Consider the following 288,358-nt stretch of genomic DNA (forward strand, 5'->3'; position numbering starts at 1 on the left):
CACTGATATTGTCTTTTTATTTCACTGCGACATCCACCACTTTTCCAAGGGCATTAAAACCATCTTGTTAAGCTACTGTGACCTCCACATCTCTTCCACGGGGCATAGATATTGTCTTTTTATTCCAGTGAGACCTCCACCATTCTTCCAAGTGGCATTAAAACGATCTTGTTAAGCTACTGTGACCTCCATGTCTCTTCCACGGGGCATTGATATTGTCAATTTATTCCACTGAAGACCTCCACCACTCTTTCACGAAGCATTGATATTGTCTTTTTTTTCCACTGCGACCTCCATCACTCTACCAAGGGGCATTAAAACTGTCTTTTTAAGCTACTGAGAAATCCACGTCTCTTCCCTGTGGCATTGATGTTGTCATTTTATTCCACTGTAACCTCCACCACTCTTCCAAGGGGCATTGAAACCATCTTTTAAAGCTACAGTGACCTCCACGTCTCTTCCATGAGGCATTGATATTGTCTTTTTATTCCACTGCGACCTCCACGACTCTTCCAATGGGCATTAAAACTGTCTTTTTAAGCTGCTTTGACCTCCTCGTCTATTTCACGGGGCATTAATATTGCCTTTTTATTCCACTGCGACTTCCACCATTCTTCCAAGGGGCATTAAAACCAACTTGTTAAGCTACTCTGACCTCCACTTCACTTCCACGTGGCATTGATATTGTCTTTTTATTCCACTGCAACCTCCACCACTCTTCCAAGGGGCATTGATATTGTCTTTTTATACCACTGCGACCTCCACCACTCTTCCAAGGGGCATTAAAAATGTCTCGTTAAGCTACTGTCACCTCCACGTCTCTTCCCTGTGGCTTTGATGTTGTCTTTTTATTCCACTGTAACCTCCACCACTCTTCCAAGGAGCATTAAAACTGTCTTGTTAAGCTACTGTTACCTCCACATCTCTTCCAAGGGGAATTAAAACCGTCTTGTTAAACCACTTTGAACTCCACAGCTCTTCCAAGGGGCATTAAAACCGTCTTGTTAAGATACTGTGCCCTCCACATATCTTCCACGGGGCATTGTTATTGTCTTTTTATTCCACTGCGACCTCCACCACTCTTCAAAGAGGCATAGATATTGTCTTTTTATGCAACTGCTACCTCCAAAATTCCTCCAAAGGCCGATAAAACCGTCTTGTTAAGCTACTATGACCTCCACGTCTTTTCCATGGGGCAAATATATTGTCCTTTTATTCCGCTGTAACCTCCACCACTTTTCCAAGGTGCATTAAAATGGTCTTCTTAAGCTACTGTGACCTCCACGTCTCTTCCAAAGGGCATTTAAACCATTTTGTTAAGCTACTGTGACCTCCACGTCTCTTCCAGGGGGCATTGATATTTTCTTTTTATTCCACTGCGACCTCCACCACTCTTCTAAAGGGCATTAAATCCATCTTGTTAAGCTACTGTTACCTCCACGTCTCTTCCACGGGGATTTGATATTGTCTTTTTATTCCACTGCTCCCTCCACCACTCTTCCAAGGGGCATTGTTATTGTCTTTTTATTAGACTGCGACATACACAACTCTTCCAAGGGACATTAAAGCCGTCTTATTAAGCTACTGTGACCTCCACATCTCTTCCACGGAGCATTGATATTGTCTTTTTATTTCACTGCGACCTCCACCACTCTTCTAATGTGCATTGATATTGTTTATTTATTCCAATGCGACCTCCACCACTCTTCTAAGGGGCATTAAAACCGTCCTGTTAAGCTACTGTGACCTCCACGTCTCTTCCACGGGACATTGATATTGTCTTTTTATTCCACTGTAAACTCCACATTTCATCCAAGGGGCTTTAAAACTGTCTTTTTAAGCTACTGTGACCTCCACGTCTCTTCCAAGAGGTATTAAAACTGTCTTGGTATACCTCTCTGAACTCCACAGCTCTCCCAAGGGGCATTAGAACCGTCTTGATAAGCTACTGTGATCTCCACGTTTCATTCACGTGGTAAAGATATTGTCTTTTTATTCCACTGCGACACCCACCACTCTACCAAGGGTATTAAAACCGTCTTGTTAAGCTACTGTGACCTCCACATCTCTTCCGTGGGGCATTGATATTGTCTTTTTATTCCACTAAGATATCCATCACTCTACAAAGAGGCATTGATAATGTCTTTTTATTCCACTGTAACCTCCACCACTCTTCCAAGGGGCATTAAATCCATCCTGTTAAGCTACTGTGACCTCCACGTCTCTTCCAAGGGGCATTAAAATCGTCTTGTTAAACCACTCTGAATTACACAGCTCTTCCAAGGGGCTTTAAAACCTTCTTGTTAAGCTACTGTGACCTCCACGTCTCTTCCACGGGGCATTGATATTGTCTTTTTATTCCACTGCGACCTCCACCACTCTTCCAAGGGGCTTTAAATCTGTCTTGTTAAACTATTGTGACTTCCATGTCTCCTCCACGGGACATTGATATTGTCTTTTTTTTCCACTGCGACTTCCAACACTCTACCAAGGGGAATTAAAACCGTCTTGTTAAGCTACTGTGACCTCTACGTCTCTTCCACGGGGGATTGATATTGTCTTTTTATTCCACAGTAAACTACACCTTTCTTCCAAGGGGCATTAAAACCATCTTGTTAACCTACTGTGACCACCACATCTCTTCCTAGATGTACTAAAAACGTCTTGTTAAACCTCTCTGAACTCCACAGCTCTTCCAAGGGGCATTAGAACCGTCTTGTTAAGCTACTGTGACCTCCACATGTCTTACACGGGGCATTAAGATTGTCTTTTTATTCCACTGTGACATCCAACTCTACCAAGGGGCATTGATATTGTCTTTTCATTCCATTGCGACGTCCACCATTCTACCAAGGGGCATTAAAACCGTCTTGTTAAGCTACTGTGACCTCCACGTCTCTTCCACGGTGTATTGATTTTGTCTTTTTATTCCACTGTAACCTCCACCACTCTTCCAAGGGGCATTAAGTTCATCTTGATAAGCTACTGTGACCTCCATGTCTCTTCCAAGGGGCATTAAAATCGTCTTGTTAAACCACTCGGAACACCACAGTTCTTTCAAGGGGCATTAAAATTGTCTTGTTAAGCTACTGTGACCTCCACGACTCATCCAAGGGGCATTTAAACTGTCTTGTAAAACCCCTCTGAACTCCACAGCTCTTCCAAGGGGCATTATATCTGTCTTGCTAAGCAACTGTGACCTCCACGTCTCTTCCACGGGGTATTGATATTGTCTTTTTATTCCACTGAGACCTCCACGTCTCTACAACGGGGCATTGATATTTTCTTTTTATTCCACTGCCACCTCCACCACTCTAACACGGGGCATTGATATTGTCTTTTTATTCCACTACGATGTCCACTACTCTTCCAAGGAGCATTAAAACAGCATTGTTAAGCTACTGTGACCTCCACGTCTCTTCCACGGAGCATTGATATTATCTTTTTAATCCACTGCGACCTCCACCACTTTTCCAAGGGGCATTAAAACCGTCTTGTTAAGATACTGTGACCTCCACTTCTCTTAAAGGGGCATTAAAACCATCTTGTTAAACCTCTCTGAACTCCACAGCTCTTCCAAGGGGCATTAGAACCGTCTTGTTAAGCTACTGTGACCTCCACGTCTCTTTCACATGGCATTGATATTATCTTTTTATTCCAGTGCGACCACCACCACTCTTCCAAGGGGTATTAAAACCATCTTGTTAAGCTACTGTGACTTCCACATATCTCCCACGGGGCATTGATATTGTCTTTTCATTCCATTGCGACATCCACCACTCTACCAAGGGGCATTGATATTGTTTTTTTTATTCCATTGCGACGTCCACCATTCTACCAAGGGGCATTAAAACCGTCTTGTTAAGCTACTGTGATCTCCACGTCTCTTCCAAGGGGCATTAAAATTGTCTAGTTAAACCACTCGAATCTCCACAGCTCTTCCAAGGAGCATTAAAACCGTCTTGTTAGACCACTTTGGACTCCACAGCTCTTCCAGGGGTCATTAAAACCATCTTGTTAAGCTACTGTGACCTTCACGTCTCTTCCACGGGGCATTGATATTGTCTTTTTAGTCCACTGCGACCTCCACCACTCATCTAAGGGGCATTGATATTGACTCTTTATTCCACTGCGACCTCCACCACTTTTCCAAGGGGCATTAAAACCATCTTGTTAAGCTACTGTGACCTCCACGTCTCTTCTATGGGGTATTGATATTGTGTTTTTATTCCACTGCGACCTCCACCACTTTTCCATGGGGCAATAAAACCATCTTGTTAAGCTACTGTGATCTCCACATCTTTTCCAAGGGGTATTGATATTGTCTTTGTATTCCACTGCGACCTCCACTGCTCTTCCAAGGGGCATTAAAACCGTCTTGTAAAGCTACTGTGACCTCCACGTCCCTTCCACGGGGCATTGATATTGTCTTTTTATTCCACTTTAACCTCCACCACTCTACCAAGGGGCATTAAAACCATCTTGTTAAGCTACTGTGACCTCCACTGCTCTTCCAAGGGGCATGAACACAGTCTTGTTAAGCTACTGTGACCTCCACGTCTCTTCTGCGGGGTATTGATATTGTGTTTTTATTCCACTGTAACCTCCACCACTCGTCCAAGGGGCATTAAAACCATCTTGTTAAGCTACTGTGAACTCCACGTCTCTTCCAAGGGGCATTAAAACCGTCTTGTTGAACCACTCTGAACTCCACAGCTCTTCCAAGGGGCATAAAAACCGTCTAGTTAAGCTACTGTGAACTCCACGTCTCTTCCCCAGAGCATTGATATTGTCTTTTTATTCCACTGCGACCTCCACCACTCTTCCAAGGAGAATTAAAACCGTCTTGTTAAGCTACTGTGACCTCCACGTCTCTTCCACGGGCATTGATGTTGTCATTTTATTCCACTGTGACCTCCACCACTCTTCCACGGGGCATTGATATTGACGTTTTATTCCAATGCCACCTCCACCACACTTCCGAGGGGCATGAAAACCGTCTTGTTAAGCTGCTGTGAACTCCACCACTCCTCCACGGGGCATTGATATTGTCGATTTATTCCAATGCGACCTCCACCACACTTCCAAGGGGCAATAAAACCTTCTTTTTAAGCTACTGTGACCTCCACATCTCTTCCACGGGGCATTGATATTGTCATTTTTTTCCACTGCGACCTCCACCACTCTTCCACTGGGCATTGGTTTTGTCGTTTTGTTCCACTGCGACCTCCACCACACTTCCAAGGGGCAATAAAACCGTCTTGTTAAGCTACTGTGACCTCCACATCTCTTCCACGGGGCATTGATATTGTCATTTTATTCCACTGCGACCTCCACCACTCTTCCACGGGGAATTGATTTTGTCGTTTTATTCCACTGCGACCTCCACCACACTTCCAAGGGGCATGAAAACCGTCTTGTAAAGCTACTGTCACCTCCGAGTCTCTTCCAAGGGGCATTAAAACCGTCTTGGAAACCACTCTGAACTCCACAGCTCTTCCAAGGGGCCTTAAAACCGTCTTGTTAAGCTACTGTGACCTCCACGTCTTTCCAAGGCTCATTGATATTGTCTTTTTATTCCACAGTAACCTCCACCACTTTTCCAAGGGGCATCTTTTTAAGTTACTGTGACCTCCACGTCTCTTCTAAAGGGCATTAAAACCATCTTGCTAAAGCACTCTGAACTCCACAGATCTTCCAAGGGGCAATAAAACCGCATTGTTAAGCTACTGTGACCTCCACATCTCTTCCACGGGGCATTGCTATTGTCTTCTTATTCCATAGTGACCTCCACCACTCTTTCAAGGAGCATTAAAACCGTCTTGTTAAGCTAATGTGACCTCCACGTCTCTTCCACAGGGCATTGATTTTGTCTTTTTATTCCACTGCGACCTCCACCACTCTTCCAAGGGGCGTTAAAACCATCTTGTTAAGCTACTATGACCTCCACGCCTCTTTCACGGGGCATTGATATTGTCTTTTTATTCCACTGCGACCTCCACCAATCTTCCAAAGGGCATTGATATTGTCTTTTTATTCCACTGCGACCTCAACCATTCTTCCAAGGGGCATTAAAACCGTCTTGTTAAGCTACTGTGAGCTCCACGTCTCTTCTACGGTGCATTGATATTGTCGTTTTATTCCACTGTAACCTCCACCACTCTTCTAGTGGGCATTAAAACCGTCGTGTTAAGCTACTGTGACCTCCACGTCTCTTTCAACGGGCATTAAAACCGTCTTGTTAAACCACTCTGAACTCCACAGCTTTTCAAATGCGCATTAAAACCGTCTCGTTAAGTTACTGTGACCTCCACATCTCTTCCACGGGGAATTGATATTGTCATTTTATTCCACTGCGACCTCCACCACACTTCCAAGGGGCATTAAAACTGTCTTGTTAAGCTACTGTGACCTCACCGTCTCTTCCATGGGGCCTTGATATTGTCTTTTTATTCCACTGCGATGTCCACCATTCTTCCAAGGGGCATTAAAAGCGTCTTGTTAATCTACTGTGACCTCCACATCTCATCCAAGGGGCATTAAAACCGTCTTGTAAAACACCTCTGAACTCCACATATCTTCCAAGGGGCTTTAAAACCGTCTTGTTAAGCTACTGTCACCTCCACGTCTCTTCCAAGGGGCATTGATATTGTCTTTTTATTCCACTGTGACCTCCACCACTCTTCCAAGGGGCATTAAAACGTTCTTGTTAAGCTACTGTGACCTTCACGTCTTTTAAACGGGGCATTGATAATGTCTTTTTATTCCACTGCGACCTCCACTACTCTTCCAAGGGGCATTAAATCCATCTTCTTAAGCTACTGTGACCTCCACGTCTCTTCCAAAGGGCATTAAAACTGACTTGTTGAACCACTCTGAACTCCATTGCTTTTCCAAGTGGCATTAAAACCGTCTTGTTAAACCAATCTGAACTCCACAGCTCTTCCAAGGGGCATTAAAACCGTCTTGTTAAGCTACTGTGATCTCCATCTCTCTCCCAAGGGGCTTTAAAACCATCTTGTTAAGCTACTGTGACCTCCATGTCTCTTCCACGAGGCATTGATATTGTCTTTTTATTCCACTGCTACCTCCTCCACTCTTCCAAGGGGCATTAAATCCGTCTTTTTAAGGTACTGTGACTTCCACGTCTTCTCCATGGGGCATTGATATTGTCTTTTTATTACACTGCGACCTCCATCTCTCTTTCAAGGGGCATTGATATTGTCGTTTTATTTCACTGCGACTACCACCACTCTTCCAAGGGGCGTTAAAACCATCTTGTTAAGCTTTTGTGACCTCCACGTCTCTTTCACGGGGCATTGATATTTTCTATTTACTCCACTGTAAACTCCACCACTCTTTCAAGGGTAATTAAAACTATCTTGTTAAGTTACTGTGATCTCCACCTCTCTTCCAAGGGGCATTAAAACCGTCTTGTTAAACCATTCTGAACTCCACAGCTCTTCCAAACGTTATTAAAACCATTTCGTAAAGCTACTGTGACCTCCATGTCTTTTCCACGGTGCTTTGACATTGTCTTTTTATACCACTGCTACCTCCTCCACCCTCCCAAGGGGCATTAAAACCGTATTGTTAAGCTACTGTGACCTCCTCGTCTCTTTCATACGGTATTGATATTGTCTTTTTATTCCACTGCGATCTCCACCACACTTCCATGGGGCATTAAAAACGTCTTGTTAAGCTACTGTGACCTACACGTCTCTTCCACGGGGCATTGATATTGTCTTTTTATACAACTATCACCTCCACTACTTTTCCAAGGTGCATTAAAACTGTCTTCATAAGCTACTGTTACCTCCACGTCTCATCCAAGGGGCATTAAAACTATGTTGTAAAACCCCTCTGAACTCCAGAACTCTTCCAAGGGACATTAAAACTGTCTTGTTAAGCTACTGTGACCTCTACTTCTCTTCCACGGGGCATTGACATTGTCTTTTTATTCCACTGCGACCTCCACCACTCTTTCAAGGGGCATGGATATTGTCGTTTTATTCCACTGCGACCTCCACCACTCTTCCAAGGGGCGTTAAAACCATCTTGTTAAGTTTTTGTGACCTCCACGTCTCTCTCATGGGGTATTGACATTTTCTATTTACTCCACTGTAACCTTCACCACTCTTCCAAGGGTCATTAAAACCATCTTGTTAAGTTACTGTGATCTCCACCTCTCTTCCAAGGGGCATTAAAACCATCTTGTTAAACCACTCTGAACTCCACAGCTCTTCCAAACGTTATTAAAACCGTTTCGTAAAGCTACTGTGACCTCCATGTCTCTTCCACGGTGCTTTGATATTGTCTTTTTATTCCACTGCGATCTCCACCACCCCTCCAAGGGGCATTAAAACCGTATTGTTAAGCTACTGTGACCTCCACGTCTCTTTCATGCGGTATTGATATTGTGTTTTTATTCCACTGCGACCTCCACCACTCTTCCAAGGGGCATTGATATTGCCTTTTTATTCCACTGCGATCTCCACCACACTTCCAAGGGGCATTAAAAACGTCTTGTTAAGCTACTGTGACCTACACGTCTCTTCCACGGGGCATTGATATTGTCTTTTTATACAACTATCACCTCCACTACTTTTCCAAGGTGCATTAAAACTGTCTTATTAAGCTACTGTGACCTCCACTTCTCTTCCACGGGGCATTGACATTGTCTTTTTATTCCACTGCGACGTCCACCACTCTTCCAAGGGTCAATAAAAGCGTCTTGTTAAGCTACTGTGACCTCCACGTCTCATCCAAGGGGCATTAAAACCGTTTTGTAAAACCCCTCTGAACTCCACAGCACTTCCAAGGGGCATTAAATGCGTCTTGCTAAGCTACTGTGACCTCCAGGTCTCTTCCACGGGGCATTGATATTTTTTATTTATTCCACTGTAACGTCCACCACTCTTCCAAGGGGCATTAAAACCATCTTGTTAAGTTACTGTGATCTCCACCTCTCTTCCAAGGGGCATTATAACCGTCTTGTTAAACCATTCTGAACTCCACAGCTCTTCCAAACTGCATTAAAACCATTTTGTAAAGCTACTGTGACCTCCATGTCTCTTCCACGGGGCTTTGATGCTGTCTGTTTATACCACTGCTGCCTCCTTCACCCTTCCAAGGGGCATTAAAACCTTCTTGTTAAGCTACTGTGACCTCCACGACTCTTCTGTGCGATATTGATATTGTCTTTTTTTTCCACTGCGACCTCCACCAATCTTCCAAGGGGCATTGATATTGCCTTTTTATTCCACTGCGACCTCCACCACACTTCCAAGGGGAATTAAAAACGTCTTGTTAAGCTACTCTGACCTACACATCTCTCCCGCGGAGCATTGATATTGTCTTTTTATTCCACTGTCACCTCCACTGCTTTTCCAATGGGCATTAAAACCGTCTTGTTAAGCTACTGTTACCTCCACATCTCATCCAAGAGGCATTAAAACTGTCTTGTAAAACCTCTCTGAACTCCACAGCTCTTCCAAGGGGCATTAAAACTGTCTTGTTAAGCTACTGTGACCTCCACGTCTCCTACACGGGGCATTGATATTGTCTTTTTATTCCACTGCGACGTCAACCACTCTTCCAAGGGGCATTAAAAGCGTCTTGTTAAGCTACTTTGACGTCCATGTTTCATCCAAGGGGCATTAAAATCATCTTGTAAAACCCCTCTGAACTCCACAGCTCTTCCAAGAGGCATTAAATCCGTCTTGTTAAGCTACTGTGACCTCCACGTCTCTTCCACGGGGCATTGATATTGTCTTTTTATTCCACTGCGGCCTCCACCACTCTTCCACGGGGCATTGGTATTGTCTTTTTATTCCACTGCGACCTCCAACACTCTTCCAAGGGGAATTGAAACCATCTTGTTAAACCACTCTGAACTCCACAGCTCTTCCGAGGGGCATTAAAATGGCATTGTTAAACTACTGTGACCTCCACGTCTCTTCCACGGAGCATTGATATTGTCTTTTTATTCCATAGCGACCTCCACCACCCTTCCAAGGGGCATTAAAACCGTCTTGTTAAACCACTCTGAACTCCACAGCTCTTCCAAGCGGCATTAAAACCGTCTTGTTAAGCTACTGTGACCTCCACGTCTTTCCACGGGGAATTGATATTGTCTTTTTATTCCACTGCGACCTCCACCACTCTTGAAAGCGGCATTAAAACCGTCTTGTTAAGCTACTGTGACCTCCACGTCTCTTCCGCGGGGCATTGATTTTGTCTTTTTATTCCACTGCGACCTCCATTACTCTTCCAAGGGGCATTGAAACCATCTTATTAAGGTACTGTGACCTCCACGTCTCTTCTACGGGGCATTGATATTGTTGTTTTATTCCACTGTAACCTCCACCACTCTTCTAAGGGGCATTAAAACCGTCGTGTTAAGCTACTGTGACCACCACGTCTCTTTCAACGTGCATTAAAACCGTCTTGTTAAACCACTCTGAACTCCACAGCTTTTCCAAGGGGCATTAAAACCGTCTTGTTAAGATACTGTAATCTCCACGTCTCTTCCACGGAGCTTTGATATTGTCTTTTTTTTCCACTGCAACCTCCACCACTCTTCAAAGGGGCATTAATAACGTCTCGTTAAGCTATTGTGACCTCCACGTCTCTTCCACGGGGCATTGATATTGTCTTTTTATTCCACTGCGACCTCCACCACACTTCCAAGGGGCATTAAAACTGTCTTATTAAGCTACTGTGACCTCACCGTCTCTTCCATGGAGCATTGATATTGTCTTTTTATTCCACTGCGATGTCCACCACTCTTCCAAGGGGCATTAAAAGCGTCTTGTTAATCTACTGTGACCTCCACACCTCTTCCAAGGGGCATTAAAACCGTCTTGTTAAGCTACTGTGACCTCCACGTCTCTTCCAAGGGGCATTGATATTGTCTTTTTATTCCACTGTGACCTCCACCACTCTTCCAAGGGTCATTAAAACCTTCTTGTTAAGCTACTGTGACCTCCACGTCTTTTAAACGGGACATTGATAATGTCTTTTTATTCTACTGTGACCTCCACTACTCTTCCAAGGGGCATTAAATTCATCTTCTTAAGCTACTGTGACCTCCACGTCTCTTCCAAAGGGCATTAAAACTGTCTTGTTGAACCACTCTGAACTCCACAGCTCTTCCAAGGGGCATTAAAACCGTCTTGTTAAGCTACTGTGACCTCCACGTCTCTTCCAAGGGGCATTGATATTGTCTTTTTATTCCACTGTGACCTCCACCACTCTTCCAAGGGTCATTAAAACCTTCTTGTTAAGCTACTGTGACCTCCACGTCTTTTAAACGGGACATTGATAATGTCTTTTTATTCTACTGTGACCTCCACTACTCTTCCAAGGGGCATTAAATTCATCTTCTTAAGCTACTGTGACCTCCACGTCTCTTCCAAAGGGCATTAAAACTGTCTTGTTGAACCACTCTGAACTCCACTGCTTTTCCAAGGGACATTAAAACCGTCTTGTTAAACCAATCTGAACTCCACAGCTCTTCCAAGGGGCATTAAAACCATCTTGTTAAGCTACTGTGATCTCCATCTCTCTCCCAAGGGGCTTTAAAACCATCTTGTTAAGCTATTGTGACCGCCATGTCTCTTCCACGAGGCATTGATATTGTCTCTTTATTCCACTGCTACCTCCTCCACTCTTCCAAGGGGCATTAAATCCGTCTTTTTAAGGTACTGTGACTTCCACGTGTCCTCCATGGGGAATTGATATTGTCTTTTTATTACACTTCGACCTCCACCATTCTTTCAAGGGGCATTGATATTGTCGTTTTATTCCACTGCGACCTCCACCACTCTTCCAAGGGGCATTAAAACCATCTTGTTAATCTTTTGTGACCTCCACGTCTCTTTCACGGGGCATTGACATTTTCTATTTACTCCACTGTAACCTCCACCACTCTTCCAAGGGTCATTAAAAGCGTCTTGTTAAGCTACTGTGACCTCCACGTCTCATCCAAGGGGCATTAAAACCGTCTTGTAAATCCCCTCTGAACTCCACAGCTCTTCCAAGGGGCATTAAATCCATCTTACTAAGCTACTGTGACCTCCACGTCTCTTCCACGGGGCATTGATATTGTCTTTTTTTTCCACTGTCACCTCCACTACTTTTCCAATGGGCATTAAAACCGTCTTGTTAAGCTACTTTGACCTCCACGTCTCATTCAAGGGGCATTAAAACCGACTTGTAAAACCACTCTGAACTCCACAGCTCTTCCAAGGGGCATTAAATCCGTCTTGTTAAGCTACTGTGACCTCCACGTCTCTTGCACTGGGCATTGATATTGTCTTTTTATTGCACTGTGACCTCCACCACTCTTCCACGGGGCATTGGTATTGTCTTTTTATTCCACTGCGACCTCCACCATTCTTCCAAGGGGCATAGAAACCATCTTGTTAAACCACTCTGAACTCCACAGCTCTTCCGAGGGGCATTAAAATGGCATTGTTAAACTACTGTGACCTCCACGTCTCTTCCACGGAGCATTGATATTGTCTTTTTATTCCACAGCGACCTCCACCACCCTTCCAAGGGGCTTTAAAACCGTCTTGTTAGACCACTTTGGACTCCACAGCTCTTCCAGGGAGCATTAAAACCATCTTGTTAATGTACTGTGACCTTCACGTCTCTTCCACGGGGCATTGATATTGTCTTTTTATTCCACTGAGACCATCACCACTCATCCAAGGGGCATTGATATTGTATTTTTATTCCACTGCGACCTCCACCACTCTTCCAAGGGGCATTGAAACCGTCTTGTTAAGCTACTGTGACCTCCACGTCTCATCAACGGGGCATTGATATTGTTTTTTTATTCCACTGTAACCTCCACCACTGGTCCAGGGGGCATTAAAACCGTCCTATTAAGCTACTGTGATCTCCACGTCTCTTCCAAGTGGTCATTGATATTGTATTTTTATTCCACTGCGACCTCCACCACTCTACCAAGGGGCATTAAAACCGTCTTGTTAAGCTACTATGACCTCAAGGTCTCTTCCACGGGCAAAGATATTGTCTTTTTATTCCACTGCGACCTCCACCACTCTTCCAAGGGGCAATAAAACCGTCTTGTTAAGCTACTGTGACCTCAACGTCTCTTCCACGGGGCATTGATATTGTCATTTTATGCCACTGCGACCTCCACCACTCTTCCACGGGGCATTGATATTGTCGATTTATTCCAATGCGAACTCCACCACACTTCCAAGGGGCATTAAAACCGTCTTGTTAAGCTACTGTGACCTCCACGTCTCTTCCACGGGGCATTGATATTGTCATTTTATTCCACTGCGATCTCCACCACTCTTTCACGGGGCAGTGATATTGTTGTTTTATTCCACTGCGACCTCCACCACACTTCCAAGGGGCATGAAAACTGTCTTGTTAAGCTACTGTGACCTCCACCACTCTTCCACTGTGCATTGGTTTTTTCGTTTTATTCCACTGTAACCTCCACCACTTTTCCAAGGGGCATTAAAACCGCATTTTAAGCTACTGTGTTCTCCACATCTCTTCCACGGGACATTAATATTTTCTTTTTATTCCATAGCGACCTCCACCACTCTGCCAAGGGGCATTAAAACCATCTTGTTAAGCTACTGTGACCTCCACAACTCTTCCACGGGGCATTGATATTGTCTTTTTATTTCACTGCGACCTCCACCAATCTTCCAAGGGGCATTGAAACCGTCTTGTTAAGCTACTGTGACCTCCACTTCTCTTCTATGGGGCATTGATATTGTGTTTTTATTCCACTGTAACATCCACCACTTGTCCAAGGGGCATTAAAACCGTCTTGTTAAGCTACTGTGATCTCCACGTCTCTTCCAAGGGGCATTGATATTGTCTTTTTAATCCACTGCGACCTCCACACTCTTCCAAGGGGCATGAAAACCGTCTTATTAAGCTGCTATGACCTCCAAGTCTCTTCCACTGGACATTGATAATGTCTTTTTTTTCCACTGCGACCTCCACCGATCTTCCAAGGGGCAATAAAACAGTCTTGTAAAGCTACTGTGACCTCCACGTCTCTTCCAGGGGGCATTGATATTGTCTTTTTATTCCACTGTAACCTCCACCACTCTTCTCACGGGCATTAAAACCGTCTTGTTAAGCTACTGTGACCTCCACGTCTCTTCCAAGGGGCATTAAAACCGTCTTGTTAAACCACTCTGAAATCCACATCTTTTCCAAGGGGCATTAAAACCGCATTGTTAAGCTACTGTGACCTCCACGTCTCTTCCCCTGGGCATTGATATTGTCTTTTTATTCCACAGCGACCTCCACCACTCTTCCAAGGGGCATTAAAACCGTCTTGTTAAGCTACTGTGACCTCCACGTCTTTTCCACGGGGCATTGATTTTGTCTTTTTATTCCACTGCGACCTCCACCACTCTTCCAAGGGGCATTGACGTTGACGTTTTATTCCACTGCAACCTCCACCACTCTTCCAAGGGGAATTAAAACGGTCTTCTTAAGCTACTGTGATCTCCACGTCTCTTCTACAGGGCATTGATATTGTGTTTTTATTCCACTGTAACCTCAACCACTCATCCAAGGGGTATTAAAACCGTCTTTTTAAGATACTGTAATCTCCACGTCTCTTCCAAGGGGCATTGATATTGTCTTTTTATTACACTGCGACCTCCACCTCTCTTCCAAGGGGCATTAAAACCGTCTTTTAAAGCTACTGTGACCTCCCCGTCTCTTCCAAGGGGCATTAAAACCATTTTACTAAACCACTCTGAACTCCACAGCTCTTCCGAGGGGCATTAAAACCGCATTGTTAAGCTACTGTGACCTCCACGTCTCTTCCCCTGGGCATTGATATTTTCTTTTTATTCCACAGAGACCTCCACCAGTCTTCCTAGGGGTATTAAAACTGTCTTGTTAAGCTACTGTGACCTCCACGTCTCTTCTACGGGGCATTGATATTGTCTTTTTATTCCACTGCGACCTCCACCTCTCTTCCAAGGGGCATGAAAACTGTCTTGTTAAGCTACTGTGACCTCCACCACTCTTCCACTGTGCATTGGTTTTTTCGTTTTATTCCACTGTAACCTCCACCACTTTTCCAAGGGGCATTAAAACCGCATTTTAAGCTACTGTGTTCTCCACATCTCTTCCACGGGGCATTAATATTTTCTTTTTATTCCATAGCGACCTCCACCACTCTGCCAAGGGGCATTAAAACCATCTTGTTAAGCTACTGTGACCTCCACAACTCTTCCACGGGGCATTGATATTGTCTTTTTATTTCACTGCGACCTCCACCAATCTTCCAAGGGGCATTGAAACCGTCTTGTTAAGCTACTGTGACCTCCACTTCTCTTCTATGGGGCATTGATATTGTGTTTTTATTCCACTGTAACATCCACCACTTGTCCAAGGGGCATTAAAACCGTCTTGTTAAGCTACTGTGATCTCCACGTCTCTTCCAAGGGGCATTGATATTGTCTTTTTAATCCACTGCGACCTCCACACTCTTCCAAGGGGCATGAAAACCGTCTTATTAAGCTGCTATGACCTCCAAGTCTCTTCCACTGGACATTGATAATGTCTTTTTTTTCCACTGCGACCTCCACCGATCTTCCAAGGGGCAATAAAACAGTCTTGTAAAGCTACTGTGACCTCCACGTCTCTTCCAGGGGGCATTGATATTGTCTTTTTATTCCACTGTAACCTCCACCACTCTTCTCACGGGCATTAAAACCGTCTTGTTAAGCTACTGTGACCTCCACGTCTCTTCCAAGGGGCATTAAAACCGTCTTGTTAAACCACTCTGAAATCCACATCTTTTCCAAGGGGCATTAAAACCGCATTGTTAAGCTACTGTGACCTCCACGTCTCTTCCCCTGGGCATTGATATTGTCTTTTTATTCCACAGCGACCTCCACCACTCTTCCAAGGGGCATTAAAACCGTCTTGTTAAGCTACTGTGACCTCCACGTCTTTTCCACGGGGCATTGATTTTGTCTTTTTATTCCACTGCGACCTCCACCACTCTTCCAAGGGGCATTGACGTTGACGTTTTATTCCACTGCAACCTCCACCACTCTTCCAAGGGGAATTAAAACGGTCTTCTTAAGCTACTGTGATCTCCACGTCTCTTCTACAGGGCATTGATATTGTGTTTTTATTCCACTGTAACCTCAACCACTCATCCAAGGGGTATTAAAACCGTCTTTTTAAGATACTGTAATCTCCACGTCTCTTCCAAGGGGCATTGATATTGTCTTTTTATTACACTGCGACCTCCACCTCTCTTCCAAGGGGCATTAAAACCGTCTTTTAAAGCTACTGTGACCTCCCCGTCTCTTCCAAGGGGCATTAAAACCATTTTACTAAACCACTCTGAACTCCACAGCTCTTCCGAGGGGCATTAAAACCGCATTGTTAAGCTACTGTGACCTCCACGTCTCTTCCCCTGGGCATTGATATTTTCTTTTTATTCCACAGAGACCTCCACCAGTCTTCCTAGGGGTATTAAAACTGTCTTGTTAAGCTACTGTGACCTCCACGTCTCTTCTACGGGGCATTGATATTGTCTTTTTATTCCACTGCGACCTCCACCTCTCTTCCAAGGGGCATGAAAACTGTCTTGTTAAGCTACTGTGACCTCCACCACTCTTCCACTGTGCATTGGTTTTTTCGTTTTATTCCACTGTAACCTCCACCACTTTTCCAAGGGGCATTAAAACCGCATTTTAAGCTACTGTGTTCTCCACATCTCTTCCACGGGGCATTAATATTTTCTTTTTATTCCATAGCGACCTCCACCACTCTGCCAAGGGGCATTAAAACCATCTTGTTAAGCTACTGTGACCTCCACAACTCTTCCACGGGGCATTGATATTGTCTTTTTATTTCACTGCGACCTCCACCAATCTTCCAAGGGGCATTGAAACCGTCTTGTTAAGCTACTGTGACCTCCACTTCTCTTCTATGGGGCATTGATATTGTGTTTTTATTCCACTGTAACATCCACCACTTGTCCAAGGGGCATTAAAACCGTCTTGTTAAGCTACTGTGATCTCCACGTCTCTTCCAAGGGGCATTGATATTGTCTTTTTAATCCACTGCGACCTCCACACTCTTCCAAGGGGCATGAAAACCGTCTTATTAAGCTGCTATGACCTCCAAGTCTCTTCCACTGGACATTGATAATGTCTTTTTTTTCCACTGCGACCTCCACCGATCTTCCAAGGGGCAATAAAACAGTCTTGTAAAGCTACTGTGACCTCCACGTCTCTTCCAGGGGGCATTGATATTGTCTTTTTATTCCACTGTAACCTCCACCACTCTTCTCACGGGCATTAAAACCGTCTTGTTAAGCTACTGTGACCTCCACGTCTCTTCCAAGGGGCATTAAAACCGTCTTGTTAAACCACTCTGAAATCCACATCTTTTCCAAGGGGCATTAAAACCGCATTGTTAAGCTACTGTGACCTCCACGTCTCTTCCCCTGGGCATTGATATTGTCTTTTTATTCCACAGCGACCTCCACCACTCTTCCAAGGGGCATTAAAACCGTCTTGTTAAGCTACTGTGACCTCCACGTCTTTTCCACGGGGCATTGATTTTGTCTTTTTATTCCACTGCGACCTCCACCACTCTTCCAAGGGGCATTGACGTTGACGTTTTATTCCACTGCAACCTCCACCACTCTTCCAAGGGGAATTAAAACGGTCTTCTTAAGCTACTGTGATCTCCACGTCTCTTCTACAGGGCATTGATATTGTGTTTTTATTCCACTGTAACCTCAACCACTCATCCAAGGGGTATTAAAACCGTCTTTTTAAGATACTGTAATCTCCACGTCTCTTCCAAGGGGCATTGATATTGTCTTTTTATTACACTGCGACCTCCACCTCTCTTCCAAGGGGCATTAAAACCGTCTTTTAAAGCTACTGTGACCTCCCCGTCTCTTCCAAGGGGCATTAAAACCATTTTACTAAACCACTCTGAACTCCACAGCTCTTCCGAGGGGCATTAAAACCGCATTGTTAAGCTACTGTGACCTCCACGTCTCTTCCCCTGGGCATTGATATTTTCTTTTTATTCCACAGAGACCTCCACCAGTCTTCCTAGGGGTATTAAAACTGTCTTGTTAAGCTACTGTGACCTCCACGTCTCTTCTACGGGGCATTGATATTGTCTTTTTATTCCACTGCGACCTCCACCTCTCTTCCAAGGGGCATGAAAACTGTCTTGTTAAGCTACTGTGACCTCCACCACTCTTCCACTGTGCATTGGTTTTTTCGTTTTATTCCACTGTAACCTCCACCACTTTTCCAAGGGGCATTAAAACCGCATTTTAAGCTACTGTGTTCTCCACATCTCTTCCACGGGGCATTAATATTTTCTTTTTATTCCATAGCGACCTCCACCACTCTGCCAAGGGGCATTAAAACCATCTTGTTAAGCTACTGTGACCTCCACAACTCTTCCACGGGGCATTGATATTGTCTTTTTATTTCACTGCGACCTCCACCAATCTTCCAAGGGGCATTGAAACCGTCTTGTTAAGCTACTGTGACCTCCACTTCTCTTCTATGGGGCATTGATATTGTGTTTTTATTCCACTGTAACATCCACCACTTGTCCAAGGGGCATTAAAACCGTCTTGTTAAGCTACTGTGATCTCCACGTCTCTTCCAAGGGGCATTGATATTGTCTTTTTAATCCACTGCGACCTCCACACTCTTCCAAGGGGCATGAAAACCGTCTTATTAAGCTGCTATGACCTCCAAGTCTCTTCCACTGGACATTGATAATGTCTTTTTTTTCCACTGCGACCTCCACCGATCTTCCAAGGGGCAATAAAACAGTCTTGTAAAGCTACTGTGACCTCCACGTCTCTTCCAGGGGGCATTGATATTGTCTTTTTATTCCACTGTAACCTCCACCACTCTTCTCACGGGCATTAAAACCGTCTTGTTAAGCTACTGTGACCTCCACGTCTCTTCCAAGGGGCATTAAAACCGTCTTGTTAAACCACTCTGAAATCCACATCTTTTCCAAGGGGCATTAAAACCGTCTTTTAAAGCTACTGTGACCTCCCCGTCTCTTCCAAGGGGCATTAAAACCATTTTACTAAACCACTCTGAACTCCACAGCTCTTCCGAGGGGCATTAAAACCGCATTGTTAAGCTACTGTGACCTCCACGTCTCTTCCCCTGGGCATTGATATTTTCTTTTTATTCCACAGAGACCTCCACCAGTCTTCCAAGGGGTATTAAAACCGTCTTGTTAAGCTACTGTGACCTCCACGTCTCTTCTACGGGGTATTGATATTGTCTTTTTATTCCACTGCGACCTCCACCTCTCTTCCAAGGGGCATAAAAACAGTCTTGTTAAGCTACTGTGATCTCCACGTCTCTTCCAAGGGGAATTGATATTGTCTTTTTATTCCACTACGAACTCCTCCGATGTGCGAAGGGGCATTAAAACCGTCTTGTAAATCTACTGGGACCTCCACGTCCCTTTCACGGGGCATTGATATTGTCTTTTTATTCCAATGTAACCTCCACCACTCTTCTAAGGGGCATTGAAACCGTCTTGTTAAGCTACTGTGACCTCCACGTCTTTTCCACGTGGCATTGATATTGTCTTTTTATTTCACTGTAACCTCCACCACTCTACCAAGGGGCATTAAAATTGTCTTGTTAAGCTACTGTCTCCTCCACGTCTCTTCCAAGGGGCATTAAAACAGTATTGTTAAACCACTCGGAACTCCACAGCTCTTCCAAGGGGCATTGATATTGTCTTTTTAGTCCAATGTAACCTCCACCACTCTTCTAAGGGGCATTAAAACCATCTTGTTAAGCTACTGTGACCTCCACGTCTTTTCCAAGTGGCTTTGATATTGTCTTTTTATTCCACTGCAACCTCCACCACTCTTTCAATGGGCATTGATATTGTCTTTTTATACCACTGTAACCTCCACCACTTTTCCAAGGGGCATTAAAACCGTCTTTTTAAGCTACTGTGACCTCCACGTCTCTTCCAAGGGGAAATTTATATTGTCTTTTTATTCCACTGCGACCTCCACACTCTTACAAGGGTCGTTAAAACCATATTCTTAAGCTGCTGTAACCTCCAACTCTCTTCCACTGGACATTGATATTGTCTTTTTATTCCACTGCGATCTCGATCGCTCTTCCAAGGGGCATTAAAGCCGTCTTGTAAAGCTACTGTGACCTCCACGTCTCTTCCACGGGGCATTGATATTGTCTTTTTATTCCACTGTAACCTCCCCTACTTTTCCAAGGGACATTAAAACCGTGTTGTTAAGCTACTGTGACCTCCACGTCTCTTCCAAGGAGCATTAAAACCGTGTTGTTGAACCACTCTGAACTCAACAGCTCTTCCAAGGGGCAATAAAACCCTCTTGTTAAGCTACTGTGATCTCCACATCTCTTCCACGGAGCATTGATATTGTCTTTTTTTTACAATGCGACCTCCACCCCTCTACCAAGGGGCATTAAAAGTGTCTTGTTAAGCTACTATGACCTCAACGTCTCTTCCACGGGCATTGATATTGTCTTTTTATTCCACTGCGACCTCCACCACTCTTCCAAGGGACATTAAAATGCCTTGTTAAGCTACTGTGACCTCCACGTCTCTTCCATGGGGCATTTATACTGCAATTTTAATCAACTGCGATCTCCACTACTCTTCCACGGGACATTGATATTGTCTTTTTATTCCACTGCTACCTACACCACTTTTCCCAGGGACATTTAATCTGTCTTGTTAAGCTACTTTGACCTCCACGTCTCTTCCACGTGGCATTGATATTGGCTTTTTATTCCACTGCGACCTCCACCACTCTTTCACGGGGCATTGATATTGTCGTTTTATTCCCTGCGACCTCCACCACTCTTCAAAGGGGCAATAAAACCATCATGTTAAGCTACTGTGACCTCCACGTCTCTTCCAAGGGGCATTGATATTGTCTTTGTTTTCCTCTGTGACCTCCACCACTCTTCCATGTTGCATTAAAACCGTCTTGTAAAGCTACTGTGATCTCCACGTCTCTTCCACAGGGCATTGATATTGTCTTTTTAATCCACTGTAACCTCCACCACTTTTCCAAGGGGCAATAAAACCGTCTTGTTAAGCAACTGTGACCTCCACGTCTCTTTCACGGGGCATTGATATTGTCATTTTATTCCACTGCGACCTCCACCACTCTTTCACGACGCATTGATATTGTCGTTTTATTCCACTGCGACCTCCACCACATTTCAAAGGGGCATTAAAAAAGTCTTGTTAAGCTACTGTGATCTCCACCACTCTTCCACGGGGCATTGATATTGTCTTTTTATTCCACTGCGACCTCCACCACACTTCCAAGGGGCAATAAAACCATCTTGTTAAGCTACTGTCACCTTCACGTCTCTTCCAAGGGGCATTAAAACCGTCTTATTAAACCACTCTGAACTCCACAGCTCTTCCAAGGGGCATTAAAACCGTCTTGTTAAGCTACTGTGACCTCCACGTCTTTTCCACTGGGCATTGATATTGTCTTTTTATTCCACTGCGACCTCAACCACTCTTCCAAGGGGCATTAAAACCGTCTTGTTAAGCTACTGTGACCTCCACGTCTCTTCTACTGGCATTGATATTGTGTTTTTATTCCACTGTAACTTCCACCACTCATCCAAGGAGCATTAAAACCATCTTGTTAAGCTGCTGTGATTTCCACGTCTCTTCCAAGGGGCATTGATATTCTCTTTTTATTCCACTGAGACCTCCACCACTGTTCCAAGGGGCATTAAAACTGTATTGTTAAGCTACTGTGACCTCCACGTCTTTTCCACGGGGTATTGATATTGTCTTTTTATTCCACTGTGACCTCCACCACTCTTCCAAGGGGCATTGATATTGTCTTTGTTTTCCACTGCGACCTCCACCTCTCTTCCAGGGGGCATTAAAACCGTCTTGTAAAGCTACTGTGATCTTCACGTCTCTTCCACGGGGCATTGATATTGTCTTTTTATTCCACTGCGACCTCCACCACACTTCCAAGGGGCAATAAAACCATCTTGTTAAGCTACTGTCACCTTCACGTCTCTTCCAAGGGGCATTAAAACCGTCTTATTAAACCACTCTGAACTCCACAGCTCTTCCAAGGGGCATTAAAACCGTCTTGTTAAGCTACTGTGACCTCCACGTCTTTTCCACTGGGCATTGATATTGTCTTTTTATTCCACTGCGACCTCAACCACTCTTCCAAGGGGCATTAAAACCGTCTTGTTAAGCTACTGTGACCTCCACGTCTCTTCTACTGGCATTGCTATTGTGTTTTTATTCCACTGTAACTTCCACCACTCATCCAAGGAGCATTAAAACCATCTTGTTAAGCTGCTGTGATTTCCACGTCTCTTCCAAGGGGCATTGATATTGTCTTTTTATTCCACTGAGACCTCCACCACTGTTCCACGGGTATTAAAACTGTATTGTTAAGCTACTGTGACCTCCACGTCTTTTCCACGGGGTATTGATATTGTCTTTTTATTCCACTGTGACCTCCACCACTCTTCCAAGGGGCATTGATATTGTCTTTGTTTTCCACTGCGACCTCCAACTCTCTTCCAGGGGACATTAAAACCGTCTTGTAAAGCTACTGTGATCTTCACGTCTCTTCCACGGGGCATTGATATTGTCTTTTTATTCCACTGCGACCTCCACCACTGTTCCAAGGGGCTTTAAAACTGTATTGTTAAGCTACTGTGACCTCCACGTCTTTTCTACGGGGCATTGATATTGTATTTTTATTCCACTGTGACCTCCACCACTCTTCCAAGGGACATTGATATTGTCTTTTTATTAAACTGCGATCTCCACCACTCTTCCAAGGGGCATAAAAAACGTTTTGTTAAGCTACTGTGACCTCCACGTCTCTTCCACTGGGCATTGATATTGTCTTTTTATTCCACTGCGACCTCCACCACTTTACCCAGGGACATTTAATCTGTCTTGTTAAGCTACTGTGACCTCCCCGTCTCTTCCACGGGGCATTGATATTGTTTTTTTATTCGACTGCGACCTCCACCACTCTTCCAAGGGGCATTGATATTATTTTTTATTCCACTGCGTCCTCCACCACTCTTCCAAAGGGCATTAAATCTGTCTTGTTAAACGACTGTGACCTCCACGTCTCTTCCCATGGGCATTGTTATTGTCTTTTTAATAAACTGCGACCTCCACCACTCTTCCAAGGGGCATTGATTTTGTCTTTTAATTCCACTGCGACCTCCACCACTCTTCCAAGGGGTAATAAAACCATCATGTTAAGCTACTGTGACCTCCACGTCTCTTCCAAGGGCCATTGATATTGTCTCTGTATTCTACTGCGACCTCCACCACTCTTCCAAGGGGCATTAAAACAGTCTTGTAAAGCTAATGTGATCTCCACGTCTCTTCCACGGGGCATTGATATTACCTTTTTATTCCACTGTAACCTCCACCACTCTACCAAAGGGTATTAAAACCGTTTTGTTAAGATACTGTGACCTTCATGTCTCTTCCCCGGGGCATTGATATTGTCATTTTATTCCACTGCGACCTCCACCACACTTCCAAGGGGCATTAAAACCGTCATGTTAAGCTACTGTGACCTCCACGTCTCTTCCAGGGGCATTGATATTGTCTTTTCATTCCACTGTAACCTCCACCACTCTACCAAGGGGCATTAAAATCTTCTTGGTAAGCTACTGTCACCTCCACGTCTCTTCCAAGTGGCATTAAAACTGTCTTGTTAAACCACTCTGAACTCCACAGCTCTTCCATTGGGCATTAAAACAGCCTTGTTAAGTTACTGTGACCTCCATGAATCTTCCACGAGCATTGATATATTTTTTTTATTCCACTGCAACCTCCATCACTCTTTCAAGTGGCATTTAAACCGTCTTGTTAAGCTACTGTTACCTACACTTCTCTTCTACGCGGCATTGATATTGTCTTTTTCTTCCACTGCGACCTCCACTACTCTTCCAAGTGTCATTGATATTATCTTTTTATTCCACTGAGACCTCCATCACACTTCCAAGGGGCATTAAAACCGTCTTGTTGAGATAATGTGACCTCCACGTCTCTTCCACGGGAAATTGATATTGTTATTTTATTCTACTGTAACCCCCACCTCCCTGACAAGGGGCATTAAAACAGTCTTGTTAAGCTACTTTGTCCTCCACGTCTCTTCCAAGGGGCATTAAAAAAAGTCTTGCTAAACCACTCTGAACTCCACAGCTGTTCCAAGGGGCATTAAAACCATCTTGTTAAGCTACTGTGACCTCCAAGTCTCTTCCACCGGGCATTGACTTTGTCTTTTTATTCCACTGCGACCTCCACCACTCCTCCAAGGGGCAATGATATTTTCTTTTTATTCCACTGCGACCTCCACCACTCTTCCAAGGGGCATTAAAACCATCTTGTTAAGCTACTGTGACCTCCACATCTCTTCCACGGGGCATTGATATTGTCTCTTTATTCCACTGCTACCTCCACCACTCTTCCATTGGGCATTAAAACCATCTTGTTAAGCTACTGTGACCTCCACGTATATTCCAAGGGGCATTGATATTGGGTTTTTATTCCACTGTAACTTCCACCACTCATCCAAGGGGCATTAAAACCGTCTTGTTAAGCTACTGTGACCTCCACGTCTCTACCACGTGGCATTGATATTGTCTTTTTATTCCACTGCGACCTCCACCAATCTTCCAAGGGATTTTTAATCTGTCTTGTTAAGCTACTGTGACCTCCACGTCTCATCCACGGGGCATTGATATTGTCTTTTTATTCCACTGCGAACTCCACCACTCTTTCAAGGGGCATTGATATTATCTTTTTATTCCACTGCAACCTCCACCACTCTTCCAAGGGGCAATAAAACCATCAAGTTAAGCTACTGTGACCTCCACGTCTCTTCCACGGGGTATTGATATTGTCTTATTATTCCACTGCGACCTCCACCACTCTTCCAAGGGGCATTTAAACCATCTTGTTAAGCTACTGTGACCTCCACGTCTCTTCCACGGGGCATTGGTGTTGTCTTTTTCTTCCACTGCGACCTCCACCACTCTTCCAAGGGGCATTGATATTGTCTTTTTATTCCACTGCATCCTCCACCTCTCTTCCAAGGGGCATTAAAACCATTTTTTAAGCTACTGTGACCTCCACGTCTCTTCCACAGGGCATTCATATTGTCTCTTTATTCTACTGTAACCTCCCCCAGTCTTCCAAGGAACATTGAAACCATCTTGTTAATCTACTGTCATCTCCACGTCTCTTCCAAGGGGCATTAAAACCATCTTGTTAAACGACTTTGGACTCCACAGTTCTTCCAAGGGGCATTAAAATCATCTTGTTAAGCTACTGTGAAATCCTCGTCTCTTCCACAGGAAATTTATATTGTCTTTTTATTCCACTACGACCTCCACCACTCTGCCAATGGGCATTGGTATTGTCTTTTTATTCCACTGCGACCTCCACACTCTTTCAAGGGGCATTAAAACCATCTTGTTACCCTGCTGTAACCTCCAAGTCTCTTCCAGTGGACATTGACATTGTCTTTTTATTCCACTGCAACATCCACCGCTCTTCCAAGGGGCATTAAAACCGTCTTGTAAAGCTACTGTGACCTCCACGTCTCTTCCATGGGGCATAGATATTGTAATTTTATTCCACTGCGACCTCCACTACTCTTCCACGGGGCATTGATATTGTCGTTTTATTCCACTACAACCTCCACCACACTTTCAAGGGGCATTAAAACCGTCTTGTTAAGCTACTTTGACCTCCACGTCACTTTCATGGGGCATTGATATTGTCATTTTATTCCACTGTGACCTCCTTCACTCTTTCACGGGGCATTGATATTGTCGTTTTATTCCACTGCGACCTCCACCACATTTCAAAGTGGCATTAAAGAACTCTTATTATGCTACTGTGACCTCCACCACTCTTCCACGGGGCATTGATATTGTCGTTTTAATCCACTGCAACCTCCACCACACTTCCAAGGAGCATTAAAACCATCTGGTTAAGCTACTGTGACCTCCACGTATATTCCACGGGCATTGATATTGGGTGTTTATTCCACTGTATCCTCCATCACTCCTCCAAGGGGCATTAAAACCATCTTGTTAAGCTACTGTGACCTCCACGTCTCTTCCACGGGGCATTGATATTGTCTTTTTATTCCACTGCGACCTCCACCAGTCTTCCAAGGGACATTTAATCTGTCTTGTTAAGCTACTGTGACCTCCACGTCTCTTCCACGGGGCATTGACATTGTCTTTTTATTCCACTGCGACCTTCACCACTCTTTCAAGGGGCATTGATATTATCTTTTTATTCCACTGCAACCTCCACCACTCTTCCAAGGGACAATAAAACCATCATGTTAAGCTACTGTGACCTCCATGTCTCTTCCACGGGGTATTGATATTGTCTTATTATTCCACTACAACCTCCACCACAGTTTCAAGGGGCATTAAAACTGTCTTGTTAAGCTACTGTGACCTCCACGTCTCTTTCACGGGGCATTGATATTGTCATTTTATTCCACTGTGACCTCCTCCACTCTTTCACGGGGCATTGATATTGTCGTTTTATTCCACTGCGACCTCCACCACATTTCAAAGTGGCATTAAAGAAGTCTTATTATGCTACTGTGACCTCCACCACTCTTCCACGGGGCATTGATATTGTCGTTTTATTCCACTGCAACCTCCACCACACTTCCAAGGAGCATTAAAAAAATCTTGTTAAGCTACTGTGACCTCCACGTCTCTTCCACGGGGCATTGGTGTTGTCTTTTTCCTCCACTGCGACGTCCACCACTCTTCCAAGGGGCATTGATATTGTCTTATTATTCCACTGCGACCTCCACCACTCTTCCAAAGGGCATTTAAACCATCTTGTTAAGCTACTGTGACCTCCACGTCTCTTCCACGGGGCATTGGTGTTGTCTTTTTCCTCCACTGCGACGTCCACCACTCTTCCAAGGGGCATTGATATTGTCTTTTTATTCCACTGCGACCTCCACCTCTCTTCCAAGGGGCATTAAACCATTTTGTTAAGCTACTGTGACCTCCATGTCTCTTCCACGGGGCATTCATATTGTCTTTTTATTCTACTGTAACCTCCTCGACCCTTCCAAGGAACATTAAAACCATCTTGGTAAGATACTGTCACCTCGATTTCTCTTCCAATAGGCATTAAAACCATCTTGTTAAACGACTTTGGACTCCACAGCTCTTCCAAGGGGCATTAAAACCATCTTGTTAAGCTACTGTGACCCCCACGTCTCTTCTACGCGGCATTGATATTGTGTTTTTATTCCACTGTAACCTCCACCACTCGTCCAATTGGCATTAAAACTGTCTTGTTAAGCTACTGTGACCACCACGTCTCTTCCACAGGAAATTTATATTGTCTTTTTATAACACTACGACCTCCACCACTCTTCCAAGGGTCATTGGTATTGTATTTTTATTCCACTGCAACCTCCACACTCTTACAAGGGGCATTAAAACCATCTTGTTAAGCTGCTGTATCCTCCAAGTCTCTTCCACTGGACATTGATATTGTCTTTTTATTCCACTACGACCTCCACCGCTCCTCCAAGGGGCATTAAAACCATCTTGTAAAGCTACTGTGACCTCCACTTTTCTTCCACGGGGCATTGATATTGCCTTTTTATTCCACTGTAACCTCCACCACTTTTCCAAGGGGCATTAAAACCGTCTTGTTAAGCTACTGTGACCTCCACGTCTCTTCCAAGGGGCATTAAAACCGTCTTGTTGAACCACTCTGAACTCCACAGCTATTCCAAGGGGCAATAAAACTGTCTTGTTAATCTACTGTGATCTCCAATTCTCTTCCACGGGCACTGATATTGTCTTTCTATTCCACTGCGACCTCCATCACTCTTCTTAGGGGCATTAAAACCGCATTGTTAAGCTACTGTGACCTCCACGTCTCTTTCATCGCGTATTGATATTGTAATTTTTTTCCTCTGCGACCTCCACTACTCTTCCACGGGGCATTGATATTGTACTACAACCTCCACCACACTTCCAAGGGGCATTAAAACCGTCTTGTTAAGCTACTGTGACCTCCACGTCTCTTTCACTGGGCATTGATATTGTCATTTTATTCCACTGTGACCTCCACCACTCTTCCACGGGGCATTGATATTGTCATTTTATTCCACTGCAACCCCACCACACTTCCAAGGGGCAATAAAACCATCTTGTTAAGCTACTGTCAACTTTACGTCTCTTCCAAGGCACATTAAAACCGTCTTTTTAAACCACTTTGAACTCCACAGCTCTTCCAAGGGGCATTAAAACCGTCTTGTTAAGCTACTGTGAACTCCACATCTTTTCCACGGGGCATTGATATTGTCTTTTTATTCCACTGCGACCTCCACCACTATTCCAAGGGGCATTAAAACCGTCTTGATAAGCTACTGTGACCTCCACGTCTCTTCTACTGGCATTGATATTGTGTTTTTATTCCACTGTAACTTCCACCACTCGTCCAAGGGGCATTAAAACCATCTTGTTAAACTACTGTGATTTTCACGTCTCTTCCAAGGGGCATTGATGTTGTCTTTTTATTTCACTGCGACCTCCACCACTCTTCCATGGGGCATTAAAACTGTATTGTTAAGCTACTGTGACCTCCGCGTCTTTTCCACGGGGCATTGATATTGTCTTTTTATTCCACTGCGACCTCCACCACTCTTCCAAGGGGCATTGATATTATTTTTTATTCCACTGCGACCTCCACCACTTTTTCAAGGGGCATTAAATCTGTCTTGTTAAACGCCTGTGACCTCCACGTCTCTTCCACTGGGCATTGATATTGTCTTTTTAATAAACTGCGACCTCCACCATTCTTCCAAGGGGCAATAAAACCATCATGTTAAGCTACTGTGACCTCCACGTCTCTTCCAAGGGGCATTGATATTGTCTTTGTATTCCACTGCGACCTCCACCGCTCTTCCAAGGGGCATTAAAACCGTCTTGTAAACCTACTGTGATCTCCACGTCTCTTCCAAGGGGCATTAAAACCGTCTTGTTGAACCACTCTGAACTCCACAGCTCTTCCAAGGGGCATTAAAACCGTCTTGTTAAGCTACTGTGATCTCCACGTCTCTTCCACGGGGCATTGATATTGTCTTTTTATTCCACTGTAACCTCTACCAAGGGGCATTAAAACCATCTTTTTAAGCTGTTGTGACCTCCACGTCTCTTCCAAGGGGCATTAAAACCGTTGTGATCTCCACGTCTCTTCCCTGGAGCATTGATATTGTCTTTTTATTCCACTGCGACCTTCACCACTCTTCCAAGGGGCATTACAACCGTCTTATTAAGCTACTATGACCTCAAGTTCTCTTCCACGGGCAATGATATTGTCTTTTTATTCCACTGCGACCTCCACCACACTTCCATGGGGCATTAAAACCGTCTTGTTAAGCTACTGTGACCTCCACGTCTCTTCCACGGGGCATTGATATTGTCATTTTGTTCCACTGCGACCTCCACCACTCTTCCACGGGGCATTGATATTGTCGTTTTATTCCACTGCGACCTCCACCATACTTCCAAGGATCATGAAAACGGTCTTGTTAAGCTACTGTGACCTCCACCACTCTTCCATGGTGCATTGATTTTGTCGTTTTATTCCACTGCGACCTCCACCTCATTTTTAAGGTGCATTAAAACCGTCTTGTTAAGATACTGTGATCTCCACGTGTCTTCCCAGGTGCAATGATATTGTATTTTTATTCCACTGCGACCTCCACCACTCTTCTACGGGGCATTGATATTGTCGTTTTATTCCACTGCGACCTCCACCACACTTCCAAGGGGCATGAAAACTGTCTTGTTAAGTTACTGTAACCTCCACCACTCTTCCACGGTGCATTGATTTTGTCGTTTTATTCCACTGCGACCTCCACCACACTTTTAAGGGGCATTAAAACCGTCTTGCTAAGCTTCTGTCACCTCCACGTCTCCTCCACGGGGCATCGATGTTGTCTTTTTATTCCACTGCGACCTCCACCACCCTTCCAAGGGGCATTGATATTGTCCTTTTATTCCTCTGTAACCTCCACCACTTTTCCAAGGGGCATTAAAACCGTCTTTTTAAGCTACTGTGACCTCCACGTCTCTTCCAAAGGGCATTAAAACCATCTTGTTAAAGCACTCTGAACTCCACAGATCTTCCAAGGGGCATTAAAACCGCATTTTAAGCTACTGTGTCCTCCACATCTCTTCCACGGGGCATTAGTATTGTCTTTTTATTCCACAGCGACTTCCACCACTCTTCCAAGGGGCATTAAAACCATCTTGTTAAGCTCCTGTGACCTCCACGTCTCTTCCACGGGGCATTGATATTGTATTTTTATTCCACAGCGACCTCCACCACTCTTCCAATGGGCATTTAAACCGCATTGTTAAGCTACTGTATCCTCTACGTCTCTTCCACTGGTCATTTATATTTTCTTTTTATTCCACTGGGACCTCCACCACTGTTCCAATGGGCATTAAAACCGTCTTGTTAAGCTACTCTGACCTCCACGTCTCTTCCACGGGGCATTGATATTGTCTTTTTCTTCCACTGCGACTTCCACCACTCTTCCAAGGGGCATTGATATTGTCTTTTTATTCCACTTCGACCTCCATCACACTTCCAATGGGCATTAAAACCGCATTGTTAAGCTACTGTGTCCTCCACGTCTCTTCCATTGGGCATTTATATTTTCTTTTTATTCCACTGCGACCTCCACGACTCTTCCAAGGGGCATTAAAACCATCTTGTTAAGCTACTCTGACCTCCACGTCTCTTCCACGGGGACATTGATATTGTCTTTTTATTCCACTGTAACCTCCATCACTCTTCCAAGGGGCATTAAAACCATCTTGTTAAGTTACTGTGACCTCCACGTCTATTCCAAGGGGCATTAAAACAGTCTTGTTAAGTTACTGTGTCCTCCATGTCTCTTCCACGGGCATTGGTATATTTTTTTTACTCACTGCAACCTCCACCACTCTTTCAATTGGCATTTAAACCATCTTGTTAAGCTACTGTGACCTACACTTCTCTTCTACGCCGCATTGATATTGTCTTTTTCTTCCACTGCGACTAGTGTTGAGCCACCCCCGTAGTGTTCGAGTTCGGTTCGGTTCGTCGAACACCCGTGTGTTCGCCCAACTGTTCGTCGAACTGTTTGTCGAACACCTATGAACACCATTAAAACCAATGGCAGGCAAACAAAAACACATAGAAACACATAGAAAACACCTTCAAAGGTGTCCAAAACCTGACAAACTGCTCAGAAGACACAACTAATACATGGAAAAGTGACAAGTACATATAGTCATGTGAAAAGAAAAGAGGTGGAGGAGTAAAAGGAGGCAGAGACACAGATATAGGCATGCCATGCCCTTCTAAAAGCAAAGAAGTGCGAAGCCGACCCGGCCAGTCCGTTCCTGCCCGTGCCACCTCCGTGTCGCTGGGTTCGTGCCAGAGCCGCGGTGGACCCTGACGGCCAGCCCCCCCCTCTCCCAATACTGGTGCCCGTCCGCTGGTGGGTCGAGCCCCCCCGCAGTGGGGGGGGGGGGGAGTAACATCTGCAGAAGAAAGTCCATCTTCCAGCCAAACTAAGATGTCGACTTTTTTTTGTGGACAATGTGATAAGATCCCTTTCTTACAGCCACGCCAATCGCTACAAATTCCAGATGAGGCACAAAAACAGCAGGTGCTTCAACGGATATCAAGTGCTCCTTCAAGTGGGCTCTCCTCCACCTCAACTTCAACATCACAAATACTCCAGTCCTCAGAGGTGTCACCCCAATCGCACTTGCTTCCTCACAGCTCCCAAGTCTCCAGCTGCCCTTCTGAGTATGGGGTAACACAGATGGTTGAGTCTGCACAGCTGTTTACTCATACTATAGCCTGAGAAACGGAGGTCTACTCCAGAGCTTCTGTTAATCCAGACGAGGAAATGATCTGCACTGATGCCCAGAATCTTTATAAGTCGGATCCAGGACCAGATGAAGAAGGTTCTGAGCATAATGTAGACCCTTGTTCCCAAACTGTAACTCCTGTTGGTGGAGACAATGAGGAAGATGATGATGAGACTCAAATACCTGATTGGAGCGACAACTTGACTTTTCGGTCAGGGCAGGAAGAGGTTGGCTCTGAGGACGATGGGTGTGAGAACACACAGGGTGATGATGACGAGGTTGGAGATCCCACTTACTGTCAACCCACAGTCAGCCAGTCGATGAGGTCAGCAGAGGAGGTGGAGGAGGATGTGACTAGCCCAGGGGATGGGGATGACTCAGTACCCGGGCCTTTGCCTGGCCTTGGGGATGTCGCGGTGGTCGGCTCCCTGGCCCGTACCCTGGGGTCACTCTTTAAAAGGGTGGATAATTGTTAATTTTATAAGAGTTCGTGACGCCACCTGTGGTATCTGGTGAGAAGCACCAGCGCTGCAGCAGTCCACTGAGTCCCGTAATAAGGCAGCTCAATGGTATAGCTCCCCACAGGTGGAGCTAGGTCTCAGGGCAGCGTATGCAGGGGGAATGCAGGACAGGCAAGACCCAGCTGGGTCAGACCAAGAACGGGAACGGACACGGTAGTCACTTCAGTACCTTTTACTGGTGGAAATTCAGGCACATCCCGGAGCACTGTAGGGTGAAGGGTGCATATCAGGATCCTCCCCAATGAGCGGGTGTAGGGCCTCCTGTTTCTTGCCTCTGCGTAGTAAGTTTCTGACCTGCCTGGAGCTAGGCCTAACTTTGTCTCTGTCCTGCACTGGCTGACCTTGTGGTAGGGCCTTCTCTTGGAGTTCACGCTCCCAGTATGCGAGGCCTAAGCGTCTCCTGGCTCTGTTACTTATCAGCACCTTAGCGATCTTGCGACTTGTAGTTCTCCAGGGAGTCCGGTTATGCCTTACTGGGTCATAGAGATCCCGGTAAGCTCGGATCCGGTGTCTGGTAAATGCTTCGGGGTGAGCTGGTTAAGCTCCTCTGCCCCTTATGTACTAACTCGCCACTCGCCTTCGGCCTACTTGGGCCCTCACTAGGCTATACACACTAACGGCAGCTTGCCGCGCTTCACCGATCTCATGGCGCCGGCACACCTTAAGCTCTATCTGGGCTCCCTGAATCTAGCTAGCAGGAGCCTCGTGCTCCACTGCTGAACTATTAACTGAGTTCTCTAGACTAGACTGAGCTCCACTGCAGACTGACCTCTCTTAGGCTTCTCTACTGCAGGAACTCTTCAGAGGAAATGAACTGCCTAGCTCCACCTTCCCTATTTATATCCCTAACGGGCTCCCTCTGTTGATCTGAGGTGGAAGGTGGAGATGTGTGAATGTTTATGGGGGCCTCTTGTGGAGGGTTCCATCAATGCACTCTTCTAGGATCTGTGATACCAAGCGCAGCGGGGCGTCACAGATGCTATTGACGATGAGGTTTGGTTGCGCCTTCCTGGACAGAGACGGGGTACTGGAAGCACGTCAACAACTGCATCCTCAACCACAACTCTGGCTCTGACCACAAGTCGTGGTGGCTCTTCAGGTCGCATGGGCTCTAAGCCTTGTATAGCCTGGGCATTTTTTCAGATCGATAAGGATGACCCAACTCGTGTTATCTGTAATATTTGTCACCAAAAGCTAAGTGGAGGCCAAAAAATCCATAGTTTGAGTACTTTATGCATGTACCGTCACATGGATATGAAGCATAAGTTGCAGTGGGAAGCTCACCGTGCTACAATGCGGCCTAGCGGGCCGGGCCAACCACTGTCTGCCCCATCTTGTGCATCCGCAGCCTCTTCATCCTCTGTGACTGGGGGGACAGCAGTCACACATGTTTTTGGACGCAGACCTGCCACCTCTTTACCCGCAACAGCCAGTGTGATTGGCAGGTCGTCAGTTCATTGAGAAGTGGAAACACCTGCTGGTGTTGAGCGCACTCCGACATCGAGAGCACCACCTTTGGATCAAGGCAACCTAACATGTCCGCCTGCATCTTCCTCAGAGACCGGCAGTTTGCCGGGGACACCCTTCTCAACCCCGTCTAAGCACAAAAGCCAGCCCTCGATCCCTCAGATGTGGACAAGTAAAAGACCATTTCCTCCTAGCCATGAGAAAGCTAAGAGGTTGAATTTTACCATCTGCAAGCTCTTGGCTACAGAAATGCTTCCTTTCCGCCTGGTGGACACAGAGGATTTTCGAGACCTTATGTCCATCGCAGTGCCCCAGTACCAGATGCCTAGTCGGCACTACTTCTCAAAGAAAGGTGTGCCTGCGTTCCACCAGCATGTCGCACACAACATCACCACTTCTTTGAGAAACTCTGTGTGTGACAGGGTGCATTTCACCACAGACACTTGGACGAGTAGGCATGGACAGGGGCGTTACATGTCGCTGACTGGGCACTGGGTAACTATGGTGACAGCAGAACAAGGGGCTGCTGTCCAAGTCTTGCCGTCCCCACGAGTTGTGCGTAAATCCTCTTTATCTCAAAGTTCCTCCACTGCTTCTGCCTCCTCAACCTCCTCTTGGTCCTCCACCTGCACCCAAAGCCTGTCTGGTCATGCCACAAGCTTTCTAACTGCGCAGAAGGGATCCTGCACACCAGGGGCGGACACAGACTGTAGTGGGCCCCTGTGCAAGAAATTTTTGGGGGGCCCCCCCTGCGCTTCATAAGGCAACAAAGTTATGTAAACATAACCCCCCCATGTGCAGCTCACCCCCCCGTGCATCTCCCATCCCCCCCGTGCATCTCTCATCCCCCCCATGTGCATCTCTCACCCCCCCATGTGCATCTCTCACCCCCCCGTGTGCATCTCTCACCCCCCCGTGTGCATCTCTCACCCCCCCCGTGTGCATCTCTCACCCCCCCCGTGTGCATCTCTCACCCCCCCATGTGCATCTCTCACCCCCCCCCCGTGTGCATCTCTCACCCACCCACTCCTAGTTAATTAATTGTATTTAAAACAAATAAAACTTGTTATACTTACCCCCATGCGATCCCTGCAGAATCCTGGCGCTCGTCCACGTCGCTGCCACCACGTTCTCCTGACGTTCGGCCATGTGACGGTGCCACATGCATAGCCATCAGCTTTTGTTTTGGCCAAAAGATTTTTAAAGCCGCCACCACGATAAGGTAGACTCTTCTGGCCGGGCCCTACTCTAACCTATTAAAATTTTCTTAAAATATCCAATACTCTTTTTAGATATATTTTTATTTAGTTTTCTCTAAGGGAATGTGTCATATACATTTTTTTTTTAAAATGACCAATAATACCACATACAGGGAATACCGCCACACCATGACCAGACCACATATTACCACAACATAGTGACTGAATAATACCACACAGAAGGGGGAAAAACTGCCACACCATGACCAGACCACATATTACCACCACATTACTAATATTACCACCACATTACTAATATTACCATAAGTGTCATTATACACGGGAGCTCTATACATGGTATGTATAATGTAAGTGTCCAGGTAATCTAGTGATCACCAGTGACATTATACACAGGAGCCCGGTACATAGTATATAGTGTAAGTGTACATGTAATACAGTGATCACCAGTGACATTATACACAGGAGCTCTGTATATAGTGTCAGTGTACAGGTAATACAGTGATCACCAGTGACATTATACACAGGAGCTCTGTATATAGTGTCAGTGTACAGGTAATACAGTGATCACCAGTGACATTATACACAGGAGCTCTGTATATAGTGTACAGGTAATACAGCGATCACCAGTGACATTATACACAGGAGCTCTGTATATAGTGTATAGTGTACAGGTAATACAGTGATCACCAGTGACATTATACACAGGAGCTCTGTATATAGTGTCAGTGTACAGGTAATACAGTGATCACCAGTGACATTATACACAGGAGCTCTGTATATAGTCTACAGGTAATACAGGGATCACCAGTGACGTTATACACAGGAGCCCGGTACATAGTATATAGTGTAAGTGTACATGTAATACACTGACTCACTGGTGACGTCTCTAGGTGAAGTCCTTCAGCTACGCTTTTCTCCTTCATCCAGCACAGACCGCCATCACGTCTTCCAGCCAGGACTCGTCTCTGCATAAAATAACACAGTTATCTAGAGCACATTCCCCAACTTCTACATTACGCAGCTGAATACAGACGTGCATCCACCATCAATATATGGTTAGTCATTATGCAACCTACCATTCCAAATATAAATTGTAATCCACCACGGTGCCCCCATTAACTTTAAATAGGCACTTAATATATAATTTAATTAGAACCTCTACTCTTTCCGCCAATTTGTTACCAGTTACACTCCTGCATCCGCAACGCCCCCTACTCTATACTTCCTGCTCCCCGCATTCATTATTTACATGCACCCCCTGCCGCAATTCATTATATCATGTCCGTGCTCTCCCCACCCCATCATCATTTATCATTTACTGTCCCCCACCCCACATTCATTATGTGCAGCTCGTTATCCCCCTACTCCCAATTCCCCCATGTACAGCTAATTTTCTCCCAATTCCACCATGTGCAGCTCATTTTCTCCCAATTCCCCCATGTGCAGCTCTCATCCCCCCATGTGCAGCACTCACCCCTTCATGTGCACATCCCTCATCCCCCTCCCCCCCATGTGCCCCTCTCTCATCCCCCCCATGTGCCCCTCTCTCATCCCCCACATGTGCCCCTCTCTCATCCCCCCCATGTGCATCTCTCATCCCCCTCCACCACATGTGCATCTCCCATTCCCCCCACTCCTAGTAAATTGTATTTAAAAAAAAATAAAACTTGCTATACTTACCCCCATGCGATCCCTGCAGAATCCTGGCGCTCGTCCAAATCGCTGACACCAGGTTCTCCTGACTTCCGGTCATGTGACGGTGCCGTCACATGACCGGAAGTCAGGGGAATCATGAAAGCGCTGCCGCAGCAGCGCAGCGCTGAGATGTCCCGGACCCGGCTCTTAGCATGGGGCCGGGGGCCCCATGAGGAGAGAGACGCACAAGAGGGGGGCCCCCAAGGGGGCCCCTACTGGCTGGGCCCCATACTGGAGTCAGGGCAGTCATGCCCTGATGGCGGCCCTGCTGGAGGGGCCCCCTCTCCCTCGGGGCCCCCGTTCAATGAACCGGCTGCACGGGCGGTAGTTCCGCCCCTGCTGCACACCCCTTTACTATGCTGGCAGCAGGGCTCAACGTCATCAGGCGGTTTTTACTTTGAAATGTCTGGGAAATGTGAGTCACACAGCTGAGGAGTTGTGGACAGCTCTGGAGACCCAGTTTCATGAATGGTTGTCTCCACTGGACCTGCAACCAGGGAAGGCTGTGTGCGACAATGCTACAAACCTGGGTGCGGCCCTTCGCCGGGGCAATGTCACACACGTGCCTTGTATGGCTCACGTGTTGAACCTGGTTGTCCATCAATTTTTAGCCCACTATCCCGGACTAGATGGCCTTCTGCAGACAGCACGGTCGCTGTGTGCTCACTTCCGCCATTCGCATCCCGCAGCTCTACGACTTACATCTCTACAAAAGTCGTTGGGCCTGCCAGTTCACCGGCTGAAATGCGATGTGCCGACACGGTGGAATTCAACTCTGCACATGTTGCAGCGACTGTGGCAGCACCGACAAACCCTGGTGCAATACGTACTGACGTATAGCCTGGGCCAATGAGATCCAGAGGTGGGGCAAATCACGCTGCAGGAGTGGTCTCAGATCAGGGACCTATGAAGTTGACGCGCCCACTGGGCCATGGGATACCCGGAGCTGGGCCGGTAGACGCCGGGGGTTGTAGTCACTGTGGCGGTGACCCGGTCCGTGACCCAGGGCGGTCAATCCAAGGGTAATTTGTATATATGGGTTTTATAATGTCCGACTACGCCACCTCTGGAGTGCGGCAAATGGGGCCGCCGCTGCGGAACAGTCCTCTGAAGCTGGTGGTTTTGCAGCAATGGTATTATTACTCCCCACAGGAAGAGTGTAGCTTCAGGGCAGTGTGGGTGGATGATGGTGGTTGTAGTGCAGGGAGTCAGTAATGAACACAGAGTCCATGTGATGCAGTCCCAAGATCTTTACTCACAGTTGTTGCAGTCCAGATTACAGGTACCAGAGCAATCTCCCCCGTCGTGCTGTGCGTACTCAGTGAGGGGCTCAGTCCACCCCCAGATAGCTCTGGAGTACTTAGCAGGAGCCCCTTCTGTGTGTCCTTTCTCTGGCCTTCTCCCTGCACCTCACACCCAGTGACACTTCTATCCGGTATCCTCGGGCCTTGGCGGGCGACGTGTGTTCCGTCCCCTGGGTCCTATGTGGCTACCTTCTTAGTGAGACTGGTGTGGACTTTGGCCTGCAGTACATGAAATGCTGCAGCCTCCGGTTTCTAGTTGAGCCTTGCTGTTTCTCCGCTAGTTGAGGGACCGGTTCCCCTTATCTGGCCTGACCCCTCTACCTCCTGGTAGCAGCGGGAGTACGGGTGGCCTTCTGCACAGCCCATACCCCTAGGGTCCCTTTGGTTCCTGGAGCCTTCTTGCTCCCACTCCTCTCTTCTTTCCTTCAGTCCTGGGCCTCCCAGGCTAGGCCCGCCTCCGGAGCAGAGCTCATGCAGAGCCTCTGCTCCTGTCACTTTTCCTCCTCTGACTGGCTTGCTCTTTCTAAGATGGCTTCCTATTTATACTCTCCCTGTCATGTGCTCCCCTAAGCACCCACTACATAGGACCGTCCCAAAAGCTAGGGACCTGGGACTCTGCTCTCCCTTAGGAGTAATCTCGCCCTACCCCCACTGCGGGTATGTGTTGGATGCAGGTGTTAGGGTCCCGAGCCATACGCTTTCCTTACCTGAGGGTGAGATACCACACCTCTGGGTGAGATGCAGTAACTCTGTGGCGACTGAATCCTCAGGGGCGCCACACACCCTTTTGCACAGTTTTGAAATGGTGACGAAGATGTTTAGTGCTGACGACGATGCCATTATCAGCATGACTATTCCGGTGACTTACATGCTGGAGCACACATTAAACAGAATTCAGAGTCAGGTGGTGGGACAAGAGGAGGTGGAGGAAGTAGAGGAGGAGTCGTATGCGGAAGGGATAACATCTCCAAGGTCCAGACGGTCGGCAGCACTAAGGTGGCAGGCATGGGAGGGTGGGAGAGAGGGATTAACCAGGGCACATGGTAGCAGCCAAACTGTTGAGGAAGGTGCAGGAGCCGAGGAAGAAGTGGAGGACGAACTAGCGATGGGCATGGAAGACTCATCAGATGAGGGAGACCTTGATCACATTTCTGTTGTGCGAGGTTGGGTGGAGAGGGCAGAGGAAGGAAGCATGATTCTTACCTCGCTACCAACACAACAAGGACTTGGTTCTCCTGGATACGCAAGACACATGAGTGCCTTCTTGCTGCACTACCTGCAAAATGACCCTTGGATTGTCAGAATTCGAAGTAATCCTGACTACTGGGTTGCCACACTCTTAGATCCCAAAAGTAAATTTGCCGAAATAATTCCTGCCATAAAAAGGGATTTACGCATGCAGGAGTATCTGCAGACGCTGTTGCAGAATCTTACATGTGCTTTTCCACAAAACACCAGTGGTGCACGTAGTGAATCTCACAGTTCTAACTTGCCAACCGTTGGACTGTCGAGTCTTCATCACTCAAACTGTAACAGTAACACAGTATCTGCTGGTAACAGCAATTTTGTGGAATCGTTTCACCACTTTTTTAGACCATCCTTTGCAAGGACACAGGAGACAAGAAGTCTGACACATAGTCAATGCCTAGAGAGGATGGTACAGGAGTATCTCCAAGTAAACATTGAAGCCATGACTGTGTCACTGGACCCTTGCTCATTTTGGGATTCCAATCTGGAAAAATGGCCAGAGCTCGCCACTCACGCCTTGGAGACCTTGTCATGCCCCATAGCCAGCGTTCTCTCTGAGCGTGTGTTCAGTGCTGCTGGTGGTATGCTGACAGATAAGCGCACGCGGCTCTCCACTGATAATGTAGACAGACTCACGTTCATAAAGATGAACAAATCATGGATTCGCAAGGACTTTTCTACCCCTGTGTCATCCTGGGGAGACTAAAAGCTTGAGGATTTCGTAAAATCACCTCACCAACCGTTTTAAGCAACTGTGGGGCAATTGATGCCACTTAACCCTAGAACGCATGACCATAAAAATCTACACTTTCACGTACCTGGGACCTTTTAGGCCCGTGTGCAAATAACATGGAATAACTCAAAGTCAAATGACAAACAACTATATACATGAAGAATACCTAGAGTTTCAAAATTCTAACTAAAAGAATCTTGCAGAAAATAGAAAACAACTAACAGGGCGGGCCTGCGAGGCCCCAGGTATGCGTTCTAGGGTTAAGTGGTGTCTGTGCCACAATTTTGTGAAAAAATGGAGACTCTTTTTGGAGTCCCCTTGCTGTGTCTTACGTGACGTTGTCATCGTCAATTCCAGGTGAGTTGGGTCGCTCCCCCCCCCCTTTTAACTGTAAGAAACTACATACACTATGGCTTGGGGTAACACAGATGGTTGAGTCTGAAGAGCTGTTTACTCAGAGGTCTGCTCCAAAGCTTCAGTGTCTGCTAGTCAGCGTAGAATTTTTAACTGCATCTAGCCTAGGCAATACTTTGGGCGTAGTAGCCAAGCTGCGAAGCAAGCTGCACCGCCTGTGTATCTAATAAGAATTTTTAAATGCATCTAGCCTAGGCAGACTGTGGGGACCCCCAAACAAACCCAGACGCTCAGGCCCCCTACCACCACCCTTTCCTTGACAATACAATAATGTAATTCTTACAACTGGATGGGTGAGGATCGGTCACAGCTTTATTAACTCTTTATACTCATTCCATTAGAAAGGAATTTTATTTCTAAAATAATTCAGCTTGTTGCAGCATGCCCTGGGTCTCCACTCCAGCAAGTTGGCCAACAAGTGTAACTCTCCAACTTGTCCTTTCTATTTCCAGGCCACGGAGGATCCTGCGTACTCGTATGCAGGACTCTGACCCCCACCTATCACTCCTAACGCTTGTTCCACTCCGTCCTTTAGTCCTGACAGGAATATGTCCAGTCCAATATCCATTAAGTGAACACCATCGGGCCGTATGAGACCTGCTTTATCTACCTCCAGTTGTCGGTGTCGTATCACTACACTGTCTCTGTCTCTTCTAAATTTTGCCATCCGAATATTTATTACCCGCCTTGTCCGTTCGATGGCCGTGATGTCTTGCGCACCTTGCCATACCGCTATCGGCACAATCTCTGACCATACTATAGCTAGTTTTGTGAAAAATTCTCTGAAGCGCTCAGTGTCTACTTTCATTATTGCCATTAGTTATGCGCTCTTGTGATGACCTAGGTTGTTTCCCCGGGCCTGTATAACTAAGATGACCAGACCTCTTGCCTCTCTCCCTACCTTGATTACCTCCATTAGTACCTGTGGCCATAGCAGGCCTCTAATACCTCTCCAGTTGAAATATGTGTTATGAAACTCTAATTTCCTCCCGCCTGGGCGGACTTTCGCCGTTTTTTCTGCCAAATATATATACGAGTGGCCTATCACCCACACTGTTGGCTTAGCGTCACCTGTAAAAGAAACAAACCACGTTAGGATAACAAGTCCGGTCTTATGTATCTCGCCAAACACGTGGATCGCCATATCCCTATCCTCTGAACTTCCGTTTCTGACAGTCCTGCTCTTGCTGCTTCCGTGGCCGCGCCTATGCGGAATGAGTGTGTGCCATAATCTTTGGGGTAGTTCCCTGCCGATGTTATGCATTTATTAAATATAGCTTGAAACTGGTATTTTGATAATGGCGTTCCATCAATGTGTGATAGGAATAAATTACTTTGTGATCTGATGGTTATATATGTTTTTACTATTGTTACCCGACTCAGTGTACCGTTTGTGGGTTGTAGAAGTACCCAAGTACCCCTGCCCGCTGGAACCGTTTTCGATTGGCGTATGCGTAGACGTATTGCATTATTGGCTATGACTACGTCCTGGTGTAATAAGCCTCCACTGGTGGTAATTTTGGATTGAGGGACTAATTCGCTTATGCATAGCGCCCCGAAGAAGGCGATCACAAATGCAGTAGACAGTAGTGTTGCTTCAAATTGTGAGTGTCATGTTAATGGTGTTAGGGATATGATGTGAGAAATCAGTTTTAGTGACACGGGACGGGACGTCTACACTCCTGACTTGGCTGACGCCTTTTCCACCCTTTTATGGATTGTCTGATGATGAATCTTTGTCACATCTCCCCAATTCAGTAGTTGGAAGTGAAATGCTACTCCGGTCAGACACCGCTGCGCTGACGCCCCTGATATGCCCCTCATCATTAGCTGGTGGAGAAACTCTATGGTGACTTGTGATCTGGCTTGTTCACATTGGTCAACCCGTCTGCCTGCTACTAGTCGTGTCCACTCTTCCCATGCCTTACCGTATGCTTGCCACGTCGACGGGGCAACTGACGCTCTGATTAATGGCATCAACTATTAGCCACTAGATCCCATAGGGAGGGTGGGCAACTGCTGCCCAATGGGTGGGCGTTGGGGAAGAGCTCTGTGAAAATCTGCCAATTGAATTGTTATAAAGCATTAGCAGCAGCTTTACACCCCTCAGCATAGTGGCTAGCGTGGACCCATACATTGTATTTTAGGCACAGGAATGCTAGCCAGCGAAGTAGGCCTAGTACTGGGAGAGACGATGAGGCCATCTTATTAATGCAATGCTCTAGGCTGGTGTTTTTTGTTATGAAGCGTATATTTTTGTTAGCCAGGCGCGCCCCATATTTCTATTGCTACCACTATTGGGAAGAAAAATTATTTTCAGGGCTAGATGCAGCTAAAAATTATTATTAATTTCAAAGCTGGTGGAGGTCAGTATAGATGGCCTAATACAATGAGTACCACACACTGCTAGAAGCCAAAATATTTTTTCAGAGCTAGATGCAGAAAAAAATTATTTTTAATTTGCAACCTGGTGGAGGTTAGTATAGATGGACTAATAGACCAAGTCCCACACACTGCTAGAAGCCCAAATATTTTTTCAGAGCTAGATGCAGAAAAAAATTATTTTTAATTTGCAACCTGGTGGAGGTTAGTATAGATGGACTAATAGACCAAGTCCCACACACTGCTAGAAGCCAAAATATTTTTTCAGAGCTAGATGCAGAAAAAAATTATATTGAATTTGCACCCTGATGGAGGTCAGTATAGATGGACTAATTGTTATGATCTGCTACAAGCACTAAGGAAAGACAGGAGATCTGTCCCTACAATGGAACTAAGCTGGATCCCTACGATGTAACGGGGAACCTGATCCTGTGATCAGACCCGCTAAAGTCCTCGGCCAGTCTGAACGAAGATCTATAGATGTGAGGGAAGGGATCCCTACAAGAACTAGAGACTGGGAGAAAGATGGACACCTCCTAGCAGAAATTGTAGCAGAAATAGGACAAACAAACAACATAGAACATAGAGGTCCGAAGACCTAGCAAAACTGACAGAGAAAGGTAACAGAGTACCAAGCTAGCTCAAGAGTAGAAATTACAATGAAGTCCAGCAAGGCCAGGAGGGCGGAGCCGGATTAAATAGGCAAAAATGGTCATGTGACTAGCAAACTAAAAAAAAACTAACAGGAGAGTTCTAACAGTACCCCCTCTTCTAAGAGGATCCCCCGGATCCCCTAGGCCCGGGCTTATCAGGAAACCTCCTATGAAACGCTCTGACAAGTCTGGAAGCAGAAACATCATCCGCCCTCACCCATGAGTTATCCTCGGGTCCGAAACCCTTCCAAGCGACGAGATACTGCAAACTCCCTCTATACCATCTAGAATTTAGGATGCGGGAAATTTCATATTCCCCGTCCTCCACCACCGGAGGAACAGTGGCAGAGGCATCACCATCCGATACATCAGCTCTTTTCAACAGAGAAACATGAAATACCGGATTAATCTTCCAGGAGGTAGGAACCTCCAACCTAACAGCAGATTGGTTAACTATCTGAAGCACCTTAAAGGGCCCTACGAACTTGGGACCCAATTTTTTAGAAGGAATTCTCAATCGCAGATTCTTAGAGGACAACCAAACCATGTCACCAACAGCAAACAAAACCTCTTGCCATTTCCTATCAAAGTACCTCTTAGATTTTTTGTTAGCCTCCTGAAGATTACTATGCACATCCGTCCAAACTCTCTCCAAATCACCAGAAAAACTCTCCTCCTCAGGCACAGCCGATACCAATTTGGAGAATGACCCAAAAGACGGATGTCTCCCAGAACAACAAAAAAAAGGCGAACACCCAGCAGAAGAGGATGTATGGTTGTTAAGAGCAAATTCAGCAAGCGGAAGAAACTCAGACCACCCCTCTTAATTGTCTGCCACAAAACAACGCAAGAACTGCTCAACATCCTGGTTCTTCCTTTCTGTCTGGCCATTGGACTCAGGATGATATCCGGATGAAAACGACAAATGAACTCCCAACCTGTCACAAAAGGCACGCCAAAAACGAGCCACGAACTGAGGTCCCCTATCAGAAACAATGTCAGTAGGAACGCCATGTAGTCTGACAATTTCCTTGACAAAGGCCTTAGCGAGTGTCTTAGCGCAGGGCAGTTTGATGAAGGGAACCAAGTGACACATCTTGCTAAAACGGTCCATGACCACCCAGATGACAGTGAAACCCTCAGAGGGGGGAAGGTCAGTAATAAAGATCATAGCCAGATGTGTCCAAGGTGCACTAGGAACCTCCAGAGGGCAAAGCAGCCCCGCAGCAGGAGCATGCGAAGACTTAGATCTAGCACACACAGAACATTGACGCACCCACTTAATGACTTCCTTCTGCCATCCAGGCCACGAAAAACTGCGACCCACAAGTCTCTTGGTTTCAGAAATTCCTGGATGACCTGCCAACCGAGACTCATGACACTCAACAAACAAATCTCTCCTAAAGGTCTAGGCACAAACAACCTCCCATGGGGAGTGTTAGATGGGGCATTCTCCTGAGCTTTAAGAATCTCATCCTCCAAAACGGAGTCCAAAGCAGCAATCACAACACCTTCTTGTAAAATGCTCTCCTCCTCCTCCTCAGCACCGACCATGGGAGAAAAGCTGCGAGACAAAGCATCAGCTTTAACATTCTTGGTACCCGGGTTGTAAGTAATGGAAAAATTAAACCGCGAGAAAAAAAGTGCCCACCTAGCCTGACGGGCATTCAAGCGCTTGGCAGCATCAAGATAGATCAGATTTTTATGATCAGTGAAAACCTGAATGGGAAATTCAGCACCTTCCAAGAGATGACGCCAGTGTTCAAATGCGAGTTTAATCGCCAGCAATTCCCGATTACCAATATCGTAATTAAGTTCAGTCTCAGAAAATTTTTTTGAAAAAAAGGCACAGGGATGTACTCCATCCTTGTTTTCCTGAGACAACACCGCATCGACCCCCACAGAAGAAGCATCAACCTCAGCCAAAAACGGCTTAGTCAAATCAGGCTGCATAAGGATGGGAGCAGAGGTGAACCTCTCCTTTAGAAACACAAAAGCTTCAATGGCCTCAGAAGTCCACTGAACCGCATTAGCACCTTTCCTGGTGAGATCAGTCAGTGGTTTGACAATAATAGAAATTTTTTTTATGAATTTTCTGTAATAATTGGCGAAACCCAAAAACCTCTGTATCGATTTCAAACCAATAGGCCTAGGCCATTCCTGCACAGCTTGAACTTTAACCGGATTCATCTCAAAACCTTCACTGGAGATAATGTAGCCCAAAAAACTAATTCTCTGTACAGCGAACTCACATTTCTCTAGCTTAGCAAAAAGCGAATTGTCCATTAATAACTGTAAAACCTCACGTACGCTCTGCCAATGAGACTCCAGATCCGGCGAATAAATCAAAATGTCATCCAAATACACAACCACATTTTTGCTGATCAAAGGTCTAAGGATGTCATTAATAAGATTCTGAAAAAATGCTGGAGCATTGGTAAGACCAAAAGGCATAACCAGATTCTCAAAATGACCCACAGGAGTGTTAAAAGCAGTCTTCCAGTCATCACCCTCCTTCATGCGCAACAAATTGTATGCCCCCCGGAGATCAATTTTAGAGAACCACTTGGCCCCCACTAACTGGTTAAACAAATCAGGAATCAATGGCAGTGGGTAGGGATTGCGTACAGTAATTTTATTAATCTCACGAAAGTCCAGACAAGGAAGTAAACCGTCGTCCTTTTTTTTTAACAAAAAAAAATCCAACAGCCACAGGAGACTTGGAAGGCCTAATGTGACCGGTGGCCAAGCTTGTCTGTATGTATTCCTCCAAAGCCTTTCTCTCAGGAATAGTAAGATTAAATAAACGACTTTTAGGAAGAGTTGCTCCAGGGACAAATTCAATGGTACAATCATAGTCTCTATGGGGAGGCAAAATTTGCAATTCCTTCTCAGAAAAAACTTTCCAAAAATCCTGAATAGGTACAGGTAATTCCCCTTTATCCACAGCAGCAATGCGCCCGTTACAACACTTGTCATAACACTTAGGGCTCCAGGACTTAATTTCATTGGTAGACCAATCCAGTACAGGATTGTGCAATTTTAACCAGGGTAACCCCAACACTACTGGAGAAGGCAAATTATTTAATACTACCAAATCCAAATTCTCTTGGTGAATACCATTAATAGTGAGGGGAAATTCACAGACCTTGTGAGTAACACTCTTTAAGGGAGAGCCATCGACAGAAACCACAGCAATAGGGGATGACAAAGGTTTGGGTTTTAATTTAAGTTTTTCCAGGAATCCCCCATCAATCACATTCAGAGTAGAACCACAATCCACAAATACCCGAAATTCAATTAATTCTTCTTGAGCAGTGATAGTAGCAGAAAGAAGTACACCCTTAGTATTTAAACAGGCTATACGAGCGTAACTGACCTTTTTTTTTTTCTTTGTTCATACGAAGCACACAGTTCTTAATGAAATGATCAGATTTTCCGCAATAAAAGCACAAACCTTCAGAAAATCTGCGGTCTTTTTCCTGAGAGCGGGGTGACATCGCCCCAATCTCCATCGGCTCACCAATGTCAGTACAGACCCTCTCAAGACTCGGAGCTGACATGGCAGAGGATTTACTCTTATTAACCCTAGCACGCAGTCTCCTGTCCACCCGTATAGCTAATTGCATTGCCTCCTGCAAGTTTCCAGGTGAAGGATAAGCAATCAGCAGATCCTTAACCCTTTCACCTAGCCCCGCAAGAAATGAGCTTTTCAAAGCTGAATCGTTCCACTCCACCTGAGCAGACCACCGACGGAAGTGAGTACAATAATTTTCCACATTACCTGATCCCTGTCTCAAACGTCTTAATTCAGACTCAGCAGATGAGACACGATCAGGATCATCATACAACAACCCCAAAGCAGAAAAAAAACTATCCACTGATCTAAAGCACGGATCACTAAGTTGGATAGAAAAGGCCCATCCCTGAGGTTCTTTGCGCAAAAGTGACATTATGAACCCTATGCGCTGTGATTCATCACCAGAGGATCTGGGTCTTAAACGAAAATACAATAAACAAGCATTTTTAAAGTAAAAAAATCTTGTTGTTCACCAAAAAATAGATCAGGCAGACGTACCTTTGGCTCTACAAAATGTGCTCCAAGGCAGCTACTCATGTGTTGTTGGAGCTCGGCCACCTCCAGAGAGAGTCCCTGCAGGCGTTGAGCCAAATCCTGAACCGAGACCATGATGGAAACTGGGGGCCTTTCCTTAGAGAAATTTTTTTGGGCTGGACTTACTGTTATGATCTGCTACAAGCACTAAGGAAAGACAGGAGATCTGTCCCTACAATAGAACTAAGCTGGATCCCTACGATGTAACGGGGAACCTGATCCTGCGATCAGACCCGCTAAAGTCCTCGGCTAGTCTGAACCAAGACCTATAGATGTGAGGGAAGGGATCCCTACAAGAACTAGGGACTGGGAGAAAGATGGACACCTCCTAGCAGAAATTGTAGCAGAAATAGGACAAACAAACAACATAGAACATAGAGGTCCGAAGACCTAGCAAAACTGACAGAGAAAGGTAACAGAGTACCAAGCTAGCTCAAGAGTAGAAATTACAATGAAGTCCAGCAAGGCCAGGAGGGTGGAGCCGGATTAAATAGGCAAAAATGGTCATGTCACCAGCAAACTAGAAAAAACCTAACAGGAGAGTTCTAACACTAATAGAACAAGTCCCACACACTGCTAGAATCTGAAATATTTTTTCAGAGCTAGATGCAGAAAAAAATTATATTGAATTTGCACCCTGATGGAGGTCAGTATAGATGGACTAATAGACTAAGTCCCACACACTGCTAGATGCCGAAATATTTTTTCAAAGCTAGATGCAGAAAAAAATTATATTGAATTTGCACCCTGATGGAGGTCAGTATAGATGGACTAATAGACCAAGTCCCACACACTGCTAGAAGCCCAAATATTTTTTCAGAGCTAGATGCAGATAAAAATTATATTTAATTTGCAAGCTGGTGGAGGTCAGTATAGATGGACTAATAGACCAAGTCCCACAAACTGCTAGAAGCCCAAATATTTTTTCAGAGCTAGATGCAGATAAAAATTATATTCAATTTGCAACCTGATGGAGGTCAGTATAGATGGACTAATAGAACAACTCCCACACACTGCTAGAAGCCCAAATATTTTTTCAGAGCTAGATGCAGAAAAAAATTATATTGAATTTGCAACCTGATGGAGGTCAGTATAGATGGACTAATAGACTAAGTCCCACACACTGCTAGAAGCCCAAATATTTTTTCAGAGCTAGATGCAGATAAAAAATATTTTTAATTTGCAACCTGGTGGAGGTTAGTAAAGATGGACTAATAGACCAAGTCCCACACAGTGCTAGAAGCCCAAATATTTTTTCAGAGCTAGATGCAGAAAAAAATTATATTGAATTTGCAACCTGGTGGAGGTTAGTATAGATGGACTAATAGAATGATGCTATGCCCAAAAGGTTTTACTTCACTAGGTGCATTAAAAAAATTGGTATTCTATACACAGGTGGTGTAGCTTGCAACACAGATAGGCTACTCCACTGACTAACACACTCTGCAATAGGCCAGAAAGGATTTGCTTTGCTAGATTTAGCAAAATGCTGTGAAAAAAACTTGCACAGTACTGGCACACACCTGACTGGCAAAAACTGATAGGAACTGATGTAACTTAGTCCTGAAAAGGACTGCAATTACAATTAGTCTTTACTCCCAACCTATCTATTTAAGAGCACAGACCTGCCTGATAAAAGTCGTAGGAAATGCTGTAACCTAGTCCTTAAAAGGACTGCAATCAAAACTATTCCCTACTCCCAAGCTATCTGTAGATTTGTGCGAAAATTGGCTTGAAATTAACAAGGTTTAGCGCACACAGCAACAGCTGTGCCGTCTAACACGCAGCTGCAGCAGTGAGAAAATGGTGGCGACGGGGAAAATGGCTGGGTCTTATAGGGCAAGGACATGTGACATACACTGCCAATGACACATGCCCTTGCTTGTGTGAAAAAAAGCAGTTCGATCAATGTGTGCTCTGCTGATAGGCTGACAGATTGCACCTCCCTACTGTAAATGCGGGAAAGAGAAAAAAAAATGGAGATCTTCATTATTCCTGCAGAGATCCATCCCCTGCCCCTCCCCCCGCCCCGCTGTACACTCAAACTGCGTATTAACATTAATTTTCAGCATTACTGAGAAAATATTCAATTGCAAAAAGAACTTCGGCACTCCATACATGAATATATAAGATATATTGTATCTAGACTAATGTCACTTTGAAAAATGAAGGTTTTTTGCGCATAATTTGGCCAATTTATGTGTGCCCATCAACCACGACAAGGTCACCTTCGTATGATGGGAAACTACGCTACGCTACCACTGGATATGCCACTCTTGGGCTGTAAGCCTGTATGGACAATATGTCTCTGCTTGGGCTTTTAACCTACAATGTATGGGCTGGTAGAGCTAGTTAAAACCACCTGTGACTGAATGGGAGGGACACATGGTCAGAAAAAAGGCTGTCAAACTTCTAATAGTGTGAACACGTACCTGCTGCAATGCTCCAGGAGCGGGATCCCAAAAATGATTAATAGAAAAAAGAGAGGGGTCGCTCACTGGTCTATTCGGGTGCTCTGAAGAAAAGAGTAATCTCAATTGCAAAAAGAACTTCGGCACTCCATACATGAATATATAAGAAATATTGTATCTAGACTAATGTCACTTTGAAAAATGAAGGTTTTTTGCGCATAATTTGGCCAATTTATGTGTGCCCATCAACCACGACAAGGTCAACTTCGTATGATGGGAAACTACGCTACGCTACCACTGGATATGCCACTCTTGGGCTGTAAGCCTGTATGGACAATATGTCTCTGCTTGGGCTTTTAATCTACAATGTATGGGCTGGTAGAGCTAGTTAAAACCACCTGTGACTGAATGGGAGGGACACATGGTCAGAAAAAAGGCTGTCAAACTTCTAATAGTGTGAACACGTACCTGCTGCAATGCTCCAGGAGCGGGATCCCAAGAATGATTAATAGAAAAAAGAGAGGGGTCGCTCACTGGTCTATTCGGGTGCTCTGAAGAAAAGAGTAATCTCAATTGCAAAAAGAACTTCGGCACTCCATACATGAATATATAAGAAATATTGTATCTAGACTAATGTCACTTTGAAAAATGAAGGTTTTTTGCGCATAATTTGGCCAATTTATGTGTGCCCATCAACCACGACAAGGTCACCTTCGTATGATGGGAAACTACGCTACGCTACCACTGGATATGCCACTCTTGGGCTGTAAGCCTGTATGGACAATATGTCTCTGCTTGGGCTTTTAACCTACAATGTATGGGCTGGTAGAGCTAGTTAAAACCACCTGTGACTGAATGGGAGGGACACATGGTCAGAAAAAAGGCTGTCAAACTTCTAATAGTGTGAACACGTACCTGCTGCAATGCTCCAGGAGCGGGATCCCAAAAATGATTAATAGAAAAAAGAGAGGGGTCGCTCACTGGTCTATTCGGGTGCTCCGAAGAAAAGAGTAATCTCAATTGCAAAAAGAACTTCGGCACTCCATACATGAATATATAAGAAATATTGTATCTAGACTAATGTCACTTTGAAAAATGAAGGTTTTTTGCGCATAATTTGGCCAATTTATGTGTGTCCATCAACCACGACAAGGTCACCTTCGTATGATGGGAAACTACGCTACGCTACCACTGGATATGCCACTCTTGGGCTGTAAGCCTGTATGGACAATATGTCTCTGCTTGGGCTTTTAACCTACAATGTATGGGCTGGTAGAGCTAGTTAAAACCACCTGTGACTGAATGGGAGGGACACATGGTCAGAAAAAAGGCTGTCAAACTTCTAATAGTGTGAACACGTACCTGCTGCAATGCTCCAGGAGCGGGATCCCAAAAATGATTAATAGAAAAAAGAGAGGGATCGCTCACTGGTCTATTCGGGTGCTCTGAAGAAAAGAGTAATCTCAATTGCAAACTGCGCCCTCCACCACTCTTCCAAGGGGCATTAAAACCATCTTGTTAAGCTTCAGTGACCTCCACGTTTCTTCCACGGGGCATTTATTTTGTCTTTTTATTCCACTGCGACCTCCACCACTCTTCCAAGAGGCATTAAAACCATCTTCTTAAGCTACTGTGACATCCACGTCTCTTCCACAGGGCATTGATATTGTCTCTTTATTCCACTGCGACCTCCACCACTCTTCCAAGGGGCATTGATATTATTTTTTATTCCACTGCGACCACCACCACTCTTCCACAGGGCATTAAATCTGTTTGTTAAACGACTGTGACCTCCACGTCTCTTCCACTGGGCATTGATATTGTCTTTTTAATAAACTGCGACCTCCACCACTCTTCCAAGGGGCATTGATTTTGTCTTTTAATTCCACTGCGACCTCCACCACTCTTCCAAGGGGAATTTATATTGTCTTTGTATTCCACTGCGACCTCCACCGCTCTTCCAAGGGGCATTAAAACCGTCTTGTAAAGCTACTGTGATCTCCAAGTCTCTTCCATGGGGCATTGATATTGTCTTTTTATTCCACTGTAACCTCCAGCACTCTACCAAGGCGCATTAAAACCGTCTTTTTAAGCTACTGTGACCTCCACGTCTCTTTCAAGGGGAATTAAAACCGTCTTGTTGAACCACTCTGAACTCCACAGCTCTTCCAAGGGGCATTAAAACCGTCTTGTTAAGCTACTGTGATCTCCATGTCTCTTCCCCGGAGCATTGATATTGTCTTTTTATTCCACTGCGACCTCCACCACTCTTGCAAGGGGCATTAAAACCGTCTTGTTAAGCTACTATGACCTCAAGGTCTCTTCCACGGGCAATGATATTGTCTTTTTATTCCACTGCGACAGCCACCACTCTTCCAAGGGGCAATAAAACCGTCTTGTTAAGCTGCTGTGACCTCCACGTCTCTTCCACGGTGCATTGATATTGTCATTTTATTCCACTGCGACCTCCACCACTCTTCCAAGGGGCATTGATATTGTCTTTTTATTCCACTGTAACCTCCACCACTTTTCCAAGGGGCATTAAAACCGTCTTTTTAAGCTACTCTGATCTCCACGTCTCTTCCAAAGGGCATTAAAACCAACTTGTTAAAGCACTCTGAACTCCACAGATCTTCCACGGGGCATTAGAACCGCATTTTAAGCTACTGTGTCCTCCACATCTCTTCCACGGGGCATTAATATTGTCTTTTTATTCCACAGCGACCTCCACCACTCTTCCAAGGGGCATTAAATCCATCTTGTTAAGCTACTGTGACCTCCACATCTCTTCCACAGGGCACTGATATTGTCTTTTTATTCCACAGCAACCTCCACCACTCTTCCAATGGGCATTAAAACCGCATTGTTAAGCTACTGTGTCCTCCACGTCTCTTCCACTGGGCATTTATGTTTTCTTTTTATTCCACTGCGACCTCCACCACTGTTCCAAGAGGCATTAAAACCGTCTTGTTAAGCTACTCTGACCTCCAGGTCTCTTCCATGGGGACATTGATATTGTCTTTTTATTCCACTACGACCTCCACCACTCTTCCAAGGGGCATTGATATTGTCTTTTTATTCCACTGCAATCTCCACCACTCTTCCAAGGGGCATTAAAACCATCTTGTTAAGCTGCTCTGACCTCCATGTCTCTTCCACGGAGACATTGATATTGTCTTTTTATTCCACTGTAACCTCCACCACTCTTCCAAGGGACATTAAAACTGAATTGTTAAACCACTCTGAACTCCACAGCTCTTCCAATGGGCATTAAAATAGTCTTGTTAAGTTACTGTGACATCCATGTCTCTTCCACGGGCATTCATATATTTTTTTTATTCCACTGCAACCTCCACTACTCTTTCAAGGGGCATTTAAACCGTCTTGTTAAGCTACTGTGACCTACACTTCTCTTCTACGCGGCATTGATATTGTCTTTTTATTCCACTGCGACCTCCATCACACTTCCAATGGGCATTAAAACCACATTGTTAAGCTACTGTGTCCTCCACGTCTCTTCCACTGGGCATTGATAATGTCTTTTTATTCCACTGCGACCTCCACCACTGTTCCAAGGGGCATTAAAACCGTCTTGTTAAGCTACTCTGACCGCCACGTCTCTTCCACGGGGACATTCATATTGTCTTTTTATTCCACTGTAACCTCCACCACTCTTCCAAGGGGCATTAAAACCATCTTGTTAAGTTACTGTGACCTCCACGTCTATTCCAAGGGGCATTAAAAAAGAACTGTTAAACCACTCTGAACTCCACAGCTCTTCCAATGGGCATTAAAACATTATTGCTAAGTTACTGTGACCTCCATGTCTCTTCCACGGGCATTGATATATATTTTTTTTTATTCCACTGCAACCTCCACCACTCTTTCAAGGGGCATTTAAACAGTCTTGTTAAGCTACTGTGACCTCCACGTTTCTTCCACGGGGCATTTATTTTGTCTTTTTATTCCACTGTGACCTCCACCACTCTTCCAAGGGGCATTAAAACCATCTTGTTAAGCTACTGTGACTTCCACGTCTCTTCCACGGGGCATTGATATTGTCTCTTTATTCCACTGCGACCTCCACCACTCTTCCTAGGGGCATTAAAACCGTCTTGTTAAGTTACTATGACCTCAAGGTCTCTTCCACGGGCAATGATAATGTCTTTTTATTCCACTGCAACCTCCACCACTCTTCTAAGGGGCAATAAAACTGTCTTGTTAAGCTACTGTGACCTCCACGTCTCTTCCACGGGGCATTGATATTGTCATTTTATGCCACTACGACCTCCACCGCTCTTCCACGGGGCATTGATATTGTCGATTTATTCCACTGCGACCTCCACCACACTTCCAAGGGGCATTAAAACCATCTTGCTAAGCTACTTTGACCTCCACGTCTCTTCCACGGGGCAATGATATTGTCATTTTATTCCACTGTGACCTCCACCACTCTTCCACGGGGCATTGATATTGTCGTTTTATTCCACAGCGACCTCCACCACACTTCCAAGGGGCATTAAAACCGTCTTTTTAAGCTACTGTGACCTCCATGTCTCTCCCAAAGGGCTTTAAAACCATCTTGTTAAAGCACTCTGAACTCCACAGATCTTTCAAGGGGCATTAAAAACGCATTTTAAGCTACTGTGTCCTCCACATCTCTTCCACGGGGCATTAATATTGTCTTTTTATTCCACAGTGACCTCCACCACTCTTCCAAGGGGCATTAAAACCATCTTGTTAAGCTACTGTGACCTCCACGTCTCTTGCACCGGGCATTGATATTGTCTTTTTATTCCACAGCGACCTCCACCACTCTTCCAATGGGCATTAAAACCGCATTGTTAAGCTACTGTGTCCTCCACGTCTCTTCCACTGGGCATTTATATTTTCTTTTTATTCCACTGCGACCTCCACCACTGTTCCAAGGGGCATTAAAACCATCTTGTTAAGCTACTCTGACCTCCACGTCTCTTCCACGGGCATTGATATTTTCTTTTTATTCCACTGCAACCTCCACCACTCTTCCAAGGGGCATTAAAACTGTATTGTTAAGCTCCTGTGACCTCCACGTCTCTTCCACTGTGCATTGATATTTTCTTTTTATTCCACTATATCCTCCACCACTCTTCCAATGGACATTAAAACCGTCTTGTAAAGATACTGTGACCTCAACGTCTCTTCCACGGGGCAATGAAATTGTCTTTTTATTCCACTGCGACCTCCATCTCTCTTCAAAGGGGCATTAAAACTGTATTGTTAAGCTCCTTTGACCTCCACGTCTCTTCCACGGGGGCATTGATATTGTCATTTTATTCCATTGCGACCTCCACCATTCTTCCAAGTGGCTTTGATATTGTCTTTTTATTTCAATGCGACCTCCATGACTCTTCCAAGGGGCATTGAAACCGTCTTGTTAATCTACTGTGATCTCCAAGTCCCTTCCACGGGGCATTGATATTGTCTTTTTATTCCACTACGACCTCCACCACTCTTCCAGTGGGCATTAAAACCGTCTTGTTAAGCTTCTCTGACCTCCATGTCTCTTCCACGGGGCATTGATATTGTCTTTTTATTCCACTGTGAACTCCACCACATTTCCAAGGGGCATTGATATTGTTTTTTTATTCCACTGCGACCTCCACCACTATTCCAAGGGGCATTTAAATTGTCTTGTTTAGCTAATGTTATCTCCAAGTCTCTTCCACGGGGCATTGATATTGTCTTTTTATTCCACTGTGACCTCCACCACTATTCCAAGGGGCATTAAAACCATCTTGTTAAGCTACTGTGACCTCTACGTCTTTTCCACGGGGCATTGATATTGTCTTTTATTGCACTGCCACCTTCACCACTCTTCCAAGAGGCATTAAAACAGTCTTATTAAGCTACTGTGACCTCCACGTCTCTCCACGGGGCACTGATAATGTCTTTTCCTTCCAATGTAACCTCCACCACTTTTCCAAGGGGCACAAAAACCGTCTTGTTAAGCTACTGTGACCTCCACATCTCTTCCAAGGGACATTAAAACCATCTTTTTAGACCTCTCTGAACTTCACAGCTCTTCCAAGGGGCATTAAAGTCATCTTGTTAAGCTACTGTGACCTCCACGTCTCTTTCACAGGGCATTGATATTGTCTTTTTATTCCACTGCGACCTCCACCACTCCTCCAAGGGGCATTGATATTTTCTTTTTTTTCCACTTCAACCTCCACCACTCTAACAAGGGGCAATAAAACCGTCTTGTTAAGCTACTGTGACCTCCACGTCTCTTCCACAAGGCATTGATATTGTCTTTATATTCCACTGTAACCTCCACCACTTTTCCAAGGGGCATTAAAACCGTCTTGTTAAGCTACAATGACCTTCACGTCTCTTCCAAGGGGCATTAAATCTGTCTTGTTAAACCACTCTGAACTCCACAGCTCTGCCAAGGGGCATAAAAACCATCTGGTTAACCTAATGTGACCTCCACGTCTATTCCACGGGGCATTGATATTGTCTTTTTATTCCACTGCGTACCTCCACCTCTTTTCCAAGGGGCATTAAAACCGTCTTGTCACGCTAATGTGACCTCCACGTCTCTTACACTGGGCATTGATATTGTCTTTATATTCCACTGTAACCTCCACCACTCTTCCAAGGGGCATTAAAACCATCTTGTTAAGCTACTGTGACCTCCACGTCTCTTCCACTGGGCATTGATATTGTCTTTTTATTCCACAGCGACCTCCACCACTCTTCCAATGGGCATTAAAACCGCATTGTTAAGCTACTGTGTCCTCCACGTCTCTTCCATTGGGCATTTATATTTTCTTTTTATTCCACTGCGACCTCCACCACTGTTCCAAGGGGCATTAAAACCGTCTTGTTAAGCTACTCTGACCTCCACGTCTCTTCCACGGGCATTGATATTTTCTTTTTATTCCACTGCAACCTCCACCACTCTTCCAAGGGGCATTAAAACTGTATTGTTAAGCTCCTGTGACCTCCACGTCTCTTCCACTGGGCATTGATATTTTCTTTTTATTCCACTATATCCTCCATCACTCTTCCAATGGACATTAAAACCGTCTTGTAAAGGTACTGTGACCTCAACATCTCTTCCACCGGGCAATGAAATTGTCTTTTTATTCCACTGCGACCTCCATCGCTCTTCAAAGGGACATTAAAACTGTATTGTTAAGCTCCTGTGACCTCCACGTCTCTTCCACGGGGCATTGATATTTTCTTTTTATTCCACTATATCCTCCACCACTCTTCCAATGGACATTAAAGCCTTCTTGTAAAGGCACTGTGACCTCAACATCTCTTCCACGGGGCAATGAAATTGTCTTTTTATTCCACTGCGACCTCCATCCCTCTTCAAAGGGGCATTAAAACCGTATTGTTAAGCTGCTGTGACCACCACATCTCTTCCACGGGGCATTGATATTGTTTTTTTTCCACTGTGATCTCCACCATTCTTCCACAGGGCATTGATATTGTCTTTTTATTTCACTGCGAACTCCACCACATTTCCAAGGGGCATTGATATTGTTTTTTTATTCCACTGCGACCTCCACCACTATTCCAAGGGGCATTAAAACCATCTTGTTAAGCTACTGTGATCTCCAAGTCTCTTCCACGGGGCATTGATATTGTCTTTTTATTCCACTGCGACCTCCACCACTATTCCAAGGGGCATTAAAACCATCTTGTTAAGCTACTGTGACCTCTACGTTTTTTCCACGGGGCATTGATATTGTCTTTTATTGCACTGCGACCTTCACCACTCTTCCAAAAGGCATTAAAACAGTCTTGTTAAGCTACTGTGACCTCCACGTCTCTCCCACGGGGCACTGATAATGTCTTTGTATTCCAATGTAACCTCCACCTCTTTTCCAAGGGACACAAAAACCGTCTTTTTAAGCTACTGTGACCTCCACATCTCTTCCAAGGGACATTAAAACCATCTTTTTAGACCTCTCTGAACTCCACAGCTCTTCCAAGGGGCATTAAAACCATCTTGTTAAGCTACTGTGACCTCCACGTCTCTTTTACGGGCCATTGATATTGTCTTTTTATTACACTGCGACCTCCACCACTCTTCCAAGGGTCATTAACACCATCTTGTTAAGCTTCTCTGACCTCCACGTCTCTTCCACGGGGCATTGATATTGTCTTTTTATTCCACTGCGAACTCCACCACATTTCCAAGGGGCATTGATATTGTTTTTCTATTCCACTGCGACCTCCACCACTCTTCCAAGTGGCATTAAAATTGTCTTGTTAAGCTACTGTGACCTCTACGTCTCTTCCTCGGGGCATTTATATTGTCTTTTATTGCACTGCGACCTTCACCACTCTTCCAAGAGACATTAAAACTGTCTTGTTAAGCTACTGTGACCTCCACGTCTCTCCCACGGGGCACTGATAATGTCTTTTTACTCCAATGTAACCTCCACCACTTTTCCAAGGGGCACAAAAACCGTCTTGTTAAGCTTCTGTGACCTCCACATCTCTTCTAAGGGACATTAAAACCATCTTTTTAGACCTCTCTGAACTCCACAGCTCTTGCAAGGGGCATTAAAACCATCTTGTTAAGCTACTGTGACCTCCACGTCTCTTTTCCGGGCCACTGATATTGTCTTTTTATTCCACTGCGACCACCACCACTCTTCCAAAGGGCATTAAAACTGTTTGGTTAAGCTACTGTGACCTCCACGTCTCTTCCACGGGGCATTGATATTGTCTTTTTATTCCACTGCGACTTCCACCACTCTTCCAAGGGGCATTAAAACTGTCTTGTTAATCTACTGTGATCTCCACATCTCTTCCACGGGATATTGATATTGTCTTTTTATTCCACTGCAACCTCCACCAGTCTTCCAAGGGACATTGATATTGTCTTTTTATTCCACTACGACCTTCACCACTCTTCCAACGGGCATTAAAACCATCTTGTTAAACCACTCTGTACTCCACAGCTCTTCCAAGGGGCATTAAAACCATCTTGTTAAGATACTGTGCCCTCCACGTCTCTTCCACGGGGCATTTAAACCGTCTTGTTAAACCACTCTGAACTCCACAGCTCTTACAAGGGGCATTAATATCATCTTTTTAAGCTACTGTGATCTCCACGTCTCTTCCACGGGGCATTGATATTGTCTTTTTATTCCACTGTAACCTCCACCACTCTTCCAAGGGGCATTAAAACCATCTTGTTAAGCTACTGTGACTTTCACATTTCTTCCAAGGGGCATTAAAACCGTCTTGTTAAACCACTCCGAACTCCACAGTTCTGCCAAGGGGCATTAAAACCGTCTTGATAATCTACTGTGACCTCCACCTCTCTTCCACGCGGCAATGATATTGTCTTTTTATTTAACTGTGACTTCCACCACTCTTACAAGTGGGCAATAAAACCGTCTTGTTAAGCTACTGTGACCTCCACGTCTCTTCCACGGGGCATTGATATTGTCTTCTTATTCCACTGTAAACTCCACGACTCTTCCAAAGGGCTTTAAAACCGTCTTGTTACGCTACCATGACCTTCACGTCTCTTTCACGGGGCATTGATACTGTGTTTTTATTCCACTGCGACCTCCACTACTCCTCCAAGGGTGATTGCTAGTTTCTTTTTTTTCCATTGCGACCTCCACTACTCTTCCAAGGGGCAAAAAAAACATCTTGCTAAGCTACTGTGACCTCCACGTCTATTCCACAGGGCATTGATATTGTCTTTTTATTCCATTGTATCCTCCACCACTCTTCCAAGGGGCATTAAAACCGTCTTGTTAAGCTACAGTTACCTTCACATCTCTTCCAAGGGGCATTAAAACCGTCTTGTTAAGCCACTCTGAACACCACAGCTCTGCCCTCTGCCAAGGGGCATTAAAATTATCTGGTTAACCTAATGTGACCACCACGCCTCTTCCACTGGGCATTGATATAGTGTTTTTATTCCACTGTAACCTCCACCACTCTTCCAAGGGGCATTAAAATCGTCTTGTAAAGCTAATATGACCTTCACATCTCTTCCAAGGGACATTAAAATCGTCTTGTTAAACCACTCTGAACTCCACAGCTCTGCCAAGGTGCATTAAAACCGTCTTGATAATCTACTGTGACCTGAATGTCTCTTCCACACGGCAATGATATTGTCTTTTTATTCCACTGCGATCACAACCACTCTTCCAAGGTGCAATAAAACTGTCTTGTTAAGCCACTGTGACCTCCACGTCTCTTCCACGGGGCATTGATATTGTCTTTTTATTCCGCTGTAACCTCCACCACTCTTCCAAGGGGAATTAAAACCGTCTTGTTAAGCTACGGTGACCTTCACGTCTCATCCACTGGGCATTGATATTGTCTTTTTATTCCACTGCGACCTCCATCACTCTTCCAAGGGGCATTGATATTGTCATTTTATTATACTGCGAACCACCATCACTCTTCCAAGAGGCATTAAAATCGTCTTGTTACGCTACTGTGACCTCCTCTTCTCTTCCACTGGGCATTAATATTGTCTTTATATTCCACTGTAACCTCCACCACTCTTCCAAGGGGCATTAAACCTTCTTGTTAAGCTACTGTGACCTCCACGTCTCTTCCAAGGGGAATTAAAACCGTCTTGTTAAACCACTCTGAACTCCACAGCTCTTCCAAGGGGCATTAAAACCTTCTTATTAAGCTACTTTGACCTCCACGTCTCTTTTACGGGGAATTGATATTGTCTTTATATTCCACTGTAACCTCCACCACTCTTCCAAGGGGCATTAAACCTTCTTGTTAAGCTACTGTGATCTCCACGTCTCTTCCACGGGGTATTGATATTGTCTTTTTATTTCACTGTGACCTCCACCAATCTTCCAAGGGGCATTGATAATGTCTTTTTATTCCACTAAGACCTCCACCACTCTTCCAAGGGGCATTAAAACCATCTTGTTAAGCTACTGTGACCTTCACCTCTTTTCCAAGGGGCATTAAAACCGTCTTGTTAAACCACTCTGAACTCCACAGTTCTGCCAAGGGGCATTAAATCCGTCTTGATAATCTACTGTGACCTCCACGTCTCTTCCACGCGGCAATGATATTGTATTTTTATTCCACTGCTACGTCCACCACTCTTACAAGGTGGAAATAAATCCGTCTTTTTAAGCTCCTGTGACCTCCATGTCTCTTCCATGGGGCACTGATAATGTCTTTTTATTCCAATGTAACCTCCACCACTTTTCCAAGGGGCAGAAAAACCGTCTTGTTAAGCTACTGTGACCTCCATGTCTCTTCCAAGGGACATTAAAACCATCTTTTTAAACCTCTCTGAACACAACAGCTCTTCCAAGGGGCATTAAAACCGTCTTATTATGCTACTGTTACCTTCATGTCTCTTCCACGGGAAATTGATATTGTCTTTTCATTCCACTGCGTCCTCCACCACTCTTCCAAGCGGCATTAAATTTGTCTTGTTAAGTTACTGTGACCTCCACGTCTCTTCCACGGGGCATGGATATTGTCTTTTTATTCCACTGTGACCTCCACAACTCTTCCAAGGGGCATTAAAACCATCATGTTAAGCTACTGTGACCTCCACTTCTCTGCGAAGGGGCATTAAAACTTTCTTGTTAAACCACTCTGTACTCCACCACATTTCCAAGGGGCATTACAACCGTCTTGTTAAGCTACTGTGACCTCCACGTCTTTTCCACGGGGCATTAATATTGTCTTTTTATTCCACTGCAACCTCCACCACTCTCCCAAGGGGCATTAAAACCGTCTTGTTAAGCTATTGTGACCTCCAAGTCTTTTCCACGGGGCATTGATATTGTCTTTTTATTCCACTGCGACCTCCACCACTCTTTCAAAGGGCATTAAAACTGTTTTGTTAAGCTACTGTGACCTCCACGTCTCTTCAACTGAGCATTGATATTGTCTTTTTTTTCCACTGCGACCTCCACCACTCTTCCAAGGGGCATTAAAACCGTCTTGTTAACCTACTGTGACATCCATGTCTCCTCCAAGGGGCATTAACACCGTCTTGTTAAACCACTCTGAATTCCACAGCTCTTCCAACGGGCTGTAAAACCATGTTATTAAGCTACTTTGACCTCGATGTCTCTTCCACGGGGCAATGATAATGTCTTTTTATTCCTCTTCGACCTCCATCACTCTTCAAAGGGGCATTAAAACCGTATTGTTAAGGTGCTGTGACCACCACGTCTCTTCCACGGGGCATTGATATTGTCTTTTTTCCACTGTGATCTCCACCACTCTTCCAAGGGGCATTGATATTATCTTTATATTCCATTTCAATCTCCACCACTCTTCCAAGGGACATTGAAACCGTCTTGTTAAGCTACTGTGATCTCCACGTCTCTTCCACGGGGCATTGATATTGTCTTTTTATTCCACTGTAACCTCCACCACTCTTCCAAGGGGCATTAAAACCATTTTGTAAAGCTACTGTGACCTCCATGTCTCTTCCACGGGGCATTGATATTGTCTTTTTATTCCACTGCTACATCCACCACTCTTCCAAGTGGCATTGATATTTTCTTTTTATTCCACTGCGACCACCACCACTCTTCGAAGGGGCATTAAAACCGTCTTGTTAAGCTACTGTGACCTCCACGTCTCTTCCACGGGGCATTGATATTGTCTTTTTATTCCACTGCGACCTCCACCACTCTTCCAAGGGGCATTAAAACCGCCTTGTTAAGCTACTGTGGCCTCCACGTCTCATCCAAGGGGCATTGATTTTGTCTTTTTATTCCACTGCTACCTCCATCACTTTTCCAATGGGCATTAAAACCATCTTCTTAAGCTACTGTGACCTCTACGTCTCTTCCATGTGCCATTGATATTGACATTTTATTCCACTGCGACCTCCACCACCCTTCCAAGGGGCATTGATATTGTCTTTTTATTCCACTGCGACCACCACCACTCTTCAAAGGGGCATTAAAACGGTCTTGTTAAGCTACTGTGACATCCACGTCTCTTCCACGGGGCATTGATATTGTCTTTTTTCCACTGTGATCTCCACCACTCTTCCAAGGGGCATTGATATTATCTTTATATTCCACTGCGATCTCCACCACTCTTCCAAGGGACATTGAAACCGTCTTGTTAAGCTACTGTGATCTCCACGTCTCTTCCACGGGGCATTGATATTGTCTTTTTATTCCACTGTAACCTCCACCACTCTTCCAAGGGGCATTAAAACCGTCTTGTAAAGCTACTGTGACCTCCACGTCTCTTCCACTTGGCATTGATAATGTCTTTTAATTCCACTGCGACCTCCACCACTCTTCCAAGGGGCATTGATATTGTCTTTTTATTCCACTGCGACCACCACCACTCTTCGAAGGGGCATTAAAACCGTTTTGTTAAGCTACTGTGACCTCCACGTCTCTTCCACGGGGCATTGATATTTTCTTTTTATTCCACTGCGACCTCCACCTCTCTTCCAAGGGTCATTAGAACCATCTTGTTAAGCTACTGTGGCCTCCACGTCTCATCCAAGGGGCATTGATTTTGTCTTTTTATTCCACTGCTACCTCCACCACTTTTCCAATGGGCATTAAAACCATCTTCTTAACTACTGTGACCTCTACGTCTCTTCCACGGGGCATTGATATTGTCTTTTTATCCCACTGCGACCTACACCACTCTTCCAAGGGGAATTGATATTGACTTTTTATTCCACTTCGACCACCACCACTCTTCGAAGGGGCATGAAAATCGTCTTGTTAAGCTACTGTGACCTCTATGTCTCTTCCACGGGGCATTCATATTGTCTTTTTATTCCACTGTAACCTCCACCACTCTTCCAAGGGGCATTAAAACCGTCTTGTTAAGCTACTCTGACCTAAACGTCTCTTCCACAGGGCATTGATTTTGTCTTTTTATTCCACTGCTACCTCCACCACTCTTCCAAGGGGCATGAAAACCATTTTGTTAAGCTTCTGTGACCTCCATGTCTCTTTCACGGGGAATTGATATTGTCTTTTTAGTCCAATACGACCTCCACCACTCTTCCAAGTGGCATTGATATTGTCTTTTTATTCCACTGCAACCTCCACCACTTTTCTAAGGGCCATTAAAACTATCTTGTTAAACTACTGTGACCTCCACGTCTCTTGCACGGGGCATTGATATTGTCTTTTTATTCCACTGCGAACTCCACCACTCTTCCAAAGGGCTTTAAAACCGTCTTGTTACGCTACTATGACCTTCACGTCTCTTCCACGGGGCATTGATATTGTGTTTTTATTCCACTGCGCCCTCCACCACTCCTCCAAGGGCGAATGATGTTTTCTTTTTTTTCCATTGCGACCTCCACTACTCTTCCAAGGGGTCATGAAAATCGTCTTGTTAAGCTACTGTGACCTCTATGTCTCTTCCACGGGGCATTCATATTGTCTTTTTATTCCACTGTAACCTCCACCACTCTTCCAAGGGGCATTAAAACTGTCTTTTTAAGCTACTGTGATCTTCACGTCTCTTCCAAGGGGCATTAAATCCTTCTTGTTAAACCACTCTGAATGACACAGCTCTGCCAAGGGGCATTAAAAAGTGTCTTGTTAAGCTACTGTGGCCTCCATGTCTCTTCCACAGGGCATTGATATTGTCTTTTTTTTTTCACTGTAGCCTCCAACACTCTTCCAAGAGGCATTAAAACTGTCTTGTTAAGCTACTGCTACCTCCACGTCTCTTCCAAGGGGCATTACAACCATCTTGTTAAACCACTCTGTACTCCACAGCTCTTCCAAGGGGCATTAAAACCATCTTGTTAAGATACTGTGAACTCCACTTCTCTTCCACGGGGCATTAATATTGTCTTTTTTTTCCACAGCGACCCCCACTACTCTTCCAATGGGCATTAAAACCGTCTTGTTAAGCTACTCTGACCTAAACGTCTCTTCCACAGGGCATTGATTTTGTCTTTTTATTCCACTGCTACCTCCACCACTCTTCCAAGGGGCATGAAAACCATTTTGTTAAGCTTCTGTGACCGCCATGTCTCTTTCACGGGGAATTGATATTGTCTTTTTAGTCCAATACGACCTCCACCACTCTTCCAAGTGGCATTGATATTGTCTTTTTATTCCACTGCAACGTCCACCACTTTTCTAAGGGCCATTAAAACTATCTTGTTAAGCTACTGTGACCTCCACGTCTCTTGCACGGGGCATTGATATTGTCTTTTTATTCCACTGCGAACTCCACCACTCTTCCAAAGGACTTTAAAACCGTCTTGTTACGCTACTATGACCTTCACGTCTCTTCAACGGGGCATTGATATTGTGTTTTTATTCCACTGCGCCCTCCACCACTCCTCCAAGGGCGATTGATGTTTTCTTTTTTTTCCATTGCGACCTCCACTACTCTTCCAAGGGGCAAAAAAAACATCTTGCTAAGCTACTGTGACCTCCACGTCTATTCCACGGCGCATTGATATTGTCTTTTTATTCCATTGTATCCTCCACCACTCTTCCAAGGGGCATTAAAACCGTCTTGTTAAGCTACAGTTACCTTCACGTCTCTTCCAAGGGGCATTAAACCGTCTTGCTAAGCCACTCTGAACTCCACAGCTCTGCTCTCTGCCAAGGGGCATTAAAATTATCTGGTTAACCTAATGTGACCTCCACGTCTCTTCCACTGGGCATTGATGTAGTGTTTTTATTACACTGCGACCTTCACCACTCTTCCAAGGGGCAATGAAACCATATTGCTAAGCTACTGTGACCTCCACGTCTCTTCCACGGGGCATTGATATTGTCTTTTTTTTCCACTGCAACCTCCACCAGTCTTCCAAGAGGCATTGATATTGTCTTTTTATTCCACTACGACCTCCACCACTCTTCCAAGGGGCATTAAAACCGTCTTGTTAAACGACTCTGTTCTCCACAGCTCTTCCAAGGGGCATTAAAACCATCTTGTTAAGATACTGTGACCTCCATGTCTCTTCCACGGGGCATTGATATTGTCTTTTTATTCCACTGAGACCTTCACCACTGTTCCAAGGAGTATTAAAATCATCTTTTTAAGCTACTGTGACATCCACGTCTCTTCCAAGGGGCATCTAAACTGTCTTGTTTAACCACTCTGAACTCCACTGCTCTTACAAGGGGCATTAAAACCGTCTTATTAGGCTACAGTGACCTCCACATCTCTTCCAAGGGGCATTAAAACCATCTTGTTACACCACTTTGAACTCCAGAGCTCTTCCAAGGGGCTTTAAAACCGTCTTATTAAGCTACTTTGACCTCCACGTCCCTTCCACGGGGCATTGATATTGTCTTTTTCTTCCACTGCGACTTCCACCACTCTTCCAAGGGGCATTAAAACTGTCTTGTTAATCTACTGTGATCTCCACATCTCTTCCACGGGATATTGATATTGTCTTTTTATTCCACTGCAACCTCCACCAGTCTTCCAAGGGGCATTGATATTGTCTTTTTATTCCACTACGACCTCCACCACACTTCCAAGGGGCATTAAAACCATCTAGTTAAACCACTCTGTACTCCACAGCTCTTCCAAGGGGCATTAAAACCATCTTGTTAAGATACTGTGCCCTCCACGTCTCTTCTACGGGGCATTGATATTGTCTTTTTAATCCACTGAGACCTTCACCACTCTTCCAAGGAGTATTAAAATCATCTTTTTAACTACTGTGACATCCACGTCTCTTCCAAGGGGCATTTAAACCATCTTGTTAAACCACTCTGAACTCCACAGCTCTTACAAGGGGCATTAAAACCGTCTTGTTAAGATACTGTGCCCTCCACGTCTCTTCCACAGGGCATTGATATTGTCTTTTTATTCCACTGAGACCTTCACCACTCTTCCAAGGAGTATTAAAATCATCTTTTTAAGCTACTGTGTTCTCCACGTCTCTTCCACGGGGACATTGATATTGTCTTTTTATTCCACTGTAACCTTCACCACTCTTCCAAGGGGCATTAAAACCATCTTGTTAAGCTACTGTGACTTTCACCTTTCTTCCAAGGGGCATTAAAACCGTCTTGTTAAGATACTGTGCCCTCCACGTCCCTTCCAAGGGACATTTAAACCGTCTTGTTAAACCACTCTAAACTCCACTGCTCTTACAAGGGGCATTAAAGCCGTCTTGTTAGGCTACTGTGACCTCCACGTCTCTTCCAAGGGGCATTAAAACCGTCTTGTTACACTACTCTGAACTCCAAAGCTCTTCCTAGGGGCATTAAAACTGTCTTATTAAGCTACTTTGACCTCCACGTCCCTTCCACGGGGCATTGATATTGTCTTTTTATTCCACTGCGACTTCCACCACTCTTCCAAGGGGCAATAAAACTGTCTTGTTAATCTACTGTGATCTCCACATCTCTTCCACGGGATATTGATATTGTCTTTTTATTCCACTGCAACCTCCACCAGTCTTCCAAGGGACATTGATATTGTCTTTTTATTACACTACGACCTCCACCACTCTTCCAAGGGGCATTAAAACCGTCTTGTTAAACCACTCTGTTCTCCACAGCTCTTCCAAGGGGCATTAAAACCGTCTTGTTAAGATACTGTGCCCTCCATGTCTCTTCCACGGGGCATTGATATTGTCTTTTTATTCCACTGAGACCTTCACCACTGTTCCAAGCAGTATTAAAATCATCTTTTTAAGCCACTGTGACATCCACGTCTCTTCCAAGGGGCATTTAAACTGTCTTATTTAACCACTCTGAACTCCACTGCTCTTACAAGGGGCATTAAAACCGTCTTATTAGGCTACAGTGACCACCACGTCTCTTCCAAGGGGCATTAAAACCATCTTGTTACACCACTTTGAACTCCAGAGCTCTTCCAAGGGGCTTTAAAACCGTCTTATTAAGCTACTTTGACCTCCACGTCCCTTCCACGGGGCATTGATATTGTCTTTTTATTCCACTGCGACTTCCACCACTCTTCCAAGGGGCAATAAAACTGTCTTGTTAATCTACTGTGATCTCCACATCTCTTCCACGGGATATTGATATTGTCTTTTTATTCCACTGCAACCTCCACCAGTCTTCCAAGGGACATTGATATTGTCTTTTTATTACACTACGACCTCCACCACTCTTCCAAGGGGCATTAAAACCATATTGTTAAACCACTCTGTACTCCACAGCTCTTCCAAGGGGCATTAAAACCATCTTGTTAAGATACTGTGCCCTCCACGTCTCTTCTACGGGGCATTGATATTGTCTTTTTAATCCACTGAGACCTTCACCACTCTTCCAAGGAGTATTAAAATCATCTTTTTAACTACTGTGACATCCACGTGTCTTCCAAGGGGCATTTAAACCATCTTGTTAAACCACTCTAAACTCCACAGCTCTTACAAGGGGCATTAATATCATCTTTTTAAGCTACTGTGATCTCCACGTCTCTTCCACGGGGCATTGATATTGTCTTTTTATTCCACTGTAACCTCCACCACTCTTCCAAGGGGCATTAAAACCATCTTGTTAAGCTACTGTGAATTTCACATTTCTTCCAAGGGGCATTAAAACCGTCTTGTTAAACCACTCCGAACTCCACAGTTCTGCCAAGGGGCATTAAAACCGTCTTGATAATCTACTGTGACCTCCACCTCTCTTCCACGCGGCAATGATATTGTCTTTTTATTTAACTGTGACTTCCACCACTCTTACAAGTGGGCAATAAAACCGTCTTGTTAAGCTACTGTGACCTCAACCTCTCTTCCACGGGGCATTGATATTGTCTTCTTATTCCACTGTAAACTCCACGACTCTTCCAAAGGGCTTTAAAACCGTCTTGTTACGCTACCATGACCTTCACGTCTCTTCCACGGGGCACTGATATTGTGTTTTTATTCCACTGCGACCTCCACCACTCCTCCAAGGGTGATTGATAGTTTCTTTTTTTTTCCATTGCGACCTCCTCTACTCTTCCAAGGGGCAAAAAAAACATCTTGCTAAGCTACTGTGACCTCCACGTCTATTCCACGGGTCATTGATATTGTCTTTTTATTCCATTGTATCCTCCACCACTCTTCCAAGGGGCATTAAAACCGTCTTGTTAAGCTACAGTTACCTTCACGTCTCTTCCAAGGGGCATTAAAACCGTCTTGTTAAGCCACTCTGAACACCACAGCTCTGCCCTTTGCCAAGGGGCATTAAAATTATCTGGTTAACCTAATGTGACCTCCACGCCTCTTCCACTGGGCATTGATATAGTGTTTTTATTCCACTGTAACCTCCACCACTCTTCCAAGGGGCATTAAAATCGTCTTGTAAAGCTACTATGACCTTCACATCTCTTCCAAGGGACATTAAAATCATCTTGTTAAACCACTCTGAACTCCACAGCTCTGCCAAGGTGCATTAAAACCGTCTTGATAATCTACTGTGACCTGAATGTCTCTTCCACACGGCAATGATATTGTCTTTTTATTCCACTGCGATCACAACCACTCTTCCAAGGTGCAATAAAACTGTCTTGTTAAGCCACTGTGACCTCCACGTCTCTTCCACGGGGCATTGATATTGTCTTTTTATTCCGCTGTAACCTCCACCCCTCTTCCAAGGGGAATTAAAACCGTCTTGTTAAGCTACTGTGACCTTCACGTCTCATCCACTGGGCATTGATATTGTCTTTTTATTCCACTGCGACCTCCATCACTCTTCCAAGCGGCATTGATATTGTCATTTTATTATACTGCGAACCACCACCACTCTTCCAAGAGGCATTAAAATCGTCTTGTTACGCTACTGTGACCTCCTCTTCTCTTCCACTGGGCATTAATATTGTCTTTATATTCCACTGTAACCTCCACCACTCTTCCAAGGGGCATTAAACCTTCTTGTTAAACTACTGTGACCTCCACGTCTCTTCCAGGGGGAATTAAAACCGTCTTGCTAAACCACTCTGAACTCCACAGCTCTTCCAAGGGGCATTAAAACCTTCTTATTAAGCTACTTTGACCTCCACGTCTCTTTTACGGGGAATTGATATTGTCTTTATATTCCACTGTAACCTCCACCACTCTTCCAAGGGGCATTAAAACCATCTTGTTAAATCACTCTGTACTCCACAGCTCTTCCAAGGGGCATTAAAACCATCTTGTTAAGCTACTGTGATCTCCACGTCTCTTCCACAGGGTATTGATATTGTCTTTTTATTCCACTGTGACCTCCACCAATCTTCCAAGGGGCATTGATAATGTCTTTTTCTTCCACTAAGACCTCCACCACTCTTCCAAGGGGCATTAAAACCATCTTGTTAAGCTACTGTGACCTTCACCTCTTTTCCAAGGGGCATTAAAACCGTCTTGTTAAACCACTCTGAACTCCACAGTTCTGCCAAGGGGCATTAAATCCGTCTTGATAATCTTCTGTGACCTCCACGTCTCTTCCACGCGGCAATGATATTGTATTTTTATTCCACTGCTACGTCCACCACTCTTACAAGTTGGAAATAAAACCGTCTTTTTAAGCTCCTGTGACCTCCATGTCTCTTCCATGGGGCACTGATAATGTCTTTTTATTCCAATGTAACCTCCACCACTTTTCCAAGGGGCAGAAAAACCATCTTGTTAAGCTACTGTGACCTCCATGTCTCTTCCAAGGGACATTAAAACCATCTTTTTAAACCTCTCTGAACACAACAGCTCTTCCAAGGGGCATTAAAACCGTCTTATTATGCTACTGTTACCTTCATGTCTCTTCCACGGGAAATTAATATTGTCTTTTCATTCCACTGCGTCCTCCACCACTCTTCCAAGCGGCATTAAATTTGTCTTGTTAAGTTACTGTGACCTCCACGTCTCTTCCACGGGGCATGGATATTGTCTTTTTATTCCACTGCGACCTCCACAACTCTTCCAAGGGGCATTAAAACCATCATGTTAAGCTACTGTGACCTCCACTTCTCTGCGAAGGGGCATTAAAACTTTCTTGTTAAACCACTCTGTACTCCACCACATTTCCAAGGGGTATTACAACCGTCTTGTTAAGCTACTGTGACCTCCACGTCTTTTCCACGGGGCATTAATATTGTCTTTTTATTCCACTGCAACCTCCACCTCTCTTCCAAGGTGCATTAAAACCGTCTTGTTAAGCTATTGTGACCTCCAAGTCTTTTCCACGGGGCATTGATATTGTCTTTTTATTCCACTGCGACCTCCACCACTCTTTCAAAGGGCATTAAAACTGTTTTGTTAAGCTACTGTGACCTCCACGTCTCTTCAACTGGGCATTGATATTGTCTTTTTTTTCCACTGCGACCTCCACCACTCTTCCAAGGGGCATTAAAACCGTCTTGTTAACCTACTGTGACATCCATGTCTCCTCCAAGGGGCATTAACACCGTCTTGTTAAACCACTCTGAATTCCACAGCTCTTCCAAGGGGCTGTAAAACCATGGTATTAAGCTACTTTGACCTCGACGTCTCTTCCACGGGGCAATGATAATGTCTTTTTATTCCTCTTCGACCTCCATCACTCTTCAAAGGGGCATGAAAACCATATTGTTAAGGTGCTGTGACCACCACGTCTCTTCCACGGGGCATTGATATTGTCTTTTTTCCACTGTGATCTCCACCACTCTTCCAAGGGGCATTGATATTATCTTTATATTCCATTGCGATCTCCACCACTCTTCCAAGGGACATTGAAACCGTCTTGTTAAGCTACTGTGATCTCCACGTCTCTTCCACGGGGCATTGATATTGTCTTTTTATTCCACTGTAACCTCCACCACTCTTCCAAGGGGCATTAAAACCATTTTGTAAAGCTACTGTGACCTCCATGTCTCTTCCACGGGGCATTGATATTGTCTTTTTATTCCACTGCTACATCCACCACTCTTCCAAGTGGCAGTGATATTTTATTTTTATTCCACTGCGACCACCACCACTCTTCGAAGGGGCATTAAAACCGTCTTGTTAAGCTACTGTGACCTCCACGTCTCTTCCACGGGGCATTGATATTGTCTTTTTATTCCACTGCGACCTCCACCACTCTTCCAAGGGGCATTAAAACCGCCTTGTTAAGCTACTGTGGCCTCCACGTCTCATCCAAGGGGCATTGATTTTGTCTTTTTATTCCACTGCTACCTCCACCACTTTTCCAATGGGCATTGACATTGTCTTTTTATTCCACTGCTACATCCACCACTCTTCCAAGGGGCATTAAAACCGCCTTGTTAAGCTACTGTGACCTCTACGTCTCTTTCATGGGCCATTGATATTGACATTTTATTCCACTGCGACCTCAACCACTCTTCCAAGGGGCATTGATATTGTCTTTTTATTCCACTGCGACCACCACCACTCTTCGAAGGGGCATTAAAACGGTCTTGTTAAGCTACTGTGACATCCACGTCTCTTCCACGGGGCATTGATATTGTCTTTTTATTCCACTGCGACCTCCATCACTCTTCAAAGGGGTATTAAAACCGTATTGTTAAGCTGCTGTGACCACCACATCTCTTCCACGGGGCATTGATATTGTCTTTTTTCCACTGTGATCTCCACCACTCTTCCAAGGGGCATTGATATTATCTTTATATTCCACTGCGATCTCCACCACTCTTCCAAGGGACATTGAAACCGTCTTGTTACGCTACTGTGATCTCCACGTCTCTTCCACGGGGCATTGATATTGTCTTTTTATTCCACTGTAACCTCCACCACTCTTCCAAGGGGCATTAAAACCGTCTTGTAAAGCTACTGTGACCTCCACGTCTCTTCCACTTGGCATTGATATTGTCTTTTAATTCCACTGCGACCTCCACCACTCCTCCAAGGGTGATTGATATTTTCTTTTTTTTCCATTGCGACCTCCACTACTCTTCCAAGGGGCAAAAAAAACATCTTGCTAAGCTTCTGTGACCTCCACGTCTATTCCACGGGGCATTGATATTGTCTTTTTATTCCATTGTAACCTCCACCACTTTTCCAAGGGGCATTAAAACCGTCTTGTTAAGCTACAGTTACCTTCACGTCTCTTCCAGGGGGCATTAAAACCGTCTTGTTAAGCCACTCTGAACTCCACAGCTCTGTCCTCTGCCAAGGGGCATTAAAATTATCTGGTTAACCTAATGTGACCTCCACGTCTCTTCCACTACGCATTGATGTAGTGTTTTTATTCCACTGTAACCTCCACCACTCTTCCAAGGGGCATTAAAATCATCTTGTAAAGCTACTGTGACCTTCACATCTCTTCCAAGGGACATTAAAATCGTCTTGTTAAACCACTCTGAACTCCACAGCTCTGCCAAGGTGCATTAAAACCGTCTTGATAATCTACTGTGACCTCCATGTCTCTTCTACGTGGCAATGATATTTTCTTTTTATTCCACTGAGATCACAACCACTCTTCAAAGGGGCAATAAAACTGTCTTGTTAAGCCACTGTGACCTCCGCGTCTCTTCCTCGGGGCATTGATATTGTCTTTTTATTCCGCTGTAACCTCCACCACTCTTCCAAGGGGCATTAAAACCGTCTTGTTAAGTTAATGTGACCTTCACGTCTCTTCCACTGGGCATTGATATTGTCTTTTTATTCCACTGCGACCTTCACCACTTTTCCAAGGGGCATTGATATTGTCTTTTTATTCCACTGTGACCACCACCACTCATCGAAGGGGCATTAAAACCGTCTTGTTAAGCTACTGTGACATCCACGTCTCTTCCACGGGGCATTGACATTGTCTTTTTATTCCACTGCGACCTCCATCACTCTTCAAAGGGGTATTAAAACCGTATTGTTAAGCTGCTGTGACCACCACATTTCTTCCACGGGGCATTGATATTGTCTTTTTTCCATTGTGATCTCCACCACTCTTCCAAGGGGCATTCATATTATCTTTATATTCCACTGCGATCTCCACCACTCTTCCAAGGTACATTAAAACAGTCTTGTTAAGCTACTGTGACCTCCACGTCTCTTCCATGGGGCATTGATATTGTCTTTTTATTCCACTGTAACCTCCACGACTCTTCCAAAGGGCTTTAAAACCGTCTTGCTACGCTACTATGACCTTCACGTCTCTTCAACGGGACATTGATATTGTGTTTTTATTCCACTGCGACCTCCACCACTCCTCAAAGGGTGATTGATATTTTCTTTTTTTTCCATTGCGACCTCCACTACTCTTCCAAGCGGCAAAAAAACCATCTTGCTAAGCTACTGTGACCTCCACGTCTATTCCACGGGGCATTGATATTGTCTTTTTATTCCATTGTAACCTCCACCACTCTTCCAAGGGGCATTAAAACCGTCTTGTTAAGCTACAGTTACCTTCATGTCTCTTCCAAGGGGCATTAAAATCGTCTTGTTAAGCCACTCTGAACTCCACAGCTCTGCCCTCTGCCAAGGGGCATTAAAATTATCTGGTTAACCTATTGTGACCTCCACGTCTCTTCTACTGGGCATTGATGTAGTGTTTTTATTCCACTGTAACCTCCACCACTCTTCCAAGGGGCATTAAAATCGTCTTGTAAAGCTACTGTGACCTTAACATCTCTTCCAAGGGACATTAAAATCGTCTTGTTAAACCACTCTGAACTCCACAGCTCTGCCAAGGTGCATTAAAACCGTCTTGATAATCTACTGTGACCTCCATGTGTCTTCCACGCGGCAATGATATTGTCTTTATATTCCACTGCAATCACAACCACTCTTCCAAGGGGCAATAAAACTGTCTTGTTAAGCCACTGTGACCTCCTCGTCTCTTCCACGGGGCATTGATATTGTCTTTTTATTCCGCTGTAACCTCCACCACTCTTCCAAGGGGCATTAAAATCGTCTTGTTAAGCTACTGTGACCTTCACGTCTCTTCCACTGGGCATTGATATTGTCTTTTTATTCCACTACGACCTCCACCACTCTTCCAAGGGGCATTGATATTGTCATTTTATTATACTGCGAACCACCACCACTCTTCCAAGAGGCATTAAAATCGTCTTGTTACGCTACTGTGACCTCCTCTTCTCTTCCACTGGGCATTAATATTGTCTTTATATTCCACTGTAACCTCCACCACTCTTCCAAGGGGCATTAAACCTTTCCTCTTAAGCTACTGTGACCTCCACGTCTCTTCCAAGGGGAATTAAAACCGTCTTGTTAAACCACTCTGAACTCCACAGCTCTTCCAAGGGGCATTAAATCCGTCTTATTAAGCTACTTTGACTTCCACGTCTCTTTTACGGGGAATTGATATTGTCTTTATATTCCACTGTAACCTCCACCACTCTCCCAAGGGGCATTAAACCTTCTTGTTAAGCTACTGTGATCTCCACGTCTCTTCCACGGGGTATTGATATTGTCTTTTTATTCCACTGTGACCTCCACCAATCTTCCAAGGGGCATTGATAATGTCTTTTTATTCCACTAAGACCTCCACCACTCTTCCAAGGGGCATTAAAACCGTCTTGTTAAGCTACTGTGACCTTCACCTCTTTTCCAAGGGGCATTAAAACCGTCTTGTTAAACCACTCTGAACTCCACAGTTCTGCCAAGGGGCATTAAATCCGTCTTGATAATCTACTGTGACCTCCACGTCTCTTCCACGCGGCAATGATATTGTATTTTTATTCCACTGCGACGTCCACCACTCTTACAAGTTGGAAATAAAACCGTCTTGTTAAGCTACTGTGACCTCCATGTCTCTTCCATGGGGCACTGGTAATGTCTTTTTAGTCCAATGTAACCTCCACCACTTTTCCAAGGGGCACGAAAACTGTCTTGTTAAGCTACTGTAACCTCCATGTCTCTTCCAAGGGACATTAAAGCCATCTTTTTAAACCTCTCTGAACTCCACAGCTCTTCCAAGGGGCATTAAAACCGTCTTTTTATGCTACTGTTACCTCCATGTCTCTTAAACGGGATATTGATATTGTCTTTTCATTCCACTGCGTCCTCCACCACTCTTCCAAGGGGCATTAAATTTGTCTGGTTAAGCTACTGTGACCTCCACGTCTCTTCCACGGGGCATTGATATTGTCTTTTTATTCCACTGCGACCTCCACCACTCTTCCAAGGGGCATTAAAACCATCTTGTTTAGCTGCTGCGACCTCCACTTCTCTGCCAAGGGGCATTAAAACTTTCTTTTTAAACCACTCTGTACTCCACCACATTTCCAAGGGGCATTAAAACCGTCTTGTTAAGCTACTGTGACCTCCATGTCTCTTCCACGGGGCATTAATATTGTCTTTTTATTCCACTGCAACCTCCACCACTCTTCCAAGGGGCATTAAAACCGTCTTGTTAAGCTGCTGTGACCCTCCAAGTCTTTTCCACGGGGCATTGATATTGTCTTTTTATTCCACTGCGACCTCCACCACTCTTTCAAAGGGCATTAAAACTGTTTTGTTAAGCTACTGTGACCTCCACGTCTCTTCAACTGGGCATTGATATTGTCTTTTTTTTCCACTGCGACTTACACCACTCATCCAAGGGACATTAAAACCGTCTTGTTAAGCTACTGTGACCTCCATGTCTCTTCCAAGGGGCATTACCACCATCTTGTTAAACCACTCTGAATTCCACACCTCTTCCAATGGGCAGTAAAGCCATGTTATTAAGCTACTTTGACCTCGACGTCTCTTCCACGGGGCAATGATAATGTCTTTTTATACCACTTCGACCTCCATCACTCTTCAAAGGGGCATTAAAACTGTATTGTTAAGTTGCTGTGACCACCACGTCTCTTCCACGGGGCATTGATATTGTCTTTTTTCCACTGTGATCTCCACCAGTCTTCCAAGGGGCATTGATATTATCTTTATATTCCACTGCGATCTCCACCACTCTTCCAAGGGACATTGAAATCATTTTGTTAAGCTACTGTGATCTACACTTCTCTTCCACGGGGACTTGATATTGTCTTTTTATTCCACTGTAACCTCCACCACTCTTCCAAGGGGCATTAAAACTGTTTTGTAAAGCTACTGTGACCTCCATGTCTCTTCCACGGGGCATAGATATTGTCTTTTTATTCCACTGCTACCTCCACCACTCTTCCAAGGGGTATTGATATTGTCTTTTTATTCCACTGCTACCACCACCACTCTTCGAAGGGGCATTAAAACCGTCTTGTTAAGCTACTGTGACCTCCACGTCTCTTCCACGGGGCATTGATATTGTATTTTTATTCCACTGCGACCTCCACCACTCTTCCAAGGGGCATTAGAACCGCCTTGTTAAGCTACTGTGGCCCCCACGTCTCATCCAAGGGGCATTGATTTTGTCTTTTTATTCCACTGCTACCTCCACCACTTTTCCAATGGGCATTAAAACCATCTTCTTAAGCTACTGTGACCTCTACGTCTCTTCCACGGGGCATTGATATTGTCATTTTATTCCACTGCGACCTCCACCACTCTTCCAAGGTGCATTGATATTGTCTTTTTATTCCACTGCGACCACCATAACTCTTCGAAGGGGCATTAAAACCGTCTTGTTAAGCTACTGTGACATCCAGGTCTCTTCCACGGGGCATTGATATTGTCTTTTTATTCCACTGCGACCTCCATCACTCTTCAAAGGGGTATTAAAACTGTATTGTTAAGCTGCTGTGACCACGACATCTCTTCCACGGGGCATTGATATTGTCTTTTTTCCACTGTGATCTCCACCACTCTTCCAAGGGGCATTCATATTATCTTTATATTCCACTGCGATCTCCACCACTCTTCCAAGGGGCATTGAAACCGTCTTGTTAAGCTACTGTGATCTCCACGTCTCTTCCACGGGGCATTGATATTGTCTTTTTATTACACTGTAACCTCCACCACTCTTCCAAGGGGCATTAAAACCATCTTGTAAAGCTACTGTGACCTCCACGTCTCTTCCAAGGGGCAATGATATTGTCTTTTTATTCCACTGCGACCACCACTACTCTTCGAAGGGGCATTAAAACCATTTTGTTAAGCTACTGTGATCTACACTTCTCTTCCACAGGGAATTGATATTGTCTTTTTATTCCACTGTAACCTCCACCACTCTTCCAAGGGGCATTAAAACTGTTTTGTAAAGCTACTGTGACCTCCATGTCTCTTCCACGGGGCATAGATATTGTCTTTTTATTCCACTGCTACCTCCACCACTCTTCCAAGGGGCATTGATATTGTCTTTTTATTCCACTGCGATCACCACCACTCTTCGAAGGGGCATTAAAACCGTCTTGTTAAGCTACTGTGACCTCCACGTCTCTTCCACGGGGCATTGATATTGTATTTTTATTCCACTGCGACCTCCACCACTCTTCCAAGGGGCATTAGAACCGCCTTGTTAAGCTACTGTGGCCCCCACGTCTCATCCAAGGGGCATTGATTTTGTCTTTTTATTCCACTGCTACCTCCACCACTTTTCCAATGGGCATTAAAACCATCTTCTTAAGCTACTGTGACCTCTACGTCTCTTCCACGGGGCATTGATATTGTCATTTTATTCCACTGCGACCTCCACCACTCTTCCAAGGGGCATTGATATTGTCTTTTTATTCCACTGCGACCACCATAACTCTTCGAAGGGGCATTAAAACCGTCTTGTTAAGCTACTGTGACATCCAGGTCTCTTCCACGGGGCATTGATATTGTCTTTTTATTCCACTGCGACCTCCATCACTCTTCAAAAGGGTATTAAAACTGTATTGTTAAGCTGCTGTGACCACGACATCTCTTCCACGGGGCATTGATATTGTCTTTTTTCCACTGTGATCTCCACCACTCTTCCAAGGGGCATTGATATTATCTTTATATTCCACTGCGATCTCCACCACTCTTCCAAGGGGCATTGAAACCGTTTTGTTAAGCTACTGTGATCTCCACGTCTCTTCCACGGGGCATTGATATTGTCTTTTTATTACACTGTAACCTCCACCACTCTTCCAAGGGGCATAAAAACCATCTTGTAAAGCTACTGTGACCTCCACGTCTCTTCCAAGGGGCATTGATATTGTCTTTTTATTCCACTGCGACCACCACTACTCTTCGAAGGGACATTAAAACCATTTTGTTAAGCTACTGTGACCTCCACGTCTCTTCCACGGGGCGTTGATATTGTCTTTTTATTCCACTGCGACCTCCACCACTCTTCCAAGGGGCATTGATATTGTCTTTTTATTCCACTGCGACCACCACCACTCTTCGAAGGTGCATTAAAACCGACTTGTTAAACTACTGTGACCTCCACGTCTCTTCCACGGGGCATTGATATTGTCTTTTTATTCCACTGCGACCTCCACCACTCTTCCAAGGGGCATTAAAACCGTCTTGTTAAGCTACTGTGACCTCCACGTCTCTTCTACGGGGCACTGATATTGTCTTTTTATTCCCTGCGACCTACACCACTCTTCCAAGGGGCAATAAAATTTTCTTTTTAAGCAACTGTGACCTCCACGTTTCTTCCACGGGGCAGAGATATTTTCTTTTTATTCCACTGCGACATCCACCACTCTTCCAAGGTGCATTGATATTGTCTTTTTATTCCACTGCAACCTCCAACACTCTTCCAAGGGGCATTAAAACTGTCTTGATAAGCTACTGTGACCGCCACATCTCTTCCACGGGGCGTTGATATTATCTTTTTATTCCAATGTAACCTTCACCACCTTTCCAACGTGCATTAGAACTGCCTTGTTAAGCTACTGTGGCCTCCCCGTCTCATCCAAGGGGAATTAAAACCGTCTTGTTAAACCAATCTGAACTCCACAGCTCTTCCAAGGGGCATTAAAACCGTCTTGTTAAGCTACTGTGACCTCCACGTATATTCCACGGGGCATTTATATTGACTTTTTAATCCAATGCGATCTCCACCACTCTTCCAAGGGGCATTAAAACTGTGTTGTTAAGCTACTGTGACCTCGACATCTCTTCCACGGGGCATTGAAATTGTCTTTTTCTTCCACTGTAACCTCCACCACTTTTCCAGTGGGCATTAAAACTCTCTTTTTAAGCTACTGTGACCGCCACGTCTCATCCAAGGATCATTAATACCGTCTTTATAAACCACTCTGAACTTCACAGCTCTTCCAAGGTATATTAAAACCATCTTGTTAAGCTACTTTGACCTCCACGTCTCTTCCACGGGGCATTAATATTGGCTTTTTATTCCACTGCGACCTCCACCACTCTTCCAAGGGGCATTAAAACCATCTTGTTAAGCTACTTCTACGTTCACGTCTCTTGCACGGGGCATTGATATTCTCTTTTTACTCCACTGCAACCTCCACCACTCTTCTAAGGGGCACTAAACCTGTATTGTTAAGCTACTGTGACCACAATGTCTCTTCCACAGGGCATTGATATTGTCTTTTTATTCCACTGCGACCTCCACCAATCTTCCAAGTGGCATTAAAACAGTCTTGTTAAGCTACTATTACCTCCACGTCTCTTCCACGGGGCATTGATATTGTCTTTTTATTCCACTGCGACCAACATCACTCTTCCAAGGAACATTGATATTGTCTTTTTATTCCACTGCGACCCCCACAGCTCTTCCAACGGGCATTAAAACCGTCTTGTTAAGCTACTGTGACTTCCACGTCTCTTCCAAGGGGCATTAAAACCGTCTTGTTAAACCTCTCTCAACTCCACAGCTCTTCCAAGGGGCATTAAAACAGTCTTATAAAGCTACTGTGACCTCCACGTTTCTTCCACTGGGCATTGATATTGTCTTTTTATTCCAATGTAACCTACACCACGATTCCAATTGGCACTAAAACCGTCTTGTGAAGCTACTGTGACCTCCATGCCTCTTCCAAGGGGCATTAAAACTGTCTTGTTAAACCTCTCTGAACTACACAGTTCTTCCAAGGGGCATTAAAACAGTCTTGTTATGCTACTGTGACCTTCATGTCTGTTCCACTGGGTATTGATATTGTCTTCTTATACCACTGCGACCTCCACCACTCTTCCAAGGGGCTTTAAAATAGCCTTGTTAAGATACTGTGACCTCCACGTCCCTTCTACGGGGCATTGATATTGTCTTTTTATTCCACTGTATCCTCCACCAAGGGCATTAAAACTGTCTTGTTAAGCTACTGTCATCTTCACGTCTCTTCCAAGGGGCATTAAATCCTTCTTGTTAAACCACTCTGAATGCCACAGCTCTGCCAAGGGGCATTAAAAAGTGTCTTGTTAAGCTACTGTGGCCTCCATGTCTTTTCCACAGGGCATTGATATTGTCTTTTTTTTTCACTGTAACCTCCACCACTCTTCCAAGAGGCATTAAAACTGTCTTGTTAAGCTACTGCTACCTCCACGTCTCTTCCAAGGGGCATTAAAACCATCTTGTTAAACCACTCTGTGCTCCACAGCTTTTCCAAGGGGCATTAAAACCATCTTGTTAAGCTACTGTGACCTCCACGTCTCTTCCACGGGGCATTGATATTGTCTTTTTATTCCACAGCGACCCCCACTACTCTTCCAATGGGCATTAAAACCGTCTTGTTAAGCGACTCTGACCTCCACGTCTCTTCCACGGGGCATTGATTTTGTCTTTTTATTCCACTGCTACCTCCACCACTCTTCCACGGGGCATGAAAACCATTTTGTTAAATTTCTGTGACCTCCATGTCTCTTCTACGGGGAATTGATATTGTCTTTTTAGTCCAATACGATCTCCACCACTCTTCCAAGGGGCATTGATATTGTCTTTTTATTCCACTGCAACCGCCACAACTTTTCTAAGGGCCATTAAAACCATCTTGTTAAGCTACTGTGACCTCCACGTCTCTTACACGGGGCATTGATATTGTTTTTTTATTCCACTGCGACATCCACCACTCTTCCAAGGGGCATTAAAACCGCTTTGTTAAACTACTGTGACCTCCACGTCTCTTCCACGGGGTATTGATATTGTATTTTTATTCCACAGCGACCTCCACGACTCTTCCAAGGGGCATTAAAACCGTCTTGTTAAGCTACTGTGACCTCCACGTCTTTTCCAAGGGGCATTGATATTGTCTTCTTATTCCACTGCGACCTCCACCCATCTTCCAAGCGGCATTAAAACTGTCTTGTTAAGCTACTATTACCCCCACGTCTCTTCCACGGGGCATTGATATTGTCTTTTTATTCCACTGCAACCAACATCACTCTTCCAAGTAACATTGATATTGTCTTTTTATTCCACTGCGACCCCCACAACTCTTCCAACGGGCATTAAAACCATCTTGTTAAGCTACTGTGACTTCCACGTCTCTTCCAAGGGGCATTAAAACCGCCTTGTTAAACCTCTCTGAACTCCACAGCTCTTCCAAGGGGCATTAAAACTGTCTTGTTATGCTACTGTGACCTCCACATTTCTTCCAATGGGCATTGATATTGTCTTTTTATTCCAATGTAACCTACACCATGATTCCAATTGGCACTAAAACCGTCTTGTTAAGCTACTGTGACCTCCACGTCTCTTCCAAGTGGCATTAAAACTGTCTTGTTAAACCTCTCTGAACTCCACAGTTCTTCCAAGGGGCATTAAAACAGTCTTGTTATGCTACTGAGACCTTCATGGCTGTTCCACTGGGTATTGATATTGTCTTCTTATACCACTGCTACCTCCACCACTCTTCCAAGGGGCATTAAAATAGTCTTGTTACGCTACTGTGACCTCCACGTCCCTTCTACGGGGCATTGATATTGTCTTTTTATTCCACTGCAACCTCCACCACTCTTCCAAGGGGCATTGTTATTGTTTTTTTATTCCACTGCGACCTCCACTACTCTTCCAAGGGACTTTGATATTGTCTTTTTATTACTCTGCGACCTCCACCAAGGGGCAATAAAGCCATCTTTTTAAGCTACTGTGACCTCCAAGTCTCTTCCACGGGGCATTCATATTGTCTTTTTATTCCACTGTAACCTCCACCACTCTTCCAAGGGGCATTAAAACTGTCTTGTTAAGCTACTGTCATCTTCACGTCTCTTCAAAGGGGCATTAAATCCTTCTTGTCAAACCACTCTGAATGCCACAGCTCTGCCAAGGGGCATTAAAAAGTGTCTTGTTAAGCTACTGTGGCCTCCACGTCTTTTCCACAGGGCATTGATATTGTCTTTTTTTTTCACTGTAACCTCCACCACTCTTACAAGAGGCATGAAAACTGTCTTGTTAAGCTACTGCTACCTCCACGTCTCTTCCAAAGGGCTTTAAAACCATCTTGTTAAACCGCTCTGTACTCCACAGCTCTTCCAAGGTGCATTAAAACCATCTTGTTAAGCTACTGTAACCTCCACGTCTCTTCCACGGGGCATTAATTTTGTCTTTTTATTCCACTGCTACCTCCACCACTCTTCCACGGGGCATGAAAACCATTTTGTTAAGTTTCTGTGACCTCCATGTCTCTTCTACGGGGAATTGATATTGTCTTTTTAGTCCAATACGACCTCCACCACTCATCCAAGGGGCATTATTATTGTCTTTTTATTCCACTGCAACCGCCACAACTTTTCTAAGGGCCATTAAAACCATCTTGTTAAGCTACTGTGACCTCCACGTCTCTTACACGGGACATTGATATTGTTTTTTTATTCCACTGTGACCTCCACCACTCTTCCAAGGGGCATTAAAACCGCTTTGTTAAACTACTGTGACCTACACGTCTTTTCCACGGGGCATTGATATTGTATTTTTATTCCACAGCGACCTCCACTACTCTTCCAAGGGGCATTAAAACCGTCTTGTTAAGCTACTGTGACCTCCACGTCTTTTCCAAGGGGCATTGATTTTGTCTTTTTATTCGAATGCGACCTCCACCACTCTTCCAAGGAACATTGATATTGTCTTTTTATTCCACTGCGACCTCCACCCCTTTTCTAAGGGCCATTAAAACCAACTTGTTAAGCTACTGTGACCTCCACGTCTCTTGCACCGGGCATTGATATTGTATTTTTATTCCACTGCAAACTCCACCACTCTTTTAAGGGGCATTACAACTGTCTTTTTAAGCTATTTAGATCTCCACGTCTCTTCCCCGGGGCATTGATATTGTCTTTTTATTCCACTGTAACCTCCACCACTCTTCTAAGGTGCAGTAAAACCATCTTGTAATGCTAATGTGACCACCACGTCTCTTCCAAAAGGCATTAAAACCATCTTGTAAAATCAATCTGAACTCCACAGCTCTTCCAAGGGGCATTAAAACTGTACTGTTAAGGTAGTGTGACCTCCACGTCTCTTCCAAGGGGCATTGAAATTGTCTTTTTATTCCACAGCGACCTCCACCACTCTTCCAAGTAGTATTAAAATCGTCCTGTTAAGCTGCTGTGAAATCCACGTCTCTTCCACGGGGCATTGATTTTGTCTTTTTATTCCACTGTAACCTCCATCACTTTTCCAAGGGGCATTAAAACCATCTTGTAAAGCTAATGTGGCCTCCACGTCTCTTCCAAGGGTCAATAAAACCATCTTGTAAAACCACTCTGAACTCCACCACTTTTCCAAGAGACATTTAAACCGTCTTGTTAAGCTACTGTGACCTCCACGTCTCTTCGAAGGGGCATTGATATTGTCTTTTTATTCCACTGCGACCTCCAGCAATCTTCCAAGGGGTATTGATATTGTCTTTTTATTCCACTGCAACCTCTAGCACTCTTCCAAGGGGCCTTGATATTGTTGTTTTATTAAACTGCGAACTCCACCACTCCTCCAACGGGCATTAAAACCGTCTTGTTAAGTTACTGTGACCTCAACGTCTCTTCCACGGGGCATTGATATTGTCTTTTTATTTCACTGTAACCTCCACCACTCTTCCAAGGGGCATTAATACCGTTTTTTTAAGCTACTGTAACCTCCACGTCTCTTCCAAGGGGCTTTCAAACCGTCTTGTTAAACCACTCTGAACTCCACAGCTCTTCCAAGGGGGAGTAAATCTGACTTGTTAAGCTACTGTGACCTCCACGTTTCTTCTACGGGGCATTAATATTGTCTTTTTATTCCACTTCGAACTCCAACACTCTTCCAAAGGGCATTTAAACCGTCTTGTTTAGCTACTGTGACCTCCACGTCTCATCCAAGGTGCATTCATTTATTTTTTTTTATTCCACTGCGACCTCCACAACACTTCCAATGGACATTGATATTGTCATTTTATTCCATTGCGACCTCCACCACTCTTCCAAGGGGCCGTGATATTGTCTTTTCATTCCACTTCGAAATCCACCATTCTTCCAAGGGGCATTGATATTGTCTTTTCATTCCACTGCGAAATCCACCACTCTTTTAAGCGGCATTACAATTGTCTTTTTAAGCTATTTAGATCTCCACGTCTCTTCCCCGGGGCATTGATTTTGTCTTTTTATTCCACTGTAACCTCCATCACTCTTCCAGGGGGCTTTAAAACCATCTTGTAAAGCTAATGTAACCTCCACGTCTTTTCCAAGGGTCAATAAAACCATCTTGTAAAACCACTCTGAACTCCACCACATTTCCAAGGAGCATTTAAACCATCTTGTTAAGCTACTGTGACCTCCACGTCTCTTCCAAGGGGCATTGATATTGTCTTTTTATTCCACTGCGACCTCTACCACTCTTCCAAGGGGCATTAAAACCGTCATTTTAAGATACTGTGACCTCCACGTCTCTTCCAAGGGGCATTCAAACCGTCTTGGTAAACCACTGTGAACTCCACCACTCTTCCAAGGGGAATTTAAACTGTCTTGTTAAGCTACTGTGACCTCCACGTCTCTTGCAAGGGGCATTGATATCGTCATTTTATTCCACTGTGAGCTCCACCACTCTACCAAGGGGCATTTATATTGTCTTTTTTTTCCACTGCGACCTCCACCACTCTTCCAAAGGGCCTTGATAATGTGTTTTTATTCCACTGCAAACTCCACAACTCTTCCAAAAGGCATTAAAACCATCTTGTTATGCTACTGTGACCTCCATGTCTCTTCCACGCGGCATTAATATTGTCTTTAAATTCCATTGTAACCTTTACCACTCTTCCAAAGGGCAATATAACCATATTGTTAAGCTACTTTGAGCTCCACGTCTCTTCCAAGGGGCATTGATATTGTCGTTTTATTCCCTGCGACCTCCACCACTCTTCCAAGGGGCAATAAAACCGTCTTTTTAAGGTATTGTGACCTCCACGTTTGTTCCTCGGGGCATTGATATTGTCTTTATATTCCACTGCGACATCCACCACTCTTCCAAGGGGCATTAAAACTGTCTTGTTAAGCTACTGTGACCTCCACGTCTCTTCCACGGGGCATTGATATTGTCTTTCTATTCCACTTTAACCTTCACCACCTTTCCAAGGGGCATTAGAACCACCTTGTTAAGCTACTGTGGCCTCCATGTCTCATCCAAGGGGCATAAAAACCATCTTGTTAAACCACTCTGAACTCCACAGCTCATCCAAGGGGCATTAAAAACGTCTTGTTAAGGTACTGTGACCTCCACGTCTATTCCATGGGGCATTGATATTGTCTTTTTATTCCACTGCGACCTCCACCACTCTTCCAAGGGGCATTGATATTGTCTTTTTATTCAAGTGCGATATCTACCACTCTTCCAAGGGGCATTAAAACTGTCTAATTAAGCTACTGTGTCCTCCACGTCTCTTCCAAGAGCCATTGATATCGTCTTTTTATTCCACTGCGACCTCCAACACTCTTCCAAGGGGCATTAAAACCGTCTTGTTAAGCTACTGTGACCTCCACGTCTCTTCCAAGGGGCATTGATATTGTCTTTTTATTCCACTGCGACCTCCAGCAATCTTCCACGGGGTATTGATATTGTCTTTTTATTCCACTGCAACCTCCACCACTCCTCCAAGGGGCCTTGATATTGTCGTTTTATTAAACTGCGAACTCCACCACTCCTTCAAAGGGCATTAAAACCGTCTTGTTAAGTTACTGTGACCTCCACGTCTCTTCCACGGGGCATTGATATCGTCTTTTTATTCCACTGCAACCTCCACCACTCTCCAAAGGGCATTGATATTTTCTTTTTATTCCACTGCAACCTCCAGCACTCTTCCAAGGGGCAAAAAAAACATTTTGTTAAGCTACTGTGACCTCCACTTCTCTTCGACGGGGCATTGATATTGTCTTTTTATTTCACTGTAACCTCCACCACTCTTCCAAGGGGCATTAATACCGTTTTTTTAAGCTACTGTGACCTCCACGTCTCTTCCAAGGGGCTTTCAAACCGTCTTGTTAAACCACTCTGAACTCCTCAGCTCTTCCAAGGGGGAGTAAAACTGACTTATTAAGCTACTGTCACCTCCAGGTTTCTTCTACGGGGCATTAATATTGTCTTTTTATTCCACTTCGAACTCCAACACTCTTCCAAGGGGCATTTAAACCGTCTTGTTTCAAACTCCAACACTCTTCCAAGGGGTATTTAAACTGTCTTGTTAAGCTACTGTGACCTCCACGTCTCATCCAAGGGGCATTCATTTATTTTTTTTTATTCCATTGCGACCTCCACCACTCTTCCAAGGGGCCGTGATATTGTCTTTTTATTACACTGCGAACTCCACCATTCTTCCAAGGGGCATTAAAACCATCTTGTAAAGCTAAAATGACCTCCACGTCTCTTCCACGGGGAATTGATGTCTTTTTAATCCACTGCGACTTCCACCACTCTTACAAGGGGCATTAAAACCATCTTGTTATGCTTCTTTGACCTCCACGTCTCTTCCCCGAGGCATTGATATTGTCTTTTATTCCACTGCGACCTCCACCATTCTTCCAAGCGGCATTGATATTGTCTTTTTATTCCACTGCGACCTCTACCACTCTTCCAAGGGGCATTAAAACCGTCATTTTAAGATACTGTGACCTCCACGTCTCTTCCAAGGGGCATTCAAACCGTCTTGGTAAACCACTGTGAACTCCACCACTCTTCCAACGGGAATTTAAACTGTCTTGTTAAGCTACTGTGACCTCCACGTCTCTTGCAAGGGGCATTGATATCGTCATTTTATTCCACTGTGAGCTCCACCACTCTACCAAGGGGCATTTATATTGTCTTTTTTTTCCACTGCGACCTCCACCACTCTTCCAAAGGGCCTTGATAATGTGTTTTTATTCCACTGCAAACTCCACAACTCTTCCAAAAGGCATTAAAACCATCTTGTTATGCTACTGTGACCTCCATGTCTCTTCCACGCGGCATTAATATTGTCTTTAAATTCCATTGTAACCTTTACCACTCTTCCAAAGGGCAATATAACCATATTGTTAAGCTACTTTGAGCTCCACGTCTCTTCCAAGGGGCATTGATATTGTCGTTTTATTCCCTGCGACCTCCACCACTCTTCCAAGGGGCAATAAAACCGTCTTTTTAAGGTATTGTGACCTCCACGTTTGTTCCTCGGGGCATTGATATTGTCTTTATATTCCACTGCGACATCCACCACTCTTCCAAGGGGCATTAAAACTGTCTTGTTAAGCTACTGTGACCTCCACGTCTCTTCCACGGGGCATTGATATTGTCTTTCTATTCCACTTTAACCTTCACCACCTTTCCAAGGGGCATTAGAACCACCTTGTTAAGCTACTGTGGCCTCCATGTCTCATCCAAAGGGCATAAAAACCATCTTGTTAAACCACTCTGAACTCCACAGCTCATCCAAGGGGCATTAAAAACGTCTTGTTAAGGTACTGTGACCTCCACGTCTATTCCATGGGGCATTGATATTGTCTTTTTATTCCACTGCGACCTCCACCACTCTTCCAAGGGGCATTGATATTGTCTTTTTATTCAAGTGCGATATCTACCACTCTTCCAAGGGGCATTAAAACTGTCTAATTAAGCTACTGTGTCCTCCACGTCTCTTCCAAGAGCCATTGATATCGTCTTTTTATTCCACTGCGACCTCCAACACTCTTCCAAGGGGCATTAAAACCGTCTTGTTAAGCTACTGTGACCTCCACGTCTCTTCCAAGGGGCATTGATATTGTCTTTTTATTCCACTGCGACCTCCAGCAATCTTCCACGGGGTATTGATATTGTCTTTTTATTCCACTGCAACCTCCACCACTCCTCCAAGGGGCCTTGATATTGTCGTTTTATTAAACTGCGAACTCCACCACTCCTTCAAAGGGCATTAAAACCGTCTTGTTAAGTTACTGTGACCTCCACGTCTCTTCCACGGGGCATTGATATCGTCTTTTTATTCCACTGCAACCTCCACCACTCTCCAAAGGGCATTGATATTTTCTTTTTATTCCACTGCAACCTCCAGCACTCTTCCAAGGGGCAAAAAAAACATTTTGTTAAGCTACTGTGACCTCCACTTCTCTTCGACGGGGCATTGATATTGTCTTTTTATTTCACTGTAACCTCCACCACTCTTCCAAGGGGCATTAATACCGTTTTTTTAAGCTACTGTGACCTCCACGTCTCTTCCAAGGGGCTTTCAAACCGTCTTGTTAAACCACTCTGAACTCCTCAGCTCTTCCAAGGGGGAGTAAAACTGACTTATTAAGCTACTGTCACCTCCAGGTTTCTTCTACGGGGCATTAATATTGTCTTTTTATTCCACTTCGAACTCCAACACTCTTCCAAGGGGCATTTAAACCGTCTTGTTTCAAACTCCAACACTCTTCCAAGGGGTATTTAAACTGTCTTGTTAAGCTACTGTGACCTCCACGTCTCATCCAAGGGGCATTCATTTATTTTTTTTTATTCCATTGCGACCTCCACCACTCTTCCAAGGGGCCGTGATATTGTCTTTTTATTACACTGCGAACTCCACCATTCTTCCAAGGGGCATTAAAACCATCTTGTAAAGCTAAAATGACCTCCACGTCTCTTCCACGGGGAATTGATGTCTTTTTAATCCACTGCGACTTCCACCACTCTTACAAGGGGCATTAAAACCATCTTGTTATGCTTCTTTGACCTCCACGTCTCTTCCCCGAGGCATTGATATTGTCTTTTATTCCACTGCGACCTCCACCATTCTTCCAAGCGGCATTGATATTGTCTTTTTATTCCACTGCGACCTCTACCACTCTTCCAAGGGGCATTAAAACCGTCATTTTAAGATACTGTGACCTCCACGTCTCTTCCAAGGGGCATTCAAACCGTCTTGGTAAACCACTGTGAACTCCACCACTCTTCCAACGGGAATTTAAACTGTCTTGTTAAGCTACTGTGACCTCCACGTCTCTTGCAAGGGGCATTGATATCGTCATTTTATTCCACTGTGAGCTCCACCACTCTACCAAGGGGCATTTATATTGTCTTTTTTTTCCACTGCGACCTCCACCACTCTTCCAAAGGGCCTTGATAATGTGTTTTTATTCCACTGCAAACTCCACAACTCTTCCAAAAGGCATTAAAACCATCTTGTTATGCTACTGTGACCTCCATGTCTCTTCCACGCGGCATTAATATTGTCTTTAAATTCCATTGTAACCTTTACCACTCTTCCAAAGGGCAATATAACCATATTGTTAAGCTACTTTGAGCTCCACGTCTCTTCCAAGGGGCATTGATATTGTCGTTTTATTCCCTGCGACCTCCACCACTCTTCCAAGGGGCAATAAAACCGTCTTTTTAAGGTATTGTGACCTCCACGTTTGTTCCTCGGGGCATTGATATTGTCTTTATATTCCACTGCGACATCCACCACTCTTCCAAGGGGCATTAAAACTGTCTTGTTAAGCTACTGTGACCTCCACGTCTCTTCCACGGGGCATTGATATTGTCTTTCTATTCCACTTTAACCTTCACCACCTTTCCAAGGGGCATTAGAACCACCTTGTTAAGCTACTGTGGCCTCCATGTCTCATCCAAGGGGCATAAAAACCATCTTGTTAAACCACTCTGAACTCCACAGCTCATCCAAGGGGCATTAAAAACGTCTTGTTAAGGTACTGTGACCTCCACGTCTATTCCATGGGGCATTGATATTGTCTTTTTATTCCACTGCGACCTCCACCACTCTTCCAAGGGGCATTGATATTGTCTTTTTATTCAAGTGCGATATCTACCACTCTTCCAAGGGGCATTAAAACTGTCTAATTAAGCTACTGTGTCCTCCACGTCTCTTCCAAGAGCCATTGATATCGTCTTTTTATTCCACTGCGACCTCCAACACTCTTCCAAGGGGCATTAAAACCGTCTTGTTAAGCTACAGTGACCTCCACGTCTCTTCCACAGGGCATTGATATTGTCTTTTTATTCCACTTTAACCTTCATCACCTTTCCAAGGGGCATGAGAACCTCGTTGTTAAGCTACTGTGGTCTCCACGTCTCATCCAAGGGGCATTAAAACCATCTTGTTAAACCACTCTCAACTCCACAGTTCTTCCAAGGGGCATTAAAACCGTCTTGTTAAGCTACTGTGACATCCACGTCTATTCCACGGAGCATTGATATTGTATTTTTATTCCACTGCGACCTCCACCACTCTTCCAAGGGGGATTGATATTGTCTTTTTATTCCACTGCGATCTCCACCACTCTTTCAAGGGGCATTAAAACTATCTTGTTAAGCTACTGTGTCCTCCACGTCTCTTCCAAGAACCATTGATATCATCTTTTTATTCCACTGCGACCTCCACCACTCTTCCAAGGGGCATTAAAACTGTCTTGTTAAGCTACTGTGACCTCCACGTCTCTCCACGGATCATTGATAGTGTCTATTTTTTCCACTGTAACCTCCACCACTCTTCCAAGGGGCAATAGAACCGTATTGTTAAGCTAATTTGACCTCCACGTCTCTTCCATGGGGCATTGATTTTGTCTATTTCTTCCCTGCGACCCCCAACACTCTTCCAAGGGCTATTGATATTGTCTTTTTATTCCACTGCAACCTTCACCACTCTTCCAAGAGGCTTTAAAACCATTTTGTTAAGCTACTGTGACCTCCACGTCTCTTCCACGGGGCAATGATATTGTCTTTTTATTTCACTGTAATCTCGCCCACTCCTCCAAGTGGCATTAATACCGTGTTTTTCAGCTACTGTGACCTCCATGTCTCTTCAAAGGGGCATTCAAACCTTCTTGTTAAACCACTCTGAACTCCACAGCTCTTCGAAGGGGCATTAAAACTTTCTTGTTAAGCTACTGTGACTTCCACGTCTCTTCTACAGGGCATTAACATTGTCTTTTTATTCCACTGCAAAATCCACCACTCTTACAAGGGGCATTTAAACCATCTTGTTAAGCTAATGTGACCTCCACGTCTCTTCCAAGTGGCATTGATATCGTCTTTTTATTCCACTGCGACCTCCACCACTCCTCCAAGGGGCATTGATATTGTCTTTTTATTCCACTGCGACCTCCACGACTCTTCCAAGGGGCATTGATGTTGTATTTTTATTCCACTCCAAACTCCACCACTCTAGCAAGCGGCATTAAAACCATCTTGTTAAGCTACTGTGATCTCCACATCTCTACCACGGGGCATTGATATTGTCTTTAATTTCCACTGTAACCTCCACCACTCTTCCAAGGGGAAATAAAACCGTATTGTTAAGCTACTTTGACCTCCACGGTTCATCCAAGGGGCATTGATATTGTCTTTTTATTGCCTGCGACCTCCAGCACTCTTCCAAGGGGCAATAAAACCATCTTTTTAAGCTAATGTGACTTCCACGTTTCTTCCACATGGCAATGATATTGTCTTTTTATTCCACTGCGACATCCACCACTCTTCCAAAAGGCATTGATATTGTCTTTTTATTCCACTTTAACCTCCAACACTCTTCCAAGGGGCATTAAACTGTCTTGCTAAGCTACTGTGACCTCCACGTCTCTTCCACGGGGCATTGATATTGTCTTTTTATTCCAATGTAACCTTCACCACCTTTCCAAAGGGCATTAGAACTAAATTGTTAAGCTACTGTGGCCTCCAAGTCTCATCCAAGGGGCATTAAATCCGTCTTGTTAAACCACTGTGATCTCCACAGCTCTTCCAAGGGGCATTAGAACCGTCTTGTTAAGCTACTGTGACCTCCACGTCTATTCAATGGGGCATTGATACTGTCTTTTTATTCCAATGCGACCTCCTCCACTCTTCCAAGGGGCATTAAAACCGTCTTGTAAAGCTAATGTGACCACCGTGTCTCTTCCAAGGGGCATTAAAACCATCTTGAAAAACCACTCTGAACTCCACAGCTCTTCCAAGGGGCATTAATACCGTATTGTTAAGCTACTGTCACCTCCACGTCTCTTCCACGGGGCATTGATATTGTCTTTTTATTCCACAGTGATCTCCACCACTCTTCCATGTAGCATTAAAACCGTCTTGATAAGCTACTGTGACCTCAACGTCTCTTCCACGGGGCAGTGATTTTGTCTTTTTATTCCTCTGTAACCTCCAGCACTCTTCCAAGGGGCATTAAAACAGTCTTGTAAAGCTAATGTGACCTCCATGTCTCTTCCACGGGGCATTGATGTTGTCTTTTTATTCCACAGCGACCTCCACCACTCTTCCTAGTAGCATTAAAACTGTCTTGTTTTGCTATTGTGACCTCCACGTCTATTCCACAGGGGGAACTGATATTGTCTTTTTATTCCACTACGACCTCCACCACTCTTCCAAAGGGCATTGATATTGTCTTTTTATTCCACTGTAACCTCCTCCACTGTTCCAAGGAGCATTAAAACCATCTTGTTAAGCTACTGAGACCTCCACATCTCTATCAAGGGGCATTAAAACTGTCTTGTTAAACCACTCTGAACTCCACAGCTCTTCCAATGGGCATTTAAACCGTCTTGTTAAGCTACTGTGACCTCCATGTCTCTTACAGGGCATTGTTATTGTCTTTTTATTCCACTTAGACCTCCACCACTCTTCCAAGGGGCATTAAAACCATCTTGTTAAGCTACTGTGTCCTCCACGTCTCTTTCACGGGGCATTGACATTGTCTTTTTATTCCACTGCGACCTCCACCACTCTTCCAAGGGGCATTGATATTGTCTTTTTATTCCACTGTAACCTCCTCCACTGTTCCAAGGGGCATTAAAACCATCTTGTTAAGCTACTGAGACCTTCACATCTCTATCAAGGGGCATTAAAACCATCTTGTTAAACCACTCTGAACTCCGCAGCCCTTCCAAGGGGCATTAAAACCGTCTTGTTAACCTATTGTAACCTCCACGTCTCTTTTACGGGGCATTGATATTGTCTTTTTATTCCACTGCGACCTCCACCACTCTCCCAAGGGGCATTAAAAGCGTCTTGATAAGCTACTGTGACCTCCACGTCCCTTCCACGGGGCATTAATATTGTCTTTTTATTCCACTGCGACCTCCACCACTCTACCAAGGGGCATTGATATTGTCTTTTTATTCCACTGCGAACTCCACCACTCTTCCAAGGGACATTGATATTGTCTTTTTATTCCACTGCGACCTTCACCTTTCTTTGTCACGCTGTCTCTGTGTACTGGAGGTAGGGGGCCTAAGCTGACCCTAAGCTGGGGCCCTGACTAATCCCTCTACCTGGAGGTACTGTTAAAGGTACAGAGGTCCAGGCCGCCAGCGTAACCCCTACCTCCTGAGGATCCCTGCACCTAAGTAATCTAGTCCTGAGAAGGACCCCTGATCACAACAAAAGGGGACAGGTAATAATATGCCCACACTCAGTACTTAGACGAACGAGACAGTACAACGGTAAAACCAAAACCACCTTGCATACAAAAACTACACAACTACAACAGAGGGAACACCAACGGGAAAGGAGATAAATGTTAAAGTGAGGAAGGGAAAAAAACACTCCAAATACACTTAGCTCTGAAACTCCAAATACCACGATCCGCTCTGTTAGTCTGCATGAAATGCTTTCACCGACACTTCCCTAACAGACCGGCAGGCATTTGAAGGAGTCCCACTACAGCAGCATTGATTGCAGCTGGGCGAGGCTGGACCTTGTCTAGCACAGAGAGAGAGTTAACTCCCTCACTGCCGAAAAACACAAAGCACCAAAAACTCAGCTGCGAGAAGTCAGGCTGTGTAATCGTGAGGATCTTCGTGGCGACACACCCGTGACAGTACCCCTCCTTCTACTAGGGGCCTCCGGACCCTCAGGGCCAGGTTTATCCGGGTGAGTCGTGTGGAAGGCCCGAACTAATCGGTCTGCGTTAATATCCGACGCAGGAACCCACATCCTCTCCTCAGGACCATACCCCTTCCAATGAACCAGGTACTGAAGGGACTGGCGATTAAAGCGTGAATCGATGACCCTCGATACCTGGAACTCCAAGTTACCATTGACCACCACTGGAGGGGGAGGTAAAGGTGACGGTACCACCGGCGCCACATACCTCTTAAGCAATGATCTGTGGAACACGTTGTGAATTTTAAACGTAGGGGGGAGGTCAAGACGGAATGCCACCGGATTAATTATAGAACTGATCCTGTACGGCCCGATGAACCTGGGACCCAGTTTCCAGGAGGGAACCTTAAGTTTTATATTCCTGGTAGACAACCATACCCGATCGTTCACACTTAGGTCCGGACCAGACACTCTCCTCCTATCAGCCATACGTTTGTATCGGTTCCCCATAGTATTCAGATTCTTCAGCACCCCTCTCCATACTGAAGCGAGTGATGAAGAAAATCGTTCCTCCTCAGGAACCCCCGAAGAGACCCCCTACTGAAAGTACAAAACTGGGGGTGAAAACCATATGCCCCAAAAAACGGGGACTTACCAGTGGACTCGCTCCGCCTATTATTAAGAGCAAACTCTGCCAGAGGTAAGAAAGAAGCCCAGTCCTCCTGGTTCTCTGACACAAAACACCGGAGATATGTCTCCAAGCTCTGGTTCATACGTTCCGTCTGACCATTGGTCTGAGGATGAAAAGCCGATGAGAACGATAAATGCATCCCCCGCCATGTACAAAACGCCTTCCAGAATTTGGACACAAACTGAGACCCCCGATCTGACACCACCTCGGAGGGTACCCCGTGAAGCCTCACAATCTCCCCAATGAACACCTGCGCAAGAGTTTTAGCATTAGGAAGAGCAGGAAGAGCGATAAAATGTGCCATCTTGCTGAACCTGTCCACTACAGCGAGTATGACCGTTTTACCTGAAGACGGAGGGAGGTCCGTAATAAAGTCCATAGACAGATGAGTCCAAGGACGCTCCGGGATCTTCAAAGGTAAGAGGGCCCCAGACGGACGGGTATGTGAGGTCTTAGAGCGCGCACAAACCCCACAGGACGCGACAAAAGTTACCACCTCCTTATGTAAGTTAGGCCACCAAAACCGACGCGAGAGGAGATCCACAGTTGCTTTACTCCCTGGGTGTCCTGCTAAAGCTGAGTTATGGTGTGCCTCGATCACCTTTTGTCGCAACTGATCTGGAACAAACAGTCTCCCCGGAGGTCCAACAGGGGCGTCCCCCTGAGCCTCCAATACCTCCTCCTCAAGCTCAGAGCATACTGCCGAAACCACCACCCCCTCCTGAAGGATAGGAATCGGGTCGTCCGTATTCCCGGCCCCAGGGAAACTACGAGATAAGGCATCCGCCTTTACATTTTTTGACCCAGGACGATATGTAACGACAAAATTAAACCTGGTAAAAAACAATGACCACCTAGCTTGTCTGGGATTCAGACGTTTCGCGGACTCCAGATAAAGCAGGTTCTTGTGATCGGTGATGACGGTGACCGGATGGACTGCCCCCTCTAAAAAATGGCGCCACTCCTCAAAAGCTAACTTAATGGCCAAGAGTTCCCTATTGCCGACATCGTAATTCCTCTCAGCGGACGACAATTTTTTAGAGAAAAAGGCGCACGGATGCCACTTACCAGGGGACGAACCTTGTGACAATACTGCTCCCACCCCTACCTCGGAAGCGTCTACCTCTACAATGAATGGCTGTGACGCATCAGGTTGAATGAGTATGGGTGCTGAGGAAAAACATTTTTTCAAGGAGGAGAATGCTTGACAAGCCTTGTCAGACCACCTAGAAAAATCCGTCCCCTTTTTAGTCATGTCTGTGAGAGGCTAAACCATGGACGAGAAATTACGCATGAACTTCCGGTAATAATTAGCAAACCCCAGGAAACGTTGTAGTGCCTTAAGATTCTCTGGCCGATCCCACTCAAGAACTGCCCGCACTTTCCCAGGGTCCATACGAAAACCGGACGCTGAAACCAGGAAGCCTAAAAACTGGAGTTCCTGTACGGCGAACACACACTTTTCCCATTTGGCATACAGTTTATTATCCCGCAAGATCTGTAACACCTGCCTAACGTGCTCCTGATGAGACACCAGATCCGGCGAGTAAATTAAGATATCATCCAGATATATGACAACAAACTGTCCCACCAGGCGGCGAAAAATGTCATTAACGAAGTGTTGGAACACCGCCGGGGCATTAGTCAGACCGAATGGCATGACAAGGTTCTCATAATGCCCCTCCGGAGTGTTAAACGCCGTCTTCCACTCATCCCCCTCCTTCATCCTAAGCAGATTGTACGCCCCCCTGAGATCCAACTTAGAGAACCATTTGGCGCCCACGATCTGATTAAAGAGATCGGGAATAAGTGGGAGCGGATACGGATCTCGGACCATAATCCGATTAAGTTCACGGAAATCCAGGCAAGGGCGTAGGCCTCCATCTTTCTTCTTAACAAAGAAGAACCCCGCGGCCACCGGTGAAGATGAAGGTCTAATATGCCCCTTAGCCAGACTTTCTGAAATATAATCCTTCATGGCCTGCCTCTCAGGACCAGAAAGGTTATACAACCTAGCTTTAGGTAACTTGGCCTCAGGGAGCAGTTTTACAGAACAGTCATACTCGCGATGAGGAGGTAGTTCCTGACACCCTTTCTCCGAGAATACATCCTCAAAGTCCGCCAGAAATGGAGGTAAGACCCTAGGAGTAACCGCACCGATGACCGTATTCATGCAGTTTTTATTACAGAATTTACTCCATTGGCTTATCTCTCCGGATTGCCAATTAATAACCGAGTTATGCTTAGTTAACCAAGGAAGGCCCAACACTATAGGAGTGGGAAGACCCTCCAACACGTAGCAAGACAACAGTTCTTTATGTATCGCCCCCACTTGAAGTTTTACGTTATGCACAGCTTGCAAAAAACTTCCCTAACCGAGAGGCCTGGCATCGATCGAGAATATGGGGATGGGTTTAGCCAACTCACTCAATCGCATACCTTGAACCCGGGCAAACCGAGCGTCCACCAGATTAGCCCCGGCCCCACTATCCAGAAGAACAGATATCCTCTCAGTTCTCGTACCCACCACCACCTCCGCCGGAACGAGAAACTGAGACGAACCTAGGGACGAAATACCTACTCCCAGATTGCCGTCCACCACACAACCTGGGATCAACAGTTTTCTGACGACTCTTCACTCTGCAAGGGACGGGATGGACACCCCCCAATAAAATGTCCCTTTCTCCCGCAGAAGAAACACCTTCCTGTCTTATGGCACACCACCAGTCCCCTCCCCCGAAATGATGTCCCTCCTAATTGCATAGGCTCCTCTGGACTGACCAGGGGAACCACCATATGAGGGGACCTTGTAGGAGGTGGAGTCATCACAGGGGGTGGAGTTATCCCGCACCTCTCCCGAAGCCATCTGTCAATGCGAATAGCAAGGGCCATAGCGGCTTCCAGTGACGCGGGAGAGTCATACTGTGCCAACACATCCTGTAATTTGTCGGATAAACCTTGACAAAACTGGCTCCTAAGAGCCGGGTCATTCCATTGGGTGTCAGTGGCCCACCTACGGAACTCCGAACAGAATTCCTCCGCCGGACGATCTTCCAGCTGGATCCTACGTAACTTAGATTCAGCAAGGGAGATCCGATCCGGGTCATCATATACAAGACCCAGAGCAGCAAAAAACCTATCCACTGACTGGAGAGCCGGGGAGCCCGGGGGAAGAGAGAACGCCCAAGATTGTGGGTCCCCTTGTAGGAGCGAGATGACAATTCCCACCCTTTGTTCTTCACTCCCCGATGACCGAGGCCGCAGCCGAAAGTACAACTTGCATGCCTCCCGGAAAACAAAAAACTTGTCCCGCCCCCCAGTGAACCTGTCAGGGAGAGCTACTTTAGGTTCTGGACCGGCTTGCTCCTGAGGATACAAAACCTTGGACCTAACGTCCGCCAGCTCCATGGACAAACTCTGCAACTGCCGAGCTAGACCGGCTACTGGATCCATGGTAGCTGGAGAAAATCTAAGTGGTCGGTGAAAATGTCACGCTGTCTCTGTGTACTGGAGGTAGGGGGTCTAAGCTGACCCTAAGCTGGGGCCCTGACTAATCCCTCTACCTGGAGGTACTGTTAAAGGTACAGAGGTCCAGGCCGCCAGCGTAACCCCTACCTCCTGAGGATCCCTGCACCTAAGTAATCTAGTCCTGAGAAGGACCCCTGATCACAACAAAAGGGGACAGGTATTAATATGCCCACACTCAGTACTTAGACGAACGAGACAGTACAAGGGTAAAACCAAAACCACCTTGCATACAAAAACTACACAACTACAACAGAGGGAACACCAACGGGAAAGGAGATAAATGATAAAGTGAGGAAGGGAAAAAAACACTCCAAATACACTTAGCTCTGAAACTCCAAATACCACGATCCGCTCTGTTAGTCTGCATGAAATGCTTTCACCGACACTTCCCTAACAGACCGGCAGGCATTTGAAGGAGTCCCACTACAGCAGCATTGATTGCAGCTGGGCGAGGCTGGACCTCGTCTAGCACAGAGAGAGAGAGAGTTAACTCCCTCACTGCCGAAAAACACAAAGCACCAAAAACTCAGCTGCGAGAAGTCAGGCTGTGTAATCGTGACGATCTTTGTGGCGACACACCCGTGACACTCTTCCAAGGGGCAATAAAACCATCTTGTTAAGCTACTGTGACCTCCACGCCATTTCCACGGGGCATTGATATTGTCTTTTTATCCCACAGTAACCTCCACCACTCTTCCAAGGGGCATTAAAACCATCTTCTTAAGCTACTGTGACTTCTACATCTCTTCCACGGGGCATTGATATTGTCTTTTTATTCCACTGCGACCTCCACCACTATTTCAAGGGGCATTGATATTGTCTTTTTATTCCACTGCGACCACCACCACTCTTCGAAGGGGCATTAAAACCGACTTGTTAAGCTACTGTGACCTCCACGTCTCTTCCACGAGGCATTGATATTGTCTTTTTATTCAACTGCGACCTCCACCACTCTTCCAAGGGGCATTAAAACCATCTTGTTAAGCTACTGTGACCTCCATGTCTCTTCTACGGGGCATTGATATTGTCTTTTTATTCCCTGCGACCTACACCACTCTTCCAAGGGGCAATAAAATTTTCTTTTTAAGCAACTGTGACCTCCACGTTTCTTCCACGGGGCAGAGATATTTTCTTTTTATTCCACTGCGACATCCACCACTCTTCCAAGGTGCATTGATATTGTCTTTTTATTCCACTGCAACCTCCAACACTCTTCCAAGGGGCAGTAAAACTGTCTTGATAAGCTACTGTGACCTCCACATCTCTTCCACGGGGCGTTGATATTGTCTTTTTATTCCACTGTAACCTTCACCACCTTTCCAACGTGCATTAGAACTGCCTTGTTAAGTTACTGTGGCCTCCCCGTCTCATCCAAGGGGAATTAAAACCATCTTGTTAAACCACTCTGAACTCCACAGCTCTTCCAAGGGGCATTAAAACCGTCTTGTTAAGCTACTGTGACCTCCACGTATATTCCACGGGGCATTTATATTGACTTTTTAATCCAATGCGATCTCCACCACTCTTCCAAGGGGCATTAAAACTGTGTTGTTAAGCTACTGTGACCTCGACATCTCTTCCACGGGGCATTGAAATTGTCTTTTTATTCCACTGTAACCTCCACCACTTTTCCAATGGGCATTAAAACTCTCTTTTTAAGCTACTGTGACCGCCACGTCTCATCCAAGGATCATTAATACCGTCTTTATAAACCACTCTGAACTTCACAGCTCTTCCAAGGTGTATTAAAACCGTCTTGTTAAGCTACTTTGACCTCCACGTCTCTTCCACGGGGCATTAATATTGGCTTTTTATTCCACTGCGACCTACACCACTCTTCCAAGGGGCATTAAAACCATTGTGTTAAGCTACTTCTACGTCCACGTCTCTTGCACGGGGCATTGATATTCTCTTTTTACTCCACTGCGACCTCCACCACTCTTCTAAGGAGCACTAAAACTGTATTGTTAAGCTACTGTGACCACAATGTCTCTTCCAAGGGGCATTAAAACTGTCTTGTTAAACCTCTCTGAACTACACAGTTCTTCCAAGGGGCCTTAAAACAGTCTTGTTATGCTACTGTGACCTTCATGTCTGTTCCACTGGGTATTGATATTGTCTTCTTATACCACTGCGACCTCCACCACTCTTCCAAGGGGCTTTAAAATAGTCTTGTTAAGATACTGTGACCTCCACGTCCCTTCTACGGGGCATTGATATTGTCTTTTTATTCCACTGTATCCTCCACCACTCTTCCAAGGGGCATTAAAACTGTCTTGTTAAGCTACTGTCATCTTCACGTCTCTTCCAAGGGGCATTAAATCCTTCTTGTTAAACCACTCTGAATGCCACAGCTCTGCCAAGGGGCATTAAAAAGTGACTTCTTAAGCTACTGTGGCCTCCACGTCTTTTCCACAGGGCATTGATATTGTCTTTTTTTTTTCATTGTAACCTCCACCACTCTTCCAAGAGGCATTAAAACTGTCTTGTTAAGCTACTGCTACCTCCACGTCTCTTCCAAGGGGCATTAAAACCATCTTGTTAAACCACTCTGTGCTCCACAGCTCTTCCAAGGGGCATTAAAACCATCTTGTTAAGCTACTGTGACCTCCACGTCTCTTCCACGGGGCATTGATATTGTCTTTTTATTCCACAGCGACCCTCACTACTCTTCCAATGGGCATTAAAACCGTCTTGTTAAGCTACTCTGACCTCCACGTCTCTTCCACGGGGCATTGATTTTGTCTTTTTATTCCACTGCTACCTCCACCACTCTTCCACGGGGCATGAAAACCATTTTGTTAAATTTCTGTGACCTCCATGTCTCTTCTACGGGGAATTGATATTGTCTTTTTAGTCCAATACGACCTCCACCACTCTTCCAAGGGGCATTGATATTGTCTTTTTATTCCACTGCAACCGCCACAACTTTTCTAAGGGCCATTAAAACCATCTTGTTAAGCTACTGTGACCTCCACGTCTCTTCCACGGGGCATTGATATTGTTTTTTTATTCCACTGCGACCTCCACCACTCTTCCAAGGGGCATTAAAACCGCTTTGTTAAACTACTGTGACCTCCACGTCTCTTCCACAGGGCATTGGTATTGTATTTTTATTCCACAGCGACCTCCACGACTCTTCCAAGGGGCATTAAAACCGTCTTGTTAAGCTACTGTGACTTCCACGTCTTTTCCAAGGGGCATTGATATTGTCTTTTTATTCCACTGCGACCTCCACCAATCTTCCAAGCGGCAATAAAACTGTCTTGTTAAGCTACTATTACCTCCACGTCTCTTCCACGGGGCATTGATATTGTCTTTTTATTCCACTGCGACCAACATCACTCTTCCAAGGAACATTGATATTGTCTTTTTATTCCAATGTAACCTACACCACGATTCCAATTGGCACTAAAACCGTCTTGTTAAGCTACTGTGACCTCCACGTCTCTTCCAAGGGGCATTAAAACTGTCTTGTTAAACCTCTCTGAACTCCACAGTTCTTCCAAGGGGCATTAAGACAGTCTTGTTATGCTACTGTGACCTTCACGTCTGTTCCACTGGGTATTGATATTGTCTTCTTATACCACTGCGACCTCCACCACTCTTCCAAGGGGCATTAAAATAGTCTTGTTACGCTACTGTGACCTCCACGTCCATTCTATGGGGCATTGATATTGTCTTTTTATTCCACTGCAACCTCCACCACTCTTCCAAGGGGCATTGTTATTGTCTTTTTATTCCACTGCGACCTCCACTACTCTTCCAAGGGACTTTGATATTGTCTTTTTATTACTCTGCGACCTCCACCAAGGGGCAATAAAGCCATCTTTTTAAGCTACTGTGACCTCTAAGTCTCTTCCACGGGGCATTCATATTGTCTTTTTATTCCACTGTAACCTCCACCACTCTTCCAATGGGCATTAAAACTGTCTTGTTAAGCTACTGTCATCTTCACGTCTCTTCCAAGGGGCATTAAATCCTTCTTGTTAAACTACTCTGAATGCCACAGCTCTGCCAAGGGGCATTAAAAAGTGTCTTGTTAAGCTACTGTGGCCTCCACGTCTTTTCCACAGGGCATTGATATTGTCTTTTTTTTTCACTGTAACCTCCACCACTCTTCCAAGAGGCATTAAAACTGTCTTCTTAAGCTACTGCTACCTCCACGTCTCTTCCAAGGGGCATTAAAACCATCTTGTTAAACCGCTCTGTACTCCACAGCTCTTCCAAGGGGCATTAAAACCATCTTGTTAAGCTACTGTGACCTCCACGTCTCTTCCACGGGGCATTGATTTTGTCTTTTTATTCCACTGCTACCTCCACCACTCTTCCACGGGGCATGAAAACCATTTTGTTAAGTTTCTGTGACCTCCATGTCTCTTCTACGGGGATACGGGGAATTAATATTGTCTTTTTAGTCCAATACGACCTCCACCACTCTTCCAAGGGGCATTGATATTGTCTTTTTATTCCACTGCAACCGCCACAACTTTTCTAAGGGCCATTAAAACCATCTTGTTAAGCTACTGTGACCTCCACGTCTCTTACACGGGGCATTGACATTGTTTTTTTATTCCACTGCGACCTCCACCATTCTTCCAAGGGGCATTAAAACCGCTTTGTTAAACTACTGTGACCTACACGTCTTTTCCACGGGGCATTGATATTGTATTTTTATTCCACAGCGACCTCCACTACTCTTCCAAGGGGCATTAAAACCGTCTTGTTAAGCTACTGTGACCTCCACGTCTTTTCCAAGGGGCATTGATTTTGTCTTTTTATTCCACCGCTACCTCCACCACTCTTCCACGGGGCATGAAAACCATTTTGTTAAGTTTCTGCGACCTCCATATCTCTTCCACGGGGCATTGATATTGTCTTTTTAGTCCAATGCGACCTCCACCACTCTTCCAAGGAACATTGATATTGTCTTTTTATTCCACTGCGACCTCCACCCCTTTTCTAAGGGCCATTAAAACCAACTTGTTAAGCTACTGTGACCTCCACGTCTCTTGCACCGGGCATTGATATTGTATTTTTATTCCACTGCAAACTCCACCACTCTTTTAAGGGGCATTACAACTGTCTTTTTAAGCTATTTAGATCTCCACGTCTCTTCCCCGGGGCATTGATATTGTCTTTTTATTCCACTATAACCTCCACCACTCCTCTAAGAAGCAGTAAAACCGTCTTGTAATGCTAATGTGACCACCACGTCTCTTCCAAAAGGCATTAAAACCATCTTGTAAAACCAATCTGAACTCCACAGCTCTTCCAAGGGGCATTAAAACTGTATTGTTAAGCTAGTGTGACCTCCACGTCTCTTCCAAGGGGCATTGAAATTGTCTTTTTATTCCACAGCGACCTCCATCACTCTTCCAAGTAGTATTAAAATCGTCCTGTTAAGCTGCTGTGAAATCCATGTCTCTTCCACGGGGCATTGATTTTGTCTTTTTATTCCACTGTAACCTCCATCACTCTTCCAAGGGGCATTAAAACCATCTTGTAAAGCTAATGTTACCTCCACGTCTCTTCCAAGGGTCAATAAAACCATCTTGTAAAACCATTCTGAACTCTACCACTTTTCCAAGAGACATTTAAACCATCTTGTTAAGCTACTGTGACCTCCACGTCTCTTCGAAAGGGCATTGATATTGTCTTTTTATTCCACTGCGACCTCCAGCAATCTTCCAAGGGGTATTGATATTGTCTTTTTATTCCACTGCAACCTCCACCACTCTTCCAAGGGGCCTTGATATTGTTGCTTTATTAAACTGCGAACTCCACCACTCCTCCAACGGGCATTAAAACCGTCTTGTTAAGTTACTGTGACCTCAACGTCTCTTCCACGGGGCATTGATATTGTCTTTTTATTTCACTGTAACCTCCACCACTCTTCCAAGGGCATTAATACCGTTTTTTTAAGCTACTGTAACCTCCACGTCTCTTCCAAGGGGCTTTCAAACCGTCTTGTTAAACCACTCTGAACTCCACAGCTCTTCCAAGGGGGAGTAAAACTGACTTGTTAAGCTACTGTGACCTCCACGTTTCTTCTACTGGGCATTAATATTGTCTTTTTATTCCACTTCGAACTCCAACACTCTTCCAAAGGGCATTTAAACCGTCTTGTTTAGCTACTGTGACCTCCACGTCTCATCCAAGGGGCATTCATTTATTTTTTTTTATTCCACTGCGACCTCCAAAACACTTCCAATGGGCATTGATATTGTCATTTTATTCCATTGCGACCTCCACCACTCTTCCAAGGGGCCGTGATATTGTCTTTTCATTCCACTTCGAAATCCACCATTCTTCCAAGGGGCATTGATATTGTCTTTTCATTCCACTGCGAAATCCACCATTCTTCCAAGGGGCATTAAAACCATGTTGTAAAGCTAAAATGACCTCCACGTCTCTTCCACTGGGAATTGATGTCTTTTTAATCCACTGCGAACTCCACCACTCTTTTAAGCGGCATTACAACTGTCTTTTTAAGCTATTTAGATCTCCACGTCTCTTCCCCGGGGCATTGATTTTGTCTTTTTATTCCACTGTAACCTCCATCACTCTCCAGGGGGCATTAAAACCATCTTGTAAAGCTAATGTGACCTCCACGTCTCTTCCAAGGGTCAATAAAACCATCTTGTAAAACCACTCTGAACTCCACCACTTTTCCAAGGGGCATTTAAGCCGTCTTGTTAAGCTACTGTGACCTCCACGTCTCTTCCAAGGGGCATTGATATTGTCTTTTTATTCCACTGCGACCTCCAGCAATCTTCCAAGGGGTATTGATATTGTCTTTTTATTCCACTGCAACCTCCACCACTCCTCCAAGGGGCCTTGATATTGTCGTTTTATTAAACTGCGAACTCCACCACTCCTTCAACGGGCATTAAAACCGTCTTGTTAAGTTACTGTGACCTCCACGTCTCTTCCACAGGGCATTGATATCGTCTTTTTATTCCACTGCAACCTCCACCACTCTTCCAAAGGGCATTGATATTTTCTTTTTATTCCACTGCAACCTCAAGCACTCTTCCAAGGGGCAAAAAAAACATTTCGTTAAGCTACTGTGACCTCCACTTCTCTTCGACGGGGCATTGATATTGTCTTTTTATTTCACTGTAACCTCCACCACTCTTCCAAGGGGCATTAATACCGTTTTTTTAAGCTACTGTGACCTCCACGTCTCTTCCAAGGGGCTTTCAAACCGTCTTGTTAAACCACTCTGAACTCCTCAGCTCTTACAAGGGGGAGTAAAACTGACTTATTAAGCTACTGTCACCTCCACGTTTCTTCTACGGGGCATTAATTTTGTCTTTTTATTCCACTTCGAACTCCAACACTCTTCCAAGGGGCATTTAAACCGTCTTGTTTCGAACTCCAACACTCTTCCAAGTGGCATTTAAACCGTCTTGTTAAGCTACTGTGACCTCCACGTCTCATCCAAGGGGCATTCATTTATTTTTTTTTATTCCTCTGCGACCTCCACAACTCTTCCAATGGGCATTGATATTGTCATTTTATTCCATTGCGACCTCCACCACTCTTCCAAGGCCCCGTGATATTGTCTTTTTATTACACTGCGAACTCCACCATTCTTCCAAGGGGCATTAAAACCATCTTGTAAAGCTAAAATGACCTCCACGTCTCTTCCACGGGGAATTGATGTCTTTTTAATCCACTGCGACTTCCACCACTCTTGCAAGGGGCATTAAAACCATCTTGTTATGCTTCTTTGACCTCCACGTCTCTTCCCCGAGGCATTGATATTGTCTTTTATTCCACTGCGAACTCCACCATTCTTCCAAGCGGCATTGATATTGTCTTTTTATTCCACTGCGACCTCTACCTCTTCCAAGGGGCATTAAAACCGTAGTTTTAAGATAGTGTGACCTCCACGTCTCTTCCAAGGGGCATTCAAACCGTCTTGGTAAACCACTGTGAACTCCACCACTCTTCCAAGGGGAATTTAATCTGTCTTGTTAAGCTACTGTGACCTCCACGTCTCTTGCAAGGGGCATTGATATCGTCATTTTATTCCACTGTGAGCTCCACCACTCTTCCAAGGGGCATTGATATTGTCTTTTTTTTCCACTGCGACCTCCACCACTCTTCCAAAGGGCCTTGATATTGTGTTTTTATTCCACTGCGAACACCACAACTCTTCCAAAAGGCATTAAAACCATCTTGTTATGCTACTGTGACCTCCATGTCTCTTCCACGCGGCATTAATATTGTCTTTAAATTCCATTGTAACCTTTACCACTCTTCCAAAGGGAAATATAACCATATTGTTAAGCTACTTTGAGCTCCACGTCTCTTCCAAGGGGCATTGATATTGTCGTTTTATTCCCTGCGACCTCCACCACTCTTCCAAGGGGCATTAAAACTGTCTTGTTAAGCTACTGTGACCTCCACGTCTCTTCCACGGGGCATTGATATTGTCTTTCTATTCCACTTTAACCTTCACCACCTTTCCAAGGGGCATTAGAACCACCTTGTTAAGCTACTGTGGCCTCCATGTCTCATCCAAGGGGCATAAAAACCGTCTTGTTAAACCACTCTGAACTCCACAGCTCATCCAAGGGACATTAAAAACGTCTTGTTAAGCTACTGTGACCTCCACGTCTATTCCACGGGGCATTGATATTGTCTTTTTATTCCACTGCGACCTCCACCACTCTTCCAAGGGGCATTGATATTGTCTTTTTATTCAAGTACGATATCTACCACTCTTCCAAGGGGCATTAAAACTGTCTAATTAAGCTACTGTGTCCTCCACGTCTCTTCCAAGAGCCATTGATATCGTCTTTTTATTCCATTGCAACCTCCAACACTCTTCCAAGGGGCATTAAAACCGTCTTGTTAAGCTACTGTGACCTCCACGTCTCTTCCACCGGGCATTGATATTGTCTTTTTATTCCACTTTAACCTTCACCACCTTTACAAGGGGCATTAGAACCTCGTTGTTAAGCTACTGTGGTCTCCACGTCTCATCCAAGGGGCATTAAAACCGTCTTGTTAAACCACTCTCAACTCCACAGTTCTTCCAAGGGGCATTAAAACCGTCTTGTTAAGCTGCTGTGACATCCACGTCTATTCCACGGGGCATTGATATTGTATTTTTATTCCACTGCGACCTCCACCACTCTTCCAAGGGGGATTGATATTGTCTTTTTATTCCACTTCGATCTCCACCACTCTTCCAAGGGGCATTAAAACTATCTTGTTAAGCTACTGTGTCCTCCACGTCTCTTCCAAGAACCATTGATATCGTCTTTTTATTCCACTGCGACCTCCACCACTCTTCCAAGGGGCATTAAAACTGTCTTGTTAAGCTACTGTGACCTCCACGTCTCTCCACGGATCATTGATAGTGTCTATTTTTTCCACTGTAACCTCCACCACTCTTCCAAGGGGCAATAAAACCGTATTGTTAAGCTAATTTGACCTCCACGTCTCTTCCACGGGGCATTGATTTTGTCTATTTCTTCCCTGCGACCCCCAACACTCTTCCAAGGGGCATTGATATTTAGTGTTGAGCCACCCCCTTAGTGTTCGGGTTCGGTTCGGTTCGTCGAACACCGGGATGTTCGAGGAACTGTTCGTCGGACTGTTCGTCGAACACCTTAGAACACCGTCGAACACCGTTAAAACCAATGGCAGGCAAACAAAAACACATAGGAACACATAGAAAACACCTTCAAAGGTGTCCAAAAGCTCACAAACTGCTCAGAAGACGCTTTCTTTAAAAAAGCCGGCCGGCAATTCAGCAGCGGCATACACCGGTACCCGACAATTTAGACATGAAGGAATAGAGCATCACACATAGATTAGATAGATAGAAACATGTCAGTCACATATATATGAAGTACAGTGACAGTGTTGCTTACTGTACATGTCATTTAGTGTAAAGGATTTATTAAAAAATATAATAGTGTTTTCATGCACCGTCTCTTTAAAAAAGCCGGCCGGCAATTCAGCAGCGGTACCCGACAATTTAGAACAGAAAGATAGAGCTTCACACATAGATTAGATACAGGGCCGGCTCCAGGTTTTTCTGGGCCCCGGGCGAAAGAGTCTCAGTGGGCCCCTTTAACACATTCCACGATTCATGATGCAGAGATACGGCGGAGAAATATATATATATAGTACAATGCAAAGATTTCACTTCATGAGTGATATCTATTGTAAATTCCACAATAGCTCAGAAACCGGTGAATCGCTCCACACAGAATAGTGGCCCCCATATAAGGCTCCATACGGAATACTGGTCCCCATATAACGCCCATACGGAATACTGGCCCCCATATAACGCTTCATACGGAATACTGGTCCCCATATAAGGCCCCATACGGAATACTTGCCCCCATATAAGGCCCCATACGGAATACTGGCCCCCATATAAGGCCCCATACGGAATACTGGCCCCATATAAGACCCCATACGGAATACTGGCCCCCATATAAGACCCCATACGGAATACTGGCCCCCATATAAGGCCCCATATGGAATACTGGCCCCCATATGGAATACTGGCCCCCATATAAGGCCCCATACGGAATACTGGCCCCCATATGGAATACTGGCCCCCATATAAGACCCCATACGGAATACTGGCCCCATATAAGACCCCATACGGAATACTGGCCCCCATATAAGACCCCATACGGAATACTGGCCCCCATATAAGACCCCATACGGAATACTGGCCCCCATATAAGGCCCCATACGGAATACTGGCCCCCATATAAGGCCCCATACGGAATACTGGCCCCCATATAAGGCTCCATGCGGAATACTGACCCCCATATAAGGCTCCATGCGGAATACTGACCCCCATATAAGGCTCCATGCGGAATACTGACCCCCATATAAGGCTCCATGCGGAATACTGGCCCCCATATAAGGCTCCATGCGGAATACTGGCCCCCATATAAGGCTCCATGCGGAATACTGGCCCCCATATAAGGCCCCATACGGAATACTGGCCCCCATATAAGGCTCCATACGGAATACTGGCCCCCATATAAGGCTCCATAAGGAATACTGGCCCCCATATAAGGCTCCATACGGAATACTGGCCCCCATATAAGGCTCCATACGGAATACTGGCCCCCATATAAGGCTCCATACGGAATACTGGCCCCATATGGAATACTGGCCCTCATATAAGGCTCCATACGGAATACTGGCTTCCATATAAGGCTCCATACGGAATACTGGCCGCCATATAAGGCTCCATACAGAATACTGGCCCCCATATAACGCTCCATACAGGATACTGGCCCCCATATAACGCTCCATACAGGATACCGGTCCCCATATAATGCTGCATGCAGGCTGTTACCCCCCACATAATGCCCCATACAGGCTGTCCCCCCCTTATAATGCTCCATGCAGGCTGTTACCCCCCACATAATGCCCCATACAGGCCCCTCCCTTTTAATGCTCCATGCAGGCTGTTACCCCCCACATAATGCCCCATACAGGCTGCCCCCCCCTTATAATGCTCCATGCAGGCTGTTACCCCCCACATAATGCCCCATACAGGCCCCCCCTTTTAATGCTCCATGCAGGCTGTTACCCCCCACATAATGCCCCATACAGGCTGCCCCCCCCCCCCTTATAATGCTCCATGCAGGCTGTTCCCCCCCACATAATGCCCCATACAGGCCCCCCCCCTTTTAATGCTCCATGCAGGCTGTTACCCCCCACATAATGCCCCATGCAGGCTGTCACCCCTCCTCTTTATACTGCCCCATGCAGGCTGTCACCCCTCCTCTTTATAATGCCCCATGCAGGCTGTCACCCCTCCTCTTTATAATGCTCCATGCAGGCTGTCACCCCTCCTCTTTATACTGCCCCATGCAGGCTGTCACCCCTCCTCATTATAATGCCCCAAGCAGGAATCCCCCCCTCTTTATAATGCCCCATGCAGGCTGTTCCCCACCTTATAATGCCCCATGCAGGATGCCCCATGCAGGATGCCCCCCCCCTCCCCTCTTTATACTGCCCCATGCCTCCATACATTAAAAAAAAAAAAAAATCAAATACTCACCTCCCTTCTCCTCACCTGCTACCTGCTGCCCGCTGCCTGCTGCCTGCTGCCCGCTGCCTGCTGCCCGCTGCCTGGCTCCGAACTCCAGCGTTGTCGGCGTTGTCCCACTCAGCGCTCCCTGTGACGGCTCAGGGGAGGGCGCGGTGTAAAGACGTCACCGCGCCCTCTGACCTGAGACGTCACAGGGAGCGCAGAGCAGGAAGACAGCTGATCTGCGGAGGCACGGGGAGAGGTAAGTATCGGGCTGCCGGGGCCCTGAGCAAGCGGCGGAGAAGGGCGGGCGCAGACACCGCTCTCCTCCGCCCATAGCCCAGCGGGGTGCGCGACCGCCAGTGGGCCCCTCTGCCTGCTCAGGGCCCCGGCATTTGCCCGGGTGCGCCGGGTGCTGACGCCGGCCCTGATTAGATAGATAGAAACATGTCAGTGACATATATAATAAGTACAGTGACAGTGTTGCTTACTGTACTTGTCATTTACTGCAAAGGATTTATTAAAAAAAATAATAGTGTTTTCATGCACCGTCTCTTTAAAAAAGCCGGCCGGCAATTCAGCATCTGTACCCGACAATTTAGAATAGAAGGAATAGAGAATCACACATAGATTAGATAGATAGAAACATGTCAGCCACATATTTATGAAGTACAGTGACAGTGTTGCTTACTGTAATTGTCATTTAGTGTAAAGGATTTATCAAAAAAAATAATAGTGTTTTCATGCACCGTCTCTTTAAAAAAGCCGGCCGGCAATTCAGCATCTGTACCCGACAATTTATAACAGACAGAATAGAGCTTCACACATAGATTAGATAGATAGAAACATGTCAGTCACATATATAATAAGTACAGTGATAGTGTTGGTTACTGTACTTGTCATTTAGTATTAAAATAAAGGATTTATTATTAAAAAAAATTGGCGTGGGGTTCCCCATAATTTTAGTCTCTAGCGGAGGTTAAGCAGACAGCTGGGGCAGATGTTTGAAGCCTGGGAAGGGGGTAATACCCACGGAGCTTCCCAGGCTACTAATATCAGCCCCCAGCTGAATACCTAGCCTTTACTGGCTATTAAAATGGAGGACCCCCCCAAAAAAAATGACGTGGGGTCCCCCCTAATTTAATAGCTAGCAAAGGCTAGGCAGACAGCTGGGGGCTGATATTAATAGCCCAGGAAGGGAGCCATGAATATTGGCCCCCTCCCAGGCTAGAAACACCAGCCGTCAGCCGCCCCAGAAATGGCGCATCCATAGGATGCGCCAATTCTGGCACTTAGCCTCGCTCTTCCACGCTGCCCTGGTGCGGTGGCAGTGGGGTAATAGGGCTGGGGATGATGTCAGCTTATAATGCCAGCTGACATAAAGCCCAGGTTAGTAATGGAGAGGCGTCTATAAGACACCCCCATTACTAACCCCATAGTCAAAGTTAAAAAAAAAACACAAACACCCAGAATAAAGTCCTTTAATTGAAATAAACACACAATTCTTTATTGTTCTAAATTAAACCATACTTACCATCACGCCCATTCCAGCTGAAGCCAACGATCTCCTGCAATAAAAGAAAAATAATAAAGCAACATCATCCTTACCTTTCCATGGTTCCCACGACAGCTTCAGCTCTGCTACATCGAGATGACAGGCTGGACCGCAGCAGAAAGCTGCCATCCAGCCTGTCATCCCGCAGACACTGAGAAGAGTACGCATGCTTGCGCTCCTCAGTGTCTCGCTGTGACGGCATAAAGATGAGACAAGTTCATGTCCAATGAACTCGGCGCACCTCATGCACGTCACTGACAGCGTGGGAGAATTCTCCTGCACTCAGCACTTCAGCGTGAGAATTCTCCCACGCTGTCAGTGACGTACATGAGGTCAGCTGAGTTCATTGGACATGAATGAGCTCACCTCATGCACGTCACTGACAGCGTGGGAGAATTCTCCTGCACTCAGCGCTACAGCGTGAGAATTCTCCCACGCTGTCAGTGACGTGCATGAGGTGAGCTCATTCATGTCCAATGAACTCAGCTGACCTCATGTACGTCACTGACAGCGTGGGAGAATTCTCACGCTGAAGTGCTGAGTGCAGGAGAATTTTCCCACGCTGTCAGTGACTTGCATGAGGGGCGCCGAGTTCATTGGACATGACCTCAGCTCATCTGGATGCCGTCACAGCCAGACACTGCAGAGCGCAAGCATGCCTGCGCTTCTCAGTGTCTGCGGGATGACAGGCTTGATGGCAGCTTTCTGCTGCGGTCCAGCCTGTTATCTCGATGTAGCAGAGCTGAAGCTGTCGTGGGAACCATGGAAAGGTAAGGATTATGTTGCTTTATTATTTTTCTTTTATTGCAGGAGATCGTTGGCTTCAGCTGGAATGGGTGTGATGGTAAGTATGGTTTAATTTAGAACAATAAAGGAATGTGTCTTTATTTCAATTAAAGGACTTTATTCTGGGTGTTTGTGTTTTTTTTTTAACTTTCACTATGGGGTTAGTAATGGGGGTGTCTTATAGACGTCTCTCCATTACTAACCTGGGCTTTATGTCAGCTGGCATTATAAGCTGACATCAACCCCAACCCTATTACCCCACTGCCACCGCTACAGGGCAGTGGGAAGAGCGAGGCTAAGTGCCAGAATTGGCGCATCCTATGGATGCGCCATTTCTGGGGCGGCTGACGGCTGGTGTTTCTAGCCTGGGAGGGGGCCAATATTCATGGAACCCTTCCTGGGCTATTAATATCAGCCCCCAGCTGTCTGCCTAGCCTTTGCTAGCTATTAAAATAGGGGGGACCCCACGTCATTTTTTGGGGGGGTCCCCATTTTAATAGCTAGTAAAGGCTAGGTATTCCGCTGGGGGCTGATATTAGTAGCCTGGGAAGCTCCGTGGGTATTACCCCCTTCCCAGGCTTCAAACATCTGCCCCAGCCGTCTGCTTAACCTCCGCTAGAGCCTATAATTATGGGGATCCCCACGCCAATTTTTTTTTAAATAAATCCTTTATTTTAACACTAAATGACAAGTACAGTAATCAACACTGTCACTGTACTTCATATATATGTGACTGACATGTTTCTATCTATCTAATCTATGTGTGATTCTCTATTCCTTCTATTCTAAATTGTCGGGTACAGATGCTGAATTGCCGGCCGGCTTTTTTAAAGAGACGGTGCACGAAAACACTAATATTTTTTTAAATAAATCCTTTACACTAAATGACAAGTACAGTAAGCAACACTGTCACTGTACTTCATATATATGTGACTGACATGTTTCTATCTATCTAATCTATGTGTGATTCTCTATTCCTTCTATTCTAAATTGTCGGGTACAGATGCTGAATTGCCGGCCGGCTTTTTTAAAGAGACAGTGCATGAAAACACTATTATTTTTTTTTAATAAATCCTTTACACTAAATGACAAGTACAGCAAGCAACACTGTCACTGTACTTCATATATATGTGACTGACATGTTTCTATCTACCTAATCTATGTGTGATTCTCTATTCCTTCTATTCTAAATTGTTGGGTACAGATGCTGAATTGCCGGCTGGCTTTTTTAAAGAGACGGTGCATGAAAACACTATTATTTTTTTTAATAAATCCTTTACACTAAATGACAAGTACAGTAATCAACACTGTCACTGTACTTCATATATATGTGACTGACATGTTTCTATCTATCTAATCTATGTGTGAAGCTCTATTCTGTCTGTTATAAATTGTCGGGTACAGATGCTGAATTGCCGGCCGGCTTTTTTAAAGAGACAGTGCATGAAAACACTATTATTTTTTTTAATAAATCCTTTACACTAAATGACAAGTACAGTAAGCAACACTGTCACTGTGCTTCTTATATGTGTGACTGACATGTTTCTATCTATCTAATCTATGTGTGAAGCTCTATTCTTTCGGTTCTAAATTGTCGGGTACCGGTGTATGCCGCTGATGAATTGCCGGCTTTTCATGTTTCACTGTGAGCACTGTTCCCATCGATTTGGGCAATCACTGTAATGCCACAACCACCATAGCTGTGGCATTACAGTGAGTGGCAGACAATCCCTGCATGATTGGTGCTCTAAATAGCGCCAGACATGCAGGACACGCTTTTAGTGCACGAACAGTTATCGAACATAACCTCGAACAGCCGAATTTTTTGCAAATCGTTCGGGTTCGTCGAACAACTCGAACACCGCCCAAAACAGCTCGAATTTGAGATTGGCGAACAGTTCTAGTCGAACACCGCTCATCTCTATTGATATTGTCTTTTTATTCCACTGCAACCTTCACCACTCTTCCAAGAGGCTTTAAAACCATTTTGTTAAGCTACTGTGACCTCCACGTCTCTTCCACGGGGCAATGATATTGTCTTTTTATTTCACTGTAATCTCGCCCACTCCTCCAAGTGGCATTAATACCGTCTTTTTCAGCTACTGTGACCTCCATGTTTCTTCAAAGGGGCATTCAAACCTTCTTGTTAAACCACTCTGAACTCCACAGCTCTTCGAAGGGGCATTAAAACTTTCTTGTTAAGCTACTGTGACTTCCACGTCTCTTCTACGGGGCATTAACATTGTCTTTTTATTCCACTGCGAAATCCACCACTCTTCCAAGGGGCATTTAAACCATCTTGTTAAGCTAATGTGACCTCCACGTCTCTTCCAAGTGGCATTGATATCGTCTTTTTATTCCACTGCGACCTCCACCACTCCTCCAAGGGGCATTGATATTGTCTTTTTATTCCACTGCGACCTCCACGACTCTTCCAAGGGGCATTGATGTTGTATTTTTATTCCACTCCAAACTCCACCACTCAACCAAGCGGCATTAAAACCATCTTGTTAAGCTACTGTGATCTCCACGTCTCCACCACGGGGCATTGATATTGTCTTTAATTTCCACTGTAACCTCCACCACTCTTCCAAGGGGAAATAAAACCGTATTGTTAAGCTACTTTGACCTCCACGGTTCATCCAAGGGGCATTGATATTGTCTTTTTATTGCCTGCGACCTCCAGCACTCTTCCAAGGGGCAATAAAACCATCTTTTTAAGCTAATGTGACCTCCACGTTTCTTCCACATGGCAATGATATTGTCTTTTTATTCCACTGCGACATCCACCACTCTTCCAAAAGGCATTGATATTGTCTTTTTATTCCACTGTAACCTCCAACACTCTTCCAAGGGGCATTAAACTGTCTTGTTAAGCTACTGTGACCTCCACGTCTCTTCCACGGGGCATTGATATTGTCTTTTTATTCCAATGTAACCTTCACCACCTTTCCAAGGGGCAATAGAACTGAATTGTTAAGCTACTGTTGCCTCCAAGTCTCATCCAAGGGGCATTAAATCCGTCTTGTTAAACCACTGTGATCTCAACAGCTCTTCCAAGGGGCATTAGAACCGTCTTGTTAAGCTACTGTGACCTCCACGTCTATTCCACTTGGCATTGATACTGTCTTTTTATTCCAATGCGACCTCCACCACTCTTCCAAGGGGCATTAAAACCGTCTTGTAAAGCTAATGTGACCACCACGTCTCTTCCAAGGGGCATTAAAACCATCTTGAAAAACCACTCTGAACGCCACAGTTCTTCCAAGGGGCATTAATATCGTAATGTTAAGCTACTGTCACCTCCACATCTCTTCCACGGGGCATTGATATTGTCTTTTTATTCCACAGTGATCTCCACCACTCTTCCAAGTAGCATTAAAACCGTCTTAATAAGCTACTGTGACGTCATAGTCTCTTCCACGGGGCAGTGATTTTTTCTTTTTATTCCTCTGTAAACTCCAGCAGTCTTCCAAGGGGCATTAAAACCGTCTTGTAAAGCTAATGTGAACTTCACGTCTCTTCCAAGGGGCATTAAAACCATCTTGTAAAACCACTCTAAACTCCACAGTTCTTCCAAGGGGCAATAAAATCGTATTGTTAAGCTAATGTGACCACCATGTCTCTTCCACGGGGCATTGATGTTGTCGTTTTATTCCACAGCGACCTCCACCACTCTTCCTAGTAGCATTAAAACCATCTTGTGAAGCTACTATGACTTCCACGTCTATTCCACGGGGCATTGATATTGTCTTTTTATTCCACTACGACCTCCACCACTCTTCCAAGGGCCATTGATATTGTCTTTTTATTCCACTGTTACCTCCTCCACTGTTCCAAGAAGCATTAAAACCATCTTGTTAAGCTACTGAGACCTCCACATCTCTATCAAGGGGCATTAAAACCGTCTTGATAAACCACTCTGAACTCTACAGCTCATCCAAGGGGCATTTAAACCGTCTTGTTAAGCTACTGTGACCTCCACGTCTCTTACAGGGCATTGTTATTGTCTTTTTATTCCACTGAGACCTCCACCACTCTTCCAAGGGGCTTTAAAACCATCTTGTTAAGCTACTGTGTCCTCTACGTCTCTTGCACGGGGCATTGACATTGTCTTTTTATTCCACTGCGACCTCCACCACTCTTCCAATGGGCATTGATATTATCTTTTTATTCCACTGTAACCTCCTCCACTGTTCCAAGGGGCATTAAAACCGTCTTGTTAAGCTACTGAGACCTCCACATCTCTTTCAAGGGGCATTAAAACTTGTTAAACCACTCTGAACTTCACAGCTCTTCCAAGGGGCATTAAAACCGTCTTGTTAAGCTACTGTGACCTCCAAGTCTCTTTTATGGGGCATTGATATTGTCTTTTTATTCCACTGCGACCTCCACCACTCTTCCAAGGGGCATTGATATTGTTTTTTTATTCCACTTCGACTTCCACCACTCTTCCAAGGGGCTTTAAAACCATCTTGCTAAGCTACTGTGAATGCCACGTCTCTTTCATGGTTCATTGATATTGTCTATTTACTCCACTGTAACCTCCACCACTCTTCCAAGGGGCATTAAAACCGTCTTGTAAAGCTACTGTGACCTCCATGTCTCTTCTGAGGGGCATTAAAACCATTTTCTTAAACCACTCTGAACTGCACAGCTCTTCCAAGGGGTACAAAAAGCGTCAACTTAAGCTACTGTGTCCTCCACGTCTCATCCACGGGGCATTGATGTTGTTATTTTTTTCCACTGTTCCCTCCACCACTCTTCCAAGCGCCATTAAAACAGTCTCGTTAAGCTACTGTGACCTTCACAGCTCTTCCATGGGGCATTAAAACCGTCTTGTTAAGCTACTGTGACCTCCATGTCTCTTCCATGGGGCATTGATATTGTCTTTTTATGCCACTGCGACCTCCACCACTCTTCCAAGGTGCACTAAATCTGCCTTGTTAAGCTACTGTGACCTCCATGTCTCTACCACGGGGCAATGACATTGTCTTTTTATTCCACTGCAACCTCCACCACTCTTCCAAGGGGCAATAAAACCGTCTTGCAAATCCACTGTGACCTCCACGTCTCATCCAAGGGGCATTAAAACCGTCTTGTTAAACCACTCTGAAAACCACAGCTCTTCCAAGGGGCATTAAAACCGTCTTGTTAAGCTAATGTGACTTCCACGTCTCTTCCACAGGCCATTGATATTGTCTTTTTATTCCACTGAGACCTCCACCACTCTTCCAAGGGCATTAAAACCGTCTTGTTAAGCTACTGTGACCTCCACGTCTCTTCCAAGGGGCATTAAAACCATCTTGTTTAGCTACTGTGACCTCCACGTCTCTTCCACGGGGCATTGATATTTTCTTTTTATTCCACAGCGACCCCCACTACTCTTCCAATGGACATTAAAACCATCTTGTTAAGCTACCCTGACCTAAACGTTTCTTCCACAGGGCATTGATTTTGTCTTTTTATTCCACTGCTACCTCCACCACTCTTCCAAGGGGCATGAAAACCATTTTGTTAAGCTTCTGTGACCTCCATGTCTCTTCCACGGGGAATTGATATTGTATTTTTAGTCCAATACGACCTCCACCACTCTTCCAAGGGGCATTAATATTGTCTTTTTATTCCACTGCAACCTCCACCACTTTTCTAAGGGCCATTAAAACCATCTTGTTAAGCTACTGTGACCTCCACGTCTCTTGCACGGGGCATTGATATTGTCATTTTATTCCACTGCGACTTCCACCACTCTTCCAAAGGGCATTAAAACCACTTTGTTAAGCTACTGTGACCTCCACGTCTCTTCCATGGGGCATTGATATTGTCTTTTTATGTCACTGTAACCTCCAGCACTCTTCCAAGGGGCATTAAAACCGTCTTTTTAAGCTACAATGACTTCCACGTCTCTTCCTAGGGGCACTCAAAATGTCTTGTTAAACCACTCTGAACTCCACAGCTCTTCCAAGGGGCATTAAAACTGTCTTGTTATGCTACTGTGACCTCTACGTCTCGTCTACGGGGCATTAGTATTGTCTTTTTATACCACTAAAAACTCCACCACTCTTCCAAGGGGCATTAAAACTGTCTTGTTAAGCTACTGTGACCTCCACGTCTCTTCCAAGGGGTATTAATACCGTCTTTTTAAGCTACTGTGAGCTCCACGACTCATCCAAGGGGCATTCAAACCATCTTGTTAAACCACTCTGAACTCCACAGCTCTTCCAAGGGGCATTAAAGCTGTCTTGTTAAGCTACTGTGACATCCACGTCTCTTCTGTGGGGCAATAATATTGTCTTTTTATTCCGCTGCGAACTCCACCACTCTTCCAAGGGGCACTAAGAACATCTTGTTAAGCGACTGTGAACACCATGTCTCTTCCAAGGGCATTAAAACCGTCTTGTTAAACCTCTCTGAACTCCACAGCTCTTCCAAGGGGCATTAAAACCGTCTTGTTATGCTACTGTGACCTCCACGTCTGTTCCACGGGGCATTGATATTGTCTTTTTATTCCACTGTAACCCACACCACGTTTCCAAGGGGCACTTAAATGGTCTAGTTAAGCTACTGTGACCTCCACGTCTCTTCCAAGGGGCATTAAAACCGTCTTGTTAAACTTCTCTGAACTCCACAGCTCTTCCAAGGGGCATTATAAAAGTCTTGTTATGGTACTCTAACCTCCATGTCTGGTCCACGGGGCATTGATATTGTCTTTTATTCCACTGCGACCTCCACCACTCTCCCAAGGGGCATTAACAGCGTCTTGATAAGCTACTGTGACCTCCACCACTCTACCGAGGGGCATTGATATTGTCTTTTTATTCCACTGCGAACTCCACCACTCTTCCAAGGGACATTGATATTGTCTTTTTATTCCACTGCGATCTTCACCACTCTTCCAAGGGGCAATAAAACCATCTTGTTAAGCTACTGTAACCTCCATGCCATTTTCATGGGGCATTGATATTGTATTTTTATCCCACAGTAACCTCCATCACTCTTCCAAGAGGCATTAAAACCATCTTCTTAAGCTACTGTGACCTCCACGTCTCTTCTACGGGGCATTGATATTTTCTTTTTATTCCCTGCGACCTACACCACTCTTCCAAGGGGCAATAAAATCTTCTTTTTAAGCAACTGTGACCTCCACGTTTCTTCCACGGGGCAGAGATATTTTCTTTTTATTCCACTGCGACATCCACCACTCTTCCAAGGTGCATTGATATTGACTTTTTATTCCACTGCAACCTCCAACACTCTTCCAAGAGGCATTAAAACTGTCTTGATAAGCTACTGTGACCTCCACATCTCTTCCACGGGGAATTGATATTGTCTTTTTCTTCCACTGTAACCCTCACCACCTTTCCAACGTGCATTACAACGACCTTGTTAAGTTACTGTGGCCTCCCCGTCTCATTCAAGGGGCATTAAAAACGTCTTGTTAAACCACTCTGAACTCCACAGCTCTTCCAAGGGGCATTAAAACCGTCTTGTTAAGCTACTTTGACCTCCACGTCTCTTCCACGGGGCATTGATATTGGCTTTTTATTCCACTGCGACCTCCACCACTCTTCCAAGGGGCATTAAAAGCATCTTGTTAAGCTACTTCTACGTCCACGTCTCTTCCACGGGGCATTGATATTGTCTTTTTACTCCACTGCGACCTCCACCACTCTTCTAAGGGGCACTAAACCTGTATTGTTAATCTACTGTGACCACAACGTCTCTTCCACAGTGCATTGATATTGTCTTTTTATTCCACTGCGACCTCCACCAATCTTCCAAGCGGCATTAAAACTGTCTTGTTAAGCTACTATTACCTCCACGTTTCTTCCACGGGGCATTGATATTGTCTTTTTATTCCACTGCGACCAACATCACTCTTCCAAGGAACATTGATATTGTCTTTTTATTCCACTGCGACCCCCACAACTCTTCCAACGGGCATTAAAACCGTCTTGTTAAGCTACTGTGACTTCCACGTCTCTTCCAAGGGTCATTAAAACCGTCTTGCTAAACCTCTCTGAACTCCACAGCTCTTCCAAGGGGCATTAAAACGTCTTGTTATGCTACTGTGACCTCCACGTTTCTTCCACTGGGCATTGATATTGTCTTTTTATCCCACTGTAACCTACACCACGTTTCCAATTGCCACTAAAACCGTCTTGTTAAGCTACTGTGACCTCCACGTCTCTTCCAAGGGGCATTGAAACTGTCTTGTTAAACCTCTCTGAACTCCACAGTTCTTCCAAGGGCATTTAAACAGTCGTGTTATGCTACTGTGACCTTCACGTCTGTTCCACGGGGTATTGATATTGTCTTTTTATACCACTGCGACCTCCACCACTCTTCCAAGGGGCATTAAAATAGTCTTGTTAAGCTACTGTGACCTCCACGTTCCTTCTACGGGGCATTGATATTGTCTTTTTATTCCACTGCAACCTCCACCACTCTTCCAAGGGGCATTGTTATTGTCTTTTTATTCCACTGCGACCTTCACTACTCTTCCAAGTGACTTTGATATTGTCTTTTTCTTACTCTGCGACTTCCACCAAGGGGCAGTAAAGCCATCTTTTTAAGCTACTGTGACCTCCAAGTCTCTTCCACGGGGCATTCATATTGTATTTTTATTCCACTGTAACCTCCACCACTCTTCCAAGGGGCATTAAAACTGTCTTTTTAAGCTACTGTCATCTTCACGTCTCTTCCAAGGGCATTAAATCCTTCTTGTTAAACCACTCTGAATGCCACAGGTCTGCCAAGGGGCATTAAAAAGTGTCTTGTTAAGCTACTGTGGCCTCCACGTCTCTTCCACAGGGCATTGATATTGTCTTTTTTTTCACTGTAACCTCCACCACTCTTCCAAGAGGCATTAAAACTGTCTTGTTAAGCTACTGCTACCTCCACGTCTCTTCCAAGGGGCATTAAAACCATCTGGTTAAACCACTCTGTACTCCACAGCTCTTCCAAGGGGCATTAAAACCATCTTGTTAAGCTACTGTGACCTCCACGTCTCTTCCACGGGGCATTGATATTGTCTTTTTATTCCACAGCGACCCCCACTACTCTTCCAATGGGCATTAAAACCGTCTTGTTAAGCTACTCTGACCTCCACGTCTCTTCCACGGGGCATTGATTTTGTCTTTTTATTCCACTGTAACCTCCATCACTCTTCCAAGGGGCATTAAAACCATCTTGTAAAGGTAATGTGACCTCCACGTCTCTTCCAAGGGTCAATAAAACCATCTTGTAAAACCACTCTGAACTCCACCACTTTTCCAAGGGGCATTTAAACCGTCTTGTTAAGCTACTGTGACCTCCACGCCTCTTCCAAGGGGCATTGATATTGTATTTTTATTCCACTGCGACCTCCAGCAATCTTTCAAGGGGTATTGATATTGTCTTTTTATTCCACTGCAACCTCCACCACTCTTCCAAGGGGCCTTGATATTGTAGTTTTATTAAACTGCGAACTCCACCACTCCTTCAACGGGCATTAAAACCGTCTTGTTAAGTTACTGTGACCTCCACGTCTCTTCCAAAAGGCATTGATATTTTCTTATTATTCCACTGCAACCTCCAGCACTCTTCCAAGAGGCAATAAAACCATTTTGTTAAGCTACTGTGACCTCCACTTCTCTTCGACGGGACATTGATATTGTCTTTTTATTTCACTGTAACCTCCACTACTCTTACAAGGGGCATTAATACCATTTTTTTAAGCTACTGTGACCTCCACGTCTCTTCCAAGGGTCTTTCAAACCGTCTTGATAAAACACTCTGAACTCCTCAGCTCTTCCAAGGGGGAGTAAAACTGACTTGTTAAGCTACTGTGACCTCCACGTTTCTTCTACAGGGCATTAATATTGTCTTTTTATTCCACTTCGAACTCCAAAACTCTTACAAGGGGCATTTAAACCGTCTTGTTAAGCTACTGTGACCTCCACGTCTCATGGAAGGGGCATTCATTTATTTTTTTTTATTCCACTGTGACCTCCACAACTCTTCCAATGGGCATTGATATTGTCATTTTATTCCATTGCGACCTCCACCACTCTTCTAAGGGGCCGTGATATTGTCTTTTTATTACACTGCGAACTCCATCATTCTTCCAAGGGGCATTAAAACCGTCTTGTAAAGCTAAAATGACCTCCACGTCTCTTCCACAGGGAATTGATGTCTTTTTAATCCACTGCGAGCTCCACCACTCTTACAAGGGGCATTAAAACCATCTTGTTATGCTTCTGTGACCTCCACGTCTCTTCCCCGGGGCATTGATATTGTCTTTTATTCCACTGCGACCTCCACCACTCTTCCAAGGGGCATTGATATTGTCTTTTTATTCCACTGCGACCTCTACCACTCTTCCAAGGGGCATTAAAACCTTCGTTTTAAGATACTGTGACCTCCACATCTCTTCCAAGGGGAATTCAAACCGTCTTGGTAAACCACTGTGTACTCCACCACTCTTCCAAGCATTTAAACTGTCTTGTTAAGCTACTGTGGCCTCCACGTCTCTTGCAAGTGGCATTGATATCATCATTTTATTCCATTGTGAGCTCCACCACTGTTCCAAGGGGCATTGATATTGTCTTTTTTTTCCACTGCGACCTCCACCACTCTTCCAAGGGGCCTTGATATTGTCTTTTTATTCCACTGCGAACTCCACAACTCTTCCAAAAGCATTAAAACCGTCTTGTTAAGCTACTGTGACCTCCACGTCTCTTCCACGCGGCATTGATATTGTCTTTAAATTCCACTGTAACCTTTACCACTCTTCCAAAGGGCAATATAACCATATTGTTAAGCTACTTTGATCTCCACGTCTCTTCCAAGGGGCATTGATATTGTTGTTTTATTCCCTGCGACCTCCACCACTCTTCCAAGGGGCAATAAAACCGTCTTTTTAAGGTACTGTGACCTCCACGTTTCTTCCAAGGGGCATTGATATTGTCTTTAAATTCCACTGCGACATCCACCACTCTTCCAAGGGGCATTAAAACTGTCTTGTTAAGCTACTGTGACCTCCATGTCTCTTCCACGGGGCATTGATATTGTCTTTCTATTCCAATTTAACCTTCACCACCTTTCCAAGGGGCATTAGAACCACCTTGTTAAGCTACTGTGGCCTCCATGTCTCATCCAAGGGGCATTAAAACCGTCTTGTTAAACCACTCTTTACTCCACAGCTCATCCAAGGGGCATTAAAAACGTCTTGTTAAGCTACTGTGACCTCCACGTCTATTTCACGGGGTATTGATATTGTCTTTTTTTTCCACTGCGACCTCCACCACTCTTCCAAGGGGCATTGATATTGTCTTTTTATTCCATTGCGATATCCACCACTCTTCCAAGGGGCATTAAAACTGTCTAATTAAGCTACTGTGTCCTCCACATCTCTTCCAAGAGCCATTGATATCGTCTTTTTATTCCACTGCGACCTCCAACACTCTTCCAAAGGGCATTAAAACAGTCTTGTTAAGCTACTGTGACCTCCACGTCTCTTCCACGGAGCATTGAGAGTGTCTTTTTTTTCCACTGTAAGCTCCACCACTCTTCCAAGGGGCAATAAAACCGTATTGTTATGCTAATTTGACCTCCACGTCTCTACCACGGGGCATTGATATTGTCTTTTTATTCCACTGTAACCTCCACCACTCTTCCAAGGGGCAATAAAACCGTATTGTTATGCTAATTTGACTTCCACGTCTCTACCACGGGGCATTGATATTGTCTTTTTATTCCACTTTAACCTTCACCACCTTTCCAAGGGGCATTAGAACCTCGTTGTTAAGATACTGTGTTCGCCACGTCTCATCCAAGGGTCATTAAAACCGTCTTGTTAAACCACTCTCAACTCCACAGTTCTTCCAAGGGGCATTAAAACCGTCTTGTTAAGCTACTGTGACATCCACGTCTATTCCACGGGGCATTGATATTGTCTTTTTATTCCACTGCGACCTCCACCACTCTTCCAAGGGGGATTGATATTGTCTTTTTATTCCACTGCGATCTCCACCACTCTTCCAAGGGGCATTAAAACCGTCTTGTTAAGCTACTGTGTCCTCCACGTCTCTTACAAGAGCCATTGATATCGTCTTCTTATTCCAATGCGACCTCCACCACTCTTCCAAGGGGCATTAAAACCGTCTTGTTAAGCTACTGTGACCTCCACGTCTCTTCCACGGAGCATTGAGAGTGTCTTTTTTTTCCACTGTAACCTCCACCACAACCGTATTGTTAAGCTAATTTGACCTCCACGTCTCTTCGACGGGGCATTGATTTTGTCTATTTCTTCCCTGCGACCTCCAACACTCTTCCAAGGGGCATTAAAACTATCTTGTTAAGCTACTGTGACCTCCAGGTCTCTTCCACGGTGCATTGATATTGGCTTTTTATTCCACTGCGACCTCCACCACTCTACCAAGGGGCATTGATATTGTCTTTTTATTCCACTGTCACCTCCACCACTCTTCCAAGGGGCATTGAAACCATCTTGTTAAGCTACTGTGATCTCCACGTCTCTTTCTTGGGGCATTGATATTGTCTTTTTATTCCACTGTAACCTCCACCACTCTTCCAAAGGGCATTAAAACCGTCTTGTAAAGCTACTGTGACCTCCAAGTCTCTTCAGCGGGGCATTAATATTGTCTTTTTATTCCACAGCAACCTCCACCACTCTTACAAGGGGCATTAAAACCATCTTGTTATGCTACTGTGACCTCCACGTCTCTTTCACAGGGCATTGATATTGTCTTTTTATTCCACTACGACCTCCACCACTCTTCCAAGAGGCATTGATATTGTCTTTTTATTCCACTGCAACCTTCACCACTCTTCCAAGAGGCTTTAAAACCATTTTGTTAAGCTACTGTGACCTCCACGTCTCTTCCACGGGGCAATGATATTGTCTTTTTATTTCACTGTAATCACGCCCACTCTTCCAAGGGGCATTAATACCGTCTTTTTCAGCTTCTTTGAGATCCACGTCTCTTCCAAGGGGCATTCAAACCGTCTTGTTAAACCACTCTGAAGTCCACAGCTCTTCGAAGAGGCATTAAAACTGTCTTGTTAAGCTACTGTGACCTCCACGTCTCTTCTACGGGGCATTAATATTGTCTTTTTATTCCACTGCGAAATCCACCACTCTTCCAAGGGGCATTTAAACCGTCTTGTTAAGCTACTGTGACCTCCACATTTCTTCCAAGTGGCATTTATATCGTCTTTTTATTCCACTGCGACCTCCACCACACCTCCAAGGGGCATTGATATTGTCTATTTATTCCACTGCGACCTCCACGACTCTTTCAAGGGGCATTGATGTTGTATTTTTATTCCACTCCAAACTCCACCACTCTACCAAGCGGCATTGAAACCATCTTGTTAAGTTACTGTAACCTCCACTTCTCTACCACGGGGCATTGTTATTGTCTTTAAATTCCACTGTAACCTCCACCACTCTTCCAAGGGGAAATAAAACCGTATTGTTAAGCTACTTTGACCTCCACGGTTCATCCAAGGGGCATTGATATTGTCTTTTTATTGCCTGCGACCTCCACCAGTCTTCCAAGGGGCAATGAAACCATCTTTTTAAGCTAATGTGACCTCCACGTTTCTTCCACGTGGCAATGATATTGTCTTTTTATTCCACTGTGACATCCACCACTCTTCCAAAAGGCATTGATATTGTCTTTTTATTTCTCTGTAACCTCCAACACTCTTCCAAGGGGCATTAAACTGTCTTGTTAAGCTACTGTTACCTCCACGTCTCTTCCACAGGGCATTGATATTGTCTTTTTATTCCAATGTAACCTTCATCACCTTTCCAAGGGGCATTAGAACTAAATTGTTAAGCTATTGTGGCCTCTACGTCTCATCCAAGGGGCATTAAATCCGTCTTGTTAAACCACTGTGATCTGCACAGCTCTTCCAAGGGGCATTAGAACCGTCTTGTTAAGCTACTGTGACCTCCACGTCTATTCCACGGGGCATTGATACTGTCTTTTTATTCCAATGCGACCTCCACCACTCCTCCAAAGGGCATTAAAACAGTCTTGTAAAGCTAATGTGACCACCATGTCTCTTCCAAGGGGCATTAAAACCATCTTGAAAAACCATTCTGAACTCCACAGCTCTTCCAAGGGACTTTAATACCGTATTGTTAAGCTACTGTCACCTCCACGTCTCTTCCACGGGGCACTGATATTGTCTTTTTATTCCACAGTGATCTCCACCACTCTTCCAAGTAGCATTAAAACCATCTTGATAAGCTACTGTGACCTCAACGTCTCTTCCACGGGGCAGTGATTTTGTCTTGTTATTCCTCTGTAACCTCCAGCACTCTTTCAAGGGGCATTAAAACCATCTTGTAAAGCTAATGTGACCTCCACAGCTCTTCCAAGGGGCAATAAAACCGTATTGTTAAGCTAATGTGACCACCATGTCTCTTCCACGGGGCATTGATGTTGTCTTTTTATTCCACAGCGACCTCCACCACTCTTCCTAGTAGCATTAAAACCATCTTGTTTTGCTACTGTGACCTCCACGTCTATTCCACTGGGGCACTGATATTGTCTTTTTATTCCACTATGACCTCCACCACTCTTCCAAGGGGCATTGATATTGTCTTTTTATTCCACTGTAACCTCCTCCACTGTTCCAATGAGCATTAAAACCATCTTGTTAAGCTACTGAGACCTCCATATCTCTATCAAGGGGCATTAAAACCGTCTTTTTAAACCACTCTGAACTCCACAGCTCTTCCAAGGGGCATTAAAACCGTCTTGTTAAGCTACTGTGACCTCCACGTCTCTTTTACGGGGCATTGATATTGTCTTTTTATTCCACTGCAACCTCCACCACTATTCCAAGGGGCATTGATATTGTCTTTTTATTCCACTGTAACCTCCTCCACTGTTCCAAGGGGCATTAAAACCATCTTGTTAAGCTACTGAGACCTCCACATCTCTATCAAGGGGCATTAAAACCGTCTTGTTAAACCACTCTGAACTCCACAGCTCTTCCAAGGGGCATTTAAACCGTCTTGTTAAGCTACTGTGACCTCCACGTCACTTACAGGGCATTGTTATTGTCTTTTTATTCCACTGAGACCTCCACCACTCTTCCAAGGGGCATTGAAACCATCTTTTTAAGCTACTGTGTCCTCCAAGTCTCTTTCACGGGGCATTGACATTGTCTTTTTATTCCACTGCGACCTCCACCACTCTTCCAAGGGGCATTAATATTGTGTTTTTATTCCACTGTAACCTCCTCCACTGTTCCAAGGGGCATTAAAACCATCTTGTTAAGCTACTGAGACCTTCACATCTCTATCAAGAGGCATTAAAAGCGTCTTGTTAAACCACTCTGAACTCCACAGCTCTTCCAAGGGGCATTAAAACCGTCTTGTTAAGCTACTGTGACCTCCACGTCTCTTTTACGGGGCATTGATATTGTCTTCTTATTCCACTGCGACCTCCACCACTCTTCCAAGGGGCATTGATATTGTCTTTTTATTGCCTTCGACCTCCACCACTCTTCTAAGGGGCATTAAAACCATCTTTTTAAGCTAATGTGACCTCCACGTTTCTTCCACGTGGCAATGATATTGTCTTTTTATTCCACTGCGACATCCACCACTCTTCCAAAAGGCATTGATATTGTCTTTTTATTCCACTGTAACCTCCAACACTCTTCCAAGGGGCATTAAACTGTCTTGTTAAGCTACTGTGACCTCCACGTCTCTTCCACGGGGCATTGATATTGTCTTTTTATTCCAATGTAACCTTCACCACCTTTCCAAGGGGCATTAGAACTAAATTGTTAAGCTACTGTGGACTCCAAGTCTCATCCAAGGGGCATTAAATCCGTCTTGTTAAACCACTGTGATCTTCACAGCTCTTCCATGGGGCATTAGAACCGTCTTGTTAAGCTACTGTGACCTCCACGTCTATTCCACGGGGCATTGATACTGTCTTTTTATTCCAATGCGACCTCCACCACTCTTCCAAAGGGCATTAAAACCGTCTTGTAAAGCTAATGTGACCACTATGTCTCTTCCAAGGGACTTTAAAACCAACTTGAAAAACCACTCTGAACTCCACAGCTCTTCCAAAGGGCATTAATACCGTATTGTTAAGCTGCTGTCACCTCCACGTCTCTTCCACGGGGCATTGATATTGTCTTTTCATTGCACAGTGATCTCCACCACTCTTCCAAAGGGCATTAAAACTGTCTTGATAAGCTACTGTGACCTCAACGTATCTTCCACGTAGCAGTGATTTTGTCTTTTTATTCCTCTGTAACCTCCAGCACTCTTCCAAGGGGCATTAAAACAGTCATGTAAAGCTAATGTGACCTCCACGTCTTTTCTAAGGGGCATTAAAACCATCTTGTAAAACCACTCTAAACTTCACAGCTATTCCAAGGGGCAATAAAACCGTATTGTTAAGCTAATATGACCACCATGTCTCTTCCACGGGGCATTGATGTTGTCTTTTTATTACACAGCGACCTCCACCACTCTTACTAGTAGCATTAAAACCGTCTTGTTTTGCTACTGTGACCTCCACGTCTATTCCACTAGGGCACTGATATTGTCTTTTTATTCCACTACGACCTCCACCACTCTTCCAAGGGGCATTGATATTGTCTTTTTATTCCACAGTGATCTCCACCACTCTTCCAAGTAGCATTAAAACCGTCTTAATAAGCTACTGTGACCTCAACGTCTCTTCCACGGGGCAGTGATTTTGTCTTTTTATTCCTCTGTAACCTCCAGCACTCTTCCAAGGGGCATTAAAAAAAGTCTTGTAAAGCTAATGTGACCTCCACGTCTCTTCCAAGGGGCATTAAAACCATCTTGTAAAACCACTCTAAACTCCACAGCTCTTCCAAGGGGCAATAAAATCGTATTGTTAAGCTAATGTGACCACCATGTCTCTTCCACGGGGCATTGATGTTGTCGTTTTATTCCACAGCGACCTCCACCACGCTACCTAGTAGCATTAAAACCGTCATGTTAAGCTACTGTGACCTCCACGTCTATTCCACGGGGCATTGATATTGTCTTTTTATTCCACTACGACCTCCACCACTCTTCCAAGGGGCATTGATATTGTCTTTTTATTCCACTGTAACCTCCTCCACTGTTCCAAGGAGCATTAAAACCATCTTGTTAAGCTACTGAGACCTCCACATCTCTATCAAGGGGCATTAAAACCGTCTTGTTAAACCACTCTGAACTCCACAGCTCTTCCAAGGGGCATTTAAACCATCTTGTTAAGCTACTGTGACCTCCACGTCTCTTACAGGGCATTGTTATTGTCTTTTTATTCCACTGAGACCTCCACCACTCTTCCAAGGGGCATTAAAACCATCTTGTTAAGCTACTGTGTCCTCCACGTCTCTTTCACGGGGCATTGACATTGTCTTTTTATTCCACTGCGACCTCCACCACTCTTCCAAGGGGCATTGATATTGTCTTTTTATTCCACTGTAACCTCCTCCACTGTTCCAAGGATCATTAAAACCATCTTGTTAAGCTACTGAGACCTCCACATCTCTATCAAGGGGCATTAAAACCATCTTGTTAAACCACTCTGAACTCCACGTCTCTTCCACGGGGCATTGATATTGTCTTTTTATACCACTATAACCTCCACCACTCTTCCAATTGGCATTAAAATCGTCTAGTTAGGCTACTGTGACCTCCACGTCCCTTTCACTGTACATTGATATTTTCTTTTTATTCCATTTCGACCTCCTCCATTCTTCCAAGGGGCTTTGTTATTGTCTTTTAATTCCACTGAGACCTCCACTACTCTTCCATGGGCATTAAAGTCGTCTTGTTAAGCTACTGTGACCTCCACATCTCTTCCACGGGGCATTGATATTGTCTTTTTATTCCACTGCGACCTCCACCACTTTTCCAAGGGGCATTGATATTGTCTTTCAATTCCACTGTGACCTCCTCCACTCTTCCAATCAGCATTACAACCATCTTGTTAAGCTATTGTGATCTCCACATCTCTTCCCCAGGGCATTGATATTGTCTTTTCATTCCACTGTAACCTCCACCTCTCTTACAAGGGGCATTAAAACTGTCTTGTAAAGCTAATGTGATCTCCACATCTCTTCCCCAGGGCATTGATATTGTCTTTTTATTCCACTGTAACCTCAAACACTCTTCCAAGGGGCAGTAAAATAGTTTTCTTAAGCTAATGTGATCTCCACGTCTCTTCCTAAGGGCATTTAAACCACTCATAACTCTACAGCTCTTCCAAGGGGCATTAAAACCATCTTGTTAAGATACTGTGACCTCCACGTCTCTTTCACGGGGCATTGATATTGTATTTTTATTCCACTGAGACCTCCTCCACTCTTCCAAAGGGCATTAAATTCGTCTTTTTTAAGCTACTGTGACCTTCACGTCTCTTCGACGGTGAATTGATATTGTCTTTTTATTCCACTGTGACCTCCACCACTCTTACAATGGGCATTAAAACCATATTATTTAAGCTACTGTGACCTCCACGTCTCCTCCACGGTGCATTGATATTATTTTTTTATTCAACTACGATCTCCACCACTCTTACAATGCGCATTGGTATTGTCTTTTTATTCCACTGCGACCTCCACCTCTATTTCAAGGGGCTTTAAAACCGTCTTGTTAAGCTATGGTGAACTCCACTTCTTTTCCACGGGGCATTGATATTGTCTTTTTATTCCACTGTAACCTCCACCACTCTTCCAAGGAGCACTAAAGCCGTCTTGTAAAGCTACTGTGACCTCCACTTATCTTTCAAGGGGCATTAAATCCGTCTTGTTAACCCACTCTGAACACTACAGCTCTTCCAAGGGGCATTACAACTGTCTTGTTAAGCTACTGTGACTTCCATGTCTCTTCCACAGGGCAGTGATATTGTTTTTTTATTTCACTGCGACCTCCACCACTCTTCCAAGGGCATTAAAACCGTCTTGTTAAGCTACTGTGACCTCCAAGTCTCTTCCACGGGGCATTGATGTTATCTTTTTATTCCACTGCGACCTCCAACACACTTTTAAGGGGCATTACAACTGTCTTGTTAAGCTACTGTGAACTCCACGTCTCTTCCACGGGGCATTGATATTTTCTTTTTATTCCACTGTAACCTCCACCACTCTTCCAAGGGGCAATAAAACCATCTTGTAAAGATAATATGACCTCCACGTCTCTTCCAAGGGGCATTAAAACCATATTGTAAAATGACTCTGAACTCCACATCTCTTCCAAGATGCATTTAATCTGTATTGCTAAGCTACTGTGACCTCCACATCTCTTCCACGGGGCATTGATATTGTCTTTTTATTCCACAGCGACCTCTACCACTCTTCCAAGCATCATTAAAACCATCTTGGAAAGCTACTGTGACCTCCACTTCTCTTTCAAGGGGCATTAAATCCGTCTTGTTAACCCACTCTGAACACTACAGCTCTTCCAAGGGGCATTATAACTGCCTTGTTAAGCTACTGTGACCTCCATGTCTCTTCCACGGGGCAGTGATATTGATTTTTTATTCCACTGCGACCTCCGCCACTCTTACAAGGGCATTAAAACCTTCTTGTTAAGCTACTGTGACCTCCAAGTCTCTTCCACGGGGCATTGATATTGTCTTTTTATTCCACTGCGAGCTCCACCACTTTTCCAAGGGGCATTGATATTGTCTTTTTATTCCACTGCGACCTCCAACACACTTTTAAGGGGCATTATAACTGCCTTGTTAAGCTACTGTGACCTCCACATCTCTTCCACGGGGCATTGATATTGTCTCTTCATTCCACTGCGACATCCACCACTCTTCCAAGGGGCATTAAACCCGTCTTGTTAAGCTACTGTGACCTCCACGTCTCTTCCACGGGGCATTGATATTGTCTTTTTATTCCACTGTGACCTCCATCACTCTTCCAAGTTGTATTAAAACCGTCTTGTTAAGCTACTGTGACCTCCACGTCTCTTCCACGGGGCATTGATATTGTCTTTTTATTCCACTGCGACCACCACCACTCTTCCAAGGGGCATTAAATCGGTCTTGTTAAGCTACTATGACCTCCACGTCTCCTCCAAGGTTCATTGATATTGCCTTTTTATTCCACTGTGACCTCCACCACTCTTCCAAAGGTCATTGATATTGTGCTTTTATTCCACTGTGACCTCCACCTCTCTTCCAAGGGGCATTAATACCGTCTTTTTAAGCTACTGTGACCTCCCTCTCTCCTTCATGGGGTATTTATATTGTCTATTTATTCCACTGTAACCTCCACCACTCTTCCAAGGAGCATTAAAACCGTCTTGTTAAGGTACTGTGTCCTCCAAGTCTCTTCCAAAGGGCTTTAAAACCATCTTGTTAAACCACTCTGAACTTCACAGCTATTCCAAGGGGCATTAAAACCGTCTTGCTAAGCTACTGTGACCTCCACTTTTCTTCCACGGGGCATTGATATTGTCTTTTTATTCCACTGCGACCTCCATCACTCTTCCAAGGGGCATTAAGACAGTCTTGTAAAGCTACTCTGACCTCCACGTCTCTTCCACGGGGCATTGATATTGTCTATTTATTCCACTGTAACCTCCACCACTCTTCCAAGGGGCATTAAAATCGCCTTATTAAGCTACTGTGACCTCCAGATCTCTTCCAATTGGCATTTAAACCATCTTGTTAAACCACTCTGAACTATACAGCTCTCCCAAGGGGCATTAAAACCTTCTTGTTAAGCTACTGAGACCTCCACTTCTCTTCCACAGGGCATTGATATTGTCTTTTTATTCCATTGTGACCTCCACCACTCTTCCAAGGGGCATTAAATCCGTCTTGATAAGCTACTGTGACCTCAATGTCTCCTCCACGGGTTATTGATCTTGTCTTTTTATTCCTCTGTGACCTCCAAGTCTCTAACAAGGGGCATTAAAACCATCCTGTTAAACCACTCTGAACTCCACAGCTATTCCAAGGGGCATTAAAACAGTCTTGTCAAGCTACTGTGACCTCCACGTCTCTTCCACTGGACATTGATATTGTCTTTTTATTCCTCTGCTACCTCCACCACTTTTCCAAGGGGCATTGATATTGTCTTTTTATTCCACTTTGACCTCGACCACACTTCCAAGGGGCTTTAAAACCGTCTTCTTTAGCTACTGCGACCTCCATGTCTCTGCCACTGGGGCATTGATATTGTCTTTTTATTCCACTGTAACCTCCACCACTCTTCCAAAGGGCATTGAAACCATTTTATAAAGCTACTGTGACCTCCACATCTCTTCCAATGGACATTAAAACCATCTTGTTGTACCTTTCTGAACTCCGCAGCTCCTCCAGGGGGCTCTAAAACCATCTTGTTTAGCTACTGTGACCTTCACGTTTCTTAAAAGGGGCATTGATAATGTATTTTTTTTCCACTGTAACCTCCACCACTCTTCCAAGGGGAATTAAAACCGCCTTGTTAAGCTACTGTGACCTCCATGTCTCTCCAAGGGGCATTAAAACCATCTTGTTAAACCACGATGAACTCCACAGTTCTTCCAAGGGGCATTAAAACCGTCTTGTTAAGCTTACTGTGAACTCCACGTCTCTTCCACGGGGCATTTATATTCTCTTTTTTTTCCACTGCGACCTCCACAACTCTTCCACATAGCACTAAATCTGTCTTGTTAAGCTACTGTGACCTCCACGTCTCTTCCACGGGGAATTGATATTGTCTTTTTATTCCACTGCGACCTCCACCATTCTTCCAAGGGGCATTGATATTGTCTTTTTACTCGGCTGCGACCTCCACCACTCTTCCAAGGGGCATTAAAACCGTCTTGTTAAGCTACTGTGACCTCCACGTCTCTTCCAAGAGGCATTAAAACCTTGTTACTAAACCACTCTGAACTCCACAGCTTTTCCAAGGGCATTAAAACCGTCTTGATAAGCTAATGTGACCTCCACGTCTCTTACACTGGGCATTGATATTGTATTTTTATTAGACTGCGAACTCCACCACTCTTACAAGGGGCATTGATATTGTCTTTTTATTCCACTGCGACCTCCACCACTCTTCCAAAGGGCATTAAAACCGTCTTGTTAAGCTACTGTGACCTCCACGTCTCTTCCACGGGGCATTGATATAGTCTTTTTATTCCACTGTAACCTCCACCACTCTTCCAAGGGGCATTAAAGCCGTCTTGTAAAGCTACTGTGACCTCCAAGTCTCTATAAGGGGCATTTATATTGTCATTTTATTCCACTGCAACCTCCACCACTCTTCCAAGGGGCACTAAATCGGTCTTGAAAAAGCTACTGTGACCTCCAAGTCTCTTCCACGGAGCATTGATATTGTCTTTTTATTCCACTGTGAACTCCACCTCACTTCCAAGGGGCATTAAAACCGTCTTGTTAAGCTGCTGTCACCTCCACGTCTCTTTCACTGGACATTGAAATTGTCTTTTTAATCGACTGCGACCTCCACCACTCTTCCAAGGGGTATTAAAACTGTCTTGTAAAGCTACTGTGACCTCCAAGTTTCTTCCAAGGGGCATTATAACCGTCTTGTTAAACCACTCTAATCACCACAGCTCTTCCACGGGGCATTAAAACCGTCTTGTTAAGCTACTGTCACCTCCACGTCTCTTCCACGGGGAATTGATATTGTCATTTTATTCCGCTGCGAACTCCACCACTCTTCCAAGGGCATTAAAACCGCCTTGCAAAGCTACTGTGACCTCCACGTCTCTTCCAAGGGCCATTAAAGCCATCCTTTTAAACCACTCTAAACACCACAGCTCTTCCAAGGGGCATTAAAACCATCTTGTTAAGCTACTGTGACCTCCACATCTCTTCCACCGGTCACTGAGATTGTCATTTTGTTCCACTGCGACCTCCACCACTATTCCAAGGGGCATTGATATTGTCTTTTTATTCCACTGCGACCTCCACCTCTCTTCCAACGGGCATTAAAACCATCTTATTAATCTACAATGACCTCTACGTCTCTTCCACGGGTCATTAAAACTGTCTTGTTAAACCACTCTGAACTCCACAGATTTTCCAAGGGGCATTAGAACCGTCTTGTTAAGCTACTGTGATCTCCACGTCTCTTCCACGAGGCATTGATATTGTCTTTTTATTCCATTGCGACCTCCACCACTCTACAAAAGGCATTAAAACCATCTTGACAATATCAATGCCCAGTGGAAGAGACTTGGAGGTCACAGTAACTTAAAAAGATGGTTTTAATGCACCTTGGAAGAGTGGTGGAGGTCACATTGGAATAAAAAGACAACATTGATGCGCCTTGGAAGAGTGTTGGAGGTCGCTGTGGAAAAAAAAGACAATATCAATGCTAAGTGGAAGAGACGTTGAGGTCACAGTAGCTTAACAAATGATTATAATGCCCCTTGGAAATGATGTGAAGGTTTCAGTGGAATATAAAGACAATATCAATGCAATTTGGAAGATTTTTGGAGGTCACAATGGAATAAAAAGACAATATGAATGCCCCGTAGAAGAGACGTGGAGGTCATAGTAGCTTAACAAGATGGTTTTAATGACCCTTGGAGAAGTGGTGGAGGTCGCCGTGGAATAAAAAGACAATATCAATGCCCCTTGGAATAGATGTGGAGGTCACAGTAGCTTAACAATACAGTTTTAATGCCCCTTGGAAGAGCTGTGGAGTTCAGAGAGGTTTAACAAGATGGTTTTAATGACCCTTGGAAGACATGTGGAGGTCACAGTAGCTTAACAAGACAGTTTTAATGCCCCTTTTAAGAGTGGTGGAGGTTACAGTGGAATAAAAAGACAATATCAATGCCCCTTGGAAGAGATGTGGAGGTCACAGTAGCTTAACAAGATGTTTTTTTTGCCCCTTGGAGGAGTGGTGGAGATCGCTGTGGAATAAAAAGACAATATCAATGCCCCGTGGAAGAGACGTAGAGGTCACAGTAGCTTAACAAGACGGTTTTAATGCCTCTTGGAAGAGCTTTGGAGTTCGAAGTGGTTTAACAAGATGGTTTTAATGCCCCTTGGAAGAGACGTTTGTAGCATCAACGTCTCTGCCTCAATACCATGGCATCTTGCCCCGGACCACGGCTTTCTGCACCTCCTCGTTTCGGAGTTGACCCCGCTCAAACTCGGGGCTTCATAAACCAGTGCACCCTGCGCTTTGAACTCTTGGCTCATCAGTTTATCTCCGACCGGGCCAAAGTGGCATTCATCATGTCCCATCTCAATGGGAAGGCACTGGCATGGCTTAACCCCCTGTGGGAGAGAGGGGACCCCCTGGTTTCCGACCTGTCGTCTTTCCTCACTGATTTCCGGAGAGTCTTCGATGAACCAGGGCGTAAGACCTCATCAGCCTCCTCTCTGCTATGTCTCCGCAAGGGACTCTCACCGTGGGCCAATATGCCATATGGTTCCGCACCCTCGCTTCTGAGCTTGCCTGGGATAACAAAGCCCTGGTGTCCATCTTCTGGGAGGGTCTTTCCGCTCTGATTAAAGATGAGCTCGCCGGTCGGGACATTCCTACCACCCTCGATGACCTGGTGTCGCTGGCTACCCGGATTGACATCCGGTTTCAAGAACGCACCAAGGAGACCACCCGTGAGAGAAGGTTTCCCCGCCTCGCTCCTACTTTCCAGAGACCTGTCTCCTCTTCTGTCACTCCCCGGGTGCACTCACCCGAGCCCATGCAGATCGACCAGACCATGATGGTCAAATCTCGCCAAGAGTCACGCCGAGCCGAGGGGAGCTGCTTCTATTGTGGCAGTAAGGAGCACCTGATCCGTTCCTGCCCGGAGAGGCCGGGAAACTCCAGTGTCTAGGACCACTCGGAGAGGTCGCCCTAGACAAAAGTAAGCCCTCTCCATCCCTGACTTAGTCTGTTTCTATCTCCTGGGGAGAGGACAGTCACTTTGAACTCGCCCACCTGGATTCTGGATCCGCTGGAAAACTCATCTCCCAGTCCCTGGTTGAGAAATACCATATTCCCACCAAGTCTCTGGCAGAACCATTGTCAGGCGCCTCCGTGGATGGAAGACTCCTTCCGGTGACCATCCTGCTCGTCACGGAACCCATAACCCTGCAGGTGGGAATGCTGCACTCTGAGGTAATCTCCTTCCATGTGCTACCCGGACTCTCCCACTCCCTATTGCTAGGCCTACCTTGGCTCCAGACACATGAACCCGTGTTGAACGGGCATTCCGGTGAAGTACTCCGGTGGGGGCCGCCCTGCCATAAGAGCTGACTGGTTCCGGTTCGTCCGGTTCGTCCACCACCTACCCCAGCTAATTTACCTGGTCTTCCGGCTCCTTACTGTCCCTATGCTGACATCTTCGGTAAAAAGGAAGCGGAGACATTGCCACCTCATAGGCCATATGATTGCCCGATCGACCTGGTACCTGGCGCCACTCCACCCCATGGGCATATTTATCCGTTGTCTGCAGCTGAAACCCGGGCCATGTCTGAGTACATAGAGGAAAATCTGGCTAGGGGATTCATCCGGAAGTCTACTTCCCCGGTTGGAGCCGGATTCTTCTTTGTCAAAAAAAAGGATGGCTCGCTACGCCCCTGTATTGACTATAGAGGACTCAATCAGATCACGGTTAAAAATAAATACCCCCTAACGCTCATCTCCGAGTTATTTGATCACCTTAAAGGTGCCAGAATCTTTTCCAAGCTAGATCTACGTGGAGCGTATAACCTGGTCCGTATCCGTCAAGGAGAAGAGTGGAAAACGGCATTTAATACCCGGAATGGACACTACGAGTACCATGTGATGCCCTTCGGCCTCTGCAATGCTCTTCCAAGTACTGGTCAATAACATCTTCCGTGATCTTCTTTACTCCTGCGTGGTGGTATACCTGGACGACATCTTGATCTTCTCTCCGGATCTTCCCACACACCGGAGGGATGTTCATCAGGTCCTGCTTAGGCTCAGGCAGAACCACCTCTATGCTAAATACGAGAAGTGCCTTTTTGAGCAGACCTCTCTTCTATTCCTGGGCTATGTTATCTCCCAGACAGGCTTGCGAATGGATCCCGAGAAGCTCTCTGCTGTCCTAAAGTGGCCCCGTCCGGAGGGGTTGAAGGCGATACAGCGATTCCTGGGCTTCACTAATTACTATCGTCTCTTCATTCCACACTTCTCGTCTCGGACTGCTCCTATATCTGCGCTCACCTGTAAGGGAGCAAATCCCAAGGTATGGCCACCCGAAGCTGAGGAGGCCTTCCTTTCCGTGAAGCAAGCCTTCTCCTCTGCCCCTATGCTGCACCGTCCGGACTGCAACAAACAGTTCTACCTGGAGGTTGATGCTTCCTCCTCTGGAGCCGGAGCGGTGCTCACCCAAAAGTCTTCATCCGGGAGAATGGTAGCCTGCGGCTTTTTCTCCAAAATCTTCTCCTCCTCTGAGCGCAATTACTCCATAGGAGACCAAGAATTGCTAGCCGTCAAATTGGCACTGGAAGAGTGGCGCTATCTGCTTGAAGGGGCTCTATACCCGGTGATCATCTACACGGATCACAAAACTCTGGCATATCTCCAAAATGCCCAGAGACTTAATCCACGTCAGGCCCGGTGGTCTTTGTTTTTTGCCCGCTTCGATTTCATCCTTCATTTCCTCCCGGTGGACAAGAATGTCAAAGCTGATGCCTTGTCCCGATCCTTCCTGTCCTCCGACCAAGAGGAGGAGCCTATGCAAATTATCGACCCCTCCAAGGTGATGAATGTGGCCCCCTTGGATTTGACTCGTCTTCCACCCGGCAAGACGTTCGTGGCGGTTCCTGACCGTGAGAAGGTTTTTCCCTGGGGTCATTCTTCTAAACTAGCTGGCCATGCCGGCCAAAAGAAGACCTTCCTGCTCATTTCCCGGCATTACAGGTGGTCTACCTGCGTAAGGATGTGGTAGACTTCGTCTCTGCCTGTTCATCTTGTGGCCGCAACAAAGTTCCCAGACACTTACAAGCCGGTCATCTCCTGCCGCTTCCCATAACTGTTGCCCCATGGCAACACATCGCTATGGACTTCATTACCGATCTCCCTGTTTCTGCCGGGTGTACTGTCATTTGGGTGGTCGTGGACCGCTTTTCTAAAATGGCCCACTTCATTCCCCTGCCTGGTCTCCCGTCTGCACCTGAGCTGGCTAAGGACTTTATCCGCCATATCTTCCGTCTCCATGGCCTACCCCTCCACATCGTGTCGGATCGAGGGGTTCAGTTCACCTCACGCTTCTGGAGAGCCACATGTAAACTGCTGGATGTAACCCTGGATTTCTCCTCCGCTTACCACCCTCAGTCCAATGGTCAAGTGAAGCGGATCAATCAGATCCTTACCAGCTACCTCCGGCACTTTGTTAATGCCCATCATTCTGATTGGGTGGACCTACTTCCTTGGGCCGAATTCTCTTATAATAACCACGAGAGCGAATCCTCTTCCAAGTCCCTGTTCTTTTTTGTCTATGGCCAACATCCCCGGATTCCGTTTCCCGTCTCCGCTTCTGTGGACAACCCTGCCGCGGAGTCTCTTGTCAGCGAGTTTTCTACCGTTTGGGAGAGTACTAGGTCCGCACTTCTTCACTCCTTCGAGCGGATGAAGAGATATGCTGATAAGAGACGTCTGGATCCGCCTCAATTCCATCCGGGAGACAAGGTTTGGCTCTCCTCCAAACATGTGCGGCTCAAGATACCCTCCTACAAGTTAGGTCCTCGCTTCATCGGCACTTTCGAAATCCTCAAGCAAATTAATCCAATGGCCTACAAGTTAAAAATCCCGGCCACCTTACGGATTCCCAACTCCTTCCACGTATCTCTCCTCAAACCCGTTGTCTTAAACTCTTTTTCCAACAATCCAGGTACTCCCCCTGCTCCGGTTTTCGCTGAGGACGTCTTTGAGGTAGAGAGTATTCTGTCCACCAAGAGGGTAAGAGGAAAGACCTTTTTTCTGGTGGATTGGAAGGGGTTTGGTCCTGAGGAGAGAACTTGGGAACCCAGGGAGAACATCCACGCCCCGCTTCTCCTTGAAAAATTTCTTACAGGCCAAAAAAAGAGGGGGCCTAAAGGGGGGGGGTACTGTAGCATCGGCATCTCTGCCCCTTGCTAGGCAGAGATGCCATCCCTCTCACCTGCCCGCTCCTGGCGCGGTGTCCTCCAGCGCTTCTCCCCCCGCTGCTGCCGGCACGCGCTCCTTCCCCGGCAATGTGCTTAGGGGGCTCGCACGCGCGCTTCCCCTCTCTTAAAGGGACCACACACGTCGTCTTAAGGAGTCTCCGGCCGATTGCCGGAGGACCTCCCGTATATAAGGCACCTCCTGCAAAATGGAGGTGCCCGAGCAAGTTGTTGCACAGTTACTTATCTCTGCTTCAGCCCTCAGGTCCCGCTGCTAGCCTGACTCCTCGTCCTGTCTGCCAGCCTGTTATCTGCCCGTTACCTGCCGAGCCTGCCAGCCTGCTCACCTGGAGCGCTCACCTGTTACCTGCCTGTTACCTGCGCTGTCTGCCAGTCCGCTCACCTGGGAGCATCTGCCTGTTACCTGCCCTGTCTGCCAGTCCGCTCACCTGGGAGCATCCGCCTGTAACCTGCCCTGTCTGCCAGTCCGCTCACCTGGGAGCATCCGTCTATTACCTGCAGAGTCCGTCAGCCCGCTCACCTGGGAGCGCTAACCTGTTACCTGCCTGTTTCCTGCCATGTCGATCTGCCCGCTCACCTGGGAGTGCCCGCCTGTTTCCTACCAGCCTGTCTGGAGGCTCTGCCGTCACTTGCTGTGACCACCTTCCTGGTAAAACTAGAGACTACTACCTGCTCTGCCGTCACGTAACGTGACCACCTGTCAGCCACCAGAGATTTCTGCCTGCTTGCCATGTTCATCCGCCATACCGGTCATTCCCAACCATCTGACCCGTGGGAGCCACCTGCTCTCTTACAAGGTCGTCCCCAGAGTAGCACCTGGTCCCTCAGACCGGATCCTCCCTGGTCACGGTGTCGTTAGCTGCTGTCCGACCAGGGTCGGTTCGGGTTGATACTTAGTCACGCCTCTCTGGGTCCCTCCTTGCACCTCGGCACAGAGGTTTCACCACACGGACCCGTAACAACGTTGAGGTCACAGTAGCTTAACAATACGGATTTAATGCCCCTTGGAAGTGTGGTGGAGGTCGCAGAGGAATAAAAAGACAATATCAATGCCCCGTGGAAGAGACGTGGAGGTCACAGTAGCTTAAAAAGACGGTTTTAATGCTCCTTGGAAGAGTGGTGGAGGTCGCAGTGGAATAAAAAGACAATATCAGTGCGCCGTGGAAGAGACGTGGAGGTCACAGTAGCCTAAAAAGATGGTTTTAATGCCCCTTGGAAGAGTGGTGGAGGTCGCAGTGGAATAAAAAGACAATATCAACGCTCCGTGGAAGAGACGTGGAGGTCACAGTAGCCTAAAAAGATGGTTTTAATGCCCCTTGGAAGAGTGGTGGAGGTCGCAGTGGAATAAAAAGACAATATCAACGCTCCGTGGAAGAGACGTGGAGGTCACAGTAGCTTAAGAAGACGGAATTAGTGCAACTTGAAGAGTGGTGGAGGTCGCTGTGGAATAAAAAGACAATATCAATGCTCCGTGGAAGAGATGTGGAGGTCACCGTAGCTTAACAAGCGGTTTTAATGCCCCTTGGAAGAGCTGTGGAGTTCAGAGTGGTTTAACAAGATGGTTTTAATGCCCCTTGGAAGAGAGGTGTAGGTCACAGAAGCTTTACAAGAAGGTATTAATGCCCCTTGGAAGAGTGGTGGAGGTTACAGTGGAAAAAAAATACAATATCAATGCCCAGTGGAAGAGTGGTGGAGGTCGCAATGGAATATAAAGACAATATTAATGCCCCCTGGAAGAGACATGGAGGTTACATTAGCTTAACAAGAAGTTTTAATGCCCCATGGAAGAGAGGTGGAGGTAGCAGTGGAAAAAAAAGACGATATCAATGTGCCGTGGAAGAGACATGGAGGTCACAGTAGCTTAACAAGACCATTTTAATGCCCCTTGGAAGAGTGGTGGAGGTCGCAGTGGAAAAAAAAGACAATATCAATGCCACTTGGAAGAGACGTGGAGGTCACAGCAGCATAACAAGACGCTTTTTTTTCCCCTTGGAAGAGTGGTGGTGATCGCGTGGAGGTCACAGTAGCTTGACAAGACGGTTTTAATGCCTCTTGGAAGAGCTTTGGAGTTCGAAGTGGTTTAACAAGATAGTTTTAATGCCCCTTGGAAGAAACGTTGAGGTCACAGTAGCTTAACAATGCGGATTTAATGCCCCTTGGAAGAGTGGTGGAGGTCGCAGTGGCATAAAAAAGACAATATCAATGCACAGTGGAAGAGACGTGGAGGTCAAAGTAGCATAACAAGACGTTTTTAATGCCCCTTGGAAGTGTGGTGGAGGTCGCAGTGGAATAAAAAGACAACATCAATGCCCCGTGGAAGAGGCGTGGAGGTCACAGTAGCTTAAAAAGACGGTTTTAATGCACCTTGGAAGAGTGGTGGAGGTCGCAGTGGAATAAAAAGACAATATCAATGCCCCGTGGAAGAGAAGTGGAGGTCACCGTAGCTTAACAAGACGGTTTTAATGCCCCTTGAAAGAGCTGTGGAGTTAAGAGTGGTTTAACAAGATGGTTTTAATGCCCCTTGGAAGAGAGGTGTAGGTCACAGTAGCTTTACAAGAAGGTATTAATGCCCCTTGGAAGAGTTTTGGAGGTTACAGTAGAAAGAAAATACAATATCAATGCCCCGTGGAAGAGTCGTGGAGGTTGCAATGGAATATAAAGACAATATTAATTCCCCCTAGTAGAGACGTGGAGGTCACATTAGCTTAACAAGAAGTTTTAATGCCCCATGGAAGAGAGGTGGAGGTCGCAGTGGAAAAAAAAGACAATATCAGTGTGCCGTGGAAGAGAGGTGGAGATCACAGTAGCTTAACAAGATGGTTTTAATGATCCTTGGAAGAGCTGTGGAGTACAGATTGGTTAAAGAAGATGGTTTTAATGCCCCTTGGTAGAGACGTGAAGGTCACAGTAGCTTAACAAGACGGTTTTAATGCCCCTTGGAAGAGTGGTGGAGGTTACAGTTGAATAAAAAGACAATATCAATGCCCCGTGGAAGAGACTTGGAGGTCACAGTAGCTTAATAAGACAGGTTTAATGCCCCTTGTAACAGTGCTGGAGGTCACAGTGGAATAAAAAGACAATATCAATGACCCCTTGGAAGAGTAGTGGAGGTCGCAGTAGTATAAAAAGACAATATCAATGCCCTATGAAAGAGTGGTGGAGATCGCAGTGGAATAAAAAGACAATATCAATGCCCCGTGGAAGTGACGTGAAGGTCACAGTAGCTTAACAAGTCCGTTTGAATGCCTGTTGGAAGAGTGGTGGAGGTCACAGTGGAATAAAAAGACAATATCAATGCCCCTTGGATGAGTGGTGGAGGTCGCAGTGGAATAAAAAAACAATTTCAATGCCCCGTGGAAGAGACATGGACGTCACAGTTGCCTAACAAGATGGTTTTAATGCCCATTGGAAGAGTGGTGGAGGTCGCAGTGGAATAAAAAGACAATATCAATGCCCCGTGGAAGAGACGTGCAGATCACAGTAACTTAACAAGACAGTTTTAATGCCTCTTGGAAGAGTGGTGGAGGTCGCAGTGGAATAAAAAGACAATATCAATGCCCCATGTAAAAGTGGTGGAGGTCGCAGTGGAATAAAAAGACAATACCAATGCCACTTGGAAGAGTGGTGAAGGTCGCAGTGGAATAAAAAGACAATATCAATGCCCCTTGGAAGAGAGGTGGAGGTCACAGTAGCCCAACAAGACAGTTTTAATACCCCTTGGAAGAGCTGAGGAATTCAGAGTGGGTTAACAACATAATTTTAATGCCCCTTGGAAGATAGGTGTAGGTCACAGTAGCTTAACAAGACGGTATTAATACCCCTTGGAAGAGTGGTGGAGGTAACAGTGGAATAAAAATAAAATATCAATGCCCCGTGGAAGAGACGTTGAGGTCACAGTAGCTTAACAATACGGATTTAATGCCCCTTGGAAGAGTGGAGAAGGTCGCAGTGGCATAAAAAAACAATATCAATGCCCCATGGAAGAGATGTGGAGGTCAAAGTAGCTTAACAAGACGTTTTTAATGCCCCTTGGAAGAGTGGTGGAGGTTGCAGTGGAAAAAAAAGACAATATCAATGCCCCGTGGAAGAGACGTGGAGATCACAGTAGCTTAACAAGATGGTTTTATTGCCCCTTGGAAGAGTGGTGGATGTCGCAGTGGAATAAAAAGACAATATCATTGCCCCTTGGAAGAGTGGTGGAGGTCGCAGTGGAATAAAAAGACAATATTAATGCCCCGTGGAAGAGACGTGGAGGTCACAGTAGCTTAGCAAGACGGTTTTAATGCCCCTTGGAAGAGTGGTGGAGGTTACAGTTGAATAAAAAGACAATATCAATGCCAAGTGGAAGAGACTTGGAGGTCACAGGAGCTTAACAAGATGGTTTTAATGCCCCTTGGAAGAGTGGTGGAGGTCGCAGTGGAATAAAAAGACAATATCAATGATCCCTTGGAAAAGTGATGGAGGAAGCAGTTGAATAAAAAGACAATATCAATGCCGAATGCAAGAGTGGTGGAGGTCGCAGTGTAATAAAAAGACAATATCAATGCCCCGTGGAAGAGACTTGGAGGTCACAGTAGCTTAACAACACCATTTTAATGCCCCTTGGAAGAGTGGTGGAGGTCGCGATGGAATAAAAAGACAGTATCAATGCCCCTTGAAAGAATGGTTGAGATTGCAGTGGAATAAATAGACAATATCAATGCCCTGTGGTAGAGATGTGGAGGTCACAGTAGCCTAACAAGATGGTTTTAATGCCCATTGGAAGAATGGTGGAGGTCGCAGTGGAATAAAAAGGCAATATCAATGCCCCGTGGAAGAGACCTGGAGGTCACAGGAGCTTAACAAGACGGTTTTTATGCCCCTTGGAAGAGTGGTGGAGATCTCTGTGGTATAAATAGACAATATCAATGCCTCTTGGAAGAGTGGTGGAGGTTACAGTGGAATAAAAAGTCAATATCAATGCCCCGTGGAAGAGACGTGGAGATAGTAGCTTAAAAAAACGTTTTTAATGCCCCTTGGAAGAGTGGTGAAGGTTACAGTGGAATAAAAAGACAAAACCAATGCCCCGTGGTATAGACGTGGAGATAGTAGCTTCACAAGACGGTTTTAATGCCCCTTGGAAGAGTGGTGGAGGTCGCATTGGAATAAAAAGACAATATCAATGCCCCTTGGAAGAGACGTGACGGTCACAGTAGCTTAACAAGATGGTTTTAATGGCCCATGGAAGAATGGTGGAGGTCGCAGTAGAAGAAAAGGGCAAAATCAATGCGCAGTGGAAGAGACTTGGGGTCACAATAGCTTAACAAGATGGTTTTAATGCCCCTTGGAACACTGGTGGAGGTCACAGTGGAATAAAAAGACAATATCATTGACCCCTTGGAAGAGAAGTGGAGGTCGCAGTTGAATAAAAAGACAATATCAATGCCCTATGGAAGAGTGGTGGAGAATGCAGTGGAATAAAAAAACAATTTCAATGCCCCGTGGAAGAGACATGGACGTCACAGTAGCCTAACAAGATGGTTTTAATGCCCATTGGAAGAGTGGTGGAGGTCGCAGTGGAATAAAAAGACAATATCAATGCCCCGTGGAAGAGACGTGCAGATCACAGTAACTTAACAAGACAGTTTTAATGCCTCTTGGAAGAGTGGTGGAGGTCGCAGTGGAATAAAAAGACAATATCAATGCCCCATGTAAAAGTGTTGGAGGTCGCAGTGGAATAAAAAGACAATACCAATGCCACTTGGAAGAGTGGTGAAGGTCGCAGTGGAATAAAAAGACAATATCAATGCCCCTTGGAAGAGAGGTGGAGGTCACAGTAGCCCAACAAGACAGTTTTAATGCCCCTTGGAAGAGCTGAGGAGTTCAGAGTGGGTTAACAACATAATTTTAATGCCCCTTGGAAGACAGGTGTAGGTCACAGTAGCTTACCAAGACGGTATTAATGCCCCTTGGAAGAGTGGTGGAGGTAACAGTGGAATAAAAATAAAATATCAATGCCCCGTGGAAGAGACGTTGAGGTCACAGTAGCTTAACAATACGGATTTAATGCCCCTTGGAAGAGTGGAGAAGGTCGCAGTGGCATAAAAAGACAATATCAATGCCCCATGGAAGAGATGTGGAGGTCAAAGTAGCTTAACAAGACGTTTTTAATGCCCCTTGGAAGAGTGGTGGAGGTCGCAGTGGAAAAAAAAGACAATATCAATGCCCCGTGGAAGAGACGTGGAGATCACAGTAGCTTAACAAGATGGTTTTATTGCCCCTTGGAAGAGTGGTGGATGTCGCAGTGGAATAAAAAGACAATATCATTGCCCCTTGGAAGAGTGGTGGAGGTCGCAGTGGAATAAAAAGACAATATTAATGCCCCGTGGAAGAGACGTGGAGGTCACAGTAGCTTAGCAAGACGGTTTTAATGCCCCTTGGAAGAGTGGTGGAGGTTACAGTTGAATAAAAAGACAATATCAATGCCAAGTGGAAGAGACTTGGAGGTCACAGGAGCTTAACAAGATGGTTTTAATGCCCCTTGGAAGAGTGGTGGAGGTCGCAGTGGAATAAAAAGACAATATCAATGATCCCTTGGAAAAGTGATGGAGGAAGCAGTTGAATAAAAAGACAATATCAATGCCGAATGCAAGAGTGGTGGAGGTCACAGTGTAATAAAAAGACAATATCAATGCCCCATGGAAGAGACTTGGAGGTCACAGTAGCTTAACAACACCGTTTTAATGCCCCTTGGAAGAGTGGTGGAGGTCGCGATGGAATAAAAAGACAGTATCAATGCCCCTTGAAAGAGTGGTTGAGGTTGCAGTGGAATAAATAGACAATATCAATGCCCTGTGGTAGAGATGTGGAGGTCACAGTAGCCTAACAAGATGGTTTTAATGCCCATTGGAAGAATGGTGGAGGTCGCAGTGGAATAAAAAGACAATATCAATGCCCCGTGGAAGAGACCTTGAGGTCACAGGAGCTTAACAAGACGGTTTTTATGCCCCTTGGAAGAGTGGTGGAGATCTCTGTGGTATAAAAAGACAATATCAATGCCTCTTGGAAGAGTGGTGGAGGTTACAGTGGAATAAAAAGTCAATATCAATGCCCGTGGAAGAGACGTGGAGATAGTAGCTTAAAAAAACGTTTTTAATGCCCCTTGGAAGAGTGGTGAAGGTTACAGTGGAATAAAAAGACAAAACCAATGCCCCGTGGTATAGACGTGGAGATAGTAGCTTCACAAGACGGTTTTAATGCCCCTTGGAAGAGTGGTGGAGGTCGCATTGGAATAAAAAGACAATATCAATGCCCCTTGGAAGAGTAGTGGAGGTCGCAATGGAATAAAAAGACAATATCAATGTCCCGTGGAAGAGACGTGACGGTCACAGTAGCTTAACAAGATGGTTTTAATGCCCCATGGAAGAAAGGTGGAGGCCGCAGTGGAATAAAAAGACAATATCAATGCCCCGTGGAAGAGACGTGAAGCTCACAGTAGCTTAACAAGATGGTTTTAATGGCCCATGGAAGAATGGTGGAGGTCGCAGTAGAAGAAAAGGACAAAATCAATGCGCAGTGGAAGAGACTTGGGGTCACAATAGCTTAACAAGATGGTTTTAATGCCCCTTGGAACACTGGTGGAGGTCACAGTGGAATAAAAAGACAATATCATTGACCCCTTGGAAGAGAAGTGGAGGTCGCAGTTGAATAAAAAGACAATATCAATTCCCTATGGAAGAGTGGTGGAGGTTGCAGTGGAAAAAAAAGACAATGTCAATGCCCCGTGGAAGAGATGTAGAGGTCACAGTAGCTTAACAAGACCGTTTTAATGTCCCTTGGAAGAGTAGTGGAGGTCACAGTGGAATAAAAAGACAATATCAATGCCCCTTGGAAGAGTGGTGGAGGTCGCAGTGGAATAAAAAGACAATATCAATGCCCCTTGGAAGAGTGGTGGAGGTCGCAGTGGAATAAAAAGACAAAAAGAGACAATATCAATGCCCCGTGGAAGAGACGTGGAGGTCGCAGTAGCCTAACAAGATGATTTTAATGCCCATTGGAAGAGTGGTGGAGGTCGCAGTGAAAAAAAAAGACAATATCAATGTCCCGTGGAAGAGACCTGGAGGTCACAGGAGCTTAAGAAGATGATTTTAATGGCTCTTGGAAGAATGGTGGAGGGCGCTCTGGAAAAAAAAAGACAATATCAATTCCCCCTGGTAGAGACGTGGAGGTCAGAGTAGCTTAACAAGATGGTTTTAATGCCCCTTGGTAGAGTGGTGGAGTTTACATTAGAATAAAAAGACAATATCAATGCCCCGTGGAAGAGACGTTCAGATCACAGTAGCTTAACAAGACGGTTTTAATGCCCCTTGGAAGAGTGGTTGAGGTCGCTGTGGAATAAAAAGACAATATCAATGCCCCTTGGTAGAGTGGTGGAGGTCGCAAAGGAATAAAAGGACAATATCAATGCCCCGAGGAAGAGACGTGGAGGTCACAGTAGCTTAACAAGTCGATATTAATGCCACTTGGAAGAGTGGTGGAGGTTACAGTGGAATAAAAATACAATATCAATGCCCCGTGGAAGAGACGTGGAGATCACAGTAGCTTAACAAGATGGTTTTAATGCCCCTTGGAAGAGTGGTGGTCTTCGAAGTGGAATAAAAAGACAGTATCAATGCCCCGTGGAAGAGAAGTGGAGATCACATTAGTTTAACAAGACGGTTTTAATGCCCCTTGGAAGAGCTGTGGAGTTCAGATTGGTTTAACAAGATGGTTTTAATGACCCTTGGAAGAGACGCGAAGGTCACAGTAGCATAACAAAACGGTTTTAATGCTCCTTGGTAGAGTGGTGGAGGTTACAGTTGAAAAAAAGAACATATCAATGCCCAGTTGAAGAGACTTGGAGTTTACAGTAGCTTAACAAGATGGTTTTAATGCCCCTCGGGAAAGTGGTGGAGGCCGCAGTGGAATAAAAAGACAATATCAATGACCTCTTGGAAGAGTGGTGGAGGTCGCAATTGAATAAAAAGACAGTATCAATGCCCCGTGGAAAAGACTTGGAGGTCACAGTAGCTTAACGGCACCGTTTTAATGCCCCTTGTAAGAGTGGTGGAGGTGGCAGTCAAATAAAAAGACAATATCAATGCCCCTTGTAAGAGTGGTGGAGGTCACAGTGGAATAAAAAGACAATATCAATGACCTGTGGAAGAGACGTGGAGGTCACAGTAGCCTAACAAGATGGTTTTAATGCCCATTGAAAGAGTGGTGGAGCTCGTAGTGGAATAAAAAGACAATATCAATGCCACGTGGAAGAGACCTAAAGGTCACAGTAGCCTAACAACATGGTTTTAATGACCCTTGGAAGAGTGGTGGAGGTCTCTGTGGAATAAAAAGACAATATCAATGCCCCGTGGAAGAGATGTGGAGGTCACAGTAGCTTAAAAAGATGGTTTTAATGCCCCTTGGAAGAGCTGTGGAGTACAGATTGGTTTAACAAGATGGTTTTAATGCCCCTTGGTAGAGAAGTAGAGGTCACAGTAGCTTAGCAAGACGATTTTAATTCCCCTTGGAAGAGTGGTGGAGGTTACAGATGAATAAAAAGACAATATCAATGCCCAGTGGAAGAGACTTCGAGGTCACAGGAGCTTAACAAGATTCTTTTAATGCCCCTTGGAAGAGTGGTGGAGGTCGCAGTGGAATAAAAAGACAACATCAATGCCCTATGCAAGAGTGGTGGAGGTCACAGTGGAATAAAAAGACAATATCAATGAGCCGTGGAAGAGACTTGGAGGTCACAGTAGCTTAACAACACCGTTTTAATGCCCCTTAGAAGAGTGGTGGAGGTCGCGATGGAATAAAAAGACAGTATCAATGCCCCTTGAAAGAGTGGTTGAGGTTGCAGTGGAATAAAAAGACAATATCAATGCCCTGTGGTAGAGATGTGGAGATCACAGTAGCCTAACAAGTTGGTTTTAATGCCCATTAGAAGAGTAGTGGAGGTCGCAGTGGAATAAAAAGACAATATCAATGCCCCGTGGAAGAGACCTGGAGGTCACAGTAGCTTAACAAGACAGTTTTATTGCCCCTTGGAAGAGTGGTGGAGGTTACAGTGGAATAAAAAGTCAATATCAATGCCCCGTGGAAGAGACGTGGAGATAGTAGCTTACAAAAACGTTTTTAATGCCACTTGGAAGAGTGGTGGAGGTTACAGTGGAATAAAAAGACAAAATCAATGCCCCGTGGTAGAGACATGGAGATAGTAGCTTAACAAGACGGTTTTAATGCCCCTTGGAAGAGTGGTGGAGGTCGCAGTGGAATAAAAAACAATATCAATGCGCCGTGGAAGAGACTTGGAGGTCAAGTAGATTAGCAAGATGGTTTTAATGCTCCTTGTAACACTGGTGGAGGTCACAGTGGAAAAAAAGACAATATCAATGACCCATTGGAAGAGTAGTGGAGATAGTAGCTTAAAAAAATGTTTTTAATGCCCCTTGGAAGAGTGGTGGAGGTTACAGTGGAATAAAAAGACAAAATCAATGCCCCGTCATAGAGACGTGGAGATAGCAGCTTAACAAGACTGTTTTAATGCCCCTTGGAAGAGTGGTGGAGGTCGCATTGCAGTAAAAAGATAATATCAATGCCCCTTGGAAGAGACGTGAAGGTCACCGTAGGTTAGCAAGATGGTTTCAATGCCCCTTGTAACACTGGTGGAGGTCACAGTGGAAAAAAAAGACAATATCAATGACCCCTTGGAAGAGCAGTGGAGATAGTAGCTTAACAAGATGGTTTTAATCCCCATTGGAAAAGTGGTGGAGGTTACAGTGGAATAAAAAGACAAAATCAATGCCTCGTGGTAGAGACGTGGAGATAGGAGCTTAACAAGATGGTTTTAATGCCCCTTGGAAGAATGGTGGAGGTCGCATTGGTATAAAAAGACAATATCAATGCCCCTTGGAAGAGTGGTGGAGGTCGCAATGGAATAAAAAGACAATATCAATGTCCCGTGGAAGAGACGTGAAGGTCACAGTAGCTTAACAAGATGGTTTTAATGCCCCATGGAAGAAAGGTGGAGGCCGCAGTGGAATAAAAAGACAATATCAATGCCCCGTGGAAGAGACGTGAAGGTCACAGTAGCTTAACAAGATGGTTTTAATGCCCCATGGAAGAATGGTGGAGTTCGCAGTCGAATAAAAAGACAATATCAATGCGCTGTGGAAGAGACTTGTAGGTCACAATAGCTTAACAAGATGGTTTTAATGCCCCTTGGAACACTGCTGGAGGTCACAGTGGAATAAAAAGACAATATCATTGACCCCTTGGAAGAGTGGTGGAGGTCGCAGTGGAAAAAAAAGACAATGTCAATGCCCCGTGGAAGAGATGTAGAGGTTACAGTAGCTTAACAAAACCGTTTTAATGCCCCTTGGAAGAGTGGTGGAGGTCGCTCTGGAAAAAAAAGACAATATCAATTCCCCGTGGTAGAGACGTGGAGGTCACAGTAGCTTAACAAGATGCTTTTAATGCCCCTTGGTAGAGTGGTGGAGGTCGCAGTGGAAAAAAAAGACAATGTCAATGCCCCGTGGAAGAGATGTAGAGGTCACAGTAGCTTAACAAAACCGTTTTAATGCCCCTTGGAAGAGTGGTGGAGGTCGCTCTGGAAAAAAAAGACAATATCAATTCCTCGTGGTAGAGACGTGGAGGTCACAGTAGCTTAACAAGATGCTTTTAATGCCCCTTGGAAGAGTGGTTGAGGTCGCAGTGGAATAAAAAGACAATATCAATGCCCCGTGGTAGAGTGGTGGAGGTCGCAAAGGAATAAAAGGACAATATCAATGCCCCGAGGAAGAGACGTAGAGGTCACAGTAGCTTAACAAGTCGATATTACTGCCACTTGGAAGAGTGGTGGAGGTTACAGTGGAATAAAAATACAATATCAATGCCCCGTGGAAGAGACGTGGAGATCACAGAAGCTTACCAAGATGGTTTTAATGCCCCTTGGAAGAGTGGTGGTCTTCGCAGTGGAATAAAAAGACAATATCAATGCTCCGTGGAAGAGAAGTGGAGATCACAGTTGTTTAACAAGACGGTTTTAATGCCCCTTGGAAGAGCTGTGGAATTCAGATTGGTTTAACAAGATGGTTTTAATGCCACTTGGAAGAGACGTGAAGGTCACAGTAGCATAACAAGACGGTTTTAATGCCCCTTGGAAGAGTGGTGGAGGTTACAGTTGAATAAAAGAACATATCAATGATCAGTTGAAGAGACTTGGAGTTCACAGTAGCTTAACAAGATGGTTTTAATGCCCCTTGGGAGAGTGGTGGAGACCGCAGTGGAATAAAAAGAAAATATCAATGACCTCTTGGAAGAGTGGTGAAAGTCGCAATTGAATAAAAAGACAGTATCAGTGCCCTATGGAAGAGTGGTGGAGTTCGCAGTGGATTAAAAAGACAATATCAATGCCCCGTGGAAGAGACTTGGAGGTCACAGTAGCTTAACGGCACCATTTTAATGCCCCTTGTAAGAGTGGTGGAGGTGGCAGACGAATAAAAAGACAATATCAATGCCCATTGTAAGAGTGGTTGAGGTCACAGTGGAATAAAAAGACAATATCAATGCCCTGTGGAAGAGACGTGGAGGTCACAGTAGCCTAACAAGATGCTTTTAATGCCCATTGAAAGAGTGGTGGAGCTCATAGTGGAATAAAACACAATATCAATGCCACGTGGAAGAGACGTGGAGATAGTAGCTTAACAAGACAATTTTAATGCCCTTGAAAGAGTGGTGGAGATCGCAGTGGAATCAAAATACAATATCAGTGCCCCTTGGAAGAGTTGTGGAGGTCGCAATGGAATAAAAAGACAATACCAATGCCCCATGGAAGAGACGTGAAGGTCACAGTAGCTTAACAAGATGGTTTTAATGCCCCATGGAAGAGTGGTGGAGGTCGCAGTGGAATAAAAAGACAATATCAATGCGCCGTGGAAGAGATGTGGAGGTCACAGTAGCTTAACAAGATGGTTTTAATGCCCCTTGGAACAGGGGTGGAGGTCGCAGTGGAAAAAAAAGACAATATCAATGCCCCTTGGAAGAGTAGTGGAGGTCGGAGTTGAATAAAAAGACAATATTAATGCCCTATGGAAGAGTGGTGGAGGTCACAGTGGAATAAAAAGACAATATCAATGCCCCATGGAAGAGTGGTGGAGGTCGCAGTGAAATAAAAAGACAATATCAATGCCCCTTGGAAGAGACGTGGAGGTCACAGTAGCCTAACAAGATGGTTTTAATGCCCATTGGAAGAGTGGAGGAGGTCGCAGCGGAATAAAAATACAAAATCAATGCCCCATGGAAGAGACCTGGAGGTCACAGTAGCTTAACAAGACGGTTTTAATGCCCCTTGGAAGAGTGGTGGAGGTCGCTGTGGAATAAAAAGACAATATCAATGCCCCTTGGAAGAGTGTTGGAGGTTGCTGTGGAAAAAAAGGACTAAATCAATGCACCATGGTAGAGACGTGAAGGTCACAGTAGCTAAACAAAACGGTTTTAATGCCCCTTGGAAGAGTGGTTTTGGTTACATTGGAATAAAAAGACAATATCAATGCCCCGTGGAAGAGACGGGCAGATCAAAGTGGCTTAACAAGACGGTTTTAATGCCCCTTAGAAGAGTGGTGGAGGTCGCAGTGGAATAAAAAGACAATATTAATGCCCCTTGGTAGAGCGGTGGAGGTCGCAATGGAATTAAAAAGACAATATCAATGCCCCGTGGAAGAGTGGTGGAGGTCGCAGTGAAATAAAAAGACAATATCAATGCCCCGTGGAAGAGACGTGGAGGTCACAGAAGCCTAACAAAATGGTTTTAATGCCCATTGGAAGAGTGGTGGAGGTCGCAGTGGAATAAAAAGACAATATCAATTCCCCTTGGAAGAGTGGTGGAGGTCGCAGTGAAATAAAAGGACAATATCAATGCCCAGTGGAAGAGAAGTGGAGGCCACAGTAGCTTAACAAGATGGTTTTAATGCCCATTGGAAGAGTGGTGGAAGGATGCAGTGAAATAAAAAGACAATATCTATACCCTGTGGAAGAGACGTGGAGGTCACAGTAGCCTAACAAGATGGAAGAGTGGTGGAGGTCGCAGTAGAATAAAAAGACAAAATCAATGCCCCATGGAAGAGACCTTGAGGTCACGGTAGCTTAAAAAGATGGTTTTCATGCCCCTTGGAAGAGTGGTGGAGGTCGCTGTGGAATAAAAAGACAATATCAATGCCCCTTGGAAGAGTGGTGGAGGTCGCTGTGAAAAAAAACGACAAAATCAATGCCCCGTGGTAGAGACGTGAAGGTCACAGTAGCTAAACAAGAAGATTTTAATGCCCCTTGGAAGAGTGGTGGAGGTTACATTGGAATAAAAACACAATATCAATGCCCCGTGGAAGAGACGTGCAGATCACAGCAGCTTAACAAGACAGTTTTAATACCCCCTGGAAGAGTGGTGGAGGTCGCAGTGGAATAAAAAGACAATATCAATGCGCCGTGATAGAGATGTGGAGGTCACAGTAGCTAAACAAAACGGTTTTAATGCCCCTTGGAAGAGTGGTGGAGGTTACATTGGAATAAAAAGACAATATCAATGCCCCGTTGAAGAGACGGGCAGATCAAAGTGGCTTAACAAGACGGTTTTAATGCCCCTTAGAAGAGTGGTGGAGGTCGCAGTGGAATAAAAAGACAATATTAATGCCCCTTGGTAGAGCGGTGGAGGTCGCAATGGAATTAAAAAACAATATCAATGCCCCGTGGCAGAGTGGTGGAGGTTGCAGTGAAATAAAAAGACAATATCAATGCCCCGTGGAAGAGACGTGGAGGTCGGAGTTGAATAAAAAGACAATATCAATGCCCATTGGTAGAGTGGTGGAGGTCGCAATGGAATTAAAAAGACAATATCAATGCCCCGTGGAAGAGTGGTGGAGGTCGCAGTGAAATAAAAAGACAATATCAATGCCCCGTGGAAGAGACGTGGAGGTCACAGTAGCCTAACAAGATGGTTTCAATGCCCATTCGAAGAGTGGTGGAGGTCGCAGTGGAATAAAAATACAATATTAATGCCCCTTGGTAGAGTGGTGGAGGTTGCAATGTAATTAAAAAGACAATATCAGTGCCCCGTGCAAAAGACATGGAGGTCACAGTAGCTTAACAACACAGTTTTACTGCCCCTTGGAAGAGCTGTGGAGTTCAGAGTCGTTTAACAAGATGGTTTTAATGCCCCGTGGTAGTGACTTGGAGGTCACAGTAGCTTAACAAGACAGTTTTAATGCCCCTTGTAAGAGTCGTGGAGGTCGCAGTGGAATAAAAAGACAATATCAATGCCCCTTGGAAGAGTGGTGGAGGTCGCAGTGGAATAAAAAAAAAAAATCAATGCCCCTTGGAAGAGTGGTGGAGGTGGCAGTGGATTAAAAAGACAATATCAATGTCTCGTGGAAGAGACATGGAGGTCACAGTAGCCTAACAAGATGGTTTTAATGCCCCTTGAAAGAGTGGTGGAGGGCGCAGTGGAATAAAAAGACAATATCAATGCCCAGTGGAAGAGACGTGGAGGTCACAGTAGCTTAACAAGACGTTTTTAATGCCCCTTGTAAGAGTGGTGGAGGTTGCTGTGGAATAAAAAGACAATATCAATGCCCCGTGGAAGAGATTTGGAGGTCACAGTAGCTTAACAAGACGGTTTTAATGCCCCTTGGAAGAGCTGTGGAGTTCAGCGTGGTTTAGCAAGATGGTTTTAATGCCTCTTGGAAGAGTGGTGGAGGTTACATTGGAATAAAAAGACAATATCAATGCCCCGAGGAAGAGACGTGCCGATCACAGTAGCTTAATAAGACGGTTTTAATGCCCCTTGGAAGAGTGGTGGAGGTCGCAGTGGAATAAAAAGACAATATTAATGCCCCTTGGTAGAGTGGTGGAGTTCGCAATGGAATTAGAAAGACAATATCCATGCCGCGTGGAAGAGTGGTGGAAGTCGCAGTGAAATAAAAAGACAATATCAATGCCCCATGGAAGAGACGTGCAGATCACAGTAGCCTAACAAGATAGTTTTAATGCCCATTGGAAGAGTGGTGGAGGTCGCAGTAGAATAAAAAGACAATATCAATACCCCTTTGAAGAGTGGTGGAGGATGCAGTGAAATAAAAAGACAATATCAATACCCCGTGGAAGAGAAGTGGAGGTCACAGTAGCCTAACAAGATGGAAGAGTGGTGGAGGTCGCAGTGGAAAAAAAAGACAAGAACCAATGCCCCATGGAAGAGACCTGGAGGTCACAGTAGCTTAAGAAGACGGTTTTAATGCCACTTGGAAGAGTGGTGGAGGTCGCTGTGGAATAAAAAGACAATATCAATGCCCCTTGGAAGAGTGGTGGAGGTCGCTTTGAAAAAAAAGGATAAAATCAATGCCCCGTGGTAGAGACGTGAAAGTCACAGTAGCTAAACAAGTCGGTTTTAATGCCCCTTGGAAGAGTGGTGGAGGTTACATAGGAATAAAAACACAAAATCAATGCCCCGTGGAAGAGACATGCAGATCACAGCAGCTTAACAAGACAGTTTTAATACCCCTTGGAAGAGTGGTGGAGGTCGCAGTGGAATAAAAAACAATATCAATGCGCCGTGATAGAGATGTGGAGGTCTCAGTAGCTTAACAAGATGGTTTTAATGCCCCTTGGAACAGTGGTGGAGGTCGCAGTGGAATAAAAAGACAATATCAATGCCCCTTGGAAGAGTAGTGGAGGTCGGAGTTCAATAAAAAGACAATATCAATGCCCTATGGAAGAGTGGTGGAGGTCGCAGTGGAATAAAAAGACAATATCAATGCCCCTTGGAAGAGTGGTGGAGGTCGCAGTGAAATAAAAAGACAATATCATTGCCCCGTGGAAAAGACGTGGTGGTCACAGTAGCCTAACATCATGGTTTTAATGCCCATTGAAAGAGTGGTGGAGGTCGCAGCGGAATAAAAAGACAAACTCAATGCCTCATGGAAGAGACCTGGAGGTCACAGTAGCTTAACAAGATGGTTTTAATGCCCCTTGGAAGACTGGTGGAGGTCGCTGTGGAATAAAAAGACAATATCAATGCCCCTTGGAAGAGTGGTGGTGGTCGCTGTGGAAAATAAGGACAAAATCAATGCCCCGTGGTAGAGACGTTAATGTCACAGTAGCTAAACAACACGGTTTTAATGCCCCTTGGAAGAGTGGTGGAGGTGACATTGGAATAAAAAGACAATATCAATGCCCCGTGGAAGAGACATGCAGATCACAGTAGCTTAACAAGACGGATATAAAGCCCCTTGGAAGAATGGTGGAGGTCGCAGTGAAATAAAAAGACAATATCAGTGCCCCGTGGAAGAGACGTGGAGGTCACAGTGGCCTAACAAGTTGGTTTTAATGTCCATTGGAAGAGTGGTGGAGGTCGCAGCGGAATAAAAAGACAAAATCAATGCCCCATGGAAGAGACCTGGAGGTCAGAGTAGCTTGCCAAGATGGTTTTAATGCCCCTTGAAAGAGTGGTGGAGGTAGCTGTGGAAAAAAAGGACAAAATCAATGCCCCGTGGAAGAGAAGTGGAGGTCACGGTAGCCTAACAAGATGGAAGAGTGGTGGAGGTCGCAGTGGAAAAAAAACACAAAATCAATGCCCCATGGAAGAGACCTGGAGGTCACAGTAGCTTAAAAAGACGGTTTTAATGCCACTTGGAAGAGTGGTGGAGGTCGCTGTGGAATAAAAAGACAATATCAATGCCCCTTGGAAGAGTGGTGGAGATCACTTTGAAAAAAAAGGACAAAATCAATGCCCCGTGGTAGAGACGTGAAAGTCACATTAGCTAAACAAGTCGGTTTTAATGCCCCTTGGAAGAGTGGTGGAGGTTACATTGGAATAAAAACACAAAATCAATGCCCCGTGGAAGAGACATGCAGATCACAGCAGCTTAACAAGACAGTTTTAATACCCCTTGGAAGAGTGGTGGAGGTCGCACTGGAATAAAAAGACAATATTAATGCCCCTTGGTAGAGTGGTGGAGGTCGCAATAGAATTAAAAAGACAATATCAATGCCCCGTGGAAGAGTGGTAGAGTTCGCAGTGAAATAAAAAGGCAATATCAATGCCCCGTGAAGAGACGTGGAGGTCACAGTAGCCTAACAAGATGGTTTTAATGCCCATTCGAAGAGTGGTGGAGGTCGCAGTGGAATAAAAAGACAATATCAATGCCCCTTGGAAGAGTGGTGGAGGATGCAGTGAAATTAAAAGACAATATCAATACCCCGTGGAAGAGACGTGGAGGTCACAGTAGCCTAACAAGATGGTTTTAATGCCCATTGGAAGAGTGGTGGAGGTCGCTGTGGAATAAAAAGGCAATATCAATGCCCCTTGGAAGAGTGGTGGAGATCGCATTGAAAAAAAAGGACAAAATCAATGCCCCGTGGTAGAGACGTGAAAGTCACATTAGCAAAACAAGTCGGTTTTAATGCCCCTTGGAAGAGTGGTGGAGGTTACATTGGAATAAAAACACAAAATCAATGCCCCGTGGAAGAGACATGCAGATCACAGCAGCTTAACAAGACAGTTTTAATAACCCTTGGAAGAGTGGTAGAGGTCGCAGTGGAATAAAAAACAATATCAATGCGCCGTGATAGAGATGTGGAGGTCTCAGTAGCTGAACAAGATGGTTTTAATGCCCCTTGGAACAGTGGTGGAGGTCGCTGTGGAATAAAAAGACAATATCAATGCCCCTTGGAAGAGTGGTGGTGGTCGCTGTGGAAAAAAAGGACAAAATCAATTCCCCGTGGTAGAGACGTGAATGTCACAGTAGCTAAACAAGACGGTTTTAATGCCCCTTGGAAGAGTGGTGGAGTTGACATTGGAATAAAAAGACAATATAAATGCCCCGTGGAAGAGACGTGCAGATCACAGTAGCTTAACAAGATGGATATAAAGCCCCGTGGAAGAGTGGTAGAGGTCGCAGTGAAATAAAAAGGCAATATCAATGCCCCGTGAAGAGACGTGGAGGTCACAGTAGCCTAACAAGATGGTTTTAATGCCCATTCGAAGAGTGGTGGAGGTCGCAGTGGAATAAAAAGACAATATCAATGCCCCTTGGAAGAGTGGTGGAGGATGCAGTGAAATAAAAAGACAATATCAATATCCCGAGGAAAAGACGTGGAGGTCACAGTAGCCTAACAAGATGGTTTTAATGCCCATAGGAAGAGTGGTGGAGGTCGCAGTGGAATAAAAGGACAAACGCAATGCCCCTTGGAAGAGTGGTGGAGGTCTCTGTGAAAAAAAAAGGACAAAATCAATGCCCCGTGTTAGAGACGTAAAGGTCACAGTAGCTAAACAAGACGGTTTTAATGCCCCTTGGAAGAGTGGTGGAGGTTACATTGGAATAAAAAGACAATATCAATGCCCCGTGGAAAAGACGTGCAGATCACAGTAGCTTAACAAGACAGTTTTAATGCCCCTTGGAAGAGTGGTGGAGGTCGCAGTGGAATAAAAAGACAATATAAATGCCCCTTGGTAGAGTGGTGGAGGTCGCAATGGAATTAGAAAGACACTATCATTGCCCCGTGGAAGAGACGTGGAGGTCACAGTAGATTAAGAAGACAGTTTTAATACCCTTTGGAAGAGTGGTGGAAGTCGCTGTGGAATAAAAAGACAATATCAATGTCCCGTGGAAGAGACATCGAAGTCATAGCAGCTTAACAACACAATTTTAATGACCCTTGGAAGAGCTGTGGAGTTCAGAGTGGTTTAACAAGATGGTTTTAATGCCCCGTGGAAGAGACGTGGAGGTCACAGTAGCTTAACAAGACAGTTTTAATGCCCCTTGGTAGAGTTTTGGATGTCGCAATGGAATTAAAAAGACAATATCAATGCCCCGTGGAAGAGTGGTGGAGGTCGCAGTGAAATAAAAAGACAATATCAATGCCCCGTGGAAGAGACGTGGAGGTCACAGTAGCCTAACAAGATGGTTTTAATGCCCATACGAAGAGTGGTGGAGATCGCAGTGGAATAAAAAGACAATATCAATGCCCCTTGGAAGAGTGGTGGAGGATGCAGTGAAATAAAAAGACAATATCAATACCCCGTGGAAGAGACGTGGAGGTCACAGAAGCATAACAAGATGGTTTTAATGCCCATTGGAAGAGTGGTGGAGGTCGCAGTGGAATAAAAAGACAAAATCAATGCCCCAAGGAAGAGACCTGGAGGTCCCAGTAGCTTAAAAAGACGGTTTTAATGCCCTTTGGAAGAGTGGTGGAGGTCGCTTTGAATAAAAAAGGACAAAATCAATGCCCCGTGGTTGAGACGTAAAGGTCACAGTAGCTAAACAAGACGGTTTTAATGCCCCTTGGAAGAGTGGTGGAGGTTACATTGGAATAAAAACACAATATCAATGCCCTGTGGAAGAGACGTGCAGATCACAGTAGCTTAACAAGACAGTTTTAGCGCCCCTTGGAAGAGTGGTGGTAGTCCCTGTGGAATAAAAAGACAATATCAATGCCCCGTGGAAGAGACATGGAGGTCACAGTAGCTTAACAACACAGTTTTAATGCCCCTTGGAAGAGCTGTGGAGTTCAGAGTGGTTTAACAAGATGGTTTTAATGCCCCGTGGAAGAGACGTGGAGGTCACAGTAGCTTAACGAGATGGTTTTAATGCCCCTTGGAAGAGTGGTGGAGGTCGTAGTGGAATAAAAAGACAATATCAATGCCCCTTGGAAGAATGGTGGAGGTCGCAGTGGAATAAAAAAACAATATCAATGCCCCTTGGAAGAGTGGTGGAGGTGACAGTGGATTAAAAAAGACAATATCAATGCCTCGTGTTAGAGAAATGGAGGTCACAGTAGCCTAACAAGATGGTTTTAATGCCCCTTGAAAGAGTGGTGGAGGGCGCAGTGTGTGGGTCTGGGAGGCGGAACCTCTGAGCAACTATACAAGGGGGCGGTCCTTGTAAGGAAGCGGGTGGCGACCAGGGAAGATGGGCAGGTAGTCACAGCAGGTGACCGGGACAGTCTCTGGGTAAACGGGCAGGAGGTCACGGCAAGTGACCGGGACAGTCTCTGGGTGAACGGGCAGGGGGTCACAGCAAGTGACCGGGGCAGTCTCTGGGTGAACGGGCAGGAGGTCACGGCAAGTGACCGGGACAGTCTCTGGGTAAAGGGTAGGTACGACCTGTGACGGCTGAGCCTCCAGGTAGGCTAGCAGGCAGATGGCAGATGTGTGCTCCCAGGTGAGCAGGCGAGAGTCTCTGGATAAGCAGGTGGTAACAGCATGTGACGGCGGAGCCTCCAGGTAGGCTAACAGGCAGGTAGCAGATGAGCGCTCCCAGGTGAGCGGGCAAGAGTCTCTGGACTGGCAGGTGGTCACAGCACATGACGGCGGAGCCTCCAGGTAGGCCAACAGACAGGTAGCAGGTGAGCGCTCCCAGGTGAGCGGGCAAGAGTCTCTGGACAGGCAGGTGGTCACAGCACGTGACGGCGGAGCCTCCAGGTAGGCTAGCAGGCAGGTAGCAGGTGAGCGCTCCCAGGTAAGCGGGCAAGAGTCTCTGGACAGGCAGGTGGTCACAGCACGTGACGGCGGAGCCTCCAGGTAGGCTAGCAGGCAGGTAGCAGATGTGCGCTCCCAGGTGAGCGGGCAAGCTGGTCCATAGACAGACTGACAGGTGTCAGAAGGCAGACCGTCGGACCTCAGGCTAGCAAGCAGGTAAGCGGATTATCAGGCAGGAATCAGACAGCAAACTGGCAGGAAACTGGCAGGTAACTGGCAGGTAACTGGAGACGGGACCTGAGGGCTGAAGCAGAGTAGTGAACAGTGCAACAACATTGCTCGGGCACCTCCATTTTGGAGGAGGTGCCTTATATATGGTGAAGTCCTCCGGCCATTGGCCGGGGACTCCTTAGGACGGCGCGCGCGGCCCCTTTATGAGGGGGGGGGAGTGCGCACGCTCTAAGCACCGTGGCCGGGAAGGAGCGCGCGCTGCCAGCAGAGCGGGAGGAGGACGCCGGGCTCGGAGCGGAGAGGTGAGGGGAACAGCGTCCCTGCCTAGCAGAGGGCAGGGACGCCGACGCTACAGTACCCCCCCCTTTAGGCCCCCCTTTTTTAGGCCAGACAGAAATTTAGCAAGGATGAGAGGGGCATGGATGTTCTCCCGGGGCTCCCACGTTCTCTCTTCAGGACCAAACCCCTTCCAATCTACTAGAAAAAAGGTCTTTCCTCTTACCATTTTGGTGTCCAGAATGTTCTCTACCTCAAACTCGTTTTCAGCGGAAACCGGAGCAGGAGGCGTACCTGTAGACTTGGAAAAAGAGTTAAGTACCACGGGTTTGAGGAGAGATACATGGAAGGAGTTAGGGTTCCGCAAGTTGGCCGGGAGTTTCAATTTATAGGCCACCGGGTTGATCTGACTGATGACCTCCAGAGGACCGATGAACCGAGGCCCTAACTTATAGGAAGGAATCTTGAGCCGGACATACTTGGACGAGAGCCAGACCTTATCCCCTGGACAGAATTGAGGAGGATCCAGACGTTTTTTGTCAGCATGTCTTTTCATACGCTCGGACGACTGAAGGAGTGCGGACTGGGTACTCTCCCATATGGAGGAAAATTTGTTAACAAGAGATTCCGCAGCCGGATTATCCACTGAGGTGGAGACGGGAAATGGGATCCGAGGATGCTGACCGAAGACTACAAAAAACGGGGATTTGGAGGAAGATTCGCTCTCGTGATTGTTGTAAGAGAATTCGGCCCATGGCAGGAGATCCACCCAGTCAGAATGGTGGGCATTAACGAAGTGCCGGAGGTAACTGGTCAGGATCTGATTGATCCGCTCCACTTGACCATTAGACTGTGGGTGGTAAGCGGAGGAGAAGTCCAGGGTGACGTCTAGCAACTTACAAGTGGCTCTCCAGAAACGTGAGGTGAACTGTACCCCACGATCCGACACGATGTGGAGGGGCAGGCCATGAAGACGGAAGATGTGGCGGATAAAGTCTTTAGCCAGCTCGGGTGCAGACGGGAGGCCTGGCAGGGGAATGAAGTGAGCCATCTTGGAAAAGCGGTCAGCGACCACCCAAATGACCGTACAACCGGCAGAGACGGGGAGATCAGTTATGAAGTCCATAGCTATATGCTGCCAGGGGACAGCAGGTACAGGAAGCGGAAGGAGGCGACCGGCTGGCAGGTGTCTCGGAACTTTGTTGCGGGCGCAGGACACACAGGCAGAAACAAAGTCTATTACGTCCTTGTGCAGGGTAGGCCACCAGTAGTGCCGGGTAATAAGCTGGAGGGTCTTTTTCTGACCGGCGTGGCCAGCTAGTTTAGACGAATGACCCCAGTGTAGGATCTTCTCCCGATCAGGTACCGATACGAAAGTCTTACCGGGAGGGAAACGATTTAGACTCACGGGAGCCACCTGCATTACTCTGGCGTGATAGATGATATGTTTAGGTTCTTCCTCGAGATCAGACACCAGAAAGGATCGGGACAAGGCGTCCGCTTTGATGTTTTTGTCAGCCGGGCGAAAATGAAGAACAAAATCAAAGCGAGCAAAAAACAAGGACTACCGGGCTTGGCGCGGGTTAAGTCTCTGGGCATGCTGGAGGTAAGCCAAGTTCTTGTGGTCAGTGTAAATTATTACCGGGTGAAGAGCCCCCTCGAGTAGGTAACGCCACTCCTCCAATGCCAGCTTGATGGCCAATAACTCTCGGTCTCCTATGGAATAGTTGCGCTCAGAAGAGGAGAAGAGTTTGGAGAAGAAGCCGCAAGTTACCATTCTCCCGGAAGACGATTTTTGGGTAAGTACCGCTCCGGCTCCAGAGGAGGAGGCGTCAACTTCCAGGAAGAACTGCTTGTTGCCGTCCGGGCGATGCAGCACCGGGGCGGAAGAGAAGGCCTGTTTTAAGGAAAGAAAGGCCTCCTCTGCTTCGGGCGGCCACTTTCTGGGATTAGTGCCCTTACGGGTGAGCGTGGAAATTGGGGCAGTCCGGGAAGAGAAGTGCGGTATGAAGAGGCGGTAGTAGTTGGCGAAGCCCAGGAACCGCTGAATAACCTTCAACCCCTCCGGTCGAGGCCATTTCTCGATGGCAGACAGTTTCTCTGGATCCATTCGTAGGCCGGTCTGAGAAATAATGTAGCCCAAAAACGGAAGCGAGGTCTGCTCAAAGAGGCACTTCTCATATTTAGCGAAGAAGTGATTCTGCCTGAGCCTGAGCAGGACCTGACGAACATCCCTCCGGTGAGTCTGGAGTTCCGGAGAGAAGACCAAGATGTCGTCCAGGTACACCACTACGCAGGAGTAGAGAAGGTCCCGGAAGATGTCATTGACCAACTCTTGAAAGACGGCAGGAGCGTTACAGAGACCAAAGGGCATTACCAGATATTCATAGTGGCCGTCCCGGGTGTTAAATGCAGTCTTCCATTCATCCCCCTGACGGATACGGACCAGGTTGTACGCCCCACGGAGGTCCAGTTTGGTGAAGATTCTAGCCCCCCTCAGACGATCAAATAATTCTGGAATGAGCGGAAGGGGGTACTTATTCTTCACCGTGATCTGGTTAAGGCCTCTATAGTCTATACAGGGACGGAGAGAGCCGTCCTTCTTTTTAACAAAAAAGAAGCCTGCTCCCGCCGGGGAGGTAGATTTCCAGATGAATCCCCGGGCCAGATTCTCCTCAATATATTCGGACATCGACCGGGTCTCAGCAGCGGACAATGGGTAAATACGCCCACGGGGAGGCGTAGTACCGGGTAACAGGTCGATAGGACAGTCGTATGGTCTATGAGGGGGTAATGTCTCTGCCTCCTTTTTATTAAAGACATCAGCAAATGACCAATAAGGAATCGGAAGTCCAGGTAGATTAGTTGGGGTAGGAGAAGGACGGACGGGATGAACGGGAACCGAACAAGTCTTATGGCAGTCCTGTCCCCAGCGAAGGACTTCTCCGGTCTGCCAGTCAAGCACGGGTGCATGTTTCTGGAGCCAAGGTAGGCCTAGTAAGAGGGCGTGAGAGAGTCCAGGCAGAACATGAAAAGAGATGCTCTCAGAATGCAGCATTCCCACCTGCAGAGTAATGGATTCGGTGATGAGTTGGATGGGACGTGGTAAGAGGCCCCCATCCACGGCAGCGACAGACAAGGGTACAGCCAGAGGTTTGGTGGGAATGCGGTATTTTTCTACCAGGGACTGTGAAATAAGATTCCCGGCTGCTCCAGAGTCAAGTTGGGCTAGTTCGAAATAACGGTTCTCCCCGCAGATAATTGAGACTGACAGCAGCAGAGATGGAGAGGATTTATTCTTGTCTAGGTCGACCTCTCTGAGCGAACCTAGACACAGGCGTTTCCCGACCTCTCCGGGCAGGTACGGATCCGGTGCTCCTTACTGCCACAGTAGAAGCAGCTCCCCTCGGCACGGCGTAAGTCCTGACGGGTTTTGACCATCTTGGTCTGGTCGACCTGCATAGGCTCAGGAGAGTGTACCTGGGGAGAAACGGAGGGAGTGACGGGTTTCTGGAAGGTAGGAGCTAGACGTGGAAACCTCCTCTCACGGGTGACCTCTTTGGCACGCTCCTGGAACCGTAGGTCAATCCGGGTGGCAAGAGTTATTAAGTCGTCGAGAGTGGTAGGAATGTCCCGACCGGCGAGTTCATCTTTAATACGGCCGGACAGACCCTCCCAGAAGACAGATACCAGAGCGTCGTTATCCCAGGCCAGCTCCGAGGCAAGGGTACGGAACCGTATGGCATATTGGCCCACGGTGAGACTTCCCTGACGGAGGCGTAGCAGAGACGATGCGGATGAGGTCTTCCGTCCGGGTTTGTCGAAGACTTTCCGGAAAGCCATGAGAAAGGCAGGCAAGTCAGACACCAGGGGGTCTCCTCTCTCCCATAGAGGATTTAGCCAAGCCAGAGCCTCCCCCGTGAGATGGGACATGATGAAGGCTACTTTGGCCCGGTCGGAGTTAAACTGGTGGGACAGGAGTTCAAAGTGCAGGGTGCACTGGTTTATGAAGCCCCGAGCCTGAGCGGAGTCGCCTCCGAAGCGAGGAGGTGCAGAAAGCCGGGGTCCGGAGCAGGATACCATGGTATTGGTGGGCAGCGGAGCTGCCGGGTTGCGAGTCATGACACTAGCAGTGGTTGCTGGTGGAGCAGTCAGAGTGTCCAGGCGAGAATTGACATTCCGCAGGTGACTCAGGATGGACTCCTGTTGGGACCTCTGACGGGACAGTTTATGACAAAGGTCCGAGAGCGAGGGAGCTTGGGTGCCACCGGGTTCCATGGCCCGAGCAAACTGTAATGGGTCTGGGAGGCGGAACCTCTGAGCAACTATACAAGGGGGCGGTCCTTGTAAGGAAGCGGGTGGCGACCAGGGAAGACGGGCAGGTGACCGGGACAGTCTCTGGGTAAACGGGCAGGAGGTCACGGCAAGTGACCGGGACAGTCTCTGGGTGAACGGGCAGGGGGTCACAGCAAGTGACCGGGGCAGTCTCTGGGTGAACGGGCAGGAGGTCACGGCAAGTGACCGGGACAGTCTCTGGGTAAAGGGTAGGTACGACCTGTGACGGCTGAGCCTCCAGGTAGGCTAGCAGGCAGATGGCAGATGTGTGCTCCCAGGTGAGCAGGCGAGAGTCTCTGGATAAGCAGGTGGTCACAGCATGTGACGGCGGAGCCTCCAGGTAGGCTAACAGGCAGGTAGCAGATGAGCGCTCCCAGGTGAGCGGGCAAGAGTCTCTGGACTGGCAGGTGGTCACAGCACGTGACGGCGGAGCCTCCAGGTAGGCCAACAGACAGGTAGCAGGTGAGCGCTCCCAGGTGAGCGGGCAAGAGTCTCTGGACAGGCAGGTGGTCACAGCACGTGACGGCGGAGCCTCCAGGTAGGCTAGCAGGCAGGTAGCAGGTGAGCGCTCCCAGGTGAGCGGGCAAGAGTCTCTGGACAGGCAGGTGGTCACAGCACGTGACGGCGGAGCCTCAAGGTAGGCTAGCAGGCAGGTAGCAGATGTGCGCTCCCAGGTGAGCGGGCAAGCTGATCCATAGACAGACTGACAGGTGTCGGAAGGCAGACCGTCGGACCTCAGGCTAGCAAGCAGGTAAGCGGATTATCAGGCAGGAATCAGACAGCAAACTGGCAGGAAACTGGCAGGTAACTGGCAGGTAACTGGAGACGGGACCTGAGGGCTGAAGCAGAGTAGTGAACAGTGCAACAACATTGCTCGGGCACCTCCATTTTCGAGGAGGTGCCTTATATATGGTGAACTCCTCCGGCCATTGGCCGAGGACTCCTTAGGACGGCGCGCGCGGCCCCTTTAAGAGGGGGGGAGCGCGCACGCGCGCGCCCTAAACACCGTGGCCAGGAAGGAGCACGCGCTGCCAGCAGAGCGGAAGGAGGAGGCCGGGCTCGGAGCGGAGAGGTGAGGGGAACAGCGTCCCTGCCTAGCAGAGGGCAGGGACGTCGACGCTACACAGTGGAATAAAAAGACAATATCAATGCCCCGTGGAAGAGACGTGGACGTCACAGTAGCTTAACAAGACGTTTTTAATGACCCTTGGAAGAGTGGTGGAGGTCGCTGTGGAATAAAAGACAATATCAATGCCCCGCGGAAGAGATGTGGAGGTCACAGTATCTTAACAAGACGGTTTTAATGCCTCTTGGAAGAGCTGTGGAGTTCAGCGTGGTTTAACAAGATGGTTTTGATGCCTCTTGGAAAAGACATGGAGGTCACAGAAGCTTAACAAGATGGTTTTACTGCACCTTGGAAGAGTGGTGGAGGTCGCAGTGGAATAAAAAGACAATATCAATGCCCTGTGGAAGAAAAGTGGAGGTCACAGTCGCTATACAAGACGAATTTAATGCCCCTTGAAAGAGCTGTGGAGTTCAGAGTGATTTAACAAGACAGGTTTAATGCCCCTAAGAAGAGACGTGGAGGTCACAGTAACTTAACAAGACGGTTTTAATGCCCCTTGGAAGAGTGGTGGAGGTTGCAGTGGAATAAAAAGACAATATCAATGCCCCTTAGAAGAGTGGTGGAGGTCGCTGTGGAATAAAAAGACAATATCAGTGGCCCTTGGAAGAGTGGTGGAGGTAGGAGTTGAATAAAAAGACAATATCAATGTCCTATGGGAGAGTGGTGGAGGTCGCAGTGGAATAAACAAACAATATCAATGCCCCTTGGAAGAATGGTGGAGGTCGCAGTGAAATAAAAAGACAATATCAATGCCCCGTGGAAGAGACGTGGAGGTCACAGAAGCCTAACAAGATGGTTTTAATGCCCATTGGAAGAGTGGTGGAGGTCGCAGCGGAATAAAAAGACAAAATCAATGCCCCATGGAAGAGACCTGGAGGTCACAGTAGCTTAACAAGACGGTTTTAATGCCCCTTGGAAGAGTCGTGGATGTCGCTGTGGAATAAAAAGACAATATCAATGCCCCTTGCAAGAGTGGTGGAGGTCACTGTGGAAAAAAGGGACAAAATCAATGCCCCGTGGTAGAGACGTGAAGATCACAGTAGCTAAACAAGACGGTTTTAATGCCTCTTGGAAGAGTGGTGGAGGTTACATTGGAGTAAAAAGACAATATCAATGCCCCTTGGTAGAGTGGTGGAGGTCGCAATGCAATTAGAAAGTCAATATCAATGCCACGTGGAAGAGATGTGGAGTTCACTGTAGCTTAACAAGACGGTTTTAATGCCCCTTGGAAGAGCTGTGCAGTTCAGCGTGGTTTAACAAGATGGTTTTAATGCCTCTTTTTAAAGATATGGAGGTCACAGAAGCTTAACAAGATGGTTTTAATGCCCCTTGGAAGAGTGGTGGAGGTCGCAGTGGAATAAAAAGACAATATCAATGCCCTGTGGAAGAGTCGTGGATTTGACAGTAGCTATACAAGACGAATTTAATGCCCCTTGGAAGAGCTGTGGAGTTCAGAGTGATTTAACAAGACAGGTTTAATGCCCCTAAGAAGAGACGTGGAGGTCACAGTAACTTAATAAGACGGTTTTAATGCCCCTTGGAAGAGTGGTGGAGGTTAGAGTGGAATAAAAAGACAATATCAATGCCCCGTGGAAGAGATGTGGAGGTCACTGTAGCTTAACAAGACGGTTTTAATGCCCCTTGGAAGATCTATGGAGTTCAGCGTGGTTTAAAAAGATGGTTTTAATGCCTCTTGGTAAAGATATGGAGGTCACAGAAGCTTAACAAGATGGTTTTAATGCCACTTGGAAGAGTGGTGGAGGTCGCAGTGGAATAAAAAGACAATATCAATGCCCTGTGGAAGAGACATGGAGGTCACAGTAGCTATACAAGACGAATTTAATGCCCCTTGGAAGAGGTGTGGAGTTCAGAGTGATTTAACAAGACAGGTTTAATGACCCTAAGAAGAGACGTGGAGGTCACAGTAACTTAACAAGATGGTTTTAATGCCCCTTGGGGGAGTGGTGGAGGTCGCAGTGGAATAAAAAAACAATATCAGTGCCCCATGGAAAAGTGGTGGAGGTCGCAGTGGAATAAAAAGACAATATCAATGCCCCGTGGAAGAGAAGTGGAGGTAACCGTAGCTTAACAAGACAGATTTAATGTTCCTTGGAAGAGCTGTGGAGTTCAGAGTGGTTTAAGAAGACAGTATTAGTGCTCCTTGGAAGAGTGGTAGAGTTTACAGTGGAATAAAAATACAATAACAGTGCCCCATGGAAAAGACGTGGAGATCATAGTAGCTTAACAAGATGGTTTTAATGCCCCTTGGAAGAGTGGTGGAGGTCGCAGTGGAATAAAAAGACAATATCAATGCCCTTTGGAAAAGTGGTGGAGATCGCAATAAAATATAAAGACAATATTAATGCCCAGTGGAAGAGACGTGGAGGTCACAGTAGCTTAACAAGATGTTTTTAATGCCCCTTGGAAGGATGGTGAAGGTCGCAGTGGAATAAAAAGGCAATATCAAGGCCCCGTGGAAGAGAAGCGGAGGTCACAGTAGCTTAACAAGACGGTTTTAATGCCCCTTGGAAGAGCTGTGGAGTACAAATTGGTTTAACTAGATGGTTTTAATGCTCCTTGGAAGAGACGTGGAGGTCACAGTAGCTTAACAAGACGGTTTTAATGCCACTTGGAATAGTGCTGGAGGTTACAATTGATTAAAAAGACAATATCAAAGCCCCGTGGAAGAGACTTGGAGGTCAGAGTAGCTTCAGAAAATGGTTTTAATGCCCTTTGGAAGAGTGGTGGAGGTCGCAGTGGAATAAAAAGACAATGTCAATGCCCCCTTGGAAGAGTGGTGGAGGTCGCAGTTGAATAAAAAGAGAATATCAATGCCCTGTGGAAGAGAATTGGACGTCTCAGTAGCTTAACGACACTGTTTTAATGCCCCTTGGAAGAGTGGTGGAGGTCGCAGTGTAATAAAAAGACAATATCAATGCCCCGTGGAAGAGACGTGGAGGTCACAGTAGCCTAACAAGATGGTTTTAATGTCCATTGGAAGAGTGGTGGAGGTCACAGTGGAATATAAAGACAATATCATTGCCACGTGGAAGAGACCTGGAGGTCACAGTAGCTTAACAAGATGGTTTTACTGCCCATTGGAAAACTGGTGGAGGTCTCTGTGGAATAAAAAGACAATATCAATGCCCGTTTAAAGAGTGGTTGAGGTAGCTGTGGAAAAAAAACGCAATATCAATGCCCCGTGGAAGAGATGTGGAGGTCACAGTAGCTTCACAAGATGGTTTTAATGCCCCATGGAAGAGTGGTGGAGGTCGCAGTGGAATAAAAAGGCAATATCAATGCCCCGTGGAAGAGACGTGAAGGTCACAGTTGCTTAACAAGATCGTTTTAATGCCCCTTGGTACAGTGGTGGAGGTCGCAGTGAAATAAAAAGACAATATCAATGCCCCTTGGAAAAGTAGTGGAGGTCGCAGTTGAATAAAAAGACAATATCAATGCCCCGTGGCAGAGACGTGCAGGTCACAGAAGCTTAACAAGATCGTTTTAATGCCCCTTGGAAGAGTGGTGGAGGTCGCAGTGGAATAAAAAGACAAAATCAATGACCAGTGGTAGAGACCTGGAGGTCACAGTACCTTAACGAGACGGTGCAATGCCCCTTGGAAGAGTGGTGGAGGTCGCTGTGGAATAAAAAGACAATATCAATGACCCTTGGAAGAGTGGTGGAGGTCGCTGTGGAATAAAAAGACAAAATCAATGCCCAGTGGTAGAGACGTGCAGATCACAGTAGCTTAACAAGACGGTTTTAATGCCCCTTGGAAGTGTGGTAGAGGTCGCAGTGGAATAAAAAAACAATATTAATGCCCCTTGGTAGAGTGGTGGAGGTCGCAATGGAATTAAAAAGACAATATCAATGCCCCGTGGAAGAGACGTGGAGGTCTCAGTAGCTTAACAGGGCAGTTTTAATGCCCCTTGGAAGAGTGGTGGAAGCTGCTGTGGAATAAAAAGACAATATCATTGCCTCGTGGAAGAGACATGGAGGTCACAGTAGCTTAACAAGACAGTTTTAAGGCCCCTTGGAAGAGCTGTGGAGTTCAGAGTGGTTTAACAAGATGGTTTCAATGCCCCGTGGAAGAGACGTGAAGGTCACAGTAGCTTAACAAGACGGTTTTAATGCCCCTTGGAAGAGTGGTGAAGGTCGCAGTGGAATAAAAAGACTTTATCAATGCCCCTTGGAAGAGTGGTGGAGGTCGCAGTGGAATTAAAAAAGAATATCGATGCCCCTTGTTAGAGTGGTGGAGGTAGCAGTGTATTAAAAATACAATATCAATGCCTCGTCGAAGAGACATGGAGGTGACAGTAGCCTAACAAGACGGTTTTAATACTCTTTGGAAGAGTGGTGGAGGTCGCTGTGGAATAAAAAGACAATAACAATGCCCCGTGGAAGAGACGTGGAGGTCACAGTAGCTTAACAAGACGGTTTTAATGCCCCTTGGAAAAGCTGTGGAGTTCAGCGTGGTTTAACAAGATGGTTTTTTTGCCCCTTGGTAAAGACGTGGAGGTCACAGAAGCTTAACAAGATGGTTTTAAAGCCCTTTGGAAGAGTGGTGGAGGTCGCAGTGGAAAAAAAAGACAATATGAATGCCCTGTTGAAGAGACATGGAGGTTACAGTAGCTTAACAAGACGGTTTTAATGTCCCTTGGAAGAGTAGTGGAGGTCGCAGTGGAATAAAAAGACAATATCAATGCCCTGTGGAAGAGACGTGGAGGTCACAGGAGCTATACAAGACGAATTTAATGCCCCTTGGAAGAGCTGTGGAGTTCAGAGTGATTTAGCATGACAGGTTTAATACCCATAAGAAGAGACGTGGAGGTCACAGAAGCTTAACAACACGGTTCTAATGCCCCTTGGGAGAGTGGTGGAGGTCACAGTGGAATAAAAAGACAATATCAATGACCCATGGAAAAGTGGTGGAGGTTGCAGTGGAATAAAAAGACAATATCAATGCCCCTTGGAAGAGTGGTGGAGGTCGCAATGGAATAAAAAGACAATATCAATGCCCCTTGGAAGAGACATGGAGGTCACCGTAGCTTAACAAGACAGTTTTAATGCCCCTTGGAAGCGCTGTGGAGTTCAGAGTGGTTTATCAACATAATTTTAATGCCCCTTGGAAGAGACGTGTAGGTCACAGTAGCTTAACTAGATGGTTTTAATGCCCCTTGGAATAGTGGTGGAGGTTACAGTGGAATAAAAATACCATATCAATGCCACGTGGAAGAGAGGGGGAGATCACAGTAGCTTAACAAGATGGTTTTAATGCCCCTTGGAAGAGTGGTGGATGTCGCAGTGGAATAAATTGCCAATATCAATGCCCCTTGGAAGAGTGATGGAGGTCGCAAAAAAATATAAAGACAATATTAATGCCCGGTGGAAGAGACGTGGAGGTCAAAGTAGCTTAACAAGATGTTTTTAATGCCCCTTGGAAGGGTGGTGAAGGTCGCAGTGGAATAAAAAGACAATATCAATGCCCCGTGGAAGAGAAGCGGAGGTCCCAGTAGCTTAACAAAATGGTTTTAATGCCGCTTGGAAGAGTGGTGGAAGTTGCAGTGGAATAAAAAGACAATATCAATGACCCCTTGGAAGAGTGGTGGAGGTCGCAGTCGCATAAAAAGATAATATCAATGCCCTATGGAAGAGTGGTGGAGGTCGCAGTGGAATAAAAAGACTATATCAATGCCCCGTAGAAGAGAATTGGAGGTCTCAGTAGCTTAATAACATCGTTTTAATGCCCCTTGGAAGAGTGGTGGACGTCGCAGTTGAATAAAAAGACAATATCAATGCCCCTTGAAAGAGTGATGGAGGTCACAGTGGAATAAAAAGACAATATCAATGCCCCGTGGAAGAGACTTGGAGGTCACAGTAGCTTAACAAGACGATTTTAATGCCCCTTGGAAGAACTGTGGAGGTCAGAGTGGTTTAATAAGATGGTTTTAATGCCTCTTGGAAGAGACGTGGAGGTCACAGTAGCTTAACAAGACTCTTTTAATTCCCCTTAGTAGTGTGGTGGAGGTCGCAGTGAAATAAAAAGACAATATCAATGCCCTGTGAAAGAGTTGTGGTGGTCACAGTAGCTTAACAAGACGATTTTAATGCCCCTTGGAAGAGGTGTGGAATTCAAATTGGTTTAAGAAGATGGTTTTAATGCCTCTTGGATGAGACGTGGAGGTCACAGTAGCTTAACAAGACGTTTTTAATGTCCCTTGGAAGAGTAGTGGAGGACGCTGTGGTATAAAAAGACAAAATCAATGCCCTGTGGAAGAGATGTGGAGGTCACAGTAGCTTAACAGAGACGAATTTAATGCCCCTTGGAAGAGCTGTGTTCAGAGAGGTTTAACAAGACAGGTTTAATGCCCCTTAGAAGAGACGTGGAGATCACAGTAACTTAAAAAGACGCTTTTAATGCCCCTTGAAGGAGTGGTGGAGTTCGCAGTGAAATAAAAAGACAATATCAATGCCTCGTGGAAAAGTGGTGGAGGTCAAAGTGGAATAAAAAGACAATATCAATGCCCCGTGGAAGAGACGTGAAGGTCACAGTAGCTTAACAAGTTCGTTTTAATGCCCCTTTGTACAGTGGTGGAGGTCGCAGTGGAATAAAAAGACAATATCAATGCCCCGTGGAAGAGACGTGGAGGTCACAGAAGCCTAACAAGATGGTTTTAATGCCCATTGGAAGAGTGGTGGAGGTCGCAGTGGAATAAAAAGACAATATCAATGCCCTGTGGAAGAAAAGTGGAGGTCACAGTAGCTATACAAGACGAATTTAATGCCCCTTGAAAGAGCTGTGGAGTTCAGAGTGATTTAACAAGACAGGTATAATGCCCCTAAGAAGAGACGTGGAGGTCACAGTAACTTAACAAGACGGTTTTAATGCCCCTTGGAAGAGTGGTGGAGGTTGCAGTGGAATAAAAAGACAATATCAATGCCCCTTAGAAGAGTGGTGGAGGTCGCTGTGGAATAAAAAGACAATATCAGTGGCCCTTGGAAGAGTGGTGGAGGTCGCAATGGAATAAAAAGACAATATCAATGCGCCGTGGAAGAGATGTGGAGGTCACAGTAGCTTCACAAGATGGTTTTAATGCCCCTTGGAACAGTGGTGGAGGTCGCAGTGGAATAAAAAGACAATATCAATGCCCCTTGGAAGAGTAGTGGAGGTAGGAGTTGAAAAAAAAGACAATATCAATGTCCTATGGGAGAGTGGTGGAGGTCGCAGTGGAATAAACAAACAATATCAATGCCCCTTGGAAGAATGGTGGAGGTCGCAGTGAAATAAAAAGACAATATCAATGCCCCATGGAAGAGACGTGGAGGTCACAGAAGCCTAACAAGATGGTTTTAATGCCCATTGGAAGAGTGGTGGAGGTCGCAGCGGAATAAAAAGACAAAATCAATGCCCCATGGAAGAGACCTGGAGGTCACAGTAGATTAACAAGACGGTTTTAATGCCCCTTGGAAGAGTCGTGGATGTCGCTGTGGAATAAAAAGACAATATCAATGCCCCTTGGAAGAGTGGTGGAGGTCACTGTGGAAAAAAAAGACAAAATCAATGCCCCGTGGTAGAGACGTGAAGATCACAGTAGCTAAACAAGACGGTTTTAATGCCTCTTGGAAGAGTGGTGGAGGATACATTGGAATAAAAAGACAATATCAATGCCCCTTGGTAGAGTGGTGGAGGTCGCAATGCAATTAGAAAGTCAATATCAATGCCACGTGGAAGAGATGTGGAGTTCACTGTAGCTTAACAAGACGGTTTAAATGCCCCTTGGAAGAGCTGTGGAGTTCAGCGTGGTTTAACAAGATGGTTTTAATGCCTCTTTTTAAAGATATGGAGGTCACAGAAGCTTAACAAGATGGTTTTAATGCCCCTTGGAAGAGTGGTGGAGGTCGCAGTGGAATAAAAAGACAATATCAATGCCCTGTGGAAGAGACGTGGATTTGACAGTAGCTATACAAGACGAATTTAATGCCCCTTGGAAGAGCTGTGGAGTTCAGAGTGATTTAACAAGACAGGTTTAATGCCCCTAAGAAGAGACGTGGAGGTCACAGTAACTTAATAAGACGGTTTTAATGCCCCTTGGAAGAGTGGTGGTGGTTAGAGTGGAATAAAAAGACAATATCAATGCCCCGTGGAAGAGACGTGGAGGTCACAGTAGCTTAACAAGACATTTTTAATGCCCCTTGGAAGAGTGGTGGAGGTCGCTGTGGAATAAAAAGTCAATATCAATGCCACGTGGAAGAGATGTGGAGGTCACTGTAGCTTAACAAGATGGTTTTAATGCCCCTTGGAAGATCTATGGAGTTCAGCGTGGTTTAAAAAGATGGTTTTAATGCCTCTTGGTAAAGATAAGGAGGTCACAGAAGCTTAACAAGATGGTTTTAATGCCACTTGGAAGAGTGGTGGAGGTCGCAGTGGAATAAAAAGACAATATCAATGCCCTGTGGAAGAGACATGGAGGTCACAGTAGCTATACAAGACGAATTTAATGCCCCTTGGAAGAGGTGTGGAGTTCAGAGTGATTTAACAAGACAGGTTTAATGATCCTAAGAAGAGACGTGGAGGTCACAGTAACTTAACAAGATGGTTTTAATGCCCCTTGGGGGAGTGGTGGAGGTCGCAGTGGAATAAAAAAACAATATCAGTGCCCCATGGAAAAGTGGTGGAGGTCGCAGTGGAATAAAAAGACAATATCAATGCCCCGTGGAAGAGAAGTGGAGGTCACCGTAGCTTAATAAGACAGATTTAATGTTCCTTGGAAGAGCTGTGGAGTTCAGAGTGGTTTAAGAAGACAGTATTAGTGCTCCTTGGAAGAGTGGTAGAGTTTACAGTGGAATAAAAATACAATATCAGTGCCCCATGGAAAAGATGTGGAGATCATAGTAGCTTAACAAGATGGTTTTAATGCCCCTTGGAAGAGTGGTGGAGGTCGCAGTGGAATAAAAAGACAATATCAATGCCCTTTGGAAAAGTGGTGGAGATCGCAATAAAATATAAAGACAATATTAATGCCCAGTGGAAGTGACGTGGAGGTCACAGTAGCTTAACAAGATGTTTTTAATGCCCCTTGGAAGGATGGTGAAGGTCGCAGTGAAATAAAAAGGCAATATCAAGGCCCCGTGGAAGAGAAGCGGAGGTCACAGTAGCTTAACAAGACGGTTTTAATGCCCCTTGGAAGAGCTGTGGAGTACAAATTGGTTTAACTAGATGGTTTTAATGCTCCTTGGAAGAGACGTGGAGGTCACAGTAGCTTAACAAGACGGTTTTAATGCCACTTGGAATAGTGCTGGAGGTTACAATTGATTAAAAAGACAATATCAAAGCCCCGTGGAAGAGACTTGGAGGTCAGAGTAGCTTCAGAAAATGGTTTTAATGCCCTTTGGAAGAGTGGTGGAGGCCGCATTGGAATAAAAAGACAATATCAATGCCCCCTTGGAAGAGTGGTGGAGGTCGCAGTTGAAAAAAAAGAGAATATCAATGCCCTGTGGAAGAGAATTGGACGTCTCAGTAGCTTAACGACACTGTTTTAATGCCCCTTGGAAGAGTGGTGGAGGTCGCAGTGTAATAAAAAGACAATATCAATGCCCCGTGGAAGAGACGTGGAGGTCACAGTAGCCTAACAAGATGGTTTTAATGTCCATTGGAAGAGTGGTGGAGGTCACAGTGGAATATAAAGACAATATCAATGCCACGTGGAAGAGACCTGGAGGTCACAGTAGCTTAACAATATGGTTTTACTGCCCATTGGAAAACTGGTGGAGGTCTCTGTGGAATAAAAAGACAATATCAATGCCCGTTTAAAGAGTGGTTGAGGTAGCTGTGGAAAAAAAAGGCAATATCAATGCCCCGTGGAAGAGATGTGGAGGTCACAGTAGCTTCACAAGATGGTTTTAATGCCCCATGGAAGAGTGGTGGAGGTCGCAGTGGAATAAAAAGGCAATATCAATGCCCCGTGGAAGAGACGTGAAGGTCACAGTTGCTTAACAAGATCGTTTTAATGCCCCTTGGTACAGTGGTGGAGGTCGCAGTGGAATAAAAAGACAATATCAATGCCCCTTGGAAAAGTAGTGGAGGTCGGAGTTGAATAAAAAGACAATATCAATGCCCCATGGAAGAGTGGTGGAGGTCGCAGTTTAATAAAAAGACAATATCAATGCCCCGTGGCAGAGACGTGCAGGTCACAGAAGCTTAACAAGATCATTTTAATGCCCCTTGGAAGAGTGGTGGAGGTCGCAGTGGAATAAAAAGAGAAAATCAATGACCAGTGATAGAGACCTGGAGGTCACAGTACCTTAACGAGACGGTGCAATGCCCCTTGGAAGAGTGGTGGAGGTCGCTGTGGAATAAAAAGACAATATCAATGACCCTTGGAAGAGTGGTGGAGGTCGCTGTGGAATAAAAAGACAAAATCAATGCCCAGTGGTAGAGATGTGCAGATCACAGTAGCTTAACAAGACGGTTTTAATGCCCCTTGGAAGTGTGGTAGAGGTCGCAGTGGAATAAAAAAACAATATTAATGCCCCTTGGTAGAGTGGTGGAGGTCGCAATGGAATTAAAAAGACAATATCAATGCCCCGTGGAAGAGACGTGGAGGTCTCAGTAGCTTAACAGGGCAGTTTTAATGCCCCTTGGAAGAGTGGTGGAAGCTGCTGTGGAATAAAAAGACAATATCATTGCCTCGTGGAAGAGACATGGAGGTCACAGTAGCTTAACAAGACAGTTTTAAGGCCCCTTGGAAGAGCTGTGGAGTTCAGAGTGGTTTAACAAGATGGTTTCAATGCCCCGTGGAAGAGACGTGAAGGTCACAGTAGCTTAACAAGACGGTTTTAATGCCCCTTGGAAGAGTGGTGAAGGTCGCAGTGGAATAAAAAGACTTTATCAATGCCCCTTGGAAGAGTGGTGGAGGTCGCAGTGGAATTAAAAAAGAATATCGATGCCCCTTGTTAGAGTGGTGGAGGTAGCAGTGTATTAAAAATACAATATCAATGCCTCGTCGAAGAGACATGGAGGTGACAGTAGCCTAACAAGACGGTTTTAATACTCCTTGGAAGAGTGGTGGAGGTCGCTGTGGAATAAAAAGACAATAACAATGCCCCGTGGAAGAGACGTGGAGGTCACAGTAGCTTAACAAGATGGTTTTAATGCCCCTTGGAAAAGCTGTGGAGTTCAGCGTGGTTTAACAAGATGGTTTTTTTGCCCCTTGGTAAAGACGTGGAGGTCACAGAAGCTTAACAAGATGGTTTTAATGCCCTTTGGAAGAGTGGTGGAGGTCGCAGTGGAAAAAAAAGACAATATGAATGCCCTGTTGAAGAGACATGGAGGTTACAGTAGCTTAACAAGACGAATTTAATGCCCCTTGGAAGAGCTGTGGAGTTCAGAGTGATTTAACAAGACAGGTTTAATGCCCCTAAGAAGAGACGTGGAGGTCACAGTAACTTAATAAGACGGTTTTAATGCCCCTTGGAAGAGTGGTGGAGGTTAGAGTGGAATAAAAAGACAATATCAATGCCCCGTGGAAGAGACGTGGAGGTCACAGTAGCTTAACAAGACATTTTTAATGCCCCTTGGAAGAGTGGTGGAGGTCGCTGTGGAATAAAAAGTCAATATCAATGCCACGTGGAAGAGATGTGGAGGTCACTGTAGCTTAACAAGACGGTTTTCATGCCCCTTGGAAGATCTATGGAGTTCAGCGTGGTTTAAAAAGATGGTTTTAATGCCTCTTGGTAAAGATATGGAGGTCACAGAAGCTTAACAAGATGGTTTTAATGCCACTTGGAAGAGTGGTGGAGGTCGCAGTGGAATAAAAAGACAATATCAATGCCCTGTGGAAGAGACATGGAGGTCACAGTAGCTATACAAGACGAATTTAATGCCCCTTGGAAGAGGTGTGGAGTTCAGAGTGATTTAACAAGACAGGTTTAATGACCCTAAGAAGAGACGTGGAGGTCACAGTAACTTAACAAGATGGTTTTAATGCCCCTTGGGGGAGTGGTGGAGGTCGCAGTGGAATATAAAAACAATATCAATGCCCCATGGAAAAGTGGTGGAGGTCGCAGTGGAATAAAAAGACAATATCAATGCCCCGTGGAAGAGAAGTGGAGGTCACCGTAGCTTAACAAGACAGATTTAATGTTCCTTGGAAGAGCTGTGGAGTTCAGAGTGGTTTAAGAAGACAGTATTAGTGCTCCTTGGAAGAGTGGTAGAGTTTACAGTGGAATAAAAATACAATATCAGTGCCCCATGTAAAAGACGTGGAGATCATAGTAGCTTAACAAGATGGTTTTAATGCCCCTTGGAAGAGTGGTGGAGGTCGCAGTGGAATAAAAAGACAATATCAATGCCCTTTGGAAAAGTGGTGGAGATCGCAATAAAATATAAAGACAATATTAATGCCCAGTGGAAGAGACGTGGAGGTCACAGTAGCTTAACAAGATGTTTTTAATGCCCCTTGGAAGGATGGTGAAAGTCGCAGTGGAATAAAAAGGCAATATCAAGGCCCCGTGGAAGAGAAGCGGAGGTCACAGTAGCTTAACAAGACAGTTTTAATGCCCCTTGGAAGAGCTGTGGAGTACAAATTGGTTTAACTAGATGGTTTTAATGCTCCTTGGAAGAGACGTGGAGGTCACAGTAGCTTAACAAGACGGTTTTAATGCCACTTCTAATAGTGCTGGAGGTTACAATTGATTAAAAAGACAATATCAAAGCCCCGTGGAAGAGACTTGGAGGTCAGAGTAGCTTCAGAAAATGGTTTTAATGCCCTTTGGAAGAGTGGTGGAGGTCGCAGTGGAATAAAAAGACAATATCAATGCCCCCTTGGAAGAGTGGTGGAGGTCGCAGTTGAATAAAAAGAGAATATCAATGCCCTGTGGAAGAGAATTGGACGTCTCAGTAGCTTAACGACACTGTTTTAATGCCCCTTGGAAGAGTGGTGGAGGTCGCAGTGTAATAAAAAGACAATATCAATGCCCCGTGGAAGAGACGTGGAGGTCACAGCAGCCTAACAAGATGGTTTTAATGTCCATTGGAAGAGTGGTGGAGGTCACAGTGGAATATAAAGACAATATCAATGCCACGTGGAAGAGACCTGGAGGTCACAGTAGCTTAACAAGATGGTTTTACTGCCCATTGGAAAACTGGTGGAGGTCTCTGTGGAATAAAAAGACAATATCAATGCCCGTTTAAAGAGTGGTTGAGGTAGCTGTGGAAAAAAAAGGCAATATCAATGCCCCGTGGAAGAGATGTGGAGGTCACAGTAGCTTCACAAGATGGTTTTAATGCCCCATGGAAGAGTGGTGGAGGTCGCAGTGGAATAAAAAGGCAATATCAATGCCCCGTGGAAGAGACGTGAAGGTCACAGTTGCTTAACAAGATCGTTTTAATGCCCCTTGGTACAGTGGTGGAGGTCGCAGTGGAATAAAAAGACAATATCAATGCCCCTTGGAAAAGTAGTGGAGGTCGGAGTTGAATAAAAAGACAATATCAATGCCCCATGGAAGAGTGGTGGAGGTCGCAGTTGAATAAAAAGACAATATCAATGCCCCGTGGCAGAGACGTGCAGGTCACAGAAGCTTAACAAGATCGTTTTAATGCCCCTTGGAAGAGTGGTGGAGGTCGCAGTGGAATAAAAAGACAAAATCAATGACCAGTGGTAGAGACCTGGAGGTCACAGTACCTTAACGAGACGGTGCAATGCCCCTTGGAAGAGTGGTGGAGGTCGCTGTGGAATAAAAAGACAATACCAATGACCCTTGGAAGAGTGGTGGAGGTCGCTGTGGAATAAAAAGACAAAATCAATGCCCAGTGGTAGAGACGTGCAGATCACAGTAGCTTAACAAGACGGTTTTAATGCCCCTTGGAAGTGTGGTAGAGGTCGCAGTGGAATAAAAAGACAATATTAATGCCCCTTGTTAGAGTGATGGAGGTCGCAATGGAATTAAAAAGACAATATCAATGCCCCGTGGAAGAGACGTGGAGGTCTCAGTAGCTTAACAAGACAGTTTTAATGCCCCTTGGAAGAGTGGTGGAAGCTGCTGTGGAATAAAAAGACAATATCATTGCCCCGTGTAAGAGACACGGAGGTCACAGTAGCTTAACAAGACAGTTTTAAGGCCCCTTGGAAGAGCTGTGGAATTCAGAGTGGTTTAACAAGATGGTTTCAATGCCCCGTGGAAGAGACGTGAAGGTCACAGTAGCTTAACAACACGGTTTTAATGTCCCTTGGAAGAGTGGTGGAGGTCGCAGTGGAATAAAAAGACTTTATCAATGCCCCTTGGAAGAGTGGTGGAGGTCGCAGTGGAATAAAAAAAGAATATCGATGCCCCTTGGAAGAGTGGTGGAGGTAGCAGTGTATTTAAAATACAATATCAATGCCTCGTGGAAGAGACATGGAGGTGACAGTAGCCTAGCAAGACGGTTTAAATACTCCTTGGAAGAGTGGTGGAGGTCGCTGTGGAATAAAAAGACAATAACAATGCCCCGTGGAAGAGATGTGGAGGTCACAGTAGCTTAACAAGACGGTTTTAATGCCCCTTGGAAAAGCTGTGGAGTTCAGCGTGGTTTAACAAGATGGTTTTTTTGCCCCTTGGTAAAGACGTGGAGGTCACAGAAGCTTAACAAGATGGTTTTAATGCCCTTTGGAAGAGTGGTGGAGGTCGGAGTGGAAAAAAAAGACAATATGAATGCCCTGTTGAAGAGATATGGAGGTTACAGTAGCTTAACAAGACGGTTTTATTGTCCCTTGGAAGAGTAGTGGAGGTCGCAGTGGAATAAAAAGACAATATCAATGCCCTGTGGAAGAGACGTGGAGGTCACAGGAGCTATACAAGATGAATTTAATGCCCCTTGGAAGAGCTGTGTAGTTCAGAGTGATTTAGCATGACAGGTTTAATGCCCATAAGAAAAGACGTGGAGGTCACAGAAGCTTAACAACACGGTTCTAATGCCCCTTGGGAGAGTGGTGGAGGTCGCAGTGGAATAAAAAGACAATATCAATGACCCATGGAAAAGTGGTGGAGGTTGCAGTGGAATTAAAAGACAATATTAATGCCCCTTGGAAGAGTGGTGGAGGTCGCAGTGGAATAAAAAGACAATATCAATGCCCCTTGGAAGAGACATGGAGGTCACCGTAGTTTAACAAGACAGTTTTAATGCCCCTTGGAAGCGCTGTGGAGTTCAGAGTGGTTTATCAACATAATTTTAATGCCCCTTGGAAGAGACGTGTAGGTCACAGTAGCTTAACAAGATGGTTTTAGTGCCCCTTGGAATAGTGGTGGAGGTTACAGTGGAATAAAAATACCATATCAATGCCCCTTGGAAGAGGTGGAGATCACAGTAGCTTAACAAGATGGTTTTAATGCCCCTTGGAAGAGTGGTGGATGTCGCAGTGGAATAAAAAGCCAATATCAATGCCCCTTGGAAGAGTGATGGAGGTCGCAAAAAAATATAAAGACAATATTAATGCCCAGCGGAAGAGACGTGGAGGTCACAGTAGCTTAACAAGATGTTTTTAATGCCCCTTGGAAGGGTGGTGAAGGTCGCAGTGGAATAAAAAGACAATATCAATGCCCCGTGGAAGAGAAGCGGAGGTCCCAGTAGCTTAAGAAAATGGTTTCAATGCCCCTTGGAAGAGTGGTGAAGGTCGCAGTCGCATAAAAAGATAATATCAATGCCCTATGGAAGAGTGGTGGAGGTCGCAGTGGAATAAAAAGACAATATCGATGTCCTGTAGAAGAGAATTGGAGGTCTCAGTGGCTTAATAACACCGTTTTAATGCCCCTTGGAAGAGTTTGTGGAGGTCGCAGTTGAATAAAAAGACACTATCAATGCCCCTTGAAAGAGTGATGGAGGTCACAGTGGAATAAAAAGACAATATTAATGCCCCGTGGAAGAGAAGTGGAGATCACAGTAGCCTAACAAGATGGTTTTAATGCCCCTTGGAAGAGTGGTTGAGGTTGCAGTGCAATAAAAAGACAATATCAATGCCCTGTGGAAAATAAGTGGAGGTCACAGTAGCTTAAGAAGACGGCTTTAATGCCCCTTGGAAGTGACTTGGAGGTCACAGTAGCTTAACACGATGGTTTTAATGCCCCTTGTAAGAGTGGTGGAGGTCGCAGTGCAATAAAAAGGCAATATCAATGACCCCTTGGAAGAATGGTGGCGGTCGCAGTGGAATAAAAATACAACATCAATGCCCTATGGAAGAGTGTTGGAAGTCACAGTGGAATAAAAATACAATAATAATGCCCCTTGGAAGAGACTTGGAGTTCACAGTAGATTAGCAAGACCGTTTTAATGCCCCTTGGAAGAGTGGTGGAGGTCGCAGACAAATAAGAAGACAATATCAATGCCCCGTGGAAGAGACGTGGAGGTCACAGTTGCCTAACAAGATGGTTTTAGTGCCCATTGGAAGAGTGGTGGAGGTCTCTGTGGAATAAAAAGAGAATATCAATGCCCCTTGGAAGAGTGGTGAAGGTCGCTGTGGAAAAAAAAGACAATATCAATGCCCCGTGGAAGAGACGTGAAAGTCACAGTAGCTTAACAAGCCGGTTTTAATGCCCCTTGGAAGAGTGGTGGATGTTACAGTAGAATAAAAAGACAATGTCATTGCCCCGTGGAAGAGACGTGGAGATAGTAGCTTAACAAGGCGGTTATAATGCCCCTTGGAAGAGTGGTGGAGGTTGCAGTGGATTAAAAAGAAAATATCAATGCCCCGTGGAAGAGATGTGGAGACAGTAGCTTAACAAGACGGTTTTAATGCCCCTTGGAGAAGTGGTGGAGGTCTCAGAGGAATAAAAAGACAATATCAATAGAGATGACCGGTGTTCGACTAGAAATGTTCGCCAATCTCAAATTCGAGCTGTTTTGGGCGGTGTTCGAGTCGTTCGACGAACGCGAACGATTTGCAAAAAATTCGGCTGTTCGAGGTTATGTTCGATAACTGTTTGTGCACCGAAAGCGTGTCCTGAATGTATGGCGCTATTTAGAGCACCAATCATGCAGGGATTGTCTGCCACTCACTGTAATGCCACAGCCATGGTGGTTGTGGCATTACAGTGGTTGCCCAAATCGATGGGAACAGTGATCACAGTGAAACACGAAAAGCCGGCAATTCAGCAGCGGCATACACCGGTACCAGACAATTTAGAACCGAAAGAATAGAGTATCACACATAGATTAGATAGATAGAAACATATCAGTCAAATATATAAGAAGTACAGTGACAGTGTTGGTTACTGTACTTGTCATTTAGTGTAAAGGATTTATTAAAAAAAATATTAGTGTTTTCATGCACCGTCTCTTTAAAAAAGCCGGCCGGCAATTCAGCTTTGGTACCCGACAATTTATAACAGAAAGAATAGAGCATTACACATAGATTAGATAGATAGAAACATGTCAGTCACATATATAAGAAGTACAGTGATAATGTTGATTACTGTACTTGTCATTTAGTGTTAAAATAAAGGATTTATTAAGATTTATTAAAAAAAAAATTGGCGTGGGGTTCCGCGTAATTTTAGTCTCTAGCGGAGGTTAAGCAGACGGCTGGGGCAGATGTTTGAAGCCTGGGAAGGGGGTAATACCCGGCTCATCTGGATGCCGTCACAGCCAGACACTGCAGAGCGCAAGCATGCCTGCACTTCTCAGTGTATGCCGCATGGCAAGCTGGATGGCAGCATTCTGCTGCGGTCCAGCCTGTCATGTGAATGTAGCAGAGCTGAAGCTGTCGTGGGAACCATGGAAAGGTAAGGATGATGTTGCTTTATTATTTTACTTTTATTGCAGGAGATGTTTGGCTTCAGCTGGAATGGGCGTAATGGTAAGTATGGTTTAATTTAGAACAATAAAGAATTGTGTGTTTATTTCGATTAAAGGACTTTATTCTGGGTGTTTGTGTTTTTTTGTATCTTTGACTATGGGGTTAGTAATGGGGGTGTCTTATAGACGCCTCTCCATTACTAACCTGGGCTTGATGTCAGCTGGCATTATAAGCTGACATCAACCCCAACCCTATTACCCCACTGCCACCGCTACAGGGCAGTGGGAAGAGCGAGGCTAAGTGCCAGAATTGGCGCATTCTATGGATGCGCCATTTCTGGGGCGGCTGACGGCTGGTGTTTCTAGACTGGGAGGGGGCCAATATTCATGGCACCCTTCCTGGGCTATTAATATCATCCCCAGCAGTCTGCCTAGTCTTTGCTAGCTATTAAAATAGGGGGGACCCCACATAATTTTTTTTGGGGTCCCCCATTTTAATAGCTAGTAAAGGCTAGGTATTCAGCTGGGGGCTGATATTAGTAGCCTGGGAAGCTCCATGGGTATTACCCCCTTCCCAGGCTTCAAACATCTGCCCCAGCCGTCTGCTTAACCTCCACTAGAGACTAAAATTACGGGGAACCCCACGCCAATTTTTTTTTTAATAAGTCCTTTATTTTAACACTAAATGACAAGTACAGTAATCAACACTATCACTGTACTTCTTATATATGTGACTGACATGTTTCTATCTATCTAATCTATGTGTGATGCTCTATTCTTTCTGTTATAAATTGTCGGGTACCGATGCTAAATTGCCGGCCGGCTTTTTTAAAGAGACGGTGCATGAAAACACTAATATTTTTTTTAATAAATCTTTTAACACTAAATGACAAGTACAGTAACCAACACTGTCACTGTACTTCTTATATATGTGACTGACATGTTTCTATCTATCTAATCTATGTGTGATGCTCTATTCCTTCTTGTTTAAATTGTCTGGTACCAGTGTATGCCACTGCTGAATTGCCGGCCGGCTTTTTTAAAGAGAGTTTCTTCTGAGCAGTTTGTAAGCTTTTGGACACCTTTGAAGGTGTTTTGTATGTGTTTCTATGTGTTTTTGTTTGCCTGCCATTAGTTTTAACGGTGTTCGACGGTATTCGACGAACAGTTCCTCGAACATCCCGGTGTTCGACGAACCGAACCGAACCCGAACACTACGGGAGTGGCTCAACAGTAAATATCAATTCCCTTTGGGAGAGTGGTGGACGTCACAATGGAATAAAAAGACAATATCAATGCCCCGTGGAAGAGACGTGGAGGTCACAGTAGCTTAACGAGACGGTTTTCATGCCTCTTGGAAAAGTGGTGGAGGTCGCTGTGGAATAAAAAGACAATAACAATTACCCGTGGAAGAGACGTGGAGGTCATAGTAGCTTAACAAGACGGTTTTAATGCCCTTTGGAAGAGCTGTGGAGTAAAGATTGGTTTAAAAAGATGGTTTTAATGCCCCTTGGTAGAGACGTGGAGGTCACAGTAGCTTAACAAGACGGTTTTAATGCCCCTTGGAAGAGTGATGGAGGATACAGTTGAATAAAAAGACAATATCAATGCCCCGTGGAAGAGACTTGGAGGTCACAGTAGTTTGTCAAAATGGTTTTAATGCCCCTAGGAAGAGTGGTGGAGGTCGCAGTGGAATAAAAAGACAATATCAATGCCCTGTGGAAGAGAGGTGGAGGTCGCAGTGGAATAAAAAGACAATATCAATGCCCCGTAGAAGAGAATTGGAGGTCTCAGTAGCTTAACAACATTGTTTTAATGCCCTTGGAGGAGTGGTGGAGGTCGATGTGGAATAAAAAGACAATATCAATGCCCCATGGAAGAGACGTGGAGGTCACAATAGCTTAACAAGACAGTTTTACTGCCCTTTGGAAGAGGTGTGGAGTTAAGAGTGGTTTAACAAGATGGTTTTAATGTCCCGTGGAAGAGAAGTGGAGGTCACAATAGCTTAACAAGTTGGTTTTAATGCCTCTTGGAAGAGTGGTGGAGGTTACAGTGGAATAAAAATACAATAACAATGCCCCGTGGAAGAGACGTGGTGGTCACAGTAACTTAACAAGACGGTTTTGATGCCCCTTTGAAGGGTGGTGGAGGTCACAGTGGAATAAAAAGACAATATCAATGCCCCTTGGAAGAGACGTGGAGGTCAAAGTTGCTTAACAAGACGGTTTAATGCCCCTTGGAAGAGTGGAGAATGTCGCTGTGGAATAAATTGACAATATCAATGCCCCGGGGAAGAGACGTGGAGTTTACAGTAGCTTAAAAAGATGGTTTTAATGCCACTTGGAAGAATGGTTGAGGTCGCATTGGTATAAATAGACAATATCAATGCCCCGTGAAAGAGACATGGATGTCACAGTAGCTTAAAAACACGGTGTTAATGCCCCTTGGAAGAGGGGTGGATGTCTTTGTGGAATAAATAGACAATATCATTGCCCCGTGGAAAAGACGTGGAGGTCACAGTGGCTTAACAAGACGGTTTTAATGCCCCTTGGAAGAGCTGTGGAGTTCACAGTGGTTTAACAAGATGGTTTTAATGCCCCTTAGAAGAGACGTGAAGGTCACAGTAGCTTAAAAAGACGATTTTAATGCCCCTTGGCAGAGTGGTGGAGGTCGCAGTGGAATAAAAAGACAATATCAATGCCCTGTGGAAGAGACGTGGTGGTCACAGTAGCTTAACAAGATGGTTTTTAATGCCCCTTCGTAGAGTACTGGAGGTAGCTGTGGTATAAAAAGACAATATCAATGCCCTGTGGAAGAGACGTGGTGGTCACAGTAGCTTAACAAGATGGTTTTAATGCCCCTTGACGGAGTGGTGGAGTTCACAGTGAAATGAAGAGACAATATCAATGCCCGTTGGAAAAGAGGTGGAGGTCAAAGTGTAATAAAAAGACAATATCACTGCCGCTAGGAAGAGTGGTGGAGGACACAGTGGAATAAAAAGACAATATCAATGCCCCTTGGAAGAGTGGTGGAGGTCGCAGTGGAATTAAAAGACAATATCAATGCCCCGTGGAAGAGACGTGGCGTTCACAGTAGCGTAACAAGACGGTTTTAATGCCCCTTGAAGAGTGGCGGAAGTCGCTGTGGAATAAAAAGACAATATCAATGCACCATGGAAGATACGTGGAGGTCACCGTAGCTTAACAAGACGGTTTTAATGCCCCTTGGAAGAGCGGTGGAGTTCAGAGTGGTTTAACAAGACGGTTTTAATGCCCCTTAGGAGAGTGGTGGAGGTTACAGTGGAATAAAAAGACAAAATCAATGCCCCTTGGAAGAGTGGTGGAGGTCGCAATGGAATATAAAGAGAATATTAATGCCCCGTGGAAGAGACAAGAAGATCACAGTAACTTAACATTGTGGTTTTAATGCCCCTTGGAAGAGTGGTGGAGGTCGCAGTGGAATAAAAAGACAATATCAATGCCCCGTGGAAGAGACGTGGAGGTCACAGTAGCTTAATAAAACGGTTTTACTGCCCCTTGGAAGAGTGATGGAGGTCGCTGTGGAATAAAAAGACAATATCAATGCCCCGTGGAATAAACGTGGAGGTCACAGTAGCTTATCTAGAAAAATGTTATGCCCCTTGGAAGAGTTGTGGAGTTCAGAGTATTTTAACAAGACGGTTTTAATGCCCCTTGGAAGAGTGGTGGAGGTAGCAGTGGAATAAAGAGACAATATCAATGCCCCTTGGTAGAGTGGTGGAGGTCAAAGGGGAATAAAAAGATAATATCAATGCCGCTTGGAAGAGTGGTGGAGATCCCAGTGGAATAAAAAGACAATATCAATGCCCCGTGGAAGAGACGTGGAGGTCACAGTACCTTAACAAGACATTTTTAATGCCCCTTGGAAAAGTGGCGGAGGTTACAGTGAAATAAAAAGACAATATCAATGCCCCAAGGAAGAGATGAGGAGGTCAAAATAGCTTAACAAGGTGGTTTTAATGCCCATTGGAAGAGTGGTGGAGGTCGCAGTGGAATGAAAAGACAATATCAATGCCCCTTGGAAGAGATTTGGAGGTCACAGTAGCTTAGCAAGATGGTTTTAATGCCCCTTGGAAGTGTGGTGGAGGTCACTGTGGAATAAAAAGACAATATCATTGCCCCGGGGAAGAGACGTGGAGGTCACAGTAGCTTAACAAGATGGCTTTAATGCCCCTTTGAAGTGCTGTGGAGTTCAGAGTGGTCTAACAAGATGGTTTTAATGTCCCATGGAAGAGACGTGGAGCTCACAGGACCTTAACAAGACGGTTTTAATGCCCTTTGGAAGAGTGGTGGAGGTCACAGTGGAATAAAAAGACAATATGAATGCCACTTGGAAGAGTGTTGGAAGTTGCAGTGGAATAAAAAGACAATATCAATGCCCCGTGGTACAGACGTGGAGGTCACAGTAGCTTAACAAGATGGTTTTAATGTCCCTTGGAAGAGTGGGGGAGGTCACAGTGGTATAAAAAGACAATATCAATGCCCCGTGGAAGAGACGTGGAGGTCACAGTAGTTTAACAAGATGGTTTTAATGCCCCTTGGAAGAGTGGTGGAGATCGCTATGGAATAAAAAGACAATATCAATGCCCCGTGGAAGAGAAGTGGAGGTCACAGTAGTTTAACAAGACAGTTTAAATGCAACTTGAATAGTGATGGAGGTATGTTAAATAAAAATAAAATACCAATGCCCCGTGGAAGAGACGGGGAGGTCGCCATAGCTTACCAAGACGCTTTTAATGCCCCTTGGAAAAGCTGTGGAGTTCAGAGTAGTTTAACAAGATGGTTTTAATGCCCCTTGGAAGAGACATGTAGGTCACAGTAGCTTAACAAGACGGTATTAATGCCACTTGGAAGAGTGGTGGAGGTTATAGTGGAATAAAAATACAATATCAATGCCCCGTGGAAGAGACGTGGAGATCACAGTAGCTTAAAAAGATGGTTTTAATGCCTGTTGGAAGAGTGGTGGAAGTCGCAGTGGAATAAAAAGACAATATCAATGCCCCTTGGAAGAGTGGTGGAGGTCTCAATGGAATATTAGGACAATATTAATGCCCCTTGGAAGAGACGTGGAGGTCACAATAGCTAAACAATATGGTTTTAATGCCCCTTGGAAGAGTGGTGGAAGTCTCAGTGGAATGAAAAGACAATATCAATGCCCTGTGGAAGCGACGTAGAGGTCACAGCAGCTTAACAAGACAGTTTTAATGCCCTTTGGGAGAATACTAGAGGTCGCTGTGGAATAAAAAGACAATATCAATACCCCGCGGAAGAGACGTGGAGGTAATAGTAGCTTAACAAGGCGGTTTTAATGCCCCTTGGAAGAGCTGTGGAGCTCAGAGTGGTTTAACAAGATGGTTTTAATGCACCTTAGTACAGACGTGGAGGTCACAGTAGCTTAACAAGATGGTTTTAATGCCCCTTGTTAGAGTGGTGGAGGTCGCAGTGGAATAAAAAGACAATATCAATGCCCCGTGGAATAGACGTGGAGGTCACAGTAGCTTAACTAGACAAATTTAATGCCCCGTGGAAGAGTTGTGGAGTTCAGAGTATTTTAACAAGACGGGTTTAATGCCCCTTGAAAGAGACGTGGAGGTCACAGTAACTTATTAAAACGGTTTTAATTCCCCTTGGAAGAGTGGTGGAGGTCGCAGTGGAATAAAGATACAATATCAATGCCCCTTGGTAGAGTGGTGGAGGTCAAAGGGGAATAAAAAGACAATATCAATGCCGCTTGGAAAAGTGGTGTAGATCCCAGTGGAATAAAAAGACAATATCAATGCCCCGTGGAAGAGACGTGGAGGTCACTGTACCTTAACAAGACGTTTTTAATGCCCCTTGGAAAAGTGGTGGAGGTTACAGTGGAATAAAAAGACAATATCAATGCCCCGTGGAAGAGACGAGGAGGTCAAAATAGCTTAACAAGGTGGTTTTAATGCCCATTTCGAAGAGTGGTGGAGGGCGCAGTGAAATAAAAAGACAATATCAATGCCCCATAGAAGAGACGTGGAGATCACAGTAGCTTAACATGTGTTATGATCTGCTACAGGAACTAAGGAAAGACAGGAGATCTGTCCCTACAATATAACTAAACTAGATCCCTACGATGTAACGGGGAACCTGATCCTGCGATCAGACCCGCTAAAGTCCTCGGCTAGTCTGTACGAAGACCTATAGATGTGAGGGAGGGATCCCTACAAGAACTAGGGACTGGGATAAGTTGGACACCTCCTAGCAGAAATAGTAGCAGTCAAAGACAAACACACAACAAAAAGCATAGAGGTCAGAAGACCTAGCAAAACTAACAGAGAACGGTAACAGAGCACCAAGCTAGCTCAAAAGTAGTAAATACAATGAAGTCCAGCAAGGTCAGGAGGGTGGAGCCGGATTAAATAGGCAAAAATGGTCATGTGCCTAGCAAACTAAAAAAAAACTAACAGGAGAGTTCTAACAGTACCCCCTCTTCTAAGAGGATCCTCCGGATCCCCTAGGCCCAGGCTTATCAGGAAACCTCCTGTGAAACGCTCTGAGAAGTCTGGAAGCAGAAACATCATCCGCCCTCACCCATGAGTTATCCTCAGGTCCGAAACCCTTCCAAGCGACGAGATACTGCAAACTCCCTCTATACCGTCTAGAATTTAGGATGCGGGAAATTTCATATTCCCCGTCCTCCACCACCGGAGGAACAGTGGCAGAGGCGTCATCATCCGACACGTCAGCTCTTTTCAACAGAGAAACATGAAACACCGGGTTAATCTTCCAGGAGGTAGGAACCTCCAGCCTAACAGCAGATTGGTTAACTATCTGAAGCACCTTAAAGGGCCCTACGAACTTGGGACCCAATTTTTTAGAAGGAATCCTCAATCGCAGATTCTTAGAGGACAACCAAACCATGTCACCAACAGCAAACAAAACCTCTTGCCGTTTCCTATCAAAGTACCTCTTAGATTTTTTGTTAGCCTCCTGAAGATTACCACGTACATCCGTCCAAACTCTCTCCAAATCACCGGAAAAACTCTCCTCCTCAGGCACAGCCGATACCAATTTGGAGAATGACCCAAAAGACGGATGTCTCCCAGAACAACAAAAAAAAGGCGAACACCCAGCAGAAGAGGATGTATGGTTGTTAAGAGCAAATTCAGCAAGTGGCAGAAACTCAGACCACCCCTCTTGATTGTCTGCCACAAAACAACGCAAGAACTGCTCAACATCCTGGTTCTTCCTTTCTGTCTGGCCATTAGACTCAGGATGATATCCGGATGAAAACGATAAATGAACTCCCAACCAGTCACAAAAGGCACGCCAAAAACGAGCCACGAACTGAGGTCCCCTATCAGAAACAATGTCAGTAGGAACACCATGTAGTCTGACAATTTCCTTGACAAAGGCCTTAGCGAGTGTCTTAGCGCAAGGCAGTTTGATGAAGGGAACCAAGTGACACATCTTGCTAAAACGGTCCACGACCACCCAGATGACCGTGAAACCTTCAGAGGGGGGAAGGTCAGTAATAAAGTCCATAGCCAGATGTGTCCAAGGTGCACTAGGAACCTCCAGAGGGCAAAGCAACCCCACAGCAGGAGCATGCGAAGACTTGGATCTAGCACACACAGTACATTGACGCACCCACTTAATGACTTCCTTCTGCCATCCAGGCCACCAAAAACTGCGACCCACAAGTCTCTTGGTCTCAGAAATTCCTGGATGACCTGCCAACCGAGACTCATGACACTCAACAAACAAATCTCTCCTAAAGGTCCTAGGCACAAACAACCTCCCATGGGGAGTGTTAGATGGGGCATTCTCCTGAGCTTTAAGAATCTCATCCTCCAAAACGGAGTCCAAAGCAGCAATCACAACACCTTCTTGTAAAATGCTCTCCTCTTCCTCCTCAGCACCGACCATGGGAGAAAAGCTGCGAGACAAAGCATCCGCTTTAACATTCTTGGTACCCGGGATGTAAGTAATGGAAAAATTAAACCGCGAGAAAAAAAGTGCCCACCTAGCCTGACGGGCATTCAAGCGCTTGGCAGCATCAAGATAGATCAGATTTTTATGATCAGTGAAAATTTGAATGGGAAATTCAGCACCTTCCAAGAGGTGACGCCAGTGTTCAAATGCGAGTTTAATAGCCAGCAATTCCTGATTACCAATATCGTAATTAAGTTCAGTCTCAGAAAATTTTTTTGAAAAAAAGGCACAGGGATGTATTTCATCCTTATTTTCCTGAGACAACACCGCACCGACCCCCACAGAGGAAGCATCAACCTCAACCAAAAACGGCTTAGTCACATCAGGCTGAATAAGGATGGGAGCAGAGGTGAACCTCTCCTTAAGAAGCACAAAAGCCTCAATGGCCTCAGAAGTCCACTGAACCGCATTAGCACCTTTCCTGGTAAGATCGGTCAGCGGTTTGACAATAATAGAATTTTTTTTATGAATTTTCTGTAATAATTGGCGAAACCCAAAAACCTCTGTATTGATTTCAAACCAATAGGCCTAGGCCATTCCTGCACAGCTTGAACTTTAACCGGATCCATCTCAAAACCTTCACTGGAGATAATGTAACCCAAAAAACTAATTCTCTGTACAGCGAACTCACATTTCTCTAGCTTAGCAAAAAGCGAATTGTCCATTAATAACTGTAAAACCTCACGTACGCTCTGCCAATGAGACTCCAGATCAGGCGAATAAATCAGAATGTCATCCAAATACACAACCACATTTTTGCCGATTCAAGGTCTAAGGATGTCATTAATAAGATTCTGAAAAAATGCTGGAGCATTGGTAAGACCAAAAGGCATAACCAGATTCTCAAAATGACCCACAGAAGTGTTAAAAGCAGTCTTCCATTCATCACCCTCCTTCATGCGCAACAAATTGTATGCCCCCCGGAGATCAATTTTAGAGAACCACTTGGCCCCCACTAACTGGTTAAATAAATCAGGAATCAATGGCAGTGGGTAAGGATTGCGTACAGTAATTTTATTAATCTCACGAAAGTCCAGACAAGGACGTAACCCGCCATCTTTTTTTTTAACAAAAAAAAATCCAACAGCCACAGGAGACTTGGAAGGCCTAATGTGACCGGCGGCCAAGCTTGTCTGTATGTATTCCTCCAAAGCCTTTCTCTCAGGAATAGTAAGATTAAATAAACAACTTTTAGGAAGAGTCGCTCCAGGGACAAATTCAATGGTACAATCATAGTCTCTATGGGGAGGTAAAATTTGTGACTCCTCCTCAGAAAAAACTCTCCAAAAATCCTGAATAGGTACAGGTAATTCCCCTTTATCCACAGCAGCAATGCGCCCGTTACAACACTTGTCATAACACTTAGGGCTTCAGGACTTAATTTCATTGGTAGACCAATCCAGTACAGGATTGTGCAATTTTAACCAGGGCAACCCCAATATTACTGGAGAAGGCAAATTATTTAATACTACCAAATCCAAATTCTCTTGATGAATACCATTAATAGTGAGGGGAAATTCACAGACCTTATGAGTAACACTCTTCAAGGGAGAGCCATCAACAGAAACCACAGTAATAGGGGATGACAAAGTTTTAGGTTTTAATTTAAGTTTTTCTAAGAATCCCCCAGCAATCACATTCAGAGTAGAACCGCAATCCACAAAAACCCGAAATTCAATTAATTCATCCTGAGCAGCAGTAGTAGCAGATAGGAATACTCCCTTAGAATTTAAACAGGCTATTCGTGCATGACTGACCATTTTTTTTTCTTTCTTCATACGAAGCACACAGTTCTTAATAAAATGACCAGAATTTCCGCAATAGAAGCACAAACCTTCAGAAAGCCTGCGGTCTTTTTCCTGAGAGCGGGCTGCCATCGCCCCAATCTCCATCGGCTCTCCTTTGTCAGCACAGACCCTCTCAGGACTCGGAGCTGACATAGCAGAGGATTTGCTCTCATTAACCCTTGCACGCAGTCTCCTGTCCACCCGTATAGCTAATTGCATTGCCTCCTGCAAGTTTCCAGGTGTGGGATAAGCAATCAGTAAATCATTAACCCTTTCACCAAGCCCTGCAAGAAACAAGCTTTTCAAAGCTGAATCGTTCCACCCCACCTGGGAAGACCACCGACGGAAGTGAGAACAATATTTTTCCACATTACCTGATCCCTGCCTCAGATGTCTCAATTCAGACTCAGCAGATGAGACACGATCAGGATCATCGTACAACAAACCCAAAGCAGAAAAAAAACTATCCACTGATCTAAAGCACAGATCACTAGGTTGGAGAGAGAAGGCCCATCCCTGAGGATCTTTGCGCAAAAGTGACATTATGAACCCTATGCGCTGTGATTCATCACCAGAGGATCTGGGTCTCAAACGAAAATACAATAAACAAGCATTTTTAAAAGAAAAAAAATCTTGTTGTTCGCCAAAAATTAGATCAGGCAGACGTACCTTTGGTTCCACAAAATGTGCTCCAGAACAGCTACTCACGTGTTGTTGGAGCTTGTCCACCTCCAGAGAGAGTCCCTGCAAGCGTTGAGCCAAATCTTGAACCGAGACCATGATAGAAAACTGGAGGTCTTTCCTTAGAAAAAATTATTTTTTTTTTTTAGGCTGGACTTACTGTTATGATCTGCTACAGGAACTAAGGAAAGACAGGAGATCTGTCCCTACAATATAACTAAACTAGATCCCTACGATGTAAGGGGAACCTGATCCTGCGATCAGACCCGCTAAAGTCCTCGGCTAGTCTGTACGAAGACCTATAGATGTGAGGGAGGGATCCCTACAAGAACTAGGGACTGGGATAAGTTGGACACCTCCTAGCAGAAATAGTAGCAGTCAAAGACAAACACACAACAAAAAGCATAGAGGTCAGAAGACCTAGCAAAACTAACAGAGAACGGTAACAGAGCACCAAGCTAGATCAAGAGTAGTAAATACAATGAAGTCCAGCAAGGCCAGGAGGGCGGAGCCGGATTAAATAGGCAAAAATGGTCATGTGACCAGCAAACTAAAAAAAACCTAACAGGAGAGTTCTAACAACATGGTGGTTTTAATGCCCCTTGGAAGAGTGGTGGAGGTTGCAGTGGAATAAAAAGACAATGTCAATGCCCCGTGGAAAAGATGTGGAGGTCACAGTGGCTTAACAAGACGGTTTTAATGCCCCTTGGAAGAGCTGTGGAGTTCAGAGTGGTTTAACAAGATGGTTTTAATGCCCCTTGGAAGAGACATGAAGGTCACAGTAGCTTGACAAGACGATTTTAATGTCCCTTGGTAGAGTGGTGGAGGTCGCAGTGGAATAAAAATACAATATCAATGCCCTGTGGAAGAGACGTAGTAGTCACAGTAGCTTAACAAGACGGTTTTTAATGCCCCTTGGAAGAGTACTGGAGGTCGCTGTGGTATAAAAAGACAATATCAATGCCCTGTGGAAAAGACGTGGAGGTCACAGTAGCTTAACAAGATGGTTTTAATGCCCCTTGATGGAGTGGTGGAGTTCACAGTGGAATAAAAAGACAATATCAATGACCCCTTGGAAGAGTGGTGGAGGTCGCAGTGTAATAAAAATACAATATTAATGCCCCTTGGAAGAGACGTGGAGGTCACAGTAGCTTAGCAAGACCGTTTTAATGCCCCTTGGGAGAGTGGTGGAGGTCGCATTCGAATAAAAAGACAATATCAATGCCCCTTGAAAGAGTGCAAACCTACAAAAGACAAAAAATATATCTCATACCCTACCATCATTATATATAAATGTAAAACAAAGTTGCATATGAAATATAGGGTACTTAGTGAACTATTTTTGATCAAAAATAGTATACAAGCTGTCCCACCAGCGACAAGGTGACCCTAAATTGGGACGGTCTTACACTGTCTATATTAAAAACCTTACTGTATATCAAAGTTGAAGTAATGCATATAAAAGGGTAGACAAATAGAACCAGGTCCCAATATCAGACCACCTAAGCCTGTGGTAAGCTGCATATATACTAACCAGCTCAACAAGGGGGATGCCACACCCCTAATTTGCACAGAATGCAAACAAGACAAAAAACCAAGCAATGTGAACTGAGGTCTAAGATGGTACACATGCAAGAAATAGGAGCATGTTCACACTAGCAAAAAGATGCAAAACCTACAAAAGACAAAAATTATATCTCATACCCTACCATCATTATATATAAATGTAAAGCAAAGTTCCATATGAAATATAGGGCACTTAGTGAACTATTTTTGATCAAAAAAAGTATACAAGCCGTCCCACCAGCGACAAGGTGACCCTAAATTGGGACGGTCCTACACTATCTATATTAAAAACCTTACTGTATATCAAAGTTGAAGTATGCATATAAAAGGGTAGACAAATAGAACCAGGTCCCAATATCAGCCCACCTAAGCCCGTGGTAAGCTACATATATACTAACCAGCTCAACCAGCTCAATAGTTCACTAAGTACCCTATATTTCAAATGCAACTTTGCTTTACATTTATATATAATGATGGTAGGGTATGAGATATATTTTTTGTCTTTTGTAGGTTTTGCATCTTTTTGCTAGTGTGAACATGCTCCTATTTCTTGCATGTGTACCATCTTAGACCTCAGTCCACATTGCTTGGTTTTTTGTCTTGTTTGCATTCTGTGCAAATTAAGGGTGTGGCATCCCCCTTGTTGAGCTGGTTAGTATATATGTAGCTTACCACGGGCTTAGGTGGTCTGATATTGGGACCTGGTTCTATTTGTCTACCCTTTTATATGCATTACTTCAACTTTGATATACAGTAAGGTTTTTAATATAGACAGTGTAGGACCATCCCAATTTAGGGTCACCTTGTCGCTGGTGGGACGGCTTGTATACTTTTTTTGATCAAAAATAGTTCACTAAGTACCCTATGTAATGCACACGCCCGGGCTGAGCGGCGTGTGCGTGTGATTCCACTGGACCGTGCCGGAGAGTGAATGCCTGGAGGGGCGTAACTAGGTATTCACCCGATCCGACCAGGGTCACACGACGGCATACAACGCCAGTGCACCAAGGAGGAACCGAGCAGAGGGACCAGGTGCTACTCCAGGACAGACCCCGGACATGGCTGTTGACCCACACAGGGGAATACAGGAACAGACTGGTTAGGCTGGCACACAGACTGGTGGGAATAGGCAGGCACGACTGGTATGCAGGCAGGCGGGTATGCAGGCAGGGGGGTACAGGCAAGCACGGCTAGAGTGCAGACAGGAAGGCACTAGCAGGTAGGAACACAGGCGGGATAGGACCCAGTACACACTGGGACTTTGGAACAGAACCACAGATGTGGCGGACAAACACAGCAGAGTGAGGCCGCCCAGAGAGGTGAGCGAGAGCAGGGCAGGATGAGACCGCCCGGAGCGGTGAGCAAGAGCAGGGCAGGATGAGACCGCCTGGAGCGGTGAGCAAGAGCAGAGCAGGACGAGACCGCCTGGAGCAAGAGCAGAGCAGGACGAGACCACCTGGAGCGGTGAGCAAGAGCAGAGCAGGACGAGACCGCCTGGAGCGGTGAGCAAGAGCAGAGCAGGACGAGACCGCCTGGAGCGGTGAGCAAGAGCAGAGCAGGACGAGACCGCCTGGAGCAGTGAGCAAGAGCAGAGCAGGACGAGACCGCCTGGAGCGGTGAGCAAGAGCAGAGCAGGACGAGACCGCCTGGAGCGGTGAGCAAGAGCAGAGCAGGACGAGACCGCCTGGAGCGGTGAGCAAGAGCAGAGCAGGACGAGACCGCCTGGAGCGGTGAGCAAGAGCAGAGCAGGACGAGACCGCCTGGAGCGGTGAGCAAGAGCAGAGCAGGACGAGACCGCCTGGAGCGGTGAGCAAGAGCAGAGCAGGACGAGACCGCCTGGAGCGGTGAGCAAGAGCAGAGCAGGACGAGACCGCCTGGAGCGGTGAGCAAGAGCAGAGCAGGACGAGACCGCCTGGAGCGGTGAGCAAGAGCAGAGCAGGACGAGACCGCCTGGAGCGGTGAGCAAGGGCAGAGCAGGACGAGACCACCTGGAGCGGTGAGCAAGAGTAGAGCAGGACGAGGCCGCCTGGAGCGGTGAGCAAAAGTAGAGCAGGACGAGGCCGCCTGGAGCGGTGAGCAAGAGTAGAGCAGGACTAGGCCGCCTGGAGCGGTGAGCAAGAGTAGAGCGAGACTGCCGGAGCAGTGAGCAAAAGGGTCAGAGCGGAGCAAGGCTGCCGGAGCAGCGAGCAAATGGGTCAGAGCGGAGCAAGGCTGCCGGAGCAGCGAGCAAAAGGGTCAGAGCGGAGCAAGGCTGCCGGAGCAGTGAGCAAGGCAGAGCAGGCTAGAACCGCCGGAGCAGTGAGCAAGGCAGAGCAGGGGGGACAGGGCTCTGTTCACACGGAACAGACAGGAAGGGAAAGGCAGAGCCAGATACCCACAGGGTACTTGCAGTGAAGTAGCGAGTGGACCACAAACTCACAAACGGGTGTACAGAGACAACAAGCAGGAGTTAGGTACGAGTTCAGACTCTGCAGAAAAAGGAAAGGAACGGACATAGAGAAAAAACAGGTAAAAGATAGGAGAGAGTTCAGACTGGAACTGAGTGTACGGAGGAGACCGACACTGCAGCGGAATACAGGAGCGTGTCTGGGAATACGGCCTCCAGAGAGGCGGGACGAACAGGCAAGGAGCGTGTTCAGACAGGACAGACAAGATACAGGAGCGGGTCTAGGTAATCGGCCCCTAGAAGGCGGGAGGAACAGACTAGGAGCGTGTTCAGACAGGCCTGGAAATACAGCCTCCAGGATAGGCAGACAAGAGAACACAGAACGGGACCTGGCACCTTCAGAGTGAAAGCACACACTGAATGAAACACAATGCTCAGGCATGGGTTAATTGGAGCAGCTGGTTTAAATACCAGGTGACAGACAGCAATAGGCTGAGGACGCACAAGGGGTGTGCCCACAGCAGGTACAAGAAGCAGGAAGTGATCGGGCGCCGCCCTTAAGCAGCAGCACACAGAAGCAAACAGACAGCATGGAGGGAAGCCAGAGAGACATTCTGGATTGGAGATCAAGTGCGCGCTCTTGCACAGTGGGAGATGGACCACTATGCAAGGACGCCGCCAGGTATGTTACACCCTATATTTCATATGCAACTTTGCTTTACATTTATATATAATGATGGTAGGGTATGAGATATATTTTTTGTTGGTTTTGCATCTTTTTGCTAGTGTGAACATGCTCCTATTTCTTGCATGTGTACCATCTTAGACATCAGTTCACATTGCTTGGTTTTTTGTCTTGTTTGCATTCTGTGCAAATTAGGGGTGTGGCATCCCCCTTGTTGAGCTGGTTAGTATATATGTAGCTTACCACGGGCTTAGGTGGTCTGATATTGGGACCTGGTACTATTTGTCTACCCTTTTATATGCATTACTTCAACTTTGATATACAGTAAGGTTTTTAATATAGACAGTGTAGGACCGTCCCAATTTAGGGTCACCTTGTCACTGGTGGGGCGGCTTTTATACTTTTTTTTTTTATCAAAAATAGTTCACTAAGTACCCTATATTTCATCTGCAACTTTACTTTACATTTATATATAATGATGGTAGGGTATGAGATAGATTTTTGTCTTTTGTAGGTTTTGCATCTTTTTGCTAGTGTGAACATGCTCCTATTTCTTGCATGTGTACCATCTTAGACCTCAGTTCACATTGCTTGGTTTTTAGTCTTGTTTGCATTCTGTGCAAATTAGGGGTGTGGCATCCCCCTTGTTGAGCTGGTTAGTATATATGTAGCTTACCACGTGCTTATGTGGTCTGATATTGGGACCTGGTTCTATTTGTCTACTCTTTTATATGCATTACTTCAACTTAGATATACAGTAAGATTTTTAATATAGACAGTGTAGGACCGTCCCAATTTAGGGTCACCTTGTCGCTGGTGGGACGGCTTGTATACTTTTTTTGATCAAAAATAGTTCACCAAGTACCCTATATTTCATATGCAACTTTGCTTTACATTTATATATAATGATGGTAGGGTATGAGATATATTTTTTGTAGGTTTTGCATCTTTTTGCTAGTGTGAACATGCTCCTATTTCTTGCATGTGTACCATTTTAGACCTCAGTTCACATTGCTTGGTTTTTTGTCTTGTTTGAATTCTGTGCAAATTAGGGGTGTGGCATCCCTCTTGTTGAGCTGGTTAGTATATATGTAGCTTACCACGGGCTTAGGTGGTCTGATATTGGGACCTGGTTCTATTTGTCTACCCTTTTATATGCATTACTTCAACTTTGATATACAGTAAGATTTTTAATATAGACAGTGTAGGACCGTCCCAATTTAGGGTCACCTTGTCGCTGTTGGGACGGCTTGTATACTTTTTTTGATCAAAAATAGTTCACTAAGTACCCTATATTTCATATGCAACTTTGTTTTACCTTTATATATAATGATGGTAGGGTATGAGATATATTTTTTGTCTTTTGTAGGTTTTGCATCTTTTTGCTAGTGTGAACATGCTCCTATTTCTTGCATGTGTACCATCTTAGACCTCAGTTCACATTGCTTGGTTTTTTGTCTTGTTTGCATTCTGTGCAAATTAGGGGTGTGGCATCCCCCTTGTTGAGCTGTTTCCGTACCCACTGTAAATGTAGACATGGATGTCTGAATGTAGCATAAAGTGTATGAGCAGCTTAAGGCTTTCTTCAAATTATATGGAAACACGTAAGGTCTCAATGTATGCAACTATATGCCATAGAATTGCATACGTAGCTCACTGATGAAAGCAAATAGTTTACCACACAAAAACTGTATTTTACTTTCCAATACAATGACAAATGGTAAAGAATACCACAAACGTTAAAAATACATCAAACCCATTACAGGCGATGGATACATTTGGTAAATACTGTGAACATAATCTTAGAGCACATTTACACTGGCCGATTGTTTTGGCCATTCGTTCAGTGATTGGCAGCTTGTTTAAGCAGGTTAATTATCTGCAAGGGTGGTTCCTAGAACGCTTGTTTTAGCATAATTAGCCTGTCTCAACAGGCTGCCAGTCGCCCAGTGAATAACCAAAACGCTCATTTGTAAGGTGAAATGATTTTGCGGCTTACTTAAAAAAAACCATCATTCTTGGCAACACATTGTCCTAAGTAAATAGAACATGTGCGGCCAACAACAATGGTATTATATGCTCACAGAATAACATATTAATGATTGTTCTGTGAGCTAGGGAAGCGTGGTCGGCCTGTCGAAACAGACTATTAAACAACAGCGATGGGCCAGTGTTAAAGAACCAGATCATTTTGAAGAAACTTACTCTCTAGATACATGTTTTTATTGCACAAGCTAAGAAGTAATATAACAATAACAATATATAACAATATAACAATCTCAGTTCACATTGCTTGGTCCCTTGAAAGAGTGGTGGAGGTCACAGTGGAATAAAAAGACAATATCAATGCCCTGTGGAAGAGACGTGGAGGTCACAGTAGCCTAACAAGATGGTTTTAATGGCCATTGGAAGAGTGCTGGAGGTCGCAGTGGAATAAAAAGACAATATCAATGCCCCGTGAAAGACAACTGGAGGTCACCGTAGCTTAACAAGATGGTTTTAATGCCCCTTGGAAGAGTGGTGGAGGTCTCTGTGGAATAAAAAGACAATATCAATGCCCCTTGGAAGAGTGGTGGAGGTCGCTGTGGAAAAAAAGGACAATATCAGTGCCCCGTGGAAGAGACGTGGAGGTCACAGTAGCTTAACAAGCTGGTTTCAATGCGCCTTGGAAGAGTGGTGGAGGTTACAGTGGAATAAAAAGACAATATCAATGCCACGTGGAAGAGACATAGAGATAGTAGCTTAAAAAGAGGGTTTTAATGCCCCTTGGAGGAGTGGTGGAGGTTACAGTGGAATAAAGACAATATCAATGATTCTTGGAAGAGACGTGGAGATAGAAGTTTAAAAAGACGGTTTTAATGCCCCTTGGAAGAGTGGTGGAGGTCGCAGAGGAATAAAAAGACAATTTCAATTCCCCTTGGGAGAGTGGTGGAGGTCGCAATGGAATAAAAAGACAATATCAATGACCCGTGGAAGAGACGTGGAGGTAACAGTAGCTTAACAAGACGGTTTTAATGCCACTTGGAAGAGTGGTGGAGGTCGATGTGGAATAAAAAGACAATATCATTGCCCCATGAAAGAGACGTGGAGGTCACAGTAGCTTAACAAGACAGTTTTAATTCCCCTTTGAAGAGCTGTGGAGTTCAGAGTGGTTTAACAAGATGGTTTTAATGCCCCGTGGAAGAGACGTGGAGGTCACAGTAGCTTAACAAGTTGGTTTTAATTCCCCTTCGAAGAGTGGTGGAGGTCGTAGTGGAATAAAAAGACAATATCAATGCCCCGTGTAAGAGACGTAAAGGTCACAGTTGCTTAACAAGACGGTTTTAATGCCCCTTGGAAGAGTGGTGGTTGTCGTTGTGGAATAAATAGACAATATCAATGCCCCATGGAAGATACGTGGAGGTCACAGTAGCTTAACAAGACGGTTTTAATGCCACTTGGAAGAATGGTTGGGGTCGCATTGGTATAAAAAGACAATATCAATGCCCCATGTAAGAGACATGGAGGTCACAGTTGCTTAACAAGATGGTTTTAATGCCCCTTGGAGGAGTGGTGGATGTCGCTGTGGAATATATTGACAATATCAATGCCCCGGGGAAGAGACGTGGAGGTCACAGTAGCTTAACAAGGCGGTTTTAATGCCACTTGGAAGAAAGGTTGGGGTCGCATTGGAATAAAAAGACTATATCAATGCCCCGTGGAAGAGACATGGATGTCACAAAAGCTTAACAAGATGGTTTTAATGCCCCTTGGAAGAGTAGTGGATGTTGATGTGGAATAAAAAGACAATATCAATGCCACGTGGAAGAGACGTGGAGGTCACAGAAGCTTAACAAGACGGTTTTAATGCCCATTGGAAGAGCTGAGGAGTTCAGAGTGGTTTAACAAGATGGTTTTAATACCCCTTGGAAGTGTGTTGGAGGTCGCAGTTGAATAAAAAGACAATATCAATGCCCCGTTGAAGAGACGTGGAGGTCAGTGTAGCTTAACAAGACGGTTTTAATGCCCATTGGAAGAGTGGCGGAGGACGCAGTGGAAAAAATAGACAATATCACTGACCCGTGGAAGAGACGTGGAGGTCACAGTAGCTTAACAAGACGGTTTTAATTCCCCATGGAAGAGTGTTGGAGGTCGCAGTGGAATAAAAAGAAAATATCACTGCCCCGTGGAAGAGACGTGGAGGTCACAGTAGATTAACAAGACGGTTTTAATGCCCCTTGGAAGAGTGGTGGAGATCTTAGTGGAATAAAAAGACAATATCATTGCCCCGTGGAAAAGACGTGGAGGTCACTGTAGCTTAACACGACGGTTTTAATGCCCCGTGGAAGAGACGTGGAGGTCAGAGTAGCTTAATAAGACGGTTTAATGCTACTTGGAAGAGTGGTGGAGGTTACATTGGAATAAAAAAGAAAATATCAATGCCCCGTGGAAGAGACGTTGAGGTCACAGTAGTTTTAACAAGACGGTTTTAATGCCCCTTGGAAGAGTGGTGGAGGTCACAGTGGATTAAAAAGACAATATCAATGCCCCTTGGATGAGTTGTGGATGTCGCAGTGAAATAAAAAGACAATATTAATACCCCGTGGAAGAGAAGTGGAGGTCACAGTAGCTTATCAAGATGGTTTTAATGCCCCTTGGAAGAGTAGTGGAGGTCGCAGTGGAATAAAAAGACAATATTAATGCCCCGTGGAAGAGTTGTGGAGGTCACAGTAGCTTAACAAGATGGCTTTAATGCCCCTTGGAAGAGCTGTGGAGTTCAGAGTGGTTTAACAAGACGGTTTTTATGCCCCTTGGTAGAGATGTGGAGGTCACAGTAGCTTTATAAGACGGTTTTAATGCCCCTGGGAAGAGCTGTGGAGTGCAGAGTGGTTTAACAAGATGGTTTTAATGCCCCTTTGAATAGACGTGGAGGTCACAGTAGCTTAACAAGATGATTTCAATGCCTCTTGGAAGAGTGATGGAGATTACAGTGGAATTAAGAGACAATATCAATGCCCTGTGAAAGAGACGTGGAGTTCACAGTAGCTTAACAAGACGGTTTTAATGCCCCTTGGTAGAGTGGTGGAGGTTGCGCTGGAATAAAAAGACAATATCAATGCCCCTTGGAAGAGTGGTGGAGTTCGCAGTGGAATATAAAGACAATATCAATGCCCCGTGGAAGAGACGTGGAGGTCACAGTAGCTTAACAAGACGTTTTAATGCCACTTGGAAAAATGGTGGAGGATACAGTGGAATAAAAAGACAATATCAATGCCCCCGTGGAAGAGACGTGGAGTTCACAGTAGCTTAACAAGACAGTTTTAATGCTCTTGGAAGAGTGGTGGAGGTCGCAGTGGAATAAAAAGACAATATCAATGACTCTTGGAAGAGTGATGGAGGTCGCAGTGGAATAACAAGACAATATCAATGACCCGTTTAAGAGACATGGAGGTCACAGTATCTTCACATTTCGGTTTTAGTGCCCCGTGGAAGTGTGGTGGAGGTCGCAGTGGTATAAAATGACAATATCAATGCCCCGTGGAAGAGACGTGGAGGTCACAGTAGCTTAACAAGATGTTTTTTTTGCCCCTTGGAATAGTGGTGGTAGGGGCAGTGGAATAAAAAAACAATATCAATGCCCCGTGGAAGAGATGTGGAGGTCACAGCAGCTTAACAAGACTGTTTTAATGCCCGTTGGATGAGACGTGGAGGTCACATTAGCTTACATGACGTATTTAATGCCCCTTGGAAAAGTGGTGGATGTTACAATGGAATAAAAAGACTATATGAATGCCCCGTGGATGAGACGTGGAGGTCACAGTGTCTTATCGATATGGTTTTAATTCCCCTTCGAAGAGGGGTGGAGGACGCAGTGGAATAAAAAGACAATATCAATGCCCCGTGGAAGAGTTATGGAGGTCACAGTAGCTTAACAAGACGGTTTTAATGCCCCTTGGAAGAGCTGTGGAGTTCAGAGTGGTTTAACAAGATGGTTTTTATGCCCCTTGGAAGAGACGTGGAGGTCACAGTAGCTTAACAAGATGGTTTTAATGCCCCTTGGAAGAGTGGTGGAGCTTACAGTGGAAAAAAAAGACAATATCCATGCTCCGAGGAAGAGATGTGGAGGTAAGTGTAGCTTAACAAGACGTTTTAACGCCCCTTGGAAAAGCTGTGGAGTTTAGAGTTGTTTAACAAGACGGTTTTAATGCCCCTTTTAAGAGATGTGGAAGTCACAGTAGATTAACAAGATGGTTTTAATGCCCCTGGAAGAGACGTGGAGGTCACAGTAGCTTAACTATATGGTTTTAATGACTCTTAGAAGAGTGGTGGAGGTAACAGTTGAACAAAAAGAGAATATCAATGCCCAATGGAAGAGACGTGGAGGTTACAGTAGCTTAACAAGATGGTTTTAATGCCCTTGGCAGAGTAGTGGAAGTCGCAGTGGAATAAAAAGACAATATCAATGCCCCTTGGAATAGTGGTGGAGGTTGCAGTGGAGTAAAAAGACAATATCAATGCCCCTTGGAAGGGTAGTGGAGGTCGTAGTGGAATAAAAAGACAATATCAATGCCCCATGGAAGAGACGTGGAGGTCACAGTAGTTTTATCAAGACAGTTTTAATGCCCCTTAGAAGAGTGATGGAGGTCGCAGTAGAATAAAAAGACAATATCAATGCTCCTTTGAATAGTGGTGGAGGTTGCAGTGGAAAAAAAAGACAATATCAATGCCCCGAGTAAGATACGTGGAGGTCACTGAAGCTTTATAAGACGGTTTTAATGCCCTTTGGAATAGCTGTGGTGTACAGAGTGGTTTAACAAGACGGTTTTAATGCCCCTCGAAGAGTGGTGGAGGTCGGAGTGGAAATAAAAGACAATATCAATGCTCCGTGGAAGAGACGTGTAGGTCACAGGAGCTTAACAAGACAGTTTTAATGCAACTTGAAGAGTGGTGGAGGTCTGTTGAATAAAAATACAATACCAATGCCCCGTGGAAGAGACGGGGAGGTCACCATAGCTTACCAAGACGCTTGTAATGCCCCTTGGAAGAGCTGTGGATTTCAAAGTAGTTTAACAAGATGGTTTTAATGCCCCTTGGAAGAGACATGTAGGTCACAGTAGCTTAACAAGACGGTATTAATGCCAATTGGAAGAGTGGTGGAGGTTACAGTGGAATAAAAGTACAATATCAATGCCCCGTGGAAGAGACGTGGAGATCACAGTAGCTTAACAATGTGGTTTTAATGCCCCTTGGAAGATTGGTGAAGGTCGCAATGGAATAAAAAGACAATATCATTGACCCTTGGAAGAGTGATAGAGGTCGCAGTGGAATAACAAGACAATATCAATGCCCCGTTTAAGAGACGTGGAGGTCACAGTATCTTCACATTTCGGTTTTAGTGCCCCGTGGAAGTGTGGTGGAGGTCGCAGTGGAATAAAATGACAATATCAATGCCCCGTGGAAGAGACGTGGAGGTCACAGTAGGTTAACAAGACGGTTTTTTTACCCCTTGGAAGAGTGGTGGTAGGGGCAGTGGAATAAAAAAACAATATCAATGCCCCATGTAAGAGATATGGAGGTCACAGTAGCTTAACAAGACTGTTTAAGTGCCCCTTGGAAGAGTGGTGGAGGTGGCAGTGGAGTAAAAAGACAATATCAATGCCCTGTGGAAGAGATGTGGAGGTCACAGCAGCTTAACAAGACTGTTTTAATGCCCTTTGGATGAGACGTGGAGGTCACATTAGCTTACATGATGTATTTAATGCCCCTTGGAAAAGTGGTGGATGTTACAGTGGAATAAAAAGACTATATGAATGCCCCGTGGATGAGACGTGGAGGTCACAGTGTCTTATCAAGACAGTTTTAATGCCCCTTGGAAGAGTGATGGAGGTCGCTGTAGAATAAAAAGACAATATCAATGCCCCTTTGAATAGTGGTGGAGGTTGCAGTGGAAAAAAAAGACAATATCAATGCCCCGAGTAAGAGACGTGGAGGTCACAGAAGCTTTATAAGACGGTTTTAATGCCCCTTGGAATAGCTGTGGTGTACAGAGTGGTTTAACGAGACGGTTTTAATGCCCCTCGAAGAGTGGTGGAGGTCGGAGTGGAAATAAAAGACAATATCAATGGTCCGTGTAAGAGACGTGGAGGTCACAGTAGCTTAACAAGACAGTTTTAATGCAACTTGAAGAGTGGTGGAGGTCTGTTGAATAAAAATACAATACCAATGCCCCGTGGAAGAGACGGGGAGTTCACCATAGCTTTCCAATACGCTTTAATGCCCGTTGGAAGAGCTGTGGATTTCAAAGTAGTTTAACAAGATGGTTTTAATGCCCCATGGAAGAGATATGTAGGTCACAGTAGCTTAACAAGTGAAAAGAAAAGAAAGGGCGCATGTGTAGACTCACAGGGCTATTTATATAATTTAAAAAGTGCCACTGCACTCACCTGTAATGGTTGTGTACGTCTACACAACCAAGATTAAGCGTGTGATTAATGAGGCTCCGGGTCACCTCTATTTGTAGTACCACCCTGTCGGTGTTTGCCTCGCAACTCCGTGCTCCTCAAGTGGTCACACGATCCTGCTGGACCAGATACCACATCACCGCAGGTCCTCAGTAGTTTAACCCGGTGGCTGGATAACCGCAGGTCCTCAAACATCCAAATATGCCCGGCTGCTCCTGCCGCTTTAGCTCCGTATGGAGATATTTAACAAGTAAACAATGGTGCAGCGGTCTCAGGGAGCGCCAAATGAATACTGGACAATTTAATAGATGGCAACCAACTTTTATTCTTCCTCCAATACCACTGCCACAACGTGTTTCAACGGTCTAAGCCATCTCCACCTGATGAAGATGGCTTAGACCGTTGAAACGCGTTGTGGCAGTGGCATTGGAGGAAGAATAAAAGTCGGTTGCCATCTCTTAAATTGTCCAGTATTCCTTTGGCGCTCCCTGAGACCGCTGCACCATTGTTTACAGTAGCTTAACAAGACGGTATTAATGCCAATTGGAAGAGTGATGGAGGCTACAGTGGAATAAAAATACAATATCAATGCCCCGTGGAAGAGACGTGGAGATCACAGTAGCTTAACAAGATGGTTTTAATGCCCCTTCGAAGATTAGTGAAGGTCGCAATGGAATAAAAAGACAATATCAATGACCCTTGGAAGAGTGGTGGAGGTCGCAATGGAATATAAGGACAATATTAATGCCCATTGGAAGAGACGTGGAGGTCACAGTAGCTTAACAATCCGGTTTTAATGCCCCTTGGAAGAGTGGTGGAGGTTACAGTGGAATAAAAAGACAATATCTATGGCCCTTGGAAGAGACGTGGAGATCGAAGCTTAAAAAGACGGTTTTAATGCCCCTTGTAAGAATAATGGAGGTCGCAGAGGAATAAAAAGACAATATCAATACCCCTTGGGAGAGTGGTGGAGGTCGCAATGGAATAAAAAGACAATATCAATGCACCGTGGAAGAGACGTGGAGGTAACAGTAGCTTAACAAGACAGTTTTAATGCCCCTTGGAAGAGTGGTGGAGGTTACAGTGAAATAAAAAAACAATAACAATGCCCCGAGGAAGAGACGTGGAGGTCACAGTAGTCTAACAAGGTGGTTTTAATGCCTCTTCGAAGAGTGGTGGATGTCGCTGTGGAATAAATAGACAATATCAATGCCCCGTGGAAGATACGTGGAGGTCACAGTAGCTTAACAAGACGGTTTTAATGCCACTTGGAAGAATGGTTGGGGTCGCATTGGAATAAAAAGACAATATCAATGCCCCATGAAAGAGACGTGGTGGTCACAGTTGCTTAACAAGACAGTTTTAATGCCCCTTGGAGTAGTGGTGGATGTCGCTGTGGAATATATTGACAATATCAATGCCCCGGGGAAGAGACGTGTAGGTCACAGTAGCTTGACAAGTCAGTTTTAATGCCACTTGCAAGAATGGTTGGTTTCGCATTGGAATAAAATGACAATATCAATGCCCTGTGGAAGAGACATGGATGTCACAGAAGCTTAACAAGATGGTTTTAATGCCCCTTGGAAGAGTGGTGGATGTCGCTGTGGAATAAAAAGACAATATCAATGCCACGTGGAAGAGACGTGGAGGTCACTGCAGCTTAACAAGACGGTTTTAAAGCCCCTTGGAAGAGCTGAGGAGCTCAGAGTGGTTTAACAAGATGGTTTTAATGCCTCTTGGAAGTGTGTTGGAGGTCGCAGTGAAATAAAAAGACAATATCAATGCCCCGTTGAAGAGACGTGGAGGTAAGTGTAGCTTAACAAGACGTTTTTAATGCCCCTTGGAAGAGTGGTGGAGGTCGCAGTGGAATAAATAGACAATATCACTGCCCCGTGGAAGAGTCATGGAGGTCAGTGTAGCTTAACAAGACGGTTTTAATTCCCCATGGAAGAGTGTTGGAGGTCGCAGTGGAATAAAAAGAAAATATCACTGCCCCTTGGAAGAGACGTGGAGGTCACAGTAGATTAACAAGACGGTTTTAATGCCCCTTGGAAGAGTGGTGAAGGTCTTATTGGAATAAAAAGACAATATCATTGCCCTGTGGAAAAGACGAGGAGGTCACTGTAGCTTAACAAGACGGTTTTAATGCCCCGTGGAAGAGACGTGGAGGTCAGAGTAGCTTAACAAGACGGTTTAATGCCCCTTGGAAGAGTGGTGGAGGTTACAGTGGAATAAAAAAAAAATATCAATGCCCCTTGGAAGAGTGGTGGTGTTCTCATTGGATTAAAAAGACAATATCAATGACCCTTGGATGAGTTGTGGAGGTCGCAGTGAAATAAAAAGACAATATCAATACCCCGTGGAAGAGAAGTGGAGTTCACAGTAGCTTATCAAGATGGTTTTAATGCCCCTTGGAAGAGTAATGGAGGTAGCACTGGAATAAAAAGACAATATCAATGCCCCGTGGAAGAGAAGTTGAGGTCACAGTAGCTTTATAAGAAGAGCTGTGGAGTTCAGAGTGGGTAAACAAGATGTTTTAATGCCCCTTTGAATAGACGTGGAGGTCACAGTAGCTTAACAAGATGATTTCAATGCCTCTTGGAAGAGTGATGGAGATTACAGTGGAATTAAGAGACAATATCAATGCACCGTGAAAGAGACGTGGAGTTCACAGAAGCTTAACAAGACGGTTTTAATGCCCCTTGGTAGGGTGGTGGAGGTTGTGGTGGAATAAAAAGACAATATCAATGCCCCTTGGAAAAGTGGTGGATGTCGCAGTGGAATATAAAGACAATATCAATGCCCCGTGGAAGAGATGTGGAGGTCACAGTAGCTTAACAAGACGTTTTAATGCCACTTGGAAAAGTGGTGGAGGATACAGTGGAATAAAAAGACAATATCAATGCCCCGTGGAAGAGACGTGAAGGTCACAGTAGCTTAACAAGACATTTTAATGCCACTTGGAAAAGTGGTGGAGGATACAGTGGATTAAAAAGACAATATCAATGCCCCCGTGGAAGAGACTTGAAGGTCACAGTAGCTTAACAAGACAGTTTTATTGCCTCTTGGTAGAGTGGTGGAGTTCTGTGTGAAATAAAAAGACAATATGAATGCCCCGTGGAATAGACGGGGAGGTCACAGTAGTTTTATCAAGACAGTTTTAATGCCCCTTGGAAGAGTTGTGGAGGTCACAGTAGCTTAACAAGATGGTTTTTATGCCCCTTGGAAGAGCTGTGGAGTTCAGAGTGGTTTAACAAGATGGTTTTTATGCCCCTTGGAAGAGACGTGGAGGTCACAGTAGCTTAACAAGACGGTTTTAATGCCCCTTGGAAGATTGGTGGAGGTTAGAGTGGAATAAAAAGACAATATCCATGCTCTATGGAAGAGATGTGAAGGTTAGTGTAGCTTAACAATACGTTTTAATGCACCTTGGAAGAGCTGTGGAGTTCAGAGTTGTTTAACAAGACGGTATTAATGCCCCTTTTAAGAAATGTGGAATTCACAGTAGATTAACAAGACGGTTTTAATGCCCCTTGGAAGAGACGTGGAGGTCACAGTAGCTTAACTAGATGGTTTTAATGCCCATTGGAAGAGTGGTGGAGGTAACAGTTGAACAAAAAGAGAATATCAATGCCCCATAGAAGAGACGTGGAGGTTACAGTAGCTTAACAAGATGGTTTTAATGCCCCGTGGCAGAGTAGTGGAAGTCGCAGTGGAATAAAAAGACAATATCAATGCCCCATGGAAGTGACATGGAGGTCACAGTAGTTTTATCAAGACAGTTTTAATGCCCCTTGGAAGAGTGGTGGAGGTCGCAGTGGAACAAAAAGACAATATCAATGCCCCTTGGAATAGTGGTGGAGGTTGCAGTGGAAATAAAAGACAATATCAATGCCCGGTGGAAGAGACGTGGAGGTCACAGTAGCTTAACAAGACGGTTTTAATGCCCCTTGGAAGAGCTGTGGAGTTCAGAGTGGTTTAATAAGATGATTTTAATGCCCCTTGGATGAGACGTAGAGGTCACAGTAGCTTAACAAGACGGATTCAATGCCCCTTCGAAAAGTGGTGGAGGTTACAGTCGAATAAAAAGACAATATGAATGCCCTGAGTAAGAGACGTGGAGGTCACAGTAGCTTAACAAGACGGTTTTAATGCCCCTTCGAAGAATGGTCGAGGTCGCAGAGTAATAATAAGATAATAAGAATGCAAAGTGCAAAAGACGTGATGGTCACAGTAGCTTAACAAGACAGTTTTATTGGCCCTTGGAAGAGTGGTGTAGGCCGCAGTGGAATAAAAAGACAATATCAATGCCCCATGGAAGAGATGTGGAGGTCACAGTAGCTTAACAAGATGGTTTTAATGCCCCTTGGAAGAGTGGTGGAGGTTACAGTGGAATAAAAAGACAATGTCAATGCCCCGTGGAAGAGACGTGGAGGTCACAGTATCTTAACAAGATGTTTTAATGCCCCTTGGAAGAGTGGTGGAGGTTACTGTGGAATAAATAGAAAATATCATTGCCCCGTGGAAGAGATGTGGAAATCAGAGTAGATTTACAAGACGGTTTTTATTCCCCTTGGAAGAGTGGTGGAGGTCGCAGTGAAATAAAAATCAATATCAATGCCCCTTGGTAGAGTGGTGGACGTCGCAGTGGAATAAAAATACCATATCACTGCCCCGTGGAAGAGACGTGGAGGACACAGTAGCTTAACAAGATGGTTTTATTGCCCCTTGGAAGGGTGTTGGAGGTTGCAGTGGAATTAAAAGACAATCTACATGCCCCTTGGAAGAGATGTGGAGGTCACAGTAGCTTAACAAGATTGTTTTAATGCCCCTTGGAAGAGTGGTGGAGGTTACAGTGGAATAAAAAGACAAAATCAATGCCCCATGTAAGAGACTTGGAGGTCACAATAGCTTAACAAGACAGTTTTAATGCCCCTTGGAAGAGTGCTGGAGGTCGCAGTGGAATAAAAAGACAATATCATGCCCCTTGAAAGAGTGGTGGAGGTTGCAGTGGAATAAAAAGACAATATCAATGACCATTGGAAGAGAAGTGGAGCTTAAAAAGACGGTTTTAATGATGATTAGAAAAGTGCTGGAGTTCAGAGTGGTTTAACAAGACTGTTTTAATGCCCCATGGAAGTAACGTGGAGGTCACAGTAGCTTAACAAGAGAGTTTTAATGCACTTGCAAGAGTGGTGGAGGTGGCAGTGGAATAAAAAGACAGTATCAATGCCCCAAGGAAGGGACGTGGAGGTCACAGAAGCTTAACAAGATGGTTTTAATTCCCCTTGGAAGAGTGGTGGAGGTCGCAGTGGAATAAAAAGTCAATTTCAATGGACCGTGGAAGAGACGTGGAGGTCACAGTAGCTTAACAAGACGGATTTAGTACCCCTTGGAAAAGTGGTGGAGGTTACAGTGGAATAAAAGGACTATATGAATGCCCTGTGGAAGAGATGTGGAGGTCACAGTAGCTTAACAAGATGGTTTTAATGCCCCTTCGAAGAGTGGTGGAGGTCGCAGTGTAATAAAAAGACAATATCAATGCACTGTGCAAGAGACGTGATGGTCACAGTAGCTTATCAAGACAGTTTTATGGCCCTTCGGAATAGTGGTGGAGGTCGCAGTGGAATAAAAAGACAATATCAATGCCCCATGGAAGAGATGTGGAGGTCACTGTAGCTTAACAAGATGGTTTTAATGCCCCTTGTAAGAGACATGGAGGTCACAGTAGCTTCATGACACTAGGAAGAGTGGTGGAGGTCGTAGTGGAATAAAAAGGCAATATCAATGCCCCGTGGAAGAGACGTGGAGGTCACAGAAGCTTAACAAGACAGTTTTAATGCCCCTCGGAAGAGTGGTGGAGGTCGCAGTGGAATAAAAAGACAATATCAATGCCCCGAGGAAGGGACGTGGAGGTCACAGTAGCTTAACAAGATGGTTTTAATGCCCCTTGGAAGAGTGGTGGAGGTTGCAGTGGAATAAAAAGACAATATCAATGACGAATGGAAGAGAAGTGGAGGTCACAGGAGCTTAACAAGACGGTTTTAACGCCCCTTGTAAGAGTGGTGGAGGTTGAAGTGGAATAAAAAGACAATATCAATGTCCCGAGGAAGAGACGTTGGGGTCACATTACCTTAAAAAGATGGTTTTAATTCCCCTTGGAAGAGTGGTGGAGATCGCAGTGGAATAAAAAGACAATATAAATGGAACAAGAAGAGACCTGGAGGTCATAGTAGTTAAGCAAGATGGTTTTAATGCACCTTGGAAGAGTGGTCTAGGTCGCAGTGGAATAAAAACACTATATCAATGCCCCGTGGAAGAGATGTGGAGGTCACAGTAGCTTAACAAGACGGTTTAAATGCCCTTTGGAAGAGCTGTGGAGTTCAGAGTGGTCTAACAAGACCGTTTCAATGCCACTTGGATGAGACGTGGAGGTCACAATAGCTTAACAAGACGGATTTAATGCCCTTTGGAAAAGTGGTGAAGGTTACAGTGGAATAAAAGACTATATGAATGCCCCGTGCAAGAGATGTGGACGTCACAGTAGCTTAACAAGAAGGTTTTATTGCCAATTGGAAGAGTGGTGGAGGTCGCAGTGGAATAAAAAGACAATATCAATGCCCCGTGGAAGAGACGTGGAGGTCACAGTGGCTTAACAAGACGCTTTAATGCCCCTTGGACGAGTGGTGGAGGCTACAGTGGAATAAAAAGAAAATATCAATGCACAGTGGAAGAGACGTGGAGATCACTGTAGAATAACAAGATGGTTTTTATGCCCCTTGGAAGAGTGGTGGAGGTCTCAGTGGAATAAAAAGAAAATATCAATGCACCGTGGAAGAGACGTAGAGGTCACAGTAGCTTAACGAAGATGGTTTTAATGCCCCTTTTAATGCCCCTTTGAAGAAACGTGGAGGTCACAGTAGCTTAACAAAACGTTTTTTTTGTCCCTTGGAAAAGTCATGGAGGTCGCAGGGAATAAAAAGGCAATATCAATGCCCCGTGGAAGAGATGTGGAGGTCACAGTAGCTTAACAAGAAGGTTTTATTGCCCCTTGGACGAATGGTGGAGTACAGAGTGGTTTAACGAGATGGTTTTAATGCCCCTTGGAAGAGTGGTGGAGGTTACAATGGATTAAAAAGACAATATCAATGCCCCATGGAAGAGACGTGGAGGTCACTGTATCTTAACAAGACTGATTTAATGCCCCTTGGTAGGGTGGTGAAGGTCGCAGTAGAATAAAAAAATATATCAATGCCCCGTGGAAGAGATGTGGAGGTCACAGTAGCTTAACAATACGGTTTTAATGCCCCTTGGAAGAGCTTTGGAGTTCAGAGTGGTTTAACAAAACGGTTTTAATGCCCCTTGTTAAAGACATAGAGGTCACAGTAGCTTAACAAAATGGTTTTAATGCCCCTTGGAAGAGTGGTGGAGGTTACAGTGGAATAAAAAGAAAATATCAATGTCCCGTGGAAGAGACGTGGAGATCACAGTATATTAACAAGACAGTTTTATTTCCCCTTGGAAGAGATGTGGAGGTCACAGTGGAATAAAAAGACAATATCAATGCCCCTTGGAAGAGTGGTGGAGGTCGCAGTGTATTAAAAAGACAAAATCAATGCCCTGTGGAAGAGACGTGGAGATCACAGAAGTCTTAGCAAGACGGTTTTAATGCCCCATGGAAGAGACGTGGAGGTCAAAGTAGCTTAACAGGACTGTTTTAATGCCCCTTGGAAAAGTGGTGGAGGTTACAGTAGGTTAAGAAGATGGATTTAATGTCCCTTGGAAGAGCTGTCGAGTTCAGAGTGATATAACAAAACGGTTTTAATACCCCTTGGAAGAGACGTGGAGGTCACAGTAGCTTAACAAGATGGTTTTAATGCCCCTTGGAAGAGACGTGGAGGTCACAGTAGCTTAATTAGATGGTTTTAATGCCCCTTGGAATAGTGGTGGAGGTCGCAGTGGAATAAAAAGGCAATATCAATGCCCCAAGTAAGAGTGTTGTAGTTCGCAGTGGAAAAAAAAGACAATATCAATGCCCCGTGGAAGAGACGTGGAGGTCACAGAAGCTTAACAAGACAGTTTTAATGTCCCTTGGAAGAGTGGTGGAGGTCGTAGAGGAATAAAAAGACAATATCAATGACCAATGGAGGATATGTTAAGGTCACAGGATCTTAACAAGACGGTTTTATTGCCCCTAGGAAGAGTGATGGAGGTCGCAGTGGAATAAAAAGGCAATATCAAGGCCCCGAGAAAGAGACATGGAGGTCACAGTAGCTTTATAAGACGGTTTTAATGCCCCTTGGAAGAGCTGTGGAGTTCAGAGTGGTTTAACAAGATGGTTTAAATGCCCCTTGGAAGAGACGTGGAGGTCACAGTAGATTAACAAGACGGTTTTAATGCCCCTTCGAAAAGTGGTGGAATTTACAGTGGAATAAAAAGACAATATTAATGCCCGGTGGAAGAGACGTGGAGGTCACAGTAGCTTAACAAGATGGTTTTTATGCCCCTTGGAAGAGTGGTAGAGGTCGGAGTGGAATAAAAAGACAATATCAATGCCCCTTGGAAGAGTGGGGGAGGTCGCAGTGGATTAAAAAGACAATATCATTGCCCCGTGGAACAGATGTGGAGGTCACAGTAGTCTTAACAAGATGGTTTTAATGACCCTTGGTAGAGTGGTGGAGTTCTCATTTTAATAAAAAGACAATTTCAATGCCCGTTTGAAGAGTGGCGGAGGTCGCAGTGAAAGAAAAACACAATATCAATACCCCGTGGAAGAGATGTGTAGGTCACAGTAGCTTAACAAGACGGTTTTAATGCCTCTTGAAAGAGTGGTGGAGGTCGCAGTGGAATTAAAAGAAAATATCAATGCCCCGTGGAAGAGATGTGTACGTCACAATAGCTTTATAAGACGGTTTTATTGCCTCTTGCAAGAGCTGTAGATTTCAGAGTGGTTTAACAAGACGGTTTTAATGCCCCTTGGAAGAGATGTGGAGGTCACAGTAGATTAACAAGACGGTTTTAATGCCCCTTGGAAGAGTGTTGGAGGTTACAGTGGAATAAAAAGACAATATCAATGCCCCGTGGAAGAGATGTTGAAGTCACAGTAGCTTAACAATACAGTTTTAATGCCCCTTGAAAGAGGGGTGGAGATAGCGGTGGAAAAAAAAGACAATATCACTGCCAATTGGAAGAGTGGTGGAGGTCGCAGTGGAGTAAAAAGACAATATCAATGACCAATGGAAGTGACATGGAGGTCACATGAGCTTAAAGATATGGTTTTAATGCCCCTTGGAAGAGTGATGGAGTTCAGTTTGGTTTAACAACACTGTTTTAATGCCCCTTGGAAGAGACGTGGAGGTCACAGTAGCTTAACAAGACGGGTTTCATGCCCCTTGGAAGAGTGGTGGAGGTCGCAGTGGAATAAAAAGACATTATCAATGCCCCGAGGTAGAGTCTTGGAGGTTACAGTAGCTTAACAAGATGATTTTAATTCCCCTTGTAAGAGTGGTGGAGGTCGCAGTGGAATAAAAAGACAATATCAATGGACCGTGGAAGAGACGTGGAGGTCATTGTAGCTTAACAGGACGGTTTTAATGCCCCTTGGAAAAGCTGTGGAGTTCAGAGTGGTTTAAAAATATGGTTTTAATGCCCCTTGGAAGAGACGTGGAGGTCACAGTAGCTTAACAAGATGGCTTTATTTCTCCTTGGAAAAGACGTGAAGGTCACAGTAGCTTACGTAGATGGATTTAATGCCACTTGGGAAAGTGGTGGAGGTAACAGTGGAATAAAAAGAAAATATCAATGCCCCGTGGAAGAGACGTGGAGATCACCGTAGATTAACAAGACACTTTTATTTCCCCTTGGAAGAGTTGTGGAGGTTGCAGTGGAATAAAAAGACAATTTCAAAGCCCCTTGGAATAGTGGTGGAGGTCACAGTGGATTAAAAAGACTATATGAATGCCCCGTGGAAGAGACGTGGAGTTCACAGTAGCTTAACTAGACGGTTTTCATGCCCATTCGTAGAGTGGTGGAAGTCGCAGTGGAATAAAAAGACAATATCAATGCACCGTGGAAGAGACGTGGAGGTCACAGTAGCTTAACAAGACGGTTTTATTGCCACTTGGAAGAGTGGTGGTGAACAGAGTGGTTTAACAAGAGGGTTTTAATGCCCCTTGGAAGAGTTGTGGAGGTTACAGTGGAATAAAAAGAAAATATCAATGCCCCGTGGAAGAGACGTGGAAATCACTGTAGATTAACAAGATGGTTTTTATGCCCATTGGAAGAGTGGTGGAGGTTGCAGTGGAATAAAAAGACAATATCAATGCCCCGTGGAAGAGACGTGGAGGTTACAGTAGATTTATAGGACGGTTTTAATGCCCATTGGAAGAGCTGTGGAGTTCAGAGTGGTTTAACAAGATGGTTTTAATGCCCCTTTGAAGAGACGTGGATGTCACAGTAGATTATCAAGATGGTTTTAATGCCCCTTAGAAAAGTTGTGGAGTTTACAGTGGAATAAAAAGACAATATCAATGCCCGGTGGAAGAGACATGGAGGTCACAGTAGCTTAACAAGAAGGTTTTAATGCCCCATGGAAGAGTGGTGGAGGTCGCAGTGGTATAAAAAGACAATATCAATGCCCCGTGGAAGAGATGTGGAAGTCACAGTAGCTTAACAAGAAGGTTTTAATACCCCTTGGACGAACGGTGGAGTACAGAGTGGTTTAACGAGATGGTTTTTATGCCCCTTGAAAGAGACGTTGAGGTCACAGTAGCTTAACAAGATGGTTTTAATGTCCCTTGGAAGAGTGATGGAGGTAATAGTGGAATAAAAAGACAATATCAATGCCCCGTGGAAGAGACGTGGAGGTCACAGCAGCTTAACAAGACGGTTTAATGCCCGTTGGAAGAGTGGTGGAGGTTACAGTGGAATAAAAAGAAAATATAAATGCCCCGTGGAAGAGACGTTGAGATCACAGTAGATTAACAAAACGGTTTTTATGCCCCTTGGAAGAGTGGTGGAGGTCGCAGTGGAATAAAAAAACAATATCAATACCCCGTGGAAGAGAAGTGGAGGTCACAGTAGCTAAACAAAATGGTTTTAATGCCCCATGGAAGAGTGGTGGAGGTCGCAGTAGAATTTAAAGACAATATCACTGCCCAGTGGAAGAGACGTGGAGGTTACAGTAGCTTAACAGGACGGATTTTTTGCCCCTTGAAAAAGTCTTGGAGGTCGCTGTTGAATAAAAAGCCAATACCAATGCCCCTTGGAAGAGACGTGGAGGTCACAATAGATTAACAAGAAAGTTTTAATGCCCCTTGGAAGAGTGGTGGAGGTCGCAGTGGAATAAAAAGACAATATCAATGCCCCTTGGAAGAGTGGTAAAGGTGACAGTGGAATAAAAAGACAATATCAATGCCCCGTGAAAGAGACGTGAAGGTCACAGTAGCTTAAAAAGACGGTTTATTAACCCTTGGAAAAGTGGTGGAGGTCGCTGCAGAATAAAAAGACAATATCAATGCCCCTTGGAAGAGTGGGGGAGGTCGCAGTGGATAAAAAAGACAATATCAATGCCCCATGGAACAGACGTGGAGGTCACAGTAGTCTTAACAAGACAGTTTTAATGACGCTTGGTAGAGTGGTGGAGGTCTCATTTTAATAAAAAGATAATTTCAATGCCCCTTTAAAGAGTGGTGGAGGTCGCAGTGGAATAAAAAGGCAATGTCAATGCCCCGTGGTAGAGACGTGGAGGTCACAGTAGGTTTATAAGACGGTTTTAATGCCCCTTGCAAGAGCTGTAGAGTTCAGAGTGGTTTAACAAGACGGTTTTAATGCCCCTTGGAAGAGATGTGGAGGTCACAGTAGATTAACAAGACGGTTTTAATGCCACTTGGAAGAGTGGTGGAGGTTACAGTGGAATAAAAAGACAATATCAATGACCCGTGGAAGAGACTTTGAAGGCACAGTAGCTTAACAAGACAGTTTTAATGCCCATTGGAAGAGTGGTGGATATAGCAGTGGACTAAAAAGACAATATCATTGCCCCTTGGAAGAGTGGTGGAGGTCGCAGTGGAAAAAAAAGACAATATCAATGTCCCGTGGAAGAGACGAGCAGGTCACAGTAGCTTAAAAACATGGTTTTAATGCCCCTTGGAAGAGTGGTGGAGGTCGCAGTACAATAAAAATTCAATATCAATGCCCATTGAAAGAGTGGTGAAGGTCGCAGTGGAATAAAAAGACTATATCAATGCGCCGTGGAAGAGTCATGGAGGTCATAGTAGCTTAAAAAGACGGCTTAATGCCTCTTCGAAGAGTGGTGGAGGTTGCAGTGGAAAAAAAAGAAAATATCAATGCCCCGTGGAAGAGATGTGGAGATCACAGTAGATTAACAAGATGGTTTTTATGCCGCTTGGAAGAGTGGTGGAGGTCGCAGTGGAATAAAAAGACAATATCAATGCCCCTTGGAAAAGTGGTGGAGGTTGCAGTGAAATAAAGACACAATATCACCACCACGTGGAAGAGACGTGGAGGTCACAGTATCTTAACAAGACGGTTTTAATGCTCCTTGGAAGAGTGCTGGAGGTCGCAGTGGAATAAAAAGGTAATATAAAAGCCCCGTGGAAGAGACGTGGAGGTCACAGTAGCTTTATAAGACGGTTTTTATTCCCCATGGAAGAGCTGTGAAGTTCTGAGTGGTTTAACAAGATGGTTTTAATGCCCCTTAGAAGAGATGTGGAGGTTACAGAAGCTTAACAAGATGTTTTTATTGCCCCTTGGAAGACTCTGGAAGGTCACAGTGGAATAATGAGACAATATCAATGCCCCTTGGAAGAGACGTGGAGGTCACAGTAGCTTAACAAGATGGTTTTAATGCCCCATGGAAGAGTGGTGGAGGTCACAGTAGAATTTAATGACAATATCACTGCCCCGTGGAAGAGACGTGGAGGTTATAGTTGCTTAAAAGGACGGTTTTATTGCCCCTTGGAAAAGTCTTAGAGGTCGCAGTAGAATAAAAAGACAATATCAATGCCCCGTGGAAGAGACGTGGAGGTAACAGTAGCTTAACAAGAAGGTTTTATTGCCCCTTGGAAGAGTGGTGGAGGTCGCAGTGGAATAAAAAGACAGTATCAGTGCCCCGTGAAAGAGACGTGAAGGTCACAGTAGCTTAAAAAGACGGTTTATTAACCCTTGGAAGAGTGGTGGAGGTCGCTGTAGAATAAAAAGGCAATATCAATGCCCCGTGTAACAGACGTGGAGGTCACAGTAGTCTTAACAAGACGGTTTTAATGACCCTTGGTAGAGTGGTGGAGGTCTCATTTTAATAAAAAGATAACTTCAATGCTCCTTGGAAGAGTGTTGGAGGTCGCAGTGAAATAAAAACACAATATCAATACCCCGTGGAAGAGATTTGGAGGTCACAGTAGCTTAACAAGACGGTTTTAATGCAGCTTGAAAGAGCTGTAGAGTTCAGAGTAGTTTTTACAAGACGGTTTTAATGCCCCTTGGAAGAGATGTGGAGGTCACAGTAGATTAACAAGACGGTTTTAATGCCCCTTGGAAGAGTGGTGGAGGTTACAATGGAAAAAAAAGTCAATATCAATGCCCCGTGGAAGAGACGTGGAGGTCACAGTAGCTTTATAAAACAGTTTTAATGCCCGTTGCAAGAGCTGTAGATTTCAGAGTATTTTTTACAAGACGATTTTAATGCACCTTGGAAGAGATGTTGAAGTCACAGTAGCTTAACAAGACAGTTTTAATGCCCGTTGGAAGAGTGGTGGAGAAGGCAGTGGAGTAAAAAGACAATATCATTGCCCCTTGGAAGAGTGGTGGAGGTCGCAGTGGAATAAAAAGACAATATCAATGCCCCGTGGAAGAGACGAGGAGGTCACAGTTGCTTAAAAATATGGCTTTAATGCCCCTTGGAAGAGTGGTGGAGGTCGCAGTACAATAAAAATTCAATATCAATGCCCATTGAAACAGTGGAGAAGGTCGCAGTGGAATAAAAAGACAATATCAATGCCCCGTGGAAGAGTCGTGGAGGTCATAGTGGCTCAAAAAGACGGTTTAATGCCACTTTGAAGAGTGGTGGAGGTTTTAGTGGAAAAAAAAGAAAATATCAATGCCCCGTGGAAGAGATGTGGAGATCACAGTAGATTAAGAAGATGTGTTTTATGCCCCTTGGAAGAGTGGTGGAGGTCGCAGTGGAATAAAAAGACAATATCAATGCCCCTTGGAAAAGTGGTGGAGGTTGTAGTGAAATAAACACACAATATCAACACCACGTGGAAGAGACGTGGAGGTCACAGTAGCTTAACAAGACGGTTTTAATGCTCATTAGAAGAGTGCTGGAGGTCGCAGTGGAATAAAAAGGCAATATCAATGCCCCATGGAAGAGACGTGGAGGTCACAGTAGCTTTATAAGACGGTTTTAATGCCCAATGGAAGAGCTGTGAAGTTCTGAGTGCTTTAACAAGATGGTTTTAATGCCCCTTAGAAGAGATGTGGAGTTTACAGTAGCTTAAAAAGATGGTTTTATTGTCCATTGGAAGACTCGGGAAGGTCACAGTGGAATAATGAGACAATATCAATGCCCCTTGGAAGAGACGTGGAGGTCACAGTAGATTAACAAGAAAGTTTTAATGCCCCTTGGAAGAGTGGTGGAGGTCGCAGTGGAATAAAAAGACAATATCAATGCCCCTTGGAAGAGTGGGGGAGGTCGCAGTGGATGAAAAAGACAATATCAATGCCCCGTAGAACAGACGTGGAGGTCACAGTAGTCTTAACAAGACGGTTTTATTGACGCTTGGTAGAGTGGTGGTCTCATTTTAATAAATTGATCATTTCAATGCCCCTTGGAAGAGTGGTGGAGGTCGCAGTGAAATAAAAACACAATATCAATACCCCGTGGAAGAGATGTGGAGGTCACAGTAGCTTAACAAGACGGTTTTAATGCCCCTTGAAAGAGTGGTGGAGGTCGCAGTGGAATAAAAAGGCAATTTCAATGCCCCGTGGAAGAGACGTGGAGGTCACAGTAGCTTTATGAGATGGTTTTAATGCCTCTTGCAAGAGCTGTAGAGTTCAGAGTGGTTTAGCAAGACAGTTTTAATGCCTCTTGGAAGAGATGTGGAGGTCACAGTAGTTTAAAAAGACGGTTTTAATGCCACTTGTAAGACTGGTGGAGGTTACAGTGCAATAAAAAGACAATATCAATGACCCGTGGTAGAGACGTTGAAGGCACAGTAGCTTAACAAGACAGTTTTAATGCCCATTGGAAGAGTGGTGGATATAGCAGTGGAGTAAAAAGACAATATCATTGCCCCTTGGAAGAGTGGTGGAGGTCGCAGTTGAAAAAAAAGACAATATCAATGTCCCGTGGAAGAGACGAGGAGGTCACAGTAGCTTAAAAATATGGTTTTAATGCCCCTTGGAAGAGTGGTGGAGGTCGCAGTACAATAAAAATTCAGTATCAATGCCTATTGAAAGAGTGGTGAAGGTCGCAGTGCAATAAAAAGACTATATCATTGCCCCGTGGAAGAGTCGTGGAGGTCATAGTAGCTTAAAAAGACAGTTTAATGCCTCTTCGAAGAGTGGTGGAGGTTGCAGTGAAAAAAAAAGAAAATATCAATGCCCCGTGGAAGAGATGTGGAGATCACAGTAGATTAACAAGATGGTTTTTATGCCCCTTGGAAGAGTGGTGGAGGTCGCAGTGGAATAAAAAGACAATATAATTTCCCCTTGGAAGAGTGGTGGAGGTCGCAGTGGAATAAAAAGACAATATCAATGCCCCGTGGAAGAGACGAGGAGGTCACAGTAGCTTAAAAATATGGTTTTATTGCCCCTTGGAAGAGTGGTGGAGGTCGCAGTACAATAAAAATTCAATATCAATGCCCATTGAAATAGTGGAGAAGGTCGCAGTGGAATAAAAAGACAATATCAATGCCCCGTGGAAGAGTCGTGGAGGTCATATTAGCTTAAAAAGACGGTTTAATGCCACTTTGAAGAGTGTTGGAGGTTGCAGTGGAAAAAAAAGAAAATATCAATGCCCCGTGGAAGAGATGTGGAGATCACAGTAGATTAACAAGATGGTTTTTATGCCCCTTGGAAGAGTGGTGGAGGTCGCAGTGGAATAAAAAGACATTATCAATGCCCCTTGGAAAAGTGGTGGAGGTTGCAGTGAAATAAAGACACAATATCAATACCACGTGGAAGAGACGTGGAGGTCACAGTAGCTTAACAAGAAGGTTTTAATGCTCCTTGGAAGAGTGCTAGAGGTCGCAGTGGAATAAAAAGGCAATATCAATGTTCCTTGGAAGAGACGTGGAGGTCACAGTAGCTTTATAAGACGGTTTTAATGCCCCAAGGAAGAGCTGTGAAGTTCTGAGTGGTTTAACAAGATGGTTTTAATGCCCCTTTGAAGAGACGTGGATGTCACAGCAGATTATCAAGACGGTTTTAATGCCCCTTAGAAAAGTTGTGGAGTTTACAGTGGAATAAAAAGACAATATCAATGCCCCGTGGAAGAGATGTGGAAGTCACAGTAGCTTAACAAGAAGGTTTTAATACCCCTTGGACGAAGGGTGGAGTACAGAGTGGTTTAACGAGATGGTTTTTATGCCCCTTGAAAGAGACGTTGAGGTCACAGTAGCTTAACAAGATGGTTTTAATGCCCCTTGGAAGAGTGTTGGAGGTAATAGTGGAATAAAAAGACAATATGAATGCCCCGTGGAAGAGACGTGGAGGTCACAGCAGCTTAACAAGAGGGTTTAATGCCCGTTGGAAGAGTGGTGGAGGTTACAGTGGAATAAAAAGAAAATATAAATGCCCCGTGGAAGAGACGTTGAGATCACAGTAGATTAACAAAACGGTTTTTATGCCCCTTGGAAGAGTGGTGGAGGTCGCAGTGGAATAAAAAAACAATATCAGTACCCCTTGGAAGAGAAGTGGAGGTCACAGTAGCTTAACAAGATGGTTTTAATGCCCCATGAAAGAGTGGTGGAGGTCGCAGTAGAATTTTAAGACAATATCACTGCCCTGTGGAAGAGACGTGGAGGTTACAGTAGCTTAACAGGACGTTTTTTTTGCCCCTTGAAAAAGTCTTGGAGGTCGCTGTAGAATAAAAAGCCAATATCAATGCCCTTGGAAGAGACGTGGAGGTCACAGTAGCTTAACAAGATGGTTTTCATGCCCCTTGGAAGAGTGGTAGAGGTCGGAGTGGAATAAAAAGACAATATCAATGCCCCTTGGAAGAGTGGGGGAGGTCGCAGTGGATTAAAAAGACAATATCATTGCCCCGTGGAACAGATGTGGAGGTCACAGTAATCTTAACAAGATGGTTTTAATGACCCTTGGTAGAGTGGTGGAGTTCTCATTTTAATAAAAAGACAATTTCAATGCCCGTTTGAAGAGTGGCGGAGGTCGCAGTGAAAGAAAAACACAATATCAATACCCCGTGGAAGAGATGTGTTGGTCACAGTAGCTTAACAAGACGGTTTGAATGCCTCTTGAAAGAGTGGTGGAGGTCGCAGTGGAATTAAAAGAAAATATCAATGCCCCGTGGAAGAGATGTGTACGTCACAATAGCTTTATAAGACGGTTTTATTGCCTCTTGCAAGAGCTGTAGATTTCAGAGTGGTTTAACAAGACGGTTTTAATGCCCCTTGGAAGAGATGTGGAGGTCACAGTAGATTAACAAGACGGTTTTAATGCCCCTTGGAAGAGTGTTGGAGGTTACAGTGGAATAAAAAGACAATATCAATGCCCCGTGGAAGAGATGTTGAAGTCACAGTAGCTTAACAATACAGTTTTAATGCCCCTTGAAAGAGGGGTGGAGATAGCAGTGGAAAAAAAAGACAATATCACTGCCAATTGGAAGAGTGGTGGAGGTCGCAGTGGAGTAAAAAGACAATATCAATGACCAATGGAAGTGACATGGAGGTCACATGAGCTTAAAGATATGGTTTTAATGCCCCTTGGAAGAGTGATGGAGTTCAGTTTGGTTTAAAAACACTGTTTTAATGACCCTTGGAAGAGACGTGGAGGTCATTGTAGCTTAACAAGACTGTTTTAATGTCCCTTGGAAGAGTGGTGGAGGTCGCACTGAAATAAAAAAACACTATCAATGCCCCGTGGAAGAGACGTGGAGGTCACAGTAGCTTAACAAGACGGGTTTCATGCCCCTTGGAAGAGTGGTGGAGGTCTCAGTGGAATAAAAAGACATTATCAATGCCCCGAGGTAGAGTCTTGGAGGTTACAGTAGCTTAACAAGATGATTTTAATTCCCCTTGTAAGAGTGGTGGAGGTCGCAGTGGAATAAAAAGACAATATCAATGGACCGTGGAAGAGACGTGGAGGTCATTGTAGCTTAACAGGACGGTTTTAATGCCCCTTGGAAAAGCTGTGGAGTTCAGAGTGGTTTAAAAATATGGTTTTAATGCCCCTTGGAAGAGACGTGGAGGTCACAGTAGCTTAACAAGATGGCTTTATTTCTCCTTGGAAAAGACGTGAAGGTCACAGTAGCTTACGTAGATGGATTTAATGCCACTTGGGAAAGTGGTGGAGGTAACAGTGGAATAAAAAGAAAATATCAATGCCCCGTGGAAGAGACGTGGAGATCACCGTAGATTAACAAGACACTTTTATTTCCCCTTGGAAGAGTTGTGGAGGTTGCAGTGGAATAAAAAGACAATTTCAAAGCCCCTTGGAATAGTGGTGGAGGTCACAGTGGATTAAAAAGACTATATGAATGCCCCGTGGAAGAGACGTGGAGTTCACAGTAGCTTAACTAGACGGTTTTCATGCCCATTCGTAGAGTGGTGGAAGTCGCAGTGGAATAAAAAGACAATATCAATGCACCGTGGAAGAGACGTGGAGGTCACAGTAGCTTAACAAGACGGTTTTATTGCCACTTGGAAGAGTGGTGGTGAACAGAGTGGTTTAACAAGAGGGTTTTAATGCCCCTTGGAAGAGTTGTGGAGGTTACAGTGGAATAAAAAGAAAATATCAATGCCCCGTGGAAGAGACGTGGAAATCACTGTAGATTAACAAGATGGTTTTTATGCCCCTTGGAAGAGTGGTGGAGGTTGCAGTGGAATAAAAAGACAATATCAATGCCCCGTGGAAGAGACGTGGAGGTTACAGTAGATTTATAGGACGGTTTTAATGCCCATTGGAAGAGCTGTGGAGTTCAGAGTGGTTTAACAAGATGGTTTTAATGCCCCTTTGAAGAGACGTGGATGTCACAGTAGATTATCAAGATGGTTTTAATGCCCCTTAGAAAAGTTGTGGAGTTTACAGTGGAATAAAAAGACAATATCAATGCCCGGTGGAAGAGACATGGAGGTCACAGTAGCTTAACAAGAAGGTTTTAATGCCCCATGGAAGAGTGGTGGAGGTCGCAGTGGTATAAAAAGACAATATCAATGCCCCGTGGAAGAGATGTGGAAGTCACAGTAGCTTAACAAGAAGGTTTTAATACCCCTTGGACGAACGGTGGAGTACAGAGTGGTTTAACGAGATGGTTTTTATGCCCCTTGAAAGAGACGTTGAGGTCACAGTAGCTTAACAAGATGGTTTTAATGTCCCTTGGAAGAGTGATGGAGGTAATAGTGGAATAAAAAGACAATATCAATGCCCCGTGGAAGAGACGTGGAGGTCACAGCAGCTTAACAAGACGGTTTAATGCCCGTTGGAAGAGTGGTGGAGGTTACAGTGGAATAAAAAGAAAATATAAATGCCCCGTGGAAGAGACGTTGAGATCACAGTAGATTAACAAAACGGTTTTTATGCCCTTTGGAAGAGTGGTGGAGGTCGCAGTGGAATAAAAAAACAATATCAATACCCCGTGGAAGAGAAGTGGAGGTCACAGTAGCTTAACAAAATGGTTTTAATGCCCCATGGAAGAGTGGTGGAGGTCGCAGTAGAATTTAAAGACAATATCACTGCCCAGTGGAAGAGACGTGGAGGTTACAGTAGCTTAACAGGACGGATTTTTTGCCCCTTGAAAAAGTCTTGGAGGTCGCTGTTGAATAAAAAGCCAATACCAATGCCCCTTGGAAGAGACGTGGAGGTCACAATAGATTAACAAGAAAGTTTTAATGCCCCTTGGAAGAGTGGTGGAGGTCGCAGTGGAATAAAAAGACAATATCAATGCCCCTTGGAAGAGTGGTAAAGGTGACATTGGAATAAAAAGACAATATCAATGCCCCGTGAAAGAGACGTGAAGGTAACAGTAGCTTAAAAAGACGGTTTATTAACCCTTGGAAAAGTGGTGGAGGTCGCTGCAGAATAAAAAGACAATATCAATGCCCCTTGGAAGAGTGGGGGAGGTCGCAGTGGATAAAAAAGACAATATCAATGCCCCATGGAACAGACGTGGAGGTCACAGTAGTCTTAACAAGACAGTTTTAATGACGCTTGGTAGAGTGGTGGAGGTCTCATTTTAATAAAAAGATAATTTCAATGCCCCTTTAAAGAGTGGTGGAGGTCGCAGTGGAATAAAAAGGCAATGTCAATGCCCCGTGGTAGAGACGTGGAGGTCACAGTAGGTTTATAAGACGGTTTTAATGCCCCTTGCAAGAGCTGTAGAGTTCAGAGTGGTTTAACAAGACGGTTTTAATGCCCCTTGGAAGAGATGTGGAGGTCACAGTAGATTAACAAGACGGTTTTAATGCCACTTGGAAGAGTGGTGGAGGTTACAGTGGAATAAAAAGACAATATCAATGACCCGTGGAAGAGACTTTGAAGGCACAGTAGCTTAACAAGACAGTTTTAATGCCCATTGGAAGAGTGGTGGATATAGCAGTGGACTAAAAAGACAACATCATTGCCCCTTGGAAGAGTGGTGGAGGTCGCAGTGGAAAAAAAAGACAATATCAATGTCCCGTGGAAGAGACGAGCAGGTCACAGTAGCTTAAAAACATGGTTTTAATGCCCCTTGGAAGAGTGGTGGAGGTCGCAGTACAATAAAAATTCAATATCAATGCCCATTGAAAGAGTGGTGAAGGTCGCAGTGGAATAAAAAGACTATATCAATGCGCCGTGGAAGAGTCATGGAGGTCATAGTAGCTTAAAAAGACGGCTTAATGCCTCTTCGAAGAGTGGTGGAGGTTGCAGTGGAAAAAAAAGAAAATATCAATGCCCCGTGGAAGAGATGTGGAGATCATAGTAGATTAACAAGATGGTTTTTATGCCGCTTGGAAGAGTGGTGGAGGTCGCAGTGGAATAAAAAGACAATATCAATGCCCCTTGGAAAAGTGGTGGAGGTTGCAGTGAAATAAAGACACAATATCACCACCACGTGGAAGAGACGTGGAGGTCACAGTATCTTAACAAGACGGTTTTAATGCTCCTTGGAAGAGTGCTGGAGGTCGCAGTGGAATAAAAAGGTAATATAAAAGCCCCGTGGAAGAGACGTGGAGGTCACAGTAGCTTTATAAGACGGTTTTTATTCCCCATGGAAGAGCTGTGAAGTTCTGAGTGGTTTAACAAGATGGTTTTAATGCCCCTTAGAAGAGATGTGGAGGTTACAGAAGCTTAACAAGATGTTTTTATTGCCCCTTGGAAGACTCTGGAAGGTCACAGTGGAATAATGAGACAATATCAATGCCCCTTGGAAGAGACGTGGAGGTCACAGTAGCTTAACAAGATGGTTTTAATGCCCCATGGAAGAGTGGTGGAGGTCACAGTAGAATTTAATGACAATATCACTGCTCCGTGGAAGAGACGTGGAGGTTATAGTTGCTTAAAAGGACGGTTTTATTGCCCCTTGGAAAAGTCTTAGAGGTCGCAGTAGAATAAAAAGACAATATCAATGCCCCGTGGAAGAGACGTGGAGGTAACAGTAGCTTAACAAGAAGGTTTTATTGCCCCTTGGAAGAGTGGTGGAGGTCGCAGTGGAATAAAAAGACAGTATCAGTGCCCCGTGTAACAGACGTGGAGGTCACAGTAGTCTTAACAAGACGGTTTTAATGACCCTTGGTAGAGTGGTGGAGGTCTCATTTTAATAAAAAGATAACTTCAATGCTCCTTGGAAGAGTGTTGGAGGTCGCAGTGAAATAAAAACACAATATCAATACCCCGTGGAAGAGATTTGGAGGTCACAGTAGCTTAACAAGACGGTTTTAATGCAGCTTGAAAGAGCTGTAGAGTTCAGAGTAGTTTTTACAAGACGGTTTTAATGCCCCTTGGAAGAGATGTGGAGGTCACAGTAGATTAACAAGACGGTTTTAATGCCCCTTGGAAGAGTGGTGGAGGTTACAATGGAAAAAAAAGTCAATATCAATGCCCCGTGGAAGAGACGTGGAGGTCACAGTAGCTTTATAAAACAGTTTTAATGCCCGTTGCAAGAGCTGTAGATTTCAGAGTATTTTTTACAAGACGATTTTAATGCACCTTGGAAGAGATGTTGAAGTAACAGTAGCTTAACAAGACAGTTTTAATGCCCGTTGGAAGAGTGGTGGAGAAGGCAGTGGAGTAAAAAGACAATATCATTGCCCCTTGGAAGAGTGGTGGAGGTCGCAGTGGAATAAAAAGACAATATCAATGCCCCGTGGAAGAGACGAGGAGGTCACAGTTGCTTAAAAATATGGCTTTAATGCCCCTTGGAAGAGTGGTGGAGGTCGCAGTACAATAAAAATTCAATATCAATGCCCATTGAAACAGTGGAGAAGGTCGCAGTGGAATAAAAAGACAATATCAATGCCCCGTGGAAGAGTCGTGGAGGTCATAGTGGCTCAAAAAGACGGTTTAATGCCACTTTGAAGAGTGGTGGAGGTTTTAGTGGAAAAAAAAGAAAATATCAATGCCCCGTGGAAGAGATGTGGAGATCACAGTAGATTAAGAAGATGTGTTTTATGCCCCTTGGAAGAGTGGTGGAGGTCGCAGTGGAATAAAAAGACAATATCAATGCCCCTTGGAAAAGTGGTGGAGGTTGTAGTGAAATAAACACACAATATCAACACCACGTGGAAGAGACGTGGAGGTCACAGTAGCTTAACAAGACGGTTTTAATGCTCATTAGAAGAGTGCTGGAGGTCGCAGTGGAATAAAAAGGCAATATCAATGCCCCATGGAAGAGACGTGGAGGTCACAGTAGCTTTATAAGACGGTTTTAATGCCCCATGGAAGAGCTGTGAAGTTCTGAGTGCTTTAACAAGATGGTTTTAATGCCCCTTAGAAGAGATGTGGAGTTTACAGTAGCTTAAAAAGATGGTTTTATTGTCCATTGGAAGACTCGGGAAGGTCACAGTGGAATAATGAGACAATATCAATGCCCCTTGGAAGAGACGTGGAGGTCACAGTAGATTAACAAGAAAGTTTTAATGCCCCTTGGAAGAGTGGTGGAGGTCGCAGTGGAATAAAAAGACAATATCAATGCCCCTTGGAAGAGTGGGGGAGGTCGCAGTGGATGAAAAAGACAATATCAATGCCCCGTAGAACAGACGTGGAGGTCACAGTAGTCTTAACAAGACGGTTTTATTGACGCTTGGTAGAGTGGTGGTCTCATTTTAATAAATTGATCATTTCAATGCCCCTTGGAAGAGTGGTGGAGGTCGCAGTGAAATAAAAACACAATATCAATACCCCGTGGAAGAGATGTGGAGGTCACAGTAGCTTAACAAGACGGTTTTAATGCCCCTTGAAAGAGTGGTGGAGGTCGCAGTGGAATAAAAAGGCAATTTCAATGCCCCGTGGAAGAGACGTGGAGGTCACAGTAGCTTTATGAGATGGTTTTAATGCCTCTTGCAAGAGCTGTAGAGTTCAGAGTGGTTAAGCAAGACAGTTTTAATGCCTCTTGGAAGAGATGTGGAGGTCACAGTAGATTAAAAAGACGGTTTTAATGCCACTTGTAAGACTGGTGGAGGTTACAGTGCAATAAAAAGACAATATCAATGACCCGTGGTAGAGACGTTGAAGGCACAGTAGCTTAACAAGACAGTTTTAATGCCCATTGGAAGAGTGGTGGATATAGCAGTGGAGTAAAAAGACAATATCATTGCCCCTTGGAAGAGTGGTGGAGGTCGCAGTTGAAAAAAAAGACAATATCAATGTCCCGTGGAAGAGACGAGGAGGTCACAGTAGCTTAAAAATATGGTTTTAATGCCCCTTGGAAGAGTGGTGGAGGTCGCAGTACAATAAAAATTCAGTATCAATGCCTATTGAAAGAGTGGTGAAGGTCGCAGTGCAATAAAAAGACTATATCATTGCCCCGTGGAAGAGTCGTGGAGGTCATAGTAGCTTAAAAAGACATTTTAATGCCTCTTCGAAGAGTGGTGGAGGTTGCAGTGAAAAAAAAAGAAAATATCAATGCCCCGTGGAAGAGATGTGGAGATCACAGTAGATTAACAAGATGGTTTTTATGCCCCTTGGAAGAGTGGTGGAGGTCGCAGTGGAATAAAAAGACAATATAATTTCCCCTTGGAAGAGTGGTGGAGGTCGCAGTGGAATAAAAAGACAATATCAATGCCCCGTGGAAGAGACGAGGAGGTCACAGTAGCTTAAAAATATGGTTTTATTGCCCCTTGGAAGAGTGGTGGAGGTCGCAGTACAATAAAAATTCAATATCAATGCCCATTGAAATAGTGGAGAAGGTCGCAGTGGAATAAAAAGACAATATCAATGCCCCGTGGAAGAGTCGTGGAGGTCATATTAGCTTAAAAAGACGGTTTAATGCCACTTTGAAGAGTGTTGGAGGTTGCAGTGGAAAAAAAAGAAAATATCAATGCCCCGTGGAAGAGATGTGGAGATCACAGTAGATTAACAAGATGGTTTTTATGCCCCTTGGAAGAGTGGTGGAGGTCGCAGTGGAATAAAAAGACATTATCAATGCCCCTTGGAAAAGTGGTGGAGGTTGCAGTGAAATAAAGACACAATATCAATACCACGTGGAAGAGACGTGGAGGTCACAGTAGCTTAACAAGAAGGTTTTAATGCTCCTTGGAAGAGTGCTAGAGGTCGCAGTGGAATAAAAAGGCAATATCAATGTTCCTTGGAAGAGACGTGGAGGTCACAGTAGCTTTATAAGACGGTTTTAATGCCCCAAGGAAGAGCTGTGAAGTTCTGAGTGGTTTAACAAGATGGTTTTAATGCCCCTTTGAAGAGACGTGGATGTCACAGCAGATTATCAAGACGGTTTTAATGCCCCTTAGAAAAGTTGTGGAGTTTACAGTGGAATAAAAAGTCAATATCAATGCCCCGTGGAAGAGATGTGGAAGTCACAGTAGCTTAACAAGAAGGTTTTAATACCCCTTGGACGAAGGGTGGAGTACAGAGTGGTTTAACGAGATGGTTTTTATGCCCCTTGAAAGAGACGTTGAGGTCACAGTAGCTTAACAAGATGGTTTTAATGCCCCTTGGAAGAGTGTTGGAGGTAATAGTGGAATAAAAAGACAATATGAATGCCCCGTGGAAGAGACGTGGAGGTCACAGCAGCTTAACAAGAGGGTTTAATGCCCGTTGGAAGAGTGGTGGAGGTTACAGTGGAATAAAAAGAAAATATAAATGCCCCGTGGAAGAGACGTTGAGATCACAGTAGATTAACAAAACGGTTTTTATGCCCCTTGGAAGAGTGGTGGAGGTCGCAGTGGAATAAAAAAACAATATCAGTACCCCTTGGAAGAGAAGTGGAGGTCACAGTAGCTTAACAAGATGGTTTTAATGCCCCATGAAAGAGTGGTGGAGGTCGCAGTAGAATTTTAAGACAATATCACTGCCCTGTGGAAGAGACGTGGAGGTTACAGTAGCTTAACAGGATGTTTTTTTTGCCCCTTGAAAAAGTCTTGGAGGTCGCTGTAGAATAAAAAGCCAATATCAATGCCCTTGGAAGAGACGTGGAGGTCACAGTAGATTAACAAGAAAGTTTTAATGCCCCTTGGAAGAGTGGTGGAGGTCGCAGTGGAATAAAAATACAATATCAATGCCCCTTGGAAGAGTGGTGGAGGTGACAGTGGAATAAAAAGACAATATCAATGCCCCGTGAATGAGACGTGAAGGTCACAGTAGCTTAAAAAGACGGTTTATTAACCCTTGGAAAAGTGGTGGAGGTCGCTGCAGAATAAAAAGACAACATCAATGCCCCTTGGAAGAGTGGGGGAGGTTGCAGTGGATAAAAAAGACAATATCAATGCCCCATGGAACAGACGTGGAGGTCACAGTAGTCTTAACAAGACGGTTTTAATGACGCTTCGTAGAGTGGTGGAGGTCTTATTTTAATAAAAAGATAATTTCAATGCCCCTTGGAAAAGTGGTGGAGGTCGCAGTGAAATAAAAACACAATATCAATACCCCGTGGAAGAGATGTGGAGGTCACAGTAGCTTAACAAGACGGTTTTAATGCCCCTTTAAAGAGTGGTGGAGGTCGCAGTGGAATAAAAAGGCAATGTCAATGCCCCGTGGTAGAGACGTGGAGGTCATAGTAGCTTTATAAGACTGTTTTAATGCCCCTTGCAAGAGCTGAAGAGTTCAGAGTGGTTTAACAAGACGGTTTTAATGCCCCTTGGAAGAGATGTGGAGGTCACAGTAGAATAACAAGACGGTTTTAATGCCACTTGGAAGAGTGGTGGAGGTTACAGTGGAATAAAAAGACAATATCAATGACCCGTGGAAGAGACTTTGAAGGCACAGTAGCTTAACAAGACAGTTTTAATGCCCATTGGAAGAGTGGTGGATATAGCAGTGGAGTAAAAAGACAATATCATTGCCCCTTGGAAGAGTGGTGGAGGTCGCAGTGGAAAAAAAAGACAATATCAATGTCCCGTGGAAGAGACGAGGAGGTCACAGTAGCTTAAAAATATGGTTTTAATGCCCCTTGGAAGAGTGGTGGAGGTCGCAGTACAATAAAAATTCAATATCAATGCCCATTGAAAGAGTGGTGAAGGTCGCAGTGGAATAAAAAGACTATATCAATGCCCCGTGGAAGAGTCGTGGAGGTTATAGTAGCTTAAAAAGACGGTTTAATGCCTCTTCGAAGAGTGGTGGAGGTTGCAGTGGTAAAAAAAGAGAATATCAATGCCCCGTGGAAGAGATGTGGAGATCACAGTAGATTAACAAGATGGTTTTTATGCCGCTTGGAAGAGTGGTGGAGGTCGCAGTGGAATAAAAAGACAATATCAATGCCTCTTGGAAAAGTGGTGGAGGTTGCAGTGAAATAAAGACACAATATCAACAACACGTGGAAGAGACGTGGAGGTCACAGTAGCTTAACAAGACGGTTTTAATGCTCCTTGGAAAAGTGCTGGAGGTCGCAGTGGAATAAAAAGGCAATATAAATGCCCTGTGGAAGAGACGTGGAGGTCACAGTAGCTTTATAAGACGGTTTTTATGCCCCATGGAAGAGCTGTGAAATTCTGAGTGGTTTAACAAGATGGTTTTAATGCCCCTTAGAAGAGATGTGGAGGTTACAGAAGCTTAACAAGATGATTTTATTGCCCCTTGGAAGAGTGGCGGAGGTCACAGTAGAATTTAATGACAATATCACTGCCCCGTGGAAGAGACGTGGAGGTTATAGTTGCTTAAAAGGACGCTTTTATTGCCCCTTGGAAAAGTCTTAGAGGTCGCAGTAGAATAAAAAGACAATATTAATGCCCCGTGGAAGAGACGTGGAGGTAACAGTAGCTTAACAAGAAGGTTTTATTGCCCCTTGGAAGAGTGGTGGAGGTCGCAGTGGAATAAAAAGACAATATCAATGCCCCGTGTAACAGACGTGGAGGTCACAGTAGTCTTAACAAGACGGTTTTAATGACCCTTGGTAGAGTGGTGGAGGTCTCATTTTAATAAAAAGATAACTTCAATGCTCCTTGGAAGAGTGTTGGAGGTCGCAGTGAAATAAAAACACAATATCAATACCCCGTGGAAGAGATTTGGAGGTCACAGTAGCTTAACAAGACGGTTGTAATGCAGCTTGAAAGAGCTGTAGAGTTCAGAGTAGTTTTTACAAGACGGTTTTAATGCCCCTTGGAAGAGATGTGGAGGTCACAGTAGATTAACGAGAAGGATTTAATGCCCCTTGGAAGAGTGGTGGAGGTTACAGTGGAATAAAAAGACAATATCAATGCAGCGTGGAAGAGTCGTGGAGGTCATATTAGCTTAAAAAGACGGTTTAATGCCACTTCGAAGAGTGTTGGAGGTTGCAGTGGAAAAAAAAGAAAATATCAATGCCCGGTGGAAGAGATGTGGAGATCACAGTAGATTAACAAGATGTTTTTTATGCCCCTTGGAAGAGTGGTGGAGGTCGCAGTGGAATAAAAAGACAATATCAATGCCCCTTGGAAAAGTGGTGGAGGTTGTAGTGAAATAAACACACAATATCAACACCACGTGGAAGAGACGTGGAGGTCACAGTAGCTTAACAAGATGGTTTTAATGCTCATTGGAAGAGTGCTGGAGGTCGCAGTGGAATAAAAAGGCAATATCAATGTTCCTTGGAAGAGACGTGGAGGTCACAGTAGCTTTATAAGACGGTTTTAATGCCCCATGGAAGAGCTGTGAAGTTCTGAGTGCTTTAACAAGATGGTTTTAATGCCCCTTAGAAGAGATGTGGAGTTTACAGTAGCTTAACAAGATGGTTAAATTGCCCATTGGAAGACTCGGGAAGGTCACAGTGGAATAATAAGACAATATCAATGCCCCTTGGAAGAGACGTGGAGGTCACAGTAGATTAACAAGAAAGTTTTAATGCCCCTTGGAAGAGTGGTGGAGGTCGCAGTGGATGAAAAAGACAATATCAATGCCCCGTAGAACAGACGTGGAGGTCAAAGTAGTCTTAACAAGACGGTTTTATTGACGCTTGGTAGAGTGGTGGTCTCATTTTAATAAATTGATCATTTCAATGCCCCTTGGAAGAGTGGTGGAGGTCGCAGTGAAATAAAAACACAATATCAATACCCCGTGGAAGAGATGTGGAGGTCACAGTAGCTTAACAAGACGGTTTTAATGCCCCTTGAAAGAGTGGTGGAGGTCGTAGTGAAATAAAAAGGCAATGTCAATGCCCGGGGAAGAGACGTGGAGGTCACAGTAGCTTTATGAGATGGTTTTAATGCCCCTTGCAAGAGCTGTAGAGTTCAGAGTGGTTTAACAAGACTGTTTTAATGCCCCTTGGAAGAGATGTGGAGGTCACAGTAGATTAAAAAGACGGTTTTAATGCCACTTGTAAGAGTGGTGGAGGTTTCAGTGCAATAAAAAGACAATATCAATGACCCGTGGAAGAGACGTTGAAGGCACAATAGCTTAACAAGACAGTTTTAATGCCCATTGGAAGAGTGGTGGATATAGCAGTGGAGTAAAAAGACAATATCACTGCCCCTTGGAAGAGTGGTGGAGGTCGCAGTTGAAAAAAAAGACAATATCAATGTCCCGTGGAAGAGACGAGGAGGTCACAGTAGCTTAAAAATATGGTTTTAATGCCCCTTGGAAGAGTGGTGGAGGTCGCAGTACAATAAAAATTCAGTATCAATGCCTATTGAAAGAGTGGTGAAGGTCGCAGTGCAATAAAAAGACTATATCATTGCCCCGTGGAAGAGTCGTGGAGGTCATAGTAGCTTAAAAAGACAGTTTAATGCCTCTTCGAAGAGTGGTGGAGGTTGCAGTGAAAAAAAAAGAAAATATCAATGCCCCGTGGAAGAGATGTGGAGATCACAGTAGATTAACAAGATGGTTTTTATGCCCCTTGGAAGAGTGGTGGAGGTCGCAGTGGAATAAAAAGACAATATCATTGCCCCTTGGAAGAGTGATGGAGGTCGCAGTGGAATAAAAGGACAATAACAATGCCCCGTGGAAGAGACGAGGAGGTCATAGTAGCTTAAAAAGACGGTTTAATGCCACTTCGAAGAGTGGTGGAGGTTGCAGTGGAAAAAAAAGAAAATATCAATGCCCCGTGGAAGAGATGTGGAGATCACAGTAGATTAACAAGATGGTTTTTATGCCCCTTGGAAGAGTGGTGGAGGTCGCAGTGGAATAAAAAGACAATATTAATGCCCCTTGGAAAAGTGGTGGAGGTTGCAGTGAAATAAAGACACAATATCAATACCACGTGGAAGAGACGTGGAGGTCACAGTAGCTTATCAAGACGGTTTTAATGCTCATTGCAAGAGTGCTGGAGGTCGCAGTGGAATAAAAAGGTAATATCAATGCCCCGTGGAAGAGACGTGGGGGTCACAGTAGCTTTATAAGACGGATTTAATGCCCCATGGAAGAGCTGTGAAGTTCTGAGTGGTTTAACAAGATGGTTTTAATGCCCCTTAGAAGAGATGTGGAGGTTACAGTAGCTTAACAAGATGGTTTTATTGCCCCTTGGAAGACTCTGGAAGGTCACAGTGGAATAATGAGACAATATCAATGCCCCGTGGAAGAGACGTGGAAGTAACAGTAGCTTAACAAGATGGTTTTAATGCCCCATGGAAGAGTGGTGGAGGTCGCAGTAGAATTTAAAGACAATATCACTGCCCCGTGGAAGAGACTTGGAGGTTACAGTAGCTTAACAGGACGGTTTTATTGCCCCTTGAAAAAGTCTTGGAGGTCGCAGTATAATAAAAAGCCAATATCAATGCCCCGTGTAAGAGACGTGGAGGTCACAGTGGCTTAACAAGAAGGTTTTATGGCCCCTTGGAAGAGTGGTGGAGGTCGCAGTGGAATAAAAAGACAATATCGATGCCCCGTAGAAGAGATGTGGACGTCAGTGTAGCTTAGCAAGATGGTATTAATGCCCCTTGGAAGAGCTGTGGAATTCAGAGTGGTTTAACAAGATGGTTTTTATGCCCCTTGGAGGAGATGTGGAGGTCACAGTAGCTTAACAAGATATTTTTAATGCCCCTTGGAAGAGTGTTGGAGGTCGCAGTGGAATAAAAAGACAATATCAATGCCCCTTGGAAGAGTGGTGGAGGTCGCAGTGGAATAAAAGACAATATCAATGCCCCATGGAAGAGACGTGAAGGTCACAGTAGCTTAAAAAGACGGTTTATTAACCCTTGGAAGAGTGGTGGAAGTCGCTGCAGAATAAAAAAACAATATCAATGCCCCTTGGAAGAGTGGGGAAGGTCACAGTGGATGAAAAAGTCAATATCAATGCCCCGTGGAACAGACGTTGAGGTCACAGTAGTCTGAACAAGACGGTTTTAATGACCCTTGGTAGAGTGGTGGAGGTCTCATTTTAATAAAAAGATAATTTCAATGCCCCTTGGAAGCGTGGTAGAGGTCGAAGTGAAATTAAAACACAATATCAATACCCCGTTGAAGAGATGTGGAGGTCACAGTAGCTTAACAAGATGGTTTTAATGCCCCTTGAAAGAGTGCTGGAGGTCGGAGTGGAATAAAAAGGCAATATCAATGCCCCGTGGAAGAGACGTGGAGGTCACAGTAGCTTTATAAGACTGTTTTAATGCCCCTTGCAAGAGCTGTAGAGTTCAGAGTGGTTTAACAAGACTGTTTTAATGCCCCTTGGAAGAGATGTGCAGGTCACAGTAGATTAACAAGACGGTTTTAATGGCCCTTGGAAGAGTGGTGGAGGTTAAAGTAGAATAAAAAGACAATATCAGTGACCCGTGGAAGAGAGGTTGAAGTCACAGTAGCTTAACAAGACAGTTTTAATGCCCGTTGGAAGATTGGTGGAGATAGCAGTGGAGTAAAAAGACAATATCATTTCCCCTTGGAAGAGACGAGGAGGTCACAGTAGCTTAAAAATATGGTTTGAATGCCCCTTGGAAGAGTGGTGGAGGTCGCAGTACAATAAAAATTCAATATCAATGCCCATTGAAAGAGTGGTGAAGGTCTCAGTGGAATAAAAAGACAATATCAATGCCCCGTGGAAGAGTCGTGGAGGTCATAGTAGCTTAAAAAGACGGCTTAATGCCTCTTTGAAGAGTGGTGGAGGTTGCAGTGGAAAAAAATGAAAATATCAATGCCCCGTGGAAGAGATGTGGAGATCACAGTAAATTAACAAGATGGTTTTTATGCCCCTTGGAAGAGTGGTGGAGGATGCAGTGGAATAAAAAGACAACATCAATGCCCCTTGGAAAAGTGGTGGAGGTTGCAGTGAAATAAAGACACAATATCAACACCACGTGGAAGAGACATGGAGGTCACAGTAGCTTAACAAGTTTTTAATGCTCCTTGGAAGAGTGCTAGAGGTCGCAGTGGAATAAAAAGGAAATATCAATGTTCCTTGGAAGAGACGTGGAGGTCACAGTAGCTTTATAAGATGGTTTTAATGCCCCAAGGAAGAGCTGTGAAGTTCTGAGTGGTTTAACAAGATGGTTTTAATGCCCCTTAGAAGAGATGTGGAGGTTACAGTAGCTTAACAAGATGGTTTTATTGCCCCTTGGAAGACTCTGAAAGTTCACAGTGGAATAATGAGACAATATCAATGCCCCGTGGAAGAGACGTGGAGGTCACAGTAGCTTAACAAGAAGGTTTTATTGCCCCTTGGAAGAGTGGTGGAGGTCGCAGTGGAATAAAAAGACAATATCGATGCCCCGTGGAATAGACGTGGACGTCAGTGTAGCTTAACAAGACGGTTTTAATGCCCCTTGGAAGAGACGTGGAGGTCACAGTAGCTTAACAAGATAGCTTTAATGCCCCTTGGAAGAGTGGTGGAGGTCGCAGTGGAATAAAAAGACAATATCAATGCCCCGTGGAAGAGACGTGAAGGTCACAGTAGCTTAAAAAGACAGATTATTAACTCTTGGAAGAGTGGTGGAGGTCGCTGCAGAATAAAAAGACAATATCAGTGACCAATGTTAGAGACGTGGAGGTCACAGGAGCTTAAAAAGATGGTTTTAATGTCCCTTGGAAGAGTGGTGGAGGTCGCAGTGGAATAAAAACACTATATCAATGCCCCGTGGAAGAGACGTGGAGGTCACAGTAGCTTAGCAAGACGGTTTTAATGCCCCTTGGAAGAGCTGTGGAGTTCAGAGTGGTTTAACAAGACGGTTTTAATGTCTGTTGGATGAGACGTGGAGGTCACAGTAGCTTAACAAGATGGATTTAATGCCCCTTGGAAAAGTGGTGGAGGTTACAGTGGAATAAACAGACTATTTGAATGCCACATGGAAGAGACGTGGATGTCACAGTAGCTTAACAAAACGGTTTTAATGTCCCTTGGAAGAGCTGTGGAGTTCAGAGTGGTTTAACAAGGAGGTTTTAATGCCTCTTGGATGAAACATGGAGGTCACAGTAGCTTAGCAAGATGGATTTAATGCCCCTTGGAAAAGTGGTGGAGGTTACAGTGGAATAAACAGACTATATGAATGCCCCGTGGAAGAGACGTGGAGGTCACAGTAGCTTAACAAGACGGCTTTAATGCCCCTACGAAGAGTGGTGGAAGTCGCAGAGGAATAAAAAGACAATATTAATGCACTGTGGAAGAGACGTGAAGGTAACAGTGGCTTAACAATACCGTTTTAATGCCCCTTGGTAGAGTGGTGTGGGTCGCAGTGGAATAAAAAGACAATATCAATGCCCCATGAAAGAGATGTGGAGGTCACAGTAGATTAACAAGATGGTTTTATTGCCCGTTGGAAGAGTGGTGGAGTACAGAGTGGTTTAACGAGATGGCATTTATGCCCCATGAAAGAGATGTTGAGGTCACAGTAGCTTAACAAGACGGTTTTAATTCCCCTTGGAAGAGTGGTGGAGGATACAGTGGAATAAAAAGACAATATCAATTCCCCCATGGAAGAGACGTGGAGGTCACAGTAGCTTAATAAGATGGTTTTAATGCCCTTGGAAGAGTGGTGGAGGTCGCAGTGTAATAAAAAGACAATATCAATGCACCTTGGAAGAGTGGTGGATGTCGCAGTGGAATAAAAAGACTATATCAATGCCCCGAGGAAGAGATGTGGAGGTCACAGCAGCTTAACAAGACGGTTTTAATGCCCCTTGGATGAGACGTGGAGGTCACAGTAGCTTAACAAGACGGATTTAATATGCCTTGGAAAAGCTGTGGAGGTTACAGTGGAATAAAAAGACTATATGAATACCCTGTGGAAGAAAGATGGAGGTCACAGTATCTTAACAAGACGGTTTCAATGCCTCTTCGAAGAGTGGTGGAGGTCGGAGTGGAAAAAAAAACCAATATCATTGCACCGTGAAAGACACATGGAGGTCACAGTAGCTTAACAGGACGGTATTATTGCCCCTTGGAAGAGTGGTGGAGGTTGCAGTGGAATAAAAAAACAATATCATTGCCCGTAGAAGAGACGTGGAGGTCACAGTAGCTTAACTAGACAGTTTTAATGCCCCTTCAAAGAGTGGGGGAGGTCGCAATGGAATGAAAAGACAATATCAATGTGCCATGGAAGAGACGTGATGGTTACAGTAGTTTAACAAGATGGTTTTATTATCCCTTGGAAAAGTGGTGGAGGTCGCAGTGGAATAAAAAGACAATATCAATGCCCCGTGGAAGAGACGTGGAGGTGAGAGTAACTTAACAAGACGGTTTTAATGCCTCTTGGTAGGGTGGTGAAGGTCGCAGTGGAATAAAAAGACAATGCCCAGTGGCAAGACAGTTTTAATGCCCTTTGTAAGAGCTTTGGAGTTCAGAGTGGTTTAACAAGACGGTTGTTATAACCTTTGGAAGAGACATGGAGGTGACAGTAGCTAAACAAGATGGTTTTAATGCCCCTTGGGAGAGTGGAGTAGTTTACAGTGGAATTAAAAGAAAATATCAATGCACCGTAGATTAACAAGATGGTTTTTATACCCCTTGGAAGAGTGGTGGAGGTCGTAGTGGAATAAAGAGAAAATATCAATGCCCCTTGGAAGAGTGGTGGAGGTCGGAGTGGATTAAAAAGACAATATCAATGCCCCGTGGAAGAGACTTGGAGGTCACAGTAGTCTTAACAAGATGGTTTTAATACGCCATGGAAGAGACGTGGAGGTCACAGTAGCTTATCAAGATGGTTTTAATGCCTCTTCGAAATGTGGTGGAGATCACAGTGGAATAAAAAGACAATATCAATGCACCGTGGAAGAAAAGTGGAGTTCACAGTAGCTTAACAAGATGGTTTTATTGTCCTAGGAAGAGTGGTGGAGGTCGCAGTTTAATAAAAAGACAATATCAATGCCCCGTGGAAGAGACGTGGAGGTCACAGTAGCTTAACAAGACAGTTTTAATGCCCCTTGGTAGAGTGGTGAAGGTCGCAGTGGAATAAAAAGACAATATCAATGCACCTTGGAAGAGTGGGGTGGTCGCAGTGGATTAAAAAGACAATATCAATGCCCCGTGGAAGAGACGTCAAGGTCACAGTAGTCTAACCAAGACACTTTTAATGACCAATGGAAGAGTGGTGGAGGTCACAGTGGAATAAAAAGACAATTTCAATACCCTTTGGATCAGACGTGGAGGTCACAGTAGCTTAACAAGATGGTTTAATGCCCCTTGGAAGAGTGGTGGAGGTCGCAGTGGAATAAAAAGACAATATCAATTGTAACGGGTCTGGGAGGTGGAACCTCTGAGCTACTATACAAAGGGGCAAGTCTTGTAAGGAAGCGGGTGGCTCCCAGGGAAAGTGGGCAGGCAGTCACGTCAAGTGACAGGGACAGTCTCTGGGTAGAAGGGCAGGAGGTCACGGAGAGTGACGAGAACAGTCTCTTGACAGGCGGGTGGTCACGGCAAGTGACAGCAGGATAAGAGTCTCTAGGCAGGCGGGTGGTCACGGCAAGTGACAGCAGGATAAGAGTCTCTAGGCAGGCAGGGGGTCACGGCAAGTGACGGCAGAGCCTCCAGGAAGGCGAGCAGGCAGGTAGCAGGTGAGCGCTCCCAGGTGAGCGGACAAGAGTCTCTGGACAGGCAGGTGGTCAGAGCAAGTGACGGCAAAGCCTCCAGGTAGGCTAGCAGGCAGGTAGCAGGTGAGCGCTCCCAGGTGAGCGGGCAAGAGTCTCTGGATAGGCAGGTGGTCACATCAAGTGACGGCTAAGCCTCCAGGTAGGCTAGCATGCGGGTAGCAGGTGAGCGCTTCCAGGTAAGCGGGTAAGAGTCTCACGGCTGGCTGGCAGGTGGTCACGGCAAGTGACGGCATAGCCTCCAGGTAGGCTAGCAGGCAGGCAGCAGGTGAGCGCTCCCAGGTGAGCGGGTAAGAGTCTCACGGCTGGCTGGCAGGTGGTCACGGCAAGTGACGGCAGAGCCTCCAGGTAGGCTAGCAGGCAGGTAGCAGGAGAGCGCTCCCAGGTGAGCAGGCAGACTGATCCATAGACAGACTGGCAGGTGCTGATAGGCAGACTGTCAGACCACAGGAATGCAAGCAGATAGACAGGTATCAGGCAGGTGTCAAGCAGGAATCTGGCAGGTAACTGGCAGGTATCTGGTAACGGGACCTGAGGGCTGAAGCAGAGTTGACAGGCTTTGCAACAACACTGCTCGGGCACCTCCATTTTGGAGGAGGCGCCTTATATATGGTGGGGTCCTCCGGCCGTTGGCCGGGGACTCCTTAGGACGGCGCGCGCGGCCCCTTTAAGAGGAGGGGAGCGCACGCGCTCCCTAAGCGCAGTAGCCGGGAAGCAGCGGGCGCTGCCAGCAGAGTGGGAGGAAGACGCTGGGCACAGAGCGGAGAGGTGAGGGGAACGGCGTCCCTGCCTAGCAGGAGGCAGGGACGCCGACGCTACATCAATGCCCCGTGGAGGAGACATGGAGGTCACAGTAGCTTAACAAGACGAACTTTATGCCCCTTGGAAAAGTGATGGAGGTCGCAGTGGAATAAAAAGACAACATCAATGCATCGTGGAAGAGATGTGGAGGTCACAGTAGGTTAACAAGATGGTTTTAATGCCCGTTGGAAGAGCTATGGAGTTCAGAATGGTTTAACAAGACGGCTTTAGTACCCATTGCAAGAGACGTGGAGGTCACAGTAGCATAGCAAGATGGTTTTAATACCCATTGGTAGAGTGCTGGAAGTTACAGTAGAATAAATAGACAATATCAATGCCCCTTGGAAGAGTGCTGGAGGTCGCAGTGGAATAAAAAGTCAATATCAATGCCCCGTGGAGGAGACGTGAAGGTAACTGTAGTTAACAAGACAGTTTTATTGCCCCTTGGAAGAGTGGTGGAGGTCGCAGTGGAATAAAAAGACAATATCAATGCCCCGTAGAAAAGACGTGGTAGTCACAGTAGCTTAACAAGATGGTTTTAATGCCACTTGGAAAAGCTGTGGAGTTCAGAGAGGTTTTGCAAGACGCTTTTAATGCCAGTTGGAAGAGACGTGGACAACACTGTAGCTTTACCAGACGGTATTATTATTGCCCCTTGGAAAAGTGGTGGAGGTTACAGTGGAATAAAAAGACAATATAAATACCCCGTGGAAGAGATGTGGAGGTCACAGTAGCTCAACAATAAGGTTTTAATGCCCCTTGGAAAAGTGGTGGAGGTCGCAGTGGAATAAAAGGACAATTTCAATTCCCCTTGGAACAGTGGTGGAGGTCGCAGTGGAATAAAAAGACAATTTCAATACCCCGTGGAACAGACGTTGAGGTCACAGTAGTTTAACAAGACGGTTTTAAAGCCCCTTGGAAGAGTGATGGAGGTCGCAGTGGACTAAAAAGACAATATCAATGCCCCGTGGAAGAGACGTGGAGGTCACAGTAGATTAACAAGACGATTTTAATGACCCTTGTAAGAGTGGTGATGGTCCCAGTGGAATAAAAAGACAATATCAATGCCCCATGGAAGAGACGTGGAGGTCACAGTAGCTTAACAAGACGGTTTTAATGCCCCTTGGAAGAGCTGGGGAGTTCAGAGGGGTTTAACAAAACGGTTTTAATGCCCCTTGGAATAGACCTGGAGGTCACAGTAGCATAACAAGATGGTTTTAATACCCATTGGAAGAGTGGTGGAAGTTACAATGGAATAAAAAGACAATATCAATATCCTGTGGCAGTTACTGTTAGATGTCAGTCTGGTGCTGGGTTCGGAATGGGTCCAGGACCTTCTTTGGTCTCCCATTTCAGTCCAGCTGGGGCTGATGCTGCTCAGCATCACCATCAGCCCCAACGCCTAGCTGGCCCGCGAGCACTGTTTGTGTTCCAGGTAGTTGTGCCTTGCAATGTTAACCCTGGGTTGCAGAGGGAGACAGGGCTTGTGGAATCTAAGTCCAGGATTTGCCGCACTGAGCATGTCCGTGATCTGGCGGATCATGATTGGTGGGTTGGCACCCACCTGACCCGGTGACCTGGCACCGCCTGATTGGTCACGTGTGTCGTCACCAATGGTGCGACAGTGGGGCAGGGCTTAATCTTTAAAAGGCCCGCCCACAAACATGGCGGCGCGCTCAGATCATTTGAGCTAGCTGTGTGTGGTGTGCACGCTGACTCCGGGCTCAAAGAGCCATAGTTTCCGCTAGGCAGGTTTAGCTCCATAGAGGCAGGTTAGCTTCAAAGAGGCAGGTAGCTTCGCTTCGCTGACTGGCTCTAACCAGGGGGTTCGCCCTTACACCCCGAGCCGCCTGTGAATTAAATAGAGCGGGTCTGCTCAGTCCGGTGGCATGCCGGCTGAGTGCTCGAGTACCCGGCGGGAATCACCCGCACGCTAGCGCCGTCTCCCTGCGGTTCTTGGAGATTGTGCGTACCGTCTTACCCTTCCGTGTGCGTTAACACGAAGGGCTAAGATATTTGTTAGGTGCGTCGCCGCTATACCCTGTCCGGTGTGTAGTTAACACGGAGGGGTTATCTTTAAGTTGGTTACTTTACTTTCCACCCAGAAAGTGCTCGGCAGCAGTCCTCTTGGCTGCATCGCGGACCCCGGGGTCAGTTGCGTTCCATTTAATAAAGTTGTCTGCAACAGCTCCCCCTAATAGTATCTGAGTGCCAGGGTCTTGCCGAACATGGCCGACAACCAGCAGCTGCAGCGTTATATACAGCAACTGGAGACCAGACTCAGGTCTCTGGAACTGGCGGTCCCGGTTGCTGATACCACTGCAGTAGCTACCCAGGCGACTTCTCTAGCAGCCAACATGATAAACTCGGCTGCCACCACTGCAAGTGCCCCATTACCCCGGTTTGCTCTCCCGGAAAAATTTTCTGGGGATAGTAAACTCTGTAGGGGTTTTATAAATGTATGCTCCGTTCACTTGGAGATGATGGAGACACGGTTCCCCTCCGAAAGAGCCAAAGTGTGATATATCATCTCATTGCTGTCTCACAGGGCTCTGGAGTGGGCTACTCCTCTATGGGAGCGTAATGACCCAGTGGTAGTAAATACGGGTCTCTTCCTTAAGACCCTAAAAATTGTTTTCCTGGGCCCTCAGGTCATTCATGATACGGCTCTTAAGCTCCTTGCTTTGGTCCAGGGTTCGGCCACCGCCAGTCACTATGCCGTCCAGTTCAGAACCTTGGCGGCTGAACTGGATTGGTCTGAGCGGTCGCTTATCCCAGTGTTCTGGAAGGGTCTGGCTGGGCATATTAAAGATGCTTAATCTACCAGAGAGATTCCAACCTCCCTGGAGGAGTTAATATCTCTCGCTGACCGTATAGACTTACGTCATGCAGAACACAGGTTAGAGCTAGAGGTTGGCAGTCCCCAGTACCTGTTGGCACCAGGCGTCTTTAGACCCAAACCCAAGACACCCGACCCGGAGCCTAAGGTTACGGGTGTACCCCGGTCTAAGTCTAGTTCCTCTCGTTCCCATTCTGCACCTCTCTCAGAGCACCCCGTAAATAAGGGCTCCAAGCAGCTGGTAAAACGAGTAGGGCTTACCACCACTGGTGGGGGTACATTAAATTCTCGGTTCTCTTCCTCCAAGCTATCATATAAGGTGATCTTGTCCTTCGGTAGATCTGCAGTTGCTGCCAATGCGTGGGTGGACTCTGGTGCTGAGGGCAATTTTTTATCATCTACATTTGCCCAGAGACATGTCATCTCTACTGAGCCAATGGGTCACTCCTGGATATGCAAATCACTCATCGGTCGATCCCTCTCACCATGTCATTCCCTAAGGGCCACCGGGAGTTTCCGCTAGGCAGGTTTAGCTCCATAGAGGCAGGTTAGCTTCATAGAGGCAGGAAGCTTCGCTTCACTGACTGGCTCTAACCAGGGGGTTCGCCTTTACACCCCGGGCCGCCTGTGAATTAAATAGAGCGGGTTTGCTCAGTCCGGTGGCACGCCGGCTGAGTGCTCGAGTACCCGGCGGGAATCACCCGCACGCTAGCGCCGTATCCTATAGCATAGCACCTGTACCGAAGACAGGGCTACTGCTCATAGTCCGGTCACACGTCTCCCTGCGGTTCTTGGAGATTGTGTGAACCGCTTTAGCGCCAATCCCCATAGCGTAGCGCCTGTATCAAAGACAGGGATACTGCTGTTCCCACAGACGCACGTCTCCCTGCGGTTCTTGGAGATTGTGCGTACCGTCTTACCTTTCCGTGTGCGTTAACACGAAGAGCTAAGATATTTGTTAGGTGCGTTGCCGGTCACTCTCTCCTCCGTGCATTAAACGGAGATAGAGCATACCGCTATACCCTGTCCGGTGTGTAGTTAACACGGAGGGGTTATCTTTAAGTTTGTTACTTTACTTTCCACCCGGAAAGTGTTCGGCAGCAGTCCTCTTGGCTGCATCGCGGATCCCGGAGTCGGTTGCGTTCCATTTAATAAAGTTGTCTGCAACCGCCCTCCTAACAGGTTACAGTAGCTTAACAAGACGGTTTTAATGCCCCTTGGAAGAATGGTGGAGGTCGCAGTGGAATAAAAATACAATATCAATGCCCCTTGGAAGAGTGGTGGAGGTCGCAGTGGAATGAAAATACAATATCATTACCCCGTGGAAAAGACGTGGAGGTCACAGTAGCTTTTCAATACCCTTTTAATGCCCCTTGGAAGAGTGGTGGCGGTTGCAGTGGAATAAAAAGACAATATAAATGCCCCGTGGTAGAGACGCAGAGGTCACAGTAGCTTTACAAGACAATTTTAAGGCCCCTTGGAAGATCTGTGGAGTTCAGAGCGGTTTAACAAGATGGTTTTAAAGCCCCTTGGTAGAGAGATGGAGGTCACAATTGCTTAACAAGACGGGTTTAATGCCCCTTGGAAGAGTGGTGGAGGTCACAGTGGATTAAAAAGACAATATCAATGCCCCGTGAAGGAGACATGGAGGTCACAGTAGCTCAACTAGACAGTTTTAATGCCCCTTGGAAGAGTGGTGGAGGTCACAGTGGAATAAAAAGACAATACCAATGCCCCTTGGAAAAGACGTGGAGGTCACAGTAGCTTAACAAGACGGTTTTAATGCCCATTGGAAGACCTGTGGAGTTAAGAGTGGTTTAACAAGACGGTTGTAATGCCCCTTGGAAGAGACGTGGAAATCACAGTTGCTAAACAAGACGGTTTTAATGCCCCTTGGAGTAGTGGTGGAGGTCGCAGTGGAATAAAAAGACAAAATCAATGCCCCTTGGAAGAGTGGTGGAGGTTGCAGTGGAATAAATATCAATGCACCGTGGAATAGACATGGAGGTCACAGTAGCTTAACAAGATGGTTTTAATGCACCTTGGAAAAGTGGTGTAGGTTGAAGTGGAATAAAAAGACAATATCATTGCCCCATGGAAGAGACGTGTAGGTGACAGTAGCTTAACAAACGGTTTTAATGACACTTGGAAGAGTGGTGGAGGTCGCAGTGGAATAAAAAGACAATATCAATGCCCCTTGGAAGAGTGGTGGAGGTCGCAGTGGAATAAAAAGACATTATCACTACCCCGTGGAAGAGACGAGGAGGTCAGAGTAGCTTAACAAGACAGTTTTAATGCCTCTTCTAAGAGTTGTGGAGGTCGCAGTGGTATAAAAAGACAATATCAATGCCCCTTGGAAGAGTGGTGGAGGTCGCAGAGGAATAAAAAGACAATATCAATGCCCCGTGGAAGAGACGTGGAGGTCACAGTAGCTTAACAAGACGGTTTTAATGCCCCTTGGAAGAGTGGTGGAGGTTACAGTGGAATAGAAAGACAATATCAATGCCCCGTGGAAGAGACGTGGAGATCATAGTAGCTTAACAAGACGGTTTTAATGTCCCTTGGAAGAGTGGTGGCAGTCGCAGTGGAATATAAAGACAATATAAATGCCCCGTGTAAGAGACGCGGAGGTCACAGTAGCTTTACAAGACAATTTTAATGCCAATTGGAAGATCTATGAAGGTCAGAGCGGTTTATCTTGACGGTTTTAATGCCCCTTGATATACAGGTGGAGGTCACAGTAGCTTAACAAGACGGGTTTAATGCCCTTAGAAGAGTGGTGGAGGTTACAGTGGAATAAAAAGACAATATCAATGCCCCGTGAAGGAGACGTGGAAATCACAGTAGCTTAATTAGAACGTTTTAATGCCCCTTGGAAGAGTGGTGGAGGTCGTAGTGGAATAAAAAGACAATATCAATGCCCTGTGGAAGAGACTTGGAGGTCACAGTAGCTTAACAAGATGGTTTTATTGCCCCTTCTAAGAGTTGTGGAGGTTGCAGTGGTATAAAAAGACAATATCAATGCCCCTTGGAAGAGTGGTGGAGGTCGCAGTGGAATAAAATGACAATATCAATGCCCCTTGGAAGAGTGGTGGAGGTTACAGTGGAATAAAAAGTCAATATCAATGCCCCGTGGAAGAGGCGTGGAGATCACAGTAGCTTAACAAGACGGTTTTAATGATGCTTGGAAGTGTGGTGGAGTTCGCAGTGGAATAAAAAGACAATATCAATGCCTTTTCTAAGAGTGGTGTAGGTCGCAGTGGATTAAAAAGACAATATCAATGCCCCGTGGAGGTCACAGTAGCTTAACATGACGGTTTCAATGCACCTTGGAGAAGATGTGGAGATCCCAGTAGCTAAACAAAACAGTTTTAATGCCCCTTGGAAGAGTGGTGGAGGTCGCAGTGTAATAAAAAGACATTATGAATACCCCTTGGAAGAGAGATGGAGGTTGCAGTGGAATAAAAAGACAATATCAATGCCCCTTGGAAGAGTGGTGGAGGTCGCAGTGGAATAAAAAGACAATATCAATGGGCCATGGAAAAGACTTGGAAGTCTCAGTAGCTTAACAAGACGGCTTTAACGCCCCTTGGAAAAGTGGTGTAGGTCACAGTGGAATAAAAAGATAATATCAATGCCACGTGGAAGAGACGTGGAGGTCACAGTAGCTTAAATAGATGGTTTTAATGCCCATTAGAAGAGCTGTGGAGTTCAGACTGGTTTAAAAAGACAGTTTTAATGCCCCTTGGAAGAGACGTGGAGGTCACAGTAGCTTAACAAAGCTGATTTAATGCCCCTTGGAAGAGTGGTGGAGGTTACAGTGGAATAAAAAGACAATATCAATGCCCCGTGGAAGAGATGTGGAGGTCACAGTAGCATAACAAGAAGGTTTTAATGCCCCTTGGAAGAGTGGTGGAGGTCGCAGTGGAAGAAAAACGCAATATCAATGCCCCGTGGAAGAGATGTGGAGGTCACAGTAGCTTAACAAGATGGTTTTATTGCCCCTTGGAAGAATGGTGGAGTTCACAGTGGAATAAAAAACAATATCAATGGCACGAGGAACAGACGTGGAGGTCACAGTAGGTTAACAAGATGATTTTAATGCCCCTTGGAAGAGTGGTGGAGGTTACAGTGGAATAAAAAGACAATATCAAGGTCACGTGGAAAAGACGTGGAGATCACAGTAGCTTAACAAGATGGTTTTAATGCCCCTTGGAAGAGTGGTGAAATAAAAAGACAACATCAGTGCCCCGTGGAAGAGATGTGGAGGTCACAGTAGCTTAACAAGATGGTTTTAATGCCCCTTGTAAGTATGATCGTGGTCGCAGTGGTATAAAAAGACAATGTTAATGCCCCTTGGAAGAGTAGTGCAGGTCGCAGTGGAATAAAAAGACAATATCTATGCCCCGTGCAAGAGACGTGGAGGTCACAGTAGCTTATCAAGAAGGTTTTAATGCCCCTTGGAAGAGTGGTGGAGGTCGCAGTGGAAGAAAAAGACAATATCAATGCCCCGTGGAAGAGATGTAGAGGTCACAGTAGCTTAACAAGACGGTTTTATTGCCCCTTGGAAGAATGGTGGAGTTCGCAGTGGAATAAACAAACAATATCAATTGCCCATGGAACAGACGTGGAGGTCACAGTATCTTAACAAGATGGTTTTAATGCCCCTTGGAAGAGCTGTGGAGTTCAGAGTGGTTTAACAAGACAGTGTTAATGCCCCTTGGAGAAGACGTGGTGTTCCCAGTAGCTAAACAAGATGGTTTTAATTTCCCTTGGAAGAGTGTTGGAGGTCACAATGGAATAAAAAGACAATATCAATGCCCCTTGCAAGAGTGGTGGAGGTTACAGTGGAATAAAAATACAATATCAATGCCCCGTGGAAGAGACGTGGAGATCAAAGTAGATTAATAATACGGTTTTAATGCTCCTTGGAAGAGTGGTGGAGTTCGCAGAGGAATAAAAAGACAATATCAATGCCTTTTGGAAGAGTAGTGGAGGTCGCAGTGGAATAAAAAGACAATATCAATGCCCCGTGTAGGCCACAGTAGCTTAACAAGACGGTTTTAATGCCCCTGGGTAGAGTGGTGGAGGTCTCAGTGGAATAAAAAGACAATAAAATTGCCCCTTGGAAGAGACGTGGAGGTCACAGTAGCTTAACAAGATGGTTTTAATGACCATTGGAAGACCTGTGGAGTTAAGAGTGGTTTAACAAGACGGTTTTAATTCCCCTTGGAAGAGACGTGGAAATCACAGTAGCTAAACAAGACGGTTTTAATGCTCCTTGAAGTAGTGGTGGAGGTCGCAGTGGAATAAAAAGACAAAATCAATGCCCCTTGGAAGAGTGTTGGAGGTTGCAGTGGAATAAAAAGACAATATGAATGCCCCTTGGAAGAGTGATGGAGGTTGCAGTGGAATAAAAAGACAATATCATTGCCCCGTGGAAGAGTCGTGGAGGTGACAGTAGCTTAACAAGACGGTTTTAATGACCCTTGGAAGATTGGTGGAGGTCGCAGTAATATAAAAAGACAATATCAATGCCCCTTGGAAGAGTGGTGGAGGTCGCAGTGGAATAAAAATACAATATCATTACCCCGTGGAAGAGACGAGGAAGTCAGAGAAGCTTAACAAGCCACTTTTAATGTCCCTTGGAAGAGTAGTGGCGGTCACAGTGGAATAAAAAGACAATATAAATGCCCTGTGAAAGAGACGCGGAGGTCACAGTAGCTTTACAAGACGATATTAATGCCACTTGGAAGATCTGTGGAGGTCAGAGCGGTTTAACTAGACGTTTTTAATGCCCCTTGATATAGAGGTGGAGGTCACAGTAGTTTAACAAGATGGTTTTAATGCCCCTTGGAAGAGCTGTGGAGTTCAGAGTGGTTTAACAAGACGTTTGTAATGCCCCTTGGAAGAGACGTGGAGGTCACAGAAGCTTAACAAGACGGTTTTAATGTCCCTTGGAAAAGTGGTGGAGGTCACAGTGGAATAAAAAGGCAATATCAATGCCCCTTGGAAGAGTGGTGGAGGTCGCAGTGGAATAAAAAGACAATATCAATGCCCCGTGGAAGAGACGTGGAGGTCACAGTAGCTTAACAAGACGGTTTTAATGCCCCTTGGAAGAGTGGTGGAGGTTACAGTGGAATAGAAAGACAATATCAATGCCCCGTGGAAGAGACGTGGAAATCATAGTAGCTTAACAAGACGGTTTTAATGCCCCTTGGAAGAGCTGTGGAGTTCAGAGTGGTTTAACAAGACAGTTTTAATGACCCTTGGAGTAGACGTGGAGATACCAGAAGCTAAACAAGACGGTTTTAATGCCCCTTGGTAGAGACATGGAGGTCACAGTAACATACATAGTTTTTAAGGTTGAAGGAAGACTAAGTACATCTAGTTCAACCCAGTAGTTTAACAAGATGGTTTTAATGCCCCTTGGAAGAGCTGTGGAGTTCAGAGTGGTTTAACAAGACGGCTTTAATGCCCCTTGGAAAAGTGGTGGAGGTCGCAGTGGAATAAAAAGACAATATCAATGCCCCTTGGAAGAGTGGTGGAGGTTACATTGGAATAAAAAGACAATATCAATGCCCTGTGGTAGAGGCGTGGAGATCACAGTAGCTTAACAAGACGGATTTAATGCTCCTTGGAAGTGTGGTGGAGTTCGCAGTAGAATAAAAAGACAATATCAATGCCTTTTGTAAGAGTGATGGAAGTCGCAGTGGATTAAAAAGACAATATCAATGCCCCGTGGAGGTCACAGCAGCTTAACATGACGATTTCAATGCCCCTTGGAGAAGACGTGGAGATCCCAGTAGCTAAACAAAACGGTTTTAATGCCCCTTGGAAGAGTGGTGGAGGTTGCAGTGGAATAAAAAGACAATATGAATGCCCCTTGAAAGAGTGATGGAGGTTGCAGTGGAATAAAAAGACAATATCTATGCCCCTTGGAAGAGTGGTGGAGGTCGCAGTGGAATAAAAAGACAATATCAATGCCCCGTGGAAAAGATGTGGAGGTCACAGTAGCTTAACAAGACGGTTTTAACGCCCCTTGGAAAAGTGGTGTAGGTCACAGTGGAAAAAAAAGACAGTATCAATGCCCCGTGGAAGAGACGTGGAGGTCACAGTAGCTTAACAAGAAGGTTTTAATGCCTCTTGGAAGAATGGTGGAGGTCGCAGTGGAATAAAAAAACAATATCAATTGCCCGTGGAACAGACGTGGAGGTCAAAGTATTTTAACAAGATGGTTTTAATGCTCCTTGGAAGAGTGGTGGAGGTTACAGTGGAATAAAAAGACAATATCAATGTAACGTGGAAGAGACGTGGAGATCACAGTAGCTTAACAAGATGGTTTTAATGCTCCTTGGAAGAGCTGTGGAGTTCAGAGTGGTTTAACAAGACAGTTTTAATGCCCCTTGGAGAAGATGTGGTGTTTCCAGTAGCCAAACAAGATGGTTTTAATTTCCCTTGGAAGAGTGGTGGAGTTCGCAGTGGAATTAAAAGACAATATCAATGCCCCCTGGAAGAGTGGTGGAGGTTACAGTGGAATAAAATTACAATATTAATGCCCCGTGGAAGAGACGTGGAGATCAAAGTAGCTTAACAATACGGTTTTAATGCTCCTTGGAAGAGTGGTGGAGTTCGCAGAGGAATAAAAAGACAATATCAATGCCTTTTGGAAGAGTGGTGGAGGTCGCAGTGGAATAAAAAGACAATATCAATGCCCCGTGTAGGTCACATTAGTTTAACAAGACGGTTTTAACGCCCCTTGTCAGAGTGGTGGAGGTCGCAGTGAATAAAAAGACAATAGCAATGCCCCATGGAAGAGACGTTGAGGTCACAGTAGCTTAAGAAGATGGTTTTAATGCCCCTTGGAAGAGCTATGGAGTTCAGAGTGGTTTAACAAGACGGTTTTAATGCCACTTTGAGAAGACGTGGAGATCCCAGTAGCTAAGCAAAACGGTTTAAATGCCCCTTGGAAGAGTGGTGGAGTTCGCAGTGGAATAAAAAGACAATACCAATGCCCCTTGGAAGAGTGGTGGAGGTCACAGTGGAATAAAAATATAATATCAATGCCCTTTGGAAGGGTCTTGGAGGTCGCAGTGGAATAAAAAGACGATATCAATGCCCCGTGGAAGAGACGTGGAGATCCCAGTAGCTAAACAAAACGTTTTTAACGCCCCTTGGAAGAGTGGAGGAGTTAGCAGAGGAATAAAAAGACAATATCAATGCCCCTTGGAAGGGTCTTGAAGGTCGCAGTGGAATAAAAAGACGATATCAATGCCCCGTGGAAGAGACGTGGAGGTCACAGTAGCTTAACAAGAAGGTTTTAATGCCCCTTGGAAGAGTGGTGGAGGTCGCAGTGGAATAAAAAGACAATATCAATGCCCCGTGGAAGAGATGTGGAGGTCACAGTAGCTTAACAAGATGGTTTTATTGCCCCTTGGAAGAGTGGTGGAGGTCGCAGTGGAATAAAAAGACAATATCAATGCCACATGCAAGAGACGTGGATATCACAGTACTTAACAAGACGGTTTTAATGCCCCTTGGAAGAGCTGTGGAGTTCAGAGTGGTTTAACAAGACAGGTTTAATGCCCCATGGAGAAGACGTGGAGATCCCATTAGCTAAACAAGACGGTTTTAATGCCCATTGGAAGAGTGGTGGAGGACGCTGTGGAATAAAAAGACAATATCAATGCCCCCTGGAAGAGTGGTGGAGGTTACAGTGGAATAAAAAGATAATATCAATGCCTTTTGGAAGAGTGGTGCAGGTCGCAGTGGAATAAAAAGACAATATCAATTCCCCTTGTAGGTCACAGTAGCTTAACACTACGGTTTTAACGCCCCTTGGAAGAGTGGTGGAGGTCGCAGTGGAATAAAAAGACAATAGTAATGCCCCGGGGAAGAGACCTTGAGGTCACAGTAGCTTAACAAGACGGTTTAATGCCCCTCGGAAGAGCTGTGGAGTTCAGAGTGGTTTAACAAGACGGTTTTAATGCCCCTTGGAGAAGACGTGGAGATCCCAGTAGCTAAACAAAATGATTTTAATGCCCCTTGGAACAGTGGTGGAGGTCGCAGTGGAATAAAAAGACAATATCAATGCCCCGTGGAAGAGACGTGGAGGTCTCAGTAGCTTAACAAAACGGTTTTAACTCCCCTTGGAAGCGTGGTGGAGGTCTCAGTGAAATAAAAAGACAATATCAATGCCCCGTGGAAGAGACATGGAGGTCACAGTAGTTTAACAAGACCGTTTTAATGCCCCTTGGAAAAGCTGTGGAGTTCAGAGTGGTTTAAGAAGACTGTTTTAATGCCCCTTGGAAGAGACGTGGAGGTCACAGTAGTTTAACAAGAGGGTGTAATGCCTCTTGGAAAAGTGGTGGTTGTTACAGTGGAATAAAAAGACAATATCAATGCCCAATGTAAGAGACATAGAGGTCACAGTAGCTTAACAAGATGGTTTTAATGCCCCTTGGAAGAGTGGTGGAGTACGCAGTGGAATAAAAAGACAATATCAATGCCTTTTGGTAGAGTGGTGGAGGTCGCAGTGGAATAAAAAGACAATATCAATGCCCCGTGGAGGTCACAGTAGCTTAACAAGACTGTTTTAACTCCCCTTGGAAGAGTGGTGGAGGTCGCAGTGGAATAAAAAGACAATAGCAATGCCCCGTGGAAGAGATGTTGAGGTCAAAGTAGCTTAACAAGACAGTTTTAATGCCCCTTGGAAGAGCTGTGGAGTTCAGAGTGGTTAAACAAGACGTAGCTTAACAAGACAGTTTTAATGCCCCTTGGAAGAGCTGTGGAGTTTAGAGTGGTTAAACAAGACGGTTTTAATGCCCCTTGTAGAAGACGTGCAGATCCCAGTAGCTAAGCAAAATGGTTTTAATGCCCCTTGGAAGAGTGGTGGAGGTCGCAGTGGAATAAAAAGACAATATCAATGCCCCTTGGAAGAGTGGTGGAGGTCGCAGTGGAATAAAAAGACAATATCAATGCCCCGTGGAAGATACGTGGAGGTCACAGTAGCTTAACAAGACGGTTTTAATGCCCATTGGAAGAGCTGTGGAGTTCAGAGTGGTTTAACAAGACAGTTTTAATGTCCCTTGGAAGAGACGTGGAGGTCACAGTAGCTTAACAAGACGGTTTTAATGCCCTTTGGAAAAGTGGTGGAGGTTACAGTGGAATAAAAAGACAATATCAATGCACCATGGAAGAGACGTGGAGGTCACAGTAGCTTAACAAAACGGTTTTAACGCCCCTTGGAAGAGTGGTGAAGGTCGCAGTGGAATAAAAAAACAATATCAATGCCCCGTGGAAGATACGTGGATGTCACAGTAGTTTAGCAAGGCGGTTTTAATGCCCCTTGGGAGAGCTGTTGAGTTCAGAGTGGTTTAACAAGACAGTTTTAATGCCCCTTGGAAGAGACGTGGAGGTCACAGTAACTTAACAAGACGGTTTTAATGCCCTTTGCAAATGTGGTGGAGGTTACAGTGGAGTAAGAAGACAATATTAATGCCCCATGGAAGAGATGTGGAGGTCACAGTAGCTTAGCAAGATGGTTTTAATGCCCCTTGGAAGAGTGGTGGAGCTAACAAGAGCCCTACAGTACAGCATCTTAAAAATATTATTTCCATTATTGGGGAATGGGTCTCCCACAGTCTTTGCTTATGCCTTAAAAGCAAAAGCTGACAAAAATAAGGATGGAAGAACTTTCAATAATGGCAACACAGACCATGGTCACCCTGGTGGTATAGTGGTATAGGCTGAGGATAAGGAGAAGAACATAAAACTGCCGAAATGAAGAAGCGTATACCCATGTGTGGGTGTGAAGCGGTGCATGTGAATACACCTCCCGAAATAACACAGTAGATTTGACTTTGTTACTCTGCTGTCATTTGGTGGTGATGAGAAGTCTGGCCTAATCCAGCCCTTGTTCATTTTTATAAGGGTCAGCTTGTCAGCATTGTCAGTTGACAAGCGAGTGCGCTTATCAGTTATAATTTCCCAGCAGCACTAAAAACATGCTCTGATAACATGCTAGCGGCAGGGCAGGCCATGACCTCCAAGGCGTACAGAGCGAGTACACTCCAAGTGTCCAGCTTGGATACCCAATAATTAAAAGGCACAGAGGAATCACGGAGGACGCTGGACGGTCGGCAAGGTACTCCCTCACCATCTTTTGAAACTTTCCACTCCTTGTGAGAGTACCCCGCGCCTCAGGGTCTGTCCGAAGGGAGGATCTGAGAAAACTGTCCCAGAACGTTGACAGTGTTCCCCTGCCTCTGCTGGATTGGAGTTTCATCTCTCTCGCACGTACGCCTTGGTTGGGCAACGAACTGTGACCTCTGCTGCTAGCGTGTTCAGATGGGAATTTTTTTTAACAGTTCTGCAGCAAGGGCCTTCTGGTACTGCCCCATTTTTGTAGGCCTCTCCACCTCAGGAATAAGAGAGTGAAAGTTCTCCTTGTAGCGGGGGTCTAAAAGTGTCACCAACCAGTAATGACTGTCACCCAACATTTTGACAACGCAAGGGTCACAGTTAAGGCAGCGTAACATAAAGTCAGCCATGCGTGCTAGACTGGTAATGGGCAAGACTTACGTGTCCTCACCAAGATGACGACTGACCATGCTCTCCTCCTCCCCCTCCTCCTCCTCCTCCCTGTCCTCAGGCCACCCACGCTGAGCCGACGGTATGACAGTTGTACAGATACTACCGTCTACAGCGCATAATACAAGCTCCTGTTCTTCCTCCTCCTCATCCTCCTCTTCTCCCTCATTGTCCCCCAATGCACGTTGGGATGAGATGAGGCTGGGCTGTGTGTAAACGACCGCTACGGCTTCTTGATCCATCTCATCATACTCTGGCTTCAATGCCTCCTCTTTAATTCTCTGCAGAGAGCATTGCAAAAGACAGACAAGTGAAATGCTGACACTAATGATGGCATCATTGCCACTCACCATCTTGGTGGACTCCTCAAAGTTTGTCAAGATGGTACATATGTCAGACATCCAGGTCCACTCCTGAGTCTTATGTGTGGAGTCTGACCTGATTATCGACGGCCTTGTTGCAGCTGGTACTCCACAACTGCTCACAAATCCTTTGCAACATGTGGAGGAGGAGAGGTCCAATGTGTGGGGACAACATACACCAGTCGGTGTGACGGAAGCTGCAAACACTGCTGCAACACAGCAAGGGCGGGGGAGGCTGTAGCTAACTTGCGAAAATGAGCTGACAGGCGGCTTACTTTGACTAGCAGATCTGGCAACTCGGGGAATGATTTAAGAAACCGCTGAACCACGAGGTTAAGCACATGAGCCAGGCATGGTACTTGTGTGATCTTGCCTCGCCTCAGAGCCGCCACCAGGTTATGGCCATTGTCACACACGACCATGCCTGGATGTAGGTTCAGCAGTCTCAGCCACAGATCTGCCTGCTCGTTCACAGATGTCCACAACTCACAAGCAGTGTGAGGTTTCTCACTTAAGCTTATGAGTAGTGTTGAGCCACCCCCTTAGTGTTCGGGTTCGGTTCGGTTCGTCGAACACCAGGATGTTCGAGGAACTGTTCGTCGAACTGTTCGTCGAACACCTTAGAACACCGTTAAAACCAATGGCAGGCAAACAAAAACACATAGGAACACATAGAAAACACCTTCAAAGGTGTCCAAAAGCTCACAAACTGCTCAGAAGACACTTTCTTTAAAAAAGCCGGCCGGCAATTCAGCAGCGACATACACCGGTACCCGACAATTTAGACATGAAGGAATAGAGCATCACACATAGATTAGATAGATAGAAACATGTCAGTCACATATATATGAAGTACAGTGACAGTGTTGCTTACTGTACTTGTCATTTAGTGTAAAGGATTTATTAAAAAATATAATAGTGTTTTCATGCACCGTCTCTTTAAAAAAGCCGGCCGGCAATTCAGCAGCGGTACCCGACAATTTAGAACAGAAAGATAGAGCTTCACACATAGATTAGATAGATAGAAACATGTCAGTGACATATATAATAAGTACAGTGACAGTGTTGCTTACTGTACTTGTCATTTACTGCAAAGGATTTATTAAAAAAAATAATAGTGTTTTCATGCACCGTCTCTTTAAAAAAGCCGGCCGGCAATTCAGCATCTGTACCCGACAATTTAGAATAGAAGGAATAGAGAATCACACATAGATTAGATAGATAGAAACATGTCAGCCACATATATATGAAGTACAGTGACAGTGTTGCTTACTGTAATTGTCATTTAGTGTAAAGGATTTATCAAAAAACATAATAGTGTTTTCATGCACCGTCTCTTTAAAAAAGCCGGCCGGCAATTCAGCATCTGCACCCGACAATTTATAACAGACAGAATAGAGCTTCACACATAGATTAGATAGATAGAAACATGTCAGTCACATATATAATATACAGTGATAGTGTTGGTTACTGTACTTGTCATTTAGTATTAAAATAAAGGATTTATTATTAAAAAAAATTGGCGTGGGGTTCCCCATAATTTTAGTCTCTAGCGGAGGTTAAGCAGACAGCTGGGGCAGATGTTTGAAGCCTGGGAAGGGGGTAATACCCACAGAGCTTCCCAGGCTACTAATATCAGCCCCCAGCTGAATACCTAGCCTTTACTGGCTATTAAAATGGAGGACCCCCCCAAAAAAAATGACGTGGGGTCCCCCCTAATTTAATAGCTAGCAAAGGCTAGGCAGACAGCTGGGGGCTGATATTAATAGCTCAGGAAGGGTGCCATGAATATTGGCCCCCTCCCAGGCTAGAAACACCAGCCGTCAGCCGCCCCAGAAATGGCGCATCCATAGGATGCGCCAATTCTGGAACTTAGCCTCGCTCTTCCACGCTGCCCTGGTGCGGTGACAGGGGGTAATAGGGTTGGGGTTGATGTCAGCTTATAATGCCAGCTGACATCAAGCCCAGGTTAGTAATGGAGAGGCGTCTATAAGACACCCCCATTACTAACCCCATAGTCAAAGTTAAAAAAAAAACACAAACACCCAGAATAAAGTCCTTTAATTGAAATAAAGACACAATTCTTTATTGTTCTAAATTAAACCATACTTACCATCACGCCCATTCCAGCTGAAGCCAACGATCTCCTGCAATAAAAGAAAAATAATAAAGCAACCTCATCCTTACCTTTCCATGGTTCCCAGGACAGCTTCAGCTCTGCTACATCGAGATGACAGGCTGGACCTGCAGAACGCTGCCATCCAGCCTGTCATCCCGCAGACACTGAGAAGCGCAGGCATGCTTGCGCTCCTCAGTGTCTGACTGTGACGGCATCCAGATGAGCCGACAATGAACTCGGCTCACCTCATGTACGTCACTGACAGCGTGGGAAAATTCTCCTGCACTCAGCGCTTCAGCGTGAGAATTTTCCCACGCTGTCAGTGACGTGCATGAAGTGCGCCGAGTTCATTGGACATGACCTCGGCTCATCTGGATGCCGTCACAGCCAGACACTGAGTAGCGCAAGCAAGCCTGCGCTTCTCAGTGTCTGCGGGATGACAGGCTGGATGGCAGCGTTCTGCTGCGGTCCAGCCTGTCATCTCGATGTAGCAGAGCTGAAGCTGTCGTGGGAGCCATGGAAAGGTAAGGATGATGTTGCTTTATTATTTTACTTTTATTGCAGGAGATCATTGGCTTCAGCTGGAATGGGCGTGATGGTAAGTATGGTTTAATTTAGAACAATAAAGAATTGTGTGTTTATTTCAATTAAAGGACTTTTTTCTGGGTGTTGTGTTTTTTTTAAATACTTTACTAGAAATTCATGGTGGTCATGTCTAATATTGGCGTGACCCCATGAATTTCGGGCTTAGGGCCAGCTGATAATGCCAAGCTGGCCTTAACCCCTTTATTACCCAGTGAGCCACCGCACCAGGGCCCTGGATGAGTTGGGTACAGCGCCAGAAGATGGCGCTTCTATGAACGCGCCATTTTCCGGGGCGGCTGCGGACTGCAATTTGCAGCGGGTGGGGCCCAGAAAGCTTGGGCCTCCCTGCGCTGCAGATTCCAGCCCCCAGCTGCCTAGTTGTACCTGGCTGGACACAAAAATAGGGCGAAGCTCCACGTATTTTTTTTTTTAATTCATGAAATTCATGGAATAATTAAGAAAAAAAGGGCTTCCCTATATTGTTGTGTCCGGCTAGGTACAAATAGGCAGCTGGTGGTTGGGAGCAGCCCGTCCCTGCCTGCTGTACCTGGCTGGACACAAATATAAGGCGAAGCCCCACATCAATTTTTTTTTCATTATTTCATGAATTTCCTGAAATAATTTAAAAAAAATTGACGTGGGGCTTCGCCCTATATTTGTGTCCAGTCAGGTACAGCAGGCAGGAACGGGCTGCCCCCAACCACCAGCTGCCTATTTGTACCTGGCCAGACACAACAATATAGGGAAGCCCTTTTTTAAAAAAATTATTTCATGAAATAATTAAAAAAAAATTGACGTGGGGCTTCGCACTATATTTGTGTCCAGCCAGGTACAGCAGGCAGGGACGGGCTGCCCCCAACCACCAGCTGCCTATTTGTACCTGGTTGGACACAACAATATAGGGAAGCCCTTTTTTTCTTAATTATTCCATGAATTTCATGAAATAATTAAAAAAAAAAATGCGTGGGGCTTCGCCCTATTTTTGTGCCCAGCCAGGTACAACTAGGCAGCTGGGAGCTGGAATCCGCAGCGCAGGGAGGCCCAAGCTTTCTGGGCCCCACCCGCTGCAAATTGCAGTCCGCAGCCGCCCCAGAAAATGGCGCGTTCATAGAAGCGCCATCTTCTGGCGCTGTACCCAACTCATCCAGGGCCCTGGTGCGGTGGCTCACTGGGTAATAAAGGGGTTAAGGCCAGCTTGGCATTATCAGCTGGCCCTAAGCCTGAAATTCATGGGGTCACGCCAATATTAGACATGACCACCATGAATTTCTAGTAAAGAATTTAAAAAAACACAACACCCAGAATAAAGTCCTTTAATTGAAATAAAGACACAATTCTTTATTGTTCTAAATTAAACCATACTTACCATCACGCCCATTCCAGCTGAAGCCAACGATCTCCTGCAATAAAAGAAAAATAATAAAGCAACATCATCCTTACCTTTCCATGGTTCCCACGACAGCTTCAGCTCTGCTACATCGAGATGACAGGCTGGACCGCAGCAGAAAGCTGCCATCCAGCCTGTCATCCCGCAGACACTGAGAAGAGTACGCATGCTTGCGCTCCTCAGTGTCTCGCTGTGACGGCATAAAGATGAGACAAGTTCATGTCCAATGAACTCGGCGCACCTCATGCACGTCACTGACAGCGTGGGAGAATTCTCCTGCACTCAGCGCTACAGCGTGAGAATTCTCCCACGCTGTCAGTGACGTGCATGAGGTGAGCTCATTCATGTCCAATGAACTCAGCTGACCTCATGTACGTCACTGACAGCGTGGGAGAATTCTCACGCTGAAGTGCTGAGTGCAGGAGAATTTTCCCACGCTGTCAGTGACTTGCATGAGGGGCGCCGAGTTCATTGGACATGACCTCGGCTCATCTGGATGCCGTCACAGCCAGACACTGCAGAGCGCAAGCATGCCTGCGCTTCTCAGTGTCTGCGGGATGACAGGCTTGATGGCAGCTTTCTGCTGCGGTCCAGCCTGTTATCTCGATGTAGCAGAGCTGAAGCTGTCGTGGGAACCATGGAAAGGTAAGGATTATGTTGCTTTATTATTTTTCTTTTATTGCAGGAGATCGTTGGCTTCAGCTGGAATGGGTGTGATGGTAAGTAGGGTTTAATTTAGAACAATAAAGGAATGTGTCTTTATTTCAATTAAAGGACTTTATTCTGGGTGTTTGTGGGTTTTTTTTAACTTTCACTATGGGGTTAGTAATGGGGGTGTCTTATAGACGCCTCTCCATTACTAACCTGGGCTTTATGTCAGCTGGCATTATAAGCTGACATCAACCCCAACCCTATTACCCCACTGCCACCGCTACAGGGCAGTGGGAAGAGCGAGGCTAAGTGCCAGAATTGGCGCATCCTAAGGATGCGTCATTTCTGGGGCGGCTGACGGCTGGTGTTTCTAGCCTGGGAGGGGGCCAATATTCATGGAACCCTTCCTGGGCTATTAATATCAGCCCCCAGCTGTCTGCCTAGCCTTTGCTAGCTATTAAAATAGGGGGGACCCCATGTCATTTTTTTGGGGGGTCCCCATTTTAATAGCTAGTAAAGGCTAGGTATTCCGCTGGGGGCTGATATTAGTAGCCTGGGAAGCTGCCCCCAACCACCAGCAGCCTATTTGTACCTGGTTGGACACAACAATATAGGGAAGCCCTTTTTTTCTTAATTATTCCATGAATTTCATGAAATAATTTAAAAAAAAAATGCGTGGGGCTTCGCACTATTTTTGTGCCCAGCCAGGTACAACTAGGCAGCTGGGAGCTGGAATCCGCAGCGCAGGGAGCTTTCTGGGCCCCACCCGCTGCAAATTGCAGTCCGCAGCCGCCCCAGAAAATGGCGCGTTCATAGAAGCGCCATCTTCTGGCGCTGTACCCAACTCATCCAGGGCCCTGGTGCGGTGGCTCACTGGGTAATAAAGGGGTTAAGGCCAGCTTGGCATTATCAGCTGGCCCTAAGCCCGAAATTCATGGGGTCACGCCAATATTAGACATGACCACCATGAATTTCTAGTAAAGTATTTAGAAAAACACAACACCCAGAATAAAGTCCTTTAATTGAAATAAACACACAATTCTTTATTGTTCTAAATTAAACCATACTTACCATCACGCCCATTCCAGCTGAAGCCAATGTCTTCTGCAATAAAAGTAAAATAATTAAGCAACCTCATCCTTACCTTTCCATGGTTCCCACGACAGCTTCAGCTCTGCTACATCGAGATGACAGGCTGGACCGCAGCAGAAAGCTGCCATCCAGCCTGTCATCCCGCGGACACTGAGAAGCGCAGGCATGCTTGCGCTCCTCAGTGTCTGGCTGTGACGGCATAAAGATGAGACGAGTTCATGTCCAATGAACTCGGCGCACCTCATGCACGTCACTGACAGCGTGGGAGAATTCTCACGCTGTAGCGCTGAGTGCAGGAGAATTTTCCCACGCTGTCAGTGACGTGCATGAGGTGAGCTCATGTCCAATGAACTCAGCTCACCTCATGCACGTCACTGACACTGACAAATTCTCCTGCACTCAGCGCTACAGCGTGAGAATTCTCCCACGCTGTCAGTGACGTGCATGAGGTGCGCCGAGTTCATTGGACATGAACTCGTCTCATCTTTATGCCGTCACAGCCAGACACTGAGGAGCGCAAGCATGCCTGCGCTTCTCAGTGTCTGCGGGATGACAGGCTGGATGGCAGCGTTCTGCTGCGGTCCAGCCTGTTATCTCGATGTAGCAGAGCTGAAGCTGTCGTGGGAACCATGGAAAGGTAAGGATGAGGTTGCTTTATTATTTTTCTTTTATTGCAGGAGATCGTTGGCTTCAGCTGGAATGGGCGTGATGGTAAGTATGGTTTAATTTAGAACAATAAAGGAATGTGTCTTTATTTCAATTAAAGGACTTTATTCTGGGTGTTTGTGTTTTCTTTTAACTTTGACTATGGGGTTAGTAATGGGGGTGTCTTATAGACACCTCTCCATTACTAACCTGGGCTTGATGTCAGCTGGCATTATAAGCTGACATCAACCCCAGCCCTATTACCCCACTGCCACCGCTACAGGGCAGTGGGAAGAGCGAGGCTAAGTGCCAGAATTGGCGCATTCTAAGGATGCGCCATTTCTGGGGCGGCTGACGGCTGGTGTTTCTAGCCTGGGAGGGGGCCAATATTCATGGAACCCTTCCTGGGCTATTAATATCAGCCCCCAGCTGTCTGCCTAGCCTTTGCTAGCTATTAAAATAGGGTGGACCCCACGTCATTTTTTTGGGGGGTCCCCCATTTTAATAGCTAGTAAAGGCTAGGTATTCCGCTGGGGGCTGATATTAGTAGCCTGGGAAGCTCCATGGGTATTACCCCCTTCCCAGGCTTCAAACATCTGCCCCAGCCGTCTGCTTAACCTCCGCTAGAGACTAAAATTACAGGGAACCCCACGCCAATTTTTTTTTAAATAAATCCTTTATTTTAACACTAAATGACAAGTACAGTAATCAACACTGTCACTGTACTTCATATATATGTGACTGACATGTTTCTATCTATCTAATCTATGTGTGATTCTCTATTCCTTCTATTCTAAATTGTCGGGTACCGATGCTGAATTGCCGGCCGGCTTTTTTAAAGAGACAGTGCATGAAAACACTATTATTTTTTTTAATAAATCCTTTACACTAAATGACAAGTACAGTAATCAACACTGTCACTGTACTTCATATATATGTGACTGACATGTTTCTATCTATCTAATCTATGTGTGAAGCTCTATTCTGTCTGTTATAAATTGTCAGGTACCGCTGCTGAATTGCCGGCCGGCTTTTTTAAAGAGACGGTGCATGAAAACACTATTATTTTTTTTGATAAATCCTTTACACTAAATGACAAGTACAGTAAGCAACACTGTCACTGTGCTTCTTATATGTGTGACTGACATGTTTCTATCTATCTAATCTATGTGTGAAGCTCTATTCTGTCTGTTATAAATTGTCGGGTACCGCTGCTGAATTGCCGGCTGGCTTTTTTAAAGAGACGGTGCATGAAAACACTATTATTTTTTTTGATAAATCCTTTACACTAAATGACAAGTACAGTAAGCAACACTGTCACTGTGCTTCTTATATGTGTGACTGATATGTTTCTATCTATCTAATCTATGTGTGAAGCTCTATTCTTTCGGTTCTAAATTGTCGGGTATCGGTGTATGCCGCTGATGAATTGCCGGCTTTTCATGTTTCACTGTTGGCACTGTTCCCATCGATTTGGGCAATCACTGTAATGCCACAACCACCATGGCTGTGGCATTACAGTGAGTGGCAGACAATCCCTGCATGATTGGTGCTCTAAATAGCGCCAGACATGCAGGACACGCTTTTGGTGCACGAACAGTTATCGAACATAACCTCGAACAGCCGAATTTTTTGCAAATCGTTCGGGTTCGTCGAACAACTCGAACACCGCCCAAAACAGCTCGAATTTGAGATTGGCGAACAGTTCTAGTCGAACAACGCTCATCTCTACTTATGAGTTACAGCACACCCTGTTGCCGCTTGGCGGAGGCAGTACTGCAGTGATTCCAGCTTGTAACTGATGTGGTGATATCTGAGAAGGAGGCTGAACATGAGGAGGAGGAGGAGGATGATGCGCAAGAGCTGTACACTGTGGGGGCAACTCTGACTGACATTGGGCCAGCAATCCTCAGTGTGGGGCGGATGTGTTCCGTCCCAAGGTCCGACTGGGTCCCAGTTTCCACTATGTTTACCCAGTGTGCCGTCAGGGAGATGTACCGTCCCAGGCCACAAGCACTTGTCCACGTGTCCGTTGTCAGGTGGACTCTCCCAGTAACTGCATTGTTGAGGGCACGACAGATGTTTTGGGACACGTGCTTGTGTAGTGCGGGGATGGCACACCGGGCAAAATAGTGTCGGCTGGGGACCGAGTACCGAGGGCCGGCCACCGCTATAAGGTTGCGGAAGGATTCCGTCTCCACCAGCCTAAAAGGCAGCATTTCCAACGGAAGCAGTCGTGAAATATGCGAATTTAGGACTGTGGCCTGTGGGGCGTTAGCTGCGAATTTCCGCTTTCGTTCAAAGGTCTGGGATATGGACAATTGAATGCTGCGGTGGGACGTGGACGTGGACGTTGATGCTGTTTCTTTAGAAACTGCCATAACAAGTGAAGACTGAGAGGAGGGGGCATCTTTGCATGCAGTATGGACAGGGGATTGCCTTGCACACACAACAGGGGGTTCTATTGCATGCACAACACCTGTAGAAGCAGTGGTGACACCTGCTGACACTGGTCTTGGAACCTGGGGTTCACCCCACAAAGTCGGGTGCTTTGCTGCCATGTGCCTGATCATGCTGGTGGTGGTCAGGCTGGTAGTTTTGTCACCCCTGCTGATTCTGGCATGGCAGGTGGTACAAATGGCCTCTTGGGGGTTATCAGCAGAGTCTTTAAAAAACTTCCAGACTCCGGAAGACCTACAGGTTGTACTTGCAACGTCCCTCGTGTTGGTGTTACGGGGAACTGTTGCCTGCCTTCTGTGTGCGGCCATCACACTGCTTCTTCCTGCCTGTTGGGGTACTCTGCCTCCCTCACCCTGTGTGCCACTGGCCTCGCTCTGCATGTCCTCCTGCCACGTTGGGTCAGTTACTAGATCATCCACCACCTCCTCCTCTTCCACTTGCACACCATGATCCTCCTCCTCACTTCCTGGCAATGGTGTCTCACCATTATCCCCCTCTTGTGACAAATTGCCAGCGTCGACTTCCTGTGGCTGTGGCAGTTCAAATATTTGGGCATCGCTACATGGGATCTCCTCTTCCACCACTTCAAGCGGAGCAGGCGAGGGGCACAAATCTGGAAATGGACCAGTGAACAGCTCTTCAGAGTGTCCAAGTGTGGGATCAGTTGCTGTCTGACGACACTCGGCATGGTGGGAGGAAGGAGCATCAGGGTGAGGAGGAGTATGCGGTGGAAACTCAAGGCTACTAAGATTTGACCGTGTGGAAGACAGACCGGAGGTGGTGGTGCCCAGATAACTGGAAGTATTATCTGCTATCCAATTAATAACCTGTTCACACTGATCAGTTCACAATACTGGTGTTGTTCTGTGCTTGCCTGGTAAATCGGTCAAGAAGTGGGAGTGAGAAGATGTGGCTGTTGGTTGTGGCACATTTTCACCTTGGCCACGGCCCCGTCCTCTGCACTCACAATCACCAGAACGTCCGGTTCCACGTCCCTTACCATGCGCCTTGCCCATTGTAAAGGAAATAAAATATCTTACACTCGCAATATCAATGGAAAAAGGGTAATAAAAAGTAGATTAGATCCGTGGAAGAGGAAAACCACAGTTCTATTTCTCTGAGCTACACCCGACTAATTTAAACAATCTAAACAATCAGGGAGAAACTATTACTGTTTTTCTTTATAAAAAAAAATACCAAAAGCTGAATAATACAGATTTTTTACCGTGGAATGGCAAAACCACAGTTATTGTTTACTGGGGTATAACAGACAATTTTAAATAGATGTATTTGCGGCTGAACAGTGAGAGCGACACACTCAAACTGTTTTTTTTAAGGCAAAAATGGCCCAAAGGTGGATAATACAGAGGATTGAACTGTGGAACTGCCAAACCACACTTCTATTTATCTGGCCTTCACCAGACTAATTTAAACAGATATATTTGTGTCTGAACAATCAGGAGCCACTATTACTGTTTTTCTTTACGGAAAAAATACCAAAAGCTGGATAATAGAGATTTTTTACTGTGGGAGGCAAAAACACAGTTATAATTTACTGGTGTATACCAGACTCTTTTAAACAGATATATTGGTGTCTGAACAATCAGGAGACACTATTACTGTTTTTCTTTACGGAAAAAATACCAAAAGCTGGATAATAGAGATTTTTTAATGTGGAACGGCAAAACCACAGTTATAATTTACTGGTGTATACCAGACTCTTTTAAACAGATATATTGGTGTCTGAACAATCAGGAGACAATATTACTGTTTTTCTTTATGGAAAAAATACTAAAAGCTGGATAATAGAGATTTTTTAATGTGGAACGGCAAAACTACAGTTTTAATTTACTAGTGTATACCATACTCTTTCAAACAGATATATTGGTGTCTGAACAATCAGGAGACACTATTACTGTTTTTCTTTACGGCAAAAAATGCCAAAAGCAGGATAATACAGAGATTTGACTGGTGGAACTGCAAAACCACACTTCTATATCTCTAGCCTGCACCAGACTATTTTCAACAGATATATTTGTGTCTGAACAATCAGGAGACACTATTACGGCTTTTCTGTACAGCAAAAAATGGCAAAAGCAGCACAATACAGAGATTTGACCCGTGGAACTGCAAAACCACACTTCTATTTCTTGGGCCTACACCAGACTATTTTCAATACATATATTTGTGTTTGAACAATAAGGGAGACACTATTACTGATTTTCTTTATGGCAAAAAATGGTAAAAGCAGGATAATACTGAGATTTGACCCGTGGAACTGCAAAACCACACTTCTATTTCTCGGGCCTACACCAGACTATTTTCAACAGATATCTTGGTGTCTGAACAATCAGGAGACACTATTACTGTTTTTCTTTATGGAAAAAATATCAAAAGCTGGATAATAGAGAGTTTTACCGTGGGAAGGCAAAACCACAGTTATAATGTACTGGTGTATACCAGACTCTTTTAAACAGATATATTAGTGTCTGAACAATCAGCAGACACTATTACTGTTTTTCTTTACGGCAAAAAATACCAAAAGCAGGATAATACAGAGATTTGACTCGTGGAACTGCAAAACCACACTTCTATATCTCGGGCCTACACCAGACTATTTTCAACAGATATATTTGTGTCTGAACAATCAGGAGACACTATTATGGTTTTTCTTTACGGCAAAAAATGGCAAAAGCAGAACAATACAGAAATTTGAGCCGTGGAACTACAAAACCACACTTCTATTTCTTGGACCTACACCAGACTATTTTCAACAGATATATTTGTGTCTGAACAATCAGGGAGACACTATTACAGTTTTTTTTACGGCAAAAAATGACAAAAGCAGGATAATAGAGATTTTTTACAGTGGCATGGCAAAACCACAATTTTAATTTACTGGTGTATACCAGACTCTTTTAAACAGATATTTTGGTGTCTGAACAATCAGGAGACACTATTACTGTTTTTCTTTATGGAAAAAATATCAAAAGCTGGACAATAGAGAGTTTTACCGTGGGAAGGCAAAACCACAGTTATAATGTACTGGTGTATACCAGACTCTTTTAAACAGATATATTAGTGTCTGAACAATCAGCAGACACTATTACTGTTTTACTTTACGGCAAAAAATACCAAAAGCAGGATAATACAGAGATTTGACTCGTGGAACTGCAAAATCACACTTCTATATCTCGGGCCTACACCAGACTAATTTCAACAGATATATTTGTGTCTGAACAATCAGGAGACACTATTACTGTTTTCATTTACGGCAAAAAATGGCAAAAGCAGGACAATACAGAGATTTGACCCGTGGAACTGCAACTGCAAAACAACACTTCTATTTCTCTGGCCTACACCAGACTATTTTCAACAGATATATTTGTGTCTGAACAATCAGGGAGACACGATTACAGGTTTTTTTTACAGCAAAAAATGACAAAAGCAGGATAATAGAGATTTTTTACCGTGGAAGGCAGAACCACAGTTATAATGTACTGGTGTATACCAGACTCTTTTAAACAGATATATTGGTGTCTGAACAATCAGGAGACACTATTACTGTTTTTCTTTACGGCAAAAAATGCCAAAAGCAGGATAATACAGAGATTTGACCCGTGGAACTGCAAAACCACACTTCTATTTCTCGGGCCTACAACAGACTATGTTCAACAGATTTATTTCTGTCTGAACAATCAGGAGAAACTATTACTGTTTTTCTTTATGGCAAAAAATGGCAAAAGCAGGATAATACAGAGATTTGACCCGTGGTACTGCAGAACCACACTTTTATTTCATGGGCCTACACCAGACTATTTTCAACAGATATATTTGTGTCTGAACAATAAGGGAGACACTATTACAGTTTTTTTTTACGGCAAAAAATGACAAAAGCAGGATAATAGAGATTTTTTACTGTGGAACTGCAAAACCACAGTTCTATTTCTCGGGCCTACACCAGACTATTTTCGACAGATATATTGGTGTCTGAACAATCAGGAGACACTATTACTGTTTTTCTTTATGGAAAAAATATCAAAAGCTGGATAATAGAGAGTTTTACCGTGGGAAGGCAAAACAACAGTTATAATGTACTGGTGTATACCAGACTCTTTTAAACAGATATATTAGTGTCTGAACAATCAGCAGACACTATTACTGATTTTCTTTATGGCAAAAAATACCAAAAGCAGGATAATACAGAGATTTGACTCATGGAACTGCAAAACCACACTTCTATATCTCGGGCCTACAAAAGACTATTTTCAACAGATATATTTGTATCTGAACAATCAGGACACACTATTACTGTTTTTCTTTATGGCAAAAAATGGCAAAAGCAGGATAATACAGAGATTTGACCCGTGGTACTGCAGAACAACACTTCTATTTCTCGGGCATACAATAGGCAATTTTGAACAGATATATTTGTGTCTGAACAATCAGGGACACACTATTACAGTTTTATTTTTACGGCAAAAAATGACAAAAGCAGGATAATAGAGATTTTTTACAGTGGAATGGCAAAACCACAGTTAAAATTTACTGGTGTATACCAGACTCTTTTAAACAGATATATTGGTGTCTGAACAATCAGGAGACACTATTACTGTTTTTCTTTACGGAAAAAATACCTAAAGCTAGATAATAGAGATTTTTTACTGTGGATGGCAAAACCACATTTATAATTTACTGGTGTATACCAGACTCTTTTAAACAGATATATTGGTGTCTGAACAATCAGGTGACACTATTACTGTATTTCTTTATGTCAAAAAATGCCAAAAGCAGAATAATACAGAGATTTGACCCATGGAACTGCAAAACCACAGTTCTATTTCTCGGGCCTGCACCAGACTTTTTTCAACAGATATATTTGTGTCTGAACAATCAGGGAGACACTATTACTGATTTTCTTTAAGGCAAAAAATGGCAAAAGCAGGAAAATACTGAGATTTGACCCGTGGAACTGCAAAACCACACTTCTATTTCTCGGGCCTACACCAGATTATTTTAAAGAGATATATTGGTGTCTGAACAATCAGGAGACACCATTACTGTTTTTCTTTATGGAAAAAATATCAAAAGCTGGATAATAGAGAGTTTTACCGTGGGAAGGCAAAACCACAGTTATAATGTACTGTTGTATACCAGACTCTTTTAAACAGATATATTAGTGTCTGAACAATCAGTAGACACTATTACTGTTTTTCTTTACGGCAAAAAATACCAAAAGCAGGATAATACAGAGATTTGACTGGTGGAACTGCAAAACCACACTTCTATATCTCTGGCCTGCACCAGACTATTTTCAACAGATATATTTGTGTCTGAACAATCAGGAGACACTATTACGACTTTTCTTTACAGCAAAAAATGGCAAAAGCAGCACAATAGAGAGATTTGACCCGTGGTACTGCAAAACCACACTTCTATTTCTTGGGCCTACACCAGACTATTTTCAATACATATATTTGTGTCTGAACAATAAGGGAGACACTATTACTGATTTTCTTTATGGCAAAAAATGGCAAAAGCAGGATAATACTGAGATTTGACCCGTGGAACTGCAAAACCACACTTCTATTTCTCGGGCCTACACCAGACTATTTTCAACAGATATCGTGGTGTCTGAACAATCAGGAGACACTATTACTGTTTTTCTTTATGGAAAAAATATCAAAAGCTGGATAATAGAGAGTTTTACCGTGGGAAGGCAAAACCACAGTTATAATGTACTGGTGTATACCAGACTCTTTTAAACAGATATATTAGTGTCTGAACAATCAGCAGACACTATTACTGTTTTTCTTTACGGCACAAAATACCAAAAGCAGGATAATACAGAGATTTGACTCGTGGAACTGAAAAACCACACTTCTATATCTCGGGCCTACACCAGACTATTTTCAACAGATATATTTGTGTCTGAACAATCAGGAGACACTATTACTGTTTTTATTTATGGCAAAAAATGGCAAAAGCAGGATAATACTGAGATTTGACCCCTGGAACTGCAAAACCACACTTCTATTTCTCGGGCCTACACCAGACTATTTTCAAGAGATATATTGGTGTCTGAACAATCAGGAGACACTATTACTGTTTTTCTTCATGGAAAAAATATCAAAAGCAGGATAATAGAGATTTTTTACCGTGGAACGGCAAAACCACAGTTATAATTTACTGGTGTATACCAGACTCTTTTAAACAGATATATTGGTGTCTGAACAATCAGGAGACACTATTACTGTTATTCTTTACGGCAAAAATGCCAAAAGCAGGATAATACAGAGATTTGACCCGTGGAACTGCAAAACCACACTTCTATTTCTCGGGCCTACACCAGACTATTTTCAACAGATATATTTGTATATGAACAATCAGGAGACATTACTACTGTTTTTCTCTACAGGAAAATATGGCAAAATTAGGATAATACAGAGATTTTTTACTGTGGACAGCAAAAACCACAGTTATAATTTACTGGTGTATACCAGACCTTTTTAAATGTATATATTTGCGGCTGAACAGTGAGCGACACACTCACACTGTTTTTTAGGTACAAATGGCCCAAAAGTGGATAATACAGAGGTTTGAAACGTGGAATTGCAAAATCGCACTTCTGTTTCTCTGGCCTACACAAGACTCATTTAAACAGATATATTTGTGTCTGAACAATCAGGGAGAGACTATTACTGTTTTTCTTTACGGAAAAAATACCAAAAGCTGGATAATAGAGATTTTTTAAGGTGGGACAGCAAAACCACAGTTATAATTTACTGGTGTATACCAGACTCTTTTAAACAGATATATTGTATGAACAATCAGGAGACACTATTACTGTTTTTCTTTACTGCAAAAAATACCAAAAGCAGGATAATACAGAAATTTGACCAGTGGAACTGCAAAACCACAGTTCTATTTCTCGATCATACACCAGACTATTTCAACAGATATATTTGTGTCTCAACAATCAGGGACACACTATTACAGTTTTTTTTTACGGCAAAAAATGACAAAACCAGGATAATAGAGATTTTTTACAGTGGAACGGCAAAACCACAGCTATAAATTACTAGTGTATACCAGACTCTTTTAAACAGATATATTGGTGTCTGAACAATCAGGAGACACTATTACTGTTTTTCTTTACGGAAAAAATACCAAAAGCTGGATAATAGAGATTTTTTACTGTGAGATGGCAAAACCACAGTTATAATTTACTGGTGTATACCAGACTCTTTCAAGCAGATATATTGGTGTCTGAACAATGAGGAGACACTTTTACTGTTTTTCTTTACGGCTAAAAATGGCAAAAGCAAGATAATACAGAGATTTTTTACGGTGGAACAACAAAACCACAGTTATAATTTACTGGTGTACCAGACTTTTTTAAACATATACATTTGCCGCTGAACAGTGAGCAACACACTCAAACTGGGTTTTTTTAGGTACAAATGGCCCAAAAGTGGATAATACAGAGGTTTGAACCGTGGAACTGCAAAACCACACTTCTGTTTCTCTGACCTACACCAGACTATTTTAAACAGATATATTTGTGTCTGAACAATCAGGAGACACTATTCCAGTTCTTTTTTTACGGCAAAAAATGCCAAAAGCAGGATAATAGAGATTTTTTACCGTGGAACAGCACAACCACAGTTATAATTTACTGGTGTATACCAGACTTTTTTCAATATATATATTTGCGGCTGAACAGTGAGCGACACACTCAAACTGTTTTTTTTTTAGGTATAAATTGCCCAAAAGTGGATAATACAGAGGTTTGGCCCGTGGAACTGTAAAACCACACTTCTCTTTCTCTGTCCTACACAAGACTATTTTAAACAGATATATGTGTGTCTGAACAATCAGGAGACACTATTACTGCTTTTCTTTACGACAAAAAATGGCAAAAGCAGGATAACAGAGGTTTGAATAGTGGAACTGCAAAACCACACTTCTGTTTCTCTGGCCTACACCAGACTATTTTAAACAAAAATATTTGTGTCTGAACAATCAGGTAGACACTATTACTGTTTTTCTTTACGGAAAAAATACCAAAAGCTGGATAGTAAAGATTTTTTACCTTGGGATGGGAAAACCACAGTTATAAATTACTAGTGTATACCAGACTCTTTTAAACAGATATATTGGTGTCTGAACAATCAGGAGACACTATTACTGTTTTTCTTTACGCAAAAAATACCAAAAGCTGGATAATAGAGATTTTTTACTGTGGGATGGCAAAACCACAGTTACAATTTACTGGTGTATACCAGACTCTTTCAACCAGATATATTGGTGTCTGAACAATGAGGAGACACTTTTACTGTTTTTCTTTACGGCTAAAAATGGCAAAAGCAAGATAATACAGAGATTTTTTACGGTGGAACAACAAAACCACAGTTATAATTTATTGGTGTATACCAGACTTTTTTAAACATATATATTTGCGGCTGAACAGTGAGCAACACACTCAAACTGTTTTTTTTTTAGGTACAAATGGCCCAAAAGTGGATAATACAGAGATTTGAACCGTGGAACTGCAAAACCACACTTCTGTTTCTCTGGCCTACACCAGACTATTTTAAACAGATATATTTGTGTCTGAACAATCAGGAGGCACTATTACTGCTTTTCTTTATGACAAAAAATGGCAAAAGCAGGATAACAGAGGTTTGAACAGTGGAACTCCAAAACAACACTTCTCTTTCTCTGGCCTACACCAGACTATTTTAAACAGAAATATTTGTGTCTGAACAATCAGGGAGACACTATTACTGTTTTTCTTTACAGAAAAAATGCCAAAAGCTGGATAGTAAAGATTTTTTACCATGGGACGGCAAAACCACAGTTATAATTTACTGGTGTATATCAGATTCTTTTAAACAGATATATTGGTGTCTGAACAATCAGGAGACACTATTACTGTTTTTCTTTATGGCTACGAATGGCAAAAGCAGGATAATACAGAGATTTGACCCGTGGAACAGCAAAACCACAGTTCTATTTCTCGGGCCTACACCAGACTATTTTCAACAGATATATTTGTGTCTGAACAATCAGGAGACATTATTACTGTTTTTCTTTACGGAAAAATATGGCAAAAGCAGGATAATACTAAGATTTTTTACTGTGGAACTGCAAAACCACAGTTATAATTTACTGGTGTATAGCAGACTTTTTTTAAGATATATATTTGCGGCTGAACAGTGAGCGACACACTCAAACTGGGTTTTTTTTAGGTATAAATGGCCCAAAAGTGGATAATACAGAGGTTTGAACCATGGAACTGCAAAACCACACTTCTGTTTCTCTGGCCTACACCAGACTATTTTAAACAGATATATTTGTGTCTGAACAATCAGGAGACACTATTCCAGTTCTTTTTTTACGGCAAAAAATGCCAAAAGCAGGATAATAGAGATTTTTTACCGTGGAACAGCACAACCATAGTTATAATTTACTGGTGTATACCAGACTTTTTTCAATATATATATTTGCGGCTGAACAGTGAGCGACACACTCAAACTGTTTTTTTTTTAGGTATAAATTGCCCAAAAGTGGAAAATACAGAGGTTTGGCCCGTGGAACTGTAAAACCACACTTCTCTTTCTCTGTCCTACACAAGACTAATTTAAACAGATATATGTGTGTCTGAACAATCAGGAGACACTATTACTGCTTTTCTTTACGACAAAAAATGGCCAAGCAGGATAACAGAGGTTTGAATAGTGGAACTGCAAAACCACACTTCTGTTTCTCTGGCCTACACCAGACTATTTTAAACAGAAATATTTGTGTCTGAACAATCAGGGAGACACTATTACTGTTTTTCTTTACGGAAAAAATACCAAAAGCTGGATAGTAAAGATTTTTTACCTTGGGATGGCAAAACCACAGTTATAATTTACTGGTGTATATCAGACTATTTTAAACAGATATATTGGTGTCTGAACAATCAGGAGATACTATTACTTTTTTTCTTTACGGAAAAAATACCAAAAGCTGGATAGTAAAGATTTTTTACATTGGGATGGCAAAACCACAGTTATAATTTACTGGTGTATACCAGACTCTTTTAAACAGATATATTGGTGTCTGAACAATCAGGAGACACTATTACTGTTTTTCTTTATGGCTACAAACGGCAAAAGCAGGATAATACAGAGATTTTTTACCGTGGAAAAGCACAACCACAGTTATAATTTACTGGTGTATACCAGACTTTTTTCAATATATATATTTGCGGATGAACAGTGAGCGAGACACTCAAACTTTTTTTTTTTAGGTATAAATGGCTCAAAAGTGGATAATACAGAGGTTTGAACCGTGGAACTGCAAAACCACACATCTCTTACTCTGTCCTACACAAGACTATTTTAAACAGATATATGTGTGTCTGAATAATCAGGAGACACTATTACTGTTTTTCTTTATGACAAAAAATGGCAAAAGCAGGATAAAAGAGGTTTGAACAGTGGAACTGCAAAACCCCACTTCTGTTTCTCTGGCCTACACCAGACTACTTTAAATAGAAATATTTGTGTCTGAACAATCAGGGAGACACTATTACTGTTTTTTGTATGGAAAAAATACCAAAAGCTGGATAGTAAAGATTTTTTACCGTGGATCTGCAAAACCACACTTCTCTTTCTCTATCCTACACAAGACTATTTTAAACAGATATATTTGTGTCTGAACAATCAGGAGACACTATTACTGTTTTTCTTTATGGCAAAATATGGCAAAAGCAGGATAAAACAGAGATTTGACCCGTGGAACTGCTAAACCACACTTCTATTTCTCTGGCCTACACCAGACTATTTTAAACAGATATATTTGTGTCTGAACAATCAGTGAGACACTACTACTGTTTTTCTTTACGGAAAAAATACCAAAAGCTGGATAGTAAAGATTTTTTACCGTGGGACGGCAAAACCACAGTTATAATTTACTGGTGTATATCAGACTCTTTTAAACAGATGTATTAGTGTCTGAACAATCAGGAGATACTATTAGTTTTTTTCCTTTACGGAAAAAATAACAAAAGCTGGATAATAGAGATTTTTTACCGTGGAACGGCAAAACCACAGTTATAATTTACTGGTGTATACCAGACTCTTTAAACAGATATATTGGTGTCTGAACAATCAGGAGACACTATTACAGTTTTTCTTTACGACAAAAAATGGCAAAAGCAGGATAACAGAGGTTTGAACAGTGGAACTGCAAAACCACACTTCTGTTTCTCTGGCCTACACCAGACTATTTTAAACAGAAATATTTGTGTCTGAACAATCAGGGAGACACTATTACTGTTTTTCTTTACGGAAAAAATACCAAAAGCTGGATAGTAAAGATTTTTTACCGTGGAACTGCAAAACCCCACTTCTCTTTCTCTGTCCTATACAAGACTATTTTAAACAGATATATTTGTGTCTGAACAATCAGGAGACACTATTACTGTTTTTATTTATGGCAAAAAATGGCAAAAGCAGGATAATACTGAGATTTGACCCCTGGAACTGCAAAACCACACTTCTATTTCTCGGGCCTACACCAGACTATTTTCAAGAGATATATTGGTGTCTGAACAATCAGGAGACACTATTACTGTTTTTCTTCATGGAAAAAATATCAAAAGCAGGATAATAGAGATTTTTTACCGTGGAACGGCAAAACCACAGTTATAATTTACTGGTGTATACCAGACTCTTTTAAACAGATATATTGGTGTCTGAACAATCAGGAGACACTATTACTGTTATTCTTTACGGCAAAAATGCCAAAAGCAGGATAATACAGAGATTTGACCCGTGGAACTGCAAAACCACACTTCTATTTCTCGGGCCTACACCAGACTATTTTCAACAGATATATTTGTATATGAACAATCAGGAGACATTACTACTGTTTTTCTCTACAGGAAAATATGGCAAAATTAGGATAATACAGAGATTTTTTACTGTGGACAGCAAAAACCACAGTTATAATTTACTGGTGTATACCAGACCTTTTTAAATGTATATATTTGCGGCTGAACAGTGAGCGACACACTCACACTGTTTTTTAGGTACAAATGGCCCAAAAGTGGATAATACAGAGGTTTGAAACGTGGAATTGCAAAATCGCACTTCTGTTTCTCTGGCCTACACAAGACTCATTTAAACAGATATATTTGTGTCTGAACAATCAGGGAGAGACTATTACTGTTTTTCTTTACGGAAAAAATACCAAAAGCTGGATAATAGAGATTTTTTAAGGTGGGACAGCAAAACCACAGTTATAATTTACTGGTGTATACCAGACTCTTTTAAACAGATATATTGTATGAACAATCAGGAGACACTATTACTGTTTTTCTTTACTGCAAAAAATACCAAAAGCAGGATAATACAGAAATTTGACCAGTGGAACTGCAAAACCACAGTTCTATTTCTCGATCATACACCAGACTATTTCAACAGATATATTTGTGTCTCAACAATCAGGGACACACTATTACAGTTTTTTTTTACGGCAAAAAATGACAAAACCAGGATAATAGAGATTTTTTACAGTGGAACGGCAAAACCACAGCTATAAATTACTAGTGTATACCAGACTCTTTTAAACAGATATATTGGTGTCTGAACAATCAGGAGACACTATTACTGTTTTTCTTTACGGAAAAAATACCAAAAGCTGGATAATAGAGATTTTTTACTGTGGGATGGCAAAACCACAGTTATAATTTACTGGTGTATACCAGACTCTTTCAAGCAGATATATTGGTGTCTGAACAATGAGGAGACACTTTTACTGTTTTTCTTTACGGCTAAAAATGGCAAAAGCAAGATAATACAGAGATTTTTTACGGTGGAATAACAAAACCACAGTTATAATTTACTGGTGTACCAGACTTTTTTAAACATATATATTTGCCGCTGAACAGTGAGCAACACACTCAAACTGGGTTTTTTTAGGTACAAATGGCCCAAAAGTGGATAATACAGAGGTTTGAACCGTGGAACTGCAAAACCGCACTTCTGTTTCTCTGACCTACACCAGACTATTTTAAACAGATATATTTGTGTCTGAACAATCAGGAGACACTATTCCAGTTCTTTTTTTACGGCAAAAAATGCCAAAAGCAGGATAATAGAGATTTTTTACCGTGGAACAGCACAACCACAGTTATAATTTACTGGTGTATACCAGACTTTTTTCAATATATATATTTGCGGCTGAACAGTGAGCGACACACTCAAACTGTTTTTTTTTTAGGTATAAATTGCCCAAAAGTGGATAATACAGAGGTTTGGCCCGTGGAACTGTAAAACCACACTTCTCTTTCTCTGTCCTACACAAGACTATTTTAAACAGATATATGTGTGTCTGAACAATCAGGAGACACTACTACTGCTTTTCTTTACGACAAAAAATGGCAAAAGCAGGATAACAGAGGTTTGAATAGTGGAACTGCAAAACCACACTTCTGTTTCTCTGGCCTACACCAGACTATTTTAAACAGAAATATTTGTGTCTGAACAATCAGGTAGACACTATTACTGTTTTTCTTTACGGAAAAAATACCAAAAGCTGGATAGTAAAGATTTTTTACCTTGGGATGGGAAAACCACAGTTATAAATTACTAGTGTACACCAGACTCTTTTAAACAGATATATTGGTGTCTGAACAATCAGGAGACACTATTACTGTTTTTCTTTACGCAAAAAATACCAAAAGCTGGATAATAGAGATTTTTTACTGTGGGATGGCAAAACCACAGTTATAATTTACTGGTGTATACCAGACTCTTTCAACCAGATATATTGGTGTCTGAACAATGAGGAGACACTTTTACTGTTTTTCTTTACGGCTAAAAATGGCAAAAGCAAGATAATACAGAGATTTTTTACGGTGGAACAACAAAACCACAGTTATAATTTATTGGTGTATACCAGACTTTTTTAAACATATATATTTGCGGCTGAACAGTGAGCAACACACTCAAACTGTTTTTTTTTAGGTACAAATGGCCCAAAAGTGGATAATACAGAGATTTGAACCGTGGAACTGCAAAACCACACTTCTGTTTCTCTGGCCTACACCAGACTATTTTAAACAGATATATTTGTGTCTGAACAATCAGGAGGCACTATTACTGCTTTTCTTTATGACAAAAAATGGCAAAAGCAGGATAACAGAGGTTTGAACAGTGGAACTCCAAAACAACACTTCTCTTTCTCTGGCCTACACCAGACTATTTTAAACAGAAATATTTGTGTCTGAACAATCAGGGAGACACTATTACTGTTTTTCTTTTCAGAAAAAATGCCAAAAGCTGGATAGTAAAGATTTTTTACCATGGGACGGCAAAACCACAGTTATAATTTACTGGTGTATATCAGATTCTTTTAAACAGCTATATTGGTGTCTGAACAATCAGGAGACACTATTACTGTTTTTCTTTATGGCTACGAATGGCAAAAGCAGGATAATACAGAGATTTGACCCGTGGAACAGCAAAACCACAGTTCTATTTCTCGGGCCTACACCAGACTATTTTCAACAGATATATTTGTGTCTGAACAATCAGGAGACATTATTACTGTTTTTTTTTACGGAAAAATATGGCAAAAGCAGGATAATACTAAGATTTTTTACTGTGGAACTGCAAAACCACAGTTATAATTTACTGGTGTATACCAGACTTTTTTTAAGATATATATTTGCGGCTGAACAGTGAGCGACACACTCAAACTGGGTTTTTTTTAGGTATAAATGGCCCAAAAGTGGATAATACAGAGGTTTGAACCATGGAACTGCAAAACCACACTTCTGTTTCTCTGGCCTACACCAGACTATTTTAAACAGATATATTTGTGTCTGAACAATCAGGAGACACTATTCCAGTTCTTTTTTTACGGCAAAAAATGCCAAAAGCAGGATAATAGAGATTTTTTACCGTGGAACAGCACAACCATAGTTATAATTTACTGGTGTATACCAGACTTTTTTCAATATATATATTTGCGGCTGAACAGTGAGCGACACACTCAAACTGTTTTTTTTTTAGGTATAAATTGCCCAAAAGTGGAAAATACAGAGGTTTGGCCCGTGGAACTGTAAAACCACACTTCTCTTTCTCTGTCCTACACAAGACTAATTTAAACAGATATATGTGTGTCTGAACAATCAGGAGACACTATTACTGCTTTTCTTTACGACAAAAAATGGCCAAGCAGGATAACAGAGGTTTGAATAGTGGAACTGCAAAACCACACTTCTGTTTCTCTGGCCTACACCAGACTATTTTAAACAGAAATATTTGTGTTTGAACAATCAGGGAGACACTATTACTGTTTTTCTTTACGGAAAAAATACCAAAAGCTGGATAGTAAAGATTTTTTACCTTGGGATGGCAAAACCACAGTTATAATTTACTGGTGTATATCAGACTATTTTAAACAGATATATTGGTGTCTGAACAATCAGGAGACACTATTACTGTTTTTCTTTATGGCTACAAACGGCAAAAGCAGGATAATACAGAGATTTTTTACCGTGGAACAGCACAACCACAGTTATAATTTACTGGTGTATACCAGACTTTTTTCAATATATATATTTGCGGATGAACAGTGAGCGAGACACTCAAACTTTTTTTTTTTAGGTATAAATGGCTCAAAAGTGGATAATACAGAGGTTTGAACCGTGGAACTGCAAAACCACACATCTCTTACTCTGTCCTACACAAGACTATTTTAAACAGATATATGTGTGTCTGAATAATCAGGAGACACTATTACTGTTTTTCTTTATGACAAAAAATGGCAAAAGCAGGATAAAAGAGGTTTGAACAGTGGAACTGCAAAACCCCACTTCTGTTTCTCTGGCCTACACCAGACTACTTTAAATAGAAATATTTGTGTCTGAACAATCAGGGAGACACTATTACTGTTTTTTGTATGGAAAAAATACCAAAAGCTGGATAGTAAAGATTTTTTACCGTGGATCTGCAAAACCACACTTCTCTTTCTCTATCCTACACAAGACTATTTTAAACAGATATATTTGTGTCTGAACAATCAGGAGACACTATTACTGTTTTTCTTTATGGCAAAATATGGCAAAAGCAGGATAAAACAGAGATTTGACCCGTGGAACTGCTAAACCACACTTCTATTTCTCTGGCCTACACCAGACTATTTTAAACAGATATATTTGTGTCTGAACAATCAGTGAGACACTACTACTGTTTTTCTTTACGGAAAAAATACCAAAAGCTGGATAGTAAAGATTTTTTACCGTGGGACGGCAAAACCACAGTTATAATTTACTGGTGTATATCAGACTCTTTTAAACAGATGAATTAGTGTCTGAACAATCAGGAGATACTATTAGTTTTTTTCCTTTACGGAAAAAATAACAAAAGCTGGATAATAGAGATTTTTTACCGTGGAACGGCAAAACCACAGTTATAATTTACTGGTGTATACCAGACTCTTTAAACAGATATATTGGTGTCTGAACAATCAGGAGACACTATTACAGTTTTTCTTTACGACAAAAAATGGCAAAAGCAGGATAACAGAGGTTTGAACAGTGGAACTGCAAAACCACACTTCTGTTTCTCTGGCCTACACCAGACTATTTTAAACAGAAATATTTGTGTCTGAACAATCAGGGAGACACTATTACTGTTTTTCTTTACGGAAAAAATACCAAAAGCTGGATAGTAAAGATTTTTTACCGTGGAACTGCAAAACCCCACTTCTCTTTCTCTGTCCTATACAAGACTATTTTAAACAGATATATTTGTGTCTGAACAATCAGGAGACACTATTACTGTTTTTCTTTATGGCAAAATATGGCAAAAGCAGGATAATACAGAGATTTGACCCGTGGAACTGCTAAACCACACTTCTATTTCTCTGGCCTACACCAGACTATTTTAAACAGATATCTTTGTGTCTGAACAATCAGGAGACCCTATTACTGTTTTTCTTTACGGAAAAAATACCAAAAGCTGGATAATAAAGATTTTTTACCGTGGGACGGCAAAACCACAGTTATAATTTACTGGTGTATACCAGACTCTTTTAAACAGATATATTGGTGTCTGAACAAGCAGGAGACACTATTACTGTTTTTCTTTACGGCTAAAAATGGTAAAAGCAAGATAATACAGAGATTTTTTACGGTGGAACAACAAAACCACAGTTATAATTTACTGGTGTATACCAGACTTTTTTAAACATATATATTTGCGGCTGAACAGTGAGCAACACACTCAAACTGTTTTTTTTTAGGTACAAATGGCCCAAAAGTGGATAATTCAGAGGTTTGGCCCGTGGAACTGCAAAACCACACTTCTGTTTCTCTGGCCTACACCAGACTATTTTAAACAGATATATTTGTGTCTGAACAATCAGGAGGC

The sequence above is a fragment of the Phyllobates terribilis genome, unplaced genomic scaffold (genome assembly GCF_046119375.1).
Source record: "Phyllobates terribilis strain yellow unplaced genomic scaffold, ASM4611937v1 Scaffold_382__1_contigs__length_1840546, whole genome shotgun sequence".
In the NCBI taxonomy this organism is placed as follows: domain Eukaryota; kingdom Metazoa; phylum Chordata; class Amphibia; order Anura; family Dendrobatidae; genus Phyllobates; species Phyllobates terribilis.